This window comes from Erithacus rubecula, assembly GCF_903797595.1.
Source record: "Erithacus rubecula genome assembly, chromosome: 10".
NCBI lineage: Eukaryota > Metazoa > Chordata > Aves > Passeriformes > Muscicapidae > Erithacus > Erithacus rubecula.
In genome coordinates, this window is record NC_136662.1 from 3,268,655 (window position 1) to 3,531,513 (window position 262,859).

Consider the following 262,859-nt stretch of genomic DNA (forward strand, 5'->3'; position numbering starts at 1 on the left):
AAAAATAATTCCAATTTTATCAATTTGTGGCCCATTCCCTCACGTTTTGGGCAGCTCATCTTTTAATACCAAAGACAGAAGCTGATACAAACAAGCAGACAATATTTCAGGCTCCACCAAAATTCCAGTGTCTTGCCCAGGGCCTGTTCCTGCCTGCCCACTTGGCTGGACACCAATATTCTTTATTCTCAGGGGAGTCAGCCTTCCAAAAAACCACTTGGCACTCGAGTCAGGGCTGCTCTGTTTTCCTAACGTTCATGGCAGGCAGGATGTTTTCCGACTCTGGTACCCAACAGTTGAGCATTCCAGACAGCACAGGGATTTTTCTTTTGAAACCACACTTCCAATGCCATAAGAATAAGTGAGGTTCTGTGACACTGTGTGATCCTGGTGGGAAAATAGGATGACTTTGCTGTCACACAGTGATACACAAAGGGAAAATGCACATGGCTCTTGCCACCTTTGTAAAATCTCCTTCTGTGGTGGGAATGCTGAGAAAATCCTGGCTTAAAGTCCTGTTTTAATCAACTGGCTCCCCTCTGGGAAAACTGCCAGAAGGAGAAGACCCCCTCCCAAAATGCCTGGCCAGAAAAGCAGCCCACTGGTGCAGTGTGGCAGAGGGAGTGCTCAGTAGTCTGTGCACACAGTGTTTTCAGCAAGTGAAAATGTTGTTTGTTTCCCAGAACACACAGTACAGATACCCTTACAACATTTTTTTTGCCTATAGCTTGCACTCCTTCAATTTTAAAAATATTACTTTATCATTATAATTTTTTATTCAAGTGATTCCTGAGCTCACTGATGTCAGAGCCAGCTCCAGCTGTGCAGCCTCTCCCCTGTGGAACAGACATTGCCCAGGGCAGGGCAGGCAGGTGACTGGACTCTTCTCTGCCCAGGAGCAAACAGGCTGTCCTGGGAGGCAGACTGCCAGAGACATCTCCCACCACAGCCCAGTGCCAAAATCCAGATGTGCAGAATCGTGAAATCACGATCTGTTGAGCTGGAAATGAATTTCACAAGCCAAGCTGTGAAAATCTCCTCGGATTTCACAATACCTTACATCTCCAGAAAAATGGCGAACAGAGGTTAAATTTTTTTTTCTGCAGCATCAAGACTTTTTCCATAGGATATGACCAGCTTGCATGAAGTACTTTGTTACAGTGGTGATATATCACACAGTGGTGCCAAATCCAGTCAGTGTGGGGAGGATTGAAAAGGCTCAGCCACCCTCCAGGCAGCTGATGTCCTGATGCCATTCCTGGCACCTTCTACAAAAGGCAGATCCTATTTTGCCCTTTGAATTCCAAAACTGGTGAATGCAGTCATGGGAGGCAATCAGTCAGGATCTGTTAATTTGTAAAAAAATATAACTGTCTGTTCTCCAAGGGTAAGATTAACTGGGATCTGTACTTCCCAGATTATAAACAACACGCAGCCTTTCTCCTTAACTCATTGCAAAATGTACAAATGTTCCAACGCCAGCTCTGTAATCTTTTAAAATCTTAAACAGAACAGGGGCTCATTCCATTACATAAAAAGAAGTTTGTAGGATCATGTAGCTACCTGCAAATCACACACAGATAAACCAAACAGCACAAGAAATGGGGATAAAGTCACCTTTTATGTAGCTGGTTCCTATAGCAGTGAGATTGTCACGCTCTGTATGCAACCCAAAACAAATTGTCTGTTTAGAATTAAAATATGATACTGTTTCCAAAAGTCTTGCCTCCAGGGAGATTATTTTATACCACAGGGCAGATTCAGCTCTGGTGTAGGATTTCTGATTTTCATGGAATTGCACCATTAAGGAATTTGGCCCAACCTCTTGCCCACACTGATGCAATTCAACTTTTAAGGGACAGCTATGGGGTTTCCTCCTAAGTCAGGCCAAGTTTCTGGAACAAGGGAAGTCTGTAAAAGAGACCGTTGGAGGGATGTTTTAGTCTGGCATTTAGGAACATTCCCATACTAGAAAACGTCACAGCATTTATTTTGTACGTCTTGCATGTTAGAATTTCATGCTCTTTCTTCTTTCCTTTCAGAGATGTTGTCAGTAGGTGGTCACAGCAAAACTGGATAAACCCCAAAGAAATGTAATGAAATTATTATAGACAGAGTGAGTAGAAAGACATTTGTGGATCCAGCTCATTCTGCCTCATCTTTGTTAAATAAATCTATTTTCCATACTTAATGTATTGCCTGAGCTTGCAATATATGATTAACAGAATGTCTGCACCACTCAGGACTCTGGAAAAAAATGTGAGATGTTAATTCACCAACATTTTAGGTAACTTTAAATATTCTGGGTGTGACTGATCTCACAGAGTGCTTTGGATTTATGCTTTGCATGACAGATGGAAATCTGAATACGCACACTGATGCTCTCACTGATGTTGAAAACTTCTGTGCAGGAACAAAGAGCTGTAACACTTCTCTGCTCCTGGAGCTAACCTGGTATTTCCTAAAATCCTGCAGCTCCACAGGTCATGGCCCAGCAAACAGGAGTTTCCCCAGCTCTTCCTGCCAGCGCTGCACGTACCGGGCACCGTGACGGGCTGGAAATGTGGTGCTGTCAAGGGTCTGGGGGAGATTATTCCCTTCCCTCTGCAGTTGTTTGAGCTGCCCAGACAGCATGAAGCAGATGCTCAGGTTCTTAAAGCTTCCTGGGAAAATCAACACTGTTTCAAAACCATACCAGAACCAAAACTGTGGAAAGATTAATTGAGTTTGGGTCAAGAGGGAAGAAGGATGCAGTATCTTGTGACAGCAGTGAGCTGGTAAATGATGTGCCCAATGCTGAGCTCTCTTATGAATAAGTCAGAATATTCAGTGCATCATACCAAAAACTCCTTTAGACTACTGACACAATATCTGAAAGGACATGGAAAAATGATAGGACAATCAAAGGTACATTTTAATTTTCCTATTTGCATTCTTACACTAATCTGATAATCATAAAGCCTTAATATAAATCAAATGGGGTAAAATGTTCTCAGTAAATTAAAATATATAAGGAAATATGTGGAGAATATATTTTAATGCGTGTACAAGAGTTGCAAAAAACTTTGATACAGCTGCAGTTTGCACAGGCAGCAGAATGAACCTACTTCAGGCATTCTTTAAAATCCCATTCTGCTTTGGTAACCTCTGGATTTTGCAGCTTGTCTTTCCAAAACATGATAAACCATCACAGCTTTAATCAACTTTTTGAGTCATTGACCATTCAGAAAAGCTGAAAGTAAAATAAAAAGCAAGAGACAACAAAAATCAGAAATACTGGACATATTTGCCATTTCTGTCAGTCACAGCTACAAATGTTGTGATAAAGCAAGATAAATTGAGGAAGGAAATAAGTGGTAACTGCATTCTTATTTTAGAGTATTTTATGTCTGATTGTTTCAAAATGAGGAGGAATATGTGACTGGGTACATTACTCCACCCTCTCCAGGAACTGCTGGGATCATTGTTATGAGTGTATCCAAACCATAAACCAGAACGGTTTCCTTACCCCAGTCTGTTGCAGTCATGGAGATGCCATGGGATGTTCTGGTGGACACCTCGTCCCCATGGTCACAGTGTACACTGGGAAGTCATCATCTTGGGACATATGGAAGTAGAAAATTAGAATGACAGATAATTATCCCATATTTCCTTTCATGGAATCCTGGCCACTGAGGGTCAGCAGCTAAGAAGCAAATCCATGTGCATGACACGACTCTGCCATAGTGGGCACAGGAGCTCAAACTCATCCTTCTTGAAAACTATCACAGTCACCTTGAATGCTGAGTGCCCTGCTTCAAGTTAACTCTGGTTTTTTTCATCCTTACTTTATTGCTTTTAAATGAACTGGCAGCTCTAAGTTTCATTTGAGTTGCTTTGCTTAAATGTTAGTGAAGGAAAGAAATCCCAGATAGAGCTGTGGATGTGACTGTTTGCCACCCTTTGAGAAAATAAATGTTCTAAGTCAGCTCAGTGGTACTTGTGCAACTGAATTTCCAGTGTTGAAAAGTGACACCAATACCATGAATAACTTAAAATTTTGAACCAAGTGTAATGTTGTCCCCCTGTAAAAAAAAGACCTCCCAAATTAAAACTCCAACTGCTCCATTTTGAGCTATAAAACTATTTTTCCAAGCTGCTGCCCATATTGGGCTTCAAACCAAACTGAGTGAAAGCAGAGGAGGAAGCCTGATGTACAGCAGTTAAAATATACAGAGGATTTGGGGGGGGTTGGTACATCAAACCCTTCAAAGTACAACATATTTGCAGTTTGGTATTGCAGGCATTTCCCTACCCACTGGAAGGTTAATTTGTCATGGAGGAATACATGGAGGAATATGCTGCTCTCAGATGATATCACAGCCTGGTCATCTCCTTGTTACATTAACTTATTCTCTAGCAGAAGAAAATTAGTGTCAGCTGTAGTGGGGGGTATCCTGGTTACCTTTTTCTCTTTCATTTTATATACTCCTATTGGAGGGAACCAATTCAGAGGTTAAGAGTGATATTTTTACCCTTTTCATCACAGCCTGTTCAAGGTAATCCATATTTTGGCAATGGCCCACAATGTATATCCATTTGTGACCTATTGCTAGATTTATTCCATGGAATTTTGCACATATCCAAGGACCAGAGAGGCTTTTGGCTGAAATTCCTCCCAGCCCTTTGCAGTGTGTTTAGCCTGCAAAACCCCATGCTGGGGCTCTGGGTTGATGTTTGGGATACCCACTCAGTGTCCTTAATACTGGGTGACAGGAAAGCAGGGGCTGGAATGAGCCACTGCTTTTGGTTTGCAAGGTCCTGAAGCTCTGAGCTGTGGTTCTAGGGGATCTCTGCTCTTTGACAACACTTCCCAGCATGTGTTCCAGCCAGGAAGATGGATGTACCTTACTTAAAGTGAGTCATTCACTGAACCTGGGCCAAACTTTGAAGCAAATGTGGGCCAGTTTACTGCCTCAGGAGGAAACCTGGTTTTTGCATGAATTAGATGTGAAAATAAGCAGAGCCTGACTGACATCTTCTCCAAATTCCAACTGTAAGGGTAAAACCCAGAGGGCATGAGCCTCAGGCATGACAAAAATGAGGAGGGGAAAATGAGGCTTCCTGTCTCCCCTGCAAGAGCCAGAGAGACACATGTTACTCAGGACTTAGGGTAAATTGTTAATGATTTATACAATAATTAAATAATGTTTATAGAATGGCTTACATATGCAAATGGCTGTAAAGATGCTTACGTTTTTTCCTGCACTCTCCAATTAAACCAACTTTCATTACAGAGCAAAACAATTCCATCCCAACTTGTTACACCAGTTCTTTAGCCAGGCAGTTTTGCAGCCACTGCTCCCAGCTCAAACTGGGCTATTGTGTTTCTCTGAGGCAACTTCTGTGCTGGTTTGTAGTTGTTTTAATTCCATCACAGATCACATTCTGTTTAATGATAATTTGATTTTGCATTGCAAGACCCAGATGTACATTAGGAGGTCACAACCTTTCCATTTATCTCGTAAAGTAACTATTTTTTTCCCCGAGTTCCATCAGGTTAAAACAGTTAGCAATTTTTCTCCTTGAAGTGTCCCTTCAGCTTGGCCAAGATATATAATAGATCAGTGTAGCTACAAATGCATTACAACATTAGTCATCAATTAGTTTTAAACCATCGCTGTAATATATCATTTATCCAGCTTGCTGTAGCACTATTGTGAACATTTAATTTTTTAAAGGCATCTTGATTTTTTAACCTGACGGCTGCATCCCCCTTTTGTCTCCTGTACAGACATCTCCTTAAGGAACAATAAAAATTAGATTTGTTTGACCTGCACTCAGGGTTCGTTTCAGCGAGATGGATTTTAATTGCTCTGCCCAGTCTACCAGACAGCTTTTATGTAATATTCCAGACATTTACGCACTGTCTTTTCCCTGGCTGTAAGCAGGTGTGTGTGCCCACAAATGCCTGTAAAGCAGCTCTTACAATTCATTTCACATCTCTGACAATCCTCTGGGAAATTGCTTTCTCTCAGATACTGGTTGGCATTAAGGCCTCTGGTCATTGCCACTTCTTCCCTCCTCATATCATTTCCTTTTGTCTTTAAGATTCACCTTCTTGTGTGGCTGATTCTAAAAGGACCTCTCTGAGGTCTGTGTTCTTGGGCTTGTGTTGTCATTATATGGCACAGGTGACTCACCCCTGCATCTCCTGGTAGTGAGAATGGTTACAGAGCCTCATCTGTCTCTCCTCAAATCCATGATGTCCTTGCAATAAGATCAACTATTTGAAGAGGTTTGGAGTATAAGACAGCTCAGACTGGGAGCAGCAGGTCTGTGCCACAGTCACTCGGTATCTTTTAGGATCTCTAACATCAATTAGGAAGTCACATGAGGAAGATATCACAGCACTGACTCAGAGGCTCTGCCAGCCCAGAGTGGAGGCACCATGAGCTCACATTTGCCCACAATGAACCTTATTTGCTCCAGCTGCTCCATCAGGGAGAGAAGAGCCTCATGTGGAGAGTTCTCTCCCTGCTATCTCTCCCCTTCCACGGGTGATACAATCTGAACATGAGGTCCTCTGTTTTTCCTCTTCTCCCCATTCCTAAAAAGGAAGATTTGGCTGTCCCATGAGTTACCAAATCAGCACAAAAAAATGGGCCTCCTAAGCAGTTCTTTGTGCCTACAGCTGGTTCTGGTCTTCTCTCTGTTGGACACACACATGTACTTAATTCCCAGTTGTGCTGGATGCCTATTAAAAGAAGAGATCTGCAAGTGAGGAGGGTCTCTTCTGCCATGTCAGTGGAAGTGAAATACGTAAATCTCCTGCATACTGAGGCAAATGAATGCTCAAAGTGCTTGGGAGAACAGCTGGGAAAGAGAATAAGCAATTTTTAGTCTGCTGCAGAGTGTCACTGATCCAGCTCACTAAGCTGATGCTCATGTGGCACACTGTGCTTGCTCCATCATTCTGCCTACTGCTTCCAGGGGGGTTAATTCAGAGTGCTCAGCACTTCAGTCAGCACAGAAAAAGGCACAGACCTGCCTCTCCCACAGTGGAACAGGCAGCATGGTGCAGAGCAGCAAGGGAGCACGGGAGGGGAAAGGACAATTCCAGTCATGGGCCTGTAAGGGAGTGGAGGTGCAGATTATGGTGAGCCATGGAGAAAGCAGTGGAGGAGCAGAGAGATCTGCCTCTCTTGCCAGCCTGGGAAGCCAAGAAGGGTTTGGAATAATCTTCCTCTGTGTCAGTGTGTTTCTTTTTATCTGCCAGTGGCTCAGGAGATGTCCTGGAGTGAGACTGGTACATGATGATGGGAGAATCACAAAACACTTAAAGAAAATGAAGGGTTCTGTAGGAGACTGTGGAAGGAAATCCTGTTTTCTGATCAGAACTGATCAGAAATGCACACTTGACAAACCAACTCAAGGAATTCACCTTCCACCTGCCCTGCCTGGGCCAGCAGCCCAGTGCCACCATAAGCACACAGATGGCTTCCCTCTGGACAAGAGAGAGGAGCAGCAGAACATGGCCAGTGTTCATTGTGGCATCAGTGGAAAAAATTCAGATGAAGCATTCACTGAGAAGAACCTTAGAAGACACTAACTTGATGCAGAATTTGTGAACACAGCAGTGACATCAGGGAAAGGGATGGAAGTTCCAGCACACTTACTTTACATGTGGCTACATAATTCTTAATTTCATATTCTGTGTCTTTTTCCCTGGGGCTTTTATATCCATCAGTAAGCCACGCCAATATTTTTTACTTCCCTGACAGAAGCACTGAAAATCAGAACCCATTTATTTAGTACCAAACAAATGCAGAAATAAGAGCAGGCTGTAGCACTAGAATACACATTTGTAACCCTCTGAGGACCAAATGCAGCAGAGCTGGAACACTCAGCAGCTGTAATGTGCACCGAGAAGTCACATTTGTTCAAGAAAAGCCACATTACTTATATTAATTGGATGTGTCCAGCTCATCCTGAGTCCACTTAAGCCTTGGCAAACCTCTAGCTCTGAGCATAACAAAAGGTATTAATACTGATATTCCTTTATATTATCCCATTTACATAACGACTCCCACCTTTGCGGCCTGATACTTATTCTTTGGAACACAGAGAACTATTGACTCATATCTGGACTGGGTTGCCAAAACCTCCTAAATTTAGAGATGTTTGGAACAAGAAAAGGAGTTTGGTTCAGACCCATCCACAACAGCAAATTAAACACAAGTCATCATCTGTGCGAGCGACATTTTCGGCGTGTCCAGAGCCTGGCGGGAGCTGACATTCCTTCTCCCAGAAAGATTTACAGAATTTGTGCATTGAAAAGCATTGAGGTAAACCCTGGTCTGAGGGCCAAGTGCATAAATTAGACCTGTCCCCTCCCTTCAGTAAATTACAGATGTACACGCCGTAGGTTGGCTCGCTGTGCTCTTGGCAACTCCAACAACTCGGTGAGTGTGTTCACAGAAAGGGAGTTTGTGTCATGCTCACACATTTACCTTTTATTTTCTGAGATTTTGGTGCAAGGAATATTTTGCATATCATTTCTTCCCTTCATTCACACTGAGTTAAACGGACTGAGAAAAAAGAGTAATATTAAAGTGTTGGCAAGTGCTGCACTTTCTCAGCAGAAACTGTGTTGCCTGCACATCACTTTGGTTTAAATGATGTGGGTCAATGTTAGGTCAGCAAGAAGTGCTGGATTAGCATCTGCAGAAAATGAGGTCCTCTCCTCATTCACAGAACAAGTCCAGATCAAGAAATCACATTAAAGCTTCATGCACAAAGCTGCCTTAGAAGACAGGATATTTTCTCAGGCCAACCAAGTGCTCACCTGTTCCTCCAGCCCGTGGTTTATATGGAAACAAAACTGGCCAGTTGGCAGAGTGACAAGGGTCTGAGACTACCAAAGTGCTTCTTCAAGCACTGTCAAGGTTTTTATGAGCTGCATATTTGCAGAAGTCCATGTACCTGTGAAATAACTGAATCACTGTCTTCCATGTGTCAAAATGTTGCCATTTTTGGGCTGTTCAATCTTCCTCCCACAGACCTACCACGTTTTAGGTGGAATGCATGGCCTGAAAACCCAAATACATGTGGCAGCTCAGATTGCTCAGAGAAGGGACATGGTGAATGGCACTGAGAACCCACACAACATCCCAAAGCTCATTCCAGGCTTTCAGCCTCCCAAACTGGATTTTCTGTGTGAGGGTTTTCTCAATGACCTGAAGAACCAGTGGAATTTCATTGAAGGCTGAAAGCATCATGTAATCAGAAAACATGAGAATTCAGGTTTCTTAAAAAAAAAAAAAAACAGTATTTTGAGCATACTGCAGGAACTGCTGCTACAAAGTTATGCAAATTCCAGATCTTATGTTTCTGTAAATAACTGTTTTCCACAGGAGAGCAAACAGAGGAGACAGCAATGTGCTCTAGTCTGAACAGGGACCAGGGAATTCAGGCTCTAGTCCAGCTCCACTCAGACACTTTGGCTCACTGGATTCCATTTTCCATGGTGAGACCAAAACAATGGTAATAAAAATCACAATGAAAGCAATTGAAAAATATTTGCATAATTATTTAGCGTGTATTTGCATGCTTTGCATGTTAAACAAGGGATTGTTCCTCATCCCACACTCTCAGGACAGATAGGGAAGTAGAAAGTGTGGAGCTGAGTGGGAACAAAACCTGATGTGTGTAGAACTAAATTCAGTTCTGTAGGAAAACAAGCTGAAATGGGTACTTAAGAGAGACTAAATATTAAAAGATTCACAGCCTGGTGGAAAAAATCAGGGAGTTCACACAGAGTGACACAGGAGGAAGGATGGAAATAATTGTGGAAGAAGCTGATGAATGGTGGGCCAGGCTGGAAATACTGGTAGAGCTGGAGGTGGTATCGTGACAGGTGAACAAAGGATAATGATGATGATTGATGATGATGATGATGATGATGATGATGATGATGATGATGATGATGATGATGATGATGAAGAGTCTCTTTTTAGTTTGCACAGTGATGGAACAGGACTGACTCAGGGTGAAACCCAGACTGGGAGATTTGCTGCTGCAGGGCAAGGGCTGCCTTGGAAACCTCGGTTATCTGGGATCTCAGCCACTTCCAAAGCCCTGCTGAAGCCAAGAATCTGCCTGGGGAAGATATTGCTCCACAAGCCTTTGATATGACACATTTAGCAGCAGGTTCAACCAGTAATTCATTGAACAAAGCATTCAAGGCAATGGGACAAACCCATGTGGGAATAATCCTGAGTCACCTCGTGCAGGAGTGGCAGAGCCCATCCCAGAGCTGTTCCTTCTTCATCCATTCAAGGTCTGTCTCAGATTCACTTCTCCATCTGAAATACCAAGCTCTCCCTCACCTAGGACAGATTTACTGCCTTGATTTTCAGACACTACTTTGTGTGGACATGCCAGATGAGGTTTCCTGAACACTCACCCAGGGAGATGGAAATATCAGCTGGAATTAACAAAGATGTCACCTTGGCACATTTAACTTGCTATGTCCCCTCGGTGCTTTGCCAGCTTTCAGCTGAGGCTGGTTGTATGATTTGGTGAACTAAACTGGGGAAAGGCTGATTTGAGGACAAAAAAATGGATCTGAAGAAGAGCTGGGGGTTCCACATTCAAGGAAGTAAAATTATAATCCCTTATCAAAAGACAAATATTTGATAGTCTGGGAGTAGAATTCATAAGAGCATCACAAGCTATAAATTAAAAGAAAAAAGGGCAAATACATAAAGAAAAACAGAGCAATCCAACCATGGGAGAGCAGCAAGAAAAGCAGCTGGTTCAGATATTCATATTGACAAAACTCTGGCTGGATATCAAATATATCCCTTCCCACCCCGAAATCCTGTGGGCTTCAAGGGAGCACAAACATCCCTTATCATTCTACATCATTAACTGCCAGTCCTACTCTGTCCAACTACCAGAGCATTGAACTGTGAGTGCAGATACAAGTGGTCCTTATCAGCCTCTACCCCACTGCACAGTGCTGTGGGTTCATGTGGGGAGAAGCAGGAGTTGCCATATGGAACATATCAGTCAAAGTAAAGTATTTTTATCTTACATAGAAGGCCATTCATGATCTCCCACTGGTGTTTGCCATAAAACCAGGACAAAGTGAGGTTGTTTCAGCACTGTCTGGTCTCAGGGAATGTGGATGGATGTCCTTCCAGTTTTACTGCAGTCTAGAATAGAATTTCTTCATGCAAGGAGCACATTTAGCCGTCTGCAAATTCCAGAGGTGTTTCCAGTAGAAGTGCAAGGTTGTGCTACCAAAGGAGAACATGAGCCAAAGATGTTCTATTATCCATATCCTATTAAAGGTCAGCCAGAGCTCTTACCTCAGTGCTATAATGTGACCAGAAACTTAATTGAAAATATACAAAAAGGTTATTAACAAAGAGATGAAACTGTAGTAAATTTGATACAGCCCACACAAGGACTCTTGCTAGAAAGAGAAGGTTACATAGATAGATAGATAGGCCTTTAATTAAGGTGTATTGCTGGGTTAAGTGTAAATTTTCCAAGCAAAAATGAAGATAGAAAACTGGTAATTGCTTCCAATTTATATTATAAAAATCAGTCATATTCATTTTACTTCCTATGACAGCCTTACTTAATTCTAAGCTTCATTCACTTAATTGGAAGAGAGAATTCTCTGAGTAAAAACATAAGGAATTGAGGAAAGAGACAGGCAGATTGCAAGAACTGAATGAACAGCACTTTAAATGAAATCATTAAAACCCCTTGTCTAAGATTCTCAGTAGATTCATGTTTGCTGTCCTCGAGGGATATTTATTATCAAAGCTGAGTAGGAAAAGATTGGGAATTATATCAGGAAAAAAAATCTCTAATGGTTTCTTGAAAATTGAATCCGAAGGACTCCCTGTTTCTATTGCTGTCATAATTTCTCCATGTCTCAAAGTTAGTGTAGAGTAGAAACTCAAATATTTCTCTCACTGACACCTCTTTGCAACTCTGGTGTCACCTGTAACACAAAGGTTCACGTGCACAGGTACATTTATCTCAACCCAATTTTCACAACAGACTCATAGGAGGGAAGGAGGGAGTACTTCAAGGAGGCCTTTGCTGTGAATATTCACACAACTCTCTTTGCATAAATCAGTCTCAGGGGGGAAAAAAAAAAATTAAAAAAAAAATCCTTCCTGAAGCGGTGAGTGAGTGTTTGTGGGTTTGGGAGTTAACCGATGGTGATTAGGAAACAATCCGTGGTGGCTGAGGTGGCAGATAAGAAGCAGGGATGTGAAGAGCTGACATTTAAAAGCAATAGTCCTGGAGAATACTGGTGATTCACAGGAGCAGATATCAGAATCACTTGATGACTACTGTTGGATAATAGGACTACATCCCTTTCAAAGATTTAAATAAATAAATAAATAAATAAATAAATCGTTGTCCTAACGAAAACTGACTGCTGAGGTGGGTTTAGTTCTTCAGGGTGAATATTGACAGAGCTTCAGGAAGTGTTACTGCCTGCTCTCCTTCCCCTGACAAAGCCCAGCACAGGAGGGCTTCTCCACATTTACTGTTCCTGGACAGGAGATAGAGTTCTGTAATCAGAATCAGCCAAGGTGCAGGGAATTTAAGTCCTTCCATGCATAAATGAAAACCAGTGCATCACCAATGCTGCGGGCAGTGGGTTCTGCCACAGGCAAATGCATCAGCAGCACCATTCCCAAATCTTTCTGGGATCCATTTAAGCAAAACTTGAAAAGGATCCATAGCAGAAAGTGGGGAAAGCTGAGGGAAAGAAGATATTAAATCTCTCCTTGACAGAAGTCAAATGATGTTAGAGAACTTACTCAATGGATGGTTTTGTTCTGGAGGGAAGTGACAAGGGACACTGCTCCATCAATTGAAATAAGACCATCCAGATGCCAATCTTTCAGAAATATAAAATAATCATGCTGCAAATGTAATTAACACTTTCAGTTTTCAAAGGGCTGAGGAAGCTTTAACTAATTAAATAGTAAGGTTAGAGTAATTAAAACTCAGATGTTAGGTTGCTAAGGGGAACAGAATAATAGACTGAATTAATTATCTTAAAGAATTCAAGACTAAAACACCAAAACATTCCTGTGTTTACATGAAAGGAATGTCTCTCAGCATGTCAAGAACATTGCAGGTAGCAACAATAAATTCTTATCTGTCAGTGGGAAGGGAAGATAGAGCTCCAGAAAGCCCAGGGAGGATTAAGGAGAACAGTAGACAATTGACAGAGAAATACAGACAAAGCTGGGAACATAACTATAAAGTGCTTGAGGAAATCCCTAAATCCACTGGTATTAAAGCATTTACAGTGACTTTTCAATTTCATGGCAGCCTCACTATCAGAGAGTTCTGTCATTTCTGACAGTGGAAGCAGGCTCAGGTCTTCAAGTCAAAAAAGCTTTAGTGAGGTTTGAAGTTATCCCATGAAACAATTTCAGATGATTTCCCAAGATACAGCCAATAGCTACCAGTGAGTCTTAGCTGGGAATACAGAAGTTTTAAAAAGGTAAAACAGAGGATGAAGCTGAAGCATTTCAGCTGCTGGGTAGGGAGCACACACTGTCAGAGTTCAGTGATACCTTATCACAACAGCAAGGTTTTCCCCAACCTTTGCTTCTGCATCTGAACTACTTTTGCCAAAATTTATAATTGCACTTAGAACTGGATGGTTGAAATAACCCAAGTAAAAAGAAAAAGCAAAAAACAAAAAACAAAACCATTTTCCTTAGCCCAGATTATTCCATGATCTAATTGAAAGCACAGCTCCACACACAGCTGGACTGGCACCAAGAGGAGCCAGGAACCTGCAGCACGAGGGCAGAAATGAATTTCCAAGAGTAGAAGAATTTTGTTATAATGGTTTCAGTGCTTTGCTTTTGTTTTCAGTAGACATACAATAATCTGCATTCAGGAAAAGAGAAGTGAAATAACTTCCATTTTCTAAGGGAAAATGAACATCCAGGCAGTCACCAAGAACCTGCTGAAATGTTGGGAGTTCACAGCCCACCTTCCCCTTCTCACAGAGAGGCACAGAGCAAGCACATTACCTTGGCACTAAAAGTCAGTTCTGATAAATATTTGTTAAGAAGTAAGCTCTAAAAAGAACTCCTCTGATATCTGAACAGAGTAAGATGTGAAAACCCAGCAAAAACTGAAGAAATATAATGGAAACTCCCTTTGCTGTCAGTAAGAACAAGGTCTAGATAAGCACAAGAAGGGAAAGGAGTTATTTCAGGGAACACATACCCATGGTTCTTGCCCAGAAGGGCAGACCCAGCCACTCTTAGTTGGAATTGCCCCAATCCCACCCTGTACAGTTCCTCCAACAAACTCAGAGTAGTTCCACCACAGCTCTGTTGTGCAGTGGTTGTAACAGGACACAGCACATGTAGGGAAATGCAGCTGTGAAGATGAACTCCTCACTGCATTTCCTGCACATGAGACCCCTCTTACTTGGTCCCTTTGCCTGTTTGTCTGCTCTGACACTACCATAAAGCTCTGGATCCCAAAGCTCAGCCAGGCCCAGGAGTTACTGCTCACCCAGCTGGTCCAGGCATCATTTCTCAGCATCCCTCACTCATCCCCTCTCCTGCCACCTCTGCATCTTTGTGCCTTTTCATTTGGATCTTTCATTTTTAAACTTCTTACCTCTTCCCATGTGCAGTGTCTTTACCAGCATGGTGGCAGTGTTATAATAAGCAGGAGTAATTTATACAATCACCTCTGTGCTAAGAGACAGCACCATGTAAGAGCTCTCATGGACAGTGCACAGAGCAGGAGAGCACAAACCTGAGCTCATCCTGCCCCTGACACCCAGCTCAGCTATTCCACTGATCCCAGCCCTGCTGGACTCATCACAAAGGGCTGCTGGATGTACCAGCACAGGATGAGCTCCTGCATCTCTCCTCTGCTCTTGTCTCAAGGTGTCTCTAGGGTGAAAGCATGTGAAATGTTTCAAAGATTGAAAGTACTACAGTTGTCATCCCACAATTCTTATTCATCCCTGATAATTTCTGCCTGTGGGAGTAAACCCGTTGGCTCCATAGTCGTCATTATTTGTAACATTTCTCCTATTATTCACAACACATCTCCTTCTCTGACATACTTTTATTAATTTTAGAAGTGGAACATTTTTAGCAGCAAGCTTTACATATTCAACAGATGCATGATATAATTAACCAAGAAATGTCGTAAGAAACACAAAGAAAATATTCTTCTCATTACATTCAATATTTAATTGCTCACAGTTATTCTCAAGTCAAGTCTTCTGCTGCTCAGAAAGAGTTGTCACAGATCACTTACATTGTTTCACGGGGTTTTTTTTTAGTGAGCCTAAGAGCTCATTTTCTTAGCTTTAGACTTGTTAATCTATCAAAATGAAAAAGAAAATCACACCCTAGGTAAGACTGTGGCATTAGTACTTTACCCCCAATTTTGCAAACACCCTGTAGGGATTTTTTCACTGCATCAACCAAACGTTTGCAAGTCTTGTTCCATATTGAATATGCCTTATGGAAACTTCAGGAGTCCCATAATGATGCCAAGGTTTGCATCCTCAAAGAAAAGTAAAGTAGGTCTAGAACAGATAAGGGTACAGCCAAGTTTGCCAAAGTTTAATTTTATGATTGAGTGGCCCAAATTTTTTCCCTTCACTATCTCAAAAGTTGGAATTGCTTGTTCTCTCCTCTGCCATCCATTCTGTGCTGTTGTTACTACAGAACAAGCAAGTATTTTTTCTTCTAGGAAAGAGATTCACAGAATAGAGATTCCTGAAATGGTCTGTAGAGTAGCTGTCTCTTCTTTTTCTATTCCAAAAGAAGTGGTAATGAGCCAAAAATCTGCTACAAATGCCACCTAAAAAGTGACAAAAAAGTTGCTAAGACACTCTGATTCTATGGGCAGACTGGAACAAGGTTAAGTGAACCACTGCTGGCATCCAGGGAATTGGGGAATCTGTGATCCCATGGACCTGTGGTCCTTGGCACAAGGCAATGTATCAGTGTTAGCTTTATCTTACCTAACTTCAGCTGCCTAACATCAATAAACTGCCCTCTCCAGATTCTCTACATGTTTTGCTGAGTATTAGGAAGTGGTATTAGGAAGCAACTTCAAAGGACAACTCATTTCAGCCCAGCAGAGCAAAGTGAGGGGGGGTGAGTCAGCTCTTGGTGCTTGTCCCCTCTGCCAGCAGCTCAGGACTTGGGTGCCTTGTTTAGGCTGAATGCTTAACTTCAGATGGCTGAGCTGGGTGAAGTGAACCACACAGATTTGTATTCAACATCAACTCCTGCTGCTTCCCACAACTTGAATTGTTTTAGTCATCAGGTGTCTTACTCACTGCCTTTTGCTGTTTTGTTCAAGGAGCATTTATGGAGTAAAAAGCCTTTCCTAGAAATGAGGAGGAGAATGCTCCTTGCATTTCTAGCTTTGCTTCTGGTAGCCCAGTGCTAGGTGTGGGTGTGGTGGTCTCTGTGTCTAAGAGATGCCAGTGATGCTGCAGCCAGGGAGGAGGAGATATTTCCAAGAGCTTCCTGGCAAGCACTTGGTCATCCAGGCATCAGGAGAGCACAGAAATGGGATGACTTGGCAGCCAGAGCTGTGCTGGTTGCTGCACCAGGAATCAGCACTTTCTACAATGATTTTCCAATCCTAGGGAATCTCAGCAGCTGCTGGGGGTGTCTGATTCCCTCACAGACCACTGGAAGTCTCCATGTTGGATTTTAAAGAAGTAGCTAATGGATATCCTGGTGACTCAGCATGAGTCAGTCCAATTAAGAACTGAATCAGGCTCTCCAAATATTCTCATGAAGCTCTTCCTCTGAAGACTTCAAAGTGCATTACAGAGATTCAAAGTGCTAATGAGGGTAATCCAATGATGATATCAATGCTGGCATGACACAGTCAGTGCCTGTGTGACCAGGGACAAGTCCATTTAGAGACACACTTACTGCACACATTTAGAAGCCACACAGAGATTTGGAGTATAATGAAGATTGCATCTTGACAATCTTCTCTGTGGAGTTCTGTAAGCTGGTTGTAAAATTTTATAGAAAAAGCATTCCACTAACTGTGTCACTCTGGGGGCTTTCCTACAATAAATATCTGTCCTCCATTCTGGAACACAAACTGAGCTCAGCCAGATCTGTTGTCTGAAGCATAAAACCCCTGTTCACAGCCTTCACAGAGGTTGTATCTATACTTCAAATCCAGAAAGAGAAGGGCACAGTTTAATCCACAATCTCCCAGGCTGTGTCACTGTTAGAACCCTCCCTGACATGGCACTGGCCTGTCCCAGCTCTCCCAGATAATGCCCTGGAATCCATCAAAGTCCAAGGACAGTTCTCTGTAGACTGTTTGGATGAGCCCACCTGCTTGGGATGCAGGAATGGGGGGTAAGAGTTGAATCATGTGGATGTGAGTCATGAGGCACTACTGTGTGTTTGGGTTATTTTATTTTCTGGCCATATCCAGAGAGACCAGAGAATAAATGGTCACCCTTCCTGAGGCACTGAACTACTCTTCCTGAAAAAGCTTCTCCCTGAAAGAAGTCTTTTGGTGAGAGTTTGCAGAGAGAGAGCTGCTGGCTTTGGAGAGGGTTTGTCCCTTGCCGTGGCTGAGCCGGGGACGGCGTCTCCTGGGCTGGAATCCAGCTGGATGCAGCACCCACTCATTCACTGCAAAAAGCAGAAAAAGAAACAGGAAAAAACGGGATGAGGTTTCTATGGCTACTGGACTGTTTACTTTCTTCTGACTGTTATCACAAATTTTGCCATCCAAACAAGCAACAGATGTGGGAAATAACGTTTGGGTTTGGTGAGAGTTCATTTCGGTCGTGCCACGAGGAAAGGTACTGACCTGGAGCCCAAGGAAGTGGCACAAGCTCATCATGGGCAAAATATAAAGTACAAACATCCAGCTTCTAAAGACTGGGCTTGGAGCTGATCCTCAGTAATGTTTCCCAATTGCATTGAATTTCTAGATTTCATGAATTTTTTGTGATGGTTGTTCAAAGTAAAAAGTCAGGAGTAACCTCTCATCAGGTTTTCTGGAGAAATGGCAAAAACTTTAATATTCTAGAACAATGAAGAAAGAGCAGAAATCAAAGCCATGTAATCAGTTCCTGTTATCACTGATGGTGGAGTGCAGAACAGGTTATCCTGTATTCATTTGTGATGTATTCCAGAGCAACAGGTGGAAATACAAGTAATGCTTCTTCTGTGTGTCTGGGCAGCTTATCATTATTATTCAGATACCAAAACACAGCTTAAGTGGAAAAAATCTCAACAATTTTCATTAACCACTAAGCAACCTTCTCCTTGCTCTCCTATGATTCCATCTTCCTATTTCCCTATTTCAGCTCCCCACCCTGGTCTACTTTTTGGAGCAATACCTGGATCCCACCTTTGCTACAGAGCTTTTTTCCTTCACTCCCCTTTTTCAGATGAGTTCATTTCTTTAACATACCAGCAGCATTTACTGAAAGGTTCTATTTCATAGCTCTGCCCAAATTTCCAGCACACAGCCTAAGGACTTTGCTAAATCACAATCTCAGTGCTGTTGATTCGGTTTTCTTGTAAATCAGACTTTTTATTCACAGCATAATAGATCAAAACCCCCAGAGAGTTTCCATAGATGTCTCTGCTGGCTAAAGAGGCTGCACAAACCACAAGCTACTCAACAGTTAATAATAAGCAGCTTCTCCCCCCAGCACTTGGTTTGAAAGGACTACAAGCTCTGAGTCATTGCACAGTTGATTTGAGCTTAACCCTAATAGCTCTGTTATGTCCTGGCTTATTCCTAAATCTTCTTGGAAGCAGGAGAATGTCAACAATAAACTTTAGTAAGGTTTAACACTCTTAACACCAGGTAAACTGCTTTATCTCAATTGAAAATATCAGTAGTGTCCTTTCCACTACACCACAGAGCTGTAAAGTAACACTGGAGCAAAAGCATGTGCCTGCTGGTATATGCCTGAAGAGGTTCTGGGAATTAATTCTGCAAAGCAGAACTATTCCAGTTATTCATGTGACTCAGCGGCGGAGCCCGGGATCTTCCTGCACTCCAGGGTGACGTGCTGATTCAGGCTGGTTCAGCAGCCCGGCAGAGGAGGCACCTTATCAAAAGAAAAGCCCTCTGTGGGGACAGGCTCTCCCAGCAGCTGGGAAGGAAATTTCCGATGCTCTCCTTCTGCTGCTCCGGTGGGGTGAGATTAGTGAGTTATTATTAGAGCTGGATGATTTTCTTCACTCTGGGTAAAAAGGGAATCGTTCTTTTCAACCAATAAATTATTTGTGGGTATCACTGCTGTGAGGTGTGTCCAGATGTGATGTCAGGGCTGGGGGCAGTGTCATAGGAGAGCAGCACTCTGCACCTCTGCTTTCAGTCATACCTGAGGGGATTTCAGCCACACTCGGTATTCAAGTTTTATTTACAAATGTTTTAGAAAGGATTAATACCTGGCTGACTCTTGTTACACACACGTTGCAGAGTGAACAGTAAATGGCAAGTCATTTATCATTTACCCCCTAAACTTATTCAACTTGGTATGGAATGACTGATCAAGACATTCTGAATAGATTAACCCTTTATAAACCAATTGCAAATAGTCTCTGGCACTCATCAGCCCCTTTATGTGATTGAATGCTGGCATCTGGGGTGGAAGCCTGAGCATCTCAGCCAATCAATTCACACTCTCTGTGGGCAATACAGTCAAGGGAGTGAGCTGAGTCCTCCAAAACCAGTAAATATCCAAAGTAGGTCTGTCAAGAGGTAGTCAAAATATTTAAAGTGACCAGCCCAGGATCTCACAAAACAGACCTGGGCAGATCAAGACAATTCATATTTCTGAATTTCTGATTTCTGAGTCTCCCAGACCACAGCTGCCCTATAATCACATCATGATTGCTCTGCAGTTCTGCAAAAAAGCTGTGAATGCATTTAATCAAGGGTCTTAAATCTGCCCACTCCAGAAAAACAGACTTCCTTCAATATTGTCCACAATCGGGTGTTTTTGTAGGAGCAGCCAGTGTAGCCAAGCCAGGAACCACCCAAACATTACAGTACCCAGAAGTACCTGGTGAGGAGCAGGGGTTACATCCCACACCTGTACTGTGTTTTCACAGTTCATCCTGATACAAATAACAATTACAAAGTGTTTTTGAAACGTGTTGTACCAATTGCAATACCAAAGTATTGCTTCCTGTACTTACTGTTCCTCCACAGCCTCCCTCCCCTGACCTTACATTGGATTTTCTCTTGCAGCAGACATTATTTTCTGTCTGCTTTGCAGCTCACCTCTCCCACAATAAATGGTACATGAAAAATATAGGGGAAGCAGTAGATTTAACCCCTCCAATGGATAAAGGACTAAGTACAGCAGCATCTGATACATAAATGAAGTTTTAAAAATCCATCTGCTGACACAGGGTCTAGATGTATCAATGGATTGGAGCAAAAGAGATACTGTCAATAAAAGTGAAAATAGTGCTGTCAAAAAAAAAAAAAAAAAGTTCTAAAACTATCTCAGAGGATGTTTTTCTTTTTCACACTGAAGATCTGGAAGGTTTCTTCAGAACCAGTCAGACTATAGCTGCTAATGTAGGTACAGCCTCTTTTAATTGCCCCCAGTCCATAAAGCTGTAAATTCTTTCCAAAAACAGAATTTCAGCATTTTTATCTACACGAGAAACTTAACCAGCAGGTACTCAGAGGCATAAATCCATGTGGTATTTGAAGGTTAAAAAACAGAGGAAATGTGTAGCCTGGGAAAATTAGGGACTTTCCATTCCCGGTGTAATGAAACGACAGATTTAAAGTGCAGAGTGAGAAAAGTCAGTGAAAGGAATTAGGCTTCAAGCTTCCTGAGACATACAGGCTTTGTTTTTCAAGGCTATTGATAAATCTATCAGTCTCCCGGTTACTGTCCCACTCGCCTCTTGAAAAACCCTGAAAAAGAGGAATTTGCTGCCTTAATTGGAAGGAAAAGGGTTCAGAGAATATCCACTGTAAGGTCCCTCTGAAGAAGGAAAGTCCCCGGAGGCAAAACAATAATTGGTTTTGACCTTCCGCAGTTTAGGAGGCGTCGGTAAAGACGAGACTTAAACACGGCCTGACAACTGCGAGTTCCAATCAAGCTCAGAAAGAGACGGAAATTGGATAAGCGAATTCCTTTTTGTTCATGACCCCGCTCCCGCTTTCCTTTCCCCCTGCAGCATGACACATCAGGATCTGTCCTGCGAGCCATAAATCAGCGCTGGGGCAGCGCGGCCGTGAAGGAACCGCTGGCGGGGCCGGTACCGGTGCCGGTACCGGGCTGCTGGGCCGGCACAAAGCCTGGCTCGGGGGAAGGAAGCCGGCTGATTTCATTGCTGTTTGCAGCACGGTGTCAATTCCCTCGCTCCGCCTTTGCAAGGACTCTCCACAGCAGCGCCTAAGAGCCGCTTGCCAATTTAAGGAAATTTGGTTTTGAATGCAGAAGCCCACAATCCTCGTTCTGTCGGGAGCTGCAGCTGACAAAATGCTTTCCTTTTTGTACATCTGAGCTCATAGGGGACACTCTTTGTCATTCCCTGCCACCGCTCCGGGAAACGTAATGTTTCCTGTGTCACCTTCCGCATGGCAAGTGCATCTTGTCTGGGTGTCCCTGCGAGCTCCTGGCAGAGCTGCAGCCACCTCCGTGCTTCCCACAGCTTGTCCCTGTCACCCCTGCAATGCCTGCCACACTCCTCAAGTTATTTGTTACCTGCACACCCCACACTGAACTTCAAACTCCTCTTTCTGCTCCAAGGACAACTAAAGTTAATAAAGCCTCCAAGGCCGGCAGAGAAAAGTTTTCCTTACAACGGACCTGAATGCCAATATACAATTAAATGTCTTTAAAAACTAAAAGAGACTGGCAAAGGCTCACCACAGCAATGCCCTGGACCAAATAAAACTCCATGAACTAATGGTGAATTTTTCCACCAGCCACTTTGAGATGGTCACCACTGAAACTCGAGCCATGTAATTTGCAGATATGACTCACAAGAGCTGAAGGTCCAAAAGCAATAAGAGCAAAGATTGGAGAGATATCAAGACTTTGGAGACAAAAATTAGTTATTTTTAGGGTCTGATGAGAAGAGGTGAAAGTGTCAGTGGGGTACAATAAGGTAAGTGTGATGTTCAGGCTCTTTCACAAAGCTGAACTAGTTTCAGTTTCTCCTGGGAAGGAGGTGAAAGCTGGGAATGACTTTGTACAGATAGGGTTACATGAGTTACGAGCAGCAGGACTGTCCCAGAGTGCCAGCTCCACGTGCTCTGACCTTTCCTCAAGTTTTGGGAAAAGCTGCTTCTCAAACATGCCTCCTTCAGCTGAACCTAAGCCCTGTTTCCATGAGCCATGGCTTTCCCAGCCTGCTCAGTGTCCTGACAGCTGGTTCCTGCTGAGTCTGTGGAAAGGACTCTGGCCCAGAGGAGCTGCCTGGCTCTTTTAGGCCAGGAGTGCCCAGAGATCCAATGTGACATTCCGAGCCTGGTGGCCAAGTGGAATATCCCAACAGCCTCTGAAGCCACAGAGCAGCTGCTGCAGCTGAGCAAGGCTGGGGCTGGGAGCTGCCTCTCTCAGTGACCAGGGACACCACAAAGCACCACTACCACCACTGGTGCTTGGACAGGCTGGATTTGGGACATGCTTCAGAATTCCAGATCTCTGCTGTTTGCATCCTCCAAGTCTTTGCTACCAAGATGCTTCTCCACCATGAGTCCTACCTTGTCTCATTCCTATTTAAAAAGTTTTGGTTAATTCATTTTGATTTGGGGAATTCTAGCAGACAAGTCTCCTTCTTGCTCCGAATTTCATTCCACAAACTGAGACTTCTATGATGCCCTGCTCCAAATTTTTCACTCCTTTCCTTAGGAAGTATTACAGACTGTGAGCAGGAGAATGAATCCTTGTCTGTAATGTTCAAGTTGTATGTAGACAAGGGGAATTACTAAAACTGGAACATGCTCTTTATGTAGGACAATGTGTACCTCCTGAGCTGGGTGTCCTTGCTGAAGTGACACCTCTGCAGAGGAATGCTGATATTCCCAGGGATGTGTTGTGGTAGTGCAGAGGCTCCTGCAAAGACCCAGCAGGGCAGGTTAGCTGGAAGCATATAAAAAAAAATCTATAAATAACATTCTATAAACAAGGTTCCATAAAAAGACCTAAAAATACCAAAAGGGCATTTTTTCAGTTGTTGAGGTTTGTAAAGTGATTTTGTTTATTTTTGTTTCTACTGAATGGAAATGAAGTTTTAGAGCCAAGATAAGAAAAAGAAAAACCTAACAGTCAAACTGAAAGATGCTGTGTGCCTTTAATGCCCCAAGAAATCAAACTGTTGATGAATTCCTATCACAGTGGCACAAATCCATGGTCTAACCCATTATTAACTCCTTACAGTCATCATTAGATACTTTCTTAGTGTTCAGAAAGGATGATCTTTGATTTCCAAGAATTTAAGTAGCAATGCATACTTGCAACTTTGGTTTCTGAGTTTTGTTTTTCATTTTTGTGTTTTAACTTCCTCTGCTCAACATATCCTCTTTAACTTCCTCTGCACTTCATTGGGAGCAACAGGCTTCAGCCATTGATCTCAAAATGGTTCAAAAACATTCTCCCTGATTTCAGAAGACAAAGCAGAGTGGTAGCACACTGAAGGAATTTATTGGAGCTCCTGGGCAGGTCAGGAGCAGAAAGAGCCCAGTCTCTGCAAAGTCACAGTGACTCCTCCATCTTCCCCTATTTTCAATGCTGTGAATGGCAAGAAGGAAAGCCCACGATGGCAGGGGTGACATTAGGGCAGGGAATGAGCCAAAACAAGTGTCCTGAAGTTACTTCCTAACACAGCACCCAGAGAGGGTTTCCTGTCAGAATCCTTTGGCTCTCCCATTGAGGCTACAGAGGTTCTATTAAGAAGAGGCTGGACCAGGACCTGAGAGACAATTTTCACATTCTGTTCCAGTGCAAGGCTGCAGGAGGGAGCCCACAGAGCCCCCTGCATGGCAGCTCCTGTCTGAGCTCAGCTCTCCATACTCAGCTGTTGAGGGCACGGGGTCCTGCTGGGCTGCAGTCACGGGGGAGACACGGCCTCTCTCCTGCCTTGGGGACACTTTGCCCCACAGATCATTTGGGGTCACCCCATTTGTTTTCAAGGTCTGCTGAACCCCTCAAATGTACATTTGAAAGATCACTGAGGCGTGCTTTTGGTGGCATCTCTGTCAAATCACAGTCTCCTTCGAGAGGGGCACCCAGCTCTCCCAGACATCCGTGCTATGGGAATGACACACCAGTCACACTGCTCACACCAACTGTGGCAGTAAACTCCACTTCAACTTTGACATTTAGTTCCTGCACAGTGACTCATGGCTGCCCATGGTGCTCCCATTTAGGGATCCAAGACTCCAAAGTCAATGCAGGAAAAAAAATCAGCAAGCTACAGGAATCAGAAAGAGGCATTTGCTGAAAAGAGGGACCTCAGAATTTTTACATATTGCTGGGAAAAACAAGAGATAAGCACAAGTGCCCAGTTGCTGTGCCTTTTTGCAGTGAGAACTGGAAGTTTATATTTAAAGTGCTTTTCACTAAGTGTACTATTACCTGGTGTTCTTTCTCTAAACAGTCTACCAGTCAATGGGTGTCACCAAAACTGTTCAGTTTAATGAAACCATCAGCTCTTCCAGTTTCCAGAGTTTTAGAAGAAAATGGGACCACAAAGTCTGGAGTGTATTCCATAAAACTGTAAAGAACACCTCATGCATTGCATATCATATTCATCCTGTTTATAATCCTTGACTAACTTAGAGCACCTGAGAGTCACTAAGAGAACATTTGTGTCCCTTCTGGCCAGGTCTGAGGTCTCCAGGGCAGGTGGAAGGTGACAGCAAGGAGCACATTCTGTTCCTGAAGGAATACTGAAGAATGTGGGAGAAGGACCCACCATGGACATCCCTCACAGCTGAGCCAGGCACAACCAAGTCTCCTCTGCCTGTGCTTTCTAATTTTACTAGTAATGTTCTGGAGCTATTTATGCAGCTGATGCAGAGAGAGTACTAGGAAAAACAGTAATTTTGAAATCTTAAATAACTTTCTATATAAGGGTGTCTAGAATTACTTCACAAATACTAATTAGGAAAAACACAGTTGTATGTAAGTTAACAGCTAGAGATTGTTTTCTTAGGCTAAGTGAAGACATTCTGGAGATAAAGTAACACAATTCAGCATTTCCTTAAAATCTGTACAAACAAATCTTAAAAGGATGCAATCTCCTTTTCAGAGGCTGAAAAGGTGCCTCTTTGAAATGTTTCATTTCCCAAGGTACAATTTCCTTGTACTTCCAACATCTCTAAGAAAACATAAACCCCACTTTAGAGATGGAGCTGAGCTCTGAGGTCTGTGATGACTTCATGAGCTGAAGAACAGTCCAGGGTGCCCAAATTTTCCTTACATTTCTACCTATAGGTATAAAATGCATTACCAAAGTCCTGTAGCAGAAAATCTGTAAACAGCTAAATGAGGGCCTATACACATCTGCTGCCTGGAAAATGTCCAAGGAAATGTGCTCAGAAACCCAGCTCCTTTCCCTCACCTGCATCACAGAATTATTTATTTGCCTAACAGCAGTTTGAGGCAAATAGTACATTCAAAAGTTGGTTTAAGACTTATTTACAGTGCTGGGGGGAAGAAAATTGCAGTGGACGTCAGTAATCTGAGCATTTTTGGACTCAAGCAGTGTTCAGATTTAGGAACAGTGATGCTATTTCAAGTTTATGTTTGCTAATATTAGTAGGTAGTCAGACATACCAGAGTGCTGCTTTTATTTTTGTGTTTCTATTTTTCCTAAAGTCAAAGTTTTGATTTAAGGCAAAATACAGCCATGGCAGCAGGAGTGGTAGAAGTGATAACACATCACCATTCAGGCAAGTCATTTGGATTAGTGGGTTTTGGAATGAAGAGATTTCAGTATATTTAATTTTCTTGTCTTAGATTTCTTGACTTTCAAACCACTCAACCCTTAACATCTCTCATGAGTCAATATTTCTAACCCAAGACTCACAGGAGATATTCTGAATGTGTCTAAGTGTTACACAACCCTGTTACACTAGGGTTGAATTTGTACTCCCTGAAAGGTGCAAAAAAATAAATAACTATTCTGAGTGCTAATCAATGGATATAGATAATCATTCACAGAATCCCAGACTGCTTTGGGTGGGAAGGGACCTCAAAGCTTATCACATTCCATGGGCAGGGGCTGCTTCCACTATCCCAGGTTGCTCCAAGCCTTGTCCAACCTCTCCTTGAACACTTGCAGGGATCCAGGGGTATCCACAGCTTCTCTGGGCAACCTTTGTGTGGTATCTGCAGTCAGGGGTGACCTGCACACTCAGCTAACACACACTGCTCCTTACACAGATTACATCACACAATCTGCATGTTGCTCATTTGCTACCCAGCACTGGTCATTAAATAAACATTAATGTGACAGGCAGGCATCTTAACCAGGCAGGCAAAAATAACACCAGGTGTAAAGAAACAACTTATTATGCACGTACAAATAGGTAATACAGTCCAGGAAGGCAGCAGGTAATACTGTCCAGGTGCCCTCTGGTAATCCCTTAAAAATAACCTCTTACATCTTTCACATAAGATCCTTTCCCCACTTAATTCCATCTTATTACATTTTATAGAAAATTCAAATGATGAACCTTCAGTTTCTCCAACAACACATTAGTGTGGTACAGATGCTCTGATTTGGGGTCAATTTCAGTTCTTAAAAAACAAATTACTCACAGTATGTGGGAGGGAGAAGTATTACTGTTTACCTACCTAGCTGCTCTGAAACAGCAGATTCCCTTCACTGCTGTGCTACCTTTTTGCCATCGTGATTGCAAGAAAATAACTGGCAAGTAACAATCACTGAGCAACTCTGCCAGCCAAGAGGTAAAATTTACAAAATTTACCAAGAGGTAAAATTTTACCAAGAGCTAAAACTTACAAAAGAGGTAAATAGACCAGTGATATTTATGTATTTATTTATGCATGACAATGCATGGGGATGTATGCTAAGGTTAAGCGCTGAATTTGGAATTCTGAACTTAAACTGGTTTGTGTGAAATTCTCACTTTACTGACCTCAAACTCAGGTTTTTTTTCCCTGGAGAGTGAGCAGCTCTCACAAACAGAGCCTGTAAGGTGCTCAGCAGGTTATTCACAGGACCCAAGTCACCTCTTTGACACTGGGAGATTCACCATCTAAAATCCCCACGGCCATTCTGGAGGGCTCATCCTCCAGAATTTGCTGTTAATGGCATTCAACCCCCCAAATATTGTCCCTATTTTAGATCCCAAAATTAATTCAAACATCAAATTTTCCTTCAACCTACTGCCATTACTTCCAAATTTTCATAAACACCTCTGTGGTGAGCACTCTGTAGGGCAGGAGGAGCATGTCCTGCTGTGGGTGCTGCAGACCCTGCTCCAGGTCTGGCTCTCAGCATTTCTCCCTTGGTGTTTGATGCCATTCCCCTTTCCACACAGGGATGGGTGGCTGTGGCAGGAGGTGAACACTGATCCCAGGGCAGAATCTCACATTTCAGTGCCTTTTAAAGCTCAGACCAACACTGTGCTGTCACTGTTCTGCCTTTAAACAAGCCCTTTCATTTTGGTGTCATGTGCAGGGCTTTTTGTTTTGCCTTTGGGTTAAAATCCTTTTAACTTGGGATTCTTTTGTGAGAGTTTTTATTCCCCTTCTGGATGTCCCACCCACTCAGCATCACTTGAAATGAAAAGATTAGATGCCAACTGGTCTCCCAGTACAGAATGAAAGAGAACAACAAATTCTACCAAGGATCTTTCTCAGACTGCAAAAATAAAAGATGAGTTTTTATTGGCAAAGGCCTCTCTTGATCTGTTAATATCAAGGAAGACAAAATTATCTGTGTTCTTTGTGAAGCAGCAGTTGTTTTAGTGGGGAAGGAAGCCAAGACAGCTGTTAGATAGTTCAGTACAAAATACTGACAGTGACACACCAACAACAACACCAGCAGTGAGGGACTCGGCCAAACCGCCACAACACCAAATATTATTGATGTTTCTGCTTTTCAAAGGTTTGACAAGCTGTGAGAATTGAAAATTTTCAGAGTGAAAGATGACTTTGGAGTTCATCTTGGCCTATTCTGCCTAAAGGATGCTGTGGAAAAAGCAGCAAAATCTCTCAGCTACAAAAGACCCTATTGAGAAGAGGGAGGCAGGTCTTGGTCAGCACTCAAGATTCAGTTCAGATTCAGGGGAAGGAGCTGTCCCTGTTTGCTTTGGATGCAGGACTTTGCTCCTTTGAGGAACCAGGGGCCGTGAGATTTCAACAGCTTTTGAGGAGTCCTCCAGTCAAGCTACTTGAACAAATGGCTTTGTCCATGACCTGCAGCATACCCAACCCCATGACAAGGGATTATGAAATCATTTCTTCCACTTCCCCGGAGCAGGATGAAATATGGGGAGCACTGGGGCTGGGAGCAGACTGCAGTTTCCTGGCTGGGACCTTGCTCTCACCCTGTCATCTCGCTCTGCTGGCCTGACCTCTGCTGTACATCATTTCCTCTGGTTCTGACTTCCCAGGAAGGGTTTATTTGCAGATCTCCAAGACTTTCAGATAGATCTAATATCTAAATGCCTGGAATTTAACTCTGCTTTCATTTGTTCCCACCAGGTCACACCTGTGCAGCTACAGGTAAGTTGCATATTAAGCTCAGCAGCAGAGATATGAGGTAGGGAGCAAAATTTGGCCCATCAGCAGGAGCTCCAGCCACCAGTGCAATACAGGCTGCTAAAGACTGCAGTAAATGTGCCCTCTGGCCTTTTCTGGAAGGTTTCACATCCAATTTCTCCCTTTCCAGGCCCCTGTGTCCTCTGGAAAAGCTTTATTTTACTCAGCTACGCCCTTCTACAGGACACTCTGCTTGCCTCTCCAGCTGCACCTTCTAAGCTTTGCTAACTCAAATTACTGTCTAAATTGCATTTATGGGGAAAAAAAAGTAATTTTCTATCAGTGTAGAATTACACATTGGCTGTTTCTTACAGATTTGGATCATAAAAGAACTTAGAGAAAAAAATCCACTAAACTTACAGCCCAGCTTGGCTGGAACAGCCTTTGTCCTGTATCAGTGAATGCAGTAGAGAACACAGTGTGATACATTTTTACAATAAGGAACAAGAAAGACTCCACAGCTCTGATGGAAATCAAAGTCCACCCCACCAACAGAAAACTCCCACTGATGAACCTGTTCCAAAATGATCTCCCCAAGCACTCATTGTGAAATTATAATGAACACCCTTTTCACAGCATCAGTGACTCCTGCAACCTTTTCCCCCTTCTCCCTTTTTATGAGGGGTGCATCACATCCTAAATTCCACAACAGATGTTCTTTACAAGGCTAGAATAATTTACAATGAGTGTTGTGTGGGTAGGGAACTCAAGCAGTGGACACATCTTGCCTGTAACATGCACAGTCAAAATCAGTGAAAATTTTCAAGATCCTCTAACATACAATTGGAAACTTTCCCAAACAGAAGTGGATTTGACAAGCCAGCAAGACAGAGATAATTCTTAGAATTCAAAAGTCAGTAGAAATACTTAAATCTCCACAGCAAAATTCACTCTCAGTGTCTGTTATTTCCTATCTCAGTTTTGTGCTGTGGCTCAGCACAGTTTTCACTTAGGGAGCAGATCCTTTTGACTCACCAGATTGAAGATAACCTTGCCAAAAGGGAACTTTCAAGAAGCTGCCCACTGAATTCACAGGAGATGAAAGGAAAGTTGCAGCTCTAACAGCAACATCACCTGACAAAGTCTTTGGCATTTTATACCTAAAAGAAAAAAATCTTTCCTGCAACTTCTCTTCGTGTTTTCAACAGCTGGATGTTTTACTGTATTCACAGGCAGATCCAAATATAAATAGTAGTTTCTCTACTGACCCACATACTTGGCCTATATTCAGAGTCTTCTAAGATGTTTCCATTAGCTGCAGAACAGTGTCAGGTCTTTGTCCAGTGAAATTTTATTTATGAGGTCTTCTTTCCCAGCACAAAACAGGACTAGATGAGCTGGAGTCAGGCTCCTTGCTCACAGCTGGAAGCCTGTTTTCCTCCTATCCTCCATGGACATGTACCTTTACCCTCAGTATCTTTCATGGCTGCATTTTTAGATGTAATTTCCAGTGCTATGTGGAGAAAGGAGACTGAAAGAGAGGATAAGCCATAGCTAGGGGGAAGGCTGAGAAAATAGAAGTAGAGGAAGGAAGCTAGTGGAAGCTGAGGCACATGGCCCCACAATTACTATTTTTTAAATATTTTATAACTACATTTACAATACTCTTAACTCATCCAGCCTGTGAAATCTCCACTCCAGAGAATCCAGAGTAACTGAATGAATCTAACTACAAAAGCCATGGCTCAAATCCTCTGGCCTTTGTCTGGGGAAGTCTTTCATTGGAGCTTTTTGCAGGAATTTGTGGCTGTGTAGCATGCAGTTACAATAAATATATAATTCATCATGGAGAGGTTTGTTAAAACCGTTAGGAATAAAATAAATGTTCTTCTTTTCTATTGAAAAGAGATGTCAGTTTTTCTCTTATGATTACTAAAAGGGCCAGCCAGGGAGAATAAAGGCTTATTACAAGGGAAAGCATATAGAGCCCTTTTATGAACTCTGGCTGCAGCCCTTCTCTTTGTGAGACTCTTTGTTTCAGTTTGTTTTTCAGCAGCTGTATCTGATCTGTATCTTGCACACTTTCATCCTGTGACAAAACACAGCTGCAAAGTGACTGCAAGTTTCTCATCTGTCCATCTCTGTGCATTCTCACAGATGGGACAGGTATGAGAAGCACCAAACCCAGCTTTGGGGTGATCAATCTGATAAATAGGGTGCAGTGAGTCACAAGGGCTGGCTATCTCTTGGCTCATCTTTCTTGGAAGGATCACTGATAGCACTGTATCACCAAAGATGCTGAAGTTCACCAGTATGAAGAGAAGGCAGTTACTGGACTTACAGAGTTCCTGGGGTTGCTATCCCTTAAACAGGGTTTTTAAGGACAGAAATATTTTGTTTTCAAATGAGGGTAAGAAAACCAATCACCATATCTTTAGTCTAAGACTTCCACTCTGAAAAATCCTCAGCACTCAGACAGGATTGGCAAGAGCACAACCAATACACAACAGCCTTGAGCATCTCCTTGCCTGACTTTTGATGACTTACTTAAAATTATTACAGGGTCCTTTTGTATAAAATGTGCATATTAATGCTCTATTTAGACAAAGCTGCCTCAAGAGAAAATTATTTATTTTACACAGACAGGTTTGCAGTGAATTCAGTGCATCTTGGACACCAAAGAGGAGCCATGGACATCCCATAACTTCTAGATTTGCCATCTCCCCCCAGGTACTCCCTGTCCTGAAGTTTCCTAGTTTCTCAAAGCACATTCTCTGATGGGTTTCCTTTTTCCAACCCTGCAACACCCAGGAACAGCCACTTCCCAACCACTCCCATGGAGCCCTGTCCTTCCTGCCCCATGTGCTGCTGAAGAATCCCACAGTTGCCAATTGTGATTTACAGAGGGGTGTAAGACACACTAATGACTGCAACTCTTACCACTAATTACCACTTATTCACACACTAATGGACTTTGTTGGCCAATGCAAGTCAATGTAAAAGCCTTTGCCATTAGAAAAGAACAGTTTTAAGTTATTCAACAGTGTGGATCTCAGGCACTGGCAATGGTTCACATGCCCACATTTCTCTCCACAGTTAGAAAAAGGAATGTACAGCAACAGCACCTGCACTGCCTGAGTGGCCACGTTTGACCTGGGCTGCACTTACAGCTTTTACTGCTCTCCTTACTTCGAGTTTGGATGCAATCAGCAGAAAGAGTAGACTGGCAAACACAGTATCAAAAAACTTCCAAAATCATCAGGGGATTTCACTTGGAAGTTCTCTTGGACTTCCTGCCCAGCCTGGCCTTGGACACCTCCAGGGATGGAGCAGCCACAGCTTCTCTGGGGACCATGTGCCAGGGCCTGTTTCCCCTCACAGGGAAGAATTTTTTCCCAATATCTCATCCCCCCCTACCCTCTGTTAGTGGAAAATCTTCCCTCCTTGTACTGCCACTACAATCCCCAGTAAATACACTGTCTCCATCTTTCTTGTAGACTTTTCTTGTAACCAGAGAGAAAAGCAAAATAATCAAATATTTTGCAGGATGGAAACTCTGAGTTATTTTTAGTGAAAGGATCAAAATTAGTTCATTAAGAAGTTCTGTCTGATAATGTCAAACCATTCATATCTATAATTAATCTTTAATATCATAGTAATTTTTAGAAGCTGAAAGGAGTTGAATTCTGAAACATGGAGTCAAAATGAAAGTTGCTTTTTCAATCTCAAGTAGTATCAGTGTTTCCATTGAAAACTTCATCAAGATCAACTTCCCCAAAGTTCTGACTTTGGTGCCAAAACAGCATTTTCAAGAAGAAATTTATTCTGTTAAAATTAAAAATCTATTTCAAAGCCCCAACAAAACAAAACAAAACAAACAAAACCCCCAAAATACAAAACCTGGCTGCCTGGCAGCCTCCACCTCTCTAAAAATAACCAAGCCTAGTCAAATCCACCCACCTTCCCTCTCCATCACAAAGACAACCTCTCACAGTTTGATTACAAAGCTCAGGGCACGCTGTGGTTTCGCTTCCAGCTGCAGGTCCCAGAGTCAGGCTGATTACAGGAACACCCCGTGACTTCCTACCCCAGAAAGGATTTTCTCAGAAAGAATTGGCCCAGACTGCAGTGGCAGTACATCTGCCTTGGCAAACAGCTCTGATGGACATTGCAGTGCAGAATAAGCTCGTTCCCCACATGGGCAGGTTGAAGGTGGAAGCCCAGTCCCATCCCACACCTGGCAGCCCAGGGAGGACATTCCCACTCTCTGCATGGAGGCAGCTCTGCCTGCAGGGCTTTCCAGTCAACATCATCACACCCATTCAAGTGAGCAAAGGCTTCTCTCATTTTCAGGACTGAATTTTAAGCTGTAGCTAAGAACATTTTGGGATATGAAGATTAATTTTTGGGGCTGAGAGAATGCACTAACTTAATTAAGAAACTGAATGAACCCAAAGTAAAAAAGAAGCACCATTTCCAGAAACCAATTTAAATCTCTTTTAGAAATTATTAATTATGTATTTAACTTTTTACTTACTGAACCCTTCTTTCCACTCCTATACAGACAAATCCCACAATTCCTCCACATTTGGGTAACCTGGTCTAGTGGAACATGTCCCTGCCCATGGCATGGGGTTGGAACTGGATGAGCAAGGTCCCTTCCAATCCAAACCATTCAGAGACTCTGTGATTTAGAGTTGTGCAAGTTCTTTTGATTTGGTAGCTGTTCCTTCCATTCTGAACCCATGGGTGGGATTGACTTTAGAGGGAAAGCAGGGTGGTAAGGGAAATCCATGATCCACAGCAGGACAAGGAAGACAAGAAGAGCACACCCACATTTCTCAGCTGCTGTGCATTTACAGACAGGAGGTTCAGGGAAGGGGAGAAAGCAGGTACCCACTCTGCTGAAAACAGAGGTGTTTCCGGGTCACTAAAAATTCCAGAATTATTCCACATTTTCTCCAGTCTTCTTTTCCACTGCAAAGACCAAAACCTGCCCCGTCAGATGCCAACCAAGCTGTTACTTGTTTTGTTTTGCACGTTGCTAAGGAACAGGGCTGTTTTTGCTTACTTGCCTCCCTTGGGCTATTTCACAACACTTTGTAATATACACTGCTCTTTTTTACTGCACATCTGGTTTTGATTTCAGGTTTCAGAACCCCCTCTGAAAACTGAGATATTAGTTTTTCATATCTATCATCTAGACAAAGTGCATCAGCCTGTCAAACTGAGTGCACCGGTGAGACACATTTAACCCTCTCAAGTTACCCTCCCAAAAGCTGTTTTCATTTGTTGTCGAGTCCAGACTGTGGAAGTAGCTCAAGTATTTTGTCTAATTTGCTGTGTGAAATTAGCTGCAACCACCATTAAATTTTAGGTATGAAATAAAAACTACCCATTCCTTCAAAACGTGCCATTGGATAGGAAACCCTCCTGCCTCACAAATGCTAACAAAGGGAGAGCTGTGCTGTGGATTAATTGCTCTCCACCCCGTTAGATGCTCAAAACTTCTCCCAAAGCTCCTAATCTTTCATTTTCCTTGGAAGCAGCTACTCCCAGAAAGCAGCTAACCAGCATGGAGAGGGCGTCTCCTGCATCTCTGGGAAATGTGTTGTGGGATGGCAGAACAGCCAGTTTGTCCTTTGGGCAGCAGCAAACACGACCCTCAGCCCCAGCACTGAGCTGGCCACGGAATCATGGAGTCACTGAGGTTGGGAAAGCCCTCTAAGAACATCAAGTCCAACCATTAACCCAGCACCACTAAACCATGTCCTCAAGTGCCACATCCCCATGTTTTCTGAACATTTCCAGGGATGCTGATTCCAACACTGCCCTGGCAGCCTGTTCCAATGCCTGACCACACTTTCAGTGAAGAAACTTTTCCTAATATCCAACCTAAACCTCCCCTGATGCAACTTGAGACCATTTTCTCAACCATATACAAACAAATTGATGGGGATAACGTGTATTCCTGCTCTGCTGCTACCCCTAAACCAAGTGGTCCTGACCTAAGGCCTCTCCCAAAGCCTTTCTCCCTACTCTCTAAGCAAAGCTCTGACAGAGGAGGGGTGGGCAGAGCTAACAGTGTTCCTTTAGTCTTCATCCATCTGGTCCCAGCATCATTTAAAGTTGCAATTAAAATTTATATCACTAGGCTAAGGTCACTGAGAAAACTTCTGCCAAGAACTACATACATTTGACACCCTGCAGAGAAAAGAAACTGTCTCTGCTTTATCCTGATAGTTTGCTTTCCCCAACACCCTGAGGATTTGTCTCAATGCCCTTCTCAAGCCACTCTGATGACTGTCTGGTCCTCTAAAATTGTATATACCAGGGAATCCTCCTCTCTCAGCAGGACACAAGGTCCAGCAGGTTCCCCAGCCCGAGAGCAGGGCCAGGCTGATTCACTCTCTGGCCCTGCAGGCTCTGGCCCCTGGTTCTGCCCAGCAGTGCCAGGAAAGTCCTGCAGGACAGCAGTTTTGACACAAGTTTTTTCTAAGAATTACCAAAACTATCTGGGATTATTTATTTAAAAAAAAACCACCACCCAGGAAAGGTAGGTCTGGCACCTGCTCCTGATGAGGTGCAGGCTGCTGGGGCTACAAGGGCTGGATTTCCAGGTGGGAAGAGTGAGGGCATTCTTCAGCAATACCAGACCAACCCTAAATCCACAACCTTCATCTTCAAAACTTTAAGTGAATATAGAATTTGAAGTCTGGTTTTCACCCTTCTCCTGAGACCCATCCCAGCAATGTTAAACATTCCCTCTGAAAAAGTAATTGATGCCATAGAGGTTCATACCAATAAAAAATAAACTTGAAGACTCCTGAATTTTTGTCTCACAGACAGACTGCCCTTTCCTAAACAGGAGAATGATACCAGAGGATCACTCCACCATGGAGGGGATGTAGGTTTATAAAACTGCACAGATGCCAAAAGTTGTGAGCTTTGGAGACCTGCTGAGCTCTGGACATGATGCCAATGGCTGCACCTGAAGGTAGTGTTCCAGTGCTGCCAAGCTTCCTTCCTGACAGGTACTGAATGCAGCTCAGCAGCAAAGGGAGATGCCTGAAAGACAACTGGGCAGTGTGACACTGGATTTCCCCTTCCCCACCTTCTCCTGGACACAGCAGAATTCAGCCAAGCACGGAGCTCCTGGATTTGGGACTCTGAGGAGTGGCCCAGGGCTAATTGCTGCAGGATCTCTGTGATCCACACAACCACAGACACTGTGATCCTGCAGTGCAGCAGAGATTGAGAGCGTGTGGGACAAAAAGTCCCTGGAAAAATCTCAGGATAAACCACAACTGGTGTCATCATTACCCCGTCACAGCTTCTTAGCTGCTCTGGGGGCAAAAATTAAAACAAAGGTAATAAATGTGGTAAACCACATCTGTCCATCTCTTTGCATCAAATGCAAACCAACCCAATACTTGGAGCCCTCCTATCCAATTTCCCCCCACACCCCTCTTCCCTTTGGTGTGGCCAGGCTTCCCCCTCCCTCCAGGCCAGCCTGGAACACTCAGGCAGCTCCTCCACCCAGTGAGGGTCCTGCCCAAAAGCCGTCCTGTGGCGTGAGCTCACCGTGACCTTTCAGCAGAGCACAGCCCTTGTCCCTCCCCTGTTTGGAGAGGCTGGTGGAGCCTCATCTGCAGCCCGGGTGCTTCACATTAACCAGTTAATCCCTCTTCCCACCAGGCAAAGGCTGGGCTCAGCACTTACTTTGCAGCAGTGGTTCATCCTATGGATGGGTGGCAGGGCAGGAGAGGGTTAAGAATATCATGGAGCAGTGGGGGCATAGGAGAGCTTAATCTGGAAGCAGTTTAAGTAACCTAAGGAGAATCTGATACAGACCAAAGACACACAAGTACAGATGCATTTAATAGAAGCTTCTCTCTGCTCGAGATCTACAGCTGAGACTCCTGCAGCAAAATGTGCTGTTTGGAACATCCTGTGCTCCAACCACCATGGCTATGGGAGGGATTGGAGCCAGTATTATGTGCTGGTGCTCTGAAGGACTGAATGTTCACTTCAGACACACGTTTGGGGGATGTATATTTATGCATAGATTTTGGGATGCAGCACATCCCACTGTGAACTTGGACAGCAGCTTGCTCTTCCATCTAAGAATTCCTCTCTTAAGAAATCCCAGTGTTGTGTAAATAAGGGCACAGCCCGGGCTGTTCCAGCAGCAGCTGAGCCAGGTTAAGACGTTTTCACCTCCAGCCTGCTCACAGCTGTGTATCCACTGCCCCCCATTAGGGGTTACCACCCTTTTCCATGAGCCTCATAACCACATCTGTGGACACTCCCAAATCTGGCTCTGTCAGAGGGATCCAGCTTAGCTTAAGTACTTTTTAGTAGGTTATTTGTTTGGGCTATTTTTTCCCCCTTTTTTTTTTTCAGCTAGCTCATCTTGAGATTGATAGTTTCTTTACTCAGTTCAGCTGCAACTGGAACAGCATCTCTGACCACACTCCAATAAAACTCTTGCAAAATTGCATCTGTCAGTCTCTTCAGTCAAAGCTTGTAAGAGTATTCTGAAGATAATATATTTAATAATAACCCTTTAAATATTCTTTTGTGTGCTGTCTCAGTGTTTCCTAGGTCTTACTGGAGATTTAAATACCTCATGGTGGACTGATCAGTTTTGTGTGCAGCAGTCTTTATTCTCCAGCACTTTCAGCTAATCAACACTCTGAATAAACAATCACAAAAAAAAAAAAAAAAAAAACAAAAAACCCAAAACCTCCAGTGCCTCCCTTTTCTAGAGAATTTATGTTTTCCCTTAGGTGCAAGAATCCAGTAAGTCACTGAACAACTTGATCAGAGACTGTTGAAGCATTTACACTCTTTGTATTATTACTCTATTTCATTTTCAGTTCCTGGCATATGGGGCTGGGAGCTGTGCAGCCAGGGCCTCGTGGCTGTGCCAGGAGGCAGGAAAGGTAGTTTGGGGAGACACAAATATTTGCTTCGCTGACCTCTGTGCTTGGCTCCCAAGTAGGTTTGATTTGTATTCTGGGCCGTGCTTGTGCTCTCAGGGAACACACATAACTCAGGCCAGTTGTATGAGCTGGGAGTACAAAGAGGAGCCCAGCTCAGGCTCTGACATTCAGCAAGCCAAGAGGTTTGAGGATGGAGCCAAGCGCGTTGCCTGGCTTGGCTGTACGAACCAAAACACAGGCCTGGCCACTGGAATTGATTATAGACACATGAAAAGAAAATACATAAAATGATACATAAGGTTCTTGTAACCTCCAGGAGCTGCTGCCAGAATGCTCCCCTTGGCTTGGTCGTGCCTGGCTCGAGAGCAGAGCAGTGCAGAGCCCGGCCGAGGCTGCGCTCGGCTTTCGGCACATTAACTCTTCAGCCCTGCTCCCAGATCTGAGCCTCCCTCCCTCCCTGGGGAAAGGAGCAGCTGAGTGTGTGAGTGCAGGATTTACAGCCCTTCAGCTGGTGCAAAAGGTGCTCTAGCTGCCCACAGCAGCAAAGGAAATTGAATTAAAGGAATTAGGAATCTATGCAACAGAGGAGCCTGAAGGCTGTTCATGCTAAATGTAAAATACTCCATGAGCCAGCCCCAGATAATGTGTATTCTTCCTCTGCTGCAGATCCCAGGTATCCCTCAACACAAACTGGGGGCTTTGGCTGGCATTTCTTAGCTTAATTACAGCTCATAATTTAGCTAGGAAGCTTAACCCATACAGACCACTCCATTGATTTAAACAACAGAACCCAGCAGATTCATTTCTTACATTTCTTGGAAGGGTGTGAATTATTAACAGTATTCTTTCACATACAAAGATTTGTGCCTTTCTGTAGAGTCTCACCATTCTCCAGAAAGGCACTTTTTTTCTCAGTTTGAAGTATTTGATATGATAGCTTGATATGATTAATGTGATACTTTCAGGAAGGGCTCAAAAGCAGACATAATTTTACTGCAATACCAGTGAGACTCAACACTTCCCTGGAAATGGGCAGAACTAAAATGATATTAAGCATTTTCCAGTAATGCTTGTGCAAGGTGTTGGGACCTTTTTGAACTGGCCACTGAAGGGATTGTCTGAAAAATGAACTAAGACTTTATCCAAAAACCTCAAAAAGTGAGTTACCACAACTAGTTTGCTTGTGGAAAAGCAACTTTCACTTCTGAAACACCAAACCCAAGGGATTAAAGCAAATAAAATATTTGTGGAAAAGGGCACTGAGATGATCTTTAAGGTCCCTTCCAACCAAATCATGCTGTGATCCTCTGAATATTGGAGCCCCATATTCAGGCATATCATAACTCCTAAGGAATGAGTAATTTACTACTAATACAGTTACTCCTATAGCAATTTCCCTTCAGATTTCAGAAACTCCTGTGTTCTGCTAACAGAAGGCAGGAGTTCAACAGTGCACTCAAAGTCTCCCAATTTAACTTGAGGTTTAGTCTTTTCTAATTCAAAGACATTTCATTTGAAAGTGTTTTTGCTTTATAATAAACAGATAATAAACAGATTCTTGGTTTCCTACAATAAAAAGAGAAAAAGACTGTAAACTTCAAACTTTTAAAAGGGCACATGGGACTATTCTCTAATTTTATTCTTTGGCTGTGGAATCTATACTCATTAAAAGTGAAAAGTTGAGCTCTGATTACTTCTTGTGCTTTAAAAGTATGCATTTCTACCCTAAAGGCAAAATTTTTCCTTTTTTTTCCCTTCCTTTTGCAATATGGCACCAAAATGCAAAGTTAGGATTTCCTAGAAACAAACAACTAATGTAACACTCTTCTAAAAAATATTTCTAAAAGGAAATACTTGTATTTAAAGATGGAAGACATTGAAAACATTTTACAGACTATGAATTTTAGCTGCTAAGTGATAGAAAGTGTCATGAAACAGCCCAGCTCTTTCCTTGCTATGAATCATCCCAATGTGCTGATGATCCAAATATGTAATTCTTCCCTGTTTTGCTATATTTTTCTAAAAAAGCATAATAGATAAATACTAAAAATACTATAATTGAGCTGCAGACATAGATGCAGATTGGATTCCTGACAGCTAGCATGAGACAGACAATAATCTAACCTGATGGGAGAGGGCAAGGAAGAAGAAAATGTTTCCATCTCCTCATTTTACTATTGGAAATGGAAATATGACATCGCATAAAGGTCATATTTTGGAAGATGCTGAGCTTCTGTACATTCTGTTGTTGTGCTATAGTAACAAGCATTCTGAAAGCCTGAAAAATAGGATTTTACTTGAGGCTAGGGAAGGGGTGGCAGAGGCAGGACCCACATCCCAGGCTGATGCTGCTGTGGATGTGCAGCATCTCCCTGATGCAGCTGTGGCCCTGCCCAGGCTGGGCACACCCTGCTCCCCATGGGCTCTGCCAAATCCTAAATGTGGAGCTGGCTGCTCTCAGCAGAGCCCAACCAAGCCTTGTGCAAATCAACAGCACATGGAGCAGCTTTCCCCACGTTCCCCACGGCTTTAGCTGGGTTTGGCTGCAGAGTTTGGAACATCCCACGCTTTAAAGGGTGTTTGGGAGCTGTGCTTTCTCCTACAGCTTGAAAAAAAAAAAACAACTTTAATTATTATTTCATTAAAACTGTTATTTCAAAACTTGTTTTCATTCCTAAAGCAGAGCCATAATGATTCAGCCAACACTCTCAATGCAAACATACTTAACATAAAATGGTTTTTAGAACAAACCATTAATTTCAAGACTTTCTGGTAATATATATTGCTGTTAAAGCAAATATTTTTCCATAGGTTTTGAGTCTGTGTTATCAGGGTTGCAATAAATTCTGCTATTACCACATGAAGTCATTAAAATTACGAAGGAATTATGTGTCAACTAAATTATTTCCTTTGGATCAAATGAATGAATCTCATCCTTATTTTCCAACCTTAATTCTAAACATTTCTTGAAGGAACAGAAAAATATGTAAATAGGAACAATCACTTGAAATAAAAATATGCAGGGCACGTTCTGAAAATATTGACGTGAAGTGATTGACATTATCAGAGGATCTCTTTGCCTCGAGAGCTTTCAATGAAATTAAATTGTTTCTGACAAGTTCCTGAAGAAATGTTTAGTTCAAATGAAACCATATTTTCAAAGAAAAACACTTTGGAGACAAATTGTGTTTCCCCCCTTTAGTACAGAGTCCCTCACGACTCAGGAACAGAAGGGAGCTGTTTGCCCTGATGGGACTTCCAGTCTGAATTTGCCTATTTTTAGTGTCAGTGGCAACCTGGGAGTTTTGCTTGATTTTTTGTTTGTTTTTTCTCACTATGAGTAATTTGTGCTGTAGATTGATGTTGCTGCTGTTTGTAAACAGTGAGTTATGAGCTGTTCCTAAAAGCCAGAGTGGGTTTTACCAGAAGGGAGCTTGGCCTTTCCTTTAGTTTTCCTTTCTCCTGTTCCCTGTGTGTTCAGCTACACACTCAACTCCATGTATTCTTGTAAATGCAGGAGCAGAATAAATGTGGGAACCACAGCACTTTCAGCTGCCCCACCTCATTCTCACCCCAGAGGTTTCTAAACTGCTCCTCACAGCCAACTTCTGCAGATATGCACGAGCAGCAAACCACAGCTGCCTCCAGGCCATGTCTTGTCTCCATGCTCATTTGCAGCATTTTTCTTGGGACAAGTCCCATGGGATGGATTTGGAGGCTGTTGTTTATTTTTGCAACATGGCTGTACTGAAATGGGGAAAATTTGAAATAGGACACAGAACAATAGAAACAGAAATGAAAAGACAAATGAGTTTCACACACAAACACTTTTAAAGTTGGGGTGTCCAACCCCCTCAGCCTGAGGGTCAGGGGTAGTTTTGGGTGCACTTGTGGGTCCTGTGGATTAAGTTGTCCATGTGAATAAAACATCTGGCTGGATGGAGCTGGATTTCAATTTATAGATTTTTTTAAGCTCTACTTTAAACATTGTCCCTCTTCTCCAAGACAAAATGTTGTTAAAGTGATGGGAGAAGCTTTGCAATACTTGCAGATCAGCTGTGCTGTGTGTTGAGCCTCTCTCCTGCTGTTTCAGCAGTTCAAGCCAGAAACTGGAAGTGAAAAAGCATCTTGCTGGAAGAACCCAGAATCAAGAAGTGTGGAGCCAGGTTGCAAAACCAGGAAATCAATCAGAGGGAAGTAGGTGACCAAAAAGGAGGAAGAAGATGTTTCTAAATAATGCCTGTATTTGTCTAGCTGGGCAGCAGAGCTACCAACTGACCAATGCAATTAAAGGAAATCTGCATTTTAACTCTGTTTCTCACAGCAATGTATGGAAACATCTCCTTGGGAGTCATTGGTCACTTCTTCTCTCCCCCAAAGGTATCCATAAGAGTGCTGTGGATTTCAGCTGGTCAATTTTTGGCCTATAAAGGAGAGGGCTGAAGAAATGCAACATTATTTCATAAGAGTTTCTCAATAACAAGATTTTTGATCTTCTAAACATAATCCAGAAATAAAACAGATATTTTCTGCTCAGCTGAACCCAGCTGGCTGTGTGGAAAACATTTCAAAATCTGCCACAAATCTTTGGGTTTTTTTTTCCTGATGTCTGTTAATTGAGTTAAAACAAATCAATTAAATGTCCTAATTGCAACTGAAATATATAATTACATTGTGCACTCAGTTCAGTGCATGCTAATGAAGCAATCACCACCTTCTTGTTAGTCACTCTGGAAAACTAAACCCAAGTGAGAGCTGAGAAATGTTTTTCTGTATCTTCAAATTAGGCACTTGGTCAATTCTTTGCTTGTTTCTAAACTTGAAACTTGAGCAAAACAGGCAGAAAAAAAAAATCATAATATTCTTATTTTCCCTTATAGCAAGAATAAGAGGAATTATCATCCCCAAATGTGGATCAGCTCTGAATTACACACTATTTTTAACACATGTTAATATCTTGTTAAAAAGTTTTAGCAAATGAGTATAAATTTTAAAAGACAGTACACAGCACTTTCAAAATTACTTTTCTATAATATCTAACTCTGGAGAAGCTTCTGAACAGGTAGGGTAAGATGTTAAAATATTGGGAAAATAATCTGCTGCTGAATATTGGCATCTGTTGGAGGTGGGAATGCTCAAACTGCTGATCCCTGTCCCTGTCAATGCTGTTTCCTATCAAGAACAAGCAGCTCTGAACTCTTTTCACCTTGGATACATCCTCTGTTTTCCTTCACCCCAAATCTAATTCAGATGAGAAGTATTTTAGTGAATGTGCTTCGCCTGCCTAAATAGAAATATTAGAGCAGCTACTTAAATGGTAATTGATAAATGCATAAAATTACTACCATTCAAACTGCAAATCAGTTAGCAAAATTCAATGAAGGTTTAAACATTTCATTGCATTAATGATATAAATGCATAAATTTACAGAGAGCAGCATCCAGCCACTTGGCAGCCTTCCACTGTATTTACTTAAAGGTGATAATGCATTTAAAAAGCACTTGAAGCAGAATATGTATTAAATGCTACTAAACTTGCAGAGATTTATTAGCACAGGCTTTTAGACTGTCTCTGCCCTGAAGCAAACTCATTTTTATTTCTGAAAATTAAAAAAAATAGAGCAATACATCATTTTAAGAAACACCAGCAGGGTCAGTATGGGAGTTATCTTAAAATCCAGTATTTCTTCATGACAAGTGCAGGTCTGTAGCCTTTAGCTCATATGGGACTGACTGATAGTACTGTCCCAGAAATGCTGATAATATCCACAGGATGTTCATTTACACAGTAGGGAAAGAACAGAAGTTGGGGAAATTCTTTAGGATCTCCGGAGACTGATGATCTGGCACTTCCAGCACCTTAAGTGCTCTGATTTCTCAGGCAGCACTGAAATCCTGTCCTGTCCAGACAAAAATTAGGCACTGCCAATTCTTTGGAGAACTTCAGCTGATGAACTGAATTCTCACAGTAGATGTGAGCAAAGAGAGCAGGAAAGTATTTGCAGGTATTTATTTAAAGGTATTTGCAAAAGTGTTCTATGAGCATTTTTAGGGTAGAGTGCTTGTACCACTACCTTCACTGAAACCCACAGAGCTTGGGAAGCAAGTGGGAAGCAGGGCTTGGGACTCCTCTTTGAGCTGGAATAAAACAATATGATTGAGGTGGTTGTCAAATAAATGTGGGAACTTTGTGTGTTGTGTGTCATGGCAGCTTGGGATGGAGCCCATGGCTTCATTTCAGCAACACTACAGTAAACACAGTTTGTGGCTGGAGAATCAAATCAGACTAAACTCACCCATGTGAAGAGTTCACCTGCCCCATTCCCACGTGTCAAGGCTCCTAAATGCACCCAGACCTTAAACACAAAGGGCAGCACCTTCACTTCCATGTGGAGGACAAGGAGGATATGGATGAAGGGTGGCAATTCTTGTCAGACAAAAATAGCACAAGGCACAGCATTCATGTCCCAAAAACTGTGTCAGGGCTCTCTCTAAAGTCCACCACACCATCCTAATTAGTGTTTTTAGCAAGAAAAATTCACTAATAAATTAGTGAAAATTTGCAGCATGAACCTTCCCACTTTCCCACCAAGGTCAGAGGTGCTGGAGGCATCCTGAAGCCAGCACAGCTCCTGCAGGCTGCCATGGCAAAATTCTGACTGTCTGTGCCTGGTAGAGTCAGGAACACAGAGTGCAAGTGTAAACACAGCCTGTCTGATCTGCTCCACAGAGACACATCCTGCCCTTGGGTTTTTGGGTCTATACTGGGCAGGCAGGCATCCTCCTCCTGGCTTGGGCATGTTCTGAATGGCTGAGCTGCAGTGAGTAGATGACAGAGATTTCTCTCTATTTTAATGGTTTTCTGGCCAAAATCCTCACTAGAGTTTAACTCAGCAAGACCTTTAAATACAACTGAGAGCAGAATTTGGCTCAGGAAGTGTTTCCCCATTTTATTCCCTACAGCTTTTCATTACCACCTTCTAAATCTGTAACAAAACCAGGAGTGTTTTTACGGTGCTCTGTATGAGAGCGTTGCTAATAAGTAGCTCCATTAAAAATAGTAAACATAAATCATTTATTCATTTTATGCATTTCTAAGTCCACTTGAGAATATTTTTGGCTGAGCCAAGGCACAAGTAAGGGTGTTAATTATTATCTTACTAGAGCAATCAGTTAATAAGGCAGTTAGGAGAGATGTTTTTTAGGAGGTTCTGGGGTGCCCGCAGGCTACTGAAGTCATTGTCTGGGAGAGAACACGACCGCTGGAGCTCGCAGGAGTCTGGTGGCACCAGCCCAAAGCCCTCGAGGCCTCTGTCTGCAAATTAGCTGAGAGGAGAGAGCAGACACCAGGTCTGAGCAGGGAGCTGTAAACAAGAGGTAGGAACTCCCAGCGCAGCTCTCACAGAGCAGAGCAGTGACTGAGGCCCCTGCGAGGAGCTGGAAGGGCTCAGTCAATAGGGTGGAGATAGGGAGGGATTGGGCTCAGTTTCCTTCTCCCCACAAACATCAGCAGCCTTTTCTGGGCTCTGCTGTCTCCTCAGGCCGAGGGCTCTGCACCACTTACAAAGCTGAGCACCTTGAAGCAGCTCTGCTCTCCCTGGCCCATTCATGCCTTGTGAGGATGCAAATGCTTTCAGTCTGCTCCAGGAGAGAAGAACTCTTTTATTCACAGAATGGGTGGACACCCAAACCAACATGGTACTGACCAAACCCACTGACTGACTGATGATGGCTTTTGCTCCCACTGTGCTTCCAGAGAGGTTGATCCCACTAAACCCACTGGGTAAGTGGTGCTTCAATCCAGAGGCCGAGGACAGAGTGAATTTTTAGATTAAACACTAAAGGTTCTAGGAGACAAGCACAATGGGACACCCTGCTCTTCTTCTGCCTGATTTCTGCCTGTTCACTGCTCAGTAATTTCTGTTCTGCACTCACCAGTGCAGCAGCAGCTGCCAGCAGCCAAGTATCTCCATTAGTGACTGGCAGGAGGGAGGTTATCCCAGTTTCCCGAAACCGAAGGAAAACCACAGCTGTCTGCCCTCAGCCTAGGGTGTGTCAGAGAACCTGTCCACAAGGGAAGTGTTTCTGGTGATGAATTATATGCTACAACATCCCTGTGACTCTGTTAGGGATGCTCTGGGAGAAGCCTGTTCTAGGAGCTAAATTCTCCCTGTGGGGTGGAAGAAATATTAGAGGAATTTCCAGAGAAGGGAGGGGAAGAAGCCACTTTCTGATGTACTTCAAAGCCAAATAATCTATCTCCTTCTGTCTGACATCCATAGGAGATGATCTTAGGCAACTTTGAAGCACTTAAACTGATTTGCAGCACAGATATAATTTTAAAATGCTGCTCCTTTTACTTGTCCTCCCTAATCCAGTTAGCCCTCAAAATATGGCTGTAGGAGAGAGATCCCATTTCACTTGCACATGGGAAACCCTCTTTACTTGAGACAAAACAAGTCCAAGAACATACCCCAGATCTAGCCTACAGTTTGGGATTGTAAGCAGAGGCCTGTTCCTTGTCAGTGAGGGAAATACTGTCATTCCCATTTTGCAGATGGGAAATTGAGAAAGAACGGATTGAAAAGCTAATCCAAGGACACAGGAAAACCCACAGTCAGGCTGAAAGTGACCCAACATCTCCTAACTTCATCCAATGGGATTGATGCTGGGCAGATCCTTTTTTTCTCTCAGGAGATTCAGTAAAGCTTCCAAAAAATCTAGTATGAACAGCCCAGAGCTGACACTGTCCTTCCAATGGGAGAACGTAGAAGGAAAATAAATATTAGATACATTTAATTCATTATTTAATAATCTGTCAGGGTTTGTGCTGGAATGGCTGGCTCAGTACAACCTTAGCCAAGCATTGCCCTGACAGAGCTCCAGCATCTCTCTGGCAGAGAAACTCCTCCTTCCAACAGACAGGGAGATATTTCAGAACTACTATTCTATTGAGCTCCATTGACACTCCAGAAGACAACTTTGCTTTTAAAGAGATTAAGTTGATTCCTTCCCATAAATTCGTAGCTACCCCAACTATGCTTCATTGAGAAAACTTAATCTGACAAGAGTCATGAATTATAACCAGGATAAAATGTTTCATTATAATACAGATAAGGGAACTTAGGAAGCAAGGGGTTTGTATGGGTAAAATCAATTTTGCTGCAAAAGCAAATCCACAGTCATTTTTCAGGTCACTAAGTTGAAGTCTGGGCGTTATAAATCCATCATCAATGTTTTCTTACAGCTATAGTAGCTGACACATCTGAATCCCTGGGAGCTAAAAGCATGCCAGGAGAAATGAGCACCATCAAAACACATCAGGAGGAGATGTACAGCAAGAGCTATAATGTCCCTGACTGCTGACAGGACAATATTGGCTTCCCTTCCCTGAGAGTTCATCATCCACCACTGCCTGACCATGAAGGAATTGATTTAAGGGTATCAATTAAAAATTAGCCCCAGTATCACTAGAGAGATTGGTTTAAGCATAATTAATGCAAAAAGCTTAATAGCATTCTTTTTGAGGTTCAGTTGAGTGTCCCTGATGATGGTGCATGTGCAGCATTCCCACTTCCAGGGGAGTGTAAATGATTCCCTCCTGCACTGATCTATTGAAGTAATTGTAAAATCTTGATTATATCCATGTCAGATGGGTTCAGTTCAGAATAGAACTGCCCAGAAAATTATCCCTCCCTCCCCCACAAAACATCACCATTTCATTTTAAGAAATATGTTCACAATTAAGCAAACAATTGTGGATAAAATCATCTCCAAGTTTTTGTTTTTCTGGTGAAAAATGTGTGCGAAAAAAGAACTTCTTCCTCACAGTGTTCAAAGGTCATGTTTATGTCTAGATTCAAGTAAACAACAAATTTGTCAGTAACATTTTGATCAAGAACATTATTTGCCCTAGGTGATAATCTAAATTAATTTACAAGCAAAATGGGGTCATAACTTCAATCTGTGAAGGAAGAAAGTCCTAGGGATTACTGCTGTGCCATCATTAAGTGCCAGGCACTTCTGCAAAAATCCATGTCAGGGACAAGAGTTTCAAATGGGTCTTGTCAGCTGAAATACCCTAAAATGGAGGCACCAAGGTTTTGGAACTGGGTTTGTCTCACACCCCACAGTGCTGGGTGATTTTGTCCCTTTCTGCTGTGTCCCAACACGCTGCCATCCACAGTGTGGGACTCAGGATGGAGAAGGGCAGAGCTTGGGGTCAGCTGTGGGGCACAACAATGATCCATCAGGATAATTCCCTGCCCAAGCAGAGAAGTTCCCAGAAAAAAGTGCAACAAAGCTGGGGGAGAGAAGAATCCCCTGGAACTGGTATTTCAGGTATCTCCTACCTCTGTCCCAAAGAACTCCTTCTCCTTATTTTTTCCAGAATTTTGTGATGCTGGCATGCAAATAATGAAGTCAGAAGAAGTTGTCTCAGTGACATCTCTAAAAAAATACTCAAATTTAGTTGTTTGAATTTTTTTTTTTTCGTCTAGTCCAGACAGTATTGTTGGAAATTGATTCTTCAAAATCTAAATTTTGCAATATGGAATCCTTTATATTTTAGAAGCCTATGTACAATATATTCTATTATGAGGACATTCCACCACTCTAAATACATTTATATTTTAGGCATGCAGTACTACCACAGTTTCAAAAATAAACATCTGAAGAAAACTCTGGGATTTTAAAAATAAGACATTTGTAGCTTAATGCTCTTTGAAGAAATCTGGAATGGTATTAATCACTTCAGTTACTCACTGAATTTAATACAAATGTACTGAGAGATGAATACACATCTACTGGTCATGTTAACCTGCCTTCACCAAAAAATAATATTTCATGTGATACAATGAAATGTTACAAATATGAATCATTACCTTCTAAACCTAAGACCTTTAAAAACTGATATGGGTGATTTCTCAAAGTAACTTTTCCATTTTTTTTTTCAATAATTTTGCCTGTCTTTTTAATGCTTAATTTATCTACGTATTTAGAAATCACAAGGGTGAATTTGCAGGGCTTTTGCTCAGTACCCTGGAACTAAACTCTCAGAGGCAGAGGATGAGGTGAGGTTGAGTTCCTCACTTCTCCCTGGATCAGGAGCACCAGGAGGCAAGCAAAGACATCTCCAGGCTTTCCATGCCCTCCTTGGTTGCTGCATCACTCTGAAGAGCTGTGTTTTCAGGAGGAATAGGAAGCACCAATCTGCTTTGTAGCCACAGCTCCTGATTCCCATGTTCCACCCAATGCCATTATTTGGAGATTGGCTTGTGCAATTCTCCATTTATTACTGGTTTGGCTTTCCTTTTGTTGCAAGAATGGAGCTGACAGCTAAACACGTGTACCTACATGATGAAATCCTGCTTAACAAGGAAGAGCTAATTAAGCTGTTCCAGCATTGGCCCATGTCCTGAATGCTGCCAGCAACACCCCACGACTGCACTGCCCTGGGAGGGACAGGGACGTGACACAGAATCAGGGACTCAGCAAGGGGAACGTGCCAAGAGAGACAAGTGCCCTTCCAGCCAGACTTTGCAAGAGTCCTCCTGCCATGGCCACAGCCAGCATCACCTCCTCTCTTCCCAAAATCAGTGTGCCCACAATAGGGAGCACAGTGACTTCTCACACAGCTTTTTTAACAAAGCAGCCCCGAGGGCTCAGCGTCAGAACTTCTGTGTGAAGCTGCTTAAATCCAGCTGGTCACAGCTAAACCTTTCTTTGGAATTCTTGGCCTCAAAGTTTATGGTGGGGTGGTTTGGTACCCCAAGTCAGTCTCCTCCATACCCTGGCTGGCATGACCACAGTCAGCAGCACTGAGCCTTTTCACATCCCAGGAAGGTGTCTCAGCTGAACCCTCCGTGTTATTCCAAAAGGATTCCATTATTCCCAATGTAGTAGGAATGAAAAACATTCTGTATTGTAAAATGAACACAGGGTAGCCTTTTTGCACAACAAAAGTCTCCAGCCACAACATCAGCAAGAATTAAAACCACACTTCCAAGATGTCCAGCTACAGTATATATTTTATCATTATTCTGCAGACATATGTTTTGTGTGACTTGGTTCATTTATTTCCTTTTTGTTTTCAAAAGCTAACACATGGCCCTGAACGAAAATTACACTCAATTTTTTATTTTTCAACTCAGTTAAAATCACAGCACTTGTTTTGTAGAGTTTTACATAACAATGTGCTGCTTTGTATGACTTTTATGTAATTTAATTTCAGTAAACTAGCCTGAAATAATTTAGACAGTCTACAGAGCGTTAGTTTATTCAGTGTTAGGAACTTGCATTTTACAAATTTATTCATGTCAGACTTAAAATTTGATTTGAGTGTGGGAGTTAGCAGCTTCCCTGTCCCTACACAGAGATAAATCCACAACAGGTGACAGGATAAATTCTTCCATCTTATCCAGGACTACAAGAGAGGGCTGCTAAACTCTGGTGCTCATCTATTCAAGGGGAGGACCACTGGAAAAAAAAAAAATAAAAGAAAAAAAAGATGTTCAGGAAAATAATTTTACAAGTTTAAAGGGCTGGGAACTGTCTTGTGGATCCTGATGATGGTTGCCTGATGGACAGACTGGATAAAGGAGATAGTTGACAAATGAGATGATGACAGCCCCTCACTGAGCTGTCTGGACAAAGAACAACAAAATGTCAGCAGGAATAAGACAGACTGTATAAATCAGAGAGAAGGCATGAGCTGGAGGAAACCTGGACATCTCGAAGCTGCTGACCAAGACACACAATACACTGTGCAGCACAAAGTGCAGCAGTCAGGAAATCGATGCAGGTTTCCTCAGTTATTGTTTTGTCCAGGTCTGTTGTTAATAGTTTTGGACAGACCCAAAGGATGCCTTTGGAAGAGCTGCCCTCCTGCTGAACAAGGCTGGAGTGTGGCTGGACAGGGGGAAATGAAGGGATTCATACATTGTGAGGGTGAGATCCTGGTTTTGTGGATGGGGAGCAGTGTGGCTGGTGTTCCTGAAAGCTGGGGAAATATTAGTGTGACCACATAGTGAGGGGAGTCTGAGAGGGAGGTGACCCTGAGCAATGGGGACAAACACATTGGTCAACTCGGGGTTGCACTAAGGCAGCTTTTCCTGGCTCTGCTGTAGCAGGGGCTCAGAAATGAGACAGAAGTGACTCAGAAAGAATGAAAACATTGAGCACAGGCACCCAAGGTGTCAGCAGGAGAGCCCCACTGTGGGTCTGAGTGCAGCAGGACGTGCCCACACCGCATCAAGCAGTCGGTGCCAGATCGCTTTTGAAAGCAGCAGCTGATTCTTTCTGAACTTGCTTCCCCAGAACTGACTGTTTCTTGCGAGGAAGCCCCTGGAAATCAAACGATCTGTCAGACTTGTACCACTCGAGTCTGCATTTCTTGTCCTTCGTCTGCTTTCCTTCCTCTTTTTGTGCCTCTTCTGCTTTCGTAGGGACGGCGTGCGGAGCAGCGCGGCTCTGACATCAGAGCTGGGGGCGGTTGCGACACAGAGAAGGCTGACGAACAGAGGAGGAGGAAGGAGAGAGGGAGAGAGGAGGAGGAAGGAGAACAGCGAGGGAGGAAGGAAAGCTGGAGAGGGGAAGGAGAGCTGGAGGGGAGGAGGAAGGAGGGCAGCAGAAGAGGAGGAAGGAAGGAAGGGCAGCAAATGAGAAAGCAGGGCAGCAGGGGAGGAGGAAGGGCAGCAGGGGAAAAAGGAGAGCAACGGGGGGAGGAATGAAGGAGGGCAGCAGATGAGAGAATAGCAGGGAAGAAGGCAGAGCAGCAGAGGAGGAGGAAGGAGGGCAGCAGGGGAGGAAGGAGGGCAGCAGGGGAGGAAGGAGGGCAGCGGAGGAGGAAGGAGAGTAACAGGGGAGGAGGAAGGAGGGCAGCAGGGGAGGAAGGAGGGCAGCAGGGGAGGAGGAAGGAGGGCAGCAGGGGAGGAAGGAGGGCAGCAGGGGAGGAGGAAGGAGGGCAGCAGGGGAGGAGGCAGAGCAGCAGAGGAGGAGGAAGGAGGGCAGCAGGGGAGGAAGGAGGGCAGCAGCGCTCGGGAGCAGCTGTCCCGTCCCTGTCCCTGCTGTCAGCCGGGACCGCGCGCTGCATTCCTGATCCCAGCGCAGCTCCCACCAAGGACTGGGCTCCCTCCTTCAGCTGGAGCCACGCAAGGCTCAAAAACACTCCGCACGCATGTTTTAAATTACAGATAATTCATTTTGATATGCCTTTTCCTTGGGTCCATAGACAAAATCAAAGGCAGGTTTCCCTGGGAGATACACATCAAGCTCTGCCTGCAGCTCTGGAGTGTTGTAACACAGATCATAGCAACCAAGGGAGAAATCAGTTCTCCTTTCTACAGCAAGAGGTTGAAAAACAAAATAATTTCATTGTACCTTAGGAAAACTAGCTTTAGCAGATTGGTGAAGGCGATTTCCTCTGTATTTTTGAGGCCTGACCAACATCAGGACCACAACTCCAACACAGTCAAGATTAAGTCTATTGTCTAAAGAGATCATTATTCCACTTAGATTCCTATTAAGGTTTCATGGTACAAAAAGGAGGGGGTTGGGAGGAAAGTAATGAAGTTACAGGCCTTTATTGTACAAAGGCAACTGGAGACTTTTTTTAGGATACTATCTATCAGCCTGTCTGGCAAATGTCTGCCTAGTAATAATGTATCCGTCTGCTGAAACAAGCCTAAATAATGCATCATTATATCAATAATTAATAGGCACACGGGTCAACAAGTTCAAGATTGTTACAGGCAAAGGAGATGTGAAGGAAATGGCTCATTCCAGGCCCTGCCAGGCCTGACATGGAAAGCACAGCTTTGCAGGAAAGCGATGGAGGAGTGTTGGCAGGCAAATGCCAGAGCAGCATGTGCAGTGGGCATGGCTTGTGTCTGCTCAGCCCCACTCACCCACCCAAAACAGGAACCCAGCAGGATGGAACTTCTCACAGAATAGAGGAAGAGAGGCAGGGAGAGTATCCCATCCTCTTGATTTGGGAACCCAACTTCTCTAACCACATTCAATAGATGAAATGTGAGCCAAGTAGATATTGATAATTTTAGTGCCAGCTGGTGATAGATACTGAGGTCACCTACTGACAAAAAAATCTGTGCCTGAAGAAACCTGAGGTATTTTAAAATGGAAAGAGAAAAGAATCAAAGTTACCATATGAAAATGAAATCAAAATCCGAGGGGATGTCAAAATAGAAATACAGAGACTATATTAATAATAGCCTTTTTTTTCCTGAGAGGAGTGCTGCAAATCAGGGTATTTTGGTAATTGTAATTCCTCACTCTCAAACCAGGAGGGTGGGGTTCCATCTGATACAGAAGCCTCCTAACATTATTTGGGATCCAGGGACAGAAATGCAAAATTGAGGTTGATATTTGTTAAACAAACAAAGAAAGGAGGCAAACCACGATTGTGAAAACTTCATCTCCTGCAGGTTTGGCCACATCACATGTTCAAGCTGATCTATGCACACAACGGGACCCCTTAACAATGAAAATATTATTAAAAATCTCAGATCAGATGTGAATACAGTATCTTGGTGAAGCAATTATAGTGCCTGATTTAAATTTGTCTTAAGAGTAGTAACTTAAATGCTTGGGGGAAAGAAATAAGGTTTTGGCTGGGTTGGCTTTTATGGTGGTCACTTGGGTTTTTGGGTTTGGTTTCTTGTTGGGTTTTTTGCTTGGGTTTGTTTTTTTTTTAACATGGGTCTTATATAGGAAAACACAGCAAACATCACAGTTCCATTTTCAGAAAACCACAGCCTACTTACAACCAAGTCAGTACAGAGGGAAACTGAAAGTAGAAAAGAGTGTAACAAGTTGCAAAGGCAGTTCTAGTAACAAGTCATTTAAAAAAGCAGATGACCAAAATAGAAAAATCCCAAATTAATAGTTACAGTAAACTGTGCTTTTAAAGTTGTGTGATAAGTTACTGAAGATTCTGTCAAAGGGATTTTCTTCAGAGTGAAGTCCTAGACTATATGGAGGCTGATGTGTCCTCTGGCCTGTTTCTAACCAGCAAACACTGATCCTGCTCACTTAAGGAATTCCACCAAGCTCAGAGTAGTGACACCAGCAAGTGAAGAAAATACATTATCTGTTTCTGTTTTACATTATCTGTTAATAACAGAAATCTGCAGTCCCAGTTCATACAGTCAAGGCTCCCAAGAAGGAATTATGAAGCTTTCTTATTTTTTTCTTACAGAGCCCCTGACTCTGGGGTTCAAGTGTGCAAGAGCACCAGGAACTTGTGCATCACCTCATAATCCAGAGATCCAAGAACTTGGGAGGATATTCTAAAGAAATTAATTCCTAAATGCTGAAGCTACTTTTTCTTTCCAACTTTTTCCCAGAAACTGTGCAGCTTTCTTGGGAGTTTCTGACCCACCAAGGAATGTACCCATGGAAGTGGCTGTGTGGGGCTGTACTCAGTCAGCACACCCCCACTGGGTTATGGAAATCTGCATTTCACAGTGCAGCTGTAAACTTCAACAGTAAATTCCAATGCCATTTATTTCCATACCTTGCCTCAGGACAGAGGTTCACATTCCCTAAGGAGGATGGGCTCTGGGAATTGCAAGGGGTTCTGCAATGCTGGGCAGTAACTCAGAAGCAGGAACACAACACCCTGCTCCTGGTAAGGGCCATGTCTCTGTCCCCTCCTCATCCCTCCCATCTTCCATGGAAGGAAAAGCAGCTGCTTCTGAGCCCCATCTATCTATCTGAAATCCTATGGACATGGGTAAGGAGTGGAATGGACCTCTGAGGGCATCTGCAAATGATTTCAAGATGCAAGACACTGAATAGGGAATGGAAGTATGGCACCAAGACTTAGGTGGAATGTAAATTTTCTGAATTAAAGACAATAAGTTCTACAAAAAAGACCAGATGAAAGGACTCCTGACAAGAGGTGTAGAACATCATTTTATAAAGAGCCTTAGGGATGTAGATACCCTAGTGGCTCATTCCCTTCTCCTTTGAACATCCACATGTGGCATGGTGTTAGGTTCCCTACTTCTCTCCTAAGAATAAAACAATGAAGGCCATTATTTTCAATGCATAGAATTGAATTTGCAAGATTCATTTCTGGAGTAAGAGCAACCACATTTCAAAAATAATTTGTCATAAAGACACATTTCCTCCACCTTAGTTATCCTGAAATCAGAAGGTACCTTGGTCCTCATCATCTTCTGACTCTTGAATAGTTTCTCTGACCTTTCTTTACACCAGCTCCATTTTTATTGTGCAAAGTTCCTCTGGTCTATTATGCAAAACACTTTTTATCCATTTAGACAAAAGAGCTGGACTTCGAGAGATCCTATGTTCCCATAGCAGAAGTTTGGTAGTCAGCAAATTCACATTCATTTTATATGTCCAGTTACTTGATCCCAACTCCTTTCTCACCCACATGATTGGAAGGATTATTCTTCTATTCATGCCTCAGTCTTTTAATGGATTTAGGGCACAGCTCTTAAAAATGTATAAGAGAGACAGGCATCGCATGATTTTGCTATGGATATTTTATGAGCAAGTCTGGGTGCATGCTGTGTGCTTGAAACAAAAGACTGCACAATGTGCTACCAGGGCAGGAGCTGTGTCATTATGTCTTGCATTCAAGGCTTCTGGGAATCTTGGGCAAGAAAAACAACAAAACAAAGGCATGGGAGAGACACCAGGATGGAGTAAATGGGTCAAGACGGCACCGATACAATTCCTTGTTATTAAGACCTGTAATTCAGTCAGGGAACAAATCCTGTTTAGGAAGCAGCAGCCTGGCCCCTCCTTTTTTTTATTGGCTGTTATTTGGGGGTTGCATTTGTCAGTTAATTGTCTTAAACTATTACCTTGAAAAGACAATACTGGTTCCTACGTGCTTCTTACTTCTGCACCTGCAGCAACCATCGTGAGACGTTTTGCTACCAAGAATCACTTCAGCCATTATTTATCACTGGAGAGATTAATTGACATCTGGAGCATAAACTTCCACTGCTACTGGCCTGATTAAAGGTGTTGGCTGACATTTTTCAGAGCATTCATCCACCAAAAGAAGACATCAATGATGTTCAGGCACTTGAATCTTTCAGCAGTTTTCAAACAATGCTCTTGCAATGCTTGATCTATTTCTTGAAAAAGATGGACTCAGGATGGATACAGCTCACAATCCACTGCTCACCAACCTTTCTAAATCTACTTCTCTTACCACCATTGCAAACAGAAAAAAAAAAGCTATTTTTATTTTCTTTATTCTCTTTGTATCATTTTCACTATTAGATAACTACAGCCAGGCACACTCATGTGGTGCTTTACAACAGCAGAGCTGGAGGAAACTGCCCAGCTCAGTACCAGTAACAAATACTAAAATTCTAACTGCAAGCACATGCATATAAGGGCACCTTCAGCTAAAAATGTGGGTGTTTTTCTTGCAATCTTACTCAGAAATGAACTTTTAAAGGATCAGCTTTGCCAGAGATATTGGCTTCAATGTTCAGTTTCACTGCAGCTTCATCACCAGGGAGGGCACGAAGGAATTTTTACACATTGCTTTTCCACGTCACTGCTTTTCCTGTTGGGAAATTTGAGTCTCCTAACAAATATAACCCCATAATAATACTTAGAACATACACTGTTCTTTGTAAATATTACCTTATTATGCTAAATGTAACAACTTCAGTTTGCTATTTATGGGAATGCTCTTTCTCAAGATGCTTCATAGTAGAGAAATGTAAATACCTGTGAAGTGGTAGTTTCTATAGAGACTTATTTTTCCACTGAATTGTAGAATAAACAGCCCAATTTTCTACAAATCTGGAGCATCTCTCCAAAGTGGCAGATAATGATACTTTACCACTTTGTAGCCATTTATGTCTTTGAAGTTTGCTGTAAATATGAACCACTTATGCCTTTGGGAGTATCCTTAGGTTGTATCATTATCCTCACTAAGAAAGGGAGGTAAAAGAGCAGGTAAAAGACTTTACACAGAGTAGGGTGGCACTGTTCAGCAGCTTGATGTGCCTCACACTTTTATTGCTGGCTCTGTGATAGTCTATCTTATGCCAGCCTCAGAAAGCAGCAGTTCCACTCCCAGCAAGAACAGGTCCCTCTCAGCAGCAGCTCTGGAGGGCTGAACATGACCCCAAAACAGGCAGTAGGATTTTTTGGAAGCTCAGTCAGTTCTTCCCAGTGGATGTGTGAGGAGTTAGCAAGTTCATCTCAGATTTGGCAGTGCTGCTGCATGCAACAGCCCCAAATCCTGTGCTAGTTTGTGTTCAAGACTACCAGCTTGCAAGAAAAGGAATACAGGGAATCCATTTTTCCTGGCATCAACACAGCCTGAAGATGATTCCATGAGAGTAACCATGAGGAATTTCTGTCCTCCCCTCAGCCCCTCAGGGAATGCTGTGCCCATCACGAAAGTTGAGGAAAGAAGCTGAAACTCTCCTGGGCTGAACAACCAGTCCTGATTTTTTTTTTTTGTTGCCCTTTTTTACAGGGAACAAACACAGCAACACTTAAAACACACTGAGAGTGCAAAGCCTCCCTTGGCCTTGTGTGTCCCCTGACCCATTCCCTCTGCACTGGGGCTGTTCCTGCTCCCTAGGCTGCTGTGGAAAGGTGCCTGGGCACCATCACTCATCCCCCAAGGTGTTCAGCTGCCAGATCTCCCGTGGCTGATTGTGCTGCACATCCCCATCCCGCCGCCCCAGCCCCGCGCAGATGCCGCGCGTTAGTGCTGAGCTCAGTGTGGGAGTCATCCCTCCTCCACACACCAGATGGTTCAGTGTTTGTTTTTAGTGCTTACCTATCTTCTCCTTGACTCCTGAGAGTCATGTGAATCTGAGAAGGGGGAAAAAAGAAAAGACTTCCCCAGCAGCTAACAGAAAAAAAAATAATTATCAAGAAGTTTGCTTTTCACGTGTTATCTCAAAACACAGAGAATGCACTCAAGAAGCATTCAGAACTTTCTCAAAAAGGAGGGAAATCAAGAGGGGGCAGATGTGGAAAGTTGTTCAGTGTCCAAACAGTGTGGACAGCTCAGGCAGTGCTTCCTCTGCTCCAGGAACAAACAAGACACCCTCCAGACCAGTCTAGATTGGGTTAGACTGCCCAGCAATCAGTGCTGGGCTAGATTGTCCACTTTGGCTGCCTTCCAGTTCCACTGCACAACGAAGAGCAGGTATTTTCCATTTCAACCTTGTCCTTCCTAAACCAGCAGCATTTAAAAGATGGTGAATGACAATCTATTTGATTTCATTCTTTCAGTTTTAGGAATTAACATGGTTTGATTTTATCTAAACAAAATAGGTCATATTTTCTGCACTATCTGTGCAGTAAATGAACCTGTAAATAGAGAAATAAATAGAAACTAGTGCAAGTGAGGCATTTTATGTGTGGTATTTCTTCTCTGGACTTTTTCAGTCCAGTACAGTCCAACTAACTGTTGTGATCTGTTCAGCAAGTTGAATGAGATCCAGTTCCTAGGGGTATATAATTATGTATAAACATTTTTTCTCCAACTTGATTGCATGAAGAAGCCTTAAAGTGTAACCAACCCATCTGCATTCTCAAGACTTAAAAACAGGAAGGCAAATGGGGAAATCTCCAAATAAATTCGTAAAAAAGGCATCTGAGGAGCACCTTGTAAAAGCCTGTCTCAGGTCTGTGGATACCTGACACAGACAAGAGTGGTAATGCTGACATGCTAAGATAGAAGTTAGGTTGTTTTATCCCTGGAGCCTTGGATCCAGTCAGGATTGTTGTTCCTTCCCTAGAAACCCTCACTTAGCATGATAAGCAGGCCAGGAGCAAATCCAAAACATGATGAGGTCAAAATTGCATCTTTTATAATCACATTGTAGTGAAGGGGAGCAATGGGAGGCAGCAGCTGAGCTCACAGCAAAGAAGACAATGGCAAAGTATAAAACCTAAAAAAAGGGAGCTCTACAATGAAAATACCCTCACCCAACTACACAAGCAGAGCAGAGCCACTCTTCCCTGAGCCTTCCTTGCCTTTTGCTGATCTCTTCCACCTCATGTTGGGCTTCTCAGCTTTAGAGGCAGAACAATCACAGGGCACATGTGATGTGTGCCAGGTGCCAGAACTGGCTCCTGCTTCCTGCAGGGAACTGAAAGGGTGTTCAGTAACTCCCAGAGGGGATGGCACTGCTAAAACCATTGCTGGGGCTGCAGGGATTTGGCCCGAAGTGCAGCATCTCTTCCAACCAGTTTTGGAAAGCCAAATCACCTCAAATCATGAGGCTGGATATCCTTATGGAAAAAAAAAAAAACGAACAAGTTTTAGGGTTTCTTCTATCACTGCAATATCCTTAATCTTCTTCCTTTTGTTAGGGCTTGCTGAACATCCATTTTCCTTTCCCCTCTGCCAGTGTCTGGTTCTCTCACATCCTGTCCCACTTCATCCATATCCTCCCATACTGCAGAACCCACTTCTCCCCAAAAGTGGTTTCATTTCCTCCCCCCCTTCTCCCACCACCAGAAGCCCTCTTTCCTCCTATTCCCAGCAGAGAGAGCTTTGCTCCCCAGCTGATTTGAATTCCTCCCTCCCTCTGTGGGCGAGGAATCATTCAGAGCAGTGGCATTTCAAACTCTGCAGAGAAGGTAGGTAGACTCAATCCTGAGTGGGAGTGCATATCAAGTACAGTGCTAGTGGGTGCATCCAACCCCAAGACCAGAAGTTCCCAAACTTTCCCAGTGTGTAAACAGAGCCTAAGGGCTGGATGGTTCCTCCTGGACATTTGTGCTGATGGCAGCTACCACAAGCAAAATCAGTGCCATGCTATATATAAAAATATATAATATTTAATACATAATCTTTGTATTGTGTATCATTATTATATCATATAATTACATGATACCATTATCAGAGATCACAGAAGACTCAGAAAGATGTTAGAAATATTACGTAGAAGAAAAGGCTGTAAAAAACCAGGCAAAATATTTCCATTCCATTTTAAAATCTGGGAGACTTCTTACCATAAAATGTTTCTCTTTCATCAATAGTGCCCTTTCTATGAAGAACCACTGAATGTAACATTTTAAAACTCTTGGCTCATCAACTTCCAGCCTTTTCTGCTGAAAGTGGAGTTTAATTCTTGCTTTATCCCTGCAGAGGTGGTCTGGACTCCTGCTCCACCAACAGAGCCCCTTCTGTTCACAGCAGCCACAGTCTCACCACAGCCCATGTCTCAGTGACATTTTCATTCTGAGTCACCATTTGATTCAAGGCAAGAAATAAAATTGCCACTGATGGAAGTTCTGCATAATTCTTATCACCTGAGCACATGAAACAGAAGAGCTACAGAATGAATTAGTCCAGAACTTGGTGTGCTTAACAAATGTTGTTTAATGACTCTGTTCATAACACCTACATGTTTTGTTCCTGTTACTTGTACAGCTCTTACATGTGACAAAGACACTAATTTTTTAACAGAGGAGGGAGAAGAGAGAAGAGCTTATGGACTCTTTTTTTACTGAGTATAATAATAGTAATATGGGGCTCTATACCATCTATGTCTCAGTGTCTTCTTTTAAAAATGTTTAGCCTATAATTGAAGGATAATTTTTCTTATTGCCAACTCCATCAGCTCACACTGACATCAGAAAACCCAACAGTATTCTGGCTTACATTTCATCACCAGTAAAGAATTTTGAAAACTGATTTTTCCTCTGTGTGCACAAGGATAATCCTTAAAATTATGGCTTTGGTTGTATCCAGCAAAAAGTCTGCAGCACAAACGTGCCTCACCAGTCCCTGTGTGCACTGGTGTGTCCTGGATACGAATCACAGAATCCCAATAAGGTTTGGGTTGGAAGGAAACTTAAAGTTCATTCAGTTCCACTCCCTGCCATGGGCAGGGGCATCTTCCAGTGTCCCAGGCTGCTCCAAGCCCTGTCCAACCTGGCTTTGGACACTTCCAGGGATGGGGCAGCCACAGCTGCTCTGAGCTGCAAAAGAACCTCTGCAAATAGAGGGATGTCATGTGGCCTTTTCAGGAAAATCACTTCTTAGATTGAAAAATATACTTAAAACCAACAAAACTTCTGTTTTCCTTTGGTCATACTCTTTCTGTGTCTGATCCTGCCACGGTTTAGATTCCAGTGGTGTAATTAAAGAGACCACAAGTGACAGAGAAGACAAAATATGTGCAAGTGTTACATATAAAAGTATTGAGGACAAAGGTTCTTTTAAAAGCTCAATTTTGAGTGAACTGACACTGCAGTTTTTCTCACTTGGATTTCAGACAGAGGCTAGCAAAATTTACAGTAACAAACCCTTTAATTCTCACTCCATTCAGAGAATGACTCAGCACTGCAAGGAAGAGCAGCCTAAATGTTGTGAAGTTTTGACAAACCAGCCGAGGAATGAGCAAGCAGGAGCCCAATGTGGAAGCAGTCACAGAGTTTGCTCCTGAGGAAAACTTTGTTGATTACATTTTGGAGGAGGTTTGTCACAGGGCAGCCTCACTGCAAAGTGAAATCCCATGTGTGCATTGAATCCAGTGCCAAAGAATTCCCTTCTGGGTACAAAACCGGTCAAAGAATTCCAGGAAGCCCTTCCTTGCAGAGGAAGCTAATTCACAGTCCCCAAATGCATACCAAAAAAATAACTTTCCTTCCACATTTCTCAATCTCAGGCACCTCTTTCTGCCTTCAGGGTGCCTCCATCACTATTTTCAGAGTTCTCATCTTTCCCCCATATCCACAGGACAGCTGGTCCCAGGGAACTCACCAGCCCAGCCTCCACTTGTCTCCAGCTTGGGATGACTTGGACTGCTCCCAGATACATTTCTTGAGAGCAACCCTTTGATAACCTGCACACTGAGATAACCCCAGGTTCCCTTCCTGCATCTCTTGACAGACCTATTGATTTGTCCAGCTTCTGGAGGAGACACTCTGAGACCATGGAGGGGTCAGATGAGGGGTATCAGAGATAAGGAAGATGCCAGGATCTGGGGGAGGGCAGGGAGAAAGGGAAGAGGTTACACAGGACAAGAGGCTGGAGCTGATCACTGTGGAAGATGCTCTGGTGTGAATTTGCAGTGTGAGCTGCAAAACTCCATGACAGCATAGCTAGGAAATCTCAGTGAGATTCAGTTTCTACACTTCACATACAAAAAGAGCATAAATATTTTCCTTCCTCTGGCTAATTTTTATGCAAATACAGAGAAGTTACAAGTTATAAGAAGCTCCTGCTCCTTTGTCCAGGTTCACATCAAGTCTTTGCTTCACAGACACCAAAACACGAACACATCATGTCTGGGAAGAAACACTTCATTCCAGATCCAGGCTGGATCACAGACAAACGCTGGCATAGCCTCAAATCTCCAGGAGAAGCCATCAGGGGACACTAAGACTGATCTCTTCCTGTGCCTATTGCAACACATCTGCTTGGGCTGGGATTCTGGGCCATCCCTTTCTGACAAACGTCAGCAAGCAGCGTGTGCTCCTGAAGGCTTTTACATCTGCGTCCGCCTCACGCTCACTCCAGAGCTTCCTGTTTCATATCCTGCTCTGAAGGCTCTGTGTGCATCATGTACATTAATTTCAAGTACACACGAGAGGCACAAACAATTGTATCAGGATTATAAAGTCTGAGAATTTGTTTGGGGGCAGCTTGGTGTTAAAAGCATGCTCCCACTCCAAAAATGCACTTGGACACAGCTTGTATTTCAGAGGAAAGGTAAGGCACAAAAATAAGAAATTTGGTTCTCAGCAACCTTCTAACATGCACTTTCAGAGACTTCCTAATTTTCAGAGTCCTTTACCAATGTGAGAAACTGGCTGCTAGAGCCGGCAGCTCTTCCCCATCCCAGTAAAGTGCATTGCTGTAAGTCCTTCAGAGGCAGTGGTCTTTGTGAGATGGGAGCATTAACAGAGGCAAGTGCTGCCTTCAATGAGCTTGAAGGAAAACAGTTCTCCCAAACAGCTGACGTGTGTTGCAGAACTTTGAAAATCTTGTGTTTCTTACCTTTGGGAAAGAAATGTTTTGATTTCTAACAAACAGATCTCTTTGCATCCAAGGCCTGCATGGACACTGTTCTGGCAGGGAACATGGCCCTTTTTGCTATGAGAGCTCTTGTGCTGCCCATTCCTGCAGTTGCAGACAGCAGAGAAGGGATTCCAGGCTGCTGTGGGGCGTCCTCAGCTCACACCCACAGAGACTCCACATGCAATTCTCTGCCGACATGATTTTTCCTACATCTACCCCTGTGCTGGGCACTAATCCAGGGAAGTGAAAAACCCTCCCCCATGACTCCCACTCAGCACTACAGTATCTGTTTCCCAATCCCTCTGATAAGTGTTCCTGTTATTCTGTTCTAATCTTGTCCCAAACACACCAGCATGCCCTGAAATGAAACAGCAAAGAACTCAAACAAAACATCTATACCTGAAGCAATTTTCCAATAAAAAGAAGAAAAATCCCACTCCAAACCCAGCAGAACATCACAGCTCCTGTCTGTTTCTCAATAGTAGTGACCATGCCAGGATATTGAGTGCTACACTCAGCAGTCAGACATGAAATAATTCATGCAATAATACATCAAGGACAGGTTGCTTGGTTCTGCTTTTCATTCTGCAGGTTATAAATGTTTTGACAAATTTATCTGACTTGCAATCAGTAAATAAACAAGTTCTAAGACACTTGATGAAGGAACTGTATTTCCCTGACAGAAATACTTTGCCACATCATCTCCAAAGGGAATGTAAGTTTTCAGTGGGTAATACACCAGTCCTACTCAGTTAGACCCAGATTACACACATCTCCTGAGCAAGAACTGCAACACAGTTACTGCTGCTCTTCAATAAAATCTGAGAATAATCCAGACTCTCTGAGTTACCTGCTTAATGCTGTCACTCTCTGTGCTACAAATGTGCTCCTGTGAGCAGTGCTTACACCTCCTGTCACCTCTAAAGGTATAAAAACAAAGACTTGTTACAGATTTCCTATTTCAGATTCATCTTCATAGGCACAGCATTTTGGGCTTTAGGATTCACAAGCATTTTCTCCCCAAGACAACAGGAATATCTTCTTTCTTCCAACTCCTAATACCAGATGAGCCCTAAAAAATCTCCTGAATTGTTTCATTACTAACACAAGAATTCTTCAGATTGAGGAAGAAGGGCTGTATACCACAAGAGAAGAAGGATTCCCCCGCACAATTGGTTCTCCTTAGAAACTTAGAGGAGGTTGCTTTGTGTGCAAAACAGAGTTCTGGGGCCATGAAACCCCTCTCAGTTCACCACAGGCACAGCAGATCCAAGCAGATCATGGATATTTGTGCATATTCATAGCACCTCACAACTCAGAACAGGTTGAAGACTGAATATGCAAATAAATGCATTTGAGGAATCAGAGAGTACAGTTTTCTCAGTCACCAAAACTGCTCTGCAATTTTTCATCTTCATTTATATCTGCTTTTATGTCTCCTAAAAGTGCTTGTATATATTTAACTATTTCTAATGTTCTATAAAAGAACTGTGAAGAGTTTACACTTCCCTGAACATAACCTGAAGCCTTCAGATTAATTCAGATGAAAATCACATACTTTATTAAAAATAAATTATGGGAATACAGAATCAGATATAATTAATATAATGTGTCCTTATTCTTCAAGAAAAAAAAAAAAGAGAGAGTGATTATCACTGTGAAATAGCAGCCATGGATTAAAAAGAATAAAAAAGAAAAGGATTAAAATGTGGATTGTGGCTCTTGGTCAGATATGCATCTTTAGTGCAGCAAATTTCACCTAATAAGTCATTTTTCCTCCATCCACCAACCACTAATCTCTTGTAACTGTGTTCCAGGCTGGGGACTAGAGTGGAAATCCATGGAAAATGCAGGCAGGGTGCAGATCCTGGATACCTGTATTTGTGATGCTGTTGACACAGCAGCAGCTCAGGGTGCTCCTGCTCCAGCCACGTTTCCTGTCTCTATAAACATGTTCTGTTTGAAAAGGGGCTACTCTGGGCACACATGTGCACTTTATGGCCACTCCTGTGCCAACATAAATCAGCCCCAAATGCCATCTCAGTGACATAATGCAAGACTAATGCTTAAGGGAGCCCACATCCAGAAGGGAGTGGGTTCCAAAGTAATTAATTTGAGAAGTCCACTTACATTTCAATCTCTCCACCAGACAGGCTGCCCCGTGCTTCCCTTGGCTTTTTTGCCTCAGACTCCCCAAATTTCACTCTTCCATTTCCTTCACTTCCTCACCTTTCAGGGTCAGAGTTTAACACCGCAAAGGGAAATGAAACAGAGAAAAACAAAACAAAACAAGCTGTGAAGCAGATTAAAGCCACATTTGACATCCAGAGGTACATGGTTCCTTTTTCAGCTACAGGTACAAAGTAGTAATAATTTGGTGCACACAACTCACAGTGTAAGCTTGTGTTTTGAAAAAAAGGGTGGTTTTCTAAGTGCATCTTTGAAAAAAAAAAAAAAAAAAAAAGTTTTTTTTAACATCTATTCTATTTAATTGTTAAGTCAGTTGAATTCTTAATTGCTCTTTTTTATTGCTTAGAAATGGCCTGGGAAGTAGAAAGAAACCTTCTTACACTTCCCACCACTCTTGGTGCTCTAAATGCACCATCTCTGAGGGGAAGAGCTTGCAGAGCAAGCCACAGAAATGTGTGCTTCTGCTTCTTAGGGAGGATGGGTCTGCCAAGGACCTTCTCCTGAGCAGCACCAAGAGAATTGCCACCAGCCCATGGCTCCTGCAGAGCTCCTGCTCTGGCTGCACTGTTCAGCAACATCCACCTGCTCAGAGAAACTCACTCATTGAGGACAGAGTTCAGCTCCTTTCCCAGGAAAATCAGAAAATTAACTCCTACTGCCTTCTGTGGAGGCTGGATGAAACATAAATGAGAAGACATGTAATTAGTCATGGGATGAAATGGCCTCTAGGATTCAAGAGGAGAGATGCTTTACAGGAGATAATTAGCTTTTGCTTACCCAATTTATACACAGTGCCCTGAGCCAGTGGGCACGAGGCCATTTCATGGGATCAACCCTAAGCCAAGGATTCCATGTTTCCCCAGCAGAGAAAAGTGGAACTCTTTCACACAGCCAACAGAAAGGTTCTTAGCTTGGCCCCACATTTCTTCCTGTAAGGCACTCACAGCTCATGAGGAGGTCACAGGGATTACAGCCTATTTTTGCAGATCCAAATCAATTCTGAAACTGCAGCGTTCCCACATTTGTTTGTGCAATACTAGGGCAGAACCTGTTTCTATCAGACAACCTGATTCAATCTTCATGCTTTTTGAAGAAGAGAGCAGTGATGATGTGAACACTTCTGACAGAGATCTCCTCTGGCTCATTTTATACATTCAACCTCACTTTCAGAAGGGATTCCAGCTTTGTTTCTGGCTCAGTCTGATAAGTGTGTAGCCCATGCCAGGGCAGATTCAATATTTAAAGCACAGATTTCCAAGACATTCTGTAGGGGTCATCATTTCAGCATGATCAATATAGAATGGAACAATGTCAGGCCAATAAGAGAGGTCAGACTTCAGGGACCTGGTGAAAAAGGCCTGGAAAAAAGCATAAAACCTTGTAGCAGAGCATGAGATGGCATGGCAGGGACTAACTTTTCCTAGTGAATATATATTTAAAGTTTTAAATATATATTTAAACTTTTACTAAACTACTAACCAGGCAGAACTGAAAGACCCTTACTTCCAAGTGGATTATTGCAGTTCTTCTTTCTAGTCTGGGACCCAGAAAATCAAACTTCAAAAACCATTGCCAAGGTTTTGAAAATCTAATATAATTTGCTGAACACCAGTGGCTTTCTCTACAACAGTTTAAATAAACGTGCAACACTTAGCCATGATTTTGGAGATCTGAGGGAGGAACAAGTTTTTTCTTTTTTACACTTTTAGTTCTTCCTCTGTACTTGCCTTATGTCTAAAGAGATTTAAACAGAGGGAGAAAACGTGGCTAAGGGAGTTATTCAACATAATTTTTAAAAGTGCATGTGTACAGTCATAGAAAAAAAAAACATGCAGAGATTTAAATTTCTTATAAGAATTTCCTGTATTTTAGAGGAGAAAGATTGCATGATTTTTATGTTTATGTAAAGATAAATGAACAAGTAGAATAATTGAACAAAGCCATTAAACAAGACTAAACTTCCCAGATACAATTTAACTTAACTCATGGTCATATTGGACTCTCTTGCCCATGTTCAGAGTTTTCAAAGGTGGCTCTGGAGCTCAGAGGTGAAACAAAAGTAGCTTTTCAACACATCATCCCAAACTCAGAACTGAATTCCTCCTCTGCCACAAGGCAAATGGATGATTCTTCCAACCTGGAGATGGAAGAGCCCTGAAAGAGACCAACTACAGGGATCAGCCCCAGTTAACACAGGAACAAGACAGATGAGAGTGAGGAGATAAAATGAATGTGCAAGTAGGAAGGAAACACAGCACAGACTGGAGGCTTGTCTAGAGTTTTGGGGCTTTTAGGAAAATAAATGTCTTCCATCACATCCTGTCTCTTGCTTTAGGGACCATTTTGTAACTTCCAATTTTTTATCAGCTGAAAAAGGAACAACATTGTGCTTGGCACGTGATGGTACAACATGCTAAACTGATTGGATGATACTCTGTCCCAAATTAGGGATCTCTCTGGTCCTTCTTCTATCTGTGGTGGCAACCACGCACAAAAATGTAACAAAAAAGTAATAGGAAGTTTGCAATAGGTAGCTATGGGCAAATCTGCCCACAAGAAGTTCCTTTCTTCTCCCTGAAAGTCAAAGTCTCATTTGCACTCTGAAGTAATTCCTGTGCCTTACACAACTGTTAATTATTTCCAATCCTTGCTGTAGTCATTGTAAGTCTCCTCATAAACTGGATAAATGCACCTTTTGGATGGTTCCCTTCTTCCTGGTAATATTTTGTGGCAATTAATTTAAGATCCAAATAGCTTCCAAGATGCCTTAATCAACAGCATATCCTGTCCTCACCACAAAGCTCTTTAAATTTGTATGTGTTAAGTCCAGACTCCAAGAATGCAGACAGGTGTCCACAGGAGGGGGCAAAAATGCCAGAATTTCCCATGCTGTGGTAAACTCATGGCCCAGCTCCTGCCACACATCTGGGAAGAGGAGGTTTGAATCCAGCCAGTTCCTCTTCCTCACCTGCTCCAGGGACACCCACCTGGGAATGTGCCCATCTCCCAGCTGGCCCTGGAAATGGATTCTGGCTGCAGGGAAGTCCTTCAGGAAAGACTGAGGGATGAAGGGAGTGGAAACAGAAAACTGCAGGGATGCTCCCTGCCTCTGCTACTCCCAGGAGTTGTGTTCTTGGGGAGAAGGGGCAAGGAGCCTGAATTGGGGGTTTTAAGGCAGGGGAAGAGATGGAACAAGTCATAGGAGAATATGGGAGGACCTGGGAAATAAAACCAGAGAATTGCTGCAGAGAACCAGAGATCCTTTGGTTAGCAAGGGATCATGCAACAAGCCAGGAATGAAATCATGGCTTGAGCAACAACTCTGTGCCACCAGTGGAATCCTGTGGGGAGCAGACATGGAAAGGGTGGGTTCAGCCTGGAGTTTTCACACTTAGGAGCACAGGCAGGGAGCCCAGCTAAAGAGCTGAGGGGAATGATTTATGAGGACAGAGCTAAATGGTTAAACAACAAGTAAGGGCAGACATAACAGTCTACAAATACCCACAGGAGTAAATGTCAAGGAGTGTGAGGAATTTTTGGAACAGCAAGATAAATTTCCCAAGACTAAGGTGCAGTGGCTTGTGACACACTTGGCCAAACAGCTGAAGTTTTGTTGTTGTGACTGGTTTGGGCAAAGGACGAGCAAAGGAGAGGCAAGGAACAAACCTGTGTTGTACCATGGGTGAAAGGGATTTTTCAACTCTGTTCCAGGTTCAGGTGAGTTCAAGGTCTCCATCACCAGAGAAGCTAGGTACAGGAGTTGGAGACAGGATTTTGGAGCCTTCTTGCAGCTGCTTTTCCCCTTGGGATTTTCATAGTAGCAGCAATTACCAATGTGATTTAATCGAGACAGTTTCAGGTGGATTGTACAGATGAAGAAGTCACACAGCTGCTGTTGCACAACAGTCTGAGCTAGAAAGACTGTTCACCACAGCAGTGTCACTACAATTAATATCTAATTTGCCCTGGGTAAAGGATGAGTGTTAAAATTGTACCTTATCTCATGCCTGCTTCAGCCCCTGAAATAGTTCTTAACTAGACTTGAAGTTTGTTCTGAGCTGAGCACCTGCATGAAGGGTGAGATCCAGCCCAAGGTCATGTTTCAGGGAGGGAAAGATTTCAGCAGGAGTCCTGGGGGATGTGCCTGATGCTCCACATGAGGGAAAAGAGCTGCTAGGGCTACACTGAGCAGGAATGCAAGGGAAAGGGAAGGAATGCAAAGCAAAAATCCAACAAACAAAAAGGACCTTTGAGTTTTGGTTCACAGCATGGCATTGCAGCTGTGGCAGGGTCAGGAAAAATAGACAGCAAGGTAGAAAGGGAGAATGAGATTGGCTCTGAATACCTCTGATTGCAAAATTATTGCCTCAGTAAAGGAAATAAATAAAGATAAAGGGGAGAAAAGAGCTCTTACACAGTCCTGAATTGTGGTGAGGGGGAGAGGAAAGGGATAAAATAAACCAAAGGCACAGCCACAGGAAACAAATGCAGCCCTAAGATACCTTCTATCTCCCTCTTTTCTGACAGATGTCCCATTCCCAGTCCCTGGGGGTTGGTTTGAGCACTCAGGAGGATAAAGCAGTTTCCTTACTTCTTCCTGCCTTGATTGAGACACTGGATCACTAACAGAGAGTGTTGCTTAACTCAGGGCAGGAACCTACGTCTCACTTAATCCTGAAAAACAACCCCAATGCTGGCATTCAGTAAAGAGCAGCCACACAACTCCCATGGTGAGGAGGAGAAAAACCCAAGGAAGCTGCAGGGGATTTATTTTGGCTGAGCAGTTTTAGGTGGTAAGAGGATGGCTATGGGGTTTCAATACAAGCACAGAATGAAACATTGTTTAAGTGTCCCAAAGAGAAAAGATGGATTTCAGAACCATCTAACAACAAACTGTGCTTTATCTCCCATTTTAAGGCTTGGAAAAAGCTGACCATCCTAGGGGGAAATGCCACTCAATGTCACAACAACATCTCAAAGTATTTTGGAGATTTAGGTGTTGATTAATGAAACATTCATGTTCACAAGCCAAAGAAGCTGGGGAATTTTTTTTGCCAAAGGTTTACCAGTGGCAAGCAAAAAAATTACTGAGGAAGAAAGACCTTGTAATTAAATGCTTAACTTGAGATTCAGGTTCTTCTTCTCACCTTAATGCTTAAAACACAACAAGAGGTGCCTTATATTTTTGTAAACACTGTGTTCCTTAAAGGGACAGGATAGAGTGTACAATTCCCTGTCCTTGGCAAGCTGTCAGGAGCCTACAGTGGGAAGAGCTGCCTGACTATGCAGAAATGTCATTCCTGTGGTAAATATTTCTAAGAAAATTCAGGTAGTGGATTGGTACCCAGAACTGTGTAAGGAATGATTTTGAGTCTATTGTGTGTGTTTCTTTGGTCTATTGTATTTGTTTCTTTGCTGAGGAAGAAAAGTGTTTTTCACCTCCCAGACTTCTCTGGCACTTTTTCTCTTCAAGGTTTTTTAGAAAACTCCCTAGCAGGAAGCTGAAACAATTACCTGAATAGAGCCAAACAGTCTAAACTTTGACTCTCCCAAATAAGCATTTTTTTGATGTATGATAATTTCCAATGCAGGAGACACCTTCTGCCCTTTCGTTTTGTGGTGTGTTACAACACATCACACTGAAAACTGAGGTAGAACACAAAAAAAAAGAAAACAATCCTTACAGTGAATCTTTACTTTTGTTGGAATCCTTTTCTGGGTGTTTATGGCAACCCATAAAGCTGCTGAAACATGCCTGCTGTATTTTTAATTGTCATTTTAAATGCCAAAACCCAGAAGTCCTGCTTATATTGTACGTGAACACAGTGTCTGCTTATGTTCAAACCCTCAGGCACTTTAAATAACTCCACTGTACACAGAGAAGGCTGTTCATTTTGTTTTTACAATTTTTGCCCGTGTAGAAGGAGCTCTAACATCCTGAGAACACAAGTGTATGTTCATAAGCAGGGAGCAGATCCCAGCTGGAACCTACCTGAGCCTCGGATCACGTTTCAGCAGCGGCACAGGGAAAAGCTGCTTCTCTCTCCTTTCATTTACAAGAGCCACAAGTGGAACAGCACATAGCAACTGACTGATGTAAGGCACAGGTGAGTGCATGGTACAGGTCCAGCTCTGTGCCTGATCCACTGGGAATATCAGGCTGCTCCAGCCAGACTTTAGGGCCATTACTGCTGTAGCCCTGGAGGAACCCGGGCTGAACCCTGGTGTGTTAGTAAAGGTGGCAGCTGCCATAACAGACTTCTGTGTGGGTTACAAATTTGGGGCATAAAATGAAGGTCTTTTTATTGATTCCAGTGAGTTTCATACCAAGCCTCCATTGTTCTGCCCCAAAGAATAAACCATTAGAGAATTTATAAGCTAATTTGTTGGGGTTTTTTCTTTCAAAGATTAAATAGGAGCAGATCGTAATTTCCTTTAAATGCATCTATTATTCATGAGTATTCAGTAAGTTTTATTATGGGCTTAAAAACAACAGCATATATATCTTTATACTCAATTCCAATCTCCTACATGGGCTGTGAAACTCACATTTTATGTTTAGTTGTGATTGACCATGAAAGTCAGAGGGTAATACGTGTTCCCTGAGTAAAGACACAGACAGGTATCTGGCCAATGTTCATTTTTCACATTAGTTCTCTGTAAATAATCTTACATGCAATTTTGCCACTTCCTCTCTGCAGGAATCTCTGGGAGTAGGTTAGCAAACTGTGGCTTGCAGAGGGCTGACACACAGTATTTATGAACAGACAGGAAGTAAATTAATTCCCGCATTTGATTCAACACTGGAGAAAAGCTTTTTGCAGTATTTTAATCACCCTCTGTAACAAGAGGAGGTACAGTTTCTCCTCTAGCCCAGCCTGATTACCAGGAAAGAAAATTGTGCTGAGTTAGGATTGAAAATAAGGGGTCAAAGAAAGAGACTTCATTTCTCACTGTCCATCTCACAATGCCAGTCTGTAACAGCTGCCACTATTTGTGTGCAGAAGAGGGATAGGTGGAGAAATGAAGCCACACACACAAGGTAACACCCTTCTTAAGCAAGCACCACTTTTTGCAATGACCTGTACAAGGGTCATTTGGGGTTTTCCTTCCCTTGGACTCTGGGTTTCCTGAGAGGAAGGAGAGTTGAAATACAGGAACCAGTGGCTGCTCACCATTTCCAGCAGCATAGGAGACCTTCCTCATTGACAGAGGTTTAGGAACCACATCTGAATCTCCAAACTTCCTGGTGTTCTCCTTTTGAAAGGAGGGAAGACGGGGGAGGAGATGGGTGGAAAAGGTGAAGAGGTGGTTCTGTCCTTTGAAAGGCCCTGCAAACACAGCAAAACTCCCAAACCCTCAAATCTACAGGGAAAATAGGTTATGATACAAGTGGGAAAGACAAGGAGATGTTTCAGCTAATAAAACATGCTGGACTAGCACCACACTTCTGCTTAAAAAGCTGTTTATAATGAACAACAATTACTTACAGTATCATTGCGAGGTCTTTTGAGGACTCAGACACTGAAGAGCATCTGGTTCATCTGGGTGAGGCCTGGAAAACAGTGTCACATATCAGCAAACACCAGCAATTGATGGACTTTTTGTGGGAGATGTTGGAATGGGGGTAAATGTTCAAACTCTAACTGCTGGGCCACTCTGTGATCTAATCCTGGCCAGGGAGAAGAAAATCTGCCCCTCAATAGATCTGATAACAGAAAAATTTCAATTACTTGGATAAGAGCATCAGTTTGGCTGGGCTGTGCAGATCACTTTTCCTCCTTTCAAAGGGTTAATGGAACCCCAGAGACAATAAATGGATTAAGCAGCTGTGTAGGTGCTCAGGAGATTAATATAAGTTGATTTTTCACAAACTTAACCTATGCAGAGTGAGTCATAATTTGCACCTTGCATCACTCAATAAATGGGTCTTTTAAAAGTCAACCCACTGTGAAAGGGCTGTGAGCTCTCCAAAAGCAAGAATCCTGCTCTCCTGCCCACAGAAGGATCAAAAAAGCTTTTCTCCCCAGGTTACAGTGTGTGGCAATAATAGGGACCAAACAAACAGCTCCAGGTTTGTGGGTTTGCCACGTTGCTCTTAAAAGGTCAAAAGGTTTCTACTGGAACAACAGTTTTTGTTTCATGAAAGATGAATTCTTAATCATAAATGTGTATTAATCTCATTGCTGCTCCTGCTGTGCCGTGCAACGTTGCTTCTTTATTCAATTATTCCTCACATCAACTTTTTAATTAATACCTATGTTAGGAAAACCTTGAAAGTTTTGATAAATAACATCTGCTTTTGTGCATTTCAACCACACACTTCTGTGAGAAGGAAATGTTCCTATTTTGTAGTCAGCCAGGAGAAAGAAAAGCAAGTAGAGAGGATGTCTACATGTTCACAGGGATCTCAGCACTGAGCAGACAGAATAATCATCTTTTGTTGAATACAAACCTAACAAAAAACAAATCCAACAATACTCTTTTGTTCTGAGCAAGAAAGGCAGGGCTTTAATAGTCTTTAAACGAATAGAAAATTTCCATCCAAATGGAACCATGGAGTAGGTAGACACATTACAATGTTTAGGAGTTCAGTGATTAAATTTAATACTGTGCCAGGCAGTGATTAGTTGATGAAGGGTGTTCAAAACTAGAATAGAAACTAGGGAATTGTGGCTCCAGTTTAGCTCTGGGCCTCCTGAGCAGTTGGGTGTTCAACTTTCTACTTTAATAGCAGTATCAAACAAACAAAAAAAAATTTGGTTTGATTTATTTCCTTAAGGAAACTCAGTGCAACTGTAAACACATAAAGCTTCAGCATTAGGGCTAGATTCCAGAAAGGACCCGAAGTATCAACCAAAGCACAGAAACACATCCTTTTCTTCTGTACTTTTCCAGCTCAATGCCTGCACTCAGGGTACTGGAACATGTGAATCCCATTAGCAGGCACTGAATATTCCCAAATCACTGTGCAAAAGACCCCTAATTAAGGCTTCTGAATCCCAGTCTCAGAGCTGGGTGCCTATGCCCCTGATAGATCTTTGCCTTAGTGCATTAAACCCCTTGGTGACACAATATGACACATTGTCCTTAACACTGTACAAAGATGACTAATTCCCCTGGAGAACAGGAGAATAAATGCATTTTAACTTGGCTGTGATCTCTCCCAAGCCAGCCCAACCCAGGCCACAAGCAGGTGTTGCTCTGAGAAGCACAAGCTGAGCCCAGTGGGTACAGCTAGATCAAATCAACTTCAGCAAAGACTTCACCAGCTTTGCAAAAGATAAGCAAGTTCATTTCTGGGTTTCTCAAATGGTGAATTACCCCCTAAATTCTGACCAGAGACCTTTAAAGGAATTAAAATTTTTACTTCAGTTTGTAGTCTGTCTTCTCTGTTCCACCCCATCCTTGCATCTCAGTCCTGGGTAAGATACAAGACTCACAAAATATGAGGAAAATTAGGTTGAGATCTTTGTGCTGCAGAAGACATGACAGCTCTTTTCTTCTTCTTTTCCTGTCATTACCTGTTCTTACAGTCCAACTAAAGGACTTCATTATTCTAATTTGAAGCAAATCCTCTTAAATTAATATCTATTTTGGCCCAGATCTGCTCTTGCTGCATTAGTATAATCTTTTGTCTGTTCATGGACTTTCTCCAACTACATTCTGGTCTAAGCAAGATTAGAATCTTATTTAGGTGATAATTTGCAGGGTTATGCTAAAGGTCAGCATTGTGCAGGCCACAGATCTCAGTGAAACCTCATTAATTCAAGGGGAAAAGAATTTACATTTACAATTTACTATAACAGTAACACAATTTTTTTTTAAAATGATAACTTATAGATAATGTTTCAAGCTTCTCCTTGAAATTTTGAAATCCATCCATCAATTAACAATAATTAATCACTAAGGATTCAAAAAGAACCAAAAAAAAAAGTGGATATGGCACTTGAGGACATGTTAGTGCTGGACAGATTGGTGGTGCTGGGTTGACAGCTGGATTTGATAATCTCAGAGGTCTATTCCAACCTTAACAAATCCATGATTCTACATTATGTGTGCTAAGTTAGTTGCAGCTTTCACTGCAAGAAAGTAAAACAAAAAAGTCTAGGAAAAACCGTGTTGGAGTCTATTTAACACTTCAAATGAATGCTTGTGCAAAGCTCCTCTCAGAATCTCCATCACAGGCAACTTCCCTGACTGCCAGAAGGCCTGGGAGCTTTTCCCATCCATGTGAGAAGCAAGAGATTTGCACCTTAAGAAAAATTTCCAGCTTACTCTTCGCTCATTATTTGTGCTCCAGGTGGTGGTAAGACATAAATCCTGGAAGCTCTCTCCACAATGGTCACATGCCAAGAAATGGAGCAGTTTACTGGAACAGCAGCAGTTTCTGATGTCTTTGCAATGCCAGTTTCAACTAGAAAGGTACAATATTTTACATTCTGAGAAGCTGAGCTAGACCATTTTGGCAAAGAGTCTGTCTGCCTAGCAGGGGTGGGGTAGGTATTTACTATCTCTGTAATGACTTCCTACTGCAAGTGGGTCAGGTAATTCAAACAGCTCACCAGAACTGCCCTTGGTGGAGCCTGGTGAAGTCTCACTTGTAAGTAAATAGTCCCTGAGCTGCAGAGGGCACATCCTCTGCCATGTGATGTCTCAGCCGTTTCCTGGCACTGCCCCTCCAACAAATCCTTCACTTTATCTCCCTCCCATTGTAACAGTTTCACTGCTGAGGCTGCTGCACTTTCTGCTGTCAGTGGCCTGCTGTGAACTGGAAAAATACCTGCTGAAAAGACCCGTCAAGTATTTCAGTGATACCAGAGGCTCCTCCTTTCTCTGCCTCTGTAATGGGCAACAGTTTGTCAGTCCTGCTTGTCCAGCTCCAAACCAAATGTTCCAGCATCTGGCCTGCACAAATAATCAGGTTTTAAACAAAAACTTCAGCAGCAGATCAGTTTATTGCCTGCAATCAGTGCAATGCTTGGCTTTGCCTCGTGCTGAGCCTTGATGCCTGATACTCAAACACATGGATCATGTTCGTTCTGGCATTTGGAGTGGGGTAAAAGGCACGGGGTGTGTGTGGTGGGAAATCCCAAACTCAGCAGGATTGCAGAGGTGCTGCCTTGCACGGTGGTTGAAATACTCAAGGAAAGGTTTGAAGTAACTCAAATGGTAAGAAATATCTACCAGCTCCTACATGGCTCCTTGAGGCATTGTGGATGGAGAAGGATGCCCTGTCCCCTGGCAAATTGGGGCCAGGAGTTGGACTTTGATGATCCTTCTACGTCCCTTCCAACTCAGGATATTGTCTGATTTTATAAAATCTCCCTTTGCACAAACAGCTTCACCTGAGAGCTGCTGAGGAAGGATATATCAGTCATTGAAAGAACCTGCAAGCATTCATTATATTCTTGTTTGCCAAAAACACAGTGGGCATGGCTTGGTTCACCAGAAACATTTTGGGCATATTGCCCAAACAATATGAAATGCTGCTCATATTGTATCAATAACTAAAACCAAAACAAAAATATGTTCTTGTGAGCTCTGGGTTAGACTGATGCCTTCAGGGACCTTAGCATTTTAGAAAATGAACAAGTTATTTTATAGGAACTGTGTTGTCATGAAAAGTTCTGCTTGTCTATCTTTCCAAACAAGCACACTCCTGTAAAGTACAAATGAATGTCAATATTATTCCCAAGTACATTTGAAAATTAACACTGTGCCCATGTGTCACTTCAAAGTACTCTGTTTTGATCTTCCCAAGGTTATCCCAGTGGCTTTGCCCCACAAAATGAGCACAAAGACAGCAGTGAATGAGTCAGGACACAGAGCTGACTCTAAGAGCAGCAGCGATGCCTCCGGAGAGCAAAGGGTGCAGTGTGTGCTACCAGCTGGACGAACTGGGACTGGCAGAAGGAGAGAACACTTGGCTGAAAAACTTTTACTTCAAACTCCTCCACCTCCCATCATGGCAAAAGACTCTCTCAAGGTCTGGGACACCCGACCTGACAGACCCAAGTCTGCACTGGGAAGAAATGAGGCACACGATGCACGCCCTGAGCGGGAAGGCCCACGGGCCCCGGCACTTCTGAGCAGGGCTTTGAAAAGAGTTTCCAAGGGCTCTACACAAAAAGTCCTTTCAAAAGTGCTCCATAAAACACACCTGAGGAAAGCCCGTTAGCTCTGTGCTCTCTGTTTAGCTCAGGTGTTGTTTTTTCACACACAGAAACACATGTACAGACTTAGTGCACCATACAATGCCCCACTAAAGGCATCAAGTGCTGGTTATAACTCCATCCAAGATCAACAAGGTCTTTTTCCACAAGCAACCCTTTGTGTTTGGGAAGCCTTTGCCCTGAATTTTACTGTCTCCAAGTCAACCAACAGGTGCTCTGCAGTCAAACATGAGCTATTTCAGTGCAACCTGCATAACAACTTCCCAGGCTGGCAGGCAACCTTAAATAGTAGTTAGGGATTGGAATGGGTAAGTTTTATGCAGACAAACAGAAACACTCCCGACAGGAAAAGAAGGGAGGGGGGAGGAGGAAAGGAAAATGATATCTTTCTTGGTTTTCATTTAGTTTTCTCTTTCATATGTTGGTATAATAAGGCTCAAAGAAGAGAGCAAAGCTCCCAAAACCAGACGCCGTGATAATCTGACATTATACAGTGGCTGTTCTTAAAATTTTCCAGTTTTGTTTGGGACAACAACATAATGTGCTGATTGTATATGGGATATTCTCTCCACTTGCACAGAGCACAGATAGCTTTTACTGCTAATACTGAAAGTGTGTTATTTCAGGCAAGTTGACTTATTTTTTTTCCCCCTGGGGTAGGAAAAAGAAAAAGTGAAAAACCTCTCTCAGCTAGATGCCAGACGTGTCATTTTGCATTGTAAAGCCACACCACAATTTATAAACCATGCAACTGCTCATTTGTGTACCATTCCCAGATCAGATTTGTAAGTCTGTTTCTAGGATCAGTACATTGTAAGGCATAAAATGTGATGTTCATCAAACAAAAATCATACCAATTTGAGATACTATACAATTACTCAAGGGTCAAATGCATCCCTGCCTAAGTGTTAAATTTCCAGGCAGTGAGGGAATTGTATTATTCAGGAGATTGTGATATTCCTGTAAGTACCATCATTTCTGCTACTGGGATGTTTCAACCTGCATAAAAACAAACTTACCTCTTCTCTGTCCTCTTCTTCCCTTATACAACTACTGACACTATGTTTTTTTACACTTAATTGTAACTATTGATATTTGTGGGATTTGGGCAGAAGAGAGAGATAAGAGTGATGTTCCTGGGCACTGCTGGTTGTGAAACAAGGGAGCAAATCAACCCCCTAAAGAACACTTATGTTATAATAACAAAAAATAGATGTACTTTTATTGTGTAGTCTCAAGAGAGGTTATACCAGGCCTAGCACACAGACATAGGAACTCCAGTGAGAGCCAGCAGAACTTCAACTATTGCCTAAAAACACCTTTGCATGGGCAATGGGACATTTACTGGGATACACAGATCTCTGCATGTGAACTGGCTCTGCTTGCACCAAAAAAGGCATCTCTTGTGCACAACTGGCTGGAATTCAATAGCACAGGGAGGGCAGATGAGATCATTTCACCTGGCCTGGCCTGCCAGACAGACCCAGCTCAGCTGGTGCAGTTTTGCTCTTTGAAGACTTGCTCAGTATCAGTTGTGCAACAGTTTATCAGCGTGGGCTGCTTCCCTAGATACGGTCGTGACCCCTAAGAGTGGAAAAACTTGTTTTGTTGTAGTGGAGGGATTTTCCTGAACTAGGTTAAATAATATTTATTGAACTAAAGTCTGTAGTTGCTGGAGCTGCTCTGGATTGACATGAGCATGGATGAGATCTTTCATCTTTTCTTTCATCTGCTACAATGCAGAAAATCACTGTCTGTTCACTTTTTATATTCCTTCAGCCTTCAACTCAGAACTGGCTTTCTGGATCCCTTGATCCTTCAGACAGAGAAATCTGACAATTCCTCAAACCACAGGAAACTTAAAAATAGCACTTGTTCCAGCACAGCTACACATTGTTGTTCTTGAAATCTGGGTTAGAAAATACTTGCAGGGTCTCTGAAAGAGAGAAGCCTGAAGCAGAATGTCTCTATTACTGCATTCCTTTATTTAAACAATTAACCTTGTGAACAGAAGAGCTGCTGAAGCTGGATTTGTTATTGATTTTGTTCCTTAAGATAAATTCCTACATGGATTCCCCAGTGTCTAGTGTTTTCTCTCTACTGCAATAGAGGGGGAGAGGGGGAAGCACAAGAAAGGAAGACACAGCTTGGGACTCTGAACCGTATTGAACTTTTTATTTTCACTAAACACTTGGGATTTTATTTTCAAGACCTCTACCCTTAATTGGAAAAACAGGTTGAAAAGTTATTGGAGGAGAAATCCAGACATTTCATTATCCTCTCTGCCCTGCAAGTTTTACCATCCAGGGAAGCAGGTGCTGGTGACAGTTGTACAGGAACCCACTGGAGTATTCTACACAGAATTTGTCAGGATTTCTTTTGGGAAAGCAGGACACAGGCCTCACCTGGCACTAATCAATAGTCTCTTCTGTATGCAGCAATTCTGTGTTTATTTACCCTTCACCCTCTCACTTCTGGGGGCAGCCACACTGTTTCCCCTGAAGGAGAAGACTCTCAGATTTATTTAAACTCAATTAGCAGCTCCAGAACTCAGATGGATGTGACTATGAAGTGCTCCTCCCTGCTATACATGTCCACTGAAGGGTTTTATTAGCCCATACAGAAACTGCAGCTGCCTCCTTTGTCCTTACTGGAGCACACCTGGATTTAGGGATCTCCCTGGCCAGCCAAAAAAACCACTCCCTGTTGGTACAGTCTAACAAAACAATGGAAGTAGAGCAATAGTCGTGTCACCCTAATCCAGTATATGGATCTACAATTACTTAATATGCATTTACCATTTTTAAGCAGTCCCTCAGAATGATACACTTCTTCTCTTGCCCCTTTTCACACACCAGTTGCAATATTTGAATGACTTCCACTGCATTTTCAATTACAATCTGCTTGTGAAAAGCCTACAGTGTCTTGTTGATAATCCTTTCTAAGTACAGATTATCAACAAGGTCTGCAAGTGTCCAGACAGAAGCTACCCAGAGTGAAGAGGTTATGATTTGCAAATGATGTTTCTTTTCCACTGTAGGTGGATCAGTACGTGTTTAGGAAAAACTCTGCTATCTTTTGGGAATGTTTCCAGTTAACTCCATGCTAACCACATTTGATTTGCTTGGTTCTGCTTCAGGAACTGAAAGTAGCTTGGCTCCAGCATTAAATAACCAAGCAGGAAATAGCAGAAGGTTTACCATATACAGGCTGGCCAGGGGTGGAGCGACAGATTGAACTAAAAATACAGCAAAGATTGGTTTGGGGAGATTCAGATTGGTTCCAATTTAATTAGGAGATATACAAGCTCCCTGTGCTGGTGATTAAGTTATCTTCATTGAAAACACATTGACATATTCAAATGTCACCATGCTTCAAAAAGGGAAGTGTTGAGACATAAAAGCTTAATGCCCTAAAATGAGGATCTGGTCAAAAATGCTTTCTGCACTTTGTCAGCCTGTCCCCTGCAGCAGGCAGGGTGCTTCCTCTGCCCCATCCCACACACAAGTAAAAGCATTAGAGGAAACTTTTAGCTGCAGCAAAAAATTCACTAATAGTGCTAATCTTATAAGTTTAATTGTGGGTGGGGGTGGTGTTGATTTTGAAACCAAGGGAAAGATAGGAATAGCTTCAACACTCAGATGAAAAGGGACAAGCAAAATACAGTGCTGCAAATTCAATATAAATACACAACTTTTTACAGATAGGAATTCTGAGGAAATGCTGGCAAGGCAGTAGTTGCAAAGTCCCAAGTTCTTAGCAGCAGAGACTTTAGTACCAAAATATCCTTACAATCAATATTTGAAATCCTTCAAACTACTGTCCAATCTCTTAATTAACTTGCTAAAAAGATGAAATATTCATTTACCTCTGATCAACACTGAGGCAGCATCAGTGCAATCAGTGAATCAAAGCAAAACCAGCAGAAAGGAAATCCAGTTTCAGATCTGGGTAGCAAACTCTAGGTTTGTTCTTTCAAGATCAAATATTTTACTGTCTCCCAATCACATTCTGGACAAATGAATGCTACTCCAGATCATAACTGGACTGCAAAAATAAAACCTTGTCAGCTCATTTATTGATACAATGAAATATCCAAACAAGTAATTTTATAGCTATGAAGGAAAATATAACAGCTGGAAAAATAAACCTCAAGCTGTCATTGAGAGTTTGGCTACAGACACAAAAAAAAAAGATGAAACGGTTGAAACAAACAGAAAAAGCCTTTCCTGAGTAATGCTGAGAATGGGGTGAGCCCCAGTTGCGCTGATTCCTGGCAGATCCATGTGGCTGTTCACTTTGATAGATGAAGAGATGGGAAGTCAGGTGGGAAAGTAAATCCACATCGTATCTAATCCACCAGGGAGGGAAACTGTGTGAAAAAAATATTGTTGGCAGAGTCTGAGGCAGGAAAGTTGCCACACTATTCTGCTGTACTTGGGAGGAAAACAGGAGCCCAGATGTTAACACAGGGTCTCCCTAGCCTGGAAAAAGAAAAGGCAAAGAACACCTATCCAAGAAAGTTACTCCTACCATTATCAGTCTTCCCAGTTCTATTTAAAGAAAGCAAAAGGGCCAAGAGAAGAAGCTGTTTTGCAGCTCTGCACAAACACCCGCAGATAAGGGTGGTACCAGGTGTCAGCTTGCCCTGCAAAGTCACTGAAATGTCAAGGATTGTTTTTCCTCTACTCCCTTTCTCTTTCCTCCGACTGGGAACTGCCAATGTTTATTTTAAAGATATGCCTCGTATTTGGCAAGAATGCCAGCGGGGCAGACGTTAATGGATTATTCTTTGGGGCTGGCAGCCTGCCAGGGTGATAAGGATAGCCTGCCTGCCCCCAGGCCCAGAGCCGTGCCATTAACAGGGGCGGCAGCGATTGCCCGGCCAGATGCTCTGCTCTGCTGAGTGCAGCAGACTTTAAAAGCTGCCTCCAACTTATATTTGATCTGACCTATAAAAATAATTAAATAAGTAGAGAGGCAGACACGGGCTATAGAGGGGCACTAATCCATCTCTGAGACCCAGGTTTGGTGCTTCTCTTTTGGCAGCGGCGTGGAGAATTTGCTCCAAGCACCGTGAAGTCCCTGCCAGTGTTTCTGTTCACTCCTCTGCCCTTGAACTAGATCTCAACCTGGGAGCCGTGAACTGGCCTGCTAAAAGCAGCACAAGTGAGGGACCTCATTGTACTGCAGCAGCTCAGCATGGAATGACAACAAAGGCAGAGCTGGTTTGAGCTCCGCTCGGCAGAGGAGGAGCCTGATCCCCCAGTAACTCGGTTAATGCCAGCACCCCCCGAGAGGACAAGCCTGAAGGAATGTGATATTCTGTGTCTTGAGATATATTTAGATTAACATTGTTTACTATTAATCTTCTTCTCTGCAAAGTCCTTTCTTTCCCAACAGACAGAAAAAGCCCAGGATCGCTCCACCCCTGTTATCATGTGCTTTCTGGAAGAAGACCTTTTCCGTGGCCCATCAGACAGCACAGACTATAATTAAGGTGCTTATAATACAATTTAGTAAAAGCAGGAGCTGGGGCACAGCAGCATTTACTGCTGTGATTGAAAGCCTTAAAGGTTATGTGGAATTGACCAAGTAGTAATTTTATCTGTTTGGAGCTGGCAAAAAAAAAAAAAAAAGAAACTTTGTGCTGATTTGAGAAGCTGGGCTAATGAAATCAGAGCAAATAGAGCTGCTCTCCTGCTTCTCATGAATGCAAACAACGAAGGATTACCCCAGACAGGTGTTCCCTCCAAAAACAAAACATGCATAAAGATTTTGCTACCATTTTTTCCCTCGGGATTTCTTTTTTTCTCACTTTAAACAGAACAAAAGAATTTCCCAGGGTCACATACTGTTGTGTCAGGAAGGTACCACAGCCCACCTTTGCTGGTGACTCCTCCTGACAATAAACTCAGGTTCAGGGCATGATAACACCTCATGTTGAGCTGTAAGTTATTCCATTCCATGAGTGATGGCTGATACTTCCAAAGGAAATTCAGTGCTGAAATAAAAATACGTTTCTTTACTGCTGACATTTCATTGTGCCTTTGCACAGCTGCTCCTGGAACAGGATTGTTCTTTGAAACAGGATTCCAGCAGCAGCACAAAATTCAGACATCTGGAGCTGTAGAGACATCCTCAGTATCAAGGCCATCATAAGAGGAGTTAAGAGAGAACTACAGACAAAACTAATCCAACAGCAACCTGAGATCTGGAATTTGGTCTGACTTTTCTGTTCTTTCCTTACTCTGATAGTAAGGCAGAAATTTCAGTTTCTGCCCCGAAACTTTACTGGGCTGTCAACAGTGAAAGTTATTGAATTCTTGGATGTAGCTTTGCATTAGCATCAATTCCTGTAGTGGTTATTTAACGTGGAGGTTATTTGGTATCAAAGTGCCTTGGACTCACAGCCACGAATTACTGGAGCTTAAGAAAGGCAAATCACCCATGGATGTAGTGAAAGGTAAATCACCCATGGATGTAGTGAAGCTGAAGTCACCCATGGATGTAGTTCACAGAGTCTCTAGGTTGTGATGGCACAGGCAAAGCAGTCTGGAGAAGAAAGAAGCAGTTTTGCAAAGTGGGATACACAACTCAGGCCTGTAAACACCATTTATTATTGTTTCTTTATCTCTCACTAGGAGACAAAGCTTATGTTTCTCAGCAGCAGTTTTACCACGACAAATAGCAATCTGATTCCATGGTATGACAGCTTATTCCTAGCACTAGGAGTGGGTGCACCAAGGCAGGACAGATGGAGGCTGTGCCACAATCAACATTCAGTGGGGTGTCTGTCCTCACCCACTCAGCTGCCTGCTCATTCCTCTCCGACTACTCTGGCACTGCTCTGACCCCACCCGTGAGCTGTTTCTTTCCTGCTGCCTCCTTAGTTGTTTTCCAAGAGCTTTCTTGCTGCCCACATGTGTCCCCTCCTCCTCTTGGACACTGTATTTTCTACAGAAGCAACAGATTGCTGTGGTGTTGTCCTTTAGATCTAATGAAACTCCTACACCAGTGATGTGCATGTGCTTCTTTCCTCATTATTAAGCAGGGAACTTGAGTATACACATCTCCCCCAGGATCCTACTGTTTCTGTGGATCCTACCCTTAACTGCCCCTGCTCTCTCAGCTTAACAAGCTTTTCTCTCCCAGCCCTACACCTGCATCATTTCTGCAGCTTCTTCCCTTGCACTTCCCCTGCCCTCCCTGCCTCCTGTGGCTGCAGTTCTCCAGGGGAAACCTTTTACACACAGCGAGGGTAGTGACGATCTCATTTCAGAGACGCTTACTAAGTTCTTAATCATCCTGTTTGTCCACGGCTGGAGCACAAGCCAGAGTTTCTGATTTCAGACACAAAAGCCTGGCTTTCAGTCAGCCAGGATGGACTCTAGGATAACTGCTGAAATTACTAGTACTGCTGCATTTTCTCTGTTAGTTCTGGTGAGCTCTCTGTGGTTGAGCTTTATTTTATAGGGATAACAGGTTTCTTTTGCAGTTTTGCTCATTATCATCTTATTTCTGAATCACAGATTACAGGATGGATTTTAAAACTGGCAATGATCATTGTACTGATACTGTTCTAAGATCTCAAAAGCTATAATTTCACACAAATAAATGTAGCCTTTAAAACCATCTGGGGAAGAGAAAGAATGGTTATACTCATGTTACTACAGACAGTGAGGCTCTTACAAACCTGTGTGTTGATAGTAAAAGAACCCAGATCCAAAATGTGCTCCCCAAATCGTTTTTCTAAATCCCCTGGAGCACCAGCTAACAAATCCATGTTTCTGTGCTCTGGTTAATCTCAGAAGAAAACAGCACTGCTTAGCACAAAGCCAAACTCTCACTGACTGAGGGAAGTATAAAAATGCATTTTCTTAGTGATTAGAGTAGTACCTATTTAAGGGAATTTACTGCAAAGGACAATTCTTTGCCCCTTATTCCCTTCAAAACCATAACAAACCTCAGGATTATGAGGTTATTTAATTTAATTATTTTTAAAATGTGTCTCACCTTCTTTCTAAGCACTTTATTGGGTTTCTTACATTTCTCTGTAGATTCCACCTGCCTCCCCAGGTCTCCTGACTGCCCCTGCCACGGCCCTGGTGGGCTCCTCCTGCCACTGGTACTGACTGGCACAAAGTGCTGCAGCTCCCAGGGCTGCAGTTTGAACCCCATAAACCAGCTCCTTCCCTTCTGGAGCCTTGAAGGGCTGTGGAGGTCATTTAGAGACCAACCAGCAGCTGCTGCTGATCTGGGGGAGGAGGCTGCCCAGGCAGAGGATCGTGGCTTTAAGGGAGCACCACACATGGGATTCTCATCCAAGGATAAAATGTCTTTCCATCACTGCCAAATCTCTCTGAGGATGTGGACATGTGGGCCTGTGCATGTACACACCTGTATTCTGTTCAAACTCCAAAATTCCTCATTTTTTCTGGTGTTTAAGTGGTCAGAGCAAGGCAGGACTGTGAACATCCCTTCTGAACATCCTCCCTGGGAGTCTGACCATGGGCTCCCATGCTCTCCATTAAAGAGGGAAGAAAAAAGAGCAAAGCTCCTGCAGCTCAGTTAGGTCAACTACAAGGTTTCATTTGCCTGTTTGCCTCATTTTGCTGTCATGCTGAAGGGAAAAATAGGGGGTGGGAAGGCACCAGGAGAGAAAAGCATCATAAATCATTCACTGTATTAGCAGGAGGCTGGGTCGGCAAGCCTTGCTCATTTAGCTACCTTAAATTTCATCCAACCTGCTTATCCCCCAGCTGCAGGAATAACAGACCACTTGAAAGGTAATATTTTTGCTATTAGTGAAGAAAGGAAAAAATGTGATCTTTGCTGTAGCATGGGAATAATTTTTCCAGAGCTACACAGAATAAGCCTGAGTGAATACTGCTATTTTTGGCAGTAGCCCTCCTGTTTAGCTCACATCAATAATTTTAATGCTTTATTTGTGGTTTGGGCTGTAAGAAATGGTGAAAGCCTACGAAGAAAAAAAAGAAAAGTGTCAAAATTAGCTAAATAATTTTGAGTTCATGACATTCATAAAAATACATGAATGTTCTTAGAATTCTTAGAGTCTATACAAGCTCATAAAGCTGAGCTATGAAAGCATTTTATTTTACATATGCAAACATCACCAAATTACTCTTTATGAGGTTTTAATTGGACCTCTAAGGTTTTGGTGGTTACAATGACAGACTGTCAAACATTCTTAGATTCCTGTGTCTTGCAATGTCAGGAGCACAGAGAATCTCATGTTTTGTCCCAGTAGCACTTTTCACAGTATTTTTCACTTTTTATATCACAGCAGCACTGAGTCAGAGGCTCTGGTGTTTGAGGTGCTGCCTAAACAAAGAACTAAACCAGACTTTCAAGGTCTCAAGGCTCTTTACATTTGATGGGGAGATACTTCACTCCAATAATTACAGCTGATGTTGCATCATCTTCCTTGCACTCCCACAGCAGTTCTGACCCCTCTGTAGGTGGCCAGAGACCCCAGTGCTCCCTCTGAACATCACTTTTCCTCCTACATGCCACTGCTTGCTTCTTCTGTTCCAAAATCTGCTTTGGGAAAGGGAGCAGCACTACTGGACTGTATGTGGGGAAAGATGTACCAGAGGTGGGAACATGTTCAGCCAAGAAATCTGTTGTCTCCCACAGCTCCTTGCAGATTGGCCACAGGGTTCAAAACACTTTACTTCAGAAGAAAAAGCTTGATTCTTAGCTTGCCCCTGAAAAGAGTTCCCTTCCTCTTTTTCAGAACCTATCCAAGTCCTGATAATTTGTAAAAAATACACACAAAAAGTTATATAATTGATCATCCTCACTAAAACCACATTAAAGCATGAACCAGCCCACCCAAATATTCACAGTATCTTAAATACAAGAGGAATCACACCCTAGTTAGTCATATTGTTCAGGCCAATGTACTTGGGCATGTGCTTCATTACTCAAGTGGATTAATCAAGGAAAGGTATTAGCTGGGACAAATTTTGTCTCCAACAAAATTAAGAAATGAAGATACTACTGGCATTCATGAAAAAATAAAGATTTTCTCATGTTTTTACAGGCAAACAGCTACACAGAAACATCCATTCAGGCTCAGCAGATCTAGTTTAGGACTGTTGCTAAGTGAGTAACTTGGGCTAGAGGAGAAATAATAATTTCTACTACTGCATAGCAACTCCGTTTTTTTCTAAAAATTACATGTTAAAGTTCTGCAAATTCTGCAGTCAACACTAAATTCAAAATGATCACATTAACAGAAGAAAAAGTGCAAGAAGAGGGACCCTAGTGCCTTTCCCCAGTCAACAAATGCCTTTTAATGATGTCAGGCTGAGACTTACACACAGAGAATTAAGTGACCAGCAAGTTTTATTTTATTTTTTTTTTCCATTTCAAGCTAACAGGGTAGCAAGGCCATCTGCATGGTGTTTACACCATGTACTGGCTGCAATTAGAAGCTGTGAATTTGGTCATTAGTTGAGTGGTTTAAACACAACTGTGTTGGCTGAAATATGTCTGCACTGGGTTCAAGAGCAGCTGTTGTGGAGTGTGTTATTGTAGTTAAGATCATTTCTCAAAGCTGGAGTTGGAGGTTCAAACCTCTCTGGAGAAAAGGGACTAGAACTCAGCTTTCCTATGGCCTGGGTAACAATTCTCTTCATTAGATTTGAGTTTTTAAATTCTGTTTATTCTAAATCTAATTATGAGTATTCCAGAAAACAGCAATGCATTCACAACTAAGAAAATATTATGGTCATCAGATAAATTAAAGATAAAACTAACTGGGAATAGTGATAACTGCATTTTCTAACAATTAAAAAAAAAAAGTTATCATCATAAAATATGAATGCACTGCCACCTTGATTAGAGTGTAGAGTTGATAAGAGTTTTCACAATGTCTTTAAGATGATGAGTTATCTTTCACTGTATTCCAACACGCTCAAATTGTGTCATCCATCCTCCACCCAAGAACCTCCTCCCTTTTCATACATCTTTTAAAAACCAAAATCAGTGTTTTAAAGTAGCTTTGCTGCTTAACCTCCTACCTCAAGCCAATGCCTGAGGCACAGCTGCTGTGAATCATTATGTAGAAAAATATCCCCCTGAATAAGGCAGTGAAAGTGCATTAGAAAGAATATCAGGATCTCCAGAGCTGGCACAGAGAATCCCTGCAGTACAAGTTGATGAGAAGGAGCAGATTTCCAACAGCATAAAGCTTGAATAACAGTGGTTGAAAGGAACTAAATAGGAATCAGCCCCACACTGATTAGGGGCTGTAAGGGAACATGTGGCCTCAATCAGGACAACACTGGGTTTGAGAACAAAAGCTGCTTCTCCCTTTCCTGGGGACACTTCTTGAATTACATATTCCTTTAGACAGGAGACGTGCTGGGCCGTGATACAGAGATAACCACCAGCCCAGGCACAAGGCTTCCTTCTGCTCTACACCACTGTAATTATCTTAAGCAGGGTTTACAAATAAAAGCACTACTCCCCAGCCCCTCATTTCAGTATATTCCACCTGTCATGATATATACCAGGGACCACAAACCAAACATGGCCTCTGACTGCAGTTCAAACAACACGTGGCCCAGGGTTCCCAAGTTATTATTTGATAACACTGGAAGGCATTGCAGTGTGTGGTCCATCAAAGGCATCTGAGCTGCTCACTCACCCCACAGTGAAGGAAGGTTTCCCATGCTAGGATCTTTTAGTTGGCCTGTAATTTGAAAAGGATGATTTTTAGAGCTGGTTACAATTTAAATCTTACAACATTGAGCAGGTTTTGGACTATAATGCCAACATTCATTAGGGAGGGACATATGAGGAAAAAAATGCATTAAAATTTAGAAAATTTTAGACAACTATTTGTTTTAGTTCACATTCAGAGCACTCCAGTGTCCTTGTACATGGTACTACACAAAGTAAATGCATCATAAGGAACTCTAGTTCATGGAATCACAGAATGGTTTGGGTTGGAAGGGAAATTCAAGATCATCTTATTCCACCCCCTGGCATGTGCAGGGACACCTTCCATTAGACCAGGCTGCTCAGAACTCCATCCAGCCTGGCCTTCTGGTTCACAAGGGGAGCTCAGTTTTAGAGCTGAATTCATTGTGATGTCTCCTCACACATCAGAAAAGTACATTTCAGCCTAATGTGCAAAAACATAATGCAAATGTCCTTCTCCCCTTCTACCCTTAATAGCTGTTGAACCAACTAGAAGATTTCAAAGACATTTAACAGCACAGAAGAGATTTGTAAGATATGAAACTTCTATGAACTGTGTGAAAATAGGTATGTGTGCAGGCAAGAAAAAGGTGATTAGTGCTTCCAGCAAGGGAAAGGTTGCAAAATGGGCTTGTCCTTAATGAGACATCATCGCCTATTTTCCATGCTGGAAATGAGAAATATGATGCTTTTCCCAGTGGTGAGATATTTAATTACAGTTTTGACCTTATATTCACTGAAAAAATCCAACACAGAATACCAGAGTCAATGTATTTTACTTCTCCTTCTTTGGATTAAACTCCTTGTTTGGAAAACAGGAGAATTTTCTAGTTAAAACAGTTAAAATGTGATGGATGATCTGGAGGTCAAAGAAGTGGGCAAAGAGAAAACAAAAGCAGCATTTTAATTAAAAAAAAAAAAAAATTAAAAAAGGAGCACCTGCTAACTTTGATCAGATTTCCTCCACTCCCCCCAGCCTGCAAATCTAAACAGATGGGGTGCCTCAGGTAAAAGATATCTGGCAGCATGGAAAGATCTCTTCCCACTGGTAATGAGGAGATGGATCATATTATCTCACTAAAGTAAATATTATTTTAAGCCAAAATCTCAGTTATATTTCATGGGGTTTTTTTCCTTCCATTTCTGAACAGATGCCATTGGGTTCAAGGTGAAATGATCCTGCATGTTAATAGGATTGATCTGTAGAAAATTATGGATGAAAAAATCCCCACCCAAACCAACAGCGAGCGACCAAATGCCACCACTGCCACAAATTTCATCTGGGTCATTGCTGTGGCCTCAAATTTATTGTTGGTAACGGGTACAGAGCTCCTGTGCAATGAATTCCTCGTGGAGAGTTGTAAAGACAAGGAATGTTCAGGAGGCTGAGTGGGGAGTTCACCCCTGTGGCCTGTGCAGGAGCCCAGGAGGCTGCACAAAGCCGTCATTCAGGGCACAGGAGTGCTGTCACTGACACAAACACTTTCCAAAACATTCTTCACTGGAATTTTGGTGGAAGGTGTGACACAGTTTCAAGTATTTGTTTCTTTGTTTCCACGGGAACAACAGCACAGTGGTTTAATAATAAAACAACATTGATCCTCGGAGTTTGAGAAAGTTCCTTGATTTTTGTTTGGAGTTAAAGATTTACTTTTCTATGGGTTTCCCCTTTCCCCAACAACCAACAAGTTAAACTGTTTTATTTTTTATTTATTAATCTGGTTTAATGCACTTTCAGTCCTTTGGGGGAAATCCAAAACATGAAAGACAAGTCTTGCAAAATTTGTATTGTCGTGCTGCATAAGCCAGGCTTTCCACTAAACACATTCAAGGAAGTTCACATTTTATAGACTTGGAATATTTCAATCAGATCTTCAATATTCACAACCTTCAAATATCCTCTCTGAACTATGGAGTCTGGACAAAACATCATGGAAGAAGTAGAGTCCAGAAGTTGGGGCATAAAGTGTCGTCAACACTTGAACTTTAATCCCAGTTGTGAAAAGAAGGTAGGAAGGTCAGGGTGGTTATTCACACAGCTTTATTTTTAAATTGTCTTTTAATATAAAATAGTCCAAATAAATTTTTATACTATGAAATTATTTTATAGCATTAAATTTTTAGTATAGAATAGGACTATAACAGTCCTACTCTCCAGTCCATAGGAAAAGGAAAACTCTTCCAGAGGGTGTGTCAGAGCAGCAGTTTACTTGAAAAGCTTCTGCAAAAAGGCAGCTCAGAGGCATCTGTTTATTAACCACCCAGAGAACCCAAGACAGTGCTCACATTAGGCACCAACATCCCTGTTCAAAATTGAGTTATGGATACATTCCTCATGGATTGTGTGTAAATTTACCATACATGAACGTGGTAGGTTTGTTGTGTAAAAAATTAGAATTGTGACAAATAAATGGTTTTCAGACTGAAGGAATTTTTCCCTAAAGTGACAGCAAAGTGCTTAGACCTTATTCTCAAGCCTGATTAACATATCTGATAGTGTACAATTCTGACTAAAATATCTGATGCTTCTAGGGAACCAGCAGCATCAAAATACACAAGAGATGCTCTTGCCCCTCAGAGGGATATGGATGTTTAGGTACACTTCCTTCTTCTAAGCATGAGTATCACTACAATTATTCAAAAACCCATGGAAATGGTGGCCTAGGAAGCTGCTCTGCCCAAAGTGCCTCTTCTATGATAAACTATGGAAGAGTGAGAGGAGAATCTCAGCACCAGCAAATACTAACCCATGCCACTGGAAAATAAATAGAGACTGACAAATTATTGCTGAGGTAATCCCCGTGAGAGTGTCTAGACTAAGGGAGTCAAAGCTCCAGTCTGTAGGCTGGAGTTGGCTCCCTGGAGCCTTTCCACCAGCCTGCAGCTCCTTGTGCAACACCCACTGCAGATCAGCCCAAGGCACCTGCTCCTGAGAAGGCCACGGAGTGCAGACAGGGAGCTGGGCAATGAATCCTGCTCCCCACCACAGCTGCCTTGTCTTTCACTTCTGCTCCTCCAGCCCCAGCCCAGGAATGCCCCAAACTGCTCTTCATCTCTTCAGCTCTGCATCAGGCACAGCATCTCCAGGTCTGCAGAGCAATGGGTTCTCTCAGCCTCATTTTGTGTTCACAGGTCTGAAAGGGGTTACTTTGCCACAAGTAGTGCCTCCCTTTTGTCTCCTGCCAAAGGAAAAGAGAGGCAAGATGCAAAGGAAAGATTTTTTTTTTTAAGTGGAGATGAAGTGAAGGGTACTGGAATAAGCCCAAGCAGGAGCCAGAAATTACCAACATGGAGGAAAAAGCCCAGAACAAACAGGAGGAAAAGCTGGGATAGAGATTCCTTGAGGAAGCAACTCCTGAGTAGTGAGAAGTAAAGAGACACAAAAATATTTCATTAAGGCATTTTCTCCTTTATATAGAAAAAAAAAATGGGCTTTTTTAAACTTGAAATGAAATCTGTAACATTCAAAAATAAATAAATCTCTCAGCAGTGTGAGAGGAGTGCAAAATGTGTCTCTTCACTCATCACCCACAGACTTGAACTGAAATAATCATTTGGCCCTTGCCAAGGTGTGCAGCCACTTCAGTAGTGCTGTAAATCAAAAGGTCCCTACAGTCTCCACACAAGCAAAAGTCTGAAGGTCACTAAGCATGATGCAACAGTCAGGCATGAAATATCTCTCAGCAGACCTGGCACTTTATCATCCACACTGAGGAAAAAAAAAAGAAAAAAATCTATGATGCACCTGTACTCCTTCACATCTGTCAGGATGGGGCGAGAAAAGGCAAGGAGAAAACAACAGATTGGTTTAGTGTAGTCAGGTAGACAGTGCAGCACAGCCACCCTGCTTAACATAACAAAAACAGCTTCCCCAAGCAGGGTGGGAATGGTAACTTCCCTGAGATTTGGCAGATGAAACAGATGTGGGCAGTTTTGACATTTCACTAACATTTAGATCTCTCATCAGGCAGGTGACTTCATTCTCTCTGCCAAATAAACAATCCAAACACTTGCTCACCATAAAGAGACTCTTGTAGTTATCTCCAAGTCATCACATCACCAACATCAAAGAGTAAGAACAGCCCCTTTCCAGTAAGGAAAACACCCCAGTACCTGTAGGAATTCAAGGTCTGACCCACCTCTGTTTTGTGAGAGGTGGCACAAGATGAAAATCAGCACAAGAATAAAATCCTGTGGCTTCATGGGGCCTCCACGGGCAGCTGTGGCATGAACAGTCCTGCTGTTTTCCAGGCAGTTTGATTAAATTACAGCTACTTTGAGAGACTTAAATGAATTATCAAAATGAGCAGAAATCATTGGTAGTCCTTCAGAGGGAAGAGGCTCTGCAGCAACTTTGTGTCTTGGGAGAAAAGCACTCAATTACTTGAGAAGAGAATCCAAATAAATCCTGTTTCCTTTGGGAACTTCTGCCCTGCTCCCAGCCTGCCTGCTGGATCAGTCTCTATTTCATCTCTTTCACTGGACTTTTGGCTGAAGCCCACCTATGTGTTGTTTTCCAGCAGTGCAAAAGCAGCTGCTTTCCCAAGGCCTGAGAAGACCCACGTCACACTCAGGGCAGAGCAGGCAGGGAACCCTCCTGGCTCTGGGACATTGCAACCCATCCACACAAACAGATCCAAAATGCTGCATCCCTGCCAGCCAGCCAGAGCTTTCATTTTTTTTAGTTGCTTCCACAATCTCTATGTTAACCAATGGCTAAGACCGAAGAGAAAAATAAAGCACAGAGAAAGAAAGCAAAAAACAAAACAAAAAAACTTCTATCTGAAAAACATTCCCTATGCCAGAAGTATTAGTTAATGAGTCTGATTATTGGAAGGCAGTCTAAAGCCCTGATTAACTAGGGGGAAAAAAATCCAAACACAAAAAGGAAAGAAAACAAGAATAACTACTCTCCATACTTTACTGAAGGCAGTAATCTGTGCAGAGGGAACCACCCTCCCAGTTGGTGTCTCCCCATTACATCCACCAAGGGCATCTCCCCTGGCCCCAGCAAGGGTCAATCCAGCTCTGGGGCACAGCCAGAAGATCCATGAGACAGGCCAAAGTAAATTTTTTAAATAGATGCCGTCCAAAAAGGAAATCCAGAACTTTTGAGCCATTCTGAGATTCATCTCCTTTTTACCTACATCTCAAGCAGCTCCTAAAATACCTCAAATTCTCTCAATACCAAGGAGATGTGATGAGAATCCAACTTTTTGCTTTGAGATCTCTAGAGGAAAGGCAACATTCAAGTGCCAAATACTACAGGTTTCCAGTGGTCTCCAATATCCTGAAAATATGTTATTTTTAGTATGTGGCTGGCAGAGAAAGGAAGTGTTAAATCTTGGACCAGTACCAAATCTGACTGAAAATTAGCAGCTAGGAACATCCTTTTTGATTATTTATTCCACTTTCCATATCCGAATAGCCCCTGAGGGACAGTAACAATGACAATCACTAGGAAAACACCTGCTGATGGCAGGTTAGTACAGAGCATTTGCCTGGCTCTCCCCATGAAAACATCCTGGAGTTTGTTTCCTCATTTTTGACGAGCAAATTCCTAGTGCAAGCAGGATGGTCTGTCAGGAAAGAGCCCTCATGCTTCGCTGCAACTCCTCCACTGCAGCACTTGTAAAAGAGCAGGAGACAAGAGGAAAACCACGGTCAATCCATTTCCAGGTGCCTTTATAATTTTCTCAGAGGTCCTTAAGGCACTGAGTCAAGTTGCTTGTAACAATCACAGCCCAAGAAGTGCATTGCAATTTAGAGGCTCCAAGGCCTTTCCTCTCACTATCTGCTAGCAGCTTTCTAAATTAAGAAACACATCCTGCTGCAACTTTAGCAGCATTTTGATCTCAATTACATTTGGCATGGTGCTGGGCCAGCCTTCTTTAAATCCCTGGAGTTTCTACGGGCACCAGTCGGAGTAAAATCGGAATTCACAGCACTCGCCTGCAGGGTGGCCACGGCCTCAGAGAGGGATGGTGGGCAGGACACGGCTCCAGCATCATGTTTCTCATTTATTTGACACTAAATCAAAAGTGAAATGTCACCACTGTGCTTGCAGAGCTCCAGGTTTGCCCACGCTGTCTGAGGGGGCTGAGTCGGTGGCTGGGAGTCCTTGGGCACCATCCTGAACAACCAGGGAATCTCCTGCACCACAGGTGGGTCTCACTCACCTGTTTCATACTCACTGTATCCAAATCTCTGGTGCCCACAGTGCCACATGGAGCTGCCTCTGTCACACTCTCTGCATTTAAAGGCTGTGGGTCTGTGAGACATCCACACAGGGAGGTGCAGTTCAGGAGGGATCCATGGTGCATGTGCAGCTGACAGAGCACAGGCACTCCCAAGGTGCAGAACACACTTTGACATCCATTTAAAAAGCTGTTTTCTTAGTAGTAGTCAGTGCAAGCCTATTGGGAACCTTCTCCCTGAACCAGCCAGGTTTAGCACCACTCTCAACCCATTCTTAGCAGCAAAGGCTCAGGTCTTGACTCCAATTTTGGCTGCCTTGCTGCAGCAGAGGTGAAGACTTAGCTCCAACATAAATGGAAATACAAAGCAGCTTTCAAACACTACTCCTCATCCTCTAACTCCCAGCATGACCCCAGAAACACCCAAAAGGCACCAGGGCATGGCAATTCCAAGTGCAGGACAGCACAGGCAGCTGTCACACGGGCCCTGCACCAGAGGCAGGGCACAAACAGCTCTGAAATGCAAGGGGAAGCCTGCAGTGCTGCCAGCTAATAAGGTCAGCACAAACCACATCAGCCCCTTCAGGTCAGAAGGAATGACAAGAGGGACATGCCACAGAAGGATGCAGGAGAATTTACAGATGGACAGGCAATCTCAATTAAACTGTCCTCCCCTCCCATTCTCCTCTGAATTACTGCTTTAAAACCCCTTCATTATCTAAACTCAATTAGTCTTAGAATATTTGAAGCTTCCTGTTCAGACTAATTTCTCTCTTTCCTCATTTGCAGTGCTTGACTTACATTAAAGAACACTTAGTGCCTGTGGTAAGAACTTTACAAAGGCAGGTCAGGACTTTGGGGTATTGACAATCTCCCCTCTATTTTACTGAGAAGATCATGCACTTTGTCCTCCAGATGAAATTTCAGCAGCACTGATATGCTTTTTCATGCCTTTTTTTCTCATACCTTAAGCCAAACATTTTCATTGCTAGTAGCAACTGTCATTCATTGCAGCTATTTTCACTCCTAAAGATTTCCATGTGTATTTTCCACAGTTATTTGCAAAGCACTAATTTTCTATTATTGCTATTATTATTACTGAGAAACAAAAAAAAAACCAAAAACACAGCGTTAATTCCAAGAGAAAAAGAACATGGGTGGCAAAGCAGGTAGTAAGAGAAGACAATAGAAGGAAGCAGTTAAAAGATTCCCTTTTGTTTCAGTGATGCAGCTTCTCCATGTAGCCTAAAACTGCACATTTTCATCCAAAGGGCAGCCATAAAATCAGTGAATTTTGATTTTCTTACTTTTTTAGACTCTGGTGGTGGAGATCAATGTAAAGCTTTAGTTTTTTTATTAGACCCTTGTAAGAAACCTCGATCCTAAGGTTTTGTGTCCTTCCTGAAGTTTGAGCATCCCATTTTCTCTCCAAAACCCATACGAACATAGGTTCATTCCCCATGCCAAATGGGGAAGACTATGTGACTCCAACTAACACAGATGTTGGTAAACTCACACTTCCAGGATTGCCTAAAATATTTTTAATGGACCTTTAAGTTTTACTATCTTGATTAAATCAGATTTTTAGATGCACCTTCACAAAACATGTATTTTGAGTCGAAAATTTGCTACTTCCACTTAGCTTAAATCCATGAAAAAAAAAAAAAAAGAAAAGAAAGAGCTTAAATTAACATTACAATGGTCACAGGTTGTACTAAATGAAAATATCTGTACTTAAAGCAGGTCCCTGATGCCTCATGCTGGCAAACCCTCATGGATAGGAAACTGAAGCACAGACATTAAGTGCATTGCTCAAGATGAAGTATGAAATCTCAGGACAAGCCAGAACTGAAGCCAGTCTGAGTCCTGATTCAGCACTTTAACCACAGAGCTGTGTCCATGAGGCACTTGCTGCCTGTGCTTGGAATGCTGGGTGGGATCAGATGGAAACTGCTCCACTGCAGCTCCACTGGGGAGCCAGATTGCTCTGACTAAGGGACAGTTGCAGGGTCACACCTTTCCTGTTTCAGAGGAAACTTTTTCCCTCCAGAATCAGAAATGGCTGGAAAACAATAATTAAATTTTGCAACTATTTTTGAGACTTTGCATTTAGTTTTATTCTTGCATTGGGCTAATAGAAGACCTTTTTTTTCATCAAATCACAGACACAAAACTTTTTCCCTCCTGTCCCTTAGAAATGCTCTCAGTGAGAATACCACTCATCCCCTGTACTCTCAGATCTTTGCATCCTGCAGTCTCCTCCTTCCACTAGTTTTGCCTCTAAGTGAAGAAAGTTTCTAACAGACCAGTTCCTTTGAAACTATCACATTTCTACTGAAAGTTCTGATTTTAGCAAGTCATTCTTTACCAGAGATTAGCATTTTCTTCAGGCATAAAATGCAGGAGGAAGAGCCATAGATCCTGTTAGTCCTGGGTCTCAAGATGAAGATTATAATGCAAAGAATCATTCTGTGCAATCTGTAATTGAAAATGTCCTCCAGGCTTGGTATCATAGAATGGTCCATTTGTGTTTTCAAGCCACACTTTGGGTTTGGGTTTTTGTTTGGTTTGGGGTTTTTTTGTTTTTCCTGTTGATACACAGGAAGATTATTAAGCTTTGAATTTGTTTTTTGGCTTCAACCTAAACTACACTCTTCATGTGATCCAAGGGGTAACTCCACTTTCAGGTGAGGATCAATTTGTTGTTGTGCCTCTTTTACCTTTTGCAGGGAATCCATGTACAGAATTTGGATGTTCCTACCCTCCAGACACCCAGCTGGGCTGCAGCAGCTATTGCTGAGAATGCCAGGTAGTCGTTTTAGCTGAAAAATGTCTGCAGTGTCAAATCCATATCTACTTCAAGTCTGGCCCTTCAGGTATGAAAACATTTCAGATAAAATGCTGTCATTTATGCAAATTATCTAAACCTGTGAATAGTGAATATTTTAGCACCCAGCAGGGATAAGAAACTTTCTGGCTTTGGCTTGGGTAAGAGTCTCCTTCTTTCACTAATAAAACATTGTGGGAAAGACTAAAGTAAAGCTAAAACTACATAAACCAAGTTACTGTAACAGCTTCTAAAGACAGATGAGAGTCATTACATTATTTAGGCACAGGAGGGTACTGGGATAGGCAAGATTAGATGATTTACCCAAGATCAAGCAGTGAGTCAGTGACACAGTTTTCTGCTGTCCAGTGAAAACACAGATGTACAGTAAGCTGAAAAGAATTCATTTATTCCTCATATCAAAAGGATAAAGGATAGAGCTTTCCCTCTAGCCCAGCTCATGGTTCCAATAAGTGTTGATAGAACTGAATTTGGCAAGCAGGAAATTCACTGCACTAGTCACACATGCAAAGCATTTGCTGAAAACTAAAACTTTAAATTACTCAATTCTCAACAGTTTTCACTTGCCCAAGCCACAGACCTATCAAAGTTGTTTCTTGCTGCTTTCTTGAGGAATTAGAAGGAGACAACCCATCCAGTATCCAAGGAATGGCATAATCCACCAGGACATTGTGCAATGCCAGAGTCTTGCCTCATGTCTGAGTTCAAATTGCCCAAACTACATTACTGGGTTTCAGTCAACACCAACTAGGATGGTGGGGTTTTTGACTTGTCCATGGCTCAGATTTTAGCAGCCTGATAGGATCAACTCTGGAAGAAGGAACAATTCAGCTGAGGGCTTGTCAGCCCTCAGAATGCCCTGAAGTGGGCTATATCCTGCCATAAATATTTGCACAAAAATCCTGCTGACCTCAGTGGTGGTTCTGGGTACAAAATGATGGCAGGATGTGGTCACAGTGATCCTTCTAATAATAGGTTTTCCATTGAGATCAATGGACATTGGGCCCCACTTCATTGCCAAAGCTTGGTTTGGAGCTCTAAAGAGAGACATTGTTTTCCTGCAGCAGGGAGCACACAATTGCCAAATTTACTTCTGGCAAAGGCAGAGATTTATTTTTAATGCTGAACAACACCGAAACTGTCTGACAGTAATTAAGAGAGTGTCTTGCTTCTGAAAATCTCAAAGAAAAATAATCTTCCAATGTAGCTGTTGGAAAGATACACAGAAAACATTAAAACGTTAATATATCTGTATATAAAGTCAGGTATAAAGTGAAAACCACTTTTCCTTTACCTGAACACAATTTTAACATGAGTTTTGCACACATGGAAGTGGCAGGTGCTCAGCTGTTCAGGAAAATCAAGTCATTTTAATATAGATGTTGAAGACCCCCAGACCCCCAAATAAGTTCCTCACAAGCACATTCCTGAGTCTGTGGGCAGCACCCCTCACTCCATTTTTCCTGAGCCCATCCCTCTCATGGTGTTCATCACAGCTTTGATCCCTATATGTAGAAATCCTTATCTTCAGGATCCTAAAGGATGACTAAATGTTTTCCAGTGTTTTATTCATTATCTAAGTTCAACTTCAACTGATTTTAATCTTGTGGTTCTGCTATAAAGATAATCTGTAGCCTGCCAAGGAAATAATCATTTCGCAGGTTAACAACATAACTCTTCTAAAGAGGAAGCAAGTTTGTTTTCTGCCTTATTTTCTGGAAAATGTTAAAACAATAAAATGAATAAGAAGCAGTGGAGAACAAGTTGTAAAGGAGCTAATTTCCTGCTCGCAGCAGCTCTGATAAATTTCAATCCTGGATGACAAGGGCTGTGGAGAGAGGGGAGGGCTGGCTCTTCCTGGAAAGCCAGACAGGATAGGATTGATTTGAGACATCTTCATTGCCAGAACAGCTGGTATTGGCTAATCATCAGAAAACAGAGACTTCGACCTACAGAGAGCCGGGAGCGAGGGAGACGTCTGGACCAAAACTTCACGTTCCAAATGCGAAACTGAACAAAATAGCAACAGAAATGTTTTTTTTAAAAGAAGAAAAAAGCGCCCCTCCTCACACACAAGCCTTCCTGGAGCCAAATGCCAAAGGAAGTGCCAGTGCCCTGACTAACAAAAGAATCCTGAAACGCTGCAGGCTGCGGTGCCAGCAGCACCCAGTTCCAGTGGGAGGCTGCCTGCCACGGCTGCCGGATGCTCCGTGCCTGCCGGATGGAGCAGACAGCTCAGCATGAATCATGGGGCAAAGGATTCCTTCAGTCCGGGAGGAATCGGGACAATACACAGCCTGCCTGCTGTTTGCTGCCTTTTTTTTTTTTTTTTTTTTTACTACTCCTGACTTTGAGGGACCAGCCGTTTCCTTCCTGCTGTGGGCGTGCAGCCGGCACATGACAGCTCATCGATGGATCCGTGTGTGTGAGCGAGCACATGAACCGCAGGGACAGGAGCCAGCCCGGACCCCCCGGCACTGAACTGTCCCAGTTAACCCCGGAACCCCCGCTCTGACCTGAGCACAGCTCCCATCATCGTCCCAGGGCACCCGTTCATCCCGGTCATGTGCTTTGGACACACACACGGGACTACGAGCCAGCCCCACAGCAGATTTTAGACTGCTGGAAATCCTTCCCTGGAGGAGGAATGTCTCGATATCTCCAGCCACAAGGCTGGAAGCAGGACAGAGGGAAACAAAGCTTTCTTACACCCCACCAAAAATCTACTGGAGTTCCTTAGGGTTACAGGCAAATCTTGGCTTTGGTTTACTGACTCCTCTTGCCCCAAAAAAGGGGAGGGGAGATGCTGCAACTGGGGCGACCAGGCATCTTCACTCTCATCTCTGTGTACCTGAACCAAGCTCTCCTGAGTCTGATGGACCACTTGAAATTATTCTCACTGGCCATCAGATTTCTGATCTCTCTACATCCCCCAGGTCTGTTCTTAATGTTATGGCTACATGGAATCAAGCTCTCTTCTCTGAATCCTTTCCAAGGACATTTCACCAACATCATTCTTCTCTCAGTTTCCAATGGCACTTAGCAAAGTTTCAAATCAAAACCCAATTTTTTCTCTCCACAGCTTGTTAGCCAGCTTCAGCACTACTAATCAAGCTCTTCTTCCTTGGCTTAGATGATTCTTTCCTCTAATGATTCCTCTTCTCCCACTCCCACCATGCCTGCACATGTTCTAATGAGGATCATCCACCAGCTTTCTGTTCCCCATATTTTATGGGCTCCTCAGTTTCCTACTCTACACAGAAAGCACAAGAAGTAAAGAAGAAATCTTACCCACAATCACAAAAAACTACAGGGTCTCTAAGCAGACACAAATCCTTCTCCACTCCAAACCAAGTTTGGGTTCCACCAAACACTTGCAAATGGCACCAGGAGGTTGGAGTTTGGCTTCAAAACAATGGGAAGAAATGTGATGTTTAAAGAAGAGAGAGTATCAGCAGCTTGAAAACAGCTGCCAACATGCCCAGTGGGTATTATTGGCCATGTGCTTAACTGCTTACATCTTTATCAGCTAAGAAATTTTCAGAGGTACTCAAGGGCTGACCCTCTCTACCCTCACTCTCACCATTGCCATTAACAGAAGAGCTTCCAACTCCCACTGCTCTTTGTACTTGTGTTTATCATCCCAACCAAGCCCAGCAACAGCAGCAAGTTAGATATTTACTATGGGAAAGGGTGAAAGGAGCAAGTTCTGGTTATGGTCTCCCACATGTGGTGAGGCTCCTGCTTGGCTAATGAAGTGTGAATACTGATAAACCTCCTGGCTGTGCCTTTTAGCCATGCCCTGCCATGGCTCCTGAATCAGCAGCGTGGGTGAGCTGTGGGTAGGGGAAGGTTCATGATTAACTGCTCACTGCTAACAGAAGAATGGTTTGCAAATGAGTTGCTTTAATCCCCAAGAAGTGTCTCCAGTGCCTACAATTTGTATGGTCCCATTGTACTCTTGTAACAGGTGTTTCACTTCCATGAAGCAGTTCAGGGTTTGCTGGCAGTGGAATAAGCTGCATCTTTGTGGAGTGACAGCCTATCATCTTTTCTACACATATTATTTTTTTCTTTTGCCCAAATCATACAAAGATATTGACTGATCAAGAATCCATCAGCCATTTATCAATTAGAAATGGAAAGTTAAATGCAATAGACTAAACAAACTGAAGGAAAAAGTAAATTCTTCACATCTGTATTTCCACCATGTCTGAAAAATTCACAGATTTTTGACCTGCCATGGGAGATAAGTCTGTATATAACAAAATCATATAAACCATTCACATCCCCTTTCTGTGGTTTCAAGAGGATAATACTCATATCCTCAGAAGAATCACTTAACTTTATCTCCACATCCTAAAGTGATTCAGTCTTTGAAAAAAAGAGTTGTGATCCGAGTTCTTACATTTCCAAATTTCATACAAGACGCTGAAATAAAATATTGGCATTTACAACAAAACCACAGCATGGTAATTCCATAAATGATTCCTTCAGCTTCTAAGACCGAGTTGCCTTCAGTGGACCACCACTTCAAACCTGAACTTTGCTGACTGGCTTAGCAATTTGTTCCTGCTATCATGTGACAAGTTTTTGAAGCTCACATGTGTAATGGGGCATTTGCTGCCAGTATCAAAAGGAGGAAAAAAAATTAAGAAATATAGTAGAACATGAGGTTCCAATTGTCTGATAAGCAGAAACATCTGTTGGAGTCATGAGCAGTTGATTAGTGGAGTTCATTCCCAGGGTAAGGCTCCACTAGATCAGCTCTATCTAAGTATAGGATTGTAGTCACTGGAAGCATTACAAAGAGGTATAAAGAAAAGAGACAGAAATAATTTCTTACAGTACCAGGATCCTTAAAAACCAGCACAGTTTATAACACAGCAGTCTTGGGTACAACTTCACATGATACCAGCATGTAAAATTAACAGCTGTATTTAAACTTCCCCACAACAGCTAAACATCTGCCAGTCCTTCAGATATAAACCTGTACTGGTTTTAAAGCTGATAACTAGAGACTGTAAAAATTCTTCTGGGAGATAAAACAAAAGGTACAAGCCATGAGTCTGAGCAGATTTCATACTTGAAAAATAATCCGACCAGTACGGGTCAAAACAATGACAAAAACATGAGTTGTATTTTAAGATGCTGCTTGGATTTCAACCTAAAGCTTTTCTACCTCATTACACTAAGGCAAGGATTAACACCTGGGAACATTTGCACAGAAAGCAGAGGCTGATCAGAATTGCTAATTTAGCCTGTAAAGCTGCAGTGATACTGGATGGATAAGAGATGTATGAACTACTCTCATTAAGGTCACTGTTGCAGATCTGTGCTCACAACACCACAAGCCCTGGAACCCAGGAATCCAAGAAACCACCAGGAAGAGGATGTCCTTAAGGCTAAGCCTCTCCTTCATTAACTTGAATATCTAATTGTAGGTTTACTGGGAATCTCAGCCCTAGCTCTTGTTCAATTCCTGGTGTCAGTGGCCTGACCTGACCTGCCAGTTTCCTGGTTTTCCATCTGCATCCACCTGTCACCCCAAGCCTATTCCCCATCCAGGAATGGGGTACTGTTACATTAAAAATAACTACTAAAATTTGGTAGCCAGCAATTTCACTTCCCCTCCTGACTTTACTGACTATTATGTCTTTACCAAACCCATAAAATAACAAATATAAAATACCCTGTAAGATTGGTGGGGTTTGTGTTCAGTGCATAGCTTGATTCCACTTACTGTACAAACTTATCACAATTTTGGAAGATTTTTATTATTCAGAAATAAAAGGTGTCCCCCTATTATCATGAAGGACAATCTTCCAAACTTCCAAAATGCTACAATTACCTAAAGAAATGGCATTTTCTGAGGGGTATCAGGGGGTTGATTTCAGGCTGTTTTCTGTCTATCTAAAGCAGAAGTATCTCTTCACACTTTCAAAGTAAAAATTGTATTTGACTGTAAAAATTATTATCAGATGTTCCTATGAGAACTTGTTTCCATCTAAAGAGATGCAATATTTACAAGTATTTTTCTGCCTTTCAGGAAGTATTGCACTCCCACCCCTGAAATTCCTTCCATGCTTTCCAGTTCCCTGTAAGAACCTTTCTGTCATTAAGACCTTGCTATGTGCCTGTTTTTTCTTACCTAAGCTTACAGGCAGGAGAGGAATTCACCTGCCAGCACCTTCTTTGAGGTGCCAGTGAAACCAGAGATGTTCACTGGCTCTGACAACAGATCCAACCATCCTTCCCTACTTGAACATGTCATCAACTTCTGAACCCACGTTACAGTGTGTGAGTCCAAGCATAACCTCGTTTGCTTTTCTAAGCACACATGTGGATCCTCTTTCCAGTGCTCCTTCCTGAGGGTAAGAGTCAAATTGTTTCATCCAGGGGCCTTTTGCTGACCTTCATAACTGGCCCTTTGGCTAAACCTGCCTTCTGTGGAAAAGACACATTCAGTTCTCCTTCCCTCCCACATAGCCTGAGACTTTCTATGTGTGGTTTCCCCCTTTGTTTCTTCTACAAATCTTTTCTGTAGCTCCTCACTGTACACATTGATTATCTTTTACAAATTACCTGAATGCACTGGATGTAAACCAGATGGAACATAAACTTCAGACACCTACACAGGCACAGCTATATGCCTAATAAGCTAATTATTGACTTAATAAATTCAGGCCCTTCACAAGGATTATTATTTCAGGCCACAAGCTACTTTACCAGGAACACTTAACTTCTCTAATGTAAATAGTTTACACCTGACTATCTTGGCATATGAGCAGATAAAGCTGAAGTCCATCCACAAAAGACCAACAGACCTGCCCTGGGTCACTCTTATCAGACCTAGAGGCTTTCACTCCCTTGTTAGCTTTACTAGATAAGTGCCACCTTTTGTCCAAAACTGCAAGCACTTTAATGGATTGCCATTCAGATTTAATGGCAGACTTTGCTGCTGCAAAGACATCTCATGACACAAAAATTCCATTGCATCAGCTTGCTAATATCATAAAATTAACTTCAATTTATATCAAAGACCTAAATTCCCAAAATTATTGGTTCTGCAGCACCTCTAGCTCTACGATGAGGATAAGTTCTTAGTAAGAAACAAGGGCTGAGATGAAAGACCTTTGGTAAGCCACAATGCTTCCAGAAGACTTGGGGACTCTTTCTCTCCGCCATGATTTACAAACAATACAAACCTCTGAATTATCTGCTCATGGTGAGTGAGCTGTGGGGCAGCTCTGTGCACCTCAGCAAAAGAGGTGGAAGAAGGTGCACTTAATCAGAGCAGAAAGGGAAGAGGAAGACACAGCTCTGTCCCTTCACACTGTACACACTGATGGCTCGTGTCATTAATAGTACTGCTCCAGGAAACGCACACAGCCTTGGATGAACAGGGCTTTGGGGATTTATCCCATTATTTGGCTTAGGAAGGATAAATACCACCAACACCCAATGGCCAGGATCTGTCTCATTTCTGCCTTCCCAAGAATGGATGGAAACAGCTCCTGCGCAGAGGCTTTGGACGAGACAGAACCAAAGGAAGGGGCGCTGGAGGAGGCTGCGGGAGCCGCAGAGCCCCGGGAGCAGAGGAGGCGCGGCAGGTTTCGGTGTGTCTCCGCTGTGCACTCACAGAAAGCCCCGCAAGCCGGGCGTGGCAGCCCTTGGCACAGGCCGGGAGCCGACCGAGGGTTTCCTGCAGGAGGGGCTGAGAGCGAGCCAGGGCAGCAGCTCCTGTGGCACTGCGAGCCCGGCTCCGGCTCCAGCCTCTGCCAGAGCCGCTGACTCACGGCGGGGGGAGGCAGGACTTGGCAACCTGGGCTGTCTCACACAGCAGCAGGTTTTGTTCTCCAAGGGATAACCCAGGGACTGTGTGGCACAAGGCCAAGCTCCTGAGTCAAGGGCTGCGGTCCTTGTCCCTCTCTGGCCGTTCCTAACAGCAAAGGACCACATCAATTCATGCAGCACACAGGGTTTGACATAGGCTCATCCTCCCTGCTCCCCAGTTGATGGGGCAAGGCTGCACAGGAGTGATGCTGTCCTGCTCCTTCCCCCTGCAGCAGTCAGACCTGGCAGGTCCCAGGAGCTGGGAATATCCACCCGGGACAGGACGCCACTCCCACACAGCACAGCAAAGCCAGGGCTGTGATTCACAGGGGGAACCACTTCCCTTGGGACAGAGGTAATGGCTCCCATTTCCTGCTCTTTACCTCCCCAATTTTCAAGGTTCCCATCCTCACCACAAGCATCACACAGCTTGCACAACAGCATCTGGCCTGCTATAGTTTATAGCCCAGCACTTCAAGGTATTTCTGGTCAGTACTTTAAAGCTGGGATGCATCCTTGTGTGAGAAGTACCCTGGGAAATGCCACCTTCCTTTTGGTAAAATCCTTCAGGAACACCACACATTGCTGTTGGGCATGAAAAAAAGCTCAGGCCTTGAGCTTTATCAAGCCCACATTTTACAAGTGAATAACAAACCCATGGTCTGGCTCCTGTGATGTACTGAACACTGGGACCTGGGCTGGCACTGTAAAGGGGTTGAGTAACCATGTTCAAAGGATAACATGGCATTTCACTGCACTGGGACTGACTGTGACATTAGAGTCAGGCAGGTGAAAGGGCTCAGTGCTGAAGTCTTTTCTGGAGAGCAACTATCTCAAAAAAGGTTCAAAGTATACTCTAAGAGGAGATACAATTAAGATATATTCACCATTTATTTTTACAAATCACCAAATCATAAGATTGGTTAAAGGAACCCCAGAAAGACATGTAGTTCAACCTCCTGCTCAAAGCAGTCAGCTATGAGATCAGACCAGGTCACTCAGGGCTCTGACTGGTCCATTTGCCTTTAGGATGCCTGTTTTAAGCATTCATGAGTTTGAGTTTTGCACTAAAACAGAAGAATTTGCACTTAGTGAAAAAGAAATCATAACAGTCTTTGAAATATCATTGAATATGGTCCACAGACTACCAAGAGTGAATTAACAGCAAAAGACTCCCCAGCACTAATTCCTCTGATTTCCAATCTGCTCTGCTAAAGCAGTGAATAAACTGAGCTCCAGTGGTTGACCCTCTAAATTCTGTAAGTTTGCTTTCCACAAGTGGCAATGCCATTGCCAGCCTTGAGCACACAGGTTTGTACAGTTTACATAGAAACACCCTTGCCAGGAAAATGTATTTGCTTCCTGGCCAAACACACTAACAGTAAAATGTTGGCTCTTTATAAGCTGCCCACAGAGCCTATCCCTGGAAGCAATAAGCTATTGGTTAAAGATTCTTTAGATTCTTAGTGACGTTTCCTGATAATGGTCCCACTTATAAACACAGATTACACATTCTACACAGAGGTTTAACAGCACTGGCTTGTTCTAAAGTGTGCTTTAGCCTGAGTTATCAGAACAGTAGCTGAATTCCTCCTTAGGCAAAAGGGCAAATTCAGATACCTTTAGTCACCTTTTTCCACCACGAGTCTCACTGAATTAACTGAAGATTGATGATCAGACAATGAACAAAGGGTTGAGCCTGCACTGAGGGCTAACACGAGGGTTACCATTATACCATGGGACTTCAGAACACCTCTGTGGTAGAAAGGGCCCCAAGTTTACTACATTTCACCTTCAAATCACAACTTTTCACTGTTTTATCAGTGTGGTTAAAGCAGTGAAACCTTCTGAGGCAGGTAAGTTTCTATTTTCTGAATTCTACAGTTTAACTTAATTCATATACTGGAAGGAAATTGTCCTTGATTTCATTACAACTACATTCAGACAAAGGATTTCAGATGGAATAGTATATAAAAACACCAACACCACTAAAGGTGCTCTGCCTTAATTACATAGTATGGAAGACAGGCAACATTTTTCACTTTAAAAGCTACATAAGGGCACTTCCTGAATTCAGGACTGCTTCTGGCACTCCTCCCACTGTCATTTCATGTGTTTGTCACCCCAAAAACACACATCTTCCAAAGTTCTGGGTGTATGCTGGGATCACAACCAACAGCCAAACAGAAATACCAACTTATTTATTGAGTGGTATTCCCTAAATTTCAACACAACCTGTTCTGGCTACACCCTACCTTGTCTGGTGGGGGCAGGAGCATCCCTTTGCCACAGTTTTCTTAAACTTTTCTTTGCTGTGTTTAGTGTCCTAAGCCTACAGCTGTAAATATTCCTCCCACATTATCCCATTCCATAGGTGTGTGTCACCTCCTGCCTCGTACCCAAGTGTCTATCACCCTCTTCCTTATTGCTCGATCAACGATCCCCTCTAATCACCCTCTTCCTTATTGTCTAAATATTTCCCTTACTGCCATTCACACATGGGAATAAGCTGTTTTAACGTTTTACATGACAGATATTTCAGAAGCCAGCAGCATAAAACTACATCAGAAACACAGACCAGATCTCAGCTACCAACGTACATTAAATGAGCGCATGGCAATCTCCTTTTTCTTTTCTTTTTTAATCTATGCTATCAGTACTCCTAACCCCACCTACTAAATCCACAGCACACACCTAGCAGTGATACAAAAGGAGCTAGAAAACATGTTATAAACCCAGAAAAAAAAAGATGGGGATGGTGTGCCAAATTCATAAAGAGCAGCATTTCATCCCTGCAACTGCAGAATCCAGTTTTATAATTGTTTGTGCTGCTGACTTCCTTCAACACCTGTGACCCTGTTGCTGTGGCCTCACTGCCTGCTGGAAACTTGGCAAAAGACAAGAGAAGAGATATTAGGGAACCAATGCTACATCCTGAGAGAGGCCATAAAGTCCAAAGGTTGAGCAGGATTGCCAGGAGCAGCCTGATAAAGGAAGGAAGCATGTGGCTCTGAGCAGACAAACTGCTGTGCCCAAGTACAGCGTGTTCAGAGCCAGGAGCTGCACCCCAACTCTCCCACACTCCACAGAGCACACACTATCCAGGGACTCTTCTCAAACAGCCCCCTTGAAAATTAGTTATTTTCAGTCCCTTTCTGAAATGAGCATGTGACTGCTCAGTGCCAGAATTTCACAGATCTTACATTTCAAAAAACACTCTTCTTTATTATTTCAAATTAAGGGAGGATGATTTGTTGATTTAATAAAAGAAAAAAAATCCTGTGCAATGCCCCTCCTGAATTACCATATTCAAGCCTTTCCAAAATCTGGCTCCAGTAAAGAACTTGCTCTTAAAAATCTATCAGACTGTAACTAAGCTTGTCACTTGGCATGTGGAATAAATAAGCCAATAATCAGATCCTTCAGAAAATTTCAATTAAACCTCTACAACTGTCTCATAAAACACCCAGCACTTGAAGAGTTTTTATTCAGAAGGAGAACACAGCACCTAAAGGTTTCACAATAGGAAGAGCATGGGGCATTAATAACATTTCCCCCCTCTTTCCTACTCACCACTCGCTCAGTTACACGAGCACAGTGTTTTGTGATGCCACTCTGTGAATCTGAGCAGAAAACCCTTTCCTGCCTTTCAGCACGAATGAAACCAAGAGCCTGGCATGGCCCCACAAAGGACTGAGCAAGCACAGGCAACCAGCAGGACTGGCAGCCAGGGGAGGGAGGAAAAAGGACACGGATTGCTTAGAGCTCATATTGCTGCTGAGCACTTTCTATTATAAAACCATAACCTAATATGCTTTCAAGACTGTGACTCTGAGCTGCTTCCCACCGTGTGTCTCCTTCCCTGTGCGGATCCTACAGGGAACACTCCCGGCGCACCGACACCGCTCCCTGTTGTATTTTCATTATTCACCAAACAAGAGGAAGGAGAAGCCCAGCAATGCCCCTAAACACAACATCTGCCCTGAGAAGCAGCAGCACAGTCCCTAAGGCTGGCTCTCGCTGTGAGTGCAATGCCTGGCTCGGCAGTGCTGTCCTCCCTGGGGAGCTCAGCTGTGGGAAGCAGGAGCAAGGAACTGCCTTTTTAGGACTGTGGCTGAGCGGGGCTGGGAAGCGTGGGGCAGGATCAGGGCCCCCGCAGCAGTTCCCTGGCCTTATAAGGACAAGGGCAGGTATTTTCCCAGGCAGCACACCCAGGTAAGGCCAGGCAGCACTTCCCAGGATCTCCCTGTGCCAGGGGAGACCCTTGGCCACTGCCACACCTGCTCGGTGCAGACCGACGGCCCCGCTGTGCCCAGCCTCAGAGCATTTCAAATAGGCCTTATTAGGAAACAGGGAAGCTTAATTAACTAATTGGAAGATGGTTTTGAGATCTGCAAAGCCAGATGGTTTGTGGGTGAACCATTCTTGATATTAATGTGACATTTTAAGGCATTCACAGCAACATTTTGGAGCGCAAGTCTCTAATGTCAGGCATCTTTTCAGCTGCCTACGTAAGAGGGAAGGTTTCCAGAGGTGAGGAACAACTGGATTCTCCAAGGGCTTTGAAAGAAGGGACAGGGCACCCAAAGCCTCAGACACTCAGCAATTTGTCTAAGCAATCTCTGGGAACACACACAATTAAGACTCTTCCCCAGCTGCCTAAAAATTAAGGCTGCTTGACACAAAAGCCAAAATGTTCTAGTTTCTTTCCGTTTCAGTGAGATTTTTTCTTGTTACCTGTTTTGTTTTTCCACAGCAAAACAAACTGAAGCACTTCAGGACAAATCCATCCATACAGGATATATATGTAAGCAGCCCTGGCCATGAACTCTCCCATGTTGTTGCTCTTTTTAATTTCCTGACTCTGGTTTTTGTAAGTAGAAAGAGGAGGCCGTGACTGAAATAAAAAAAAAAAAAAAAAGTACCCCCTTTCCTCAGGAATATTCATTTTAAAATTTGATTTTTGAATCTTTATCAGAAAAATGGCCACAAAAATGGAGTATTTTTGAGTATTTTTCTTCGGGGAAATAAAAAATGTAATTTCCCTTTAGATATGGTTAAAAAATAATTTGAAGTGTAAAGTTAAAATGAGACACTACCCACCCGGGATTAATCCAGCTTCTCAGTTATGATTATGAAATGGCACATTGAAATTCAAAGAATTTCCAAGATATTTTGCCAACTTAAGTTTTTTGAGGTTAAACTTTGATAACTGCCTGCCTGGAGATGATGAAAAGTGTGGGTTTAGTTGAAAGCAGCTACTTTAAACTTAAAGATATGAGAATGGCTCGACAGTTTTAATCTGTACAATGTTTTAAATCCACAAAGCAGTGTCTGCTCTGCACCCCAAACTACTGCACCCATTTGTGCCTTCAGGTAACAACCACAGCAGGAAGCCCAAAACTTGGATTCCTCTTGCCACATCCCACTTGCAACATAGTGCCAAGAAAATATGGGGGAAGTACTAATTCCCCCTGGGTAATCACAGGGCATCCATTTCTAGGATTCCTAGAGAAATGAGGCCACGGACAACAGGAAAAATTACATGAATTTAATACATTAAGTATGTGACAGTTCTGAGCTCAGACTTGTGTAGGACTTTCTCTAGTTGTTGACTGGGCTGGGATTACATTTCTACAGCTTCAAAGGAGCACCAGGGCAAGGCTACATTCACAAAAGGAATAAAAGTTTTGACACCAGGTTTCATATTGTAAATTTCTCCTTTAAAATAACCTGCTTGCCAAAGCAGTTCAGCTGCCAGAAGGGGAGAGAGGCTGGGAAACTTTATTCCCTTTTAAAAGCAGTGAGCGGGCTGTGCTGCTCAGGTACACAAGGCAGCACTCCAGAACCAGGGAGCACTGGCTCATTAGGAGCAATTAAAAACAAAATTCTGAGGGGACTTTAAAAACAACAACTTCCCAAAACAAAACATGCATATGTACCACATGCATTTGTTTATGCAGCTGTAATGAGTGATGAAATCCATTTATGAGCTGAAGTCACAAGATTCTAAGCAGGTCTTTGTTTAATCTCAGTAAGTCATGACATTTCCCTACTACTTATAATAATGGGATTTGGATCAACATTTTCAAACTTCTGCACCTGTTTTTTAACACTACTCACCAACTGCACTTCTCTGCTTCTCTGCAGACAGAAGAGGTTGTTCTGGAGGCTCCACTTTGATCAAGGACCTAAAAAACAGATACAGAAACCTGGGTTTAGTTGAACACATGCCTGCAGTTCTTGAATTCAGCACATCTTCTGCAGTTCTTACTCAGACTGAGACTCTGGGCAACCTACAAAGAGCGTAAATAAAAATCAATGAGACCATTAGTGGGATGAATACTTAGAGCATCAGCCCTTCTATAACCACAAAGTCTGCCCAGATGGATGCCCTTAAAAGACTTTCAGAAGGTTTGCTCCAGACAATGGCTCTCGTTCCAGCACGTTGCTGTGACTTGGGAGAATAAAATGAAGATAAATGCAGCTGTTTCTGCTTACATTAATGCAGCATTAGTGCCCTCAGTAACAAAGGTAGGACAGCGTATGCAGGAAAATACAAGGTTCAGCACAAATAACTATTAAGTTACATGTTTTGTGTATTTATAAACTGTGCTAGGCTTTAGATGTATTATTATATAGCTTTAACATCAGTAATCCTGCATATAAATCAAGACCATGTTTTTAGCTTTGATATTAAGTAGAAGAAAAAGGGCAAGACCAAAGATATTTGGCACTGCTGCTTTTGTCATTACCCTGCTATTAGCTTTGCAAACAGCTCTGATGTTTTGTGAGGATCAGATCAAAACTAAATGAATACAGGTCCACTGGTAATACAAACAGACTGACTTTGTGTTAGTTCTTTCAAGAAGGGAAAAAAGGTAAGACTACTGGGCTGAACAAAAAGTCAGTGTACCAAAGGTACCAGGACAGGGCATCCCAGACAGAGAAAGTTTTCTGGGCCTGTGAGGTGTGAGGGAAATTGTTGCTCCAATACCTTTCTCTGTTCTGTCTCTCCTTTGGCCCATTCACCTCCTGCTCTCCAGAGTCCCAAAGGAGCCAGGAGTACAGGTGGATTTGATGTGCCAGAAAACCAAGATGGCAGGAGAATATAAGGACAATGCAAGAACCTTTCACCTGGAATGTTTTGTTCCAAGCAGCCTCTTTTTTATGTGCAAAAGCATAAAGTACAAGACAATTTAACCAGCAGCTTTGACTCATATTTAGGAAGTCTCTAACAAGGCCAAAGTTAAATATGCATAACCAGCAAAGTCTGGCACTGGCACCAACACAGTGTGTTCCTACTCCTTGCAATTTTTACAATTATTTTTGTTGATGTAGGAAAATAATATGCATTACTGCCTCAGAAATCTATATATGCTAGCTATACTCATAGGAAAATAAACTTAAATGCTATCTTCCTACCTAAATTCAAAGTCTATAAGGATTATATTTTCTATTTCTCCATTTCCAAAGTCCTCTTCAGTGATTTTCCTCTCTCTTTTGGGATCTACTATACTAGAATGTCCAAAAGAAAACAGCTGTAACAAGTCAGAGTAACAACTGAAAAACACATATCAGTAAAAACCATTCTTTAACATCTAAGCCCACATGAACTAAACCCAGCTGAAAACTTCTGAGAAGTTAAATTAAAGTAAATAACTGTGAGAGTTAAGCAAACAGTTCCCTTACTGGATTTGCTATAACTGACTAAAACCTTTCTTCCTCTTTCCACATTAAAGGAGAGTCCTAAAACCACATTTTGCATATTTTATTAGCTCAAACCTTTTCTAACCTGATTCCCAGGTCAGACCAAGTCTAAAGAAACTTCAAAAAGTAAATCTAAGATTGTTCTAAAATAACAAAATGCAGTGGAGTGTGAACAACAGGACTATCAATAAATGTCTACTCTTATTCCCAGACCCAGAGTGGAATGCTAAAGAATTTTAGCCCCCAAGATTTACAATTTATTGAACTGAATTTGCACGCCAGCTTTAGCAATCAATGCTACCCATCTGATGCCTCTGAATACTTTCACCAGAAAGAGGAACTGCACACTTGGAGAAAGAAAAACATTTCTGTAATTGCTTTAAAAATCACAGTTGAAAGTTTCTTGAAAGGTCAGAAAGCAAGTTCTCCTGGTAGACAGAGATTAGCAGCAGAGGGTAGGCAAGGTGCTCAGGGTGTATGGGAAGGGTAATCCATCAGATTGATAACACCACTATGTATATGGGACAATTATATCTTATCTCCCCAGCCCTGCAACCAAAATAAACCCCATAGAAGCCTTGGAGTCTGCTTCTGTTGTCTTAAAGTACACACCCCTCAGGGTGGCGACCCAGGACACACCACACGCCTTTTACCTCATGTAAGACAAAAGCAAAACAAATATAATCAGTATTTTTCCTTTTAGGACTCTCACTGAGCCTCTTTGATGTGTTTTCCCTAATCGTTTTCTCTTTTTAATCATCACACTCAGGGGTTTCTCTGAGCTTATTATGGTTTAGGTTTTATGTAACCTTCCCAAGCTCCCAACACAGCAACTGCTGTAACAGTACACAGCAACTCTACACCAAGGAATACCTTGGCCAAATGAAACCAAAAGGGAAATTTAGATGAGTACATTCTGCTTAGGTTGGAATTTTGGCTCAGACACAAGAGTTCACACTCCTGGTCTTGCAAAAAGAAGCTCTAATGGAGATACTGAAAATGAAAGTATCTCTTCTACTTCAAAGCTGAAAATCCGGCTGCTTCTACAAAGTGTTTTTCTGCTCTGGGAAATTTTACTTATCTACACCCATTCATGAAGGGGAAATCCTTGGTCCTGCAAGTTACCTGCGGGTTTGCCATTCACTTGACTAGACCTGAGACTCTACCAGCATGATTTACTGGCATAAAACTAGTTAAATTTACATTTCAAATTTCCATGTGGCTGCTTGCCAATATTTCTTTGTCTTAGGAGCAATTATTCACATTTACACTTTAACTTGATTCTCTTTAGCAACATTCCTATTTACATAGATAATACTTCAATGGATTACTACATTCTTTTCAGTTTTACCTAAAAGGTGCACTGGTGTCCTATAGCTCAAAATTTTTCCTGATCCACTATTAACAAAATGGCTCAATTTATGACAGACACAATGCAAAACTCACATAAATGGAATATCTACGAAACGTCTGGTAAACAGCTGCCCCCCGTCTAAGCTGTCAGTAGATGAGGTTCTAGAGTCAATTTCCATTTATCAGCTAAGAATTACTGTTATCACCGATACTCATTTCTGTTGTTCCATTCCATGACGCTGCCCAGGGAGGAAGCAGGAGCTGGGACAAGAACTGGAAACATTTCCTTCACGTGGGAAGGTGCCCTGCTAAGAAACTGCTTATTGAACCTGACAGCAGGCGTATAAACAACATTAGAGGGAGTGTTCACACATGTACTCCCAATAAAGGAGAGGACAAGGCGGTGAAAGTCAGAGCTATTACAAGACAAATACAAATTAAAGACATTGTTTTTAATCTCCGGGATACTAAAATGTGTTTAGAGAGCTCCCATTGTTTGGGGTACGAGGGAGGGAAAGAAATAAGCTCTGATGAGACTTTTCTTATGGTCTCTGTCACCTTTTGTGGGGAAAATCATTGCAGAGAAAAGCAGGACAGGATTTTGAAACTAACTGAAAAGGACTTGCTAAAAGGTACTTTGGTCTCTGTAAAACTTTCCATAGGGCCTGAAAAAGCACCCTGAGCACGTCCTTTATCACACAGTTTTGCATATGAAATGATGTTTGTTTCAGAAGCAGTTGTATATTTTTACCTGGGGGGTTATTCCCGTCAATTGTCCCCTGATTACTGATCTGTGAGAAGCAAGTGAAGGTCGAAGAGCTACCACAAAGATAGAAGTACAACTATTGAAGTTCATGGGATTTTCAACTTTCCCCCTCCTTCCCCAAAAACTTTCAGTCTTGAGTGAACACTGCCATATATATTTTTTTGTTTGGCTGCCTGGTGGGCCACCTGAAAACCATCAGCACTCTGAGAAGAAAGCTGCTATGGTTTATTCGGAATTTCCTTAACCCGAAGTCCTGCTGTGCATTGCCATTTGCCAGAAAGGTGCATTGTTCTATCAGCACCCCTATCAAATTCAGGAGCAGAGCCGCGCTGTCGGGACGTGCAGCAGCTCAGATCGGCCGGGCTGTTGCAATCCTGTTGCAATCCTGTGCAGAAAACAGAACGTTAACACTGGCATGCTGCTCCCACGCCCTCCCCTCTGCAGGCTTCCCATTAACTCCGTGACACCCTGCGAGGCACAGGATTTATTTACACAACACCGCTCTTGAGACGGGCCTTTGTTCGGCTGCGATGTTGACAAGGCTTAGGAAGCGCTACCCGCCAGTGTAAAGGTGTATTAAACATCAACTGAGGATGAAAGAAATGCTTTGAGACTCGCTTGATGGAGTTTCCAGCTGCAGCACAATTCTCTTTTAGCCAGGAGCTGCTGGGACAAACTAGGGAAGCTGCTGGATTTCACAGGCAGCAGTGGCTGGCGCTCGCACGGTGGTTCCACGAGGACTTGAATCCGGGATATGTGGTGACACCCTGAAAAGAAGCAAACTCCTCTGAGGTTTTTGCTGGGCTGGACTGAGCGGGCGATGTTTCCCAAGAGCGTTCACCTCAGGCTGTGTCAGCGCCAGGGAGGGGACAGCGTGGGAGCCGGAAAAGGCAGGACGGGCTCTGTGTCAGCAGGGCCGGCCGAGCACACGGCGAGCCCGACGTCACTCCCGGCTCTGCTGATTTACATCTGCTCGGGAGCGCTCCTCGCTTCTCCTTAAAAAGCATTGCTAGATGGAGAGCAGCTTACAACACAACAGCTTACAACACAAAACTGCCAGGGAGGCTCCGGGGCAGGTTTATAGGGTGGAGGTGACCAAAGGGCTGCCGCTGTGGCACCCATCCTCTTCCCTGAGGGGGGTATAAAGCAGGAGAATTCCCGTGTTTCACGTGGTCATCTTCTTGCCAAAGGTTTGGACTCGGGAATAGGGCTCATTCTTTAGGAAATGACCAGTGGGAAGGTAGAGAGGTGCTGGTGGCTCTGTCTCAGCATCCCCCCTTCTGGGAAGCTGCCATGTGATAATTCCTCCTACATGAACAACTCCAAATCATTTTCAGAGATTCTGAATGTAGAGAAAACAAAACAACCACCATGAAAAGCAAGCCCTTAGCAACTGGAAGATATTTGGTCAGAAAAGTCAAAGAGTGATCAGAAAGCCTAACTGGCATAAATCTATGCTCCACACAGTCCTGGGTCAGATTCAAAATGCATTACAAGGCTCATGAACCAATAAAAATGCCATTGATTGATAGCCTAAAAGCAAATGGGGACAGTAGCGAATATTTTATACAAGAACTTAATCCTAGATCTTTTTTCAGATGAAAATCCATTGCTTCCCTGTACTTATTCCTTAGTGCATTTTAAAAAATAAAAATAGTTCATACCCTTTTCCAGCATTTATTCCCCTCAGATATGCCTGCTTTACTAGGTCTTCAGTCTCATTATGTCCATTTTACAAGGACGGAAATCAAGCTGCAAAGATGTTAAAGGTGATTAAAGGTCATTTAGTACAGAGGCAAAAGCAGGGAAGAGTGCAATTCCCATTTGAGTTGACTCTCTTCTCCTGTTTTTCCTCTTTGGGTATACAGAAAATAAGATTACTTTTCATTAAACTCACAAGGTTATATTAAAGAGGTGAACAATTTTTTTTCCAAACTTTTAAAGTTTTCTTAGTTGTCTTGAAGGGAAATATATTCCTCACCAGTACTGCTTAAGGGTTAGGTGAATACTCTGCTTACCAATAACATAAATGGAAAATATACCCTGTTCTTATTAATATTTATGCAATAATCCAGGGGTGAAATTGGCTATCATTGAACTGACCTCAGATCTCTGACATAAATGCCTATTTGAAGCACCTGGCAATGGGCTGGGAGCATCCACACCCAGAAGTGCTTTGTCTGGGCTTGCAGCTCTGCCAGCCACACACCTTTTCCTACACCGCTGCAGGAACTGGGAAACAACAGCACAAAACGTGCTTATGTAGAGCAAGGCTACGTTGTTCCATTAACTCTTACAACACACGTGCTTCACCTCCCTCACATGACTTACCTGAGCCCACAGCCCTTTCCTCACTCAACAGAAACCTCTGGAAATCTCTGCATGCTGCAGCTGGTTCCCAGCTCTCTGAATACCACACAGACACTTCTGGAATGGCTTTCTAGTTGTTTCATATTAAAAAAAAAAAAAAAAAAAAAAAAAAAAAAAAAAAAAAAAAAAAAAAAAAAAAAGTAAAATTTAAATCAATTGGAACTGCAATTCACAGCCATGACAGCCTTTAGGCTTTTGCTTTAGCGCTGTCCTTTTATTCTGAAAATTCTCCTTGATCTTATGAACTTGTTTTTAACATATTCAAATGTTATGGCTTTTTACATGTTTCATATGTTCTCAACAGACTGTAAACAGTCCTGAGAGCTGAGCAACCCATCTGCTAAAGGCACTACCAGCTGCTCATGGACTTGCTCTAGCACACATGGGAACAGTGATCCTGAGTTTGTTGTAAAAACACAAGATCTCAGGTAGTGACCCTTATGATTCTGGGCTACATTTCCCATCTCTTCTTCCTTCTGAAATAAGGGAACATAGAGATGCTCTAGTGTTGGCAGATGCATACAATTTTCACCACAGAACAATTTTGAGAGGTTGAGCATCCTGGCTCTTGTCCTGTGGGAGTCCTGAGGGTCTGCTGTGGGTGAGCCTGGGACATTCCCAGCCCGTGAGGGGACAGAGGTGGCCAGACAGGGAGGAGCAGCTGCGTCATTGTGTGACAGCTCAGCTGGGATCAGAGATCAGGTTGTTGTTTATTAATCAGGTGGGACAGAGGGAGAGAAGCAGTTCAGCAGCACCTTCTCCAAAACAGAAACCTTGAACTCTGCTTGTGCTTCCAGGCACTGTCCTTCCCAGGCCATGCCCTTTCCTCCCTACATTGCCTTCCTTGGCTCTTTGGCAACCCTAACTGCTCCCACACCATGACTCCAACACAAATGACTGTCATCCACAGTGAATGCTTCCATTTGAATTACGTGAGCAGGCACTCTGTAAACTTCCCCACAGGCTCCACCACACTAATCCCTGGGAAGGAGCAACCTGCAGGACCAACTTTCACTCTTGAATGCTTTCTCTGTTTGCTGCTCCTCCTGCCAGAGCCATTACCCGAATTCAGACAGGTGTCCTTACATCTGTCACCCACCAGCCACGGCTGACATTCAGGACAGGAACTTGCTGTCTGTGTCCAAGACTGAGCCCACAGCACAAGACAGGAAAGCCTGATTGCTCCCTGGAAATCCCTGAGCTCTGTGCTGCTTTTCATTGGGCAGTTTTGGTCTCATGCAGACTGGCTTCCTCCGCTTCTCCTGTTGCAAGTACTGCTTTATCCCAGGTTGCCAGGAGCCTACTGTGCCAACAGCTGCTAAGACAGAGCAAGGTGTCAACTTTGACAGGATGCCAGATTGTTTATTAATTAAAGATTTAAACCCTCTGCATCCGTTCTGAGACCCTAATCTAAACCGAGCTATTTCACCAAGGGCTCTGAATGGTTAAATCCAGTTATTCTGAGGTTGGCAGTTATTCTGATTCTGGCAGCCACAAATAAATCCATTTTGTTGACACTACTGTCTGTTTATTGAAATACCCAAAGACCACAAAGCTAACTTCAGTTCTCTACAGCAAAACCCCACCTCAGTAATACAGGAACACATGCACACTTCCAGCAGGATCTTTCCCCCTGAACACAATAAATATCTTTTCAAAGGCATTCACCTGCTTCCCCAGCACTCAGCATCAATATGCTTCTATTTGTATGGTACATTTTTCCTGCTGCCAGCTCCCAATGCCAAGCAGAGCCGTCTGCTTCCCATATGCCACCCGTCCTCCAGTGCCTCCTCTCCTGCTTACCTTCCCCCTCTGGGCTCCCACTGTGGATCAACTGCTACTCTGCCAGCCTTCTTGGTGTGTAGAGGATTTTTTCAACTGCAAGCTCCACAGGATGGGAACTCTGCCCAACTCTCTATTTCCCGGAGCACCAGCTATGGTGTGATATAGAAATAAAGAGCACAGAGACAATTATTGGTGTGACATTTAGATTTGTAACATCCCAAACATCCTTATAGAGCAAGGTGTCCCTGCCCAGGGCAAGGGGGTTGGAACAAGATGGTCTTTAAGTTCCCTTCCAACCCCAGCCATTGCAGGATTCTAAAAATCACAGGAAGCAAGGCCCAAGGGCTCCTTTCAGACTCATCTCTAAACAATGTGGTTAACTTCTACTTACTCAGGGTTTTGATCAAAAATTAAAAAATATATACAACTGCTTGTAAAAAAAATTGCCAAGTTCATTACTTATTTAAAAATATATTTCTGAGCACTTGCAGTGAGCACTGAAGTCCTCTATAGCACAATAGTGAGAAATTCAGTGCAACCAGTGAAGAGTGAAGAGGTCATCCCATCCACTTTAGAGACAATCCTATCACATCTTTCACTCAGATGTTGCTGTGCATCAACATCCAGAGTTTGAATTGCTCAGGCAGCATTCTTAGGAAAATGGAAAATGTTTTTAGTGGTTCCTCCCTCACTTCTGCAGCCTTTCTGTGTGTTTACAGCACTGCTGTCCTGCCCCACAGGTAACCCAACAGGTCTTGCAAAGCCTCCTGACTTTGCCCCACCTCCATCATTCACAATCTTGTCTCTCTAACCTACTCATTTTCCCCCATTCCACAAACTATTAGTTTCAAAGAAATTCAGAGATTAATTAAAATGATTGGTGGGATGAGTAGGTGAGGGGGACAGGCTAAAGGGCCTGACAAGAAGAAAGATGAAAAGGACTAAGTGCGTATGGCTTGGTTATGCGATGACTAATGGAGGGTGGAGGAGATGGACACGATATTCATTTACAAGTGCCTGTGGTTCTGAAGAGCATTTTTCATGTGCAAAATGAAGACTGGCTCAAGACTGGCCGATTTTTTTAGAGTTTTGGTTCCAGAGTTCTCCATGTCAAGTTGTGAGTCCCACTTTTCCCCCAGCTTATGCATTCCCACCTTTTCCCCGTGTCCCCAAATGTATCGATTTGTTTTTATTTCACACTCAGTTCCTGGATCTCCACCTGGCCACAGGAGTCCTGCAGGGAGCAAAGAGCAGGAGGAAAGGCCACGGAAGGTGGGGGTGGATGAGGTGGCAGCTGTGCCACGCCCGTGCTGTGCTGCAAACTTGGACCCACCTGAACCCAGGACACAAACACGCCCTGAGGAACAGCGAGGGACTGCGACCAGCACAACCTGGGCAGGATTTTACTAACACTTGGCCTAAGGAAACTCTTGTTGTACCTTCTCACTCCCACCTTCTTTTACTATGCTTTGATGGAGTAAATAAGAGAAAAATACTTGTGCTCTCTGCCTCTTCCAACTCTTGTCTCCCCCAGTTGGAGAAATCTGGTCTACAGTAATTCCTTGTGGAAAACAGTGTGTGAAATTCCAGCAATTCCCAGTTGTATTCACTTTAAGATGTGAAGAAGGGTATCACATTTAGAAAGCATTGATTTTTTTTTTTATTTTTGGTTTGTTTTTTTTTTTTAAAGTCAAAAAATCTATATAATAACTTTCTGTACAGTAAAAATGTTATGGAAACTTCTCTGAGGATGAGAAATAGCAAAATAGTCCAACATGTCTAAAGAAAATGATATATTGAAACATTTAATATATATGTAATAATATTATATAGAAAAAAAGGGTTTTCTTCTGCGAGCACTGTTTCCAACATAAAAAAAAAAAGAAAAAAATCAGAAACTGACATTTATCCTTTTTTCTCTCCTTTTTTTTTTTTTCCCCAAACGATTTTGAAATAAGTCAAAAGCATTTGAGATGCCGAAGTGAAACAAAACAACCAACCCATTTATTCCTGGACACCAAATATAATTTAGACGGATGTGGTGCGTGTTAGAAGTTTTAATTTGTCCCTGAAAAGCCATTTAATTATTCAGATTATCTGATTGCTTCACTCAGGCTTCTATTGATTGATTAGAGAAGTTTATAAATCAAAATGTGCATTACTGCTCTCAGAAATACAGGGCAGGGATTGGCAATTCCTAGCCACAGGTTTGTTTATTGAGCCATGTAAATGGCTCTGGTTTATACCTGGGTCAGGAAGTGTTCCTTCATCCTACCAAAGGAATATTTTCTTAAGGACGTCAGGAAAGGGAGAATAAAAGCCTGGAATTAATAGGTGTTTAATAAATCAGGGCATAGCCACCAGACTTCCCAGCTCCTTGGCTAATGGCCACAAAGGATCACTATCCATAGGTCCCACTTTAGACCTGCTCCACTCTGAAGGTCTCAGGTGCTGAACTTGGGACTGAAATCTTAGCCAAGTCCTCCCTAAGGTCCCCAATTAGGCAGAAAATCCCCTGGGAGCAGCCAAGAGCTCTTGTCTTTGATTTCAGAGCTCTCCTGCTCCCCACAACCTTCACAGGCTTCACCTTGACTCTCTATTGCAGCCTGCACCAAAGAAGCTCCAGTGAGCAGCAATTAAAGTAATGAGTGTCCCCCACAGCTACAGGGCCGCAGCTCCCACACGTCTCCATCAAACTGGAATGTCTGCTCCTGAAACCCCGCCTCTGCAGGAGGAAGGAAGTACACAGCTGAAATGGGTGGAGGGGAAAGAAATTAAATTCAATTAGTCCCTCCAGCCCGATCCAACACTCACTGAAGCTAATCAGAACCTTGCATTGATATCAGTAGGCTCCAAAGGCAGTTTTACAGGTTATACAAATCTGTAATAAAGAGTGGTTTAAGCTACCCTGAGCATGTTCCTCATAGTCTGAACTTTGCTTTCTAGGACAACAGACACATGTAGCAGAAAACCCCAAAAGATAAAACAACACAACCAATTACATACATAAAGATAATCAGAATAAATTTTATTAGTATTTGTCTATACAGCAAATTAATAGCGTGACTTCCTATGTACTAGAAACCACAAACAGCCTCCTCCTCCTCCCTTTTTTGCTTTACTTGGAGATATTTAAAATACTTTATTCAAAATTAACAACTGCATACATTAATGACTTAGAATTCAAGTCTTGCGTTTTTCCAGATTTTCTTCCTTGCCCTTTATAAACATAAAAACTGCGAGGTGACACAGAGATCATTTATGGGCTATCTCAGGGGGCTGTAACACATCCAGGACTGCCACATCAGAGATACCATCTCTGACAGGGGCCAGGAGTGGGTCCCTAGGGAGGCACAGAAACCAGGGATGCTCCCCCAGGCACAAGTCATTTGCAGCTCCGGGATTTCCAGAGCCAGTGTAGATGTTCCGTGATTCACAGACCTTAAGTGATTTCTCTTCTGTGAATTCATCCAATCACGTTAAAATCCCTCAGCCACCCTTGCCAGGGAGTTCTAGCGCTGAACCACAGTCCTGTGAAGACATTTCTCTGGTTTATTCTGAATCTGCCAGTTTCGTTTGATGCCCCTTGGCTCTGGGGCCAGAAGAGTCACTCACTGATCTCTATTTATCTTGTATGTAAAGATTAAAAACTAATTAAACAACTGATGTGAGTGCGGACTGCTTTAATGAATTTCAGGGATTTTCTTATGCATGTGCAGTAACTCAGTGCTGTCTGGCTGAACAGTTTATGCAGCTAAAGTTTGAATTACCTGCAGCCCAGAGAGATGCTTGCTCTGTGAAGGCTGTGCAGACACCAGCAGCATACAGTCCAAACTTTGCATTTTGTGCCACAAACTGTTAACACACTGCATGTATTATTTCCATCATTCCTTAACACCAGTGCCCACCGTGTGGCCAAAGTCAGGTGGGAACACCGGGGGAAAATGCAGAAGAAAAAAACCCCAACGACTTCAAAGAGGGGAGCTGGACCTTCACTTTTCTTTCACAGCTGCTGATGTTTCTGTTTGCTTCACTGCTCCCTCCTATACGGTAACTGGTAATCATGTCATTATATCCAGGAAAAAATAGCACTGGAGAATTTGAAAGTGTGTTTTCAAACGTGGACCTAAGTTTGTAACCTTCACATATCGTGAGAAGGGACTGAAGCTGACAGACCAACTTCTGCACTGACAAAAAGCTGAACAGCAGGTACCAGCTCCGCGTTGGAAGGACAAGGAGCACTTGTTGCACTGTTGGCAATCAAACACACAAGTACAGTCCTGCAGTCCCTGAGCCACCCCGTATTGTCACCGTCTGCCCTCCAATAGCTGCTGCACTTTATTCCAGGAGTAGCTGCCTGTCAGCAGTCCCAAATCCCCATCAGCAGAGAGAAGGGTGTGTGCGGGGCAAGGTAAGGAAAAGGAATCGCTGTTATCAGCGCTCTGCCCTGGAACGCCGCTCGCACGGAGCGGCTCCAGCGGACCAGACAGCTCCCATCTGTTGCTCCGAGGGGAACATGCCAGCAGAGACTTTTCTCCTCCGCCGCGATCCTCCGGCTCCAGCCCTTATTTTCCCTCCCGACTAACCTGCACTTCCACAGCAATAGTGGGACACTGTCTAAAATTAGGCCGTCGCTGTCCCCTCCCCTTGGAGGACGAGTCCAGAGAAACCCATCCGCAACCCGGCTTTTTCTTGTCGGCTTTTATTTCCCCTCTGTATTCTCCCGGTTATTCCTGAGGCCGGGAATTGACGCCCGGCTCTCTGTAAAGGCAAAGCCGCGCCGGGGGGCGGAGGTGCGGGGGCGTACGAGAACACCCGCGGCCGAAACCCGCGGCTCCCGCCGGGCCGGGCCGGGCTGGGCTGTGCCGGGCGGGCGAGCGGGGACTCCACAGCCCCGCGGGGCTCAGCCCCGGGCCGGGAGCGCGGGGTGCCCCCGGTGCCGCCCCCGGCGCTGCCTGGAAGCCGCGGGGGCGGCGGGACGGGGAAACCACGTGGGGCTCCCCGGGAGCGCCACCTGAAGGGCCGAACCACCGCCGGGGGAGGGAGGAGCGGCGAAGGGGGGGAAACAGCCCGAAACTCGGCGGAGGCTGCCGCCGCCAAGCGAGCAAACAAACAAACAAACGCGCAAACAAACAAAGCGAGGCACAAGCACACCGGGAGCGGCGGGCCGGGGCCGGGGCCGGGACCCCGCGGTTGGTTCCGCGCCCGAGCGGCCGCGCCGGCCAACGCCGCGCGCGCGGGACGCGGTAACCAGATATTTCAAAAACAAAGACGTCAGCCCACACTGCCCCGCGCGCGCCCCCCCGGCATTACGTCATCCCACAAGGCCCCGCGCGCTCAAGAAGCTTCTGAGGGGGGGGGTGGCCATGGCGACCCCGGCCGGGTCCGCGCGCCGGGCTCTGGCTCCGCCCCCCCGGGGACGGGGCGGCGGCAGCCAATGGGGAGCGCGCGGGGTGACATCATGCGCTATTTTTAGCGGGCTCGCGGCCGCTGATAAGTGAAGGGCTGCACGGCGGGAGCGGGCGCAGAGCGCGGGGCGGGCGGGAACGAACGAACGAACGAACGAACGAACGAACTAGCGCGGCTGAGTGCGGGCGCCGGGACGGTGCAGCGGGAATAGCGCAGAGCCGGGCAGGGAAAGTACTTGTGGCGGCGGAGCGGCGTCCCGGCACCACCGGCACTCGGAGGAGGAGGGCGGCGAGGCGCCCCGCCAGGCCGGGCGGGCTCTGAGCGCGGCGGCGGCAGCAGCAGCGATCCAGTAAGGCTCCGCGTTTCTCCTTCCTCGGCTCCGCGTTCCCCTTCCCCGGGAGGGTCGGGGTGCCCGCGGGGAGCTGAGCGGCGGCCGGGCAGCTTCCCCTCTCCGGACTGTGTTCTATGAGTGCAAAGATGGAGCCTACTTTCTACGAGGATGCGCTGAGCGCCGGCTTCGCGCCGCCGGAGAGCGGCGGATACGGATACAATAACGCCAAGGTGCTGAAGCAGAACATGACGCTGAACCTGTCCGACCCCTCCAGCAACCTGAAGCCGCACCTGAGGAACAAGAACGCCGACATCCTCACCTCGCCCGACGTGGGGCTCCTCAAACTGGCCTCTCCCGAGCTGGAGCGGCTCATCATCCAGTCCAGCAACGGGCTGATCACCACCACGCCGACCCCGACGCAGTTCCTGTGTCCCAAGAATGTCACCGACGAGCAGGAGGGCTTCGCCGAGGGCTTCGTGAGAGCTCTGGCGGAGCTGCACAACCAGAACACGCTGCCCAGCGTCACCTCGGCCGCCCAGCCTGTCACCAGCGGGATGGCACCTGTGTCCTCCATGGCCGGCAGCACCAGCTTCAACACTAGTTTGCACAGCGAGCCCCCGGTGTACGCCAACCTCAGCAACTTCAACCCCAACGCGCTCAGCTCCGCGCCCAGCTACAACGCCAACAGCATGGGATACGCGCCCCAGCATCACATAAACCCCCAGATGCCCGTGCAGCATCCCCGGCTCCAGGCTCTGAAAGAGGAGCCGCAGACTGTACCTGAAATGCCGGGGGAAACTCCTCCCCTGTCCCCCATTGACATGGAGTCACAGGAGAGAATCAAAGCCGAGAGAAAGCGCATGAGGAACAGAATCGCGGCGTCCAAATGCCGGAAAAGGAAGTTGGAAAGGATTGCCCGGTTGGAAGAAAAAGTGAAAACTTTGAAAGCGCAGAACTCAGAGCTGGCATCCACTGCCAACATGCTCAGAGAACAGGTTGCACAGCTTAAGCAGAAGGTCATGAACCACGTCAACAGCGGGTGCCAGCTCATGCTCACACAGCAGTTGCAGACGTTTTGAAGAGACTCTTCAGCGAGAACTGTGTTGTGGTACAACTAAAACAGGAGAAGTCCGAAGTGGCAGAGGCATAAAGCTAATGGCAAGAGCTGAGAGGTGTCCTGCCTGTGCTCCGCAAAGCGCATGTGTGGAAAGACTTGGCAAAGCCTTCAGCTGGAGCCGGGAGTGCAGCGGCCGGCGCTGCTCCGGGAAGTGCTGTTCCTGCTCGGATGAGATGTCAGATCTTCGTTTAACATTGACCAAGACCTGCATGGACCTAACATTCGATGATCATTCAGTATTAAAGGTTAAACTGCAATAGAAACTGTAGATTGCTTTATGTAGTATTCCTTAAGAAAAAAAAAAAAAAAAAAAGTGGGAGGGAGGTTTGTGGGAGGCTGATAAACAAACAAAAAAAAAGAACTGTTCTGCCTGCCTTCAAGTAAATTGTGTATGTACATATCTTTTTTTATTTTATTTTATGAAAGTTGATTAATGTCAATAAACTACTTCATGACTTTGTAAGTTATTTTTATGTTGTTTATTTGGGCACTGCCCAGTATTGTTTGTAAATAAGAGGCTTTTTTTTAGCACTCTGAGTTTACCATTTGTAATAAAGTATAATTTTTTAATGTTTCTGTTTCTGGAAAAAATTCTAGAAGGTTCTATTATATTTAAGAAAAATAAAATAATTAAAATGTACTTTCCCCTCACACTTTTTTTTTTTTTAATTTTTGGCTAGTACCTGACTTGGGAAAATGCCCTTTGAGCTGCACTCTGAAGGGTAGGGATTATACTGAAGTTACTCCCTAACTCCAGACATGCCCTGGAGAAGTTGTGAGGAGGGGAGGGAGAAGTCAGACTGTGCTCACTAAATTCCTACAACTTGTGGGGTTGTCCTGAAGTTGTAGCTCCCCAGCTGCAGCCTGCCTGCCTCTCCTGCTGCGTTCTTGGGGCCCATTCAGACATCTGACTGCAGGCAGGGCTGTGGAGGGCTGGAAAGGCAGGGAATGAAATTGTTCCATAACTGGAGCGACTGGCTACTTGATCTGACATGCTTTTTATTAAATTAATGCCCTCAAGAAGATAAGGCAGGTGGTTGTATTAAAAAAAAAAAAAATATGCTGTAGGCTTCAAAAATAAAAATATTCACTTTTATCCCTGTGTTTTCTCAGGTAGGAGGTGATTCTTGTCTGTTAATATTTATGACAATGCTGCTGTCAACAGTAAAATAAGTTTATAACTCTTCCCCTGCCTCTAAATTGTTTCCCTTTTGGGTATTACTATGGATTCTAACCTTCTTGGCAATAGAAAAGCTGGGAAAACTGAAACTAGTGGGAAATGAAAATAACTTGTTGAAAAACAGCAACTCCTGTTGCTTGTTTCCAGCAATTTACTGAAAATAGCAACTTCTCAGGCACTTCCCCTGTATCTTTTGCAGAACAATCCTGATTTTTACTACGATGACAATATACAGGTGTATCTCAGAAACATGCTACTTTACTTGAGAGGGGTGGGAAACAGCTTTATTACCAGGATTTTAAACATTGCACCCAATTAATTTTGTTTAATAAACTTATTTGAAGGACACCAGATGTTTTCCTGTTTGCTGTTTGGAGCCAAACAGCTAAGAGAAAATAGATGACAGCAAAAGACTGCCAGAAAAATATTAAACCATTATTCTCAAGCAGGCATTTTTTTAAAAAACAACTCTTTCCTTAAATTGGAATAAGCCTTAATTTTAGTTGAAGTGACAGTGTTGGTTAAGGTCACTTCACAAAATGACTAGATAGTTCCATATATATATTTATACATATACACCTTTACTGTTATCAAAATTATACTCTGAAACTTGCAGCTACTGGGGATCAGTTCCTTACAGGAAGCAGAGAGTATCTTCCTCTAACTTTTTACCCCCATCTATACACATTTTATCACACAAAGGGTTGTTTCAATGTTTAAAATATTTTAATTTGGTAGAGTCCTTCCACATCCCAAGCACTGTCAAGGTAGGTACCGTTTGGAGGGTGTTTGCTGCTGTCAGAGGAATACAACTGTAACAACACCAACCAAACAAAGGGTTACTAGGAGGATTCCCGAGTTTGCCAAGAGTACATTTTGCTGATGTCAGCAACCCGGAAGGTAAGTTGATTTTGCCCATATGTAGGAATAGACAGCAGAGGGATAATACACAGCACTGCTGGGTGTGGTTTTACAGGGATTTAGCAAGTGCCAACTAGCAAAATAAGCAGGGCAAGGAGATTAATTACCTGCAAAGGTGCATGTTTAACTCTCAGCAGCGCTGGGTTATGGAAGAGATGTTACTAGCAAGCATTTTGCTTAATCACCTAATTACGTAAAAAATAAATACATTACATAAAATACTATGTTAATTAAACACAGCTGAGTGACAGTCTGCTCCACCCTAGCCTCATGTGCACACACAGACATTCAGAAGTGCAGTTGTGTGTTCTCTCTCAGGGTGACATTCTGTGCCATGGATGAAGGAGTTCCTGAGCAATGGCACTGCTGGGACAGTGGGCACCATGGATTGGGTTGTTCCTCTCATGACAATATTTCACTGGTGTCCACTCACAGAATCTGCCAAGCAAGGTGGGGTTTAGTGCCAGTCAGCTTTACAAGGAGATAGGAGCACTTTAAGATGGACCTTTTTATTGGTCCCTCATCACGTTTGAGGATTAGGCCTAAAAGAGGGCAAAGTAAGTTTATATTCTTTCCTCCTCCATCTGTTTTGTAAACAGTGAGGTGGGCTGGGAGCCTGTTGCTATCTGGTCCACCTCAGCCTAGATTAAAATTCAGCACTCTCAGTGTATTTCTTAGTAGATCACTGTGTGATCAATGCACACAAGGGTAATGAAAGACCTGCATGCACTTATATGTGGTGAAATGCAAAGTTTTAACACTTACTTAACTGCCAGGACTGAAATTGCCTAATGCACTATGGGCCTTACTGCTACAAGGAATAGGCAGTTCTCTCTGAGATTCAGAGAGAAACTCTTTTTGTTGCCCCAGCTGTACTCACAAGGGAATATTTTGCAAATAACAGTATTGTGAACATGTATTTTGTTTGGCTGTGAGTGTTGTCAACGGATTCAGGAAGTGAAGTCAGAAAAAGGCAGGGTTTCAAACAGGGCAGGCTGCACAGAAATGCCTGGGCAAAGAGCCTCTAATCAGAACAACATGTTTGGGACACAGGAATATTAATTAGAATTTGGGTCTCTACTGAAACCAATAGAAGCCTTACACTTCTATCCCATGAACAGAAGTGAGCTACAAAGAGGGGTTGACCATCATTGCTCACTGAATAATATTAAATCCAAACTACTTCTCACTATAGAGAAGAACAGTAACAATTTAACTTATTTTCCTGTGTGACAGAGTTTGAGCTACCAGTAGCTTTCAGCCTCACAACACAGTGGAAGTTTGTCCAGACCCCTGTGTATCTGTAGGTCTAAAAAATGCCAACTTCAAAACAGGACTTCAAATACCAGCCTAAGGCAGCACATACCCATTTAACAATGAAGTGTAACAACCAGAGATCCCTCAGCTACATCTATTTTATAGGGAGCAGTCAGGAAATCCAGACAACACCCCTCCAATCTATGTGAAAAATGGCTGACAGTTCTGTCCCATGCAGAAGTCTAAGAAACCCATTACAATAATTACTTTCTGAAAAGCAGCTCAGGCTGGAACAAGCACAGGCAGCACTGGAGAGCACCACGGCGTGGGCTGTGCCATGTCCAGGAGAAGCACAAGGCAGGACTGAAAAAAATCCACTTATCTTTAAAATCAAGCCTAGCACTTTCTCTGTTCTCCACCTCTTCTTCCCTGCCCTTATTCCCAAAACTCCTGTGTAACAGCATGGAGTTACCCACATCAAGAACTAAAACCAGTTCAGGCAAAGTTGGCTGTGTAGAAAAGAAAAGTTACAAACATCATGAGTGAACACAAAAATATTGCTAACAGGCAGATGGACAGTAAAGAAATATTTGAAATTACCATATACACAAACCCATTATGAAAGAGAAGATACCTTAGGAACATCTGGCACCAGCTGAGGGACAGTGGAAGGAAGGTGGTATTAGCCTTACAAGTAAAGGAAACTTCAAAATGCAGATGATTTGCTTCTTGGGAAGGTAATTCTTCCAGAGAACTGCTTGTTCCTTGGAATTACACGCACTGCCAACACCAGAGCCTGCACCCAAGGGCTGGTGGCCATCCTAATTCTACACAGATCTGTTATTGTTGACATGAACAGGATAATGTATCCTCTGAACAGAGAATGTGCTCCTTACAAAGGAAACTTGTAGAAAGTCATCATATAATTTACCGTGAAAGCCTCTGACTACTGAAACACTTTTAGAGTGGTTTTGCACAGCAGGGCCCTCTTTTCCAATTCTGCACATTATTCTTTGCAGTACTTTTTTGTTAAGAAACAATGGAACTACAAAAATCTAATTAGATTTTCATCATGGTCCCTTCTGTCCCTAAATATCCGAAACACTAGAAGCACAGTTACAAAGGGGAAGGATGGCTTTATAAAAAGTTAATTAAATATTGAAAACACTGCTAATTTTCTTAGTGATAGAGTAACAACAGACATCATGGGGAAACCAAACAAAAACCTAATTCAAATTGAACAAATAATTTGTTTTTGAAATCTCATACAGAACTTGATAGGTCAGGACTGACCTGATTAATACAAATAAAATACCTAGAAATTGTGAACAAAAGCAAAGGAAACTTAGTATTTGTTTTCCTCAGTCTCACAATTCTTTTCTGGTTTTGAGTCTTATATTCTCCAAGAAATCTCTAAGTTGAACCCTTAAACAAAAGGACAAGAAACTTGCTGAAAATTCCTCTGAACTGTGAATTTCAATCCTTATTCTCTTTTTAATTAAAACCAAGTCTTGTGAGACCTGGCAGCATAATAACACCAAAGATGTGGGAAACAGGATAGAATTCCAGCAGATGGAGCTCAAAAGCAAACGGTCCTGGAAGCAGCTGCACAAATGCCTGGAACAGGAGCCTCTGCTTGGGTGGTGTTGTAGCCAAAAAAGACTTCAGATGAAACCTGTTATCATACAAGTGTGCTAAAACCAGAATAATTTTAAAGGCTTTCCTGAATTCTTAAAATAATCACTGCAATGAGGAGGGAGGTTCAGCATGATTCTGGTCATAGAATAACCACAGTTACTTCAGAGGACACTAGGAGTGTCCATGGCTGTTTTTCTGAATTCTCCTCCCCAATGATGGCATGACTGGCATGGCTTTTAGATGGCTGCTGTTACACACCTTTCTGTCTCAGATAAGGAGTTATGAAAACACACAGGACACAGGGACCACCCAATTCCACTGCTCTCCAAACTCACAAAGCCTCTCTATCACACAGCACTGTACTGAAATGACAACACTGAACAAGTTTTGAATCTCCACTGAACAGATCACTGGAAAGTTTAAAAGCATGGCCAAGCACCACCTAAACTGGGGCCTACCTATTACAAGTGATGTGATTCTCAAAGTTGCTGACTTCGTGTGATGGCAAATCAAACTACCTTGGCAACTATCAAAAGTTCATTTTCATTTGTAAAAGTAGTGTTAGAACTTTCAACAGCAGCAAAAATTGTGAGCTGCTGCACACGCCTTGCAAGTTCTGGAGGTTGTTTTACTTTCACCTTGAGAAATCAAACACAAAAATCCATAACACTTTAGAGATACAGCTCAGGATTTATTTACTTTAACTTCTGACACCTAACCAAACTGGGGTAGGAGGCACCACAGGTTCTCTTTAGAGATGACTGAAAAGCACAGGCCCCTTCAGAGAGTGATCTGGATAAATTAAATTGCTGGTTGAAGTGCCTGTGCCTCAGTAATGAGGTTTTTTTTTTTAACTTAGGAGCCTCCAGTCAGATAGGATGAAACCAGGGAGCAACAATTACCTGATTAGAATCAGGAGACATTCACTACACAGAACATTTCTGCAAACATCCACCACGTGTTAGTGATGAACAAATTTCCATATGCAAAGCTTTACTCTGCTGCAGCCCATACATAATGTACACCTTTTTTTTTTTTTCCCTATCCAAATATTATCCCCAAATATTAACTGTGCAAAACTCCTTGCAAGAAGTAATTAAAAACAAGACTTACAATGAACCCTCCAGTGGTGTCTCAGGGCCCCAGTCAAGATATGATCTTTATCATGTTATTAATCACCAAGTGTCTGACCCAAATACCTGAAGGGAAAAAAAGGAACCTGAATTCTCTAGGCAAAATCCATCCCAAATTTTCTTGTTTGGCTCTGCTCTCAATAATACAGATTGTCTGTTTTCCCTGTTTCCTGACTGAACAAGATAAAGTATTTATAAGTACATATATTTTAATTAGTGAAGCAAGTGCTTTAGTATGCAAAATTGTATAAAAACAATGTAAAAATATACAGTAAGTGCAGCTGACTCCAGAAGTGGCAGTACAGGAGTTTGCAAATAGTCTCCAAGATTGTTACTGACCAAAACCAACCTCTGGAAAGTTAACATCAAATATCCTTCTTTAAATGATGTATTGTAAGTAGGATTCAGTGTTTTTTGCCCAGGCTGCTCCTCTTTGAAGCAGAGATTTCTAACCAGTACCAGAGATCTCTGGTATAGCACAAATTCCAGTTTGTGTGATCTATGGAAAAAGCAGACAGCTTTTCTCTGTGTAGATGTATCTGTGCTTTTAATACATCAGCCTGGTTAAAGACTTCTGGTTTTTATTTCCCACTTCTGCACTCCAAAAACTACCTCAGCTCAGTATGTTTAGGGAAGTGCCCTTCACAACACTTCAAACTTCTGACAGTTTAGGCTCTGTGTAATTTTGGAGAAGTAACAATGAAGTTGACCAATTTGGCTGTTTCTCAAAATACTGACAGTTACCAACAAAACAGCACAAGTCCTGAAGATGCTGAATATCCCAGTTTTGGAAATCAGGCCACTGATAAATAGAGGAAGGAAGGAAGGAAGGAAGGAAGGAAGGAAGGAAGGAAGGAAGGAAGGAAGGAAGGAAGGAAGGAGGGAAGGAGGGAAGGAGGGAAGGAGGGAAGGAGGGAAGGAGGGAAGGAGGGAAGGAGGGAAGGAGGGAAGGAGGGAAGGAGGGAAGGAGGGAAGGAGGGAAGGAGGGAAGGAAGGAAGGAAGGAAGGAAGGAAGGAAGGAAGGAAGGAAGGAAGGAAGGGAAGGAAGGAAGGAAGGAAGGAAGGAAGGAAGGAAGGAAGGAAGGAAGGAAGGAAGGAAGGAAGAAGGAAGGAAGGAAGGAGGAAGGAGGAAGGAAGGAAGGAAGGAAGGAAGGAGGAAGAAGGAAGGAAGGAAGGAAGGAAGGAAGGAAGGAAGGAAGGGAAGGAAGGAAGGAAGGAGGAAGGAAGGAAGGAAGGAAGGAAGGAAGAAGGAAGGAAGGAAGGAAGGAAGGAAGGAAGGAAGGAAGGAGGAAGGACGGAAGGAGAAGGAAGGAAGGAAGGAAGGAAGGAAGGAAGGAAGGAAGGAAGGAAGGAAGGAAGGAAGGAAGGAAGGAAGGAAGGAAGGAAGGAAGGAAGGAAGGAAGGAAGGAAGGGCAAGGGCAAAAAACTTTGTAGCAGGAGCCGAGTTTTTTCTTATCTTAGTCTCAGACTAAATGTTCATTTTGTAAGAAAGTTACACAGCTCCATCTCTTTCAAAGGAATGGTTTCAAACTGGTCCAAGTGTGGCCTCAAGTTGCTCTAGATGGAACAGAAATGCAGGTACAGGGAGTGAGGATGTGGCATCTCCTGAAAGAAATGCTCACAGCAATATCCAGATTGCCACAGATCGAGCCAGAACTCCTTAATTCATTCTTCTCAATGGGACTTGCAGTACAAAAATGCCCAGACAGATTTTGCACCAGTTTTACTAACTTAATTTGAATTCACACTTTTGGTTAAACAAGCTCAGCTTCCCATATGGACAAACCTATAAAACATGGTTTGACTTTCCCAGGGAACATTTTTCATGCAGCCATTAACTTGAACGAGAACTGTGAGACATTACTGTACCTGCTTATGAAACTGTTTTTGTTAGATGACTAACTTTATGCATATATGTTTAAAATTATTTAAGAGGGCAATGAGGTTATTATTCCAAGTCTTATAAATGGAATTTCTTGCACATGTTCCTGATACTGGCTTCCATGCCTGTTTTGAATTTACTTACAAAGTACACTACCACACCCACAATTAATTTGAAGCTATTTCCTTGGCCCCCTCCGTTTGCTGCATTATCATCCTCACGTGCAGAAACTGCTCCTGTGTTTTCCACTGCACAGGAAATGCCAGGCTGGCAAGATGAGAAAGGCTTGGATTTGAACTAAATGTTAATGGTTGTTGCTGTGGCTTGAATGTGGCGACCATGAAAAACTCTCACATTCAGGATCTACAACTCCTTTTTGCTACTGGCAAAGCCAGCTGGGGTTCCAAACAAACTCTAAAGGTAACAATGACAGCATAGGGACAAAAGCAACAAAATAATGAGCTCAGGGAAAGAAATACCTTCTGAAGTTCCTCCTTTTTTTTTTTTTTTTTTTTTTTTTTTTTTTTTTTTTTTTTTTTTTTTTTGTTGGAAACAGCCCAATTCTCAAACCTGTTGCAAATGAGGAACACTAGCAGCTCAGTGCCACCTGATTTTCTGTAGCCTTTCTAATGGTGCTCCCTCTTGGAATTCAGTTCTACGTGTTTTGACACTTGCACAGCCCAATCTAAGAAGAAAGAAAAGCTGCCATTATCCATTTTAACACTCTGCCCATCCCAGCACAGGAGCACAGCCCCATCAAGCCAGGAAAGCACTGCCAACCATCTCACCCTTTCCTGCCTCTCCAGGACTCTCACTCCTCTGCTGGCAGTCGTGATCTAAGGCAATTAAGAAGAAATAAAACTCCTTGTCTTTACAACTGTACAGAAACAGGAACAAGCAAGACCTCGCCATCAGCATACAATAATAAACCCAGATTCCTCCATGTTTCTGGGGTTCAGCTGATACCACACCAGCCAAGAGCACAATCAGTGATGAATTGGAGTTCCAATTCCAGCTCCAGCTGTACATGAGGAGCTCCTTTATATTGCACACACAGTTTTCCATAACTGCTGATTGAGATCTGCAGTGTAGAAATACCAAGCTTAATTCTCTTCTTTCCAGGCAGGCCAGGTCTTGGCTTAAAAAACAAAGCTGAAAAGCCCCAGACCAAACAACTATGTCTTGGTCTAAATCCTGAATCTGTTTGGATCTTCAAAATGATAGAGACTTCACAGAGATTTACTCTCTGATTTAAATGACTCCATGAGTCTATGAGTTCAAAAAGAAAAGTTTTATAAGTACAGGTTCAAAACAAACAGTCTCCATGTAATAAAAATTACCACTTTTGCCTTACAAGTAAAAATGATCATTAAATGATGATGCTCCAAAAAATCTATGAAAGGCTCTTCAAATTCATGAGAAGAGTCAGAATAAAAGCAGAGCTCTCAATTACTGGGAATTTTTAATGGCTTTCTATTTATTTTGTGCATATCCATCAGTATTTCATAGTCCAAAGTCTGTTCCATATGAATGACAATATATTAAAATGAATTTTGATTTATTTATCAAACTAGATTAAACTATGTTTAAACACTGCTGGTTCTATATCTAAAACTGGACTATTAAGATTCACCACATTACAAAAAACCTAAGATTCTTCAAGTCCATTTGCTTATATCTGCTTGCCATGCCTGATGTTAAAAGCTTCATCTTAATCTAGAATTTAGCTATTATTTGATACTTTATGTTCTAAGATTCCTTCCTTAAGTCCAAAGCTTTAATTTAAGCCAGCTGTTCCACAATAACTCAACATGTGTGGGATTTTCCCACTAGATGAAAATGATAAGCAGAACATTTTTTTTTATTATTTTTAAAGATACAGTATGCCCATTGAGAGATGGTTCCTTTTAAATAAAGGCAAAGAAATTGTCACAGTTGGTTCAGCCATGTAATGTGAAAATGATCCTGTGCAACACAGCTGGGTTTGTTACTGGTGTTGCATTGGCCATGTTATGGGTTAATGTACAAAGTTATGTTGGCTTTTTTAGCTTTCCATTTTTACTGACCTGTGCACTTTGTTTCATGCTGATACTTAATACATTAATATTAATATCACTGTATAATATTCCAAATGGGCTTTTTTATTCATATTAGAGCATACACTGAAGACTGTGCTCATAAGGGAGGGTGTCAAAGTGCACCTCTGGTGTATTATTAAAATACACAGTTTTAGCACTGAAATATATTGGATTTCAATACCATTTTGATCATAAGAAAATGGTAAATGGCCTCTAAGAAAAAAAAAAAAAAAAACAACACTGTCATTCCAGAGTCAATGGCAGGTAAAGGGTTAAAATCAACACAGGATTTGAGAGTAACAGGATGTCTTCCTGCAAACTCCTTCTATGGTGTGATCCAGGGGAATGTCCAACTCAAGTGCTGGATGTTCATACAGGATTTCCTATGACTAATGCTGTCAGCATTCAAGACTTTTTGATTTAAAATGTGGGCGTTACACACAGATAGGAAATTTACCATTTACAAATTTGTATTTGAAAATGAATGGAAATTACTCTGATTTGCAGATTCATTTTCTGTACGTGCAATGAGAACATAAAATAAGGAAGTCACTAAGTGGCATATGCTGGGATTGCCTGCCAAGCTTTTACATTTTCAGATTTGGATAAGATTCACAGGTAGCTTGTACAGGAAGGCCTTTTCCTTCTTTATTTTTGAAAAGCTTTGCTGGATGGAAATTATGCCAGTGAGTAAAAGAGGGGAGGGGGGAACAAACCACCATCCCAGAAGTTTTGGTGTCAATTCAAGCAAAACTGGAAGTCACATCTAGATGACACTGATGCAACCTGTTGTAAAATAAACTAACAAAACCAAACCTAGGGAGCACAAAAGATGTTTTTAATTTGAAAGACTCAAAACCAAAGTAATACAGAAAACAAACCAAAGTGGAAAATGCAAACTTGAGATGTAACCTCTCACAATTAAGTTCAATTTGCCAATATTTGTAGCAAACCATGGCCATGTGCACTTCCCAGCAGGTTTGCTCTGAATTTTATTTTAAGCTCTGGCTGCTTCAGATAATGTTTAAATAGAGATAGTTTATTGAATTAAACATGAAGTCACTAAAAGTACTTGAGCTGTCTTTACAATATCCCTTCTATTCACTTCTTAATGTCACGTTTATCCCATTTTGATGATGCAATATTAACTTTTAATTGAAACTGAGATTTCCCTATGTCTTGTGACACAAGGGAAAAAGAAGGTTGATTCCAGCTATTAAATATCACTATTCTTTCCTTAATCTGGGTCTTCAAAAATCCCTAGTGGGCATATTACTGTTCTATTATTCAGCCAAGGATTTTGCTTCACTGGGAATCATATGATATATAAATACATTTACAGGTAAATTCCAATGGGTATACAGGCTGTTCAGCATCTACCATTTCATCTGACAGAAGTCCCACAAGTCTCAGAGAACTCAATTTAAACCTCATAGTCTTGCAAACCCAGAACTGCTATTTAGGCAGGGAGAGGAAAAACAAACAAACAAACAAACCAAAAACCAAAAAAGTAAAAATCACAAACCAAAACAAACATCTAAAACTTTCTCAAACAGGGAATGCTTCAACTGCACATTAAAGCAAACTGAATTTACAAATGAGTGTGTTGAGTTTAGAGTGACAGTGTGGAAGAGACTCAAAAAAGCATAAGGTAGCAATATTCAAAGGATGAAAAAGAAAGTAGTGCAGGAACAATGGAAGACATCAAAAGCTTTAGGAAGGATGCCTGTAAAGACACTGCTGGTAGAGGTGTGCAGTTCTCTCCAGCTGGACATCAGAACCAACCATTCAAGTTATGGAAGCTTTTATTAAATAAAAAGGATGCTGAAATAATGAGTCAAACTTGTGCTTTGTCCACAGAGCAGCTGTGGCACAGGTACCAACCCTGTGTGCTGTGAGAAAAGACATTCCTAGGGAAAAGAAAATCCATAGAAAATCCATGCTGCTGTGTTTGCATTACTCCTGTGACCATAACTAGGATGTTTTTTTCCAAAAGCCTCTTTATGCAGCAAATAATTTTCTGCTCCCAGTGCAGACTAGAGGAGTAAGGAATAAAAGACAGTCCCAGGCATGGGAATAGAGAAGTTTGAAATGAAAGCTCCAGTTCAGATGGGACTGCACATGATCTGCACAGTGATGGAAACTGAGGGGGCAGCCAGGTCATGCCTTTCCCCTGCTGCATGAATCACTCTTTGAATGGAAATTTGAGTAGGAAGACATAATGGCTTGGGAACAAAGGGAGCTGCTGGAATATCACAGGTGCAGCCCAACACAGAAGGGTGTTTTGGGACGTGCCAAGGAAAGCAAACACCATGAATCTGGAGGAGTTGTCAGGACTTTGTGATTTAGGGAGCTCTCCAAATCAACAAGGGTGTTTCTCATGGAGTCAAGCAGAGGGGAGGAGAGCTGAGGTCCTGAGCCTGTGCTCCAATCAATCAGGTCCTCAGTGCTAGAACTTTATTCAGAATTCAGAAAAAAAACAGAGCTTGCTGATGTCCTACTGATGTTTCTGGGAGTCAAACTCCCACTCCTCTGAGGCACCCTCTGGAGCTGGATGTGTAACCATATCCTCTGCTGAACTGGAGCTGAGGTGAGGTGCAGGAATCCAGACCCTGACATACAAGAAGACACTTTCTGGGGGAGCCAAAATAGACAGTTAAAGGCAGAGGATTCAGAGGACAGGGGAAGCTGCCAGAGCTGGGAAGGGGAAATAACATGAAAGAATCAACTCTATGTCCCTCTGAATGAGAAACACTGTGAGACTGAGGAAAAGATACTGAATTACAGAACTGAGAACAGACTAAAACTCTAATAAGAAAGAAACAATTACAGGCCTGTGATTTCCTGCTACAGCAGGAAAGTTCAACTTCGTTTTGATGTATAACAAACATAAACTGAATGCAACTAAAAATACAAGATAATTTTAACCAGTTGATCAGGTTGGAATACAACTAAATGATAATAAAGGCAAATGGAATAAATAAATAAATGAACAAGCAATTGCTTCCATATATTTTTTCCCAGAAGGAAGGAAAAGAATACCATTTTTTTAAAAAATGTGGTTACAAGTAACCCCTTGAGTAATTCCAAGTGTCTAAAGACTAGCAATAGATAGAAGGATTTAGATAGAACCATGCAGATGTACTGGTGATAGATTTTTATGATGACTAAGAACAAAATGCTGCTTGGTACTGGTATAAATTCAGAATAGTTTTCACAAAGTGCTCTACCTCTGCAAAGTAAATTTGGCCAAAAGGCTTGTGGGAGTTGCAGTGACAACACCAAATCCTTCTGGGAGCAATGCTGGGGCTGTGAGGAAGATCTTCACTATCCTCACCAGTTACAGAACTTCTATAAAGTATTTTCTTCACTAAGATTTCACTGACAAAGTGCATGTTCCTGACTCAAAACCACAAGGGCTTGTTTGGTTTACATTGCAAAAAAACCTGCTCATTTTGGAGAAAAACCCCATGCCTCTCACCATTTGGTTTTGCTGATCCTTGAAGCTGCCTCAGCATTTAGTAACTCAATACTTTTACATCATTTGCATTTTATCCTAATGATAGGAGGGCTTGTGTTTTGCCATAGCTGTTTTCTGTTAGCCTTGGTCTGAAATGACACATTTAAAGCTCTACAATTATATATAAGATAAAATTATGACACTGATACAGCTTTCAACCAATTGGTGTTCAGGTTCAGTCAACAGATTGGCATACAATTAGTTCTTAAATTTAAATTAAGTTTGTGACAGTAAATATATCTGCAGAATAAATATGTGTAGAAAAAAATAACCAGTAATATTCATCAATTAGACATAAAAATTGTAATTTTTTTAAACTTTGCATTATGAAAGTTCCAGTGGATAAATATATCATTCAACATATCAGAACATTTTTCTATTTCTTTTTTATTTATTATGTTCTGAAACAAGAACATTTCTTTTTGTTACCTCTGTGAAGCTAAGCTAGCAACTATTTTTTCCTTCAACCTCCACCATGTAGCTTTTTAGAAAACAACCTGCCGAGTAATGCCATGAAGAACTTTGGAAAAATGCTTTAAATCTAATTATTCAAAACATGAATGTCTGAATGACACAAAAAATGGTTCCTAAGTAATTTGCTCACTCTTCTTCAATTCACTTATAAATGCATGATTAAGAAAAAAACAATCCTAATCTTCCCTTTTAAGCCTCATTCCTGGAGCTGGATGCAGCTCTGCTGGCATTTACAGCCCTCAGTGGCACTTTGCAGATGTGCATTGTCCACTCACAGTTACCCCAGCTCGGGAACTCCATGGGAGTACTCGTTAATCTTCGGGAAAAAGAACAGTTTGCCTTGCATGGCTGCAGTGCTCAGCGTGACCTTCATTTGTTTATGCCTGAGGAAACAGCCCTACAGTGCTGAGATAAGTCTGTGGCTTGTTTTGGAAATAGAATAAAATACCTGGGGTATTATACCAGCTGCTGCATTGCTGGTATTTTGAAAGCATCCCTAAGCAGTGGACAAATGTGGGAAGCTGTGGCTTCTGCAGGTCTCTCTTTCGAGCATTCTGCCTGTCACAGGCTCTGCAGGGGTGGCTCTGTGCCACCAAGAGGTGTGGGATGGGATGGGATGGGATGGGATGGGATGGGATGGGATGGGATGGGATGGGATGGGATGGGATGGGATGGGATGGGATGGGATGGGATGGGAAGGGATGGGATGGGAAGGGATGGGATCCTGAGTCAGGTACAAAATACTGTCAGATTGCTCAAATCAGCTTGTCCTCCCACCCTCAGCAGGTCCTGCTCAGGCCCCTGGTCCCTGTTGTGCCTGTGCCACTGGGGATGGCACTTCCCTAGGGAACAGCTCCCATCTAAACACTAGCCAGAAAGGCCCCAAGCCTGCTCTCCATAGAAATATGACTGGCACAAATCCATCACTCAGCATCAAAGCTCCCCTTTGGACTTTCCTCATTTACTGCAGTTCATCTTTAGGCAAAACCAAGCACTGCACTTTGCCTCTTGCAGAAATCCTGACAGCTCAGCTTTCCCAATGTTCTAACAAGTGAAGCTCACTGTAATCATCACCATGAACTCTTCCAGCACTGCTGGTTCCCAGTCCAGCTCTGCCTAAATATAGCTCACCTCAACCAGCTCGGCCACACTCAGCTTTCTAGTTATCCAAAACAGAGCTCTATTCATGAGCCGTGTTTATTAAGGAAAATCTCTCGATCACTCAGAGATATTTCTGCACCCCTGACGATGTTTAGACAATCGTGTTGGCTGTATTATCTCTCACAGGCTGGCTGTTCCACAGCGAGATACGTTCCCAGCAGCTCGGCAAGAGCCTCGGTGGAGGAATGGTGACCTCTGCAGGAGCCTCAGTCCCGCAGCCACAGCCCCGCACAGGCTCCTTCCACCGCACTCAAGGTGTACTTTGGGTCGCTTTCATCTTTCAGAAATTAAAACAGAGAAAATTAAATGTGTAGTTGATGATGACATGGCAACATAAAATCAGCTAGAGAACACGGGCATGTGTTAATTTAAGAAATAAATGTTCATCGCTGAGAAGTCAGAAAACAATACTTCAAAGGACAAAAACTTCAAAGCACTCTATAACTTCAAAGCACTGCACCAACAGTAATAAACACTTAGGACGTGTCTGTGAGGTAGAAAAAAAAATTTCCTTTTTTAATGCTTGTGTAAACAGGGAACAGGGATTAAGGGATTTGCCCAAGGACACAAGTTAGGAGCAAAACTGAGATTGCATGTCAGAAATAACTGACTCAAGTGTCCCAGCTACAGCCAGATTGAAACAGTTCCCTGCACAGACACTTACTCAGCAGACACCAAAATTGATATCTTTCCTATCAAGGGCATCACCTGCCCTTCAAATATACAAATTTAGTAAAGCTCACAATTTTCTTTTTAAAATAATGTAATAAATACCCTTTAAAAGTAGCCCTATAATCTAGTCCTTGGACACGTGGAGCTAAAGAAGCCAGCAGAAGTAAAAATGGTCTGTGAATTACCTCATGCCCTCTGACAACAAATAAATATAAAAGATAACTAAGAAACCCAAAGATTTACCTCTTCCTTCTCTCCAATTTACTTCTTTTCTTAGATCTCTAGTAATATTAAATACTGCCAATTTTATTTTTAATGTGGAGTTTACTGCTGATCTGACACATCTGTGGTCTCATGCACTTAATTAAAAGAGAAGAGGTGTTGAGCCTTAATATTTTTCCCTTCTCTTAAACATTTACATGTCAAATAAAGTGAGTTAGTAAGTGAAAAAGACATAAACAAAAAAAGCACAATTCAAATAGCCAATTCTGAATTTCTTTGTGAAGTTGTTGGCGGATCAAAGGCTTAATTCTAAAAGTGGTTAAAATAATTATTAAAAAATAAGGCTTTTAAAGCATAATTTCTTAAAATTAATCTATACAACAAGCTTCCAAAATTTTCTTTGCAAATTTGATTCTTGCTTTAAGACAGAATATCCTCATAAGTATTTATAATGAGAAGTTGTTTTTTTTTTTTTTTAAAAAAAAAGCATAATTATATCTTGAGGACTGTGATTTGCATCTCAGAACACATAATTTGCTGCTTGCTACTCTCCAAAATAAAGTGAGGTGGCTCTGAAAAGAGATGCTGCCTGCAAATATTGTTCAAATGTTCCTCCTCAAGGCCAGGGAGGAGAACTGCACCCTTCCATCTCTACTAGGACCTGCTTACTAGGGAAATTCCTGTATTCACAACACTGGGAAATGACTGCCATACTAATGGAAACTTAAAGAATATCACCATTTCTTTTTTTTTTTATTTTTCCCAGGAATTCAAAAAATTCCCATGCCATCTATAATAACTCTGCTCAGCACCCCCATTTTCCACTGCCATAGCTCACAACTTTCCTGTGAAGGTGATCAAGGATTGGCAGTTCTGTTTTGCATGGGAAGAATAATAATGACAACACAAAGATCCCATTTCCCCAAACTGAGTAAAAACTGATTTACTCAAGGCACAGAGAGACCTTCAGGACTTTGTTAAGTTAAATCTGAAGACTCAGTAATTTGCAGCTTACTGAGTCAGTGGCAGATTTGGGAACATCATTCAGTCCACATTAAACCATAGTTTTCCATGCTATGAGTTACCAATCATTAACTAAATGACAAAGGTTTTGCTGTTCTTGGTGTAATGCCCTTCTTTGCATTTCAGAGGAATTACTGGGCTCTTAAATTGGCTGTCAAATTTGCTGACTTGGTAACTGGCTGGCTTTCAAAATATATATTAAAAGTCTTGCCTTTCCCAGCTATTTCTTCAATAAAACTTTTTTTTTTAATACAATAAATTTTGCGATCTTGCTTATAAATTTATAAGTCAACAGCAAAAAAATTAAAAATTTTATCAGTCACCTTGTACATACTATTAAAGAAAATACATGCAAAAGGAGCAGGACCCAGCAGAAAGGGCACTGAACTAAAAAACTGATGGCAAAATTTCCCATTTGCTTAAATAAGGTCAAGCTTTCAGCTTTTCAGCTTATTTTAGTTCCAGCTTTTCCCAAACTCTGTAATCTCAATTTCCCTCTCAATTGGTTTCAAAACGTGTGGATAATTACTACTTTATTTCCTTCTCTTCCATAGGGAATTTAAACACCAATAAGTTCAATTAATTACAGCTAGATCCCAAGGTCCTACATCCATATGGAAGACTACACAGATTTGAAGCTCTAATTATACTTTAAATATTGCACACTGAATCACATGCCTTGATCCACCTCATGGAAAAGAATTAACTTCCAGACAGACTCTGGGTTAGAGCAGGAATGACAAGCTAAATGGCCTTAAATACACCCCTGACTGGAGTTACAGCTCATATTAGAAAGGCTGGATCACCTTTTATAACCAGCTGCTTATACAGTTTATTTTTATCTAGGTCTTTATGCTTTTATTTCATTGCATTATAGGGTTTTCACCTGCATAGCTGGCAGTGTGCACTCTTTCATTTCAGATCATACAAGGTGTGTGATCATGGCAACAGTAACTATGCTGTGAGTTTTCTTTTGTCATGTTTAATTGAATGGTCATTTAGGAACCAGCTTGGCCAGAGGAACAGAGTAACTCGACTAACAGCTATCTTCTATTCAAATACCAGATTCACAAAAGGATTTTTTTTAATCCCTAATTATGCATGAAAAAACTGGAAGAAACATTCCAAGGGAAATATCTTTCCATATCACAGACTTTTGTTTTGTTATCAAGCTGTACTTGTTGCTAAGGAAGAACAGAGAAGATCAAAGGACTTCCAACAACAAGAGACTCAAAGGTGAGGGAGTTTTGATTTCTTTAAAAATTTATTACTGATATACAATAGTTGTTGGTTCACAGTTTTATGAAAAGACTGAAATTATGTGAGCTTGCTTTGCTGTTTCCTATTTACTGTCAAACAATACCTCAATTCACTTTTTATTAGCAACATGATCATGCATTCAAGCAGCCTGTTTACAAATCCACATGCAATTGAAGTTTTAAGGACTAAAAAAGAAGAATTTGTACAAGGCATAAATGACCCAGACCAGCTCCTGCACCGGCTGATAGAAAATGGTATTTTTACCCCAGAAAAAAAAGCTGGTCCTTAGTTTCTAAAGGACACACACAGCAAAGAACTCTTGGGTTTTAGACATACTCATTTCTCAAGGTGAATGAGCCTGCAGGCTCTTTTTTTATCCATGTTTAAAGCAAGTGGAGCCAAAACTTTACAGCAAGATAAGAAAATACGTCAGTGAAGTAAATGAAAGCATTGGAGATGCCAGAAGACAGTTGGTTGGGTATTTACTTGGAAAAGATAAAGTTTGGTTTGAAAATAACACTGAACAGCACCAGGGGAAAAAAGACAGACCTGAGGGGAAAAAAGCACAAATGGGATATTAAGAAGAAAGGAAAAGTAACTCCACTTTCAAGGGCAACAAAGCCTAGAAAAGATCCTGCTGCTGTCAACTTCTTTGCTGCAGCTGCTAAAGGCTCCTTTCCTAAGAGAAAACACTGAAGGATAATGATCTCAATGTGCTAAACCCTTCCAGTGAAACACTTCTGTATGTTGCAGCTGCTCGTGGCCATCTATCCATCATGAAATATTTGCTCAGCAAAGGTGCAAGGACAGGTGTGAAGGACAGGAAAGGGAAAACAGCCCTGCAGCTGAGAAAGGCCATGGAGGTGCAGTCCAGGTGCTTCTCCATACATACTCTGGATATGGAAGGCAAGACAGCACTTCACTGGGCTGCAGAGAATAACCACAGCCACATACTGAAGATGCTCCTGGAAGAAGAGGCAAGGAACAATCAGCACAACTTTTTACACTTGGCAGCTCTTAGAGATGAGAGCAGCCTGGCCAAAAGGCTTTTAGAGGCTGGTGCCTCCACCAAAGGAAAGGATGAGAGAGGACAGACTGCTTTCAGTTATTTCTCAGGGGTGTGAAAACACTGCAAAAGTACTTCTAGAAGCTGGAGACAGTGTTGATTCCAACATGGTTGAAAGAGCCTTCAACAGCAACCACTCATCCATCTTCAAAATACTACTGGAATATTCTAAAGATCTGTCTGCTGACATAATGGAGTCAGCTCTTTTTAGAGCTGTGCAGAAGAATCTGCACAGTGTTGTAGCAGCTTTAATTGACAGAGGCACAGATATCAATGCCCACAACAAAATGCATTACACTCCTTTGCTGCTGGGCTGTGAGATGGGCAAAGCAGAGTCAGCAAAAGTTGTAATGGAAAAATAAGCAAATTTGGGAATAAGGACTCCTGCAGACACAGCTTTGCACTTGGCAGTGCAGGCTGGGGCTGCTTCCATCACAGCTCTGCTCCTGAGCAAGGGGATGGACACAAACCTCAGGAACAGAGCTGTGGAAACCCCACTCCACCTTGCTGTGCTCCAGAGTAAAGGAGCACCCATTGGCCTTTTGGTCAATGCTGGGGCCAGAAGTGACACTGTCACTAAGGACTTTGTTACTCCCCTGCACATGGCAAGCCTGAGAGGTCACACTGAGGTTGCCCAACAGCTGCTGAAGCACAAAGCTCATGTTGATGCTCAGGACAAGCAGGCAAAGTCCCCTTCACATTTGGCTGCTGAGCAGGGCCACAAAACACTGGCAGAGATGCTCCTGAAGGCCAGAGCTGATCCCAAGGCACAGGACAAGGAGAAGGTTCCCCTGCATGCTGCAGCTCTGAGAGGACACCTCAGCATCGTGGAAATGCTGCTGGCTAAAAAAGAGAGAGATGGAGCTAAGGACATGGATGGATGCATCCCACTGCACTATGAAAGGAAATGTAATTTGGATAGTCTTAATGTGGAATATGACTGAGAATTATGCTTGAGCTGGCAGAATTAAGATAGCAAAGGTGATCTTGAGAAAAAAGGATCTCAAAGACACTGTTAAACTTTTAAGTATTGATTAGTCTTCTGCTTCTTTCATGAATCACATACTTGGGACCTACTTAAAATGCCTTAAACAGATTGTGTTTAAACTCTTCTAGTATAAATCAAGACAAAGACAGAAAATAACTTTTCATGTATCTGTGAATATTAGCCTGCATGGATAGCTTAGTTAGGCATTGTTTGCAATCAAAAATTCAAGTTTAAAAAAATCTATTATGAATAGGAAGATGTCTGTATTTCTTCAAGGTATTCCTGAGACCACAACAATTATTATCAATTATTTTTCTTTCTATCTTTTGTCATATCATTGTCTAGATTTTGCATTTTTAAACAGAGTGAACAAAAACCATTGCATTTGCCATTTATCAATTTCACTTTCAAATGTATTCCAGCACAAAGATAAAATACGTAGAATAAAAAGGTTGCAACCGTTTCTTGGTTCAAAATATTTATATTGAGATGACAACACAAATATAAGCAGAAACACTTTCTGAGTCAACAGAAAGTTCTCTGGGGTTATTTCCTATATAATGATAGTCAACCCTTACACTTCCCTTCAGATCAAGCCAAGTTACCACAAGCACCCAATCACATTTTGAGAAATGGAACATGGATTTAAGAATGCAAAAAACCGATTTTTTGTTATTGATAAAACAACACTTAAACTGGACCCTCGCAATGCCCTGGTGAAGAGCAGACATGGCCACATGCTTGAAGGACATAGGGGCAGGCACACAGCCCGTGTGGGCTCCGAGCATCACAGAACCATTTAGGATGGAAAAGACCTCAGAGATCATCGGGTCCAACCCAATCACCTTGTCAACCACAGCACAGTCCTTTCTTAAACACCTCCACCGCCAACCTGGGCAGGGTGTTCTAATGTTTAATCTCCTCTTCTGTGAAGAACGTTCTCCTAATATCCAATCTCAACCTCTCCTGGTGCAACCTGAGGCTGTTTCCTCTTATTCTGTCCCTTGTTCCCCGGAGGCTGAGCCCGACCCTCCTTCACCCGGCTCACCCTCCTGACAGGGAGTTGTGGAGAGAGAAAACGTCCCCCGAGGCTCCTTTTCTCCAGGCTGAACCCCCCAGCCACTCATCCCATTTGTGCTCCAGGCCCTTCCCCAGCTCTGGACAGCTCCAGCCCCTCCAAGTCCTTCTCGCAGTGAGGGGCCCAGACCCGCTCACATCTCTGAGGGCGCCCCTCACCACTGTGTGCTCCAGCTTCCCCTCAGGCCCCGCCTGACTGTCACCCCTTTCCCTTTCGCTCTCGGGCCGGTCATGTTCCCTCAGTGCCCCCTCAGTCCGGCTGTGACTCTTCAGCGCTGGGCAATGTCCCCTGAGCGTCCCACCATGTCCCCTCAGCGGCGGTCATGTCCCCTCAGCTCGGCCGTGACCCCTCAGCTCTCGGTCAGGACCCCTCAGCTCTCGTCCATTTCCCTCAAGTTCCCAGCCATGTCCCCCAAGTTTCCAGCCTAATTCCCCCAGTTCCCGGCCCGGTCCCTCAGCGCGCCGCCCGCCCCGGCCGCCCCGCGCTCCGCCTACCCCAGCGCCATCTCCGCCTCCGCCGCTCGTCGGGGCGCTGCTCCCGCCCATCGCCGCGCCGCCCCTTCCCGCGATAGCGCCGGGCCCGCTGTCATGGCGGCGGCGGAGGAGCCCGAGGTGGACATCGAGGGGGACGCTGCGGCCGCGCCGGGGTGAGTGAGGGGCGCGGGGGTCCCGCTGCCGCTCGGCCAGCGCGCCCCGTCCCCCCGCGGCGGGCGCGGATCGTGAGGGGAGAGCCGCTCCTGAGGGGGCGGCCCGGGCCGGGCGCTTCCCGCCGCTCCGGCAGAGACCCTGGAGTGTCGCGGGGTGCCCGCGGAGCGGGGGCAGCGCTGCCGGTGTGGGGCATGGACACTGAGAACGGGGCTGGGGTAGCGCTGCTGTGAGGAGAACGCGGAACCGCCGTCATGGCATCCCCCCGAGCCCGGAACAGCGCTGCGAGGCTGCTGGGAGAATCCCTAAAATACCCGTGGAGAAGGTGCTGGGTTGTGTAACTGTGCTAGAGAGATCGCGGAGGCAGGGAGGCTCAGAAAGCTGAACGCTGAGAGGGAGGTGAGAAAACGGGTTCGTAGCATGTTAAGGACTGGAAGGGACCTTAAAGATCTTCTAATCCCAACCCTCTGCCACGAACAGGGACATCTCCCACTAGACCAAGTCGCTCAGGGGTTTATTAAATCTCGTTTTGAACCTTGCCAGGGCTGGGGTATCCACAGTCTCCCTGGGCAGCCTGTGCCAGGGCATCACCATTCCCAAGTAAAGAGTTTCTTCCTAATATCTAACCTAATTTTTTCCTCTCTCAGTTTGTATCCATTAGTCCTTGTCTTATCGCTACAGTTCCTGCAGAGTCCTTTCCAGTGTCCCTGTAGCCCTTTCAGGTATTTTATACATTCAGGTAGCCCTTTGCTGTCAGGTCTCCACACAACCTTCTCTTCTCCAGGCTGAACAGCCCCAGCTCTCCCAGCCTGTGTTTGTAGGGGAGGTGCTCCAGTGCTCTTATCAACATCGTGGCTTCCTCTGGGCTTGCTCCAGCACTTCCATGGCCTTCCTATGCTGGGGATCCCAGAGCTGGATGCAGCACCTCACTCCAGGTGAGGTCTCACCAGAGCAAAGCCCTGCTGGCCATGTTGCTTTTGATGCAGCCCAATTCTTGGGGCTTTCTGGTCTTCAGCAAATTCACAGATAAGGGATGCTGAGGTGAGTAGGCAGTGACTGTAATGCCTCAAATCAAGCACTTGCAGGTGCTGGGAGAGAATGAGAGGTTTGTACCAGGGGCACACTGCCCACAAATAGCCCTGCCACTGCTGCAGACAGGCTGCTGGCAAAGGGGGCTCTGGATCTCACCCTCTCCTGGGTGTGCTCAGAAAGAAGCAGGAGTTGTATTGATCTCCTTACATGGAGATTCATCCTGATCCTTTATCCTATAAAGAGATGTTTGAAGTGCTGCACAAAGCATTAGGTTAGTTTAATTTAGTAGCACTGCAGGGAATATAGGGCTAATCAGTCTTTAGACAAGACTGAATGTTCTGGAAGTAAAGATTTTTGAAAACAAGTAATTACATGAATTGTTAAGGAAATCTTATGCTGCATGAAAATAAAAGGAAGTTGATCAATGATCTTAATCAGTGACAGATCTCTAATTAGTGGTTATTTACAGAAAAGATTAAATATAAACTGGATAAAGTCTGTATGAGCACGAGATTAAATATTGGGAAGAAACTCTTGCCTGTAAGGCTGGTGAGCCCTGGCCAGGTTGGACAGGGCTTGGAGGAACCTCATCTAGTGGGAGATGTTCCTGTCCATGGTAGGGGGTTGGAATGAGATGATCTTCCAACCAAACCATTCCAGGATTTTATTCTATGGTTCTGACAACCCTATGACAGGATTCTATTAAACCTTATGCAAGTAGGAGTTCTCCTCAGCAGGAAAAGCAGTTTGCATTTACCAGAAAATTCTTTTACTTTATTGGGAGTAAGATATAGAAACGTTAAGTGGAGATAATACAAAGATATTCAATATTAAAAATACAGTGGTTCTGAACATAAAATCTCTTTCAGAGATCATGAAAACACAGCATCAAGCCTGCTGCAGGACCATTATCTTGATTCATCTTGGAGAACTGGCAACAGTCTTGTAAGTATTTTCTTAATCAATGCTAGTTGTAGCAAGGTTATCAGAGCTTCTGTGTTCTCTCTTCTCTCCATGAACATACTCTTTTGGGTTTTTAACCAGTGCTTCTTCTTTACTTTTAGAAACTATTTATTGTCAGTACTCAAGTACAGAGTGACAGAATTCAGATATTAAAATGTATTTTTGTTGTTTGCAGCCCTGGACGTTGGACAGCAGCATTAGTGAAGAAAACAGGGCTGTCATTGAGAAGATGTTGCTGGAAGAAGAGTATCCTTTTGCTGATTTGTTTTAGTTTTCCTGTAGAATGCTAGAAAACCTCCTGTTTCCAAAAGAACTGGACAAATCTTTCCCTGTTAAGGTGACTGAGGCCCTATCAATTTCTAGGCAGATTGCAGAAATCCTGCTGTAGAATCTGCAGTATTTGTTTCTACAGCTGGGTAATTCTGAAGCACTGTAATTTATCTGATTAGTAAAATTCTCACACGTACAAATATCTCTGATGCTTTGAAAACTTAATGACTATTTCAGATATTATTTATCTAATAAATCCCTTTCTGAAAAAATATGGCTCAACCAAAAGGATGTGGAGAAAAGATCTATGAAAAGGTAAGATCTGTCTGGAGATAATTCTTAGTTAGCTGAGTAGAAATGAAAAGTTCTAATAAAATAAGGTTTGCTGGATATGGACCAGCAGCACAATTACTAATTTTTATTTTCACTCTTGCATTTGCAGCCCACATAAGAAAACTGGAAAAGTCATGTACGTACACTTTAATGACTGCATTGCATTTTTAAGTGTGATGTCTGATTTTGTTAAGTTACCAGATAACTGTTTAAAAAAAAATATTAGTTTCTTTTGTTTGGCTGTATAAAATGATTTGAGAGACCTTTCAACAGGAAGAAATATTGTGGTGTGTAACAAAAGGCTAGAGTAAACCAGGTTTTGAAGAGTTTTTTGGTAGCACAGTGGTCTTTATCATAAAAAAAATTATTAATTCTAGTTGTCTTTTTTACCTGATCTTTTCTCTTGCCTGCTTTGATGGATTTCTGTGCCATTGGTCAATGGTGAATATTGAGTTGCCTTGAATCTTCCATCATGATGGAGAAGCTGATGTGATTCTTGGTATTTTATTTGAGTCACATTCATGTTTAGAGCAGTAGTTTGAGCATTGCCAAAGATGGGGGAATAGCCCTGCTGTCAGAAGGTGCCTTGAGTGACTGGGATTGGAGAACATCTGGATTTGGGAAAGCACTGATTTCTGCTTCCTGCATTGCCAGGGTGCGTTCACCTACAAAATCACCTGGCTGCTCCTTGAAGTGGACATCAGAAGAAAAAGAGCTGTTTGAACAAGGACTGGTGAGTTTGTTTATATATATATATATATATAATATAATATATTTTAAATTGGATTAGTGATTTTATCTTTAACAGTTAAGTGGTTGACATGAATAAGCATGTTGTATAATCACAATGCTGCAGTAACTATGAGAAGTATGGCATGTTCTCAAGGCAAATCAGCTAATAAAGTAAAATCCTTTACTGTTGCAAGGTCTCCAGAGATTAAATGGTTGTGCCAATTGTAAAAAGGTTTGCTTTGTCAAGCTCAAGGATTCCTTGGGATAGCAGGTAGCAGAGTGACTGAAATAGGTGAAGAAGATCCTTTAGTTAAGAATAACAATAATTCTAACTACTAGATGCAGTTTCCTTCTTGGTAGAATACAAAGAGTGAGGTTCTTTACCATGGGTTTGCTGTACATTTTAATGAATAATGTGGTTTTGAACTCATTTGACACATGCAGTGCCATGTCTGGGATGTCAGAGTTTGGGTCACTTTGTTGTTTCAGGTGAAGTTTGGTCGCAGGTGGACAAAAATTGCCAAATTGATTGGCACTCGAACAGTTCTGCAAGTGAAGAGCTATGCTCGGCAGTACTTCAGGAACAAGGTAAATGGAGCATCCCTGGAGCTGCCAAAAAGGGCTTTGCCAATGGGGAGCTTGGTTTTAATCTGTCATTTCAGGGCACTGCTGTCAAAACAGGTACTTCAATGATTCCCATATCCAGAGAAGTGGAATATCCTTATTTGCAGATTTAAGTGTGAAGTCAGACTTGGTCTCAGATTCCTAGAGTGACCACTGCTCTTATTGCTGGTGTAACTAAACAATAAATGGAGTATAGTTGTGGTCCCTTATACTGCTGGTTGTTAGTCTGAAAATATGGCTTTCTACTACACAGCTCTTTCTACTCTATGTAGTAGTTTTAGCTTCAGCCTCGTTTGAGATTTCATGGGCTTTAAGACAAAATAACTATAGGGTTTTTTGATTGGAAATACATGTAAATTTACACTTGGCCTAAAGTATACCTATAATGCTGCATAAAAGTCAGTTGCAATGCAATGGATTAAACTAAATTGAAAGGATAAATGGAAGAAGAAATACTTTAGAATATCTGCTGTTCAAATGAAACAGTCCTGATTATTTGGGAGGCAGATGGTTTTGATTTGTTTTTCCCTCCTAAAAGTGTTTTATGTTTTCCTAAGGCAAAAAATGGTGATTCAGAAAAAGAAGAGCAAAGTCAGTGTGGGAGCAGCCTTCCCATGGAAGATGGGATAAGGGTGGAAGCTGGGAACTTGAGAGGCCGTGCAGACCCCAACCTGAACGCAGTGAAAATCGAAAAGCTCTCGGATGATGAGGAAGTGGACATAACTGATGACATGGATGAACTACTCACTCCTGCCTTCCAGCAAGAAACAGGAAAATCTGAATCATCTGTTATCCCAGAAAGTCCAGTTGAAGAAAAAAAAGCAGTGGAACCAGGTTTATCATCTGCTGGCCACAGTACTGCAACTGCTTTGCCTAAAGAAGATCCTCAGCACACTAGGCAAGACACAGTGGATGAATTGATATTTCCAGCTGTGGCAGCAACATGTTCCCAGCACCTGAATGGGGATAAATCTGTGAATTTGGTTTACCAGCAGTGCAATAATTTTGTTGAGAAAGCTGAACAAGGTGGACCAGTCACATGTGGGACTGCACAAGGAGCCGATCAGGAGCTCAGTGAGGAGCAAAGAGACCAGGCTGATAATGGATTGCTTTTTCCTTCTCCCTGCCAAGTGGATGAAGATCATCAAGAGGAAGCAGAGGAGCTGAAGCCACCTGATCAAGAAGTGGAGGTTGACAGAAGCATCATTCTGGAAGAAGAAAAGCAGGCTATTCCTGAATTCTTTGAAGGGCGCCAGGCCAAAACACCAGAGCGTTATTTGAAAATCAGGAATTACATTTTGGATCAGTGGTGAGATACATTAATTTCTTTTACTGAAATAAGTGATTAAGATGTCCTGGTCTAATATAGTTAAAATACTACTTAGCACTAATGGCTTGCTTCTGAATAGAGTGAAATTAATTGTGTGGTAGCTTGCCAGTGAAAAGCATTCATTATTAATGCTTCTTTTGCATCTTCCTGAGTTTTTCTCTGGCATTCTGGAAGCTGAGCAATGAAAATACTTTGAAGCATTAAGAAAATGAATACCCTGTACCAGAACAGGCTGCATTTATTTTGCCTGTGCTATTTTCTTGCCATTTTTGCCATCCTATACACAGAATGGTTTTAATAAATGGTTCCTTAAAATAACCAACAATATCAATTCTATAGCCCTGCCTTTAGAGAAGGGCAGCAAGAGGTAATAATCTATGTTAGAGCAAATGATATATACCAAAAGAATGCCTCATATTAAGAATCAGTTTGGAGTGATGCTTGTACACTTAAATATTTTATATTCCATCTCCAAAAATTCAGTGTAAGGAACTGTAGTGATTTGTGGTAGCAGGCTCAAGATAATTTGGTTGCCAGTTTTGGTTTGTACTTGCTTTGAAGTAGAAAGAATTATTGAGTTTAACTCTGTTATCACTCAGTTGTCTTGTGCTCTGACAGCTTCTAGTTGCAAAGAGAGACTAAAATTCCATTCCACACCAGAGAAGTATTGAACTGAAAAATTCCATATCAGTTTAAAGGAAGGTATAAATGCATAGAGAGTGAAAATCAGTTAAAATTACCCAGCTCCTTCTTTCCCCCATGGTTTGTTCTGCTCATTGACCAGGTGTTGTGCTTTGTTTTAGGGAGAGATGTAAACCCAAATACCTGAACAAGACCTCGGTGCGTCCAGGCCTGAAGAACTGTGGGGATGTGAACTGCATTGGGAGGATCCACACCTACCTGGAGCTGATAGGAGCAATCAACTTTGGCTGTGGTAAAGATCATACATCTGTGTGTTTCTAATATTTCTGTTGGAGCCAATAAAGAGCCTCTTTTGGTGCAGTGCTGAAGGGCTGCCCAGTGTTAGGGTGTGCTGCTCACACAGGATGCACATTCATTCTCGCTGGGTAGGTGCTTCCCACAGATTGTCCCTTGTAACTTTGGAAAATCTAGAGGAGCTTGTAACCTATTAACAGGATTAGGAATTTTGGATTTACACAATTTCCCTTTCCTCATCTTTAACAACACACCAGTTGGTGGGATGTTTGTTTTGTTTCATGCTTTTCTGTGTGTCCTGAAACCAGCTGAAATTCTGCCCTCCTTCTTGCTAGGCAGAATTCAAGTAATTGTTTCTTTTCCCGCACTAAATTATAACTATTTCCTAAATGAATACCTATATCTTCATCCTCAAGGCTAGTTTTTAAACAATTCAAGTGTTAAAATTAGGTGACCTGTTAAAAGTCAATATGCACCTGTAACTTGATGCTGATTTAGAGGCTCTGAATGCATTTTGGTCCAAAGCTGCATGACAGTGACCTAGGAGAGGAGCAATGTCCTGCAATCGCATTTTGTGTGAAGTAAAGTTATTAAAAATTAATTACCAAGAAGGAGGTTTTGTTTTTATAACAGTGTAGTGGCAGAGGGCTGTGCCATCACCTAGAATTCCACGTGACTGCAGTGTGTGCAGTGCTGAGTGCCCTTGCCCTGCTGACAGCACTGTCCCCTGTGTTGTGCAGAGCAGGCTGTGTACAACCGGCCCCAGCCCGCCGACAGGAGCCGCTGCCGCGAGGCCAAGGACACGGTGGAAGCCTATCAGCTGGCCCAGCGCCTGCAGTCCATGGTACAGCCTGGGGCAGCACACAGGGGGGAATCCTCCCAGCCTGCATTCCCAGCCAGGCACCTCAGGGAAGCTCTCCTCTCACTCAGGTTGCAGTTTCCTTACAGTGCTCTGTGATTTGGGGTCAGTACAGGTGTCTCACACCCATTCACATGTTCAGGTACCTCAGTGCAGCCTCAACCCCCTCCTCCCCACCTCTCCATAATTTATTAGCCACAAAATAGTGAAGTGCATTGCAGTGTGTGATTAAGTTGCTTGCATTTCAATTGTTAAATACAGTAGGTATATGTAGGGCTTGCTGAGAGCCCTGTGCACACAATTAAATGCAGCAGTAACTCATTTATAACTGCATGAATTACCAAGGCTTGCCAGAGTTAATTTTTATATTTGCACTTAATGTAGCATTTTTAAGCACTTCACAGCAAAGTACATCAGTTGATGAGAGGAAAATTAAATCAATCCCACTTTAAAAATAATAAATTGAAATGTAAAGAAATGTAGCATACACTAAATGTAAACACACTGAGTTTACAGCTTTGTGTGTTGTCTGAGCATTAATTCAGAATTGGATATCCATGCCCTGTTGCTGTCAGGGGTGCTGATATTCCATGGAGCACTAACAGGCTTTACAGCCTTAAACCCCCAAAACTTGACAGACAGTAGTTAATGACACATTGTGAACTACTTAATTCTATATAAGTCTAGGGTGTTCTTTATTTTCTGGGCCCATGGGGTGTCAGTACCATTGCTGGGGCAGTGACCTTTGGCCCTTGTGGCTGCCTAGATGCAGGAAATGCAGTTTTTTCAGGGTCAGAGCTTTGACTTTGGTTTCTTGCCTCAGCGCACGAGAAGACGGCGAGTGCGGGACCCTTGGGGAAACTGGTGTGATGCAAAGGATTTGGAAGGACAGACATTTGAGGTAATCCACCTGCTTTTCAACTTACCTTCAATCATCAATTCTTGCTAATTGCTGGCAGATGCTGCTGCATCAGAGAAGTGAACAGTTGTGTCATAGGGACTTAACCTCTCTTGTGGAAGTGTAATTTAAAAGTACTGCAGCTACTGGTACATCTTCGTGCTGATAAATACAGCTGCATTTGGGGTTTGCACTGGGGTTTTATGCCCATAAAACTCTTTGCCCTGTCTTGTAGGAGATTTCATGACCCATTGCTTTCAGTTAAGTGCCTTTAGGGTAATGGTAGGGGATGGGAGAATAGCATTTAAATGTTATTTTTTCAGTCCCGTATGGTTTCCTTGTGCTCATTATGTAGGTGATAATGAGTTCCTAATATTAATTCTGCTACTAGCAATATCCCTAGTAATACTGTGGTTTATTAAGTGCTTGAAAAATTCATACAAGGTTAAATATTTTATGGGAGAATTGGAAAGAAAATAAATGTCTGTTCTTACAATTACAAATTATACGAAAAGTGAAAAATTGTAAACATTCAATTTTCCGGTATAGAAAACCTTCTTAATTTTCAACCTTTCAGTAATTACCTCTAACAATTGCTTCCATAATGGTATCATGCCTTACCTATTTTTGAATAAATGTGGGTTAATAATTCTAACACTTCCTGGAAAATACATATTTGGATGGAAATGAAGGTTGAGAACATTCATCCCTAAAGAGGGGCCATGATGAATTCTGGCCATGGTTTGTAATGGCAGTTTGTCACATTTGGATTTACAACTGGTTTGTGATGTGGGCTGTGATTTTACTGAATTTGAATAATTTGGAGAGTGAGAAAATTCTCTTATAAGGCACCTTGTGGGCTTGATCTCAGGTTGTTATTCCTTCCACACTGCTTGGTCCTGCCATGGCTGTTGCTGCTCTCTTAAGTAGTCTTGCAATACACAAATTATATTTAGAGTGCAGGGATATAAAGAATTTATTCTGGGCTGGTTTTGCAATCAGGACTGAAAAAGCACTTCAGACACTGAAACATTCAATTTAAAATAAAATCTTTTTAGCATCTCTCAGCTGAAGAATTGGCAAGAAGGAGAGAGGAAGAAAAACTGAAACCTGCAAAATCTTCTAAAGGTTCGAGACAAATCAAAAGGTATTTGATTGCATCGTGTTCAAACATAGAACTGCTAGAAATGGAACAAATGTCCTGTGTAGTGTCAGGCTGGAACCCTGCACAGCATTAATATGTATCCTGGTCTGAAATAGCAGGGATGCATTTCAGATGTTCTGTGTTGGAATTCAGGAGTGTGGGAGGTGACATTTCTGTATTTGGTGGAAGCTATCCTAATGTGGGATGAAACAATCCAGTGAAGGAAACAAGGTTATTCCTCCTATGCCAAGGAGACAGTGGGAAACTTGAAAAGTTTCCTGACTGTCCTACATCTTTAGAGAAATTTTCTTTCATTTTATAGTTCCTTTGATCCCTTTCAGCTGATACCATGCTGCTTGTTCACAGAAGAAAAGCAGGTATGTACCTCTGAGTGAATTAACCAAGGAAGCTCCATTGCTTGGATTACTTTTCTTATTATTGTGTTCATCATTTCAGGAACCCTTTCAGGTGAAAGTGTCTTCTGAAGCACTTTTAATAATGGATTTGGTGAGCATTAAGTTTGTCTTTCAAAAAGCTGTGATGTGTATGCTGTGGGTTTGGTTCTTTTTTTTAATGAACAGCATAACAAGACCAAAAAAATAAAACAGAGAAGCTGTGGCTGCCCCATCCCTGGAAGTGTTCAAGGCTGGGTTGGGTGGAGATCTGACCAGCCTGTTCTAATGGAAGGTGTCCCTGCCCATGACAGGGGGAATAATGAGATAATCACTGAGGTTCTTTCCAACCCAAACCATTCTGTGATTCTTTCTAGTCAGACCTACAAGTGAGAATCTAGTATTAAATAAAGCCCCTAAAATGAATGGGATTTGGATTGTGCTTAATGTACAACTATTGACCTTATAGAAAAACTAATAAGAGCTTTGCTACTTTACTGAGAGCTTTACTACTTGCTACTCTCTGTCATACTTTAAATCTAATTTTCTTAAAGCTACTTTCTGAAACAGACTGCCCTTTTGTAATCTATAGCTTCATTTTCTCCCAGTCTGGGAATTGATTTTGTGTTTGCAAAGCAGTGTGTGGATATTTTCAAGAATAACAGGCTGTACCAAAATATGTGCAGTTGTTCAGCAGTGCCCAGGCTGTAGTTTCTGAAGCCAGCATTGCCTCATGTATGGAAGCATTGCACCCTTGCACTACATCTGTGGTGTGTATATAATAAGCAAATTTAATCTTTTCTGTTTGCTTTAACTGGAAGTACTGGGTATTTGAGAGTTGAGTTGTCTTGAGTTTTCTTTCTACATATCCTTGGGAAGTCACTGCCTTGTGAGGAATCCCCCAACTTGGACTTTCCTACTTGTTTGATCTCATTCCAGCACTCTCACGTGTCTCTGGCAGAAGTGATTGGGCTGCTTGGTGGAAGGTACTCTGAAGCTGATAAAATTGTGGAAGTAAGTGTTTCTCTATAATATTAAAACTGAAATAATCACAGTTTTAATTTGAACAGATGTAACTTATTTCTAAAAGGCAACTAATTTAATATATTAAAGCTGAAGTTCATTACTGTAGTCTTGAAATACGAGTTGAGCTTACATTCAAGTGTCAGTTGCATCGCGAGGAAGATCTGATAAATGACTCTTACAACTGTGGAAGTTTGCTGTAACTGCTGGAGGTTCCTGCCCTGATGCAGCTGGGGGTTCTTTGCCCAGGTGTGTGCAGCAGAGCCGTGCAACAGCCTGAGCACAGGGCTGCAGTGCGAGATGGACCCGGTGTCCCAGACTCAGGCCTCGGAGTCGCTGGCAGCCAGGGGCTTCCGGGTGATTGGCTGGTACCACTCACACCCCGCCTTCGAGCCCAGCCCCTCCATCCGCGACATCGACACGCAGGCCAAGTACCAGGTACAGACACTCCCAAACAGCCCTGCGGCCCCTGCTGCTGCAGGGAGCTCACTGCTGCCCCACCTGTCCTCTGTCAGCTCAGCATGAAGTGATGTAAAAGCTCTTCTTTGGCTTTGAGCACTGCTGTTCTGAGTAAGACTGGATTTTTGTGTGTGGTGTTTTTTAGAGCTATTTCTCCAGGGGTGGTGCCATGTTCATCGGGATGATCATAAGTCCTTACAACAGGAATAATCCTCTTCCCTATTCCCAGATCACCTGTCTGGTCATTAGTGATGAGATCAGTTCTGATGGTTCCTATCGTAAGTACCCCTGCTTAATCCAGTGCCTTAATTCTCCTTTTCCTTTTGGGTGTTAAGGGGAAGGTGTCTGCTTTTGAACCTGAGAAATCAGTATTTATGTACTTATATTGGGAATATGATGTAATTTATATGTGGTGTCATTTATAATGGTAACATGTGCTGGACAAACCCAGGAATTTCACTGAGAGAATAAACCTGTCTGTGTTGTCAGGACAGGAATAGACAAGTATAAATGCATACAAGATTGATCTTCTGTGTTAGTAGTTCCCAGAATTCCTGGAAAAAGTGAGAGTTGGGACACAGGTCCCTGTTATATACAGAATCCATGTGAACAGCTTAGAAACCACTTCCCATGTTTTACTTGCAACATTCTGAACAGATTCTCTGCTCAAGGAGACAGAAGCAGATAGCAGAGAATTGGCTGCTGTAGTGGTCAAAAATCCTTAATTTTTGAGTAACGGCATTCAGAAGGTCAGAGGATCAAATAAATGAGTTAGGGGAACACAAGGCACAAAAGCTGAAATGATGCTGGCATGAGCCTCCAACTAAGGGACAAATTCCTGATTAAAAATGCCATTGGCATTTAATGAAAACAGGATCTTTTCCTTTCTTGAACAATTAAGGACATACCTCATAAAATTTGCTGTATTGCAAGTGATGATCAGATCTGCTCTTTTCCTGACATGGATTTGAGAAAAATTCCCATTGATAACAGTAGATGGTTCTGGAGACTTCTTATTCTCTCTCCTCCTCCCTCTATTTATGAAGTCCTGATTTTTGCATCCACACTCCAAGGTTTCCAGTTCTCTTGGCACAGCAGTGGCTGAGGCCTTGTGAGCCCAAGTTCTCTGTTTTTTCCTGAGCAAGCAGACAAGGGAGCCCATCTGCCTGGAGCCTCATGCACAGTCCTGGGGCAGGAGGAGCAGTGGCCACAGCTGTGCCTCAGTTCCTGTTTACCACACTCAGACTCCTGCACTTTTATCCTCTTTTCCTACACATTCCACCCTTGTTGAGGGGAGTTAAAATACTGACAAACTCTATTGCCCCAAGAAGGAGACATTTTTGTAGACATCTGCATTTTCTTTCAAAGGATTTCAGATTTCTGTTTAGCTCCTGAATTGAAGGTTTTACAAAATGCCATCTCCTCTGGCTCTTTGGAAATGACTGACTGAAATGTACAGTGTCTGCTCCCTGATTTTTGGTAAATGAATTGTGTTCTCCAAATAACTATCTGTGGTCTTTTAAAAATGTTTTCTAGAATTCTCTTCCCCCACCTGCAGTAAACTAGAAGAATTTCTTCATTTCTAAGCAAAATTTCTTTGAAATTGAAAACAAGAATCAGCACTTCACCATCAGTCCATTCATACTGAAAAACCAAACCTTTTTTATTAATTTAATAACCATATAACTCTTAGACTACAAAAGTGCAACCAAGTTAGAAACACTCAATTCATTTTTCCATTGCTGGGTTTGTTGTAGATTTGTGTGTCCTTCCTTATGGAATGGGAATTGGCAAGGGCAGGGAGCAGAACAGATTTGTTCCTACTCCCACCAGAATTAAATTTGGAATCCAAAACACGTCATCCTTTAACCTCCTTAGTGTTGTCAAGTAACAACTACAGGCTTCTGTAGTCAGTAATAAATGAGGAACATTTATGGGGAAGGAAGGGATTGCACCTAAACTGAACAGGAAAAAAATAGTGGAGTGTAGCAGAAACACTAAATAATGATCTTCAATTGATTGCAGGCCTGCCCTACAAATTTGAAATGGAACAGATGTTGGAGGAGCCTCAGTGGGAATTAATATTTGAAAAAACAAGGTGGATAATTGAGAAATACAGATTTTGCCACAGGTATGGGTCTCCTTCTGTTACAAACAGCCAGGTTGGAATTTTTATACATTTATTGTTATGTTTCAGTCATGACCTGTAGCTGCTTTCTCCAGCACTCTTGTTTGTTTTTCTTCCAACAGCAGTGTCCCCATGGATAAAATTTTTCATAGGGATTCTGACCTGACTTGTTTGCAGAAAGTAAGTTTTCCTCTCTTAAATTTTTTATGTTAGATGGTTTCTTAAATACAAATCTGTCATATCAGAAGTCACTTGGATTACACTTTTATAAATCAAAGATGTAAATTAATGATAATAAATTATTTCTGTGGCACAGCTTATTTACTTACAACACAGTGAAAATAAAGATCCTCCTCTGAGAGAGGTGGGGGTGTGGTTATGTGCAGACACCAGGTTTAACCCTCAGTTTGGAGAGGGTTAAATTAGCAATTAATTACTCAGGCCTCTCCTCAGTATTTTGTGTGCTTTGAGTGTCAAGACCTGCACATGTCTCAAGAGCAGATTTGACCTTCCTGGTCCTTGGTTCTTTCAGTAAAATAATGATGTGCCATGTTTCTTATGGATAAGTAGGAACTTTAATTTTCCAGTCAGTGTAGTCACTGCTCTAGAGCTCTGACTAATGGCAGCTGTACTATTATTGAACAAACAAGACAGAAACTCTGCCCACAGCAAAAGGCATAAACAGAAAACTTGCACACAGTAATTGCACACATCAAATTTTTTTCTCTCCTCTCAAATACATCTTTGCTTGTAAATTGTAAATCTGAACTTGAGTTGGCAGAATGCTCTGAAATTTAGTTGTTGGGTAATTGGTTTTCAAGATTTGGGTTTAGATCACCCTGTTCCTTTTAAATTTATAATGTACAAGCACTTTTTGTAGTGTTCCTCCTAAATAAATAAATAAAAACCTCTTTGCAATATTTACCAGATAAAAGGAGGGGAAAATGACTATTTAAAACATACTTCATTTTCTTTTTCCTAGCTTTTGGAGTGCATGAGGAAGACTTTGGGCAAGGTAACAAACTGCCTCATTGCTGAAGAGTTCTTGACTCAGATAGAAAACTTATTCCTCTCCACATACAAGAGTGAAAAAAGTGCTGAAGAAAGTGAGAGCGAACGTTCACGCGAATTGCCAGTGTGATGATTTTGGAATTTTGATTTCATTTTTTAATTTCTTCCCCTCCTCTACACTATGTCAACTCTTTCAGAATTGTTATTCCTTTTAATAGAGACTGTTAAGAATCCAGTGTCATTTTACTGTTGTGGTTTAAAAACACTTTGAACACCCCTAATGTGTGTGTCTTGTGTGCCCAGGAATGCTTAATGCTAATGAGTGCCATGGAGTTAATGATTGACCTGCCTGATGTTTGGGAAGGAGGACACCCTGTCAAGAATGCTGTGCAACTTCAAGGAGTGTTTGTCCTCTCTCAAGCCTTTCAGTTTGGGAATTTTTTCTAATGTTTTTATCTGCAAGTGCACCTCTAACTCAGAATTAATTTATTCCTTTGCATTAGAGAGTGTAAGTTCACAAAAGAGAAACAACTGAAATGAGAGTTTTGTAGCCCAAACTTTCCTGGTGTCCAGTAAGAAGTTTCATCCAGTTGTAGCAAAATACATCACCCAATTTAATTTTTTACTATTATTTTTCTTATTACTTTTCCCCAATGATTCTGATGGTCAAGTAGCTTTTTTGGCACATTCTTTTCCATCCTGCTTCTATATTGGGGAGAAAAAGCTGATGAGTTTCATGACTCCTCAGTAGTGGCAGTGCTTGTTTCCAGTGGAAATGATAACTCCTGTCTTACTACAGGTTGCCTCTTTCTGACCTTCCATTCTACAGGAATGTTTTATGTTGTTCTCCAGATCGTTGTGGTTTGTCCACTTCTAGTTGCCACTGTTTCCTGTGGAAACAAGAGCTCCTGATTGATGGCAAACTGAGTGCAACAAGCAGGAAAGGATTTGTGTTTCTGAAGAAAAAAAATCCCCACTTTTATATTTAGAGTCTTCTCTATAATGTACAGTTCAATAGAAAAACACTTGTTTATATCAGTTCCTCAGTTATGATTGCATACAGGTATATATTTAGATAAATCAGTCACAGATTGATCTTGATTAAGGAGTTTCCTGATTGCAACTTGGAAATGGTCATGAGCTGTATCACTGTGAATCTTTTTAGAAAAAATGTGCTTTAAGTGTGGCTTTCTAAATACTAAGGAAACTTGACTTGTCTACAGGTATTACTATTTACAGATGTTTATCTTGGGCAGAGTTTCTCAGAGAGGTCTAAAATATATTGAAAGTCTCAAGCAAGACTTTGGATTTATATCTAGAGGGGAGACAATGGACCCAATTTTTATTTTAAGAAAATGTGTGTGTATATATATATATAGTTCTACATAACATAAAAGGAATTATAAGATTTTATATGTTTCAACTTTTTGTTCGTATAAAGAGTTTGAAAAGCTTTAAAATCATAAAGTTGTGTCCCGAGGAAGGAACTCCTTCACAGGAAGTTAAAGTTATATTTTTATCAGGCCTCAAGAGTCTCTGTCATAAAGGGGAAGGAGCAGAACATGAGCAGATGAAAATGTGAGCCCTTGAAACTCAGTGATTTTACATTTAAGAGTGTGGACTCAAAAGTACTGGTGGGTGTTATGTGCTCTCCCTGCATTCAGTTGTGCTGGTGCACAGCTTTAGGTCCCACTGCTGTGTGTGATTTACCACTTGGTGTATCCATCTCTCTCCTGCCTGTTGACTCAGGCTGCATTTACTGTAAACTCTCATCTCTGGGGCTTCCTGAGCACCACTGTTGCATGGATTCCTGGCTACACCCCAGGTGGGAGAGCATTCCTCCTCTCAGTCAGGATTACCCAGCTAGTGGTAACAAGGTCCTGGCTGAGGTAAAGTCACAGAGTTGTATTGTTGTGTTTAGCAGTGATGTTATGTAAGGAAATTTTTGAATGTCCCAGACTTTTGAAGTGATTTTTCTGAGGACATGAGGCAGGATTGAGCTTTGACATGTACATAAAGGCTCCAGATTTCCAGGTGTTTGTTGCAGGGTGGTGGGGGAGAAAATACAATGCTTGTACCATCAGGATCCAGTCTAGCACACAGAATTCTATAGGAACTGGAAAAAGCACAGTTGTGATGCTGAGTAATGACAGAAGCCAGGGTAAGAAAATAAACTAACCTAATTTTCATTATTTAGTTTCACTGAGTGGTTAATGATATGAGTTTGGAAGTTGTATGCTTCCCAGGAAATAAAAATCTGTTTGACTAATATACCAATTCTACCAAACACATTTTAGGTATGAAAATTTTATATTATAAAGCTCTTTTTTTCCCATCCAGTCTTTTTTTTTTTCAGTGGACCTGTGTGGACTAATCTGCTGTTCTTTTCCTTAGGACTAGTGTTACACCTTACCAAGTTTTTGCTCAGGACATGAGAAATTGTTGAGCAGTAAGTAGAATGATGCAGTTAAAACTGAAATTCAACAGGTTAGAAAAGGCAAAAATAAATTGACACAAAACCCACAATAAAAACCAAAACAAACCCCCCTCCCCTCCCTGTGGGAGTGGAGATGTCACTTCTGGCAAATATTCCTCCCTGTGGGCATTTATTGGCTGAATCATGTTTTGCTCTCCCAGTTACCAGAGTGCTGCCTCACAGGGATGCAGATCTTGTGTGCAAGGGGAGGGAACATCCTTATTTTAATTTTTTTTTTAACTAACCAGCTTGCCAAAAACAATTCAGTTGAAAGAACTAAAATCTATAACCAAGTAAAAAGTGAATGCTGTTGCCATTGATATTCAGTACTCTTTTCCTTTGCTTGCTTCTCTGCTGTTTCTGACTGATGATAGACAAGAGTCTGCTAATAAAGACTGTACATGCAATAAGCTGTGTCCGTGTTTGTAACAGCCCGAGGCGGGTCTGGAATTTCTTTGTTCCGTGCCGGCGGCAGTGACCAAGTGAGAGCGAAGCTCGGCCCCAGCAGAGGGCGCTTGGTGCGAGCTGCTGCGGGAGCGGCTCGGGCAGAGCTCAGCCACGGGCGTGTGCGAGCTCGGGCCGGGAGCGCTTCCAGGGCAGAGCGCCTCGCTGGGGCCTGTGCTGGACACCCTTGTGCTTTAGGCCCCCTCGGAAGATGATGCAGCGCTGCTGGCGCAGGGATGTCCGGGTGGTACCCGGTGTTTGCCACACGTGTCACAGTCCTGGAGCAGCAGCGGGAGGGGTTTGCATGGGCACATCCTGAAGGTGCCCAACAGGTCCCATCAGCCCCATTCCCTCCCCAGAGCTGATCCAAGTGTTGGTCCCAGCTCTGGTGCCAGATTCCTTCTGCTGTGCTGGAGAGAGCTCCCTGTGCTGGGCAGGGCTGGGCCATGAGGGCAGAGAGGCTGTGGAGGAGGGCAGTGCTCCCCAAAAGGAGGGTGTGGCACTGTGCTCCCCAAAAGAGGGGAGTGGCACTGTGCTCCCCAAAAGGAGGGTGTGACACTGTGCTCCCCAAAAGGAGGGAGTGGCACAGCTGTGCTCCCCAAAAGGAGGGTGTGACACTGTGCTCCCCAAAAGGAGGATGTGGCACTGTGCTCCCCAAAAGAGTGGAGTGGCACTGTGCTCCCCAAAAGGAGGGTGTGGCACTGTGCTCCCCAAAAGAGTGGAGTGGCACTGTGCTCCCCAAAAGAGGGGAGTGGCACTGTGCTCCCCAAAAGGAGGGAGTGACACTGTGCTCCCCAAAAGGAGGGTGTGGCACTGTGCTCCCCAAAAGGAGGGAGTGGCACTGTGCTCCCCAAAAGGAGGGTGTGGCACTGTGCTCCCCAAAAGAGGGGAGTGGCACTGTGCTCCCCAAAAGGAGGGAGTGGCACTGTGCTCCCCTAAAAGAGGGTGTGGCACAGCTGAGCGCCCCAAGTGTCCGCATGGGGAGGGAGAGGTGCTGTGCACCCCGAGGAAGGAGGGATGAGGATTTCACCCAGCCCCACGGGATGTGGTTTAACATCCCAGCGAACACTGTAATCACATGTGATGCTGGACAAAGTATTTAATGGCCTAGATAAAAGCATTCGGTTTGTTTAATTGCTGTTTTACATAGACCTACTGCCCTACTTTTACGAGGTTTAGAATTGTGCTGAGAAATTGTTTCCATGGAAGCAGAGATCACTAAAGAAATAATGCACTTCACATTTCCTACAGGATTATTCCTTTTACAGTCTGCTGTTGTAAATAATTAACTCTTGTAGTACTGTTACAGTTTAGTGTGGATTAAAAGAAATATAACTTTTTTGATGTCATAGAGGCATTACATTTTTTAATATATATAAGTTGGAGATATATAGTTGGAAAAACTTGTCTGTAATCTAAGTCTGTTCCTTCCTTATTTACAGAGGGGAAAATCCACCAGTTAAAGTAAAAGCAATGAAGAAGTGCACTTTTATTTTGAACTGTATTTCACATTTGCCATTTAAATAGCACAAAATAAAATATAGACAAAATATGAGGAGGTAGGTGATAGTTAAATGGATTTTGACTTTGAAGAAGGGATGTGAAAATCTAAAAAAAAAGGACATTATTTTAGTGTGGGTAAATTAATGACTTAGAAATGGGAAAAGAGTTGCTAAACTATTATAGAATCATCAACATGACAAATTGACTTACCTGGCAGTTTTAATAGTAGTTTTAGCTGTAGATCTCAATTATTTTCCAAGAAAGGTAACTACAGTTATTATTACCTGAAGGAATATCCAGACTGTGTCCTGCTTTGGCAGAGGGTATTTACATCCCATTTGCATGTGGAGCTCTGATTTTACACCTATTCTGAGTTCTGAACACTCCCTGGCAGGCAGGGTCCTTCCCACTGTGCACACAGAGCCACGAGTGGAAGCTGGCACAGACTGGAAGTGGGGCAGTGCTCAGGTAAGCAGCACACAGGCAAGAGCTGACTGCAAGGCACGTGGCTGTGAGTGCAGGGCACACACTGCTCTGTGGTCATTAATGGTCTCAAAATAATGATTTATAAAGAGTCTGACAGGGTTCAAAACAGATGAATGGGACTGACTTAATGCAAACTGGAAAATCTTTGCCAGCTGCTGCCAAAGCATGGAAATGGTAACACAGGTTTGTAGAGCACTGGGAGACTTGGGAGCCTCTGGGGTGTTCTGTGAAAAGCATTATTAGAGTTCAGATTGAAAAATTTTTTCAGAAGTAACAAACAACTTTATAAGGGTAACATAAGCATGAAAATCAGTATTCCTAGTGCTGCCTTGGCAGAAGCATGTGCCAAAGGAAAGATGGGATAAAAACTTTCCATGCTGGACAATGAGGCTGCTCTCTGCAGAAGAGGAGCCATCAACCTGGTCAGCTCTGGTTCCTCTTGAAACAGCAGCTGCTCCAGGTAGCATCAAACTCCCAAAGGCTTTATTTAATAAAGCTGGGAAAGTAGAAAGTCCTTAACTGATAAGAATATAGACAGTGGAATGACAGAGATGCTGTGCAGTAAAAGGAGCAGGAACAACCATGATGGAAGTGGAGGAGTAGGATTTCCTGCAGAAGTGTAAGAAACTCCTTGAACAGCCATTTGCATCCAGTCCATACAAAGTCTAAAGCAGGAAAATGGCCAGCTGCTTGTCTTTAATCCATAACGGAAGCCCATGGCAGGAGCTTGGCTGCTGTCTCTTCATTGTTTCCTCATCAAGCAGGAGCGAGGGAGGCAGCTGGAGGAGGTGCCACTCCCTGAGAAGTACAGGGAGCTGGGAAGCTGTTGACTGGGATTTGGGAAGCAGATGCCAGTTGTTTTGGAAGAAGAACCTGTTTGGTGGGTCTGATTTGAATCAATAAAGGGAGCAGCACGCCAGTGTGTAGGAATGAGCAGCCTCCATCAGTGGATTAAAGCTTTGAATGCTGCCTGCTGTCGCTCAGGACTTTATCTGTGCTTTTCTCCTGCACTATGGAGCCTCTCTTTGGGGTTGTGCTGGCTTTGATTCTGGCAGTCGCTTCACCAGCCCACGACAGCTGTACCTGTGCGACCAACAAGTGGGCAGTGTGTGCCCAGGACAGCCCTGGGAACTGCACCTGCAGGCTGCCAGGTTCAGATCACCCTGTAGACTGCTCAACCCTGACTTCTAAATGCTTCCTAATGAAGGCAGAAATGATGCCCCTGAAGGAGAAGCGTCTCTGGAGGCCTCCCCACGGGGTGTCAGACAGTGATGGCATTTACAGCCCCGACTGCGAGGACAGCGGTGCCTTTAGAGCCAGGCAGTGCAACCAGTCCAGCAGCTGCTGGTGCGTGAACAGTGCGGGCGTGCGGAGAACAGAGAGGGGAGGCAGGAGCCTGAACTGCAGCGAGCTGGTCCGCACCAGGTGGATCTACATTGAGCTGACACACAAGAGAAGCCCCAGTGCCTTTGGTGCTCCTGATGTGGCAAAGGCCCTGAGGCAGCTGTTGGAGAGCAGGTACAAGCTGCACCCCAAGTACATCGCAGCCATCAAGTACGACCCCCCGCTCATCCAAATCCGCCTGGACCAGAGCAAGAAGCCCAGGTGGGATGTAGATATAGCTGATGTGGCCTATTACTTTGAAAAAGACGTCAACAACGACTCGGTGTTTCATTCCAACAGTAAATTAAATGTCTCGGTCAATGGGGACGCTCTGGCTGTTGAAAAGCTCTGGATTTACTATGTGGATGAAAAGCCCCCCGAGTTCTGCATGAGGCAGCTGGCAGCTGGCATTAGTGCTGTGGTCACCGTGGTGCTCCTGACTGCTGGCATTGGCATTGCTGTGCTGCTCGTCCTCAGGTGGCTGCGCACAAGGACGTATAAAAAATTTGAGTGTAAAGAAATGAGGGAAATTAAAGCCCCAAGCTTAGAACTGCCCTGAGCTGAAAGAAGAAAGGCAACTACAGGAAGAAAAGGGGGAAAAAAGGCACAAAATACAAATAACATACTCAGTACGTGACGGATTTAGAGTTTTTTCTTCCTACAATAATTTGTACAGTGACTGTTCTAAATTATTCTTGTTTAGTAAGAGTAAATTTTTGGGATATAAATGAATTTGGGAGCCAGTTACCTAAATATTTTAAATGACTCCTACTTTGGAGGGTAAGAAAACTGTTACAGATGTCTATTTAACATAACACAGAATGCTTTTACTCCTGCTGCAGGCCTGGCTCAGATTGCTTAAATACTTAAATACTCTGTGGGGTTCTTGGTGTATCTACTTACTGAAATTAAAACACTTGCCTTAGCATATTTGGAGTATTGCTGCTTTTCTCTTGGTAGACTTTCTAAAAATGCAGTTTAATCTTAGTTCATGGGGTCTTAAAAAAAGCTCCTGGAAGTTTTTTTTGACAAATAATTTCATGAATATTACTAAATAACCAAATAAGGTAATGATAAGATACTCTGCAGCATCAAAGGCTTTTATGAAGTGATTTGTCCCATGTGTTGGGTCGTTTCCAGGTGAGGAGATCCCAAGTTTGCAGGTTTGTATTCAGGCAGCACAGTGAGCTATTCCCACTTGTGCTCTTTAATAAGGGTCTGACACTCCTCGTCAGCAAAGATCCCTTGATCCCCATGCAAGTGTAAGTTAACCTTGGTGTTCTGCCCACATTCCAACTCTGGTAATAGCTTTCTGTCTACCTAAATTCCCTGGGCAGTTTTAATGGGAGGAGATATTTTTCAGCGTTGTACAGCTTCACAGAAACACTACACAATGCTCTGGGACAGGCTGAAAAAGAGCTTTATCCCAGCTGAGCTGTGGGGGGAGTTTAAGAGCAGAGTGTAATTACTGAACTTGGAATTTGGCCAACACACAACTGGACTGCTTTGCTACCTACTCATCTGCTGCATTCCTGGTTTGGAGAGTCATGGCCACTGTGAAGAACATTTTATAGGAAATAATGCTGGTTGTTGAATGTTGGGATATTGTCAGTTCCATTCTCTGTGCTGCATATGGATGTCTAAGTCCATCACTCATCTGCTTCCTTCAGCAGCACCTGCTCCACTGTCCAACTTTCTTATCACTCCTGATGTTCTCACTGAAAATGGGACATTGAGCCCTTTTGCAGATTTAAACTTTGCAAAATGAAAATTATTTTTATTATTCAGATTTTGAGGCTGTTAACTCTAAAATTTCTAGCCATCCTTTTCCTGATTACATCATCCTGCTTTAATGGAATGTTTGCTCATTTTATTTAAGTTTATTAAGTTATTTAAGTGGGTGATAGCAGAGAGTGCCTTTGTGCTGTTGCCTGCTAGGGTTATAAGGAGAAGTATTCTTGTTTTAACAATGCCAGAGCTGCCTGGTGCCTAAATTATATTCTGCCTTGGAAAGTACAAATTAAACACAAGCAGAGAAAAAAAGTCCTCTTTGCACTCCAACTCTGGAGAGGCCAGTGCTGCCCTTTGCACACAGTGCCACTACCCCTGGGCCACTGCACAAAGTGAGCTTTGGCCTTTGCTTTCAGCTAAACTTCTGTACCACTCACCATCTGAGCACAGTGCCAGGAGCAATGGCAGCACTACAGCAAGGAAATGAAAGATAAGGATTAAAACCCTCTTAAACTCTGTTCTCTCTACTCCTCCTGGTAAAATCCATGTTTGCCTCTATCTCCAAGTGTGTACCCTGGAATCCTTTGACACAAAAGGCCCGTGTTGGTTTGTAGGTGCTGGTGTGAGCACACACCTGTGTGCTCCACACCTACATTAAAAACACACACATCACTGTTTGTCAGAGCAGGGAGGCCCTTGGGAAAACCTCGTGGCAGCAGATCCTCCTCTGTACTCATCACTCTGCAGCTCTTAGCAGTGGTAAAACAAACCTGCTACTGTCGTGGAATAGCAAAGAATCCTCTTTTTGTGCCATATTCCCCCACTCAAGAATAATCTCTTAGAGATATTTAGAGTGGGATTATGCCAGATTGGGTTACTGAAGAGAATCTTAACAGGTGTCATGTAAATACACTGAGGTCTCTTGTTTGGATGGTGAAACACCTGCACCTCTGGGATGTTCCTGACAGCTGGAGACTGTCACTAGTTCTTAAAATGTTTAAACCTTGGGGAATCACCCTGGAAAAAGCCAAACCAATTTCTACTGCTTGAATATTGAAATCACTTTTTCAGTGAACAGGTAAAGAAATAACAGATTGGCTCTTCTTCCACTTCTCTTTAATTGGGCCAGTTAATGCTATTAAACAGATCTTCTTCCTCGTGCAGGTATAATTATCCTTTCCAAAACATCTCCACTGATTTGCCTCAGGGTTTTAAATACTGAAATTACTTTTTTTTTTTTTCAGTGCTAAAATTAATCTTCAGTCATTACCATTGTGATCAAAGCAGGAGAAATTAGCTTCTAGAACTTTTATTATTATTTTTCAGCAGTTCTAACCAAATTTGTTGTCCCAGGCTTTACTTGGTTAAAATTTCATCTGCAAGATCCACATTTCATTTGCATGATGATCCCTGGTCCCTGAGGGATAACACTCCTACAGCCCCACTCCAGCACCAATCAAGTGCCACAGGAACAATTAGGGAGACTTTGCATTATCTAAATGAAAGATTGAATTATGAAAATGAGCACTGCTAATTTTCCACTGAGGTTTTTACATGTAGGCCCAGCACTACCAGTAGTATATGCACCCAACCTTTTTCAGGTGGTTTTTTTGAGAGAAATTTACCTTTTGAGATAAATGCTTGTCCTTGTAAGACTTGAAGTGAGAAATCTTTTGCACCCAGAAAAGCTACTTGGAACAATTAGAAGGCAATGAAAAGAGCACTCCTTATTTATAGCCTCTTCACATGTGTTTTGCAATTAAACTTGGCATTGAATTTTATGACAACTTTTAGAGGAACAGTTTTACAGTAAACTTCTGTTTGGTTCAGTAACTTCATTTTCTGGATTTTAAATCTACTTTTTAAAAAATATCAGCAACAAAAATAATATGCAGCAACAGTTAATACCTATTAAATTATTAAAGAACATCCTCCAACTGGTACCTCAGTGGGGAAGGGGAGGGCAAAGGACAGTTGGTACATAGCACAAAACATTCAGTGGATCAAGGCAGGATAATCTAGTGCACAACATTTGGAAAAAATCTTGATATTAATGAAAAGCACTGTCTGATCTTTTAAATGAATGTGAACTCCTGATATTTCAACTGGCCAAACAGACTAAGTGGAATTAAATCAAACTTCTGACTTGCAGAAAGTGATGGAGTGTGAGTCATTTCATACATATACAAAACCTCATTCAGTTTAGAACAACTACTTATATAAAGAGACACAAATACTAATGGATACACCCACACAGGAAAACTGTACCTGTTAAGGTGTTAATTGTTTAATTGTATTTGGGAAATCACTTATGACCTCTAAATAGGTCTTCTGCAGTCTTAAGAAATTTAAATTTGGTTTCTGGTCTTTTTCTCTAATAAGAATTACAGTCTTTTTTTGTAGAAGAGATGAAGCTTGTAAGCAAAAAGCTACAAAACTGTCTCAATCTACCTCTCTTCACAATAGAATATTCTATTTTTTTTCCTCAAGGAAAAAAAAAATTGTATGCACATCTTCATTACAATTCAAGAGAAGCAATAATATAAATTACAAGCTAGAATGTTTTTTTCCACTACACATTTATTTAGAGGAAAAAACCCCACTCTACAACTTTCCAATTGCTCAACTGTTTACCAGATTTTCATCTAGAGATATATTTAGTGCTGGTATTTGATAGATCCTATAATTACCTGTGCTGTATTTGCTGCTTGTCTGCTTTGAAGTTTTAATTGCAAGCAATGATACTCAGGGAAACTTTAGTGGTGCAGAATGTAGAACACAACTTTCAGCCCCATCCTTGCACACTCAAAACATCCATGGGTTTTAAGAAGAACTGAGCCAAGTCAGGAATGCAGGAATAGCTCCTATATCTTCATGCAGACAGAGTTAAATAATGCACTGGAGAAACAAATAATTGCACAAAAAAAAAAAATGCAAAGGAAAAAACCTAAACCAGTATGTGTTCAGCAGACTCAATAAAAAGCAGAGACACTGAGGAGGAAAAATGACAGAAGAAATGGTAGAAAGCCCTAACAGCCTAGGAATTCTAGATAGAGAAAACAAGAAAAGTAAGCAAATACAAAGTCTAGTAAGGATATTATCAAGAGCTTTCATCTCAGTTCTTCATTTCCTGACAGGGAGACACATAAGTCTAGGGTTAGACAAAGTGCTTTTCTGCTGCTACAGCTCAGCTGGTTTTGTGACTGGAGCAGACAGTCACAAAAATTAATGCTGTGTTACTGACTGACAGATTTTACTCTTTGTACTTCTTATGATAATGGAGCCTGGGCAGGTCTTAAAGGAATTGTGTCAGAGGAAATTAGAAGATTATCACTAAATGAAGTTCCTTCTTAGCCTGGACTGCTACAACTGGTCACTGTATTTCCTGTGGCAACATCAGTGCTCAAGAAATGTCACAGGAGGGCTTTGGTAATAAAAAAAAAAAAGGTGGAATAAGGAGTACCTCAACAAACACTGACCAACACTCAGCTGTGCTCATACACAGAGGATGTGGCTCTGGAAGGCAAGGATTTGTGTTTCTTTACCTTCCACAAGAACACAGCCTCTGTTTACACTCAAGGCAGCAGGGCTTATGTGCAGCCTGGGCTGCCCTGTCATTACCACACATCCCAGCCTCACCCTCCCTCAGCAAATAACCTGTTTTTCACATCACATCACTCAAGAGGTGCTTGTCTGCCAGAGGAGTAGGACAAGAGCTACACATTAAGTTAGTAGCTTGCCATTTTCTTGGGAGAAGCATCATCTCTACTCCTACCATGGCAGCAGGTCTGACTGCTCCCTGCCTGGGAGTGCCACCAGCCCTTTGGCAGAAGGAATCACTTCCCATTTCAGGTGCCCAAAAACAGAATTGCAGAATCAATGGGGTTGGAAAAGATTTCTGAAACCAAGTCCAACCTGTGACAGATTCCCACCTTGTCACCCAGCCCAGAGCACTGAGTGCCACATCCAGTCATTCCTTGAACCCCCTCCATGGGCAGCCCATTCCAATGTTTAATCACCTTTTCTGTGAGGAATTGATCTTCATGTCCCACCTGAACTTCCCCTGGCACAACTTGAGGCCATTGTTTCTTGTCCTGACACTTGTTGCTTGAGAGAAAGACTGACTTCTCCCTGCTTCCAAACCACTTTCAGGGAGCTGCAAATGTGAGAAGGTCCCGACTCACGGCAGCTCTCAGCCATGAGGTTGCTGCCCACAAAATGGGATTGTTACCTGTGTGCAAAAAGGCAATAATTACACACTTGAGATACTTTTTGTTTCAGAGTTGCACTCCGGTTCTTGGAGTCCACAAATCAAGCAGGACCAGTAGATTTTTCCCGCCATTATTTATACACAGGAATTCAGAGTTAGTAACTTTCCAAGCACAGCCCCTCTATTATGATTAATTGCTATTTTATATACAAGTTACAACCCCCCAGCTGACTTCTACACATGCTCAGGGAAAGGGTCTTCACCTAGGCAGGGTATTTTTAACTTATCATTTTTATTATTATAATGATCATAGGTCAGCTATAGGGTACACAAACTTTGAGTACTCTGCCGTGTTAGCAATGTATACGCAGACATACATCAACTCCTTGATTTGCTACATCCTTAAATCTTCTCAGCTCCCGGATGTCCTTGACTAGGGGAAGCTGGCTGCTGCCTGATTTAGGCTTGGAAGCATACAAAGATCTTACATCAAAGAACACCCTGATTTAAAATAATCCTGGCATATTCACATATTCCACATTTTGCAGCCGATGGCACGGAAACACCGCGGGCGCAGCTCGGGTTAAGGCACTCACGAGAACGGGGCTCCGCGCCTGGTGAGGGGCGCCCCTGCTCCCCGCGCCGCCACAAAATGGCGGGCGGCGCCTGAGGGGAGCGGCGGCGGCGGGAACGCGCGGCCCCGCCTGAGGGAAGGAGCGCGGGGCCCCGGCCGCCGCTGCAGCGGCGCAGCGCCCATCCGCATCCCGCCCTCCGCCCCGGCTCCGTATCGACACCGGCTCCGCGGTGCGGCCCCTCCGCCGCCGCCTCCCGCGGTGGTGAGTAGGGGAGCCCAGTGGAGGAGGTCGTTCCCGGTCCCTGGGACGTGCAGCTGCGAGGCGGCCGGGGCTGTCCCCCGCCTCCCGCCCGCCATTACCCGTGCGGGCGCCTCAGAGTGACACGTCTCCCTCATATCCCACTCCGGCTCCTCACATCAGCTCATGTCACGATAATCGCGGTTACCCCCGAGGGTGGCGGGGCTGGGGGAGAAGCAGAGGCCGCGATCGGAGCCAGAGGGTGAAAATGAGCGGGGCGGGCCCCTCAGGCGGGAGGGCCTGGGTCTATTCCGTGCCAAGGCATTTCCATGGCCGTGAGCCGGAGGCTCCGGGCTGGCGGAGATTTGGTGTGGCTGTGTTTTGATGCTAGGCCAGGAGTGAGGTACGAGCAATGTGCTCACAGTTCCTGCTTTTCCTCATGTACAGGAATTACACCGGCAGGCAGGAGCTCAGTGAGGAAAGGTGATGACCCACAAGGGCCACCTGCTGTCACTCTGATCTGGTGGTAATGAAAGTGAAAGGAAAAAATTAAATGGCCTTGTTTTTTTCTCAGTGATGCAAGACACTGATACCTTTCACAGTCGGAAGCAGGTTGATGTCTTAAAACTGTAACTGGATGCAGTTGTGACTGTGGCCTTTTTTTGTGAAATGCACATGTTGAACATACTAATACATAGTATCCGTTCAGGGAAAATGAATTTTTTTTTCTTTATTTCAGGGTAACCAACCAAAGAAGTTATGAATATCATCTGTGGCCTAAAGGTGTCGGGCAGGAACTGTGTTTTGTCTCGTTTGGCTTCTTTGTGCAAGCAGGGGAAGTGCAAGAATCTCTCTAGGTCTTACATAGGATGGTGCCGAACTCAGGGTGACAGAAACAGATGCCAAAGGTTGGGTTTGAGTGGAAATGCTAGAAACTGTTTTTCAGCTGGAAACCCTGACTCCTATAGAAATTCCTTTGGTAAAGGACTCAGATGTCTTTTGGATGTCCCACATACAAGTGGACAGGAACTGAACAGGAATGCACACCATAGTTCAGGAAGGTTTTTCTCCCAGTCTTCTCAGCCACTGGGGGAGAAGATCCCATCCTTCCTGATCAGTTCTGTAGGGCAACCCCCACGTCGCTTTCCTGCCTGCAACATTCAGATCAACGGCTCTTTTCACACATCAGCATCACTTCAGGCTGCACCAGTTCCTCTTTTCTGGATTATTGTGAAGCCAGCTCAGAAATTATTTGCCATCATTCTTGGCAGGTAAAATACTTTTCTCTCAGCATAAGACCCATCATGCAAAGTGTGAGTGTGGGGAGGATGGCAGGTGTGTTTGTACTGTTGTTTGACTGACAGTTTGCTCAACAAGAGGTGGGGTTTTTTTTTGTTTGTTTTTTTTCCCATTATCAGAGATGTTAGATGTATTTTTTGCTTTTTTCCTCCTCATTTACATCTGGTGGAAGGAGATGAACCAAGACACTAAGGAGCATTCCTTCTTTTCCTGTGAGAGGGAAGAAATGCAGTGGAGTGGAAGCCAGTTACAGTTACAACCCCCCATAAGTTCCTACATGAGATGAGGCTGTTACAAAGAATACAGTAAAAAATTCCTTTTCAGCTGTGTCCTAAGTTAACACTGTATCTTACAGGAGCATAAGAAATTGGTGGAAGGCACTTCCTCCTAATAAACGGGAACTCTTCAAAGAAAGTGCAAGAAAAAACAAATGGAAGATCCTGCTGGGTGTCAGCAGCTTGGGAGTTGTGTTTGTCATGTTTTATTTTACCCACTTGGAGGAGACACCCATCACTGGGCGTGCTCGGCTGCTGGTGTTTGGCAAAGAGCATTTTAGGGAGCTGTCACAGATGGAATATGATATGGTAAGATTTTAGACAAGAAATTGAAAGTACTCAAAAATCATTGTTTTTCTTAGTGATAAGATAGTCCTGTTAATGAGATGGACAAACAAAGGTTGTAGTCCTTGATGAGTTTTGAACTTCATGCTCTGAACCCTGCAGAGTCTCTTCATCTGTTTCCTCCTCCTCTTGTCCCCATCCTTTTTTAGAATTTCCTTTCCTTGAGTACATAATGGTTACAAAGCACATACCATGCATTCTTAACCTTTTCTTGTCCATGAACTAGTCCTTGTAATTTTGAGTTCTGTGATTTCCTCATGTAAAGTGAAACTTGATAAACCATATCCAAATGTATCCATATTCCCATCTGTTAGACATGAGACAAGAACAGAACAAGGATATTTTCAAACTACATCTTTTGTATACATTTGTCCACCTTAAAAATTAGAACCAGTGATTTATTTTATTTTTTTTTTTTTCAGTGGATGGAGCAATTCAAAAATCAGATGTTACCTGAGACAGATGCACGCTACCAGGTTGTGGAGAGAGTTGTTGGGCATTTGTCTGAAAGCAACAAGGACATCCCTCAAGTCTCAGCTCTCAAGTGGGTTATCCACGTGGTGGATGAACCAGGTGTAAATGCTTTTGTGCTTCCAGTAAGTTGTATACTCACTACACAAAAAAATTAAGAATATTCAAACAGCATTTGATATGTCTCCCACTTAATTTTTATTCTCTTTGTTTCCAGAATGGTCAAGTGTTTGTTTTCACTGGGTTACTGGAGGCAGTTTCTGATATTCATCAGCTGTCATTTATTTTAGGACATGAAATAGCTCACGCTGTGTTGGAACATGCAGTAAGTATTTAAAGAAAGCTGTCTAATATTCTTAAATTATTAATTCTAATTACTCTAGTTATGATTTTCCCTATCATTACCAACCAAGTTTTCAGTGTGACTCTATCTAATTAATGCAAAATTGAGTTTGAAATGAGTAGTCTGCTACAGTAGATCCTTATTATTCGTGTAGCACTTAATAACTGTCAGAAGACCTGTGGTCCCTGTTAACACAAAAGCTGCCAGGGCTTTATTCACAGCTGTACAGGTGGATTATGATTCACTTTCAAGAGTCATTTACAACTTGGTCTGCAGCTCCTTCTCCTACAGTGCAGACTTAAAGAACTGGAGGTACTCAGCAACTCTCTTACTCCTACAATTGTTTCTACCTTCAGAAGTGGATGCACTTCTAAAAAGTATCTTAGAATATTGATACTATTATTATTGTAGCACATAGTTTTAAACCTCAAATTCTGAAATACCCAGGGCTTGTTCTGGTCTGATTTTGGGAGAGCAACTGTTCACATCGTGGTTTCTTAGGCTCGGTTCAGCCAGCCAACCCTTTAAACTTCTAAAAAATTATTTCTGATATTAAAAAAGAACTTGTCTTGTTTATATGGCATCTGTGTCACCCAGTTGGTTCAGAGAGAAGTATTGCATGATTCTGCTTGTAAATGCTCTGATCAATTTGTTGCAGTGTCAAATAGAGGTCTGGAAAACAAAATAATCACTTGGATTCTGAATTTAAAGGGAAGCAGCAGAAAATAAAAAATAAATACATTGTGTGTAGTATCCTCTTATCCCATTAGTGATCATGTCTCAATGATGTCTTATATCTTCCCAAATTAATGTAAAGAACAGTCTTTGAAGTATTTTTATGGATTTTTCATTCACACTGAAGTGTTTCTTGACCTTTCTAGTGAATAACTTTTTCTGCTTGTTGCCTCCATCCTACCTGAAGCTTTGAATATCTGAGAGGCTGATAGGCAGAATGTATTTTTTCCAGCTGTATTTGTGCTGCTTATGTGAATTCTGGCCTGAAAGTACCTTGTATCCAACTGGTTTTTTTATTATTATTTTATTTTTGTACAAGCAGGAAATGTTGTGCTTGCCCTATTCCTGTGGCTCCACAGGAAAAAAAAAAAAAAACCCACAGTGATTTTTAAAGTGTTTCCAAATTCTGTTATGTTGTAAAGAAATGCCAGACAGTAAGGAATGAAAATGGGACACTTTCTGCTTGCAGGCAGAGAAAGCCAGCCTGGTTCACTTCTTGGATTTTCTCTCACTCATCTTTCTCACCATGATTTGGGCCATCTGTCCTCGGGATAGTTTGGCAGTTGTTGGCCAGTGGATTCAGAGCAAGTTGCAGGAGGTAAGGCTGACATTTTCTATTGTCCTTCCTGATTTCCTTGGAAAGATATTTTTAATCTTTTACTGCACAAAATAGTAAGTTTGGGGAAAAGGCAAAATGGCAAAAATTAATATTTGAATCTGTTATGGAATGAGGTATGTTTTTATAGGTCTGATTCTGCTTTAGTTGATGCTGATTTTAACTTGTCATGTTGGAGAATTTCAGGTTTCCCTAAATGACTGGATTTAGTTGCACAGGCTGCAGGAACCTTGCTTGCCAATTAAGACAGATGATTGTCTTTTAGAAAGGTAACTTGCCCTTTAAGGTTTTATATGGTAAAATGCCATAGCTTTATTTTAAGTAGCTGTTAAATTCTTCCTAAACAAATTAAATATATGGGATTCTTCAAATATATTTCTAGTGGCAAGAATGGTTTCCAAGATGAAAAAATTGAGAATCTAAACACTCTTTATATAAACCATGCTATAGTACAAGTTACTAAAATAATCTTTTCAGCCAGCAAATATTTCATCAAAGTAAAATTCAGAGGCTTTCTAGTGCCAGTTTTCTTCAGCAGTTTAATTTACCCTCTGGACAGTTACTGATCTATTTATTTTTTTTAAAGTGTGTTTTTAAAATAGAAATTTGCTTAGATCATAAAAGTGGAATCTGAATTAAAATGAAAGATCTTTTTGGTTTCTTTGACTTGATGCTTTTCCTGAGATTTCCTCCAGTTTCTCAAAAACATGAAATTAAACATAACCAATCTGTTTTGGTAGTTCTTATGCTAATGGGTAGATGTGTGGATTCTGAACATAAATTATCTCTAAAGAGCTTGGATATTTGCACAAGTAGCTAAGAAACCAATACATTGATGAATGCTAGCCAGCATTTTGAAGAGCTGAATTTGGAAAAAACAAAGTGTGAATGAATCCTGAGACTGCTCATAATTTAGACAGCAAGATTCAACTCCCTGTCAGCATCTCTTCTTCTCTCCACAGAGAATGGGTATTTTGGCATCATGGATTAGAGCTGTGCTTTAGATTGGAATGGGAATTTGGGTTTAAGCTCTGAGTTCTGTGCAAAGGAAACATCATCTATAGGATACCATCCTGGTTTAAAAGGCTGATCAAACTTCAGTAATGTTGAAGTGATGAAAATACTTGCAAAGCTTATATCCAGCAGACAAAAGAATCTGAATAGAAATTTTGGATTTTTTTTTAAGTCACCCAGGAGTGCAGTGTCTGTTTCCCTCATTCAGTATTTGCCTGTTGTGATTACATGAAAGTGAATTGTTCTGCACATTTTCTCAGGATGCTTCTCTTCCTCTTCTTCCATAGCTGTATTTTGCTTTCTGAAGCTTTAACATCCCATTCTGTGAAAGGGTTATTTAAGCCATGCTGTGGTGCTTGCTTCTGTTTCAATATTTGTTTTTCTCTTATGTCCTTAGAGGCTTGACTTTTTGACCTGCTGACTATTGTGTATTTTTTATTATTGACTCTAAGTGTTTCCCAGTGATTCTTTGTAGGCCTTTGGGCATGTGAGCTCCAGTTCTGCCTTTCCCCCAAAGCTAATGGATTTTCTTTCCTTAATAAATTGTTAACTTTTCTTGTGACATTTATTTGGGGTTGTTCCTTAAACATGTATTTCTGGGCTGAAGCATATTGGCTTTGTTATAGAGCAGAAAAAAAGTTCTTTTATATGGGAACTATTCTTGGAGTAACACCAAGCATGACTCTGTGTTTTACTCAGCCCCACACACCAGTATGTACAGATGCAGTACTCCATACTCCTTTCTTGTCCACCTTACACCACAAGATTTGTATTTCATGTGAAAACTGGTGATTTTGGGTAGTCAACATCCCTGGAACTTTCCTTTTCTTCAATATACACAGGCAGCTCTGATAATTGATTTAAAAAATCAAATTCATCTTCTTTTTGGTGTCCAATTTCTGACAAGGATTTTAGATCAGAGTTTGAAGTTCTAATTTTTCATTCCAGCACATTCTCAAAATATTTCTTAAACAATTTTATTTTTCAGTAGCTGATGATACCCTGTATGTTAGATACCTCAGGACTTTCGTAGGTTACCAATTAAATTTCCCTGTCTAAAAAGTGTTTAATAATTAATCAAATAGTTTATCTGGCCAACTAGGAAATGATGCTTCAGGAATGTATGACAGACTGGCCAGAGGTTTCTTTGCTGTTTAGTGAATATATGTGCACCAACAGACCTAGAACACTTTTCAAGGCAATAAAAACATGTATTCCACTTCAAGGAATTACTTTATCATCAGAGGATTTTAAAAATATATTAATAATTACGATGTTTAAGGTCTGTATGGAAACTAAGAATTTGGAAAGTCACCTCATCTCTGCTTACTTCTTACAGCATGTTTGGCTTTTAAAAGCCAGTTTTGGTTGGCTTCTATATTTGATTTAGGAAAGAAAATCTATCAGTACTGCTTTGGAAAGCAGCAAAAAATTTTTATTTTACCTTTATGCACTCGAGGGTCTGGACCACTTCTTTGGTGCTCTTCATTTCAAACTGATTTGTTGTTTGGTTTTTGGTGCTTTTTTTCTCCAGAAACTTCTAAGGAGGACAAATTTCTATAGCTAGATAAAGAGCTGATAAAGAGCTCTTTGAGCTGATAAACCTTTCTCTCTTCTCTAACCTTGCACATTTGCTATTCTTCAGTTCACATTTCCTAATGGATGACTAAACCAGGATGTTGTGACAGATTCCTTATCTCTGCAGGAGCAGGCTGTTTAAACAAGTCCTGATTTGAATTTACTATAACATGACAGACTAGGGTAAGGCTGCCCAAATCTACATGAATTACATTTGAGAAAACCACCACTGTCTCTTAGTGTGTTAATCCTCTAGAAAAATGAGAGAGGAGTTTGAGCAGCTTTATGTCTTCTAGTTGGATTTCTCAAGGGTAATTTGCAGCTTGTGTCAGGGACAGTCATGGCAAAGAAGTGATTTCTGCATGCAAGTGTTTATGGCTGCATTCCTTATTGTGGGCAGTTTGCCATATGAAATAGATGATACCAGGCTTAAAGGCACCATAAAAGTTTAGGGAAACACTGGATTTTTTTACCTACAGTTGCTTCAAGAAACATCTTGATGCCAATAAAACAGTGAAGTGAAAAAATTCTGGTGAAAAGTTGGTATTTAGCTTTCAGTTGCTGTGAAATGAGATTGACTGCTGAGAGTACCCATGAAAATATATCTAATTTGAATTAATTCCAACTGAATACAGGATCAATGAGTTACATATAATGGAATTAGAGATTACATTAAGAAAATTAATACTGATCACATGCAATGTGAGCATGATAGATAAAGCCCACTTCCTATGAGAAGGTTCAAAGACAGAAATGAGGCTCTATCTTTGTAGACATTCCAATCCAAGGAATAGAGCTTTGATGGGTTTCTTTGCAGTTCATGTTTGACAGACCCTACAGCAGAACCCTGGAGGCTGAAGCTGATAAAGTGGGACTTCAGTTTGCAGCAAAGGTAACTACAACTGATTGGTTTTATTAGCAATAAAAATAAAATAACAAAAAAATAAGTATCAGACACTTTTCAGTTTCTGTTACAATCAGAGGGACTTTCATTCTTCATATGGAGGTAAACTATAACTTTTTGAAGATGTGTAATTTCATGAAATGGTGGGAAATAAAATAGTTTTTAGTCATTCTGGGTAATTGTGTGTAATATCATTGAAGTGTGTAAACTTGGGCATTACCTGCACAGTCTTCTTTCTGTGCAGTTTATTGCTATTAGAAGAAAACCCCATGTATTTGTGAACAGGAGAACTCTAAGTAGAGATCTTCCATAAGTAGGATTTAATGATATGTAAAGATTTAAGCTAAATACAGCCATAGTAACAATACAGCTTTGCTAAAGTAACACAAAAATTTGGTCAGAATATACTCAGCACTTTTTCATAGTTTATTTTTCCAATTACTTTGTTTTGCCTGTGGAATTTAATTCCATATTAAAGGAACTGAACCAACTCTTTGATTCCTGACTAAGTGCAATAGACTTATGTGTGAGATACCAGTGAGAGCAGCACCATCTAGTGTTAATATTTCATAAGAAAAATTTCCTTCTAATAATTATTAATGTTTCTTTAAGAAAGGGTTTTAAAAATTAACTTTGATTCTGGGATTAAAACTGCATTTGTAAGTTGTCTAAGAGAATAATATAATCCATTAAAAAATGTAATTGCTGTGTTTGTGCTCACTGCTTTCTAATACTAAAAAAGTAGGGCCATACCAGAAAGAAATAAGTGAAGTAACATATGAGCATTTCTCTGCTTGTGCAGATAACCTTTTTATAATAATAATTTAAATAAATAAATTCAAAGGATGAAGCACTACTTCTATTCCCAGGATGGGGAATAGGAAGAAGTAATTTTCTTATCTTCTGACTACTTTTTTTTTCTTAGCAAATAAAAGTCAGTGTAAGAAATCTTATTTATTTTTCTTCTCTACATAAATGTAAAATTAGAGGAGTCTGGTGATACACAAAAGCAATTCTAAAAGTTACAGTGATAGAACTGTAACTGTGGTTAAATATGTACTTATTGAACAGAGCCAGGAATTCTACAGAATTACTCTTTTATTGTGTCATAGATTCCACAGATCACCCATGAAAGGCCATGTAATCAATTACAGAAAAGCATTTCCAATTATTTTAGGTATATTTAGGTATAAATTATTATAACCTTGTGTTTTTGTCTCTCAGCTTCTTCCTGTAAATTTGCCTAAATCTGTGGGGATGATTAATTTGTTCTAGTAAATATAACTTCTAGTTTGCAGCTGAGCTTTTTTTTTTTAAAGAACAAGTATATGCCAAAAATTATAAACCTTTTCTTCCTCCTGAATTTTCTTAATTCAGGTCTTTTTTAAGGCATGAGTTTTTTATTGCTTTTAGATATTTTTGGAACAGCTTTTTCCTGTCAGGTATAAAGACCATCTAAACAGGCTTTAGTGACTTAAAATGTAAGATGTGTTTTGTAATTCAATTTCAATTAGACTGTCTATTTATTACTTTAAACATACATTGGTGTTTCCATTTGCCTTCTGTTCTCAGGCTTGTGTGGATGTCAGAGCCAGCAGTGTCTTTTGGCAGCAGATGGAATTGGCAGAAGCCATTCAGGGGCAGCCCAAGCTGCCAGAGTGGCTCTCCACACACCCTTCCCATGAAAACAGAGCTGAGCACTTGGAGCGCCTCATCCCAGAGGTGAGCAGGGCTCAGGGAAGTGTCTTTGCCTCTCAGGAAAGTTGCCAGAAGTAGTTTGATATTAATTAATTAATTAGCTGCTTTAGTATTGATTTATTCTGGTAGAACTGTGGTTTATCTTTATCCTTACAGAAATTCTCCATTGCAAAGCTTTCAACCTTGAAGGTTTTATTAAATAAGGAAGAAGTATGATAGCACAGATAAAATGTAATTATATTTCAAGTGGTTTGGATTTTTTTTTTTCTGGTTTCTGATCAAAGCATAACATTTTTGCTTTTGAATGGTCTTTTGATATAGATGTGACAGTGCCACAGGTCTCGTCCACTCTTTCTGGTTTTTTGCCATTTTGGAAAGGCAGTCTTTAAGCAGGATCCTTGGATTGTCTTGACTTCTCTTGTTTTTGTAGGAAATAAAAAAATAAAATACAGTGTTAAAGTACTCCAATGTGACACTATTTTTCAGCAAGCTAAACTATGTTTGGAAATATTCTTTTTATAACCAACTAGTAATTTCTTCTTTTTTTTTTTTTTTTTTTTTTAGCTCTCTGTCACTTTAAGTCTTTCTCAGTTCCAAACTGTAAAGACACTTGAAGATTTATTGGCAGAGGGAGCACTAAAATGTTGAGGTGTTTGCTGACTTCAAAGGAGAAAAAAAGTTTCATGAATCCTTTGATGAGAATGAATACAGTAAATATTCTAAATGATGGCATAAATCAAAGTCAGCATTAGGGATAGTAGGCTGAAGAGTGGCTAGACTGGATATTTCAGATTAATATACACAAAGTCTGTAATTTGCAAAAGCAGGCTGGGAGATTGTTTTTGATGGATTTTCTAATTCATTTAAGCAGCTGGATAGAAAATGATTTTTGTTGTGGAGCCTCAGTTTTAGCTAGATTGAATATAAAGGGTTCAGGATCGTTTATTTTCATATAGTTGTTGACTGGCTTATAAAGAGGTAATAAAATAAATTACTTCTTATGTTCTACCCCAGGCCTGAGCAAATAAGTTAAATAACTGAGCAACTGTGTAGAACTGTTATTTCTGTCTCATCTCTCATAGTTTAGCAGGTGGAACAACCCTCATGTTTTTACAGCTACTCTCACTTCCAAGAGCAGTGGAGGCTGGGAAGATAATTGAGGGGAGATGTTTTTGTTTGCCTTTTACCTTAAACATTCTTTGGGGTAGGGTGAGAAACCAGGGCCTAAAGGCTTTCTGTTTTTAGCCAGTTCACAAGATAAGTGAGGTTGGCACTACAAAAACTGGAATAAAGATGGAAAAAAATGTGTAGGGGAGGCTTCTTGTCTGAAGCATTGACTCCCCTTCTCATGGGAGCTGCTGCCTTCAGGCTGGATTTCAGGTGTGGAAGGGGAATTCCAGGCTTTTATTGTTGCTCAATATGAACCCCTTTTTGTTTCATTGTTCACACACTTTGAACATTTTAGAACAGGATGCTTACCATATAGTAATTGTCATTAGATATTCAGAGCCCAGGAGAAAAGCCAGATTATCAAAAAAGGGCTTTTTATCTCTAGTATCTCTCTGTGAAGAAAGTGGTACTTTTTCAGACTCAGTGCCAGATCCATCATGAGCATTATTGGGTTTCATGTGCTGCTGGTTTTGGAGCTGAAATGCTTTTCAGGACAATACATCTCTTATTAGACCAGCTACTATACCTGGGACAAATAGGGATAAGCTTTTTGGGACAAGTCTGTTTCTCTACAGTCTTTAAAGTAGGCTCACAGTAAGGTGTAATCAAAGTGAAAATTCTTCTTCAGGTAATGAAATGTCACATCTCAATGAGGTGACTGAACAGTTTCAGGAAGTGTAAATTAAAGGGGGACTATCACAGGGATCCCTTCCAAGTCATTAAAAGAGTGAGACCTAATCAAATAAGTGTTAAAGATCTTACATCTGATTTACTGAGCAAGGTGGAAGCTCAGCCATGCTGAGGAATCACTGAATAAGAGAGGTATAAGCAGTTAAAAAGTGGTGCTGTCCTGGAAATGAAATAATGCAAGTGAAAAAAATTTGCTGTGATTTTAAAGTATTTCCTCTCCGACAAGGAGGTGCTTGGATTGTAAGCCTGGAAAACAGAGTATACTCTTAAATAGGAAACTGAAATCTCTTAGAATTCCTACATGGAGGCTGGAAAGATGCATTTTTCAGAAAAAGAAGTCTTAAAATAATTTTTATAAGGGGGAGAGGATGATCATTGTTCTGAAAACAGAGAGTCTATGGGAGTGCAGTGCCAGAGAAAAGATGCAGGATCTTCTAGTTCACCTCAATGTTTTATTTTCATGTTCTCTGACTTGCTGCAGTGTCTGTTTCCAAGTGTGCTGTTCAAATGCAGCACTGGACATCAGTGGAAGCCTCAGCTAAACTGAATAAAGCAGAAGGTTATCTACTGAGCCTTGCCTGTGATACAAAAATTCATCTTGATGTGACATTTCCTTTTTTAGCATCATGTTGTTGGCTCAGATTCCAGTTTTGATTCACTGTAAATCCTGTTTCCACTTTCTCATGGAAATGCCATGGTGAGATCATTTAAAGATCATAAGTTGGGATATATCAATTGCACTGCTTGTCTTGTTTGCTAAGTCATTTCACTTGTCAAAAAAAGTTAATTCATTTACTTTGGCAACACCCATTTTTGTCAAATCCACATTGGCTATTTATTATTTTTATTAATTTTTTGTGTAGCTAATACTTTTTGCTCTGCTGCCTTTTGATGTGGGATACATTTATTTTCCTTCCTCTTTAAAAGTGGATTGGGATATTTGCCCTTTGCTATGATGTGAACATTACTTCAGATAATTCAAGTACTAGAATATGTCAATTAAGCCCTATCAATATGGATACAAGAATAAAAACCACTGACCTGCATTTCTATCCTCCCTATAAAATTATTAAATATTTTGTCACAATTTTTCTTTCCTATTCCAACATCAGTGGAAGATTGGAAATATTAAAATTATATATAAGCTGCTTTTCTTCTCTATCCAGTGGAGTCTACCAATTCCTTTAATCATCTTTTTACTGCTACTTCTTTAAGACTGTAAGGGCTTCAGACCCAGCAGGTGCCCTGGCATCTGTGACAGTGTGAAGGATTAATATTGGAAGCTAAATATTACTTATTTCTCTATTTGTCTCTGCTGGTAGCTTCACATGGAGGTAAAAGGATCAAGGAGACCTCCTTGATTCTCTTGCCTTCCCTGCTCTCAAACATTGCAGGAGGTGACTGTGATAGCACAGCTCAGAAACACAGCTTCACCTTTGTAGCTCACAAGCAAGAGTTTGGATGTTTTATTTGGAATCTCCTGAACCAATAAGCAGGCAGATGGCTGCTCTCACTGCAATGTGCACTTACAGCTGTCCTGAGCAGGAAGGTGACAAGTTAACATGGCTTTTCTTTCCATATCTGGAGTTTTTCAGTGGCATGTGAGGTGCTGTTGAATAGTTGCCTTCTACCCCCTTGCACAGCTTTATGTCTAGCAGGAACTCAGACATCCACAGGGCAAAAATGTTCACCTGAACTACTGGTTTTTATCTTTGCTGTTGGAACTTGTGGTGAGTGAAACCATGGAAATAGGTCAGGCACTGTATAGCCAGGAAATCCCAGAGATACAAAATTGCTATATTAGTTTAAAAGAGGGTTATGTTGCCTTTTCCAGGATACAGCCTAAATATTTGTATTCCCTTATGCCTTGAATAACACTGCTTGTCATTAGTGCAGTCTTGGAGCAGCTTCTGTTCTAGAAGAGAACAAGAGAAAACTCTTGGTTTATCATAAATATTAGTTTAGAAATTAATTGGTCACTGAAACAGAAGAATATTCAGCAGTACAGTTACATTTGGTGACTACATGGATGATCATGCTGTAGAAAAACCAGCTGTTAAAGCTTTAGTCACACTTTCTAAAACTCAGACAGGAACAATATTTGCATGCCCAGTCCAGACTTGTGTATCCAGTAATTTGAATTTTACATTTCAGCAGAAAACAACTGGAGAAGCTCTTGCTATATTTTTGGAATGTATCTTTTCCCAAAACCATTTGTTAATTTTAAATTCTGTTTCTAGCCATTTACAGCAAACTATCAGTTCACTGTAGTAAATTTAGCAGAGAAATATGTTTTGGAACCTCCTTATAAAAAAAAAAAAAAAAAAGAGAGTTAAAAAGCTCTGCTCTTCTATTTTAAAATCTGCTGTAGTAGGATGTTTTCAGTGCCTCCTGTGGAAGAATATCAAAGTGTTTCAAAATGATGGGCAAATACTTATGCAGAGCTGTACTGGAAGATTTGATTTGATGCTTCAGACAAAGCTAGTGGATATGAAGCAGATTAAAAATTTCTTCTCTGTCTACAATGCAATGCTAGGACTGCTAGCATAAAACTGTGTTATTTTCTTCCTCCTCATGAATCCATCTAGAACAAATTAATCAGCCTGTGTTTTCTGCTGACAGTCCCAAGTACTGGCCAGGAGGCACCTGGCTACAGCTCAGGACAGCTCTGGCCATTGCTTTCCAGGAATCCATGATTATGAAGTGGAATGAAATGCACATTTGAACTGTTTTTTTCTATGAAAGAATTAAAAACAGAGCTGGATGTAAATCTGCCCATGGTTTATGCTGTTAATTGAGGCCAAGACAGGTGATATTGAGCAAATGTGACCCTACCACAGTGACCATTGATTAATGTTTTGGTCCTGGTGGTTCATTTTGTAGATCATGAAAATGTAGTTCTCAGTGGAGATGTAGTACCCTCTAAAGTTCTACATGTAATATTTTACTATAGGATACATAGGATCTACTTTTCTAAATTAGTTTAAATGAGTTATAGGAGGATCCATGGAACCAATAGTTCTGTGTACAGCTGCTTACAAAGCACATCATCTGTGGTTGTGTGCCAAACACAGGAGCTGCCACTTTGTGTGCTCTGATTGAGGTATGTTCAGCTTTGTGACAATGAACACAGCTTTAGCATCCTTTAAAACAGCTGACTTTGACCAGGTTGGTATCAATTTCTCCACAGTGCCTTTGAGACATGAGATTCATCCACTGTTGCACCTTTCTCAGATTGCCAACCAGACAGGATGATCTGGGGGGAATATGCTTGTTCTAATGAATTTTGAGATTTAAGAGAATCTGGGAGATTCTCTGACTCCTTTGTGCCCCTACCTTCTTACTTGTCAGATGCAAGCAATGACATTTACTCAGCAATCAGGACTAACTTAAAGTTTGCTCTCTCACTGCTGATTTTTTGTCCAGAGAAATTGTTGCATTCCAGAAACATTATTTTCTTGTCACACTATTTTCTTGTGACATTATTTTCTCATAATACTTGGAAACTTGGAATACTCCAAATGCTTTTTGGAGATGAGATCACTTGTGTAACAGGACTTTAACTATACTGATGAATCATCCTGATCTCTGTGCCAAACAGTTAAAAGTCCATTATGTTATTGGAGATTTTCCCTCCTTCTTTGAGTCAGACATCTATATATAGTTACTTCAATAATAGAACATATCTGAGGAAGTAAATTATTCAGGGCCCTTTTTTTTCCTTGATGCAGTCATTTTCATTTACATTTGAATGTAAATATAAATATAAAAATTTGAAGCTATGTGCAGTAATAGTCTGTGGGCTGGATACACCCTCACTTAATGAAGTGGATTTCCTGCTGGAATTTTTGTTTCTGAGGAATTTTAGAATTTGGATTGATTCAGCATTTTTCTTCAAAGTAGCCTGAAAGGGTTACAGAAAGTTTAGTTTACATGTGAGTGTAAATTAAAAGGTAGTGATGTGGAAAAGTATCACAGAAAACTTTGGATAACTTCCTGTCTAATTATGCTGTACCTTTTGGAATATCCATCCTGGAGATCAGTGTGAGAAAATAATTTCACTCTTCATTTTTCCCATTGTTTTATCATATTGCTACATTCTGTCACAAGAATTCTTGGTTTCTGTTGAGAAGTTGTTCAGTAACAATTCAGGCTCATTATTACACTAACCAATGTGCAAATACAAACCTGACTGGAAAGCCAAAGTCACTGACTAACACCTTTCTTGCTTTTCCTATTTGAATGAGCTTGATTTGTTTTCCTATGTGTTCACAGGCTCTTAAAATAAGAGAGAGCTGCAATTGCCCATCTCTTTCTGGACCGGATCCTCGCCTTATTTTCAGACTTAACATGCAACATCTCCTGGAATCATCTAAAGGTCAAAAACCCCCAAATTCTACAAAGCAAGACCCCTCAAAACCAAAACTGGACTTTCCTCACGCTCAAAAAGTAGAAGATATGCCAGTGACTTTTGCAGTTAAACCCACAAACTGATGACATTCATTTCCATTTTTATGGAACTGGTGGTCCCTGAAGGTCTATCTTATGACACAAAATTGTCTTTGAGCCATGAAGAAGATGTAGCCACTCAGATCCTCCATTTCTTTTATGTGATCTCTCACTCAAAGCAATAAGGAGCCATCCACACATAAGAAGAGCAGTGTGTTGGAGTAGAAAGTTTCTTATTCATTAAGAGTTACTAAAATAAATCACTTCTCAGGGGAAAGATAATCTCATACAATCCAGTCACACAGTGTAATTTTCAGCTTTATCAGGCTCACCTTGATCAGAGGACAGATGAGCCAGAAGTGTCCCTAAAGCAGAGGGAAAAGTACAATTTTCATCACTTAAGTTGTCTGGTTTATCTTGCCATAATTTGGGTTAGATCTACTCAGCTTCATTTGAGAAATAATGAGAAGAGCTTACTGCCTGCTCCACATACAGGGTGTTTAAAAATATTAAGCTGAGAAGAGATAATAGCTATGGGCTAGATACACCCTCACTTAATTAGGTGGATTTACTGCTGGGATTTTGCTTCTTTCTGAGGCATTTTAGAATGTGGATTGATTCAACATTTTTCTTCAAAGTAACCTGAACAGGTTGCACCAAGTTCAGTTTGAAAAATGGAGTGAAATAAGTTTCAGGGGATTCTTCCTTCTGGAGGAAGCACTGAAAGAATCATAGTAGCACCAAATGCTTTACAAAGATGCCTCTTGTCTTTTAAATGATCAGGGTGCCTCATCAGAGGGCAGTTTTGCTGCCATAACATTTGATTTAGGTACATCCATTTGGATAGAAATGATTGCTGATGTGGAGCATATAACATAGGAGATTAATACAAGGTTTCCTGAGTGCACAGCTTTTGCTTTTTATTGTGAAAGGTGGCTTCTCTTCAGGAAACTGGCATCTAATGCTGAGCATCCCTCTCTCCCTTCATTCCCTCCCCTTGAAGCCACACTTTTGATACCCTGCAGACAAATATGGACAATGTAGGTAAAGCTCTGCCTTTCAGGATGGGTGACCCACTGTATCCAGCATGTTAATCTGTGTTTGCACATGTTTGAATTGTCCTTGCTTTGCAGTTAATGGAAATACAGAAATGTTGATCTTTAAGGAAGATGTAGAAAGAGGTGGCAGTGAATGAAAATAAAAAAGGGAAATCCTGTTCCTTCATCTGTTAAGATGTACTTGCTGTTGTGCTTTTTGTTACTCATTTGATCAAAACAAAAATCTTTTTCATAAATGGCAGTGTCTTATTTGAAGAAAACATTCAAAATATTTTACAGTGTGTCCTAATTTGAATAATTCTTTTTCTATATGGAGAAGAGTAGACTTAATCATGTTTTTTCAATTAAATCTGAGTGCAAGCTTTTAAGAAGGAAAAAATAACTTATTCAGTGCTGTCAGTGACTTTAGTTGGAAAAACAGATTGTGAAACAAGTAATGCTTTCACTGACTTCAGTCGATGAAGCTGGGTCCTTTGAGAAACACCAGCAAGTCCCTGATCTCTATTCAGAGGTAAGTTGATGTCTGTGTAATGCTGATGATTCCAGCTCTGATTATATAGGTCTAGATTGGCTGCATATTGCTTACAAGCTGTTTTTAAATCTCTGCTCAATCCTGCTGCCAGGAGGCAGAAGGTCCAGCCTGACCATTATTCATCCATCCATTTTTATTCTTGGTGACAGGAGTTTTTGTAACCGACGCTCAGTGATGTGTTGCAGCATTTGGACATTGTCACCTGAAGGTAAACAGAAAAACACACCATTTAGATTTCCCTGTGGACCTCAGAGTTTATCCTGCAGCACCAAAACCCCAACACTGCTGCCTCTCTCTTGCTCCAGTGTCAGAGCTTGTTTTGTTATCCAGGGCTGCTGCTTGACATGCAACTGGATACTTGTGTCTGGTAGGACTAAGGAGAGCAAACAAGAGTTTTTATTGCATTCAGGATCAAGTATGAAATGACACAAATCTCATATTTCTGCTGTCTGTTTTAAGTGACTGAAGTACTGCAGTTGAAGGCAGGAGATTGCAATTTTCAAGTTCACCAGGGGAGATTTTTTAGAATCTTAAGTAAGTAGTCTGTTACTATGATCATGGTGATGTGAGAGAAAAGGTTTCAAGGGAGGGGTAATTGCTTATATTAGACTGACAAGGGGATTATATATTTTTTTCAACTATACTCATCTAATAAAACACACCCCTCTTTTTACAAACATATACACACACAAATATAAAGTGCAGACATAACATACACAAGAGTTAGGCCTCTGCACTAGAACAATATATATTTAAGTACTGTTTAAATTATTTCAAATGTATAGTTTTGCATATAAGGTAGGATGCTGAAAATTCCAGGTTGTAATCTACATTTTATTTCATCCCTCATACTTTTCTCAGGTGCTTTGGAAAGGCTTTCTCCTACTTTGCTTGTGTCCAACACAGAAAATGCCTCTTGGAGGGCACTTTTTTCTTCAGTTCTTACAGAGTACTCTCTAGTGGATCTGCCTATATTGCTAAAGCATTTTCCTTTTTTTTTTTTTTTTTCTTGAAAAGCAGAAGCTAAGATAGACCAGTAAAAATTCATCTGGATTTCCACCTCCAGTACTTTTTGCTGCACTTCACAGCTTCCTGCTGGAAGAGTAAATATATGGTACAAATGTCACTCTAAATGCATTTACTGTAGTGGAAATGTTGAGAGGTTTTATGAGGAGGGGAGGTGCATTCAAGGCAGTCCTGTTATAAAAATTGCTTCTTTTACCTTTTGGTTTATCAGGTTTACTCTTTTGCTTTGGTTAGGTTTGTTTTTTAATTTTTTTTCTTTAAACTTGAAATGCAGAAGTGTCAGGAAAGCAAAGTAAACAGCTGTTAGAATACTCTTTGTTCTCCAATTCTGTTTTTAATCTGTAAAAGAGAACAATCCTGCAAGCTTGATGCTTTTCCCATTTATTATGTAGGCTGCCAGAGCTTATTTTTTCTGGTGTGATGTTTGTATCTCAATACCTTGATTGAAAAACTACTTTCTCTGTAACAGTCTGTGTAAGCTATTTTACAGCCATCCAGATTCTCTCTGGTGAAGATCTTTGCTTTTCCTCATCTTAGGAGCCTTTGAAAGGGGAGCAGGATGATCACAAAGTGTGGTGGTGGTAGAGGTGACAGGATGACTTTCCTGTCAGCAGTACTGGGTGTTGTCTTTAGGTTTCCTGTCCATATTGCAGAGTGTGGGTTAAATACTCACAGAAAGGACTGATATTAACAACTTGCATTTCTGAATCACCTGAAGCACCTCATAAATACAGTTTTTTCCATAAGGCCTGCATAGGTGATCCTTTTAGCAGTTCTGCTGGAGATATTGGAGCTCAGTAAGATGGAGATTTTAGCCAAGCTCCTCAGAAATTCAGAAAAAAAGTCTGGAGCAGGAACTTTGGCATTCTGAGCCATTCCTCTGCTTACAATGTTTGTGTGTGTGACCAAACCAGAGTCCTCACAGCGAATTGAAGTGATGGGCTTTGGGGGATCTCTGCATTTATAAGTTTGTCTTCTTTGAATGTCTACCTGCAGAGTTTGGAGGTGCCTCTTTGTGCATACTCCACTAGGTTAGAGTTATTTGTTCTTGATATGATTATTTCTTAGCTAATTTCTCTTATCCATAAACTGGTTGTTGTTTACTTACTACTCATCACCATTGAGGAGCTGATGCCTACATCTCTTGACATGCTAGTTATTTAATCTCAAAAAAAATTTTGGTCTCAAATTTGTGTTTCCACAACAAAATCAGGGGCTGCTTTGTATATTTATTGTCATATTAGCTGTCAGATAAAGCCATGTAAAAGTTGGTTACAATTCCTCCTTTTCCATTCCCTAGCCCCACCTTTTCTTAGAGCTGCAGGTGTTTCTGCTGGAAACAGCAAGGGCTGCTGAGAGAGAAATCAGGATAAGCAGAAGGAGCTCCTCACTGAATCAGAGAGGAGATGGGGCTGGATGTTGTGCCTGTGATAACTTTATTGCTGGGGCTGACAATTGCTGGCAGGTCTGTAAAGAGAACTGACTGAGTGTCTCTGGTGTGGCTCGCTGCTGCCTGCACACATTGCAGCCATGCAGTAAATGTGCTCTTTGATCTCCTGAAGCCCCAGGCTCTGTGCCAAACCCAGGCCTAGCAGAATATTCCTGGCTCCCTTGTTCTGGCTGTGCTGCTCTTGGTACAATCCAGGGGCTCTTACCCTGATTTATGGATGTATGCAGAGAATTGTTATCTCCAGCACATAAATTCATTATAACTATTAAACTAAGCTGAAATTGAACCTGTTGACCTGGAAGTGAATGGCTCCATAACATTTCATTAATCCTCTGAGATGTTTAATTCTTGCTAATTTGATATTTCAGATACAATCTTCTCCACTGATATAATGGCTTAATTAGTATACATTACATGATGTCTCTTCACAGTACAACGTGTACAGTATTTATCCACTAGAAAAGTAATTCAGTAGAGTTCAATTATAATACATTGACAAGAGCATGAAAGTTGAAAAGAATATATGCAATAGTCATTATATTTTAAGCATAAACATTTTTCAAGCAGTGTTCAGTTTGTTGGTATCTATTGCCTTCTAAAAATGATGGTCCTAAACATTTTGTTACAGCTTATTAAAATATTGACTGAGAGCACTTTTTGGTCATACCAACAGAATCCATGCCCTAGAAATCTATTTTGTAGCATTCAGCTTGCAGATCTTTTTACTGCACCTCTTTCAGATCAAATCTGTGTGACAGTTCAGGACAGTGGTGCCAGCTGGGACTGCAGGGGACAAGCAAAGGGAAGGGTAATGGATGTTTGGAATGTGGTCATTTTACTGCTTCCTTCCTGTGGAAAGTCAGTGGAGGCACAGATGTGAGGAAGCTCTTTAGTACCTGAATTTAGATTCAACCCAACCACTCCCCTCCGACCACTCTCTGCAATCTAAGAATTGAGTTAATTAAATTTATCTCTTTTTCCCTTCTAACATCAATCTCTATTGTATATTTGAGCTCTAGACAATCCGAGCTCCTTACTCCTAAGCTGTGCTACACTGTCAGATTTATTCCATGCGTATCTGGAACAAGTGATGAAGGAGTGAAGCTGAGGGAGTAGCGCAGTGTGAGTTTCCAGTCACCAGGTGGCGGCTGGGCTGCCCGAGCCGGGCTCCGGCCGATGGATCAACACCAGTGAATGATCCCGGCGATTTCCCTCAGTGACTCCTCCCCAGAGTGAGCTCGAAACAGCAGGAGGAGAAAGTGAACGTATTAGGCTAGGATGTTCTTATTTTCTTCTCTAGAAATCTCTTTTTAGAGGATGAAGGATATGGAGAGAATAAGAGGTCAGCCAGACCTACTTGTTTGGGAGGATGAATTGAGAGGACTCCGATTTAGTTCTCTGGTCTCAGTGCTCAGTGTTCTCTCTCCTCCCTCCCCATTCCATGTGAGGCATTTCTTGAAGTAAGAAGCTGAAGGGCAGTAACTGATCTTGTTTTTCAAGGAGTTGAACATGTATTGCTTAGATTTTAGAGACTGCCAATCCTCAAAGTGCTCAAGACCTCAGCTTGCACCCTGTCTGGTGAGGTTTGCTGTATCCTCAGCTTTATCACCTTCCTTTTACTTTGATCCTGCAGATGAGGCTACACTGCTCTGTTTCATCATCTTTTCATCCAAAAAACTAGAAGAAAACAAAACCCTTGAGAAGCAACAGGGTCTAATTTCCACTGTCTCAATGAGGTTTCTATTCTGTTCACATTGAAATCCCTGGCAAAAGTCCCAGTAGTTAGATCTGGATTTCTCCCTCCTTAAAACAATATTCTTCCTTTTGTGATTTATCCTCTGCTTGTCAGAATCAGCTGATTATGAGCTCCTGCACAGATGACATTTTATCTGCACTCAGCAGGAAGGAGGCATGAATTAGGGCTTAGAAGAAAATCTTCAATAATTAGCCACAGAGGAAGGAAAACATCAAAAAAAAGTACACAGAAGGAATTGATTTATTTCATTTGACTGGGCTGGAAAGTTCAGCTGTAATGATAGTGGTTAAATTAATTATGTAGATTTGGTGACAAGTAAACTAGCATGTCCCCAAATGATGAGTATTATTTTTGAACCCAGATGAAGTAACTGCACACTGTTGGTGATGTGTGTCAGAGTCACAGATATCAGGTATTTCTCATGTGGACTTTTCACCCCATGCTCCTTCAGGATGTGATTCATGATGGCACAATGTGGTCACACACAGCCCTCAAGCCAGAGTTTGAATAAGTGCAAGGCTTTAGTGCTTTCTCTGAAACCTTTATTATTGTGAATAACTGATGGACAGTTTTGGGTGCTGTAGTGGGTTGTGATCTCTGTCATGAAAAGACACATTCTGCTGCAGCTGAAGTGTGTCCTGGGGCTATGCTGAGAGTGCTGCCCATCTTCAGCAGTGACTGCTGGCAGCAGTGGTCCTGCATCATCATCACACACCTCTTACAGCTCTGTTCTGCCTCAGCTGCAGCTTGGGTGACCAGAGGTGTGTCACACACATCACACAAGTCTCTGTATGGAATTAGAAATCTTCTCATGGCTGTCTTGGAGTGTAGAACTTAAATGTGCTCCAGCTTCAATTCCTTGTGGCTCTTTGGTCTCTCTTCTTGTTCTGGCAAACTGTTTTTTTAGTAACTTCTGACATGCTGACCTCTGTTTCTTTGTTGTCAGCATTGTGAGAGTGAGAATCCACTGAAGTAACTTTTCCATGTGGCTATGGAAGCCACAGACACCTGTAGATTGATTTTTCTCTGTGAGCAGATCCCAGTCTATCAGGCTGTCCCTGAAGGAGTCTCCATCTCTTAACTTTGTACTTCCAGTTTTGCCACTTTAATGTTTCATAGTGCCTGTGGGACATATATGTCAAGAGGCATCACATCTTGGAGGATGTTTCTGAATGGCCTTCATGACCTGATCCATCTAGGACTTTGGAAGGAGGACCTTGGATTTGATAGGGATAAAAAAGACAACCAATAAAATGAGCACAGCATTGGCAGAAAGAAACATTCAGAAGGTTCTCAGCCTGATAACACTGATATTTTCCTGAACAATACCAGATCTGGGTGTCTTTAAACTTTCCCTGAGGTAGAATCAGGCTGTAACTCATTGCCAGCAGCAGTCAGGCATGGCTGTGAAGGGATGTGGATGCTGATAAGCAGAGGGGTCACACCAAGATACTGTAATAAAAGGATCATTATTTTTAGAGGAAGAAAGAACCCAGCATAATACTTATATGTTCTGCTTATTTTATTCCACTAATAACACATTTTTGCCATGTATAACTCTATGTAGAAACACTCTGCTCTAATGGTTTAGAAATTTTCATATGTCAAGAAAAATGTTCCTTACAGTCATTTGGACTTGGTGTCATTTTTATAGAGCATGTACACAATTCTGCCTCCTGGAATAAAACACACCAGTTTAATCCTCTACTGCAGGAGCTGTAGGCACAGCTTTTCCTCTCTACCACTAGGCAGAGCTGCTTTGTGACCTCTGCCTTTCTCTGAGGCTTCTTCCTCCTAACCTTTTTTCTTATACCCTGCTTTTGTACTTTAAACTTGGCTGCTGGTGAAAACTGTAAAGTTAAATCCAGATTATTAATCTATCTGATCCTCTGTTCTGCTTCTGTTTCCAAATAACAAGAAAAGCTTTGACAACTGAGAGCCCAGGTGAGATGAGGTGACTTAACCCATGGCATGTGGCAGTGTCTGCAAGTAATGGCATCTTGAACTCTGCCTGCAGAGACTTTCACCCCAGGTGCTGAGGCATCAGTGACTCTGAATGTGCAATCTATTAGCATGTTTCACTGTAACTGCCTAATGAGTTGCAGGAATCCAGCCTGGAGGTCAGGGATGAAAGGCTTGTGTTGGAACTGCTTGGTGATTCCCCCATCTTTAGGAGGTCACACAACTCCTCCACCAAGAGAACGACCTTTGCCAGGTCACAGGCACTGATGGGCAGCTTGGCCTGTGCAAATCCCAATTCTGAAACCAGTCTTGGAAGCAGAGAGGAGTGATTTCATGCTTTCAATGGGAAAAATGTATTCTGTGTCTTTATTAGTTTCCTAACCTAGGAAATTCTGCATCTCTTAAAATTCTGTTGAATAATATGGAAGAAATGATTCTCAGGTTAGTGCTGGTAGGTTTGGATTGCAGTACTTCCTTGAATTCAGTGGGATCATGTTTTTAATCTGCTCCAGTCCATCAGGGTGACCTAGTGAAAAGGGAATAGAAAAAATGCAACAAAGAGACTGTCAATACTGAGACAATTTAATTGTAGTATTTTACTTCTACAAGAATTGCCTACACTGAGAATACGAAAATAAAAACCAACCCCCCAAATCCTTGGCAAAAAACAGCTTCCACAGGCTTCTTGATGATTCAGACATTCTGGTGCAAAGTTGCATCATGAAGCTGTGTGTGATTTATACAAAGGAAAGAGTAAAATATAAAAAAGAAAAAAATGAGTCTATATCTGTAACTGTCAACCTCACAGGTGGGCTTCAAAACGAGTCACCTAGGAAACTTAAAATCTTCCAGAATTCTGTCCTTTAGTATAAACACTTAAAAAAACCCCTCAGTATTGTGATTAATTATTTCAGTAAAGTGTGTGGATTTGTACAGTGTGTGTGGAACACAAGGTGAAGAGTCTGAGGTCTCCCCAAGCAGGAGGTTTGAGCTTTTTGCTCTTTCAAAGCCAATTAGATTTTGGACAAAGCTTTGTGGTAGAAGCAGAACCAAGTTCTCCACCACTCCTCATTTCATAGGTGCCATGTGGATGGGGCTTTGTTCCCTCTACTTCCTTTGATTTACACTGCCATGTAGACAAATCAAAGCCTACCCTTTATTTATTGCAGCTAGCAAGAGTGTGCTATAGACTTAATTCAGGATATGGACTCAAATCCTTCCCTGGAGCAGAGTGGAGTACTTTGTCATTTGCAAACACTTGGAAGCACAGTGCTTCAGAGTTCCTGTAAACAAGAATAAATTCAAGGAAAATTTTAAATTACATGTGTAGTTTGAATGAATACATTGGAATCAGAGTAGCACACAGCAAGAGGAATCTATCCATCATGGGCATTTAGTGTAGAGGCTGTATTTGCTTTTCTTTGCTATTCACATAGATTCGATCACCATCGCACTTCTGCCATTCGCTAAATACATGGGCTTTGCTCAGCAGGACAGCAGCTCATCAGTTACCCAGTGAGCAGCCTGTCACAGGCCCTGCACAGGCCATTTGTTACTGTCACATCCCCCCAGATCAGAATCTTCCCAGAGCTTGATGCATCCAGGCCTTGGCAACAGGCTTGCTGTGCCTGGAGCAGCCTTGCTGCTTTGGGCAGGGAGGCTGGGCCCAGTGCAAGATGTGCTGCAGGAAACTCTGGTTCTCTCCAAGCTGCATGGTAGGCACCAGCCTGCAGCTCTGGTTTTTGCCTTATTTTTCCAGCAATATCCAAGGATACTGGGACTTCAACTAACTGATTTTGGAATTCTCTCTCCTAAGTAGTAGTGTGCTGTGGTTTTTTAGGAGAGCTGCAGGAAAGGCATAGAAATCATCTAGGCAAACCCAGGCACGAGTGCTAAGAAAGCTGCACTACCTGAGTGAATCCCTGCTCCAATGCCAGAGTTTTTGTCAAGCTCTTTTAGATGCCAAACAACCGTGTGAGTTACAAGGTGCAATTTTTTGTGGCTTATCATTTTCTTCCATATTTCTGCCTTCTAGAAAGCTGAGACTTTACATCCTCTCCTGAGACTGTTTTATGTCTTCAGCTGCATTTTTTTCTACACCTTACAGTCAGAATGATAATCCAACCATAACTGGTTTGGATCTGAAAGGTTTTGTTCTTTTCCTCCCCCCCACAGTTCAGTACTTTCAGCTCCAGCTGTGTTTCCTTGTGCTTTTCTTCTTAGTTCTTTGCAGGAAATCGAGGAGTTTCATAACAGTGATGCTGGACAGCAAAGCAGAGTGTTAACATGATTTTAGTCTCCTGTATCCTCAAAACTGCTGTAACATGGATCATGTCTTTGATCCTGAATCTAGACTGAGTTCTCTTTCAGGTCTTTTTAAGATTATGGTTTTTATTAAATGAATAGCTGTTGCAGTTAAATTCAACAGAGCAGGAATTGTGTAGTGGCTGCATGTAGTTCTAAGCCAAATTTTCCCAAGGATTTTGTAGTAAGGCCAGGTGCTATAGACTAAGTGCTCTTTAGGATCTGCCAAAATAAGCCTGGTTATTTGGAGTACAAATTCTTTGAAGATTATTGACATTATAGGCTTGGTAGAATATAATACTTCTTTGGGAGCATTTGTATTCTGTCACTGCAGTAATGAGTGTCAATGAAAGAATTAGGGTGACATAGGACATTTCACTCATGTATTCCTCCCTTTTTCCAATATAGCAAACAGAGGAGAAATTTTAGTGCCCTTTCTTGTTCCTGAGAGACTATTGATAAATCTCAGGATCTTCAAAAAATTATAATAAAACATTTTTGTGTCTTGTACACCTATTGCCAATTAATTCAGTTAAGGTTTGTGGTAATCTGGGGAATGTGTCTACTTGCATTTTTGTTGTTATGAATATCTAAAACCAGTGAGTGATGGGTGCACTGCAGTGGGAGGATGTCCATGCCTCTGTATCTACCTGCTTATGTCCTTTTTCCAGCTGGAGATTTTGCCTGGGCAGACCTTAACACCTCCAGATGTCTGGAGGACTGTCCAGAGCATCCCCTGAAACATAGCTGCCAAAAAGTCAAGATTTTCTTGTATTCCTTACCCTTGCTTAGGGCAGCTGCAGGATGTGCTTCACGAGTGTATCAGCACTGTTACTCTCAGCAGCACAGGAACAGGCAGGGCTGTTTTGGGAATCCTTGCAGACATCCAGATGAAATTGCTGTTTCCAAGGGAGATCCTGTCACAGCCCAGCAGATCCTACTAATGCAGGGATGTTCTGGTAATCACACTGATAGCTCTCATCCTCTATTTTGTGCCATTACCCCCCAGTAACTCCCCTAAGGACTAAAACTTGCTTTTTGCTCTTGCACACCCTTCAGATACTTGATAATGACACTGCATTTTCCTTTTTCCCTGCCTGCCCTGAATCCAGCCTTGATTCACACTGAATCCCAACACACCCACATCATTTATGCTTTCACATTTTAGTTTCCAGTGGTTTTGTAAACATCTTTCTTTGACAGTACCAGGATACTCTTAATTGTGTTGATTCTGTATCATTGAGTTGTTTCAGTGGCATTTCCCACTTAGGAGGGAAATGCCAGACTTCCATGGTGTCTTTGCTTTTCACAGTTTAGGTCAAACTGTGCCTGCACACTAACATACTTGGCTGCATGTTAATTTTAGTTAATAGCTATTCAGTAAAACAATGCATCCAGCTCAAGATATATGGCACAAATTAAGCTGAATGCCCAAACAAATTCAGCAACAGACCCTGGCCTCAGCGGGCTCTTTAAGTCCAGTGTAACATCCATTTACATTGTTTTATTTCTCTCTCAAACTGTAGCTTGCTCCCTGTGGGGTTACATTGACTCAGTTTCATTTTCACATTGTACCAGCACCACGATAGTCTTGCATTTAAATAGTCTCATTTCATTTTGATATCATGATGTCACCTCCACAGAGGTGTTTGGAGGCTGGCTGGAGAATTCAGAGCTAATGCCCAGGCAGGACCATCAGCTGACACATGGCTGTGCTGCACAGCAAGCTCAGTTTCCATTTCCCAGCCCAGCCTTTTCTCTGAGCTGATCACAAAATGGATTTTTATATCCTTGGATCCCAGTTCCCCCTGCCAGTGGCAGAAAGCATATGTGTATGGGAAATATGGCTTCTGGGAAAGGTGGTTGTGCAGGTCAGCAATAGCTGGGATAGCACACAGGCAGGGCAGGCTCTCTTGTCACTCTTGCTCCATGGCTGGAACCAGTGGAGAATTTGCTGTTGTGTCTTGTCATGGCCAAAGCTTTGCAGGGAAGCAGGAATCCATCCCCCTGAGGCTGTGGAATGTAGGTGTCTTTGTCCTCCCACCTGGCTGTTCTGGAGCCAAGAACAACCAGACATGAGAGAGCAGATGCCCTGAGCCCCCTGTGAAACACACACAGAGTCCCTGCAATGCCCTGTGTGCCCTGAATACCTTGGTAGCACAAAGCACTGCCAGCTGTAAATGTCAACATCCCAATGGCAATCCCTGCACATCTGTCTGCACTCAGCATTTCACAAACAGCTCACAAATGTTGTCCTGCCATGTGGAAATTTGTGCTGGACACCCTCTCCCAGCTCAGCCTGAGCCACTGGGGAAGGAGGGATCAGAGTTTGCTCTGTCCATAGCCTGTCTCCAAGCCAGGACACAGCTCTGTGACTATCCCACACCTTCAGCTCCAGCAAGCCTCTTCATGGCAGCAGCAGAGCCTGGACTCTAGGTCAAGGGGGTTTTTATTTATAGAGCTGCTATTAAATCAGTCTAACACAGTCATGCAGTATTTATGGTGAGATTAGATACATGACTGCATCGAAGGCAAAGAGAGATTTTCACTTCTTGATGGAACATTCCCTCTGAAAGGAAACCCTGGCTTTAATGTGTTTTTTTTCCCCTACTGCTATAAGATTTCCAGGGAAAAAGTCAATCAAGTTCTTTGACTCTGAAGGTGAAGTCTTTGTGGTTAGTGTTTTTTCTTCTAATTATTTTGTTTAAAAATAAATGAGTTCTGCAGCTTTTAAACTTGAGGGTTAGTGGCTTGATTTTAATTCTCTCCAAAAGCTGTGAGACTACTTGGTTTAACCTACAAAAGCAATTCTGAGAAGCTGCTTGGTTTAGGCATTTCTAGAATGATGCAAGAATAAGACCATTTGTTAGAGCTACCTCTGGGATCCAGTGCCTATGTGCATTTGTCAAAGGACACAATATTGAATGCTTCATTTTCCAAACACTGGGCTAAGATAAATTATATCTGGATGTTGAGCCTTCCTGATATAAATCAGTGGCATATCAATAATAGGATTCAGCTTTTAAAGTAAATGTGCTAAGATCCTAGTGGGAAATAGGCTGCATTTCATGGACTTGTACAAGGAGTATTTTCAGTGGAGCCTGCTTTTTATTCTGGCCCATGGATTAGTGGGAAAGTAAGTGTAGAGAAACACAAACTAAAAGGAATTCAGATGATGCTTTGGAGCAAGTCTGGCTGGCTGATGAAGCACTGAGGGCATTCAGAAGCCTATGCAAGTGCTTTAAGATTAGAGATGAAGAAATTTGTTTTTGAAAGGTCACAGAAGACTTGGAAGTTAAAGCAAATGGGGAAGGAAGACAAATAATATAAGGGACTGGTTATTTGGTACACCAGTCTTTGACTTGAGAGGCCCAGGGTCAAATCTTCTTCTAAGTGTTAAATTACAATTAGTTTGGTGGTTTGATTCCAGACTTCACTTTTCACATCAGGCCCAAGTGCAGTTCTGAAATCTATTTGTTATGACTGAAATTTTATATTAATTTTAGAGTACTTTTGCTTGCTTATAAGGTCCTCAGTACACTTTCATGGACTGTCTTTCAAGGCTGAATTTTCCATCATGTTTTCCATAGAGTATCTGCTAATTCTCTTTGACATTCTTATTCATCACAACCTGGAAATAGTAAAGGCTTGAGCTTCATGCCCTGTAGCTTTAAAACATCATTCTCCTTAATGAGGAAATACTGAATCCGCTTTTTTCCTCTTGAATTAGAAAGTAAATTCTCCCAGGATTCTAAAACACAATGTACAAGTTATTTAGCTATGAGAACCAGGAATGGCTCAATTCCTTATTTATCCCTGACTCAGATATCCAGGATACAGAGAAGAGTGGGACTATTTTACCTTCCATGTACACCACACACCAGCAGCAGGAGCACAGTTCCTTCTTTGGTTTGATGTGATAAACATGGTAAAAGGGAGAACAGTGAATTAAGGGCAGAAAAAAGGCTACACCCCAGATGGCAGAGGGAGTGAGGGGAAAGAAAGATAAATGAGCAAGTGGAAACCAAAGAAAGGTGAATTTCAGCAAAGACTGAAAATGTGTGACAGATGAACTTGTTGCAGTGGGCAAACCCTCCAGTAACAAAAATGACCAAAACCTCATGATCTTATGTACTGGGTTCCCTTTTGCTTCCTTAGAGACTACCAAAGAAATAGATTTGCTTTCCCATCCTTTCACCCCAGAGAGTGGAGGCAGCCCCAGGATTACACCCAAGAGTTCTGGGTTAATTTCATTGCTCTGTCACAGGTTTCCTACTGACAAATCCAGGCAATTGAGTTCCTGTAGCTGTGCTCCACTCCAGCAGCAGTCATTGCTTCCTTACCTCTAAAGGATAGGAAAACATATTTTAGAGCTGATTCCTGTGGACAAGGACCACAGGGTGCTTGGTGCTATCATGGTATTAGTCCTTATTTGCTTGCAACTTTATGTTCTTGTCAATCAAAACAAGAGAAGGTAAAAATATTTTGGGAGGAATATGCTGGGACATATAATCTTGAAATCCTGTCATTGCCACAGGAACCTCCTCATTAACTCACACCTGAAAAGGTTTTTTCCCCCATCTGCTCCATGCAGGTAATCAGGCTGGACTCAATGGTTCCTAAACCTTGTGTTTCATTGTAAATTAATATTTTACCATGCCATGTAATGTGAATTAATGCTGGCCCTCCATGACTCTACTTGTATTTGTGCTCTCTAGGGCTTAGTGGCTTATGGGATTATAGAGTTAAACTCAACTAAGTCAAAAAGAGGAGAGTGAGAAATCATACTTCTACTACTACTGAGAAATGTTTATACAGCTGCATGTTTCTGTTTCTTTCACAGTAAACATTGTTTTATTCATGCTCATTATAATGTATTCCTGGGTGATAATTCATACAATGCAAGGCATCTCCCTTCCCTTTTGTATTTAATTATATTTATATTATTTGTTTACTGATGGCAAATGCTTCCATAGATAAAAGTAGATAAAAGGAATAGATGAATCAATAGATGAATAGATTAATCAATCACAGAAGGAAAAAACATGTATTAGCAACAGTCTGCTGACTTTTAAAAACTGGGGCAAGGAAGAATGTGATACTTTCAGGTTACTCTGACTACTGTCACTGTACAAGAATTCAGAACAGCAAACAGACCTTATCTTTGCCTCCAAAACTTTCTGTACAGAACAGACCTGTAGGATGGCTGCTATAAGGTCAGACTGAAAGACCAAAGGCTGCTTAGCCCTCTGCAAAGGTCAAAAATGCAATCTGGAGTGCTTGGGTGGCCAAATATCCTTGGCTTTAGTCTCCTCTAGAGCCAACAGACTTCCCAACAATATTTGTGAATAGTGTGTTCACACCATCAGAAGGTTGATCTTCTTACAGATTCTTAAAATCTTGGCCACTGCAGCTTCTCTTTAATACTTTCACCATTAAATCTAATAGTGGGGGAAGAAGTTCCTTTGATTACTGTTATTGATTGGTCCTAACTGGTGAATAACAACTTTCTTAAATAGAAACATTTAGAACATTCAGGGCAAATTCTTCTTTCACTGACACCAATATAAATCCAGAGGCATATGGATGGGTTACAGATTTATGCTGGTGTAACTGAAAGTGAAAATTTGCCCTCAGTCTTTAACAACCCATTAGGAATAAATAGCATTTTAGCTAATGAAAATGTAGCATTTTTGTTAACAGCTTCATGATGATATACACAAGTGCTACATTGCCTTGAAAATTAGAAAATTTACTTGCTTTTTTTCCTTTGGTAAAACATGGATCTATTGTAGTTGTTTCATAGGAAAATAACTGAACCATAAAATCCAGATACCCAAAATGCTCACAGAATTTAAGAATGAGCAAAATGCAACTATAAGCAACCAAGCTCTATTCAAAACCAGCTGAAAACAAAACCATGGAGAATATGATAGTGTTGAGTTCCCAGGGCCAAATAGAGACATGACAGTGAAGAAGAGAAGTTTCAGAATGATTTAACTGCAGCCTTCCAGTACCTGAAGGAGCCCACAAGACAACCTGGCAGATCCATGATATGGCCACTGCCAGGTTCTGCTAAATCCCCTTAAGAAATGATAAACCTGCCCCTCGTGGTAAACTGGGCTTCAGTAAATCTGTAAGGGTTTAAAACTATCAAATGTGATTCACCAGCTGTACTTTGATTCTCCAAGTTGTCACAAACAGCACACAGAACTGGTGTGTGGGTCTGTTCCTGGCTGGAGCACATCACGTTGCCTTTGTGTTGCTTTGATTTCCTCACTGTTACTGTCTTTTTTTGCTTTGAAGTTCTTTGCTTTGGGGATTAATTCCTGCTCTGTATTTGGAACACTCAGTCAAAAACTGTACCTGAGAATGCTGGTGCTTCTGTACCATGAATCACAATTGGATAATATTTTGGAGAAAACACAGCTAATATATTTCTGCAGGGGAAAAGAGTTTCTGTTTGCTTTGATTTGTTGGCAATTCCAATTAACTTCTTGATGTTTGTGTTGGTTTGAGAAACTGAGCTCCAATACCCACAGCAGAATCAAACTCTGTGTTTAGCCTTTAAACCAAGTGCATTCATAGACCTGGACGGTGTGGAGCACTTCTTACAAGTATTTAAGGAATGTGGTGATTAAAGGAAATGTATACACTTGTCTGTATATCCACAGACTAGGTGAGTGTGTCATATTAACTACCTTAAAAGCAGATTTTAAACAACTATTTAGTGCTCACCTCTGGCAGCAGACCTGATGCTCAAACACTGAAGATGCCTTGCTCGTGTTTCCATGGGGTTTCAGTCTTTGTGACTTTTGCTTTCCCTTTGTTGCTGCTTTATCAGGAATGGAGACAGATAACTCAAAAAGCAATGTTGTTCATTTCTCAAGATCTGCTTAATAGTTTTAAGTCAAACATTTCTGCTTTCTATCGTATTTACAAAAGCAATATTAATAAATATTGACAAAGCTAAGTAGTCTCTGGGAAGAAGCAGCCTTGAATTGCTGTGCAGACATGTTTTAAAAATTACCTACAGACAATACTGCTGTATTAAAATAATAATCCAAATGAGAGTACTTGCTTGAATTCTACTTGTTTTGCTTCCCTTTACATCAGGAATAATGACAGATCTTGTGCTGGTTTTGAATGAAAATATCAATTGGGGAGTGGATTTACATAATAAAATTAATAGAGCATAGAAAGCTTTCAGCATCACTTTCTGATTTTTCTCTATGTGTCACAGAAGTTATATTTAAAAAGACAGATGATTGCAAGTTTGGTTAGGAAAACAAATCCTCAGGGCTGCATGTATGAGATCATATGACAGCTGGCCCAGCTCACAGAACACTCAGGTTCCTTTTCTGTTTCTATAAAGAAAATCTGTAATTGTGCAGAGTGCCACATGTGGGGCAAAATGTCATCATTTATACATTTTTTTCATATTTACTTGCCTGCTGCTCTCCATGTAGAGATACCCTTCTTAGTTATTCTCTCTGAAGTGCACTCACTACAGAGGAGATGGAATCAGACATCTGTTAGGCTGCCCAATTCCAGATTTTATTTTTCTGTACTTACAAAGGGAAGATTTTGCAGGAAAATACTTCCTAATCTTTACAAACTGAATAACCAGTGGTTAAACATTTGATGGTTGTCTGTGTCTGAGCTTTGTAACCACAGGAGAGTAATAGGAGAGAAACACCAGGGGGAAAAGGGAAGGGGAGGAGTGGTTTCAACATCTGAGCTGCTGGTTCATCACACCCCTTCATTTATTCACCCCTCAATCTCAGTCCTTCTTCTGGAGAGAGTGATGTCTGGTCCCAAAATCTGTCTTAAATTCATGTCTGTGGTGCTGCCAGTTTTGAATTTGTGCTGAGCTCTGTCCATGACCTGCTCCAGGCTCTCCAGATGGGGATATGAGGGGACCCTTTTGCACCTCTTGGAGACTGAGCCTCTCACACTGGCAGTCACTTCACTGGCTGCTTTGTGAACCTGTTTTAAGGCTTCTAAAAATTCCGTTTGAGCCAAGACCAAAGAGGAATTTACTAATTTTGAGGTAGGAACAAGTTTGCAATTAGCTACTAATGGAAACTTCATGGTGCCCTAAAGGTGATGGATAAATGAAAGTTCAAGATAAAAAAATAAATGTTTCAGGATCTGTAGAAGAGTGAAAAGTGGTTTTCCTGATCTGCCTCTCCTTTTCGATAAATCATAGGCTGGGTTTGGCTGGCTTCATTGTTTTCAGTCATGTCAACAAGGACCTACCTAATACTTGAATCTGTTGTGTTATTTTTACATATAAATTCAATTTCATAACAGCAATAATGCTTTTCAGGCAGCTCATTTGAGGATGATTGCTCTACTTCAGAGGTAGTAAAACTCACTGTGTCTCATTATACAGCTCAAGGTGTGTGGAGCAGACAATTGCCTATAAACATGCTGCCTGATGGGTGTTAATGCTGCATTATATTTACTGTTTTCTTTTCATGGCTTCAGGTAGCATGATAAACCTTTTCCCCAGGAACAAAATTTGGAAAATCTTTCCCTTTTTCTTGCCAGACTTTTCTTCCTAGCCTGGCAGTAAATGTGCCTCAGATATTTTCTAAAAATTGAAAAGAACATCCTCATCTTCACACTTTGGCAAGAGGTTTTACAGCATAAGAAAAATGCCTGATTTGTTGTTTGTGTGAGCAAGAGTGTCTTTGCAGAAATGTACAATTTATGCCAAAGTATTTTAACTTGTGTTCTTAAATTAGGCACCAAACTCTGGTTAATTTCCCAAATAATGTCCCAATTTACATCAGCATTTAATCATGCACTGAAGTGTTTTTCTGAAAAGACAGGTGATTTTGCAGTTATTCAAAAAATGGGATGATCATTGGGATTCATTTGATCAGCCCCAGAGAAACCAGAGATGCTCAGCTAAAAAAAGACTCCCCTGCTCATATGGCTGGATTTGGAATTACATGTCTGCATGAAGACATTACTGGCTGAACATTTTGGCCATCATGTGCTTACAGTGACAGTCTTAATTATTATAATTATTACTACAAAACCCCCAAATACTTCCCTGCTTCTTCCCACCCTGCAATTGTCATCAAGAGTTTCAGCATGTCTATGCTTCCTTGGTTCTCTAGTAGATGAAAATCAAACACCTCAAGCATTTTATTCCTGTTTAGAGGGTCCATCTGATTCTGCCTGGCTATTGTAAGCATATAATTAACAAGAAGAATACAAATATTGCTGGCCAGCTGTTTTGACTTTTGTTTTACACCAACATTTAAGGAAACTGAGGTAGATTGTGACATGAGAAGTTTATGTAATGACAGATTTTCAGTGGTTCTGACATTTTATGGTTGGGGTCTTCCAGCCAGAATACAGGTGCTGTAACACAGAACACTGAAATCTCCTCTGTTCATTTTTATGAGCAGGAATCTCAGGCCTTTACATCACTTGCACTTTTACATTTCACACTTTCCTAACAGTGATATGATGGTGGGTGTTAATGGAGTGCTTGGGAAAATGAGACTAGGAAAGATTTCTTGAGTTCCTGAACCCTGCCTGTTGCTGTCCTTGGCAAGCACGAGCTATAATCCCATTCACAACTAGTTAGGTTGTCTTGCCTCCACTGGAGTTATTCCAGACTCTTGGTCTTCTCATGAAGAGCAGAACCAAACATCCTCATTTTGATGGTGGCTGATTTATACCAGTGATTTTGGGGCTAAATAATGCCCTTTCATTGCATTCTTACTGGTAATGCCCTTTCACTTCATACTACTTCTTTGAGGTATTTTGTCTTGCTGAGGTATTTAGGAAAAGCATTTCTGTTCCTTTGACTATTTCATAAAGCACTTTTGGATCCATCCCTTAGTGAATCTCTCTAACTTGTCTCCCTCCTCTCCTCAGCCATGATCTATAGGTACCTGAGCTACCTCTTGCCCTTGTTTTCATCTGCTCCTTTCCAGCAGAACTTTTCTGTGAGACAAATCATGCAATCTAAACCTCATCTGGTCACTTTCTACTGAAACTTAAATAATTGAAATGTCAATAACACACTATTTAAAATCTATTCTGCTTAATCTCCCAGAGTGGTGTGTTGGCAGATTGTGAATGTCAAACTACTGATGAGCAAATGACTTGGATAACTATGAGCTTCTAATCAAGAAATTAATCTAAAATTGTATATCTGCGTAAGAAATGCTGGCACAGGAGGCTGAAGAGCTCACTAAAAGCAGTTGGGTCTAAAGTGATTACTAGAGCAATTCAGGGTTTCAGCGACTCTACAGACTGGAGATCTCTGCAGTGATTCAGCCCTTGTGCATCTGTTTGATCCTTCCCTGCTGCAGTGCTCCCTAACAGAGGCAGGGCTGCAGCATCCTCCTCTGGGTTGGGCTCACTGAGCCTCAGGAGACCCAAGAATTTCCCCACTGGCTGAATATTGTCCCTTTGGGTTGGGCTGGCAGTGCTGATGTCACTGTGCTCTGTGATTTTGTGCCAATCCCCTTGATGAACCTGCCAAGGAACAAATCTTGAAGCTGGGGATGCTCACCTCTCTCAGAACTGATGTCTCAAGTATCTGCAGATTCAGATGGACACCACCATATCAGCTGCATTTAGAACAGATTATCAGGACTTCAAGTTGTAAAGCACATTAGATTCCAGCCAGCCCACTCAGTAATGCTATTCCAGGGTTTTACAGTTTATCCTAGTGATTTGAATAATAAGCAGAGTAACAGTTTATTCTAACCATTTGAACTGCACATCAGCGAGGTAACTGGGAATTTATTAATAAATCTTAGAGCTTACACATTGCATTTCAAAGAGACTCACAGACAGGAGGTAATTAATAACCTGGTGCCCCTGATCTGTCTATAAACTTCAGTTCCTGTCACACACCTTAGTTCCTGTGAAGTGCAGGTGGCTGAGATTAAAGCAAAACTTTGCAGATCTCAGATGTCTCTGTGTGTAAATAAGGGATTTTGACTTTGGTCTTACAAGAGGTGGAGAAGAGCACTCAAGCTCTCTGGCCAGCAAGCCAAGGGAAGTCCCTTAGTTTAGTGTTTGAGTGATGCCCCCCATAATCAGTTTCTTTCCCAGTGACTAGAGAGGGACATGTTCCTACCACAGGGGCCTAAAAAACCCACCATGGGATGCTGAAGTTCCTAATTGCCACTGTGTGTTCAAAGGCCCAAACACTAATGGTGGATCTTCCTTCTCTGCAACTTTTCAGCACTTCCAATCCTTGTTCAACCTGGCCTTGGACACTTCCAGGGATGGAGCAGCCACAGCTTCCATGGGCAGCTGTGCCAGGGTCTCTGTGCCAAGAATTGTTTCCTAATATCCATCCTAACCTTGCCCTCTGTCAGTTTAAATATTTGCATGAGAGATCTCTCCTGACACTGTTACTGGCATCAATAGTTTGTAGTCAAAGGGTCAGAGATTCAGATACTATTTAAATAGTTTCTTATTTTCCCAGTTGTGTCAGGGTTTCTGTATCAGAGGTTAAATCCTATCAGTAGAACTGATAGGTTTCCTGATGACCATCTGAATGTGGGTTATCCTTCCTGTGATTAAAGATTCCCCCTTACTGGACTGAATACTCTGTACAGTTACTTGGTGTAAATTTCATGTTTAAAAATAAGGGAAATAATGTGCCAAAGATCATACAGGACAATTGTGGAACAAGTGAGAAATGATAACCTGGAGTCTTTGCTTGGCAGCAAGATTCAGTTTTACCTGTTCCAAAAAATGGTATAAATAAGTAAACCAAAGTTAATGAAAAAGCATTCTAAACCACAGGTTAGACATGAAGTTTGAGGGTGCCTTTGATTATCATAGATGGGATTAAAACCATCTTTTAAAAATGCTAGGAAATAGCTTTGCACACTTGGTTTCTTAAGTGCAGAAGGAAATGTCATTCTTGCAGCCTCTGCTTTTCCATCTGATTATTGCTAATGCAAATTACCAGTAGGAAATGCATAAATCTCCACTGCAGTGCTTGAAGTTTGTGCAAACAGCAATTTTTTTTTGCAAATATATCTATCAATTTCAACCCTGTAATGCAGAATGTTGATTTCTTACTGAAAATCTTGGATTGTCACAGATGGAATATCAAAGTTTTATTTCTCAAAAAACTGTGGATTTTTAAAGGTTCTTTTTGAGTATCTAGAACAACAGAATTTAATCTCAGTAGGTGGTTTGAAAAGATGGAGGGAAAGTTTTACTCCTGATCAGACTGTGTAAAGATAAAACACTCAGCAAAACATTGAAGAGTGGATCATTTTCCTTCTCTCTAGTAATAGAAGACAATTAGAAAAGAACATAATGTGAGAAGAGGAAAAAGGAAACAAAGCTATAGAATTACTGAGCAAATCCTATCTTGCATTTCAGAGGGAGGATTGGAGAGAAGCTGACATTTTAGTATTTTGTAAATTCCTCTGCAACATGTCTTCTGATGAATCTAATCTGGTGCCTCTTCCAAACTGATATTTCATCCAAGAGTGTTTGGGCAAATATATTATCAAGCCTGTAATTTAGTTTTAGCAAGTTTCATGTTTCAGTAAATTTTAACAAAAAGCAGCCTAATTTCCAGAGTTAAAGGAATTTGGCTGATTATTCCCCATGAACAGAGGTAAAACCTTTAACTAGCAAAACTCTGGATTGATTTTCATTCTGTATCTCAGTACTGAATGTTGTTTACACTGAAAGATGCAAGAGGGAGAGTGGGTGCTCAAGAGGCAGGAGAAAGATGAAAATAAGTTTTTGATCGTTGGACTAACTGATATGTTCAGTTGGGATTGAATTTTGGGAGAATTCTTGATGAAATACAAGGGAATTTCCTAAATCCTTTTCATCTCTACACTTCAGATGACTTTAATGAAGGGAAGAACCCTCTCCTGAAGAGTAACCCTCAGGTGACCTTCATCCCCACCCACCTGGTTGCCTCTTGGTCAGTAGAATTTACAGTATTTCTCAAGTGGCAGCACATTTTATAATCCTGAGGGGCCTGTTCAAGCTGTACAGCTCTGGGAAGGGTAAGAAAGTGGGGGAATTCTGTTCACCCTGGTCATTTTGAAGTGTTGGTGAACATCAATTCAAACCATAATGAGTGCTGGAGTCTGTTGCTTTTGATTGAAATCTAAAATTAGCTGTGTCTGCAAGAATATCTACTGCATTACTTTTGTATAAATCAAAGTTTAATATTAATTTATAAACACCCATCTACATATGCTGAGAAAATTTAGTTGTAAACAATAGAGAAAATTCATCATCATGTCAATCTCACCAGCTTTATCTGAAATTAAGTTCTGAATCTCAGCTTAAACTCAAGCAGACAATTTCTCTGCAGAAACAATCTTTGCTACTTAGGGTTTGCAACACTGCCTTTCAAGTGTTGGTGTTGATGCAGGAAAGAGAAATTCCCTTTCTTGTTCTTTTGTTATCAAATTGCTTGGCACTGGACAAACTGCTGTGACTTGGCTCTTTGGGACAGCTGCTGAAATGGTTGGGTAAGGAGGGAAGAGGGAATTGTATTTTGGATATGCAGGGGATTTTTGGTAGACATTTTACATTGACTTTGAGCAGAATGTAGGACTGTAGCAATGACAGAGCCCACATTATCTGATTTAGGGTTATCAACATGCTGTGTAGAGACTCTTAGATCTCATCAAGGGGAATTTGAAACCCATCAGCTGACAATGGGAAAATGTATTAAAAATTGCTGAAAGACTTAAAATCAATCTGTTTTGCACTGATTTAACTTGTGGCTAGAAAAGGTGGCCTCCTTTAATTACAGAGCAAGCTCAATTATTCTAAGGCCTGGCCATAGAGTATTTACTTGATCTCACCACTCTTGATGGCAAAAAGTTAGGAATTAGGCACTGACAAACAGAGTGGGCTGGAGGATTTTCTCCAGCATTGGGCTGAGCTCAGTGCATGACATCAGGTTTTGTGTACCCAGACAAACACACTCACTGCTATTACAAAGCACTCAGTCCTTTAATTACTGATGGAAGCAAATAGAAAGCTCTTGAACATATCCAGGGTGCATTAGTCTTTTCTTCTGTCTGTTCCCTCTTTTGTCTTTGAGCCAGACACCCTGGATGTCTTCTCTGCCTGGCACATACCCTTTATTTATATTGCAGTCCTAACACTGTTAATGTGCTCAATAATTTATAAGACAGCTGACCTCAACGTTAGGTGAGCTATTGAACAAACATCAGGGAGTGTTACATTCAGTTTGGGGAGTGGAAGCTGAAAATCCCTCTGAGTCCACACATTTCAGAAAGTCCACAAAATTCACAGTGAGCAGGGGCATCCCTGGGCTTCTGCACAGCCTCGAATTCTGTCTTTAAACACTGAAATCACACACTCAGGTAGGTGGACCAATTTTTGTCCCATTGTCTCCTTTTCACTTCTGTGGCTAAAGGTATAATCTTTGCACACAAACCCTGTTTAAGTACTCTGTTACTAAGGAAACAAACTTGTCAAGTGTGGACCATGTGGGAATAATGGTGATTTATTTAGAAAAGGAAAGGTTTGTCATTTTAAGCTCACTACTACAAAATTGCTTTTTGATTACCTTCAAGCTTATTGCATTGTCTTGTCACAATAAACTATGGGAACAAGTGGAAAGGTTAATAATTGTGGGCTTTGTTCTTGTCAGTTATTCTGAAAAGATCTTACAGGATCTTACCTTTAGCTCAAACAGAACAAATTTCAGCAGGGCTGGTGCAGGATCCTGGAGCCCCTTCTTTCTCTTGTTGTTTTTATTATCCTTTTATTTCCTGTCTGCTGCCAAAGCCTGCCCAGCTGAGATGTGCAGATTTGTGGACTGTGACAAGGGTGGACTCTGTGACACTGCTGAGGAGAGGGGAGGCTCTTTACACAGTTTTTCCAGAGGAGAGGAGGAGAGAGATTGAGGAGGAGAGGGGAAAGAGCAGCAGATTTGAGAGTGTTTTGTAAAGTCTCAACTTTAATCTTCTGAGCCCCATCACTGTTTGTTTGTTAGGAAACACTAGGGTTTATTTTACTTTATTTTCAGTAAATCCATTTAGGTCCTGATAATCAGATAAAAATCAATCTAAACAACTTCACTGTTCTTTGAGCTATGTCTAGTGTGATTTTTGTCAGGAAAAATTAATATTAAATCAAGAACTTTCTTCTGGAAAAGCAGATCACTTTTTCTGCCTAGGGGTGTGTTCACTGTTCCACTGTGACCTGCCTAAAATTCTTTAGATTTTTAGGGTCAAATTATTTGAGGAACAATAGGGCAAGAGGTTCAAATTTTTGAGTTTAAGGGTTCTTAAAGGAATGATCTGCATCACCAAATCACACAAAGTATTTTCACAATATGACAACAATTTAGTATGATGGAAAGTTTTTGAGTTGGCAGTTCATTAGAGCATAGTTGGATTTGGAGTAGAGTTTTGAGGAGAAACACAAAACTGTTATATACTTTTGAAAATTAATAGTTTTAGGGTTTTTTTAGTGTGAAATGATGACTCCTTTTGGAGTTTTTATTGAAGCAAGAATATCTGTAATTTAAATGAAATGTTTCCCAGGGCTGAGGGAGTTTATTCTTTTATATAATTCACATCTTGACTTTCTGTTGTTATCTGGATCAGCAGAACTAAAAATTCTTGAAGTCTTTCCCAACTTTCCTGCATACTTTTTGGAGATGTTGCTACTTTCTCTTAGTAGCAGCAGTCTTTTCTACTTTCCAGAAAACCCTGAAGGCTGACTGGAAAAGTTAAAAAATCCCAGCTAATATCTGTCTACTGTCTTTCCCCATGTGCAATTACCCACCTCACATTTTGCTAGAAGATTAATAATACAGTAGTAAAGGATGCAGCATAAAGTATTTATGGCAAATTAAAACTCATCCCCAGGACAATTTAGGAAATGGGGACATGAGCTACACCTGTTCTCATTGGAGTGAACTTGGGGGGAGTTATTTATCAGTGGAAGTTATTTTTATTGGCTACAAGTGTGAATGCAGAATAAATTATCACACCATAACAGGAGTTTTACGTGTCAATAATGACCAATTTGGTATTATTTGCTGCTTTAGATTGGGGCTGGGTAGTGCTTGTGCTTAGTGAGGGGGTTCATGTCCTTGTGTTTTGGGATCTACAGGGAGGCATCAGGCTGAAGGTGTGGGATTGGGTGCACTGAGATTTGGGCAGTTTTTTATGCAGTAGCAGTGTCAGACACAGATATGTCTTTATTTGTACTTTGGGAAGGGCTGGAAATATTCAGGAATGTTCTGTAGCCAGTCAGCTGCCCTGTTTTGCAGCCCCTTTTTACATACACTTCAGGATTTAGATTTCTAAAATATAGTTTAAAAATACAATCATTTGACCCTTTTGAAATTTTGGATGTCTCTCTTCTGACAGCAGACTCCAGGCCCGAGTGCCTTCCAAAGGAAGATGTGTTTGCCCCATATTCTATCTAGAGGTGGCTGCATCTTTCAGAGAGGAATCTCTTCAGCCATGTTCCCACAGCCTGGGAAGAACAACTCAGCTGCAGAGCTTCCCTTTAAGGAGAATTTCCAAGCAAAAGGTTTGTTAGGGGATACCAGTGAATTGTTGAATAATTAATTATTTGTTTGTTTATTCTATGTGCTTTAGAATATGTTTTAATTTTAGTGTTTGGATGTTAAACACACTTTGGTGATCAAAAGCTCAATCTTGTAACTTTGCTTTAAAAAGCACTGCCAGAAGTGATGATCAAGGATAAAGAAGATTTCACTGTCATGCTTGTGAGCCACACTATAAAAGCAGCTGGCTGCTATCAGTCTGCCTGCCCTTCAGCCTGCTCAATCAATACCTGTATCAATACCTGTTCCCAAGAGATGAACACAAGGCACTGCCCTGCTCACTCTGGAGGCAGTGCCAGTGAGCCACGACAGCAGGGTGGGGACAGTGGCCTTCAGAAAAGCCACCAAGGCAGAGTCTTGAGCCACTTACACATTTTCACCAAAGAAATGGCCCTTTGCACTTCCCCACCCTGCTTACAAGCACAGCAGCCACTCTCATTGAAAGCCAGAGCACATTTCCATAAAAGAACACACTAAAAAGGATTAATGTTACACACTTTGAGGAAAAACTCCTATTTCTAATCTTTATTTAGTGCACAGCGATGTGTTCCCTCCCTGTGCTGTGAAGGGCTGGCAGTGCTCTGGAATCCACCTGTGCTGCCCACAGTTCCCCCTGCTCTGATCTCCTCAGGTTTCCTTGCAGCTTGATTAGGTCCTGCTGGGTGTGTGTTAGACCCCCCAGCAGAGCTGCACCTGGACATTTGATCACAGCTGAATTCCAGCTGTAAGAAACACCCAACAAAGCCACCTCATGCAGGGAACAGACTTGTTTGGGTTCCTGTTGCTGTAGTTACCATGTCTAAAGGAAAAAAAAAAGCCATGGGAAACCCTGGCTGGAGTTTAGCAGGATGTGCCATTGCTTAAAAGAGGCTTCATTGTAAGGATGAAAGTAGATCTGTGAGCCCCCAGTGATTCCATCAGTCCAAGAGGCACTGCTGAAAGGGGCAGGTGTCCAAAGCTGAGAATCCTGGAGTTTCCTGTACTGCATTTTCATTTCTGCACTGAATTCATTCTGCAGGAAAATGCACAAGGAAAAGGCAATATTTGCTTTATAATAGAATCACAGCATGGTTTGGGTTGGCAGAGAATTAAAGATAACCTAGCTCCACCCCCCTGTCATGGGCAGGGACACTTTCCACTGAACCAGGTTGCTCCAAACCCCATCCAACCTGGCCAAGCTTCTCTTTAGCATGGGATCAAGGATGTGCTATCTTCAGACTTGTCATTAAGGTCTTCTTCCACCTTTTAGGATTCCCTTGGGAGCTAGTGGATGGAAACAGGCAGCTACTACAACAATTCACCCCACTCATTTTAAGACTGAAGAGTTTTGGGGAGGCCCCTATTCTGTCTTGGCAGCTCATTTGGACTTGCTGCCATAAATTATGAGGTGAGATCCATCCCCCTGAGGTGTCCTTGCCAGCTGGCCAGCCCACAGTTCATCAGCAGGGGCCAAATCCTGCCCCAGCCTGTTGGGTTTGTGCCTTGCTCACAGGGGCACTGTGGCTCCAGGAAGCTGCTTTCCAGTTTCTCTGACAGCACTAATGCCATTTGCACTCCACCCATGTATCTTAAATAGTCAAGGGTTAATTCTTCCTCTCTAATTTCACGTTTAAGTTCCTTGTTCATGCATTAAAGTTCTATGCTTGAACCTTGTGCCTTTTTAGCAGCTGATATAACACTACAATGTGTATAAAACCACAGGAAATATGGTTGGCAGCAATGTTTTTCCTGCAGCAAGACCAACTACACCCAGAATTATACAGATGCTATCAGCATTAGAGTATGATCACTGCTCAGAGTCCTGAATAACACAGCCATACAAAGGCTTTGGGACAATCCCCACGGGAGGCTGGCTGGGAGCTCAGCTGGGATGTGTGGGATTATAGCTTACCTGCTTTAAAAATATATGTTCTTTTCAAATTTCTCTGGTTTTCAGAGTCATAAATTACTTTCAGGCCTTTGTAACATTAAAATTGTTACCTGAAGACCAGGAATGATTTACTGACAAATAAAAAGAAGTCCATCTCCATGACATGAGCCTCTGTAAATATCTTAGATGCAATTCCATAAAGGTAGATGGCATCATTTCAATTTTTCTCTGCTCAAGTGGCAGCAACCCAGCAGAGTGAACAAAAGGCAGGAGGCAGAATGTCTTAGAAATAAATCCAATTAAATTTCTGTATGTGGATTGATTGTATTTTATTTACCCAGACATAAACCAGATTCTAGATAATCAAAGCTTTGGCTTGTTGCACTATATTCGATTATTCCCAACAAGTTGTTTTGTGGGAGGCACAGTGTACACCAGCTGACTTTGTAACCCATTTTGCTTTTCTCCCAAGCCAAGCTGGAATAAATTGGAAAGGTTTGGTCTTGTGAAAGTTGTTTTGGTAAGATTATCTGTCCTGCAGCACTCTGTGCTTGCTGTTCAGGGACACCAGAGTACCACAAACAGAGAGGTCCATGTTAGGAAGCCTTTATTTTGTTTCAATAATCAGTAGCTTTGATATCTAATATTTTAAAAAAGATTCAGCAAATGTTCTCAAGGGAACACTAAGACAAAATTCTGGGCTTTGCTGTTGCTTTTTTCTCTCTCTGGTTTAATACTTTGCAGTAATAGGCTTGCTTTAGGTAAGATAGTGACATTGGAGGTGAAATCAGAACATTTTGTTGTGTTGGGAGGAAGGGTGGAGAGCAGGGGTGAGGAGGATTGGCAAAGCTGGAAATGCAGTTGTGGTATTCAGTTCTAAATCATGTGTGATGGTCAGAATGGACAGATCATAAAGATCTTAATTTCCAGATGGGTTTGTAGGATGTCTTTTGTGATGACAGCTGATTAGCAGGATCCCTCAGATTGACACCAATCTAACTGCTGTTTCATGAATAATTTTCCTGAGGTTTTTAACCCTGCTTCTGCTGAAGGTTAGTCTTGGTTTTAATGTAACCTTGCAAGAAATCTTGAAACAGCTGTTACCTACTTCCTAAGCCTCACTTTTTTTTTTTTCCTTATCTCCTCTGTCTCTCCTTGCCAAAAATATTCACCTTTTCTAAGTGGTACCATTTTTCTTGGAAAATACACAGGGCATACTCATTTTGGAAATCATCCCCTTTAATGTTATTTTAATGCCTTCCCTATATTTCTCCTCTTCAAGCAGAGAGCAAAAGTCCTTCACTGTTTTGTGACAAAGCAGTGAGCTTTCCCTGGGTGCTGAGTGGAGTCAGCACATAAATAAACACAACAGGCTCATTAGTGGGGGTTGTCAACTGTCAGTAATGGCTGAGAGTTGCAGCTTTGTATAAAATAACCTACTTTATTAAGCAAGGGTGAGTTAGGATGCAAAGGCTATTCCCTGGGCTGCTTAAAAAGTGCCAGGACATCTTTAGCTTCCAGCTGGAAGAACCACCAGAGAGTAGCAGGAGGAATCTCAGTTTAAACACCTCATTTGAAGGTCAGAACCCCTAACAGTGTAGCAGGAAAACATTGCAGTGTCAGCATTGGTTATGAGCCCAGGACCTAATGTAGGCTCAAAACCATGACCTTCTACACCAGAGGCAAGAATGTTACCAACTGAGCCCATCTGACATTAATTAAACCCTCATTAAAACAGAGGGCCCTTTTCCTGGGCTGAAATGTGATTTCCTCTGCAAGGTTTTGTCATGCATATTTTATTACACATTTTAGCATGTGGACTATAGACCCTGTTCTGATCTTTTGGAATCACTGCTCATGGCATATGTTTCATGCAGATGGGAAACAAAAAAGGGAGAGAAATATCCATATTCATTTGTTCTGGTGTGTAGGATAGGTGGCTGTGGAATGACATTCAGGAGCAGCTGAAAGGGAGAAGTTTAGGATCTATTACCACATGGGAAATATTCCACAAGGCATGAACACACAAACTCTGCAAGATTTAAGTTACATGTGAGACCTCAGGATTATCCAGGGGTTGAAAATCACCTGGCAAGAGAGTCTGGAAAAAGTCCCAAGCCCATTCTGTTTATTCTCCTGAACTCCTCAGGGAGGCACAGTTACTCACAGGCCTGTTTTACCTGCAGTGTCACATTTTCTCCTTTAAACCAGCCAAGGTTTACAGCAAGTACAGGAAAGCAGCAAGGGAGAGTTCAATATTAACAGTGTCTTCATTTGTAACATTATCTGAATGATTTATCAGAATTACTCAGGCTCTTTCCAATCTGGTGCTGCAGGGATTGGCTGTTTGGGTATTTTATAGGAGCTTGGATGCCTGGGCTAGTCTTAGTTTTGCCATTAATTCTGTATTTAATCCAATTTCTCCACCAGTAAGAAAGGGGGAAGGTCTTGAAACAAATCCACAGCCATGTGGTGTTTTAATGTTACTGCCCAATATTCCAGAATTGCAATGCTGCCCAGTGGAGCTCCCTTCCCTCCTGTTTTGGCAGCAGGTACAGGATTGCCAGCACTGACTTGGGACTCCAACCCAGCTGAGCCAGGGGAATTCTTTCCAGCAGAGGCCAGCACTTCTTCCAGCTCTGCTCAGCATTTGCTGCTTAGCTGGGAGCAGGCTGAGAAGAAAGCTCTTATACCTGTCATGTTTTGGTGTCTGAAGTACAGCAGCCCTGAATAAATGTAAAATCAAATTTCACTGTCTCAGATAATAATCCCTTTGACAGCACTGACCTCATCAATCTGTCTTTTGCTCAAATTTTTTTACACATTGCCCCTCCTAATCACACCTTTTCAGTTTCAGGTACTTTTATATTTTCCTCCTTTTTAATGACACATATTCAGTTTTTTCTTTCTAGTAGGCAATGTACAGCCAAACCTCTGCTCCTGTCTCTTTTTCTGAGAAGACAAGATTCATCACTCAGGATTTCTTGACCCTCTGAGGAAAGAAGCTGATCTTTCTTCCTTGCTCAGTGGGAATCCCTAATGCCAAGACACACTTCACTGGGAAATCAATATAAATAAAAAGCAGTGAAATGTCTTTGTTGTGAAGCAACCCCTTTGCATTGCTCGTGAGCTTGTGCAGAGGGCACATCCCAATCTCCAGCCTAACTGAGCAAGTAGCAACACCATTGATTCAGAGTCCATCTTACTTCCCATCCTCTCCTGCACATTGATTCAGCCCAGTTCCCCCTCTCAGCTTGTCCCCTTTGGTCAATTGATTAATCATCAATATTACTCACCAAAGACAGCTACAATTAAACAGACATTAGATGACTTCCCCTCGCATTTAATAACACTGAGCTCAATCAGACACCCAACACTCTGTCTTCCTCAAAATATTTTAACCAGTATCCAGAAAACAAAATGCTGTAAATTCAGCACCTGCTGCAAACCCCTGAGAAGCTGAATGGTTGGACACTTTGTTAAGCACTGCCTTTCCTCATCTTGCACCTTTGTGCTATTGACTGTTCATCCGTGAGCTGCTGTGGCTGAGATGTGTCTGTACCTCAGAGCAGCCCACAGGAATTGTCTCATAATGTAAAGGAGCTGGTTCATATAGAGACAGAAATGTGTTTTATTGATCACAGCAAGGGGAATATCCATGGGGAAACTTAAAATCTGTGAGAGGGTTGGCTGTAAACCAGTAACATCAGCCTCTCAACTGCTGTATCTTGAAAAGGGTGGCATTAGCTGTCTGACTGCTCAGATCACCTTGTTTCCTTCAGTGGACTTCCCCTGGTCCTGTCTCATGGTACTTCTTAAGTCCAAGCAAGATTTACTTGTCTTTCTTCCCCCAAACCCCATGAGTTTCCTCAGGGGGATTCTGAGGACTTCAGCCCCAGGGTGATGTAGTGCTCTGTGAAGGAAGGTCCCATATTACATTTCCATAGAAATAAGTACAATATCTCAAGCCTTGACTTTGCCCTAATTCAAGTGTAGATTATAAAATTCCACATTTTACCCTCTGCCCACTATCAAATTGAGGTATTTTACCTGGGTGCAAATACCTATGGCAGGTGAGGCCAGTGGAGGAGGAGACATGTTTTATTTTTGGAGTGTTTCTGGTGTTCCACAGACTCACAGGCAGTTCAGGGTAAAACAGCAAAACCAGCACTCCTCTGCAGGAGCTGAAACTGAGCCTGTTTTACTGAAGAGAGGGTAGGATTTATCTGTTAAACCATGCCATCAATTGATACTAAAACACTTGAATAAACTCAGAGAAATAGAAAGAAAAAAATTATAGATGGGAAGCAATAGAGAGACTTGTCATTATCATAGTCTGGTGAAAGTTTCCTTTCTTGTATGCATTCATCATCCAAAGACTCGCTGTTTTTATAAATTTCCTGCCTGGCAAGTTTTCCATCCCCAGATTTCTAAGAGGGTTGAAGCCCTAGAACATATATTTAGTGCCTGCCGACAGGTCCCTAATTATGATTTGATTAATCACAGCAGTGCCTGCACCTGTCTGTGCAAAACATCTTCATTTCTGCTTTGTGACCTGTGCAGGATCTGGGGATGAGTGTAGCTGTGGCTGGGGAACATCCAGCTGGGTTTGCTTCCCTGCTGTCAGCTCTGCTCTGCCCTGGCCACAAGGAATTCTTTCTCTTTTGTGGGAATTGCAGTTTCTTCTTTTGCTGATGTTTATAGAGATGCTGGAAGCTTTTCTCAAGAGTCAAACAGTGCTGAAACCTTGTTGTATTAACAGCTGATTTTTACACACTGTGCCTTCCACATGGATTCCCATCAGCCCCAGAGCCATCGATGAGATTGTTCACAGGATTTCCCCTGGATACAGACAAAATGTCTTTATTTTTTGAAAGCCACCAAAAACACCAGGAAATCTCCTAGGTCTGGAATTCCCACAGCCTTATAGGGATGTGCAGAACTGTGACTGTGATGAGTTTTCATTTCTGAGCAAATGTAAGAGATGTTTTTTCCCTCTTGCTTTATTTTGGAAAATTCTTCAGGAACCATTAGGGCCAAACCAGGCTTTTTTCTAGGGTGCAGGTCAGGGTTGTTTGCACAGAACTCAGCTCAATGTCCTGAATAAGGAGAAGGAATTCTTAGGGCACTTGAGGAGAACATAAAACCCCATGCCATCTCCTACTGGGAAATACAAAGAGCACAGAGAATCCAGTGAACTGACTCTGTTGGGAAGGGACTCAAAGGAGAGGTTATAGAATAGTTTTCTGCAGAGCTTCCTTTTTTTCATTTTTCAGAGAAAGACTGAAAAAATGAGACATACTTGGAAGGGATCCAGACAGAACTGAGAAAAAAAGTCTCTTTTATACCACTGAGATGAAAAGACCCAACTGAAACTGCTGGTAGTGAGGAATGGGAGCAAAACACATCAGCTTTCACCTAATGGTTGAGGATTTGCTGATCAATTTCCTAACTGAAATCTGGAGGAAATGAATTTGGTGTAGATCAAACCAAAGTAGATCTTATGTTTTTCACCCTGAAATTAAAACCAGGAAGTCACTTAATCCAATACAAAGTATGCTCTCTGACTTTGGGATGAAATGTTTTCTGATCAAGATCTTGTAAAAGTAGCCAGGGAAATGAAAGGTTTGATTGACCAAACAGGAGGAGCTGTGCCATTTGCTTTTTATCCTACATTTTTGAGACCCAGTCTCTTCCTGTTCTCAGGAACAAATCTCATTCTGCATACCTTACCTCCTGCTTGGAGGGACTGCCTAGCATGGTCCTTATTGATGCTGGCATTTCTAGGAGTGGTTCTGGAGCCCTGCTTTTGACTCAGGTGCACCCTAAATACTTCCTTTTCCCTTTCCCATTCAAGAATGCCATGTCCAAACAATTCTTTTTAAACACAAATTCAAATATACATGGAACTACATTGCCCAGCTCTACAGCTGGAAGAGTCTCAGTGCATCATCATCTTCATTTTACAGGAATGAGCAGCAATTTTTACTCTTCTAATAAAACTCACCTCCCAGCATTGCATTTTCTTCCATACAACACTGGCTGTCATACTTCAGGAAAGTGTTTCTGGAGATAGCAAATGACTCCATCAAACCCACTACTTCAAAAATAAAACAAAACTTCTTTTGTTGTGGGTTTCCTATTTTGGACAGACAAAGGCCCATTTGGAACCTGTGAAGGACAGAGGATGTTCTCTGTTTAACATGAGTTAGGGGTGCCAGGACTGCCCCAGCTGGGTTGGTTGGACTGAAGTAACAGGTCAAATATTATGGAGAAGAGAGTTCACTAAATCTTTTTGTGAGAAGGAAGTGGCAGAAGAATAAAAGGTAGTGCTGACAGTGCTGGCCTGGAAGAAAGGGAGGGAGCAGGGAGGGAGGAGAAATTAAGAAAATAATGGAGAAAAGCAGGAAGAGGGAGGGTGAAAGATGTAAGAAATAAAGTGCTCAGTTTTGTCCAAGTTGCCCTTGAGCTGGCAGAGGGTTATGCTGCATGATGTGCAGAGAGATTTATGTATGTGGGGTAGGGAAGGAAGATTTGTGAGTCAGCACAGAGAGGAGTCAGCACGAGGGATCCTTGAGACAAAGGAAGGAGAAAGGAGCTCAGCCCGAGCCCTGGGAGCTGCCCAAAGAGGATGAAGGAGCAACATCACCAAAAGAGTCACCAGAGAGCAGGGGGTGCACCAGGAAACAAACAGCAAGAGGAGTTTGGGGCATGGAGGGAGCACGATATTTGGAAGTGAATTTGGGGGAAATGCAGTTGGAGTCATTACTGACTGGTTTTATATGGCATGGATTTGGGTAGGAGCTGGAATTCATGGAGTGGTGTCTAGGCTGGAGCATCCCTGAGGAAACCTGTGCCTTGAGCCCAGGGAGGGCAGAGAGGGAGTGAGTAAAACCCAGGAGAAGGCAGACTAAGGCATCTCCACCCTTGGGGAGGCTTTGAGCTCTGCTGCCTGGGGGACAGTGCCAGGGCCATCCCCCTTTGGATCATCCTGCTCCCAAGGGAGCAGCACAAGCAACAGTCCTGGAAACTGGGAAAGGAATGGAGACAGAGCTCCCAGGACCTAACCACAGCTCAGGCTCAAGGCTTACCCTGATTTATTTGTGTTTTGCTGAGTTTCAGACAAGCTCTAAGAAGGTTTAATAGCTCAGTCTAGGAGGAAGTCATCCTGCTTATGGAATCCTGTGTAAACTCAAGCATTGTTCCACAGCACAGTTATAAAATGTTCAGATCTGCACTCTGAGGATCATTTGCAAATGACAATTGCAATTTGTGAATACCAGATAATGTCACTGCACTGATTCACTCCCTGCACCTGCTACATACAGACGTGTGGAAATGGATTTTTTACTACACCCATCTTTTGGAGAGAAAGATTTTAAGTGCCCCACTTGCATGTCTGAGACAAGATGGTTTTCAAGAGAACTCAGGGCAAGCTTTCAGGAGCATCTTATCCTTCACAGGTTCCACCAGGGAAGAAATACCTTATTGGGGAATCTCATTGACAAGTCCTGATTTTAAGAGGTGCTGAGTGATGTCAGAACAGTGCATGGAAATGGTGGAAGTGGGGACTGGGTGTCTGGGAAGAGAGACAAACCCTGGGGCAGCTCTTTGCACTTTTAGGTACCTAAAATACCTTTAACCATCTGGCTGGTGTTAATATGGTCCAATATCAATTAATATGGAATATTAGGCAGTTGTAGTAGGTAGATAATTTTATTTCAGTTAGTGTCACAAATCACAGAAAATTCAGATCATGTATTTTTTTAGCTATTTTCAGCTGATCTTTTTTATTTGACTTTTATTTTGAAGCTCCTGATTTTAGGCTGTTATTTTAAACTTCTCTCAGCTGGTGACTCTGATTGCTTTTCAAACCTTCTATTTTCCAACCTTTGTACTCTTATGCATGAATCCAGGCCAAGTTCCCTCCTTCTGTTCACTTTCCAGTGTCTTTGAGCTTTAAAATAAGCAAAATGCAGTTTGGGGCTGCTGGGGCTGGGAACCTTGGAAGACACCAAGATGAGTTTCTTTTGTTAATTTTTTTAATTGGCTTTTCTACATTGGATGAGCCACCAGCCATGTGGATTGTTCCCTACACCTCTACCTTGTTTAGCTGTGCACAATTGCAGGACTTTTGTCTGCAAAACAAAGGTGGATGCTGTCACATAAAAAGAAGAAATTAAGAAGGGAGCAAATTTTACAGCTCTCCTGTGATCATTGTTCAAAGGAGAATTCTCATGAAATGAGAATGGAAATCTAATTGATGGCCTGATTCTCCATGGCTGTGCAGCCACCCTTCTTTTCTCTGTTTCTAATGAATGCTCTCTGCCTTCACCCCCACATAGGCAAGAAAAATCCATGTGACCAGATGGGGAGACCTTTAAGAAAAGACCAATATTTGCATATCTATTATGGCTATACTCAGTGTTATACTTGTTTCATTAAAATTTCTATTTGGATAATATGTAAGGTCAATACTGTCACTGTTCTGGAAAATTCATTTATTTTAAAATTAAAGCTAAGCACAGCAAGCATGATTCTCTTCATGCCTCCACCTGAATAAATCCCCTGAGCTTGACAGGGTCAGTGAGTGAAAGCAGAATTGGGCCCAATGTGTTTAGAGATGAGAGTCTTTGGGGGAGAAAAACATGCTAATTACATGGATCCTAATTTTCTAGGTAAATCAATTTTTAGAGGTTCTCTGTGCTCCTGCTTTTTTTTGTATTCAAGGGATGGTTATTATTTCAGCTGGGTGCCTACTGAGGTCCATTAGCTTTTACACACCAGTTAAGGTTGTCAATTGCTGGGATTGAATGTACACAAAGAAATACCTGGGATTACTTAAAAATATGTTATTTCCCTAATGTGTCCAGCTTTTAAACCTCAAGCAGTCACGTTTTCACATGAATTTGTCTGTTGGAAAGGCTAGAGATGGGAATTCATATACCAGAAGAGGAAGGGGATCACTGCTCTTGCTGTCAGGTATCACTGGGTTTCCTGGTCTGGTTAAAAAATTTAAAATTTTTTAGGGCCTGATCCTTGTCTGGTTTTAGTATGTCCAGAGCTTGGGCTCTTTTGTGTATGTTGCTGTCTACAACTGTTGTTTAACAATCCTTAAAATGGCCTCTGATTAATTTGTCAGAAATTAGGGAAGTGGAAGAAATTATCTAGGACAACTACTCTGGAAGTCACCTTCAAAATCTTACAATAATATATTAAAAGCAAAACCTATTTTCAACATCCACAAGGGAAATCATGTATTAAGGTGGATCTGTTTCAATTTTGTCATTTCTGGTGTAAAATCATAGTTTTTTAAAGGCTTAATTTTGTATACAGGAAACTTATATGTATCTATTGAGTTCTTGTGAAATCACAAATCTGTCTGTTAATGATCATTTTTATTAAATAACCATAAGCTGGTTGCTTTCACTTTCACCCTTAAGGCTTGAAAGCATCAGATGGCATCTGTTACCCTTTTCCAAGGTGTTAGTGGTCTCTTATATGTCAGATGAGCTCAGTGGCTTTAATCTCTGTCCCAGATGTGCACAGCACAAAGAGCAGGATCTCAAGCAATAATCTCTGTGTCAGTCTCCACAGACAGAGACAAGACTACACTCACCCAGGGGAGAAAGGGCCTTTCTTGTCAGCAAAGGTTTTTCCTCCAGCAGAAAAGGAATATTTGCATTAATGCTTACACTGCATGGTCCTTTCTCCAGGTCTGTTTCTGAAAATTAATTTCATTTGTAGATGAGAGCCTGGGTGAAGTGAATGTCTGCAACAAAGAAATGTCTAAACCTTCTTCATTCAGCTCCAGATCCTGTGCAGGGTGTTGGTAGTAGGATAAAATTACTGCTTTATAGGAGACTGGATCCCAAATTTAAGCATCTAGAGTTAGCTGTATCTGCCCTTCATATTTATGAGAAAGAATTGGCTTCTCCAGAGGGTGAATCAGTGGCAGAGAAAATTTTTTTCAGAGTCTGTGGCAACTTTAACTTTTAGACACCCAGAGTTAAACCATGGGAATCCCACATTGCCTGATAGAAATCTTGATTGGAGGGAAAACAGGTACTGAAGAATCTCAATTCCACAGCTTGATTGCTGTACTATCTTCCCTTATTAAATCCCTGACCTATTAATGAAACATAGATGTGCAAGTAGCTTTGTGCATGATGTTATTCTGGAGATCCTGGGAATGCAGAAGGTTTAGAAAAGCCACAGGAACTTTCACCCTGCCATTTTTTCTGTGCTGTAGAAATCAGGGTCTGCTCTTCTTTACATGAGGTTGTGCTGGAGAGGAGCCTTAGGTCATCACTGTGGAGGCAGAGGACTTGTGAAAATTCAGATCTCTGCTCAGATCTTGTAATCAGAACCCAATAGTTATGAAACTCAAGGCCAGGAATGACTGCTTCAATTGTGTTTCAAATGTCATAATTTTAATGGTAAATGCTGGTTGAATGTAGCCAGCAAAAGTTCAGAAAATTGAACATTTGCTACTGATCCAGAATCAGACAAAGTTTCTGTTAAGGACATGGAATTATTCATATCAGGAAAAATATTAAATTGGACAGCATTTCAGCAATCATGGGTGTATATAGGTATTTATCATCTCATTAGAAATTATTAAAGTGGGTTTTTTTTAGCTTAGCAAATGCCAAGATCTAAGAGAATCATGAATGATGGCAAAATGAAATCATCACTTTGACATCAGTGAACAGAAGATGTTAAAATTGTCATTTCTTTCCACTGCTTTACCCATGAGTTGAGAAATCCAATACTCTCATTGTAGCAACCAGAGTTATCACAGGGGAACAGAAAGGAACACCTGGCCACAGAAAATCCATGGCCTTGACCTGGGGAGGCCAGACTGTGATACTGGCAGGACTGGGAGAGAGGGGGTGAACAAGATTAAAGGCCAGATTTGAATCCTCATAGGATAAATCAAGCTCAGAGGGGGACTGAGGGAGTTCTGAGGGACTTCACTCCTCAGCTGCTCATTATTGCAAAGGTTCCTCCCTGTGTCTGTCACACAGCTGAGGCTGGACTTTGCTAGTTCCAGTTGCTGGCAGATTTAATTCTTGACATATTTCCCATTTAGGGCAGTTCATGGACTTTTGGTACTTTTGGTTTCCTGCAGGGAATGGTGAATGCATCTTTCTAAGGAGTTTTTCTTTTAAAGATGGAGAGTAAAGCAAAAATAAAAAGTCTTTAAAAATCCTTTCACATCACTTATATGCAGTGGATAAAGCATTTGTGTTTTATATATATATATATATATATATATATGTATATATATATAACACAATAAAAATATAAGAGTTCTTTTATCAATTTTCCCTGTATCTTTAAAAAATATATATAAATTTATCTCTTTCAGGCAGGGTTGCCTGAACAGTAAGTTTATTTACATTTAGCATTTCACTGCTGGCAAGAAGAAGTGGTTTCACATTAGACATTTGACCATTTGACCAGGAGATTTTGCTGCCATCATTGAAAAATAGGTGAACATCATTGAAAAAACCCTCCCAGGTTTAAAATGGACAATAAATGTAGGTAAGAGTTTGCACAGAGGCTGCCCAGTGCACAGGTACTCAGCTGGGTGCCCTGGGCACAGGTGCTGGGTTTGTATCTGGTTCCCCAGTGTGCTGTGGAATTTGAATTCTCCCCTTCACACAGCATGGACAAGCTCTCACACTCATTTTACTTCAGGCTCTTTTGCAAAGGCAAATGGCCCTGCTGGAAACTAATCAACATAATTTTTTACTCTTCACAGAGGTCTATTAGCAATCATTGCTGTGGTCTCGGGCTATAAATGGGGACAAGAATACTCCTAAATTCAAACCCAGCAATGTTTTGTATTTTTCCATAAAATATTCTTGCCTAGGCTTGTCTCTGGCCAGCCTCTTTTGGGGCTTTTTGTGTTTTCTCTTTTTCCCTAGATGCTGTAGCTAGCTGTCAGATGGGGAGATGCTGCTGAGAATATTGAAAAAGCTCAAATGAGAATGAATAGGAAAACACAAACTCTAATGTCACTGATCTTACAGAAACCCTGCACAGCCTCTTGCTATAGATGTGCACAGCAAACAAATATTAGTTTTATTAAATGAGACACAGTTTTATGCTGACTGCCAATGGAGAAGACAATAATTGCTTTCACCATACAAAGACAGCCACAGATTTTATGGTGTAAAATCCTGCTGGATACCAAGTGCTGCAGATTTATCATTACTAAGCTAAGCAAAGCTGTACTTAGTGTAGATTTTATCTAGTTCTAGCTCTTCAGAAATTTGGTTGTCCTAAAGGTTACAACTAAATAACTAGTTTCTGTTAAACAAGCAACTCATTTATAGTGTGAGAGTGCAACCTAAGTGATTTGCCAGATTCCCAGGAGGGAATTCTATGGAATATGGATGTGTGGTTACATTCCCAGGTGGCTGCAGAAACCACTGCTCAAATTTCTATTTTCTATTGACTATTTGTGTTAAGAGCAGTTTACTTAATTGATTAACACAATTTTGGCTAAAATTTCTCTGTGTCTCAAAGGGAAGCTATTTGGTTTCCATGCCTTGCCCTGGCTTCTCTGAGAGCTGGGGGATGGAGGCTGTGCTGTGTCCCATGCAGTGTCCCATGCATCACTGCTCATTTGGGTAGGATTTAAACCTAAAATGAGTGTAAAAAATTTAAATTCTCATGTATTACAAGAGCTTGCCCGTTTATCTGAATAAAAATTACAAGGACCATTAATTTGTGGGTATGTAAATTAGGATGTGGAGAGGCTTTGCTGATCACCAGCAGTAGCATGGGATGCACTCCATGGCAGCCATGCCAAGGATGAAATGTGCTGATTGCCTCCAGGGTTAACCCTGCAGCTCTCAGGCTCAGAAGCAGCTTGTTCTGCTCACCATGAGGCTCTGGAGCACAGGCAGGAAAGGTCACAGGAGCAATCAAGATCAGCACATCCCTCCTCAGGTGGGGACCCCCGTGGCTGCAGGATTAGCTGCTGAGTCTGGGCTGGCTTGGAATACACATTTGCTTTTCAATGTCCTGGCTGTGTTAGGGGTGTTTTTCATTCATTAATTTGTGTCCCTATTTCCATGAGCATGGACAATGCTTGCTGCTTCTTGCTGTTTGTCTGGGTTTTGTCCTTGCTGGGATTTTTGAGAAATGAAAGCAGGAGGAATTAAAAGGTTAGATTGTTTTGATAACTTGTCTCCCTGCAGGAGTGAGGCATAAGCTGACAGGCTGCTTTGAGAGTTTTGCTGATGGGATGACTTTAGGAAGAATTCTCTAAGAAAACTAACAGTAAGCATCTGCAATTACCCGATTTTTAAAAATATAACTGAAGTTTTCTAAAATACTTGGTGGTTTTGAGGCATGAATTTGCTTGCAGTTTAGAGGAGCTGAGCATCTGACCCCCCTACTATCAGATATGGAATTTTGTAAGTCGAGACAGAGACCAGATAAATTTTTCTCTCAATTTTTTTTTTTTACTATTCCCACAGCAAAGCACATTTGCTTCAGGAGCCCTTGCAACCCCTCCAGCCCTGGAACAAGGGGCAGCAGTGCATCCCTGCAGTGCTGTCTGCAGGGCAGAGATTTGTCAGGAGCAGTCCTGACCTCCTTGTTCTCTTAGCCCTGGAGATCCCTGCCTCTCATTGCTGAGCCTCCCTGGGGAGGGGGGGATGCTGCTGTGTGCCCTGGGGGAAGGAGAGCATTTAATCTCATCATCTGTCCCAGCTGCCAGCCCTGCTAGGCTGGAGACAGCTCTGGGAGCTCTCCCCAGACAGCAGTGCACAACATGTCCATTCCAGAGCATCCTCTAAATGAATCCTCAACATTTTCATTAGAGACACTCCTGCTGGACACTTATGGGTTGTGACTCTGCCACGTTTTTCCACAGGCAGTGAGCTTGTGTAAAATCTGACTGACATTTAAAAATGCCAACAATCTTATTAATTCTTCAGTTCCAGAAGTGTTTCTCAGGGGTTTCTGTGATCCAGTTGGAGGGCAGGAGGGTGATGCAGCCCAGTGGCAGAACCAAACTCTTTGCACAAATACTGCAGTGCTTTAAAATTATGTCTATCATAGAATTTGTGACTAACTTGGGAACACACCTGTGAAGGTTGAGGCAGCTGGTGAGAGTTACAGCTGTTTGTGCTGTCCCATGGCTGACCTCTTTCTGCCTCAAGCAGAGCCCCTTGTACAGGAATTTGGAGCTGTGTGTGTCTGCCAGCACAGAGATGTGCTGCTGCCCTTCCTCAGGAGCAGAGCACTCTAATACAGGCTGCTGTCCACCAGTGATCCACGTGGAATTGCTGTTGTGTGCCCTTATTCCAGGATGACACTAAATTCAGACCAGAGCACCATGTGTGCCAGGGCTTTTCCCTCTTGCAGAATTTCCTGCTCACTGTCACTCCTTTCTCTCTGGGAGGAGAGTTTGATGGTGACACTCCTCTGGTTTCCTACACCAGTTCAATGACTGGGATCAGGCATGTTTGCTCTGTGCCACATCTGTATATATTTTAATGTCAAATTTACTGCTCTGAATTGGAAATCTTCTCTGTGGTTGATACAAATATTGTTTTGTTGGGTGTAAATCTACCCATGTCCTGCACATACTGAATCAGAGCCAAGGTTACTTCACTTCTAAATCTCCAGTGACCATCCAGTAAATAACAGCTCTTGAAATCCTGAGTCTATTAGCAGAAAATGCAACTGTAGATCTCTCCAAAAGCAATGACTCATTACAGTGAGGTTAGCAGGGAAGAGAGGGAAGAGGGTTCTGCAGTTGCTTGATTGGGTTTATTAATGCAACAGCTACTACTGCATTAGCAATTCTATTTAGTGTGCAGTGACTGAAAAAATCAAATGCCTTCCAGTTCCTGCCATTGGCATGGAGCTGCTTTTTGTTGAAAATGGGAGGGATGTATGAAATTATCCCAGGGTAGGAGGTTATGCATGCATTAAGGTGACAGCCATGGGTGCTGGCCACTAATTGTGAAGCCACCATGGGTTAGAACAAGGTTTTCAATCCTGCTGTTGAGAGCTTTTATTCTTTGACCTGACTCACTGCAGGGGAATGGGTTTCAATTTGAAATAAATTTTGACCCAAATAATTGAAAGTTAATCTCACTTGGTTTTACATAATGCTTTATGATAATGCAATTGTAGCCTGTTTAGTGTGGGGCAGAGAGGGCAGCAGTTTACAGGAGCTGACATTTTGCATAAAGAAACAAAAAGAGGTCCTGAGTTTATCTAATCAAACTGATAGCAGCAGTTGAGAAGATTAACCTTTCTAATAATGACTCCCCCTCTTTTATGTATTTTGTGGGGTTGGTCACTTACAGGTATTAATTTGTGACACCCAATTACATTCTGGGCAATGTGGTAAATGTGAGCTGAACAGTTTATTGGGTCAAGCAAAAGCAGAAGAGATCAAACCAAACAGGGTGAAAAAATGAACTCTAACAGAATAAGTGAATTGCAGGTCAAGTGCTGCTTGAATGAAGCAATGCTCAGTGAAAGTTGTTGGGTACAAAATACTTTCCTTCTTGGGGAGTTATCAGAAAATATGCAGTCAGTGAACCAGAAGGCTGTGAAATTATTTAATATAATTAATCCTCAACTGTGAATAGGAAAAATGTCAGATTTATTTTGCATCTAGATTTCCATCCCAGAAAATATAAATTTATCCCCAGATTCTTTTGTCCCAATTTTAACATTCGCTCTGTTGTATTGAATATAGTCCTATACCCAGTCTGTGTTTTCATAGCAAGTGTCAAGTTAGCATAAAAAATAAGGAAACAATATGTTTTCAACTAGGATTAAAAACCCACAGTACTTATGTTTATCTTACTCCAGGTGTAAACCAAAAAATTCATTACATATCCTTATGCATCTGATATTCCTTTTCTTTCATTTGTCAGTACAATCTCATATTCCTTGATCTGAAAGATAAAGATATTAAATTCCCACAACCTTACCAAGGTTTCCTAAAGGAGCATTTCCAATTTGTATTGGAAAATGGAGCTTTTCACACCACTTGATGCTGTTTTACCCAGTTCTGTCAGTCAGTTTCCACCTTCTGCTTCCCTTTGAGCCATGGTATTTTTTACTCTTGTCATACCCTTCCAGAATGAAGGATTCAATGGCCTGGTCAGCTTTTATCTCCACATCTTCTTGTCTTGGCCTCCCCAGGCCACCAGCTGTAAGAAAACAGCTTCCTGCTCCATTTGGCAGCATGTCCAAAGGATGAGGGAGTTTCTATTCAGCTGCAGCTTGTATTTTCCTTGCCAGCAGCCAGAGCTTTGCAGTAAGGAGCACACAGACCCTGCCTGTGCAGTGACAGAGTGGCACTTGTGATGCTTTGCCCTTCCTGGGGCAGAGTGTGCTGCTCTTGTCAAGCAGTGTCACCTCTCTAATGAGCCATGTATGGCTGGTGTGACCTCCCTGCCAGTGCTGGATCCAAAGGGATCCCTGCCTTTGGGGACAGGCAGCTTCCAGCCCCATCAGCTCCTCTCAGAGCCCTGCTCTGAGCTCTGTGCCTGGCTGGAATCTGAGCTGTAGGAGCTCCATGGTCAGCATCACCTCTGGAGTGGTGCTGCAGCCTCTTTGAATGGCCAGGTTCTCTGTCCCAGCTCAAACAGCTCCTGTTAAAAATCCTCCTTTGAACTCCCCTCTGCTTCATTCTCTCTGGGTTTCAATGTCAAAACACCCCTTGAATGAACAGAATTAGGACAGGATGAGGAGAGCATGATTTCTCTGCCTGGGTCTCAGTCAGGGACTGAAATCATCAGTGCTCTTTGAAAGCTGAGTTAGTTCCATGAGGGTGCCTTAGGAGTGCAAAATGTTATTAGAATATGCATTATTATTTTGAATTTTGCCTGTCAGTACTGACACCAGTGACAGGAAAGGGCACTACACTGGAAATATGATCTGTTCACCTTTCCCCAACATGATGCAGCACAAAGACAGGTGATTGTTACACTCTGCTTTTGCTTGGTAGCTCAGTCCCAAAGGATGTTGTGTGGCTGGGTGACATTGTGCTGCAGTGTCTGTGCCTGATTTTATTTTGAGTAAGTCATACCTCTTTATACATAGATAATGAGCCCACTGTGCACCTGGCACAGGCTGAGCAGTGTTATTTAAAACAGGAGAGTCTGAGCATGCCTGAAAGTGAAGTTCTCTCATAAGTATAAGCTGCAAACCCTTATTCAACATTAAATCAAATCAATGTTAATTTGTGAACTAATTAGCATTTCAGGCTCGGGGTTTTTTTCAGCAGTGTGGTGATTTTGTATATAATGCTATGTGATTGTACCAAAGTACATAATTATGGAGCTGAATACATTGTCTCCTGCTGACATGTTGCAAAAGGAGTTTCTTTCAGCCAAGGGTGCTTGGTACATCTGAATTAAAACACAGACCCACAGCTAAGTCCCATACATGGACCCATAGCTGAGGCAATAACAGAATTTAGGGGTCTTACTGAATAAACAGGCATAAAAATATATTAACTGAGTTTAGTCATTCCCATTTCTACTATATTTTAATGAGGGAATGGCAGGATGTCCTTTGGGGATGAGAGAGGTATTCTGAGTAGGAAATATACATCAAAGAAAACAGAGTGGTTTAAGGAGATGATTTTTTTTTTTTTAACTCTGAAGTCTGACTGCTGGAGTACATGAACTGTCAGTACTTGCTCAGCTCAGTGTTCATTTTCATGAGAATCCTCTCCCTGTAAGCAGCCAGCACTTGGCAGCCAGAGATGGTGTCAGGAATTTTGTAATGGATGTCTCTCTTAAGGAAAAGCTGATGGAAGTCTTCTCTACATTTGCCTATATTTACCCAGCAACAAGCACTTTAATTTAGATACTATTGCCCACACTCTAGTTTGCTTTAAAAACATTTTTAATGATATTTATGTCCTTTTTGATCTTTGATGACACAGATTTTGTTTAAGTAACATGGTTAAGATAAAAAGCTCCTTCTTACCACAGTGCAGAATGCACAATCTGCCTTGACAGGGGGAACACTGCACCCATCTAATGTAAATATATGAGACAGCAGCACAGCATCACTTATGGTACAGTTTGTAACTCTGTTTGAAAAAAACTCCAACATACAAATTGTAGAAGGTTTGGCACAATTGAAGTCAAGCACGTGCACATAGTTCCCAATGGGATCTTGGAGAAGATCAGCAAAGAAAACTTTGGTCCAGGTGAGAATTTCTGCTCAGAGGAGTGAAACTATGACTGATTGTTGTGCTGGAATTCACTGGTCTCCTCCTGACCTTGCCTTGGTGGGGGTGAGTGTGGGGCTGTCAGAGACTGGTTTGGATGTTTGCCCTTTTGGACAGACAGGTTATTCTTGCACCAGACCCACTCAGAATGAATTGCACAGAGCCATGATTCACACCCTCCTTTATCAACTGAAGAATTAAAGCTCAGATGTGTTGGAATTGAAATGGTCACGTTCAGCTCTGGGTTTGACTCTGGGTGAGCTGACTGTGACATGTCATCCTCCCAAGCTGCTGTCTTGGCTCTCTTTGGAGGCTTTTAATGGGGTCTGCTTCCTGTCTAGAGCTGGAATTGGAAAAACTGGAGACTTAAATTTTCAGTCTGGTGTTCCAGGAAAGTGAGGAATTTTAGATCTCTCTGTATACTTAACCTCCTGGTCATTCTTTTGAAGGTCTCAGCTAATTTCAGCCAAATCTGACAGGCCATTAAGTTCCCTCAGATCTCATCCAGGTAACAGGCTAAATTGATTCTCAGCCCTGAGAAATAGTTATAGGCTGAGATTCCAAAGGTCCTGACTGACTCATCTCAGAGGTGCTGCAAGTCCTGTGTCTGGATATTAGCTTTCTTTGAGTCTTGCCTGTGAGATTGAGTTGCCTGAAGAATCAAAGTAGTTGTGACAGTACAGCCAACTCATTCTGCTCTTCAATCCAAAAAACCTTCACATGATTCACCCACCAAATCTAGTAATCTACCTTATGGTAAGATAAACACTCTAAGATATTTATTTATTAAACTTGCCCTTCCCCTAAGTCACTCAATGAATTATCTCTATTAAAATTTAATTAAATGTTGTAAATCTCAGCCCACCTTTTACAACCAGTCAAGTTACTTCTCAAAATCTGCATTATTAGATGCAAACTGCATGAGATAATTTGCAGTTTTTCCCATGACTTTTTTACATTTATATATTTCAGGCCTCTAAAGGGTTTAATATTTTTCCCAGCTGCATTTTGTGATTGATTGTACTCAGTGCTACCTTTGTGCTGACACCCAAGCATGCTCATATTTTCAATGCAAGCAGCAGAAAGTCAGATTGTTTAGAAAAAACACAAGTGAGCCCAAGAACCACAATAATTATATTCCTGGTTATTTTGAGACAGAGAAATATTTCAATCTACACTCTGTGTTTATATGCTAAAAATGTTTCTTCTTGTCTGAAGTAGCAAATTTACCTCAGGGAGCTTTATTTTTGGTTGCACACTTAATGCAGAACATTATTTGCATCACAGAGAGATCACATCTTCCCTTGCCTATTTCAGCTTTTCCACACCAAACCTCGGGCTTTCCTATCATTTGTAAAATTGCTTTTGTTTTCAGTTGGGATCAGATGCAGAAATACAAAGATCAGGGCATATTAGAATTTGTACTGGGAGAGAATTATTTTCCAAGTGCAGAGTGTTAAACTGTGCAGGGAGGAAGGGGATGCACAAGACAAGGAGAGGGTTTGGAACAGTTTTTTGGTAATTTGATTGATATTACCCTGCAAAAGAGCAAGAGATGAGGACAGGAGGAGTGAGGTATTAAAGCAAGGAGAAGCAAGAATATTCATAATCATGCTGCTCATGATTTTATACATCTCAAATTTCAAGGTGAGTGATCTTGCCTAGTTGGGAGGAAAGGTGGCACAGGCTCATCAACCAATTAGGAACCCTCAGGACATATTCCAGGGAGAAGGTGAAGAGGAAATGTTCATTTTTAAATATTTGTGGAGTAATTGCAAGAATGTCTCAGCTTTTGTGGCCAACACCAATCTGCTTAGGCATTTCCCTGGCATCTCCCTGTTTGCAGTGATTTTTTAAATGAATTATTAATTGGATTCTACTGTTATTAGGAGTATCTTTTTTTTAAAAAACAGGCAAATATTGCAAGATCAGAGCAACTCTAGTGATAAGGTCTGTTCTAATTTCTAGCAGCAGCTGCATTATCAGAGGGGTTAATTTAGATCATCAAGGTTTCATCTCCTTGCCCTCTAAGGTCTGATTCATAAAGCTGAAGAGATGAATTCAGAAATTTCCAGAGACAAATGGGGGAGAAAATCAAGATATATGAAAAAGGAGGGTGGAAAATTAAGTTTTGTCTCAGTGTATGTGGTTACCAAGCAGGGCTTGAAATTCACTTATATTCTTGTGCAGATAAGGTGGTGAGATGTTTCCCTCATGTCCTAGGCCAATTCTCAATATTGAAACAGATCAATGATCCATTTAGTCTCCATCACTGCCTAATGCTGGGGAGAAATGCAGAAATCCTTGATGATGCATGTAACAGCTTAAAACTAGAGATGAGATTGTTTCCAGCCAGTCTTTGTCTTCTGCTCCTGAAATACAAACACTAATCAGACACTATTGTTCTGCTGGTTTAGCTCATGTATTGGTGCATGGAGTCAACACTAAACTTCTTGCTGTTTTTTTCTGACTGCCCTGCTCTAAATATCCCACAGTGTCAAATTCTCCAGGTTAATTAAACACTGTTTAACTACCACTGTCTTTAGCTGAACACCATCTTTCTATTAACCTTAATTTAGTTTTGCTCCAAACAAGCATTTCAATCTTTGTGGGGAAAAAACACACATACACAAAAACAAACCCAAACTCATAGAAACAAAAAAACCCAAACACACACAAACACACACACCAAGAAAAAAAAAAAGCACAGCCCAAGATTGGTGTAATTCTAAACCATCCAACTCAGAGAGCAAAAGGTGTAATAGATATTTATACTTAAATCCTCTTCTAAACAAATGTGCTGGAAACTGCCTTGCTCCCTAAAGCTCTGGAGACCCATGGAGTCCAGGATGAGGTTTTTGAAACACTAATTTTAAGGAGGGTCTTGATAAGTCATTGCTGCAGAGAGAAAAAAATCATCTGTTCCCCATGTCCTTGGTGGGAAGGATGCAGTGAATGGTGCTGGGCTTAAATATCCATTGTCTGGATATAAATTCCATATAAACCAAGAAGATAATCAAGAAATCAACACTTAGCAGGGACTTCTGTTTTTAGAGGCAGAAGAGGTGCTCAGAGGTGATCACTGATGTTCTTTGATGTGTTTTTACTTGAAATATGTAGATAGGAGGAGAAAAATAACATGATGTTGATTTGAATTAGTTAAGAGAAAAGACCAAGCCTTTGCACAACACCCTCATGCAGCTTGGTTCACGTCTCAAAAATGTTATATAGGCTCTGAGAAAGGACAAATTTGTAGAGCAAACAGTGGATATTCTTTAAATGCAAAACAGGCTCCTAATTGAGCAACCAGAGCCTGGCTATATTGTGTCTGGATTGAATTTACAGTGGTACCAGCAGACAGATAACCCTCTTTCTTTTGCAAGCAGCAGACAACTCAAAACCCAGTGAGAGCCCTAACTTTTTAATTTTCTTCTGTAAATGCTGATTTCAGTCCTATCTGCTTTATATAACAGTTGCAAGTTTAGACACAAACCCAGAAAATGCCAGTGTTCTTTTTTTTTTCTTGATTATGCATGGAAAAAGTCCAGGCTGTTTCTTCCAGCTTGCCTTTTCCAACACAAAGGACAGCAACGAGCTAAATTTCTGCCTAGAGAATTCTCAGCACAGGTGTGCAGGCAGAGGGATAAATCCCCTGAGCAGTGGAGAGGGGAGCAGTCATTACCCAGTTTGAAATGTAGGGGTTTGTTAATTCTCACATTACTGACGTGCCTTAAGTCACCAGCTCAGCAGGGTTTATTAGCAGAAAGAAATTATCTCTCTTATTCTGCTCTGGAAACTGTACATTCCCTCAGATTATAAGCATAGCTATGGAGATGGGTGGATGTCTCCCTAAAGAGTTGATAAGCAGGAATGATAAACTGCAGCAGTGTGAGGGAAGCCTCTTCCCTTCAGCTCTACCTTGAAAAGCACCTTCAGCAGCCAGGAGTGCCTGGCTCTGTCCAGTGGCACAACTCAGCTGCAGACTGTGCTGTGGGCTCCAGCTGCTACCTGTGCAAATTATGGTCTATAATTGTGTTTCTTTTCCAGCTAACAGAACTTTCTAGCATAGGGATGCTGCTTATTCCTCTGTAGGAACCCCCAGGTGCAGGGATCAAAATGACCTTCTTTCCATTCTGTTTCTTAGATCTTGAAGAAATAAAATCATGAGAATGATCTGAAATGGAATGGGGGAGGAATGCAGACACAGAGAAACCAGGATAAAGTTCTGATAGCTTCAAAGTCTGTTACCTTCTTGCATTTGCTTTTTTATTGTGTATCTGTGAATCCATATGGTTTTGTAAATTTTCCCTTCCTGATGCACATCTCTTTGTTCCTTGAGAAAAAAACCAGCTGAGGATGTTTGTATTGTTGAATTGACCTCATCAAATTCAGCCCACAGCCTTTAGGAACTTAAACCAGAAAGTCGTGGAGCACCTGCACAGATTCTTGTTTACTTCAGAAAATCTTATAGGTTTAATAACAGATGTTGTACTGGTTTGTTTCTGAGCTTCCTGAAACCACCCTTGCAGAGGGAAGACTGTTCAATGTGCTACTTTTTGAATTAACAAGTTAATCTATAGCTCCTTGCTGAAAGTGAGGGGAAGCAATTACTGGTGTGTATTAGATCACTTTAATTTCAGGTATACATTCAGTTATATCTTCATTAGCCTGAGGAAGGACTGGGGTTTGGACAGAGAGAGGCAACAGTGATTAGCCAAAGCAGCCCGTGTTCCTTTTCCTCATGCAGTTTAATCAGTCACTTTCTTACATGACACGTTTCCAAAGCCCCTCATTACTCTTTAGAGGTGCCTGGTTCTGTGACAGTGCTGGCTCTGGAGTCCCTGCTTGCTGCTTTGCAGGATATGCCATGTCCAAGAAGCTGCCATTAACAGAGTCCCAGATTTGGCAGTTTTGTTGCCAGTATGAAAATGACTGATGATACAAATCAATTAAAAAGAGTTTTTTTCAATCATTCTCTGGCACAGGTGACTTGCCACAGCCAACCACAGAATCCTCTTACACAGAACAGCATTGCCATTTGCTTTTTTTCTCAATTTTCTTCCTGGCAGAAATGTTTCCCTCCCAGAGTTATAAATTGGGTGCTCTGGATTGGTGAGATTTGCCTCACTTGGGGGTGAAAGTTTGTCAAGGTAGGTTAAAGGCTCCCTCCCACTCCTGGCAAAGCAGAACAGGCTGCTGTAGCTGCATATCCCTCCTGCCTCTCCTCCGTGGTGTCTGCAGAATTTCTCAGTGCTGCAGGGCATTTTCAGCTTCGTGTCTAAATGCTGCTGGAGTTGCCACCTCATTTGCCAGACTGGTGACCAGATCTGCATCCCATTATTCTTCCTGGTCCCTTCCCTCACAGCATCCTCAGAGCTCTGCACGTTCTAATGACTCCTACTTCTGTCCTCCTTTTTGGTCCCATGGTAAAGTGAAGACAAGGAGACGTTAAATCATTAAAAAAAAAAAAAAAAAAAAAAATAGGAACTGTTAATGTATGTGGTGGAATAATGCAGTGTGAATTTTCAGGCATTACAAACAGGGAGGGCAATTTGTTTTAACTCATTCTACTGTTTTTGCAGAGCCATGGGGTACACTGGTTGTGGGATGTTCTCTGTGGTAGCTTAGTGCTCTTTTAGCACATCCCCCTCTTTAGACCTCATCATCAACAGTAATTTATCTCATTGTGCCACCCCATTCCTGTAACCCACTTATTTGAGGCTGAATTTAGCCATTAATCTATAAATTTCTGGATTTTTCTGGCTGAGTGAAGAGTTTGTCATAAAAAAATATTAATTATTTAGAAATGTATTTCAAAATGGAGCAGGTAGAATGCACCCAGGGTGGGGAGAAAACAGCAACCTTCTCCAGCTGCAGTCATTCCTTAGTATTTCAGATTTCTCCAGCACATGTGAATCATTGGTTGCACTGTGGCACAAATAATTTTGAGGTGAGCACCCAAGCTGAGGGTTGTGTGGAGGTGCCTTAGGAGGGGAGCAGGAGTATATGTTATGGTTATACCTATGTGCAGTGAATCTTAGTGGTTCTTTGGACATGGAGCCTCCTTTTTGTGCAAACCCAGTAGTTACTGGTGCAGAAATGCAGCAAAAGCCACAAAACTGGGAAATAGTGGAGGTGTTTCACAGGCAGACACTGGAAAATCCAGGAGGAAACCAGAGCAGGTATAGAAGAAATAGCCTGCTCTGCCTGCTAATGAAAGGGAAAACAGTGATGAGGGAGTGTGAAGTGGGATTATTACTAAAGCTTTCACACCTTTTACAGAGCTCCTGCTTCTCTATTCAGACTATTTGCTGCTATGCTGACTCATGGAATTTGCAGAGTTACTCTTTTCCATGGTATGAAATGAGCAGGTGTGGGGGGTTCTTCCTTTTCTCTTTTAACCAACCATTTCCAAAGCTTGGCTTTCTCTGCTTGCAGTAAACACCCTGGTTTTAAATTCAGTAGTGTAAGGCATCCATCTCCATCTTTTCCCCCTGCCTGCTCTGAACAGGGAGCTTTTGAATGGTGAAAAAGATATCTCACAGATTGCAGCTCACAGTTGGGAATGAGGAGGAGTGATCAGCACCGTGCTATTCTCACATCCCAGTGTGCTTCCTGTAATGTGAGAGGATTATTACTGATGCTCTGCTGGCTCTATTCATTGTTGTGAATGAATTATGCTTTTAAGCTGGGCATTAGCCTAAAAATACCTCCATAACTTAAGTGGGGATTATTATTACTGGTTGGTGTTTAGGGCTGTTCTTCAGAGCCCCACAAGAGGGGAGCCCATTGTGCCAAGTTCTGTATGTGAGATGCTCCCTGCCCCAGTCAGTGTCTGTCTAAAACCATATATTTTGGGTGGGGTTGAGGATAAAGCATCCAAATGGGGATTACACACAGCAGAGACTTTTCTGCCAAAGCATGTAAGAAAGACTGACATCCTCCTCCTGATACTCTGGTTTGTCTGAGGAAAGAACAGCACCTGTCCCCTGCCTTGGTCTGGGCTTGTGTTGTGTGGAGAATCACACCTCCTCCCACTAAATATTTTAATGCCTGTCTGTGTCTTTTCCTACTGCCTGCAGCTTTGTTTGTTCCCCAGGGATTCCCTGGGATGCCACAGGCTGTGGGGTGAGGGATGGTGGGGCAGCAAAAGCAGTGAGTGCAAGTGCTGTGCAGGTCCACTCTGCATTTTTCTCTTCAGTTTTGTCACGGACTTTTACTACTGAATTATTGAGCATGGAAATGCATTTCACCATAAAGAGCATGTTAAAGAAGAAAGCAAAGAGTCAGGTTACTCAAGGCATTGCCGTTGGATGGCTTGTGGGGAAAGCTGTTGGGAGGAAACAAGGCAGACCAGCCCGTGTGCTTTCTCATTTGCAAAGATTCAGTTGCTGTCTTGTTTCTCCCATCACAAAATTGTCTCTCTGAGTTTTCCAGGTGGATGCATCACAGGGGCTGGAATGTAGGCTGACAGGTAGAAATCAAAAGCAGCATGTCTTAGTGATGCTTCGTCAGCTGTGAATAACAAGAAACATTCAGGGGTTTGTTCTGGAAATCCAGATGCCATCCACTGTCAGCTCTCAGCTGCTGCTGCTCTGGGCAAACCTCAGAATATGTCACAGGCAGAATATTTGCTGTGGCCTGGATTTTGCTCCCACAGACATTTGCCTAATCTGTCTGTGTGGCAGCTCTAAATCAGGTGTCAGCTTCTGTCTGAACTGAAATCTCTATTGCCCCTGCAACCCAGAGTCCAGAGGACAATACTGAACATGTTCTGGGGATGATTTGTGCTTAATTCTTAACAACTTAATCGACTAATTGCATGTAGTCAGAAAGCAAACACAAACTCTCCAGAGCATTATGTTTTTGCATAGTGATGCTGATAGATAACCCAACAATGGAGAGAACGAGACCTGCAGCAGCCAGAGCTTGGGAGTGTCCTCCCCACCCCATATGCAAGGGATAACCTGTCCCTTTTCCAGTCACACACCCATTTCCAGTACAGTCTGTGAGCAGGGGTCAAACTCATGTTACTCTATTTGAATGTGTAGGTTTGTATATAATCTGAAGTTACTCAGCCTGAATGTTTTGGATGTGTGTTTGATGTAGTGATATATGTGAGAATATAGATATCTATTAATTGCAAGAGCAGTATTTAGAGGTTTATATAAGTGTGCTACATGCTGCAAACTACACTTGTATCACTGGGTATTAAACTGGATATTTTGTTTGACAGAGCACTTCATAATGTATTATAGGAGTAATATTTTATCAAGAGCTCAAGCACCAAAAGGAGTGCATTCCCCACAGGACTCTCTTCCTTTAATGTGCTTAAGGTTGTATTCAATATTCAAGAAGCTCCTTGTATTCTAAATCCAAAAGGTACCTCTTCAGAGATGTAAGAAAACAAGTTTTTGTTCCTCATAAATTCCATACCAACAAGCCAGTGGTAAAAAGTTAATTAGAGCACTCTTTCAAACTCCAGCCTTCAGCTGGTAAAAAGTAAGAAAAAACCACAAATGAAATGCACGACAGTGCTGTGCCATTGCTTCAAATAAAGATCATTAAAGTTTCTGACAAGGCTTTGATGCTGAAGCGCTGCCTTGCTCGTAGCAAACACCAACTAAAGCAAATCCTCGACCTGTGTGACAGGCCCTGAACACTTCCATTAGCATGGCATCATTCTAATGCATTTAGCATGTGTGTTTAATGCTAAATGCATTAGCACTTAATGTCAGGAGCTCCAGACCTGCTCCAGTCAAGGGGTTAACGCAAATTAAGGATTGCAAGAGAGATTTGTCACTCTTTATAGCTCTGTGTTAGGAGTCCTAATTTCATTACTGAAGCTACTGTGCAAAGAAAGAGTATTATTTTTGTGTTAAGCTCTTTTTCTTTCTTTGGAAAATAAAGAGCAATTGCCCTGCTAGCACTTGGTTCCACAGTAACACCTCCCAAAAAGCCCCATTGTAACATCAGGTAAATATAAGCAGTAATAGAGTAAAACCTACAGGATATATTACCTAAGAAAATGTAACTACCCAGTTCAACTATCAGGTTTACATTATAAAATCAAGTTGGGAATGGACATCTATGGCTAAAGGTGAGGTTTTTTGTTATTTTTTTTATTTGAAGACCATTTTGGACTTTAATAGGGAGTGAGCAGTGAGGGAGTGAGGCCAGCCTATCAATTACAGCAACCCAGGCCAGAGCTCCAGGGAGCTTTCCCTCAGCACCAGGTGAGGGTTAAGCAGCTTAACCTTTCCATTTGATCTCACCCCTCTTGGTGTTTGCACAGAGAGTGGCACAGCCCAGGTGAAAAACAAAGTGGGAGGGGGATCTAGAACAACAGGAGATTTGGGCTAGAGGCTGGAATGAGCACAGACATTAGTTTTGCCATATTGCTGGTGACTGCTTAACTGCACAGAGCTTGTTTTATTATTCAGTGTGCAGTGAGGAAGATGCACCTGGTCCCTTTTGCAGCACTGCAAAGTGACAGGGATTCATTGCCTTAATAAGAATTCCTCCTAGCAGTAGTGTTAAAGTCAATGGGACTGCAAGCAGAGCGTGGAGAATATGCCAGGCTCGGTAGGGTCAGGATCAAGAGCTGTTATGTTGATTGACCTCAGGAAAAGATTATTTTGAAGGGGTTTTTAAATGATTTTAATTAAAGCGTGTATTTAGATGAGTGGAGTTTATGCTAATTACACTTGTATGCCACCAACGTTCTTGAAAAAGTTTTAGAATTCTTAAAAACTTGAGCTTCTCTCAGTGCTTCGGTGAGATGGTGCTGAGCTCATCCCACAGAAAGGCAGTGGGGGAAAGGATGCTCAGCCATGGGCAGAGTGTCAGGCACCAGCAGCTCCTGCCTGCCTGGCCAGGGGCTCCCTGCAGGCAGCTGGGGCTCCATTCCAGCCCATCCCTGTCCTTGCTGAGCAGTGTCACAGGGCTACATGGCAGGAATTAAGGTGGTGTCTCCCACTTGGTTCCTGTTCAGAGAGCTTTGTGCTGCTTTCCTTGAGGACAAGTGCTTGTGCTTGGTGCTTTGCTACACTTGGAGTGTCTTACTCCTGATAGCAGATGTGCAAGTATACTTAGTGTAGCAAATCTGCCAATATGGCTTGTGGGCCAGGTGCAGCCTGAGCAATCTGTCTGTGATTTGTTAGCTTTTCTCCAAGGAAGGTGTCAGTACAGCTGTAAGAGTAGACTTCTCTTGCACCCTCCATCTGCCCTCAGCAGCTCCTGCTGAGGTCCAGATCTCAGAAGGTCTGATCCTACTCTTGTCATTCTATCAAGGGTTGCCTCAAGAGCCCAATAATTTGTTTTCTCCTATCACTACCTTACTCCTCTGCCCTAGAGCCTCCCATCTACAGCCTTGGTTCACACAAAGACCAGTGACAATGCTGGACCTTCAGAGGGGTCCAAGCATTCACCTCTCAAAGCCTAACCTGTACATTTCCCTTCCCTTCCAGGGCATGCTGGCATCCTTAACCTTTCCAAGTATTCTTAACATCAGCCCCCCTTTCCATAAGCCTGCCCTGTTGCTAACATGCCAGCACATTCCTGGGATTATGGCCACAAGAATGAGTTTCTACATGGAGAGATGGAGCAGAGCTGCAGCCCAAGGGAAGGGCTGGCTGTGGAGCAGCTCATTCCTGTCCTGCTGCACTGCCTCAGCCTGCAGCAGTTTGTTCATGGAGCCAAGCACCAGCCTCATTAACCCTGCCATGGCCCCAGAGCACGTTGCTATCAGATGAGACAGTCCAGCATTTTCTGTGTGTTCAAGAGCTTGGAGTGGTTTTCTTAGTCTGAGAACCAGCACCAGCCACCTGTGCTTGACAACAGTGATAAAACACCTATAAAATAAGATGCATCAATAATAGAGTCTAAATTGACTATAGGACGTATCTGAGCATTGAGCATCCCTCTGCTTATCTTAAATTGATTGCAAGATATCTTTTTAAATTGAGGGGGAAATCCAGTTGCAAATGTATTCATGGGAGGGAATCAGCACCAAATGTTAAAGTGAGCCTTGATTTTAATGTTTTTGGCTTTCATTTCATGAAGAGTTAGATGAGTGGATAAGCAAGAGGAGTTATATGATAAGGTTGTCTGTGTTCTGCATTCACATTTGGGTGGTAATTCCAGACAAGGAAGAGAGCCCTGTGATTTGTCACACACGTTGTGCTGGCTTTCACAGAGTGTTCTGGGACTGATTGAGCTGATTTTGGATGAGGTGGAAATTAATTAACAGGTGCCAACAAACATGGCTCCCCATTAAAATCTGAGTGGGGAAAGAGGATTCATCTCTGGCTCTGCCACCCACAGAATCAAGAGAATGCACAGGGAGCAGGGATAAATGGTGATGAGAAATGAAACAGAAACCTGGAGCTTGGGGGAATTTGATCCTCATTCTCTAACAAGCCCTGTGGGATGTGGCAGCAATCTCCAGGACAGGGTCTTGCACAGGATGGTGTAAATGTCTGGGCCAGGCAGGAGTGGGCAGGAGTCTGACCTTGGTTGTCCCTCCATTCCCATGGGATCCAGCCCTGGCTGTAAGGCTGGCCTGCCAACTCCTAGCCCAGCTGTCTGTACTCTATAAAATAAGACCTTTCCTTCCTCATACATCCCTGCTTCAGCACACCTTGAATCTGGAGAGAGTGATAAATTGAGCTCAGGCTGTTCCTTGGGAAGAATTACAGCTGTCTGAACAGCCATGCATGCAGGCTGGGTATTTTCCTCTCTACTTTGCCATTTTGAAGTGACATTTGCTTTATCCAAGCAGTCATATTAAAATCATGCATCTCAGTAGCCCTTGTTTATTAGTCTATGCAGTATTTGTAATTTTCAGACTTTATTGTGGTTTTGGCAGAGCCTTCTTTATGTTGTTGTTACTTAAAAAAAAAATTAGAACAAGAAAAACAAACCCAAAACCCAACTCACCAAAACCTATTTAAATTCCTGATTTCTTATATGCTGTACCAAGTATATAAAGGATATGCAGTCCTCTGTATTTCAAGGATTTTTAATCTGTGACCTCCCCAGCATAAATCTCAATAGACAAATTTAAATCTCAACACAAAACCAAATTGCTTGCTGTTTATGAAATGCATATATTTGTGTTGTAAATGCAATCCAATAACACCACTATTGTCAGGATCACTTTCTTTTTGCTTATTGAAATTACATGCACATTTAAAATAGATTTATAACTGCCTATTTCCATACCCAAGCAAAACCTGGCATTTCACTAGCAGTGCCTTTGATAGTCAAGACTTCTGTAGATGTTTTCATGATTTCTTTCTGGTTAGGGGAAAGAGGAGCTGTTTATTTTGGTGGCTTTTATTTGTCACATCTCCAGCTAAAATGACATCTACCCAGTTATGTCAGTACCATAGTTTTGATTTATTAAAAACCTTAATTTGAATGGAACCTTATAGATAAATGGATTTTTTTTATTTTTTTAAATATACTTACACCAAGTAGAATCTAATTCCAGGTTTAATTTTGCTTCTAAAACCTGAATTTATTGAATGGCTAAAACCCTGGCACTTGTGCTGTCACTCCTAAGTGGAAGTGGGGTCTGTGCCTGGTGTGTCAGCTCTTCCAGGGCTGCCTCCCTCAGGGGCTGCTGGGTCCTGCTGCTCACCCCTGGCTCTTCTGGGGGCTGCTGTTGGTCCCAGGACTAACAGTGGGGAGCAAACTTGCTCAGACTCTGCAGAAATTCAGCTCAGCTCAAGACTGACTTGACAAACCTTTATTCATCTGTGACAGAGAGCAAACATAACCCCAGGGAAGTGGGATCAAGCAGATGGAAAGGAGTTTAACCCCAAAACACTTCCAGTTAGAGTTCTTCTTTATACAGCATAATCCTCTTATGCATCCACCCATTTCTTATCTCACTCAGTGGTTGAATATTTTGTTTGCAAAGCTTGCATGTGGGCTCCATTTATATTGCATGCTCTGTGATCAGTGCATGCTGTGTGTCTTTCCATGCTGGGGTTGTGCCCTTCCCAGGCTGCATCTCCTCATCCACACAACATCTCAGAGCCTTGGACAGACCTTGGGTTGTCCTTGGACAGATCCCTCTGCTTTTTGCTTGCACAGCAAGCTCAGGGAGTGTTTGGACCATGCTCCCAGGCACATGGTGATATTCTTGGGGGTGTCCTGTCCAGGGCCAGGAGTTGGGCTTGATAATCCTGTGGGTCCCTTCCAGCTCGGGGATGATTTTATTATTAGAGTATATTCTTAAAACCTTAATAGAAATTTTCTTACCTATGCCAGAATACATCCAAATCAATGATTTGGGCTTTTATCTTCTTTGTTTCCAATAACCTGTCTGCAGAATGTGCTTCTGGGTGTTCACAAGCCTGTTTGGAGTCAAGGGCTCCCATGTTCATCCAGCAGCAGCTGGAATGAATAACTGTTCCATGCAATCCAACCAAATGGAGAAGGTAGGATGTTCTGGCAGAAATGAGACTGTATCTCTAAATTACATTGCAAACCACATCTGAAAGGTGCTAAAGAGGCACCTCTACAGGGATTATTAATACATTGAAATAAAATGAAATTTTGGATGCTAAATAACTAAACAAAACCCAAAGACAGATACTGAAGCCATTCTGGAAAGGCTGTAAATCAGTTACAGGCAATAGGTTGGAACAGAGTGTGGAAGTGCTGGAAACACATCCATCATCAGGGAAGCTGCAGCAGCCTTGTTTCCTGACTGCAGAGGGAGAAGCTTTGATCTCAGCTGTCACTGAAGCACTAATTTCTTAAAAGCTGACTTAAAAGCCAACATAAAGTTTAAAAAAGAATGGGAGTTTATTACTTTGAAATCTTGTCTTAAATGTTGATTTTCTCTCTTTCTTAGCAATATGCATTTTAATAAAAGTAACTTATGGCCCCTAGGATTTTGATTCTGTAAGTTGATTTCATCCTTTTCTTCTTGCTTACCTGTCAACCTCATTTCATCAACTCTTTAATGTAATATTTCTTTCATTAGTGAATAGTGACTAATGCTGGGGAACTGGAACTGCTGGGGTTGGATTATGTAGTGCTGTAAATCAGGTCAAAACAGTACTTGGATACATAAAAGAAATTCTGCTTGTCAGGTGGGTATTTACCCTGATGCTTTAATTCAGGTCAGTGGTAAGCTTTTAAGGTAATCTCTCATTCACTGCACTGGGGTTCTTGGAGTGCACAAAGTGGATTTCTATAGCATGAAACAAAGTCAGAAGAGACACTCCAGGAGTTCACCTAATCTGTCTGCTAATGGACACTTAGCCCACTTAAACCCAGCCTGGGCTAGTCTGAAATAGCTGCCCCAAAATTCAGGGCCCACAGCTTATAGTTCAGTTACTGCTGTTGGTTTGCTGGTGAGCATCAGGCTGGGAAAGAGTGACCTGGTGTGTTAACTAAGCTAGAAACATATGAAACAAAATAAAAAAACACTTGCCTTTATCAGGTTTGTTCACTCAGAGTTTGAATGTTGATTGGCTCTGATAGTGTGTTAGGCTAAGGAAATGAATGTTTGAAATAGTGACCTGCAGAAAAATGGAACAACCAGAGATGCTCTGTGGGAGAAGGGCAGTGAGGTACAGTGGTCTTAAACAAAGCTGCTTGACTTGGTTCTCTGAGGTCAGAGAGGGTTCAAGGGAAAGAACATCTGTGTGGGATGGGTTTGTGTCCAGCACTTTTAGATTTGGCTGTGGGGTTTGTGTTCTAGGTTTTTTTTTACCATCCTCAAATGGCAATGATGAGAGGTATTAGGATCTATGGTTTTGAGTTTTCTAAATCTGCAGAAGGAATTATCTCCTGGATATTCTCTCAGACTCAGGACAGTATAACATTCTGGCTGATGTGTTAAATGTTTCATCTCTTATCAGGATGTCAGATCTACTAGAGCAAGCACATATCTTCTGGCTTTGAATACGTGTGAATCTCTGATAATGCTACAAGGGAATAAGTGTAGGAGAATCCATGCTAAGTGACATCTCATTTCTGCCTTTCACTTAGTTAAAGCAATAATAGGCTGAATAAGGAACAGATGAAAACTCAGATATGCTGTGTAAGTACTTCCAGTGCTTACTCAGTGGTGCCAGGTGCATGAATATGGGAAAGCTCTGGAATATCTGAATAATACCCCTGCAGGTTAGCTGCTATCATACCCTGATATCAGATCTTCAGAGCAGGACTGGGAGCAGAACAGCTGTTCTATCCTTGGAGACTTCAGAATTTCAGTCTTACAGTGCTGATGCACTATTGGCACTGAAGGATTTAGAATTTCTTTGTTGTGTGTGGAAGGTAGAAAAAAATAATCCAAAATTCCAGAGACTTGGAGCCTCCTCCCATTCCTATCTAGAAAAATTTATCTAGACACAATTACTAATGTGAAAAGATTGTACCACTCAAAATACACATCTATGCCTCATAACAGAAACTGGTTTCCCACATCTTCTATTAAATGTTTCAGTGCTTTAAATACTGGCCTGAAGATACAGGCTGTGGGAAGAAACACATGACATTTTATTTGGAAGTTTTTTTGTTTTTTTACTTGAACAAAAAGATCTGGGGAACACTGAGAAAGGGGAACTTCTTTTCCTCTGAAGATTAGAGAAATCAGCATTTTTTAAAGCAATCCATCATGCTGTGCTGTGAAACCCCAGTGCCTTTCAATGGAGAGGACTGGAACTGACAGGGTTGTATTTTAGGATGTGCTATTCCAGTGGTCTCCCTGCTGTTACAGAAGTATGGACATGACCAGTGGTGAATCTTGCCCTTCTTTTTTAAAAACAGTAGAGGAGTGAATTTTCTGGGGGGAATCTGAAGAATCTAAAATACAGAAACTGTCACTGCACTGCCTCTGAAACATCAAATGCTCCTGGTCAGGAGCTGGTCCTACAGAACCTTGGAATACAGAACCTTTGAAGGTTCCTTCCAACATGAACTATCCTAAATCTCAATTTTAAAAAGCAAAATCACTTGGTGACCCTGCCTGGGAGCTCCTCCCCCCTCCCTGATGATTTTCCTTCTGCAGGTGTGGACATTAGAAACTACTGATTCTGTAGGAGCAAAATTTCTGTGCTATATCCATAAAATCCAACCTTGCTTGCAATATTCAGGATTTCATCATTCATCATTATTCTAGGTGAGATGTGCAGAACATCTGAACCACTACTCTGTCTTAACAGATCACTTGGATTTCTGAAAAGATGCTGAAATTCAGAAGACATTGAATTCCCATTGCCCTGCTCCCCTGTGAATAGACACAAAGGCTGAATTTTATGTGAAAAAGGCTCTTGCTCTGAGCTTGTCTTTAGGGTTTGCATTCCAGTTGGATTGCTGCTAAATAGTCCTTCCTTTTTTTGGTTCAGGCCTGGGAGGAAGCCTTGTTGGTAAGTTTAGCTGTAGCTGTGTAAGCTTTATTTTTACTTAGCTCTGTTATTTTGTCTTGCCATCTGGGGGCTTCTGGACCTGCTTCAATAAATCCTATTTGCTTTTCCTGTTGCTCTGAGGATTTTTGCAAAGGGAAGGGGAAGTGGATGGTTTATGCAGTGGACTCCAGGCTGCTGAAGGAGCATTAGACATATTTTACTTGTTTGTTCTTACATAAAAATGTCATGGTAAGCTGCCACAGATGAATGGCACCTTCCAGAGGTACCATCACCAGACACTGCAGTGCAGGGAATTTTCCAGGAGAACCACTTGTGTGCTCATGAGGCTTCTGTGGTCATGAGCTTCTGGAAAATTCTTGCAGCAGAGGCCTTCCTTGAAAAAGTCACCTCTTTCCACTCACAAATTGCATGTCTGGCTTTTGTAAAGTGCTTGCACTGTTTTTAGGAGTCCTTATTTATGAATTTCTGTGTGAAGCCCCAGTGTTTGACACAGCGATTTTCCCTCCTAAGAGATTATGAAATGACTCAGCCCAGCAGCTCTCTGTGATTCCAGTATCTGTATTTAGGAGCTAGAGGATCTGTGTGATGCAACATTTCATTTTACTTTTTGCTTTATAGACTTACTTTCCCTTGCCATGTTACTCATCCCTCCCCCCATGTAAACACACCACTGGTGTAGATTTCCTCAGAGCAGTTTTTACTCTCTTTGCTCTTTTGCCCTGCTGATGGTCTGGCTCAAGTATTCTGTGTAGACCTTTGTCTAGCTGGCACATGGTCATTGTATCAGCAATTCTCAGTTTCCAAATTGCCATGTTTAATAACAGTGGTTTTGAGATTCAGTATTGTCAGTTTTGACTGTTCCCTTGACCTCCTCATTTTCCTGGGAGGTTACTGGGATAGCTGTATAATGGGAGAATGTATTAAAAGAAATGCAAGTGGCATTTATTACTCCTCTGATGAAGCTTCATTTGTAAATGCTGGTTAATGGGGATGTAGCTGCTGTCCAATGTGTTCTCAGTTAGCTGGTGCAGTGCATGCCAAACAGATGTGTGCCTTCCTTTCCTGCTGCACTGCAAAATAACACATTTGCTCTCAGGAGTGAGAAACAAGCTGTCCTTACTCCTTTAAAGCAAAAATCCATTCAGTGTGCAGGTGGGTTAGTTTGAATAGTTGGGTTAAAGAAACCCTTTTGTAAGAAGAAATAACCCTACTAAGTACATAATTAGCTTCTGCTTTTGTTTTTAGTAACTTTAATCCCAGGGTTTAGTTTTTGAGCTTTAAAAAAAACCAACTTGAGTATTTCAGGCATTCTCTAAGTGCTCTTGCAACCTTCTGATGTGGTGCTGATGCACTCTCAGTGAGCCTCAGGTGACACAGCTTCAGCTTCAGCTTCAGCAAGACCACAAGAATGATAAACAGCAGCCAGGTGTACTGATTCCTAATGGGAAATATGAACTGAGTGGAAGTCTGTGTTCCACATTTGGTGGCAAGGCCAGATCCCAGGTCTGGAGTTCTCTGTTTAGCTTCAAGTTTCTCTTTGGACCAATTAATTATCTAATTGAGCTCTTGTTACTTGTTTGAAAAAGCTGCACCTTGCACAACTCAAACCAAGGTAATTTCTGAAATCTTATTAGGAGCATCAGATTTGTGTCACCTTATATTTGGGCCTCAAATATTGCTTGAACCTGCCTTCTTTTTTCAGTGGCAGAGGAGCAAGTGATTGCAGAATTGAGCACCCCATGAAGATCTGTCTTACATCAGTCTGTGCAACTCTTTAAGAACATCCTCTCTTGCTTACCCAGCATCTGCACACAAATTCCAAAGGGATTCCCAATCCCTTTGTGTGTTCATGATCATACTGAGATCATCTACAAACAGCTTTCACTGTATGTGTAGGGCCAGAGAATCAAGAATTGATCATGAATCCAGAGACCCCTGCTGATGGTTTGTTTATAAATCCATATTGTGTGAAGTCCTTGGGCATAAAAGACCTTTATACATTCAAATACCCCACTTTTCTTCTAAGTGGGGTAAAGCTGATTCCACCTCAAAAGATGAAAATTCTGGGAGTGTTGGTGGAATTGAGCCCATCTTTTAATGACCCTATCAGCAGAGTTGCCAGGCTGACATTTGATTATTTCTGAAGAGTGCAGTGCCACATTACCCCCTCTCCCAAATGGATTGCTTACCCATGCCTTTAGTAACACCCTGACTGAATTAAACTGAATTAATTCAACTGCTATCAGCTGTCCATGGCTCTAGAAGCCAGGGCTGGCTGGTTACTGGTGCTGCAGAAAGACTTGGTGTAGCTGTGCCTGGCTTAAACTTAAATTAAAGCTTAATTATTACTATCCTAAGCTCTGTCTCTGCCTATGACTGATATGACCTGAAGGCAGTGCACCTGCTGGGAAAACCTTCATTGTTTCACAAGGAGAATGCAGAAAAACAGCTTCTCCTGAGAACACATTTTCCTTCAAGAAGGCTGGGATTAGATCCAGCTTTCAAACTTTATGGATAATGCTCTTGTCTGATCTGCCATTTGTATCTCTGCCATTTCTATTGGCAGAGCATCAGGTCTGAAGGAGCCTCTGACCCAATAAATGCATGAATTATTTAAGATGTGAGCTAATTTTCTTTGGGAATTGTAATAGATCAAAACCTGATAGCAGCACAGAGGACTGTTTTCTGGAATTCCACTCAAGTATCCTTTAAACATTTTAAATATATTTGCATTATGGTCAATTAAAAGGAGCTGAAACAATGCTAATAGTGGATTTCTTATTACTAATGCTTTTAAAGTTCCTAGATTTGTGCTTCATGCTTGAGGGTAAAGCCCCACCTCTAACTAATGAGAGCTAAGAAGAAGCTTCCCTGTGGGCAGATTATTCCATAACTGCTGCTGGCTTGTCTCCCCAGCTCAGGAAGGGCTAACATCCTGCCAAAGTCTCTTCCAGCCTCTTCCCTTTGGGCACTGTTTATTAATTCAGACAAAAACCTCTGAGAATAATGCAAAGCAAAGCTGCTCCTTGAACACCACAGCCTTTGTTCTGTGCCCTCTGCTTTATCTGCTCTGCAGCTGTAGGGGAAATCTCTTTAGTGCATGTTCATCTCAGTCTACCCAGGTTTTATTTGAGCATCAACCATTCCCTTTCCATCTGGATCTCCAAACTGCAGGGCTGGTCTTGGCTGAAGTGGGCAGGATCCTGGACAGACAGCCCCTCCATCTGGGCTAAACCACCAATTTCAGTGTTTCTTTTTTCATTATCAACCATAATAATCTAATGAATACAATAATGTGGGCATGAAATTGCTTCAGAGGTGCTTCAGTGAAAGGAGAGATGTCTCTGTGCACCCAAAGCCTTGTTGGGTTTATCATTGTCACCCATGGCTGTGACAAGTGCACCTGGTGGTCCAGCACACCACACACACAATGCCTAAAAACCTATTTTGGTACCATTCTTGAATGTATTGTTTGACATGCAGCTTGTCTACAGCTAGGGTTCACATTTTTAACAGCTGCTTATTTCTAAAACTGTAAAGAAAAAGAGTGCATTCTAATTTAATTATATAAATAATTTAATTTTTTATAAGGGCTGCTTCAAATCTCTAACTAAAAAAAATCTTTATAGATTGAACGTAATCTAGTTTTAATGCAAAGGGGACATTAAATACATTTTTCCTTTTTTTTTTTTTTAATGTTAAAGAAATCAGTAATTAGCTCATTAATAGATCTGAAACTGTTCATTTTTTACGTGATTTCAAAGCATGTTTGAATACAGAGAGCAACTCAAAAATTCTTGTGAGCAGCACTTTTAGTAGCTGCCATAGCAACAAGTAGAGTATCCAAGCCCTTGTTCTCCACTGGAGGCTGGAAATTCCTAGAAAGGACATGATCTACAGACATTTTGAGTGAGTTTTGCAAACACAACTTCCACTGGGACAATCCCTGGGAGAGCAATCCCAATTTTAACCTGGAAATCAGGGAGACATCAAGCATCTAGAGATGGCATCACTAACTGAGAATAGCAGGGAAACTTTGGAAAATTAAATGCTATTTGGGTTTTAATGCAGTTTGTGTAGTTTGCATGGAATGATCTGCATCATTTCTAGTATCTCCTAGTTTAGTTTTAGTCTCCTTTATCTGTATGTTCTTATCTCTTCTATCTGTGCATTTTCCTGCTGACTGGAAACCTTCATCTCCATTCTGGTGCCTGTGCCTAGAAATAAGGAGCTTTATCCTATTAATGCTGTCCCTGCCATGTTGCTCTGTCTTTACAATAATACAGGAAAGACTGAGGGCAGAGCTCTGAACCAGCTGCACATTTTGAAAAGAGGAGAGTTTGAGATGTTCTGCTGCTTCTGGGACCTCTGAACTTCTTCAGGCTCCTGAAAGCCAAACAGGACTGAATTTCAGAGCTGTCCTTATCTTAACAATAAGCCAAATCACAACTCGAGATCTTAATTAACATTTCTACATTTGAAGTTACTTTTGTGAATACAATGGAGCTGATTATTACTGAAAGCCTCCTCAAAGAAGTTAAATTAATCTGATAAATCAATGTGGCCAGTGCAGATTAGTCTGGTGGAGAATTTTCAAGCTGCACCAGGATCTGTCAAAAAGAGTAATGAATATATCAGATTTCCAAAAGTACACATTTTGGAGGCAGGGAGGAGTAAGATAAATGACACACACCAACTTCATTAACTTGCATGCTGGGTAACATGAGGCTGCAAATATCAAATTAAACTGGATCTGCAGAAGCAACTTGAAGGCAATAATGGAGAATGCAGAAACTGCTGTGAGTGACAGCTCCAGAAACAGATGGCAAAGAAGGGGAAGGAATATATGGAAGCAATGCTGTGACATTTGTGCTCTTTCAGATGTATCCAGCTCAATAATAATAATAATAATAATAATAATAATAATAATAATAATAATAATAATAATAATAATAATAATAATAATAATAATAATATATAGCCTTGCTGTGAATGAAATTCCCTTCCATTTCATCCAAGCACATTGAAGATCACTTGCTAGTAAATTCATCATAGATGAGGGATTGCAAAGGCCTCAGGCTGTGGCAAGTGCAGAAGGTTACAAAGTGAGCAGACAGGTCTGCTTTGTGCTTGCAGTGAGCACTGGAATTTCCAGGGAAGGTTTTTACCACTCTAGGGGAAAGCTTTGCAACTTATTCTTGTTTAAGATCATCTTTTCACTGTGCCAGGACTCTGCTGATAAGTGGTTTTGGGTGCCAGTGATACATGAGTGGAAATATGAGATAGCTATGTTTATCAGAAAGTGGAAGTGATGATTTCCCACTAAGAAAAAAGACATTATTAAACAGAGGAGGGTTATGTACACAGAAGTGTAAAAAATCCCCCAAAAAGCCTAGCCTGAAGTTAAGAGGGAGAAAGAGGGTGTACCTATAGCCAAGAAAACAAAAGAAATTGCAAGGTATAAGAGGTAAGTTGGAGCTGCCCTCCCAACAGACTCTGACTTGGGGGTTGAGTCTCTGACCTCCACTAGCATCAAATGCCAGGCCAGAGTGGCCTTTTCAATATTCTCATAAGCCTTTTTGACATTAAAGGATGGCAGACAGGCTGGAAAGGACTTAAATTAACATGGGTAGGGGGGTTTGCTCCCAGAGTGCTGGCCCTGTGCATCACTGGGGACACTATTCCAGCATTCCCCCTGCTGGACCACATATCTCTCAGCTCCTGTCCCCATCTGCCTCTGCCTTGATGGCCCACAGGAGGGGTTGTGTGGTTTTTAACAGGTAAATGTAGTCAGATTTGGAGATTTGTTCAATTTTTCTTCTTTGTCGATTTGGTGACCCTGTAGACTCCCAGCTTCCAGCTGAACATGGAGCAGGGAGTACCAGAAATCTCTCAAGGGTCTCAAGACAACCAGTCCCATTTGTGTTTGGACCAGATTAACATCCACATAAACCTTTGGTAAGTCAGCTCTGTTTGTTCCCTTAGGAACCAGCCAACCATGCCTGCTAGCTTTGTGGAATATTCTGGTGATTTAGGATAATATCAAATATTTCAGAAGAATCTCAGGAACTGTTGCACAGAGCAATTCTCAGACTTGGATCTGAATGAGAAGAAGCTCTGCAAGGCATGCTCAGGTTTCTCTCTTTGGAGTTAGGGGACAGGGAATGAGAATAGGTAACTTGTTTACAAGGTTTTCTTCTCTTTCAACTCTCTGAGCAATTTATGTCACCTTTTTTCATGGGAGATGCTGAGACAGCCTTGCCAGCTCGAGTTGAAAGATAAAATAAAACAGATGAAGGGGGTGGAGGGGGGAAAGTGTTCCAGTTTTTTTTTTTTTTTTTCAGTTCTCTACAATGATATAAAAAGTGGGTTATGAACTAAAATATTGAATCACAATTCTTCAGGCAGTTTTATACTTAAATCATAGTCTTGTCAAGTCTGTGTTTGATATGGTTTAATTAATGCTTCCCTTATGTTGTGTTTGATTTTGATGTGTGTGTGATAGATTCACACAACCTCAGGTGATCAAAACCAGGCATTTGTCAGTGTCAGAGGCTGTGCAGAGTCTCAACTGGCTCTGTGCACACCCTGGATGAGGAAGGTGGCAATGGGTTATTAAAAGGAACGTGAAGCAGCTATTAAGAAATCACCCACAGTAAATGAAGCCAATCCTGTTTTCATTAGGCTGCACAGAAACCAGGATCAAATGAGTTTGGCAAGGGAAGTCAAACTGAGTATGACATGCCCCCAACACGACAGAGGGCTCTTCACAGCCTGTAGCTTTGCATTTGTTAGAGAGGTTTGCTCACTCTTCCAGTGCAAAACCCTCATTTTCAGCAATCACCAGCTGAAGGTCCTTGTTTTTAGTGAGACAATATTTGCAAACACCTTTATTATTTGAGACAATCCAAAAGGAAGGAAAGGAGACAGAGCATGTAATTGTTCTCTTAGGGCTGGTGGTGGGATGCTGTTTACTGCACAAGTAGTTAGGAAGCTCAGAAGTCTTGTGGTTGGGATTTGCTCACAGATGGAACTGGCAGTGACAGCAGAGCCTGGGATCAGCCTCAGCCAGCAATGACTCCTTTTCTGCTGTTTCCCTGGGTAACCTCCTCAATCAGTTAGGATGCTCTGTGCTATGTCACCTTCCGCTCCTGGCTCGCTCCTTGTGATGTTTCAAGCATCCTCAATGCTCTTAATTTCCTTAAGTGTTAAGGAAAGTAATACCTGGTATCTGTAAGGTAGTGCTTGATGGGATAAAGTGCTTTGATAAGCTCTTAATTATAAGGATTCTTATAATTTGTTGACTTCCCTTCCCAGCAATAGTGAAATGTTTCTACCATGAGGTCTTCTCAGCACTGTCATTTGACATAATTCTGCTGATTTCATTAACTTTCACTGATTTTTTTTTTTTTTGTTTTGTTACAAGTCGATCACAATGATTGATTGACTAGGAAAATAGGTTTTATCATCCTTAGTCTCCAAATTGAATAGTTGTAGCAGTTGGATTAGGTTAATCCTGCAGTATCCTCCTCTGGCTGATTTCCACTGCTGAAAGGAGCCTCTCCCTGTCCCCCCTCTGTGCCATTTGAATTAGGGGATTAAGAGAAGAGGTGCTTAAGATTAGCCCTTGATTGACACGTGGTTATGCAAATTGTGAAGGAAACTGTGAGATTCTTGCAATCTAGCTGGAATATTGGAGATGCCTTCAACGTGAGAGCATAACAAAACCAGCAGCATACAGTGGAAGCAAGGCCCACTCACTGGAAATTCATGATCTTGAGGCCATTTTCAGCTCCTGAAATCTTGTAACCTTGAGATTCATATGGCCCCTGAGCAGCTGGAGAGAAAGGAGTGTGTTTGGAACAGCAGGAGGCAGTAAGTGTGATCTATCCAAATGTTAGATAAACTCTCTCATTTCCACACAGACACGGGAGGTGAAAGACAGAACAAAATGTCTCTGTCATCTACCACGGGCTGCAAGGGAGACCCAGTGTGTGATTAAATAATGTATAAAATAGCATTGCAAATGATAATGTTAGATTGTAAATAATTCCATTTGTTTACCCTACTGTGGCATTGAAGTTCATCTCCCTTGGAGACTTCTCTGACTTTCGATGCTGTTTTGTTTTGCATATGCTTGAAATTTTTTTCCTTGTTTTCCACAGAACCTTCA

At 42.0% G+C, this 262,859-nt stretch overlaps 4 protein-coding genes, 2 long non-coding RNA genes and 1 pseudogene across 11 annotated transcripts; 5 read left to right on the forward strand and 2 right to left on the reverse strand.

Annotated features, from left to right (window-relative positions):
• Window positions 1–8,058: 8,058 nt before the first annotated feature.
• Window positions 8,059–111,978, reverse strand: LOC306806047. 2 transcript variants are annotated; one of them, XR_013775372.1, is made up of 3 exons: window positions 111,819–111,976; window positions 72,393–72,457; window positions 8,059–9,289 (listed from the first exon to the last, which is right to left on the reverse strand). It is a non-coding gene; the product is annotated as an uncharacterized lncRNA (long non-coding RNA). The 2 variants fall into 2 exon arrangements; XR_013775373.1 differs by lacking the exon at window positions 8,059–9,289 and adding an exon at window positions 49,852–50,171 and having other exon boundaries at window positions 111,819–111,978.
• Window positions 111,979–125,204: 13,226 nt separating this feature from the next.
• On the forward strand, window positions 125,205–127,176 carry JUN (Jun proto-oncogene, AP-1 transcription factor subunit). Its single transcript, XM_079313424.1, has one exon. The coding sequence runs from the start codon at window positions 125,554–125,556 to the stop codon at window positions 126,496–126,498; it is 945 nt and encodes a 314-aa protein (XP_079169550.1). The 5' UTR covers window positions 125,205–125,553; the 3' UTR covers window positions 126,499–127,176.
• A 17,130-nt stretch (window positions 127,177–144,306) lies between these two features.
• LOC306805838 (CARD- and ANK-domain containing inflammasome adapter protein-like) lies at window positions 144,307–146,967 on the forward strand (annotated as a pseudogene). The gene has a single exon. The product of its transcript is annotated as a CARD- and ANK-domain containing inflammasome adapter protein-like (transcript).
• A 1,618-nt stretch (window positions 146,968–148,585) lies between these two features.
• On the forward strand, window positions 148,586–165,757 carry MYSM1 (Myb like, SWIRM and MPN domains 1). 4 transcript variants are annotated; one of them, XM_079313428.1, is made up of 20 exons: window positions 148,586–148,735; window positions 150,635–150,710; window positions 150,904–150,974; window positions 151,236–151,313; window positions 151,441–151,467; window positions 151,986–152,064; window positions 152,553–152,651; window positions 153,245–153,996; window positions 154,821–154,951; window positions 155,694–155,797; window positions 156,636–156,713; window positions 157,769–157,857; window positions 158,177–158,231; window positions 158,311–158,361; window positions 159,186–159,260; window positions 159,519–159,707; window positions 159,874–160,006; window positions 161,754–161,859; window positions 161,979–162,036; window positions 162,839–165,757. In XM_079313428.1, the coding sequence occupies exons 1-20, from the start codon at window positions 148,677–148,679 to the stop codon at window positions 162,995–162,997; spliced, it is 2,469 nt and encodes an 822-aa protein (XP_079169554.1). In that variant the 5' UTR covers window positions 148,586–148,676; the 3' UTR covers window positions 162,998–165,757. The 4 variants fall into 4 exon arrangements, with proteins under 4 accessions (XP_079169554.1, XP_079169552.1, XP_079169553.1 ...); XM_079313426.1 differs by having other exon boundaries at window positions 159,958–160,006; XM_079313427.1 differs by having other exon boundaries at window positions 159,958–160,006; window positions 161,982–162,036.
• Window positions 165,758–167,269: 1,512 nt separating this feature from the next.
• TACSTD2 (tumor associated calcium signal transducer 2) lies at window positions 167,270–170,089 on the forward strand. The gene has a single exon (XM_079313995.1). The coding sequence runs from the start codon at window positions 168,789–168,791 to the stop codon at window positions 169,716–169,718; it is 930 nt and encodes a 309-aa protein (XP_079170121.1). The 5' UTR covers window positions 167,270–168,788; the 3' UTR covers window positions 169,719–170,089.
• A 2,776-nt stretch (window positions 170,090–172,865) lies between these two features.
• On the reverse strand, window positions 172,866–176,639 carry LOC306805812. The gene is made up of 3 exons (XR_013775301.1): window positions 176,035–176,639; window positions 174,943–175,121; window positions 172,866–173,788 (listed from the first exon to the last, which is right to left on the reverse strand). It is a non-coding gene; the product is annotated as an uncharacterized lncRNA (long non-coding RNA).
• On the forward strand, window positions 175,466–192,731 carry OMA1 (OMA1 zinc metallopeptidase). The gene is made up of 9 exons (XM_079313994.1): window positions 175,466–175,936; window positions 176,652–177,183; window positions 177,567–177,795; window positions 178,254–178,427; window positions 178,520–178,627; window positions 179,850–179,978; window positions 183,406–183,480; window positions 185,065–185,214; window positions 191,326–192,731. The coding sequence occupies exons 2-9, from the start codon at window positions 176,672–176,674 to the stop codon at window positions 191,542–191,544; spliced, it is 1,596 nt and encodes a 531-aa protein (XP_079170120.1). The 5' UTR covers window positions 175,466–175,936; window positions 176,652–176,671; the 3' UTR covers window positions 191,545–192,731.
• The last annotated feature ends 70,128 nt before the right edge of the window (window positions 192,732–262,859 follow it).

Bases quoted from the DNA above. Each gene is read 5' to 3' on its own strand.
- JUN (XM_079313424.1), top strand. From the start codon at position 125,554: ATGAGTGCAAAGATGGAGCCTACTTTCTACGAGGATGCGCTGAGCGCC.
- MYSM1 (XM_079313428.1), top strand. From the start codon at position 148,677: ATGGCGGCGGCGGAGGAGCCCGAGGTGGACATCGAGGGGGACGCTGCG. The intron at 157,858-158,176 runs GTATTTGATTGC...TTCATTTTATAG, and splicing joins GGTTCGAGACAAATCAAAAG to TTCCTTTGATCCCTTTCAGC. The intron at 159,708-159,873 runs GTACAGACACTC...GGTGTTTTTTAG, and splicing joins ACACGCAGGCCAAGTACCAG to AGCTATTTCTCCAGGGGTGG.
- TACSTD2 (XM_079313995.1), top strand. From the start codon at position 168,789: ATGGAGCCTCTCTTTGGGGTTGTGCTGGCTTTGATTCTGGCAGTCGCT.
- OMA1 (XM_079313994.1), top strand. From the start codon at position 176,672: ATGAATATCATCTGTGGCCTAAAGGTGTCGGGCAGGAACTGTGTTTTG. The intron at 177,796-178,253 runs GTAAGATTTTAG...TTTTTTTTTCAG, and splicing joins CACAGATGGAATATGATATG to TGGATGGAGCAATTCAAAAA. The intron at 179,979-183,405 runs GTAAGGCTGACA...GTTTCTTTGCAG, and splicing joins TTCAGAGCAAGTTGCAGGAG to TTCATGTTTGACAGACCCTA.